Below are 233,829 nucleotides of genomic sequence, written 5' to 3' on the forward strand. Positions count from 1 at the left end.
GCACGAAAAGGTTCTCCTCATGTGGCTGGTTGAGCTTCGAGAGGCGAGGAGTCTCTCTCTCTCTAAAAACACGGACACACAATCTCTCTCTAAATTCATTTTCTCTATCCACATTCTCTCTCCTCAAAGTTGGTCCGTTTGGCGGACAACTGGTTGAACAATGTGGCTGGGGCCAGCGATCATTCCGAAGCCGATCTCCCGCCTATAAAATTATCCCCTCTCTCGCCCTACCTGGTTTCAGTAGAGAGAGAAACAAGGTAGAGAGATATAGAGAAACAAGGTAGAGAGATTTCAGAGAGAGAAGGGAACTCTAGGGTCAGGAATTTTCATAAACACTATCAAGTTGTTTCGGTAATCATAGAGCTCCCTCCGTGCTTCTGCAAATTCTAAAGTTTCTTGTACCAAGGGTTTCTCAGAAGAAGAAGCATACGAAGCTATAGAGCGCCATGCCTCCTATCCAGCTGAAGCAATCTCCGGCCTCGACCCAAACCCTGACTGGCTCGAGTCAAGATGCGAGGATGCTGGTTAGAGAGACCATGAGGATCAGTGCAAACCTTGCTTCATCTAGGTCAGCGAACGAGCTTGTCGCTGAGAGTGCTGTGCAACTCGGTGGTAGAGATGAGAGCTCTCTGCAACTTGGTGGCAGAGAGAGCGCGAATGATGTCAGGGTTTTGTGTTGTGAGGAGTTGGATGGGAGGAGGTGGAGGTATGTTGCAGAGCCTGATGGGTCGGGGAGATTTGTCAAGGGTTCGATGCATGCCATTGCTTTGCAAACACCGAGCAATCCAGTCGATGTGAGTGCAGCATTATCTAGTTTATTTCTCTCTCTATCTTCTGCTTTGTCTTCTCAGTTTTCTCGATAATCTTACCATTAGTTTCTGGCCTCGCTCTCTAAAAAGTTCCTATTCGTGTTATCTTTTTTTTTTTGTCAATTTGAACCATTAAATTTCTCTTTCTTTCTCTCTTCTAATTCTGCTCCATCTTTATGTCTCTTTTTGATGGTGTATGAATAATTTTGCATTTTTTTGTTGGATTGATTGAAAGAAATTGAAATCTTTTGAATTGTGACGTTATTTGACTTCTTCTGTGATTTATTTCTAATTTTGTATTTTGGAAGTTTAATTATATTGTTGACTTTTATTGTAATTTATTTGTGTATTGAAAATTTAATTATTATCTCTTTTCTGCATTATCCCTCTTGATTAATTAAGGACTTTGCTTTATCTTCCTTATTCCAATTTCCTTGTACATTCCCTTCTTGAACTTTCAAAATAACACATACACTCCCTCCTTGTCTATCCACCTGTCTACTTTTTGATGTTCGTTTGAGTCTAATAAGTCAATATCCGGCCGGTGTTCATTGATCTTCCCTTTCATTGTTATTTATATCCATTTTTATTGTATTTAGATTTTTCCTTTTATTTACCATCAACTTCTATGTTTAGCAGGGTTGTTCAAATATGAATGAATTTTTTATCTCTTATTTTTGATAAATTTGAAATATCCATTCCCGATAAAAATGGAAAAGTTATTCTTTTGAACCTACTGAATGTATTTTTTCCTTCCTCTTGAGGAAACTGAAGTTTGAGATTTTTCCGGTATTCATGGTGGTTTTACTAGGATCCTTGTTTACATAGGCAATGATATCATGCAGTGATGAGACAGAAATTATTTGAATGAATTGGATGCCAATTTTTTTTCTTTTCTCTTTTTGACAAATGGATTGGATGTCAATGTCGTTTTTGTCTCTAATACTTCTTGTAGGAGCTCAATCTTGGTACTTGGAAACAAGTGATCTTTAATAGGTGAGTAAAGTCTTTATAAATGATAATGTGAGATAACAAATATATTGATAACTTTATATTTATATAACATTAAAAGAAAAAGATAAATTATATTCATGAAGAGGACAACGTAGGCTGTGAAATGCTGACTTGGATTGGTACTGCTGAGCTTGAAATTGGGGTGAGATGTGTTTTGTTTTTTTCTTTTTTTTTTCTCTTTTTTTTTTTTTTGTGGGGGGGGGGGGGGGGGCGGGGTGGTTTGGGAATTTGGGGGCTTAGATGCATATTTTGAAAGGCTCACTTGGATGAGGACTCATCATAGTCTCAATCTTAATCAACTTGATGAGAATGGGTGAGACTTTTTGAGACTTATGGTTGCCTCACTACCAACCCGAGGTATGCCAACTCACAAATTATGATGCACCCTAGTTCTCCGTTTTCTGAAACACTGATTAAACAAATAGACCGGAAAAGAATCAGGCTTTCACTGGTTTGTTCATTAGAAAATAAAAGCATTATAATGAAACAAAAAGTATTCATTATAATGCATATAAGGAATAATCAGAAAATCTTTGGAAGTATGAATTATGTTCGTGCGTATAAATCTCTTAGGATCTATTTGCAATTAGTTCTAAGTGGTCTACATTCCAGCTATCTTCTGAATAGTTCGTTGTGTTTGCAATCCTCACAAACTCCTTGTCGCTAGAAGTGTACCAACTGTTTGACTCCTTTTAGTATTGATTTCAATTTTTTGTCTACTACTCTCGTTTGGACTCCATGTTTTCTCATATTTATCAAGAACTCAATGTGCTAGGGACATGTATTTTCTAGATAATTAGTTTTTGGGAGACCTGGGGCTTGTAGGGCGTCTTTCAAAAAATTGGAAGAGGGCATGGGTGGCAACCTCCATGGAAGCCGTTTCTACCAAACATAAGTCCTTTTTGAGAGGGGTGTGCATGGCCGCCCTCCCAGTTTTTGATTGGTGGAGCTTGGGTCTCTCACTCCGTGAAAGTTTCACCAAACAAACATGCCTGTAAAGTTTATTTTATTTTTTGGTATCCTTGGGACTTGCAAAGATTGAATCATTGTTCTGGATTTTCATATCTTAGTCTCAAAATGAATTCTGAAGGATTTGCTATTTTTCAGGAATTGGTTTCTTTTGTAAGATCCTATGTAGTACCCGAAGGGTTCCCAGACAGTGTGGCTCCTGCATATGTGCCTTATATGACTTGGAGAGCTTTAAAGGTATGTTTGAATTTGTCTGGAGATTTAATTATCATTGTATTTTTTTTCTTAGTAAAATTCCTGCTGAAACAAGATGTTACTTTTCCATTAAATTTTGTTTCTAATTCATACATTTATAATACATGATATTAATGTACATCAAATGCTTGCCGCATTCGTTTCTAGATAATTAGTTTGCATAGAAACTTGGGGCTTATTTGTGAGTTTTAGCATGATTCACTTAATCTTTTCTATTCTGACTTGTTAAATGTTAGAAAACATGCTATACTTTATCTTAAGAGTTCTTTGTCCGTGCTGATCCATTAATGTATGGTGCAGCATTTCTTTGGGGGAGCCATGGGTGTTTTCACAACACGCTCGTTATTGCATTCAGTTGGGGTTTCGGGAAATGGAGCCACTTCTGCTGCTGTTGCTGTTAACTGGGTCCTCAAGGTAGTATGCAGCATGCCCTGTTGGTTTAAAACTTGTATAATTTTCTGCACAAGCCTTGTTTTCAAGTTTGTGTAATAAATAAAAATGCAAGTTGTAGTATGGGAATTTTTAAGCCATCATTGTCTCTACCCAGTCTTCACCTATCTATTTTCTATATCCTAACTCATTACATCTTCTGATGTTGATTTTGATTTCTAATCATAATTTTTTTTAATTCTTGTTATTTTTAGGATGGGGCAGGGCGTGTTGGGAAGATGCTTTTTGCTCGTCAAGGAAAGAAGTTTGACTATGATTTGAAACAGGTAAAAACTAGAACCAGACTTCTAATCTTATGCAATTATTTTCTTATAGAGAATAAAGCATTAAGGTTTGAAGTGCATTGCAGCTTCGCTTTACTGGAGATCTACTTATGGAATTAGGTGCCGGGATAGAATTGGCAACTACTGCAGTGCCCCATCTTTTTCTTCCATTTGCTTGTGTTGCCAATGTAGCAAAGGTTAGAGCCTTTTCCTTTGTATATTTCTGCCTCCTAAGGCTGCAGGCCACCAGAAGAGAATTGCTCTTTTGCCTAATTTTCCCTCTTGTTGTCATTAGAATGTTGCTGCAGTAGCATCAACATCTACGCGTGCTCCAATCTATAAAGCATTTGCTAGAGGAGAGAATATTGGTGATGTGACTGCCAAGGGAGAGTGTGTGGGCAATATTGCTGATCTGGTATGCAGCTGTTTCCCCATACTCTCAAGTAAAATTATTTCTGGCTAAATGATTGTGTTTAGGGCTGCAATTGGGAAGAGGTATTTTATATGTTAAGGTTCACAAGTCGTAAAGATCCTATGGTGGTCAATGGGGTATGGTGTCCTGTGCCTTTTTGCTACTGAGTGGACTTTCAAAACACCAACTGTTTTTAGCCCTATTTTAATAAATTTGGGAAGACACCAAACGCATTAGCTATAAAGAAATATACAAAGTCTTAAGACAATCTCAATTAGACATAAGAAGACATGAAAATGACGGAATCATGGGTGTTAGGGGGCTCAATCACTGCTCTCCATGGAAAGCTTAAGAGTGTGATTTCATAACTATCTTCATGTGCATTCAAGGGTTCAGTCTGTGAAAGGACTCTACAAAGTATAAACCAGACAGATCTGCAACTCCATTAGAAGGAATGTATGTTCTGTTGTAATTAATGGCTTTCTGTAGAGTAAGACCCTCAAGCTTATGTGAACACAAAAGAAATCGTTGGCTTGTTGTGATGCTAATCTTTTTCATAGTGATACTTTTGACGAGTAATAGGGTGCCCACCATCCTTCCCCAGCACCATGAAGAACTTCTTGGATCAAGTAACTCACATTACATTTCATTAAAGTATAACAACTCCTACAAAATTTAATTTATTTGAGCTAACAATTGAAATAATCAAGTAGTTCACTTCAATGTGGACCATTTAGTGCTTAGAAGGCTGAATTGAATTTACACATTGCCTCAATTATGCATGTCTCTTTACGATGGCATGATCTTAACTTGGGTTAATAGTTTTGTGCTTTTAATGCAGAGTTCTGAACTGAATTACAATGGTCTAATAAGGTTGAGGACCTTAAACTTTCCCTTAACCCGTCCCAACCTCGGGTAATGGAGGTGGGTTGCATTAGGTGGGAAGCAAGCGTAAAACTTTGCCATATCTTACCATGAATCCTGAATCTACATTATCTGCCCATGCTAGAAAGTATGACCTTTGATCGAGCAGAATGACAGAACATGATTCGTGTAGCTGATCCTAATTAGTTAGGATAAGGCTTTGATGAAGATGATGATCAGAATTACAAATCTTATTTGCACAATTTATCCATGATTGTATTAACTAGTTTTCCAATATTAGGCTGGCATGTTTTTTAGTGGAAATGGAAGGAATCATTTCCTGGTGTTTGGAACATGAGTAGCGGTTCTCTATTATTTGTTGAATTTTTGTGTCTTAATTATATTGTTGCATATTGGCTTGGTAGTTATATTTGTCATCATAAGGCTGACAACATGTTAAAAAAAAAAAAACTGTGACTGACAAACTGATTTCATTATAAACTTTCTGTCATATGCAGTGTGGGACTGGACTAAGCATCATGATGTCCAAAAGAAATCCTTCCTTGGTGGTTACTTTTGCCCTCCTTTCATGCGGATATGTTTTCAGCTCGTATCAAGAGGTTTGTCCCTGGTACAAACAATGTTTTGTGATGCATTTTCCTCCCATTTGCCGTATTCCTGCTTTTTGCTGACACCTCTTCTTTCTGGATCAGGTGAAATCAGTTGTACTGCAGACATTAAACAAGGCAAGATTCACTGTAGCTGTGGAGACTTTCCTCAAGACAGGTATGTTGAGGCTAGGAACTTGCCTTTGGTCTTGGAGTAAAAAATTGTGGCACATTAAATCCAGTGAATTGTTCATGGCATGACTTTTGATGGAAATACTAAATGCCATATTGGCTGAATTGATTTTATTTATTTATAATGTATTAAATTCAAATTTGTTATTGCATGTTCCCGAAGATAGAATGGGACTAGCTCATTGAGACTGTAAGTGGTGCACATCACAAGTGTTGTCTTTAATATTTTTTTCGAATTTATTGTATCTATTGCTCTGCTCTGTTTTTTATGATAGCTAAGTATGGAATGAGACCTACATCCAAGGTTTTGAGTCTAGGAACTCCTTTGCACTAGACTACAGTCTAAACCCACCACCTCCACATTATTTGGGTTTTCTGTTTGTGTTTCTTAGTTTTTGCTATTTTTGTTTTCTTATAGTTGGTAATCATACTAGATAAGAAGCTAGGGAATTCGAACCTACCTGGATCAAGATATAAAAGTGAACTCTACAGTCCATGCACAATTCTGCATCTAATGATTCACCCGGCTCGGGCCTCGTAGCTTCAAGGAAATGATAACCAGCTGCTAGTCTAATCTTCAGAATTAGGGTTGCACTGGCTTTATACATCTCATGGGGGCTCAAGAAGCAACTTCTATCTGGATGAGAGGTATTGATAGGACGAATTGGACCTTGGAGAGTTGAGGAGAGCTTTTGGCGATATATTTTTTCAAGGGACTGGTGGGTGATGGTAGGGAGTCCCCACCTCTTGCTGCCAAGTTGATTATATTTCTGCCCCACATCCTGGCATTTGGACTGTATTTTGACAGTTAATTGATTACAATTTAGGTGAATGACATCATCAATATGGGCATTTCGTGTCGCAACGATGAAGAGACAGCCAACCTTCTTTTTATCGAGGTGGTGAGCCAGTTTATTATTAACTTGTTTGGTTTCTCATTGGTTACTCTGGTATGTATTGCTGATTTATTTCAAGGGGTTGTTTATCTGGTCCTAACTTGAGAAGCGGGCGGATTCTACAGCAGCCCTGCCTGCTTTTAAGTTCTTTGGGGTAATTGGTGTGACCACGACAGTCACATTTTTTGAGGGTGTGATGGTTGGAAGAGCAGCTCTCTGGGATTGTGTTGGAGATCAGCCATCACGTGGGCTCTGGTGAGGCCTAAGCTTTGGGGATTCAGAGTGAGACTATTATTTGCTGCACAAGTTGGAAAGTGGTTATACTTGACCAGTCACTATCAACTGGCCATGCCCCCTCTTTGGTGTTTCCTGAGCAAGGATTCCTGAAGCTTTTAATTTGATGATGATTCGCATGAGATTTCTAGTCCGCCGTGGGGGGAGGGGGTGCAATTTCTTTTATATCTGTGCCCTTTAGGCATTTGTGACTCTTCACATACTATGGCTCTCCTTACTGGTCTCAAATTCTGCTCCCTTGGGACAGATATGGTGATAGAGGCAGATAGCTATAATGCTATTTGGCGGGCAAGGGAGGAAACAACATAATCATTGCAACATTGGGGGATCTTTTTTGAGATTTTTTTAGTTGTGTTGTCCCATCTCTTTCTCTTTTTGTTGTGTCCCTAGAGAGTAGAATGATATGGCAAATGCTATTGCCATCAGTGATACAACAAAAACTAATATCGGTAAGGTGTTCTTGGCTTCTATGTGCATTTTAAAAGACCTGACAGTGATATCTCAATTTCCACGAAACTCTTGGCCTCCCTAAAAACATGTGCTGGATGCATGAGAATTGTTTTCATCCATCTTTAATTTAGCTACTTATAGTTTTCTACCTATTTAGTGATCTAAGATTCTACAGAAGTACAAATCAATCTAGATTTGGATCAGAGATTTACCTGATGCAATTCAAGGTTCCTGGGTAATGTCTAAGAATAACCAGAATACCTAGTTGCCAACCCTTGCATCGACAATCAAAATGGCTGATGGTCTTTAAGAAGCATGGTTAAATGCTAGCAATTACTGCTGTAGAAGAACCTGACAACTAAAGGGAGGAGCTGTGTTTTATTGCGGTTCCTTAAATCACTGTTTCATGGTCACAGACCTTGAATTAGTGTTACATGGATACTGGCACAAGTGTCGGTTTATACAAGTCTAAAGATGTGTTATGTGTAGTACTTTGGTCTAAAAAGCCGATACAGTTGGACTCACCCGTGTGATTATTATTTTAAATTATGCTTTTTAGCATATATAAGATAATTAAGCTTTCTGTGCTACTTAACAAATGGATGAGGAGGACATTCTTAAAAAAAACAAAAAAACAAATGGATGAGGAAGTGGAGTAGAGGATGATATGCCAAAATGGCTTGAGTTCTAACCTTGAATTGAGTTCCTTCACAATATTGTAACTGTTTTTCATATAGGTAGGTGTCTTCAAGTGTTGACATGTGTCAAAGTGTCAACACATGTCGTCATGCGATACCAACCAAAAAGTGAAGTGTTGTGGTGCCGTTGTGATGAAGTAGATTTATCATATATAGGTTTTTTAGAAGTAATATGGAAATGGAAATGTTTGGCCCCTCTTTAATGTGATCTTCTTGATGGCAATGTTACAACGACATTCACCTTTTGATTGGTGTCGCTTTTCGATATACGTTGACACTTTGAAATGTGTCAACACTTGAGGACACTTGGCTGTATAGAAAACAAACAAAATTGTGGAAGGGCTCATTGCAATGTTTGAACTCAAACTATTTTGACATATTGTCTTCTACTCTACCACCTTGATGTCCATTTATTATGGTATAAGAAAGAAATTATATTTTATATATTATGAAATATAATATTTATTTATAAATAGTAATTGTACGACGTTTTTAGCTATTATAGTCTTTTTTGAGTGAAGTGCTAGACTCACTTAACACTTAAACATGAGTGTCCTTGTAACACTGCTTGAAGGTTAGAGGAGGCTGGAGGGAATCCTGCAACTTACCTTTTGTGGGACTCATAGGCTCAAGACCCCTCATGTAGATGGTTGGACACTTTGAGGCCCTTGCCATGGACCATCTTTAAAGTAATGGGGTCTAAAGCCTAATATGCGCTTAAAGCACTAGGAGGTGGAGGAAACCATCAGCCATCTTTCTTTACATACTCCTGTCTGCAGAATTTGGAAATATTCCCAAACTCATTTGAGGTTAGTAGAAGGGCTTATGGTATGCTTGTCATAGACGTGGTCGAAAGTGGACTATTGCTTTAAAAGATGTACCCTTTGGTTGGCTTCCAGGGTGTTTGGAAGAAAGATATCACATGATCTTGAAAGGACTTCCTTTTGGTTGCTTGAGACAGGGAACTCATAATGGACTCTGTTTTCTTTCAATGTTTGAAAACTCAGGGTGAGTTTGCTTAGACTCCCCTAGTTACTCGGACTTCGTGCCCTGCCGATCATTGAATGCTTCCTAACTCGAGGTAGTCGTTTTTTGTTGATTCTGCATCAAAAACACCTATTGGAGCCCTAGTTTGGTCCATGATTTTTTTTTTCAAGATCTATCCACTAGATAGATAAAGTTTCAGAAAAAAGGAATCAAATTTGATAGATTGAGTTGAGGATCCTGACCAAGGTTTTGCCCAATTTTGAAAACTTGTATCTTCATTGTAATGGGTGGTAGATATTCAATGAAATTTGATCCCTAAGCCTATTTTGGATTCTTTGTCCAATCATAGGCTTATTTCTCCTAAGAAAAACAAAATATTGCATGTTTGAGATTTTAATTTTGGATTGATTGTTCATTCTAAATTTTTAAGAGCTCAGATATCCAGGATTCGAACTCAAAACCCAGAATTGGTTTGGTGGTTTCTATTGGCTTGTTGAGGTAGCTTTGACATGAATAGGAGCCATCGATTTGCATCAAGTGCGAAGATCGTGGAACAAGATTAATTTCAGCAATTACAACCTAATATCATCAAATTAGTACCATTTTCCATTTTCCATCTTTCATATACTTCTTCTTGTTTATTATTTTTCTTAATTTTTACCCTTCTGTATTTTTGGTATTTTTTCTTTTTTTCAGCTATTTTAGGCCCTTTTCAAGTTGTGTGCGGACACAGGTGAGAGTCGACTTGGCCTTGCCGTTAACTTGGCCAGGTCAAGGGCCAAGTTCATTTTCCATCCTTTATATATCACTTTTTGTTCTTTATCATTTTTCTTATTTTTTCGGGATTTTTCCTTTATTTCCATCTTGTCCGCAGACTTGGGTGAGTCGACTTGGCCTCACCCGGTAACTTAGCCAGGCCAAGGCCTGAGTTCTGTGGCTGAGCCGAGTAGTAAATCACTTCCTAGAGGGTTGGTCATCAAAGAATATTTTGGCTTGAAAGCCAATACTTTGATTGTTGAACAAGTTCTGATGCATGTATTGCGTCCACCTACACCATGGCTTATTCTCGACCCATGAGACCCCATCATGATTCCATTGGTGAGCCTTGATGCCTTCTTTTGAACCTTGAAAGAAGGCAGAGAAGTCAACAATCCTCGAGTTCAGAAATTGGTGCATAGCAACTCATAACCTATTTTAGTTTTTAGCTAGTATCGCGTCAAACTTAGTGTTGTTTTCCTCATTACAAAACCTTGATGACACTGAAGGGAGTTGCTCACTGCGTTTTGCCCCTCTAAATTTCACAAAACTTGGTCACAGGATGCAGATTGTGGAAACAACTACATGCTCCATAGCATGTTCAAACCAGAATTGCTGGGATCTCCTAATCTAGGTGGGATTGCCCACTCTGAAATCTCGCTCGCTCCGGTACTCCAAGAAAGGGATCTTCAAGTGATATTGATTTTTAAATTTTGGGATGTCGGTCCCCACTGTTGGGGATCTCAACCCCCACCTTAAAGATCAATATAACGACCAAATTGATAATTTCCCTTATTTATAGCCACCTCAATGCAACTATACATTTAATATAGTTGCATTGCTTGCTAGTTATAAATACAGTTATCCCTACTTTAAAGAGTATATATAATCTAGAATATAGATACTCCTAGACTATATATACTCTTTAAGGTGGGGAGCAAGATCCCCAAAACACTTGGAATTGAGATCCTTAACATTTAGGGATCTCTATCCCTAAGGCATGCCTTGTATGGGCGACGCTTCCAACCATAGAGATCTTCTAGCCTTTCAAAGCCTAGATCTCGATCCCAATGCCGCTTCCGATCCCAACAACTATGGTTCAACCCTATTGCAAAGAGGCATAGGTAAAAATGTATTTCCTCTTTTACTATTTATTAACAAAATTCTCTTCAAGGCTGCCTAGTGAAAGTTTGTAGGCTCATTGGGAATACTTTCATGTAAAACTGTGGGTGGGGATCCTTTGTTTTGTTTTTTTTTTTTTGGGATCGAAGACAATTTTTACCCCAAATGCATTCATTGCTATTCATAATCATTCACAAGGAATTTAGTTTGACATTTTTTGAGTGGTGTGCCCAACAAGGCATGCTTTACTGAGACAGATCCAGCATATTGATTTGTAATTTTGTATCCTAGGGCTATCTTCTTGCACCTTTTTCGGATACATGTTAGGCATGCACTCAAATGAAAGGGCCATGAAACTAGACAATGATCAGATGTTCCAGTTATAGTACTTTGTACATGGTGGAAATGACATCTCTTAGAAAGAAAAATGACACGCCTTTTAAGATAGTATCAAATCTAGACCGTTTAACTAAAATAGATAGTGTAGAATGTTGCAACGTTATTTCTACAAGTAAGGTTGCAACCTTAGATAAATCACACCTTCTTAGAATGTTTTTCTGTAGAAATTTGTTTGCATAGTAAGGCTTTTTTTTTCAGTTAAGAAATTTTAGACAGCATTGCATGTTGCAATATCTGCCATTAATTACATAGCTGGTATTTCCAGTTATGTAATTGTTGAATGTTTACTTATGTGATTGACACGACCAACCCAAGGTCAATTAGTCATTTCCATTAGTCAATTTCTTGAGAAAATCATGCTAATTGGGCATAGACATGCTTGCTGATGTTTTGGTTGACTCTTATGGGCGTGCTGTGCTTTCTGAACACTTGAAGTTTGATAGCTTGAGCTATTTAATATTTACCATTTTTGGGATAAGAGTATGTTAATGAATAATTTGGGCATATTGGTTGTGAGCATGCTTACTAATTTTTTTTCTTTATGAGTGATTACAAATATGTTGACATCAAAGGATTGGATGATGCCTACTACTATATGCCAAAGATGTCAGTGAAGACATGCAAGAAAAACACTTCACACTTTAGTACGAGGTCTATTTATTCTGGGATTCCACATAGATTTGAACCTGGGTTAAATGTTTGTTTGATCGAGGCTGCACTGGTATTTTAAAAGTATAATTAGTCTTGGTTTTACAATTGAACTTCATAGATCAACTTTGAGTTCTGTTGGCATGAGTTCCTTTTCAATGCTCTTGCTACGAGGGAAATATTCTTTATCTATCTATATGTATATATATTTCTTTTTCTCTCAGATTTTTCTCTATTTTTGCTCATATAATTATGTCATATTTGGAGTGGCCTCTAATATCTCTTTCTTACTACAATCTTGTAGGACATGTTCCCTCATTGCAAGAAGGGAATTCAAAGGAAACTTTATTTGATCCCCCTTGGTCAAAAGGGAGGCCTGTTGTCTTAGGTACAAATTTTACCACCACTTGTATGTAATTTCTGAATGTTCTCTACATTTTTGTTGTTTGATTGGAGGCTCCAATCTATTCTTTTGCAGGATCAAGATTTAGGGATGCATTTCAGGATCCAGCTTCATATTTAGCGATTCAGCCTCTATTTGAGGTAATCTAAATACTCTTGTTCCGTTCTCATCTAGGTCCACCTTACCAAAAAGCAGTTGCAGTTTCTCCGTTTTTTTGAAGAATATAACTAAATTATCAGTTTAAAACCATTATGCATCATCTAAAAAATTTCATTACTTATATTACAGAAAGAGAGATACCTTGTGACATACAATCCTTCAAAAGGTAATGTGTATGCATTGCTCAAGGACCAAGCAAATTCAGATGACATACTGAAAGCTGCTTTCCATGTGAGTTTTCTTTTGTGTATTATTATGCATAGGAAGCTTTTAGTAAAAGGTATTCTCTTCAGGATGCTAAACTCCTGGGTGCTACAGGCTCATGTGCTTTTGCATCTAATCCACTCGTCAAGCAAGAATGGATCTTGGAAAAAGAATGATGATTCCATACGAACAAACGTAGATGGTCCCTTGGTGACCAATTCCCCTCTTTCAACCTTGGATTTCGAGGCTCACATTGCAGAGACTTGCAGAATAGTTTCGACTTCCTATGGACTCTTCAAGAGGAAAGCGGCAGAGCAGGTTAGTGGTTGTTCAACTAAGAGGGAAGGAGCGTGGTCGTTTTGTATACTCTCTCTTTTTGGGTACTTCAGTGGTAGGATTCGAGCTTGGGACATAGTGTTGCAGTCATCTACAATCTACACCTCAGATGATAATGCCCAAGTCTAAGTCCAAAAAAAAAGAAAAAAAGTAAAAAAAAGAAACGAGTATTTATTTATTAAGTGCCTTTTTCTCTTTATTTTGTTTTGATGGGATGCTTGGGTATTCACAATTTTGTTTCTCTTTTTCACATATTGCCTCTAGTAATTGTGTCATCAACAGGGATGGAAGATGTCGGAATCACTCCTAAATCCTGGTCGAGCTCGTTTAACTTAATCCTAAATTAAAGATGAAGTGTAAGAGCTCAGAGATGGAGTTTTTGGTGATGGAGTTTCCATAATGCTTGGATGCTGCCCATTATTCGGCATGAAACATTATAGAGCAGCTAATTGAATGCAGTGGAACTGTCCCTTGATGCTGGAACCAGATGCATGAAGGGCATCTCAACTGCCTATTATTTCCTACTCATCAAAGTGATGGGGTTTTAATTCATCTGTAAATCTGTATAGTGCATTCTTTTACTTTTCAAGTTAAGTAGAATGTTGGTCGCACATTGAGTGAGAAATGAGTTGTTTTGCCCGCCGATGTAATTTGTAATCTGAATGTGCTGTGGTCATAGGATTGTGTATGTAGTTGATTTTGACAGTCTGCTTTATGGACTATCCAATTTTGAAATTTTGGAGTAATAGGTGGAATATATAGTTGTAATGCTTGTTATTCATCTCCAAATTACTCATTTATTGTATTATGCATTCAGTTTCTTTGAGATCATGGACTGCCATGTGGAACTTTGGAACTGGAAAGTTAGTATGTTGCAGGGTCTTGCAGTAGAAAAAGCAAATGATATCCCTGTTGGAGTTGCATTGACCAGATGATGCGTGTGAGATACATCTCTGTCATTGTCATTGCCATTGCTATTTGTTGCTATTGAGGTTAGGTTGGTTTTGTCCCCTTGTTCAATCTTGTGATAGAAACAATATTTCATAAGAACGTCAACAGCTGTAAAGTAGGTAGGCATACATCTGGTACGTATTTAAAATGATACCCTTTAAAGTGGTTGAATCTACTGTTGAATTGGTTGTTCATGTCCGGAATTGATGATTTAAGAGGTAAAATTGAAAGTTCTACAATGAATATGTTTCTTTTTTTGATAATTCTAAAATGGTATTCCCTCAAAAAGAGATAATTCTCAAATGGTTTTATTCTCACACACTTTACACTACAAGGTCTACCATTTGTATACAGGAAATCTTTGCGACCGTGGGATTGGGAGTTTATGCTAGTGTAGGAGCTTCCATCTTTCTTAGGCATTTTTGTACTCTTTTAGTCATATAAACTTTATTCCCCGTTCATATTAGATTGAAGATGATCTCTTGGTAAATTAGTTCTGATGCATATTAAATGTGAATTGGAGTGTACTTCTTTCTCCTCAAACAAACGTCTTAGGGTCACTATCACTAGTAATTCCATGACCTCCTTGTTTTACCTTTGCCTTAAAGCTTTCTTAGCCTTCTCCTTGTCAGCCATGGATACTTATCTGTGTGCTTTACCTAGAGATGCTGTATTTAATCAAGAGTTTTATCTTGCATGCGATTAAATATCTACAGCTTGCATACTGCTATAAACCTGGCTTATATGTCTAGCCAATATTGGCCGTTTGTTTATGAAAACTTCACATTTTGATCAAGAAAATTGGTGTTGAGTTGTCTGAGGTGCTGACCACTTGCGAATTTGAGCCCCATATGATTGAGTCTCTTCTTCCTGGAATCTAATTTAGTAAGGATCAGTGTTTAGAAAAATCAGAGACTAGGATCAGGACCCTCCTGTGTTGGCAAGTCCAGAGGCAAAGCCATGGATTCGCCCCCATTCTCCCCCTAACCCTGGGTTTTTTGTTCAAAGATCACCGATCCAACTCTGAGTAGCCTGAGTCAGACCTGGTGACTCTGGTTGGGAACCTGGATAGTCCCAGCCCCAGCCCATATTTTTAAACCCTGAATAGGATTAAAGCCCTTAGCCCTGTTTATGTCATTCTTATTGTGTATATATCCGCATTCATATTTGTTCTTTGAGCACAGTGGGATGTACAATTTCGTCAAAGAAATCATCATTACTTGTCAGAAAGCGGTGGTGTAAGATAATAAAGAGAGAAAATGATAATACATGCGCTTTGATGATTACTGGTTGCATGATAAAGCATAACATTTCTAGGTTCTGCTATGTATTGTTTGGACTTGTTTCATTAGCATTGAGGATGCGATTTGGTTTAGGTCTTGATCTATTGGGTTGTCTGTTGAAACCCTGTTTTCCTTAGGATGACCTATTCACTTTAGTCCAGTGGCACAAGGGAGAATACCCTGCCACTTGGAGGGTTACTCTCACGTTTGCAGAAGTTTGTTACTAAAACACGTACTTGGGCTCGGATTTGCTAGGGTCCCTAGCTTGAGTCTACTGGTGCACCTTGGTTGAGTCTCAACAAGATGCCGCCAAGTCTCTGCCAAAATAACACAGTGGGTTTGGGACCATGTAAACCTTCTTGAGGTGTTTGAACCAGAACCAGGACCTTGTCTGGTCCGAACCACTTGGGTGCGTGTGAGCCCTAGTCCTCGAGTTTCTAATCACTGATATTATTTATTTACTTCGCGAGGTTAGCACAATGGCTGATATTAGCTAAATCAGGCCTAACTAGTGATTGGAGGAGACTATGGTACTCTTTTGACAGTGTTGTATTGGAGTCTTTTTTTATTTGATAATTTTCAATAGAAGTTCGCCTTATGAAATGTCTCTTCTTCATTGACAGCATGCATATGGATCCTGGGTTTGCTTTTGATTAGAGAACCCACATTTTGGTGAAGAGAAATATTACTCGGAAATGCTGTGAGTATATCAATAAGGAAAAAGCTTATATAAGGTTGCAACCTTAAAATGTAGAATTATAGATGCATTTCAAATCTATCGGAAAAAGTTGTTTTAATGTTGGAAAACCCTCTAATTGATTATCGCGACATCGAGATGTATGAATATGAAAACAAAGAAAATTTGAGTCTCAGAAATAGTGCATCTTGCAACACATTATATAGACCGTCTATTTTCAAGATTTTCATATGTTTATAAATCTACTTGATTTTAACCTTTTTTGAAGTTTTAAATTTTATAAGTAGATATAAAATATATTTTCAAATAATCCTTATAAGTTTTTACACCAAAATTACTTGATATGATAAAATTTGGGGGTGCTCTTTAATTGTATTGTTTAATTGTATTGTTTAAGGTTGCAACCTTATAGAAACCACACCCATACATACAGGATTAAGATAAAATTTTATTTTTATTTTAAATTTTTAAAATTGCTAGTCTAAATTGAAGGATATAAAAGGTAAATCTATTCTTGGACTTTTGTCCTTGTAACTAGGTTAAGATTTACTCAAAATTGTCTCCAATCACTTAATTTTCTATCCTCCATTGAAGTCATGAAATATTTACATATTACTTTCTTTTCATACTTAAATTAATAAATTTATTACTTGAAAAATAAATTGTATTAGTTAAAACTTTCAATTTGCAAACAATAATAGATTATTGTGGCTGTGCATTGCACAAATTTCAGTATTTCACTTAGGAGGGGCACACCCATGCTTCTCTGTGCTATATAGCTTTATTGATAATCCAATGTTCCCTGATTTTCATACCAAGATAGGAGGTGCATTGTATATGGGCTATGGTCTATGGTACTCCATGAGGACATCCACCTTCCATTCCAGATGCACCATATTAGTGACTTATATTAATAATTAGTGACAAAAGTTACAAAGAAGAATAAACCTAAGGCAATTATTGGAAGTTTTCTGAAAATTTCTTTAGATAGAATAATAAAATACGGATTATTTTTCTTAAAAAAATTGAGGTTTCATTGAAGTTATTTTGAAATCACGCCTTTTAAAACATTATTTAGATCATAGTATGCGTGTTCAAAATCTAAAATTATGGCTTTAAGTTAGCATATCCTATATAGGTTTGTATTGGAAAAATTGACAAAAGATTTTCATATAATAAGGGATTGTATACTATAAAACCATTTATTTATTTACAAGGAAGTCACAATGACTTTTAACCATTGGATGTGAAATCCAATAAATGAAAATTTCACAGCATTGGAGAATTTTTGTTTTCGATTTTGTGCCCAAACAAGATCACATCTTCAACCAACCAATTTCAAATCTAAGAGTCGATGATGACTGTGAATTCCTTGTATCCAAAGTAAATAATCTAGTTACTTTCTTAACTACAAGAAACCATAATTTAAAATGGAACTGCTTATTTGGTAGTTGTTCTCGGAGCCGAAATAGAATTATAGAATTTCTATGTGCGAAACAGGGTATATTTCCATATGTCATTTTAGGCGAGAGATTTGATAGCTTGGCCATTTGGAATTTGCATGGTCTGTTATGGAGATGGTTTGCGCATGGAGGAATTGTGAAACTCTTAATTTCACACAATATTTTTCAGTTTTTTTGGGAAACAATTTTGCCCCCAAATGGCTTGATTTGGAGGGGTTTCAGATTTTCAATCCTCTTTTGCTAGGGTCAATCCCCTTTTGCAAGGCAGATCAGATGAATTCTTTAACTATGAATGCTTCCCTCTCTCTCTCTCTCTCTCTCTCTCTCAATTCTTTGACCATAAAAGCTCTTCTCTCTGAATTATTATTTAATTACTATGAAAGCAATTATCTCTCTCTCTCCCTGAATTCTTTAACCATGTAAGCTACTCTCTCTCTCTTTCTTTAGCCATGAAAGCTACTCTCTCTCTCATTTCTTTTGCCAGGTATGCTTCTCTCTCTCTCTCTCTTATACACACAACATACTTGCCATAGTAATACGTTTGCAAATCATGTGATACTAAATTGTCCTTTATTATACTTAGCTTCCTTTATTATGCCTTGCATGCTTTATTATAACTAATTGTGAGAACTGAGAGGTTCCTTTTGTTAGCTGGCTTTTAGATTTTAGTAGCTGTGCTACACACTATTAAAATAAAATAATAGGAAGTTAATTATGGTTGCTATAAACAAATCCTTGTTATGGAAACATCAATTAGTGCTCTATGCTTACCTATATGTTCTTTTTGTTCACTTTCTTTTCATTTTGATTATGGGAAATATTTTTTTCTTTTTTCACTTATATAATTATGTGACAAGAGACTGTTTATTTTGATTGGATAGCTGAGAGTGAGTCATAAACAATATAATAAGGTAGTAGTTGCTCTGTATATTATACCATAATTAATATGTGATATTGTTATAAGTTTACTACTGACTGTCCTATCAAGATTGGATCACTAAGTATCTATAGAAATAATAGTGTGTGGAGACACATGGGAAGCTCCCATTTTAGTTAGAATTAAAAAAAACTACATAAAACCATCATTTATTTTTAGTACAAGAAGGTCGCTATCACTCTTGCCCAGCATATTTAAATCTGGTAGTTGTAAATATGTCATTAACTAGACTCAATGTTCAAAACAAATTCTTATTGGTGACACACTCAAGGCCATCAAATTTGATGTTTAATGGCTAGGAGTAATTGTGAAACATTAAGTGATCTAAATATGAGATCATTATAAATTTTGAGCCACCTACCTCAATCTCTCTCACAACCATTGATCTTTTACCTCCGGTGCTCATTGTAGTAGATTAAGCAACCATCATTATTCGTCAACCTTAAACCTTAGGTTTTTGTCTTTGGTTCCCTTCATAAGTAGATTAAGCAACCATAATCTCTCATTATACTTCTAGTAGGCATAGATCTCTATATCTCCTATAGTAGATTAAGACACACTCCTCCCCCCTCTCTCTTTTGCTCTTTCTCAAATTTAAATGATCGATGAAGTTTCTGTGACGCCTAAGCTTTATGAAAACAAAATAGAGCCTCACCTCAAATCCTCTTTTGTAAATCACTTTTGGCAATGGAAATCTCTATGATGGATCTAAAATCAGTTTTTAATGCCGACAATAATATTGAAACTCAAAAAAAATAGTACAAATCTTGCAAATCAATGAACACTTACTTTTAGAGTAAAATGGATAGTCTAGAAAATTTATTACAACATACATTATATTTAGAGCTTAAAATCCTGATTTTTTACACAACCATAATGTTCACTATGAGATAATCGATGTAAAGGTTTTTCAATGAGGTACGAGGTGAGGATTTACTTTAACCCTATCAAACTATTTTCCAACATGTTATGTGGGGTACACATTTTTTTACCATTTTTATTTATATTGTACCACTACCTATTGTGGCCCCACTTAAATTCCCAAATGCCTACAATTTCCTTTCAGGCTTTCATTGAGCAGCTGACTTTTTATTTATTTACTGTGCAGTAAAATTCCTTTTGGAAGCAAAAGGTAAAATAAATTTTCCTAGTACCGCAAAGTGTATTCCAGACTTGCCTTCAATCTAATAACGTTGAAAAGACAAAAATATTTTAACAGTGTTTCGAAATAGGCGATAACTGCCCAAGTTCCCGTTTCAGTTGAATAGAGACTCGAAAGATATTTTTCTAAATGAGTGATTTGATTGAGGTTATGAACATTGATAAAGAATAACAATAACAATAGAATAAGATTCGTGTAGCTGGCTTAAATAGTTGAGATAAACTTTAAATGATAATTATAATGATTATTTTTTCAAAAAAAAAATTTGCCGAGTTTTTTTAAGAATTAAACGTACTCAGTTTTTGAAAAAGACGCGAGTTAGACTTGGATGATCGAGTCAATAGGGACCAATAGAGTGTCAGTTATGAGTTACGAGTCCAAGTTAGATATGTGGGGTTTCTAAACATTGCATAACAATGGAAGAGGTGCCCATGAAGTGTTAAAGAAAACACTCTATGAGAGAGAGAGGCGTATTTGTTGAGAATGCTTAATCCTGTTTTAAGATATTGTTGGGCCAATGAGTCTTACATGTGAGGTTGCAATCTTCAAAAATTATATTAGGGCTATTTGTTTGAATCCAATTTTTAATTACACACTTTTTTTTATTGTAATGAACAATCACAAAATATTAAAATTTGAAAACACAAACTAGAAAGTGTTTTTTAATTCAATTAATATAGGCCATTCATTTCAATGAGATGCTTAAATCCAAAGCTTGGAAGTTGGAAGGATCATTTTCCTTTCCAAATTTTTTCAGATAGCTTTCTTATCATTAGATTAATAATGTTAAAAAAAAGAAAAAAAATGATTTTGAATTTATAGTAGTCTAGATTTTGAAATTTACCAAATGAATGGTCTAGATTTATTGTTCGAGGAGGCTCATTTGACTATATATAGGATACAAATTGAATTTCATTATTTTAGGATTGATTGTTGGGGCGAAAAGAGTTGTATAATATGTGGAAAAAACTAAAAATAGTTGGACAACTATAATGAATAGTAATATAGGTGGAATATGAGCCGTCATATTTTTATCATGTGGTTTAGAATGTATATCACTATATGAATTTTAATATTTTTTTGAGCAATCAGATTATAATGAAATTTTAGATGTGTGTACTAAAAAATAGGGCGCACAATTAAAACATATATAAAAAATATTTTCAAAAATATAAAATGACCGAAATACCTCTAAAAATTTTGGGGGTTATTTGGTCATTTTATATTATTGAAAATAATTTTTTTATATTTTATATGGTGAGCAATAATGTTCGGTATATACATCCAAAATTTCATCTTAATCAGATTTATAGGGAAAAATTAAATTTTAAATAGTAATTTATATTTTGAACCACTTGATGAAGATCTGACTGTTGGGATTCTACCTATAGTAATATAGGTGGAATGAGAGCCGTCAGATCTTCATCATGTGATTCAAAATACATATTACTATATGAATTTTAACATTTTTTCTAGAAATCGAATCATAATGAAATTTTAGACATATATACTAAAAAAATAAGGCGCATAATTAAAAAATATTTTTCAAAATATAAAATGTTTGAAATACCCCTAAAAGTGATAGGGGTAATTTGGTCATTTTAAATGATTGAAAATAATGTTTTTATATTTTAATATGGTGCAAAATAGAGTTATGTATACACACCTAAAATTTCATCTTAATCAGACTTATATAAAAGAAACTTAAAATTCATGTGGTAATATGTATTGTGAACCACATGATGATGAAGATCTGACGGCTGGGATTACACTTATTGCTACTAATTATAGCTGCCGAGTTATTCTAATGTTATATATATATATATATATATATATATATATATATATATATATAGAAGATACTACAAAACGCTTATAGGCGAAAAACAACAGTGATTTTGCCTATCCTCATCACCGTCCAAAGTTCATCACACGGTCACGATTGTTCGGTAATTTTTTATTTTTAATTTTTTTTATATAAATCAAAATCATCTAAAATTTGGAGTGCGTGTTTATAAAAAATAGGCGAATCTACAAAAAATATCAAAAAAATATTTTACATGAAATAAATTGACTAAAATACCCCGAAAAATTTTAGGGTTATTTTGATCAATTTGTTTGTTGAATTAATATTTTTTATATTTTTATTAGGTGAGCCTCACTAAGATGTAAAAACACTCCAAATTTCAGATTATTCTGATTTGTGAAAAAAAAATGAAAAATAAAATACTACCAGACAATCATGATTATACGATAAACTTTGGACGGTGATGAGAGTAGGAGAAATCACTGTTTATTTTCACCTATAGGTGTTGGAAAGACTTATATATATATATATATATATATATATATATATATATATATATATATATATATATATATATATATATATATATATGGGTGTGGTTTCCATAAGGTTGCAACTTTAAACAATCCAATTAAAGTGCACCTTCAAATTTTTGATCATAATATATAATTTTGAGGTAAAATATTCTTAGGATTATGTCAAAATCTTTTTTCATATCTACGTATAAAATTTTAAACTCCAAAAATGGTTAAAATTAAGTAGATTTATAAACATATGAAAATTTAAAAAATGGATGGTCTAGATAATGTGTTATAAGACACACTATTTCTGGGTCTCAAAATCATTTTTTCTTTCATAATCTTACATCTCGATGTCGAGATGCTCAATTAGAGGGTTTTTAAACATTAAAATAATATTTTTCGATAGATTTTTGAGGTGCATCCATAGTTATACATTTTAAGGTTGCAACCTTATATAAACTTTTTCCAATATATATATATATATATATATATATATATATATATATATATATATATATATATAAAAGTAATGATCATATGAGATCCTCTCACACCCATGTGTGTAGGACCCCAAAGGATCACCATTAAAAATGACACATATCTCAAGAAAAATTATCATATGGGTGTGGGACCGATCCTTTGGGTTCCTACACACATTAGTGTGGGAGGGTCTCATTGGATCATTACTATATATATATATATATATATATATGAAAAACAGTACAAAACACCTATAGGTGAAGTTCTACAGTACTTCACCTATGGCTTTATCACAGTTCAAAGTTTATTACACGGTCACAGATGTATGATAGTGTTTGACTTTTAATATTTGTTTTACAAATCATAATGATATGAAATTTTGTAGGTGTGTGTGCCTCAGTGAGATGCACATGAAGAAAATATTAAAACAAATAATTTGAATAAAAAAAATATGCAATATACTGTTATAAACATTTAGGGATAATTTCATCATTTTATTTTATGACTATTATTTTTTTAATATTTTATTTTGGTGCGTCTTGGTCATATGTTTAGATAAATCTGATTCGTAAAATAATTATAGAAATTCAAATATTACTGGACAATTGTGACCATGTGATGAACTTTGGACAATAATGAGGTGTAGGTGAAGTACTGTAGAACTTCACCTATAAGCGTTTTGTAGATGCTTCATATATATATATATATATATATGGGCAATGATTTCATGCAACCGTTGTATAGTAATACAATACAACAACCTTAAAAAACTAGCTTATAGTCATTTGTTTGATCCAAATTTTGAAATATATATTATTTTCATTCTAATGAACTATCACAAAAAAGGAAAATTTGAAAACACAACTTAAAAAGTAGTTTTTTTAGCCCAATTGACACATGCAGTCAATTTTGGTGAGATTCCTAGATCTAGGTCTTAAAAGGATTTTCTCATTTCAAATTTTTTTGGATGGCATTATTATCATTAGATGAACAATGTTAAAAAAGGAAAAAATGATTTTGAGTTTATAAAGGCTAAGATCTTGAAATTCACAAAATGAATGGTCTAGATTCGTTTTTGGAATGGACTCATTTTGACCATATCTAGGGTTCAAATTGAAATTTTGTATTGTTTTGTGATTGATTATTGAGATGAAAAGAATGTGTGTGCAAAATTTGGAGTCATACAAATACCACAACACATGGTTTTCTAGAAGTGTCGTTGCATTATACTATGATATAACCGTTGCATTAGATCATTGCTCATATATATATATATATATATGAGCACTCTTACGGTTTAAATTTTAAAATAGGTAGTTATAAGAGTGTCATTGACTAGGCATAAAGTTCCAAAAAAAAAAAGGACATGGTTTCTATGTTTCCATGTAGAAATGAGTCACCTCTTAAAAACCTTTTTTTAAGATGGATTTTTTTACCTAAATTTTAAGAACATTTAATCTCTAACATGAAGATCATGAATATGAAAACATAAATAAATTTTGAAAACTAAAAATAATAATTCTCTTAAGAAAAAATTTGGACTGCTAGTTTTGATTATTTTTAGATGGACCGCCAATTTGCATCCATCTATAAGCTGGATGTTGTATACCTCAAGGACTGCAAATGTAGTAATGTGGTCTCTACCGCGTGAAATAATTTTTCAAAAAAAAATCTTAGACTTTGTGACTCATCCTATCCAATTTGATATCTAATGAGTAGGAATAGTTGTGACGGCTTTGTAATAAAGATAAATACTCTATATATATATATATATATATATATATATATATATATATATATATATATGTGTGTGTGTGTGTGTGTGTGTGTGTGTATGTGTGTGTGTGGAGAGAATGATTTTTTGAACAACCAAAAGAAAGAAAATAATATGTAATGATCCTAAAATTTAAAAAAAAAAAAGAAAAAAAGAAGAAAATAAACTTTTAATAAGTGATGGTTCATATGAGCATGATGGTCCTTAGGGACTGTTACTATTTTCAAAAGCTTTTGATTTAATGTTTTTGCTGCCTTGCCACGTTTTTTAGTGGACGTGAGCTTTAAACGTTCGGGTGTAATATAATTGTTACACCTCATGTATGAGGTGTAACTTAATAAAATAAAATAATAAGGTATCTTAAGAATTTAAATAGGAGAGGCGAGGACTCCCATCTTAAATTTTTTTTGAGATCTTTCTCTCTCTAGTCGAAACGCAGTGAGTTTTTGCTCTCTCTAGCCGAATTTTTATCGGAAGCTTCCTCTCAAATATTTTAGGTAAGTGACTTCATTATCTTGAAAAATTATCCGTTCTTTTTAAAAATGAAATGAAATAATTACTTCTGCTTATTATCATGAATTTTAGGCACGATAAATTTTATGCGTAAGCGACCTCATTATTTTGAAAAATAATCTTTTTAATAAAATTATGATATTAGAAATTTTAAATGCTGTAAATTATTAGAAATAAATTTATTTTTTTATTTTTCTTGTCTATTGTTAGAAAATTTTAGAAATAAAATTATTAGAAATAAGTGTGATAGTTCTGCTTTTACTAAAATTGTGAAATTTCTTTCTACTGTTTTTTAATAGTTAGACATTGTAAAATTCATATGCAAATGACTGCCTTATTATCTGAAAACTGATATTTTTGCAATTGATTATAGCATTGTCTGTGAAATGTTTATTTACGAATTAACATCACATAAATTGTGATAATTTCGTATTCTTGAATTTCTATAAGAATTTTTCTATGCATATTAGATTGGTAATTATGCTAAAATGTCTTTACGAACTGCTACCTTTCTAAATTTGAGCCCAAAATATTTGATTGGTTATTTTTGAGATGTTATTGAAAGTGACTGTTACTAATGGTTTTAGTAAAATTCATATTAATGATTTCAGTGATATATTGAGTACATGATATTGCGGCTTTCGAATGTTTAAAGAGATCTAAAAATACTTTAAGTATGTTAGTAGACTCATCCGGTTCGCCAGTGAGGTATAAGTGGACCTATCTGAGACGCCGGTAAGGATTAAGTGAAGTCATCCGGTACGCCGGTGAGGTATAAGTGGACCTGCAGAGATTAAGTGGACCTATCTGGGACGCCGATGGGGATTAAGTGGACCCATCAGAACGCTGATGGGGTATATAGGTGACCTACTTGGGAGGCCAGTAGGGTATTTTGTGAAATCCTTTGAATTATGTCTTGCTTAAAATGTTATATGCATTTCAATTATTTGGATTATATTTAATTATGCATTTTTGAAAGTGAAACTGTTGATGCATTTCTGTTAATAGATCCCCTTTTTGAAAATATTGATATCTTTCAACCATGATTATTTTTAAGATTATGATGATCACTTACGGAGTAGCCAAACTCATCAAACTATGGTAAACATTTTTTTTTTCAAGATAACTACGGTTTCAACTTTGGAAGATATTGTAGTTACGCTTAAACTTTTTTTTGTTACTTTGTAAGGATTCGCTACTGTAAATTTGTCCTAACAAGAGATGTATATATGTTTTGACTGTCACATCTCAAGAATATCAGCATTGTAAATTCTTGAAACGTGACATTATAGGTAAATACTTGCGTAGTTGATCTGAAATAGCTAAAAAAAAAAAAAAAAAAAAATCTGAGGATAATGAGAGAGAGAGGAATTCTCTTGGAGTGGCATGTCTCTTCCTTTTAACATAATCATGGTGCATAATGAGTTTGTTGCACGTGAGATTACATAGCCTCTAAATACAGAGGAAGACGACTTCTTTTAGTGGAAAAAAAGAGAGAGAAAAAACTCATAAAAATAAAAATAGGCAGGAGGGAGAGAGAAATAATTATCTCGAATGAAAGCAATAAGTCTACAACTTTATGGTATTAGTAAATGTCCCATTACATTTTAGGCAGGCGTACTTCAAATTTGGTGGCACAATTATTTGCCTTTGCCTCTACTTAATACTTTTATTCCTCAATTGGGTGAAAGGGAAACAGTAATAGTGTCAAAAAAGACTTACCCGAAAAAAAAAAGTGTGAAAAAAGAATAATTGTTCTTTAAAACAGTACATTTTAAATAATAAAAATATATTTCCTCTTGCAGGGCCTAGAAACTTTCCTTTAAAACATCACATTTTAAATAATGATTTTTCTTTTTTAGATGCATGATAATCATAACGTGTATCTCTAAAATTTTGGATTAAAATTCCATTTTTAACCATTTGATATGAAATTGTTTAGCTTTGGTATAAGGAGATTACAATTATTTATAACTATCCGATACGAAATTTGATAGTTTGGACGTGTCACAATGTTCGATCAAAGTTCTTTTAAACTTTGAGTTTTGTCAATGAAATAAATGCAGCCGCTCAATTTCATATCTAATGATCATGGTCAATAAAATAAATGCAGCCATTCAATTTTACATCTAACGATCAAAATTAATTGTGACCCTTGTACGAAAGGTAAATAATCTCATTATACACTTTTCTTAAAAAAATTGTTCTAAGTAAGTGTTTTGCCGGGGAGACTGAGTAACAATATGATCACTCGGGAGTACACGATACGTCCTCTCATGGTTTGCTAATTTTTATGTGAAAAAGTGTTTATGATTTCGGTTTGGTTGATTGAGGAGGATGACATGTTAACATAGTATTGAATAGTGATGATGTCCCATCTGAGTTATGTGACTAATGGGAAATGACTACTCTTATTGCCCACATGCACAAGTAGAGAGAGAAACACTCAAACACGTCTGTCGCCTTGTTAGAGAGAGAGAGAGCGTTGTAGAGAGAGAGAGTGTTGTGGAGAGAGACTGTTGTGTTTTCTCTGGTCAGTTGTCGCATATTACACGAGACAGTAATGGAGAGAACTTTGAAATGTGAGGGGTTTTGCAGGGCTTGATAATTTAGAGAGAGAGAGAGAGAGAGAGAGGAGAGAGAGGGGGGTTCTCATGAAATACCATAACTTCCTGCTGAATGTTGGAGACAGTAAGAGGATCTTATGAAACATCATCAATTCCATACTGGAAAAACAAAATAAAAATACAAAGCAGATTAGTGCTGTCTCATTATAAGGGACCAGGTTGTGTGTGAGAGAGAGAGAGAGAGAGAGAGAGAGAGAGAGAGAGGCTTGAAAGAAAGACCATCCATTTGTTACTGAAAGCCGCATGACAATATACAAAGCAGATTACTTATTGAAATGTAGGTTGAGATTTTTCCAACAACAACAAAACTCTCTTTCTTCCCAAAAAAAACAAAGCTCTCTTTCTCTCTCTCTCTCTCTCTCTCTAAGTTTCTTAAGTAAAAAGCAGCCATTCTAACATTATAAACCTCACATGATAGTCTACAAAAAGCAGCCAAAGTTGAAAACAATTCGTATGTCAATTAAAACACATAAATTTAGAGAGAGAGAGAGCTTAATATATAAAGAGATAATATATATAGATAAAAAGAACTAACTATTGCTCCATTGAGTATAGAGAGAGAGAGACAAATAGAGCTTAACTATTGCCCCACTTAGGAGCTGAGTTTAACAAATCATTACCAGGAAAAACGATAAAATGAGAGGGAGCTCATTTCCAGTGCATTAAAAGCCAAAAGAAAACAAAAAGAATAGAGAGAACCAAATGTCTAATGTGACATCTCCAACCAATTTAGAGAGAGAGAGAGAGAGCATTTCCTGTGCATTAAAAGGTCAAAAGAAAACAAAAAGAAGAGAGAGAGAGAGAGAGAGAGAGAGAGAGAGAGAGAGAGAGAGAGAGAACCAAATGCAAGCTCATTTCTGAGGTGACATCTCCAACCAATTTTACAACACTTGTGAGCTTTTCTGAAACTCCAAGAATACAAAAGCCTAAATTAAATTAAAGCCCCTAATCTGCATCATCACATTCTACTAAACCCAAAATAAACACCCTAACAAAAAAGAAGAGAGAGACAGAAATCACTACAATATAAAAGTAGAGAAGAAAGTAAACCACTACAATCCAAACCTTCCCACTCCATCCTTCCAATGCGAAGTCCCCATAGGACATAGTAAGGAAGGAAGAATCAGAACTAGAAACCATAATTTAAAAAACTAATTTTTTTTTTTTTTCAAAAGATCTAGAGAGAGAGAGAGGCCAACATTCAGAGGACTGAGAAAGTGATCATCCCTTGATAACCCCACAAAAGAAAAACTGCAAGTAAGTGAGAGTAACCAAGATTAGAGGAGTGAGAAAGTGAGAAAAAATCTCTTGAGAAACCCCCAAAAGAGACAGTGTGTGTTTTAGAGAGAGAAACTAAGATGATGCCTTCTTTGCGAGATTGTGCTTGTTGTTATGCATCCAAACCTTGAGAACCCTCCTCTTGACTCCAATCTCTTGGCAAAACTGCTGGACCACCCCTTCCTCCTGCTTCTGAATCCTCCACCCAACCTTCTCTGCAAAACTCAGCATCTTCTCCTTCTGCTCCTGTGTGAATTTGGTCCTGAACCTCTTCTTCACCATTAATGGAGCCCTAAAGCTATTTTCTCTCTCTTCATGCTCGTCGGATTCAGAGGGCTGGTGGTGGTGGTGGTGGTGGTTGTGGGGCGGCCCCAAATTGTAAGACACCATCATCGGCGGCGTGGCCATGGCTGGTGGAGGCCTCTGAACGAGAGGCGGAGTCGGGTAGCCGTAGGTTTCGGGGCCTGTGGAGATGAGAAGGCCACTCTTTTTTCTGGATTTCAAGAGGAAGCAACTCTCACATGGAGATGGGGTATCTTCCCCTTCAGTTTCCTTTCTATGGAAGTTTCGATGGCAGTTGCAGACCGAGCATTTGAGGGATTCGGGGGTGCCTTCAGGGCCCGCAGCCATGAATTCTCCGCATCCATCGGTGGCATTGCCCCCCATTGAAGCTGCATGGTTCCTGAGGCACTCTCTGTATTTTGGGGTGCTGTTTTTTTTGTAGGAGTGGAGGTCTTCTCTTTCTCTCTCAAGAGTCTGGGGGCCATTGGTGGAGGGGATGATCTGGTGGTGGTTTGGGGGCGGTGGGGAGTCATGGATGAGGTGGTGGGCACTTGGGGTGTAGGTGGTGGTTATGGGGATTGGCATGGATTCATCCATCTCTCTCTAGCGATCTCTCCCTATGAAGCTAAGTTTCTCTCTCTAGGAGGGGGGGGGGTGAAAGGTAACAAGTGGGTCTCTCTCACGCTAGATGATTGATGGAAGAGGGTTAAATTCTCCTCTCTCTAGAGTAGGTCGTAATTAGTGAAGTATTGAAATTGGGTCTCACTCACTTTTCTCTTTCCAATTGGCTTCTCTCTCTCTCTCTCTAGGTGGACTGGAACTTTTGCAATTGGGATGACTGTGACTGTCACATTACAGGTTAAGATAGAATTAGAGAGGTCAAAACTCTCTTTCTCTCTCTAGGAGTGAGGCTTAAAAGTGTCGCAATTTAGGCTCCCACCCCTCAAGCTATAGAGACTAAAGGGAAGGTAGGGGATCAAACCCACTCTTTCTCTCTCTAGGTGGGAGGGACTGAAGTGTTGTTACTGTGACTTTCTCACTCTACAGGCTTGATGGAAAGGAGAAGTTCCAGTACTGCTCCTTTGCAAATTTGAATGTGCCCCTTCTCAATCTCTCTAGAATTGGAGGTGTTGCAATTTAGAAGCCCCTTGCACCGCAGATAGAAAAGGTCAAAAGCCACTCCTTTTACTTGGTATTTGGTGCTCTTTCCCACTCTAAACTTGGAATTTCTTTCTCTCTCTATCCAATGTGAGAGGAGTAATCAGTTAGATGGAAGAGACAGGTGACAAAACACACCCTGAGCTGCACTCTCTTTCTGCAGATTAGATGGAAGAGACAGGTGAGATATAGACAAATGAGGCCTCTCCTCACTACACTCTCTCTCTCTAGAGATTAAGCAACTATTCTTCTCTCTCTCTCTAGATTAGAAAGAGAAGGAATTGAGCTCGAATGGATATTAAGTAAAGCAAATTCAGAAGCTAGTAATAAAAACATTCATCAGGAGGAGGAGGAAGTGCTTGCCAAATCTATTTTTGGGCGTGAGGTTCAAGACTCTGAAGACTTTCTCTCTCTAACTTTTTATTACTATTTTTTCAGAAGGAGAGTACCATTTCACACCAGAAACAAAGCTTCAACTCTTAAAAGCTCCAGAGAGAGAAATCTCTCTCTCTAAAAACAAACGGATTGGAAATTTTCGGACCGATAAAAGAGAGGGAATACTGAGAGGAGAGAGAAAACCCAGGTGACATTTTTTGGATGGAAGAAGATCATTGGAACCAACCTTATGATTTCTAGAGAGAGAGAGAGAGAGAGAGACAGAATGATATAAAACCTTGTGATCTCTGAAGAGAGAAACTCTGGGGCACCACCCTTATGATTTCTAGAGAGAGAGAAAGTCCTAGTGTTTGTATTACTTTGTAAGTCTAGTCTAGAATTGCAGAGAACCAAACTGTAGAGAGAGGAAGAGAGAAGTTATTTACCCAAATGAATGGTTTAGTACAATGTGGGTTGGTCAGTTGGTGTTGCACTATTGAGAGAAAGTAAGACAGCAACAATGGCAAAACAGTCTCTCTCTCTATCTAAATTGAGGGAGAGGAAACCTGTAATGAGAGATGTGTAAATGGGTTTTTTCTCTCTAAAAGCTAGAAGAATTGGCTATAAGACAAGCTCACCTGATCATCTCAAGAAGTGGTGATCAGCCATTAATGGGCATGAGAAGAAATCACCATCTTCTTTCTCACTCTAGGGAGCGAAGGAGGGTTTATCAGGTGTAATCAGTGGGATGTGGAGAGAGAAAGAGAGGAGATTTTTATGAGGAGGAATAGAGGGGAGATGGGTTTTAGAGAGGGGGAGGGGGTTGAAAGGGGATTTGAGAAGAGAGAGTTATTGTTTGCGGTTTTGGGTGGTCAGCCATTTAATCCTCACGCTTATACCACTGCTAGAGAGAGAAAGGGCGGTGATGATTTCTAGAGAGAGAGAGAGAGAGAGAGAAGGGTGGTGATTTTTAGGGAAGGGATAAAAAGGTAGGGTTTCTTGCTTTGCTTGCACTATCAGCCAACGAGCTTACGCCATACAGGGGGCAGGGTGTCAGAGCGAGGGGGGAGAGAAACCAAAAGTTGGAAAAAATGAATGAATTTAGAGAAGAGAGTGAGTTTAGAGAGAGAGAGAGAAACAGAATTTAGAGAGAGAGAGGAGCAAAAAGCTAGAAAACCAGTACAATTCGAATTTGTAACTCTGTGAGAGAGAGAGAGAGAGAGAGAGAGAGAGAGAGAAGAGAGAGAATTTGGAATTGAGAGTGGGAGAGAGGAGAGAGAGACAAAAAGCTGGAAGTAAAAATAACAAGATCAAAATAATTCCGCTTTTGTAACTGAAAGAGAGCAAAACGCTAAAAAAACAAAATAATATTAATTTGTACCGATGATTTAAACAATAGATCGGTAATCAAGATCGGGCATCGTACAAATCGGTTTGGATCGGGGAATCAGCAATCTAGATCGTTGTTTTACTGTGTAAAAAAATAGTAAACCAACAAAAAAAAAAAAGTATAAAAATAGTGAACCGATAAAAAACCCGTCCGGTGACTCGACATTTTTATTGTAGCAAAACATCGTTTTTATTGTAACAAATCGTCGAGACAATTTCCTATGTATTAACATAATCGGCACGGGGTGACTGATTTTCGGCTCAGACTGAACAATTCCATGCCGACCTGATATTTTTTAAATCACTAATTTGTACTGTACGAGAGAGACCAAAAAAACTAGAAAATAATCCGAATTTTGTGATTGAGGGAGAGAGAGCAAAAAGCTAGGGAAACAAAATAATTTGAAGAGAGAGAATTTTAATTTTGTAAATAAGCCCCATAGAGACCAAAACTTTGAAAAACAAAGGTATGGATTATACAATGGATGCACTCTCTATAATATCTAGGATTTATGAAAACAAAGTAAAAGTCTAGTCTCGAATCCTCACTCGAAAAGCACTATGGGCATAAAAAATTTTTGGTGGCTCTAAAATTAATTTCCAACACCAACAATGAAATTTATAGTTCATAAAATAGTATAGATATTACGGATCCGCAGTACTTATTTTTAGGACAAAATGAAAGGTTTCAATAATGTACTATAATATATATTAGTTTTAGGGATTGAAATCATTAATTTTATCATAATTATATGATCAAGGCTGAGATTATTGATCTGAAGATTTTTTGACGCAAGAACTACAAATTTCAGGGATGATAATGCAGCAGCCCTATCAAAATATTTTCTTTATACAATTGGCCTATGCGCTCCACATAAATTTGTACTCATTCATAAATACGACGATCAACCTTGCAAAACACAAATAATATAAAATAGAAGAGCGCATATGTATATTGTACACGTACTCACAAGGAGTATCATTGTGCTTTTTTTCTTCTATATGTTTGTTTTTTTTGCTTAAATTCATTGTCCTCTTTTACGTTATTTTGAAACTGCACGTGTAAATGTACACTTGAGCTTGCATGCATGCGTGAGAAATATGTGCACACGTGTATTTGAGCAAAGATGGAGATTTAATTCCATTCTTAAAACAAATGCGCACGTGTAACAAGTACTTACCTTTTTTAATTTGGACTCAGTTTTCGCATATGTAGAAATGCGAGCCTCTTAATAAAACTATTTTTGAGATAAATTTTAAGACTTAATTTTTAAAGACATGTAATCTCTAACATAGAGATCATAAATATGAAAAAATAAACAAAATTTAAAAACTAAAAATAATAATTCTAGTAAGAAGACATTTGGACCGATAGTTTTCATTGTTTTTAGATGGAACACCTACTTGCATTCATCTTTAAGATGGATGCCTTTCTAGACCGCATACGTAGAAATGCAATCCAACCCGGATGAAACAATTTTCCTTTTAATTTTAGTAATATTGAAAAATAAGCTATTGAGGCAAATGGAATCACACACACACATATATATATATATATATATATATATATATATATGACCCACATACGTACTTCATCTTATATGCCCAACATATAAGATTGAACTTGATTTTTAGCCTATGCTTCAGCATAGGTTAGATTAGATGGCTTAAACTAAATAATATAGACGACCCACATTCATCGATAGGTGCAGAGGCATTTACATTTTTTTTTTTATTGTAAATTATTTTTTAATATTTTCTTGCTTTCCTAGGTTTCATGTACCTCTCTACAAATTTTTTGCTAGAAGATCTTTATAAAAAAAATAAAAACAAAAAAGGTATTCATATAAACGTAGTAATACGTTTGATAAGATGCAAATATTATCCAAAACTTTTTCAAGAATCGCTTTATTCATAGCTATCCACTCCATATCACCCTCAAAAGATACCATTTTCGTTTGTTTTTTGCTCTTTTTACTCCAAAATCTCCTTCATCAAAATTCCATGATTTTGACTAATAAACTTTTAAATTTTTAAAAATTTTAAGCAATTCGCCCTTTTATTTTTTTCAATAAATGACCACTTTAAAAATGACAAAAAAGTAATTAAGGAGCCAAATTCTTAAATACTCCCAGGGATAAATTCTTGTAAATGGCACAAATTTATCTCAATATTTAAGTACTTAATATTATAAAACCATTTAGCCTTAAACTACAGAGTAGTTGTTAAAATTTGGTTAAAATTCCTAATTTTATATTCAATTATTAGAAGACCAGGATAATTTGGTCGTTATAAACTTCAAGGCAATGATTGGGCTGTCTAAAAGTCATGCAAAACTGGGGAAATGTTGGTCATTTTTGGGAACCTCAAGAATTATATCTAATTATGAAGAGCACATTAAGTGGAAAAAAACAAGAAAGAAAAGATATATCATCTACTTTAAAACGACTACAATATTGTCTTTAAGTTCGCAATTACTTTAATCCATTAGATTTCATATGTAAAATCCAATAACTTGAGGCGTGTTGTTTTGGATTTTAAGCTTGATTAATGATACAAGGCGTGTTGCTATAGTTACCTTTCCTCTAATTTTTATGTATTTTTGTTTTTTATTTTCATTTACAATGAGTGAAATTGCTCAAGAAATCTCACAAGTTAAGTAGGTAAAATAGCAAAATAATAATTTGCTTGATGAGGACACTCTCTCTAATTTATTCCACACAGATGAAATTGTAATACATAAGCACATGTTTAAATACAAAATGTCACTATTTGAGTTCTCATACACATATAATTTTATATATGTTAGAAACTAAATGAGATAACTAATAATAATGTTAAAATAATTAAATTTTTCATGTTAAACCACAATTAATATATTACGATAATGTTGTTGGCTCAGTTGCAATAGCACATTAAAGAGCAAAAGAAACCTATAAAAAACCAACCTGCTAAAACCTAAGAGTGAACCAACTGGCATATAAGTGCACATGGATACAGGAGAGATACGTACTCATACACGACAGGCGCACGCGCACGGAGGTAAAAGTCATATATGCACGTACAAAGCATGTAAAGCATTATTCGCAAAATTGCCCGTTTTAACCCCGGTTAGATCTCCGATTTTGGGTGCCTTGGGTGATCAACCGATATTTTTTTTAAAAAAACTAAATATATATATATATATATATATATATATATATATATATAAATTCTCAAAATAAAGAATTTGATTTGTAATATATTTTTAAATATTATTTACGTTATGGTAAATATTAAAAATTGTTTTGATCATTAATACTCAACTTTATAATTTCCCATATTTTAAAAAAAAATTTAAAAATATCCCTTGAAAATATAGAATGGGTTAAAATCTATTTTTTTCATTGATTTTCAACTTTATTTGAATGTGTTTTGTTTTAATCATTCTTTATATGCTTTTCATATTTTTAGTAGATTTTTTTTTGTATTTTTTTTATTTTTTTGTAACATTTTTTTGACCGCCCGATACTTGCCCGATTAGAGCAGTTGAATCGGCAGGTTTATTGGTTAAAACGTTCCCAAACCCATATCCGATTAACCGTTTCGGTCCAATTTTACGAACACTGATATAGAGCCACAAAAATTGACATCCCAACATACACACATGTGCACCTTTAACGTATGACAATATCATGTGTATGTAGAGAGAGAGAGACGGCCGGTGGGGAGAGAGAGAGGGGTCCAAGGGAGCAAAAGTGTAGCGTAGAGAATTTACTCAGTTTGGATTTGAAACCTGAATTTCAGACTCTGTCCAAATCTCGGTATAGTTTCAAGATTTGGATCTGACGGGTTAGATCCTGATCTAAAAGTTGGATCCCAATAGCAATTTGGATCGGATCTAGGTATAGGTGGATCCGATTTGGATCCGACCCAATTATTAAAATATTATATATTATATTATATTATAATATACGTAAATATTGTATAATATTTTTTTGTTATATATTACTTTATATTAATTTTATAGATATAAAATAATTTTTTGGATTCAATTGGGCCCAGATCTAGGTCTCAATATTATGGATCTAGATCTGAATCTGGATCCCATATATATATTTTTATTCCAAATCTGAATCTCGGCGGATCTAGACCCAATCCGATCCATTCTCAGCTCTACAAATGAGTGCATGCGACATGGAGAGGTGTAAGCGAGCCAATGAGTGTGTGTGTATATTATGGTGAGGTTTGTATAGAGCCGAGGCTCTAAACAATCAAAGTAAAGCGCACCTTCAAATATTGTCAAGAAATATAGTTTGGATACTGAAAATCTTTGTGATAGACTTAAAATGTATTTTCATATTTAGTTATAAAATTTAAAATTTTAAAAATAGTGTAGGTCGAGTAGATTTATGAAAAGTTGAAAATCTTGAAAATTGAGGTCCAAAAATATGTTATCAGATGCACTATTCCCAAATCTTGAAATCCATTTTTTTCTCATATCCATACATCTTGAAATCTAGATGATCAATTTAAGGATATTTGAGCATCAAAACGACCTTTCTAGCGAAAATTTTGAGGCGAGCTTTAATTTGGTTATTTTTTAGCCTCGACTCTATATAAACTTTTTCCATATATATATATATATATATATATATATATATATATAGGGGGTACAACCTTGCAATTGAGCTCCACGTAGAAAGAGATAATGTATAAGAAGAGAGAGGTACAACATTACAAGTGAGCAAATGAGAGAGATAGAGAGTGGGGAAATTTTACTAGGTAGTTGAATATCAAATGTAGAGGAAAAGTTTATATAAGGTTGCAACTTTAAAATGTAGAATCACATATGCACATCAAAAATATATTGGAAATGTTGTTTTGATGTTGAAAAAGCTCTCTAATCAATCATCTCGACATCGAGATCTAAGAATATGAAAAAAAAAAAAATTTGAATCCTGAAAATAGTGCATCTTGCAATACATTATCTAAACCGTCTATTTTCAAGATTTTTATATATTTATAGGTCTACTTGATTTTAACCATTTTTGAAATTTAAAATTTCCTAATTAGGTATGAAAATAGATTTTAAGATAATACTAAGAATGTTTTACAACAAAATTATATATTATGATAAAATTTTAAGTTGAGCCTTAATTGGATTGTTTAAGGTTGCAACCTCGTAGAAACCACATCGTATAAAAAATAGTGGTCCTAAACTACAGTATCCCTTGCCTTGAAGACTACGGCAGAAGAAAGCAAAACATCTCACGCTTCCTTAAGACAAACATACAAGGAATGCTTTTGTGTCGTTTGACTTTGGCGGTTTTATACTATCTATGGTAACAAAGCACAATATCTATCAAATATTTGTACCCAAAACTAAGCAAAATCAATTATAATTGCCCCTAAACTTCTTGCCAAGGATCCTAATCACTCTATTAGTGCCCAATCAAGCTCTTTCGGAATTTTTAGAAGTGGTTTAGTTAAGGATGAACCATTATAATTGAATAATGCAAATAGGTTCGCCATGGCTTTTTAACGTAAAAAGTTGTTATACTCGCAAGAAAATCCTGAAATTGATGATATCAACCTCAACAATTATAGATTTATACAATGAAAAATGGATTTAAAGAGATAAAAATAGTGTATTCTGTAATATATTATTAGGACCATCAATTTTCAGGTTATCAACGATTTGACATCTTTGCACCGCTATTGGATCTTCAGATTTCACAATGAGGGTTATAAATAGATTTTCAAGCTTCATAAGGGCTTCGGGCCTCAACAATTTTGAATTTGAAAAGGAATAATGGATTTCAAGCACTTTAAAAAGATGTGTTTTGTAATATATTATTAGGACTTCCATTTTTCAAGTAATCAATCTGACATATTTGCACGGATCTTTTGATTTCATAAAGAGGGGCAAAAATAGATTTTCATATTATCATAAGGGCTTAAAAAGACATTGTTGGAAGTAGTGAGAAAAGGTGTGGGGATTTAGTGTTGGATTTAGTGCTATCCAAAATCACCAACATAAGTAAATCTCATATTTTGTGGGCTTGCGATATTCCCATATTTTATGGGATTGAAATTGATATTGATAAGTTTCTTCAGGAAATAAAAATCCAAAGACGATTAGGACTTTTAGATATATCTCTTGGTCTTTTCAGATATATGTAATTAGCGTGCCATAGTTGGGTTACCATATGAGAAAGGTTGTTTTCTCTAGAGAGAGGGAGGCAAGGCCTTGTGGCCTCATGTGCATGAGATGTAAGGTCTTCTCTTAGAGAGAAGAAAGCTTATTATACAGAGAAATATTGTGATGGTGCCTCTTTTAGATTCTCTAAGATTGAGAGGTTTGTTTTTTGTAGAGAAGTGGTTCTCATTGAGATTTTGGGTGGTTTCCCTTTTAGTTAGAGAGAAATTTAGTTTTTCTTTGCTCTCGCATCTCTATTTGGTGTTGTTGATAATTGTTTCCAGTAGTAATGAAAGGAGAGTGATTTAAAAGGGTTTGCTCGACTTGGGTTTTTGTCAATATTTGTTTCAAAATCTTTGATGTAACTTTCATTGGCATAATGGATTTCAATTTGTCGTGCTCGTGGATGTAGCCATTCTGGGTTGAACTACGTAAACCTTTGTGTTTTTGTGGTATGCATTTCATGCTTTATTTCTCGTACTTTGTCAAAAATCAACCCATCGGGTTTAGAGCTTCCGCGCATAACACTTATACCCTCATTGAGGGTATGGTTCTTAATAGAGCAGAATGTCGGACCAAGAGCTTCCGCATACAACACTTATGGCCTCATTGAGGTTATGGTTCTTAATATAGTAGAATGGAAGACTAAGATTCGTGTAGCCAACTCCAATCAATTAAAAAAAGGATATGATGATGATGATGATAAGGGCTTCCAATGCCAAAGCTGCATTTTCTGATTAGGCTTTTGAGCTACAACTTTATTTGTTATTGTAAAGCAGCATCCTTCTTGTGATCACGCCCTTAAAATATTCATAAGATGCACTCGATCTCAAGTCAATCAAAATATTTGGTGAGCTTCGAGTGATTAGGGAAATAATTCAAAACGCTGTTTTTTCTAAGTTTTAACATAAAGCAATCTTAAAATATGCATTAGAATAAGACACCTTGGTCTTAAATTAATTGGTTTTTAAGTAACTAATGCACCATATGTCAACACGTATTTAAGTTTCAAACACTTGTATTAGTGTTGCTTGTAAGGGAGGTCATAGACAAGATTAAGCACGGGGAGATCTCTCCCTTCACTTTAAGAAAACTCTAGGGCTTTTATGCCATCACGTTTATGAGAACAATTGAGAGAGAGAGAGAGAGAGAGAGAGAGAGGCTTTTATGTAAGTAGGGATATATAAGAGAGAGAGAGAGAGAAGAAAACCGGGGTAAGGAGATCATAATAAGGTTGAATAGTTTTAAGAAGATTTCAAGAGAGAGAGGTTTATAAAGAAAGAAAATATTGATCATACCATGTATTTTGTTATCATGAAATTAGAATACAAGAATTGTTGCTCGTGGCTTGTTTTTATGTATCAGCCCACGGGATATTTGTCTAAAAAATCCAAATAATGTTAAAACACGCCTCCTTGCCTTTTGTGCAACAGATGTTTTTCCATGAAAATATTAGGGGTGAGCATTGTATTGGTTGCTATGGTGATAATCAAAATTACGCAAAATAAAAAAATCTCATTTTATGTGGGACTGTAATTGATATTGATAAAGTTTCTAGAAAAAAATAGAAATCTAAAAAGATTAGAACTCTTGGTTTTTTAGATATATGTAAAGTTTTCTATTTAGCGGGGATTCCTCATCTTATATATATATATATAACAAGAGAGGAAATAATATGTGTGCCTTATTTGGGTCACCGTATCCTCTAGAGAGATTGAATAAGGATGAGTATATTCTTGGACAATAGTTTAGCTGTGAATTAGAGATATGAGATCATTGGGTGATCTCGGTCAAGAGAGTGGGTCTAAAAGGGTGGCTCGACTAGGTTTTGTCGATGATTAAATAAGTAACTCTGTATCCCAAAATGTATGATGTGAATTTTATTGGTATATTGGAATTCTACTAGTATAATTCTATTTGCCATGCCCATGGATATAGCCCATTTGGGTGAACTACGTAAATCCATGTGTTCTGTTTTATACTTTATTTCTCATATTCTGGCTCGTATTAACGCTTATTTTGTTTCTAGTAGGATAAGTACACACTCTTGATGGGATCCAACGTCTTGGGATTCTTGTTTTCGCATCTAAGAGGGCTCTTAAATCTTAACATGTATAAGGTGCCCTTTTTATATTGTAGAAATAAGGCGCATCTTCAAAATTTGTTGAAGATGTAGTTTCAATATAAGAAACCTTATAATTGGCTTAAAAATTCATTTTTGTTTCTAGTTATGAAATTTACATTTAATATAAATTCTACATTTAAAAATGGTATAGATCAAGTAATTTTATAAATACTTGAAAATCTTGAAAATAGACGGTCTAGATAGCTTGCTACAAGATGCACTATTTTTAGGACTTGAAAATTTTTTTATTTTTTATTTTTTATTCTCATACACATATCTCAAGGCACGCCTAAATAAAATACAAAAAACTTAATCCAAATAACCAAAATGACCAACTTACTCATAAGAATATTTTAGGGCTATTTTTATGATTTTTATAATTATTTTTTGATAATATTTTTTAGATGCGAGTTGGTTCAAATTTCACGTGAATTTGATTTGTAGAAAAATTATTGAAACGTAAACAATGTCAAACAACTATAATTGTATAATGGACTTCGGATGGTAATCAGTCATGAGTGATTATGTGGTGGATTTTGCTCATGAGCATTTGTAAATGCTTTACAATTACAATTAAGGGGAAATTATTAGAATGCACCTTGTTTATTGACTATTGAACATTTTATCCTTTTTTAAACTATTCCCACTCATGATCTTGTGTACTTTGATAGGGTTTTTGAAATTAATTCAAAGCAACAAAATTTAAAAAATTGGAAAATGGATTGATAAAGCTGTAGCTCTATCAAAACAAGTAAAGCCTCACCTTATAACTCATCGAAAATTGCAATTCAAGCATTACAAAACCTTTACATCAGTCGTCTTGGTGTAAACAAATTATCTAGATCGTCCATTTCGCTTTCAAACTAAGTTTTCATAGGTATACGAGATCTGTACCATTTTTTGTGTTTCGAATTTTATTGCCGATATTGAAAATTGATTTTAGAGCCATTATGGAGATTTATGTTGCCAAATGTGCTTTCTGGACGATTATTTGACGTGAGGGTTTATTTTGTTTTCATAAATCCTAGGCCATATAGAAACCTCATCCTTAAAAAAAAAAAAAAAAAACAAAAAAAAAACAAAAGAAGAGATTTCTATGTGATGCAAAAAATGGAATTAAAACGAGTATATTTGTGCATATATATGTAAGGAAAAATCCCCTAATTACATTAACTTTTAAGAAAAACAAAGAATTTCAATAGTGAAATCAATCACATAATGAATAATAAATAGATAGTAACACCTTATCTCGCTATAAGCCACAACTAATTTGACAAAAATCATTAGTAGCATCGTATTAGGGCCTTTTTCCAATTATTTGGGGTTACTTACACAAATTCTGGTCTACCATCCAGCTTTATCATGTACCATACCCTCAGTGAGGCCATAAGTTGCTGTATGTTTTCTAATTGCTTCTAACCATGTCCTTTAGAGCTTATTAATTTGACAAAAATAATTAGAGAAATTTATTAAAGGAAAAGTCTATACAAGGTTGCAACCTTGTACCATAGAAGTAAGGTGCACGTAAAAAATCCAGTAGAAAAAAGTGTTGAAGTTGGAAAGCTTGAGCATCTCGACCTTACGATGTATATATGTAATGAAAAAAGAATTTCAAGTCTTAAAGATAGTGCATTTGGTAACAAGTTATCTAGACCATCTATTTCAAAATTTTTCAAGTATTTATAAATTTGCTTAATCTCCACCATATTTGAAAGTTTAAATTTCATAATTAAGGTTGGACATGAATTTTCATGCCATACTAAGGCTTTCGACACTAAAATTACATCTTCTGACAAAATTTAGAGGTGCGCCTTACTTGTATAGTATAAGCCGAGCACCTTTTATAAACCTCCCTTAATTGCACATTTTACTAATTTTAAAAAGTTGGAATAGTGAAAAGCGCAAAATATTAAATAATAGATTGGTTTGGTATATTTTGATAAATTTTCCAAATAATAAAGAAAAGTATACTTGTTTAAATTCTCTATTAGGCTTCAATATTTTTATTTTTATTTAGTTTTTTTAATGTCTCAAACTGTAAATCAATTCCTTCTAAATCCATTTTCTCAAAAAAAATTTAATAATTTTTTAAGTTTCTTTAGTATTGAATTTACTTTTATCTAAACTTTATATATTTTTTAAATTTTTTTAATTTTCTAAAAAAAATTAGGGCCTTTTATCCTTGTGTTGGACACGGCCTATAGACTCCCCTCAGCAAGGGAAAAGGCGAGTTGGCAAACTGGGGCTAGGTTATAGAGTTTTCATATTTAAGTTTTTTTTTTTTAAAAAAAAATTATTGTTAAGTGACCCTAAAGCTGAATTTTGATCGGTCTTCTTTTGAAAATCCAAGAAGAGAGCTAGTGTGGGAAGGATATGTAGAGATAGTTTGATAAATGTGGTTTTTTGTTTTGCAGGCCCGCGTGGTGCTGTTGCAGTTAATCAAGCAAAGTTATCAGCCTTGTTTCAAGGGGTATCTATTTTGGAGAGAGAGAGGTTTAGGGAATAGAGTAGTTGTGGAAGGACATTCGGCTAATGTGATCAATTGGTGCAATCAATCTTCTAGACCTTTTTGGAGTTTAAGATCATTATGGTTACAAGTTATGGATAAATATTTTGGTTGTGTTGTGAGTTTTAACCATGTTTTTAGGGAGGCTAATGCGGTGGCAGATGATTTAGCTAAGAAGGGTGCTTCTCTAGACTTTTTGACTATCTCTATTGTTTTGTTTTAATATATCATTTTTGTAATTATTTCTTGATCTAATAAAATTTAAGTACTATTGTAAAAAAAAAAAAAAGAAAAAAAAAGATTTTTTTTTTAATTATTGTTAGATGCTTTTCTTTTAAATTAAAATTAGTGAGAAACAATCTTCTTCTTTTTTGTCTATAGACTCATAACTAAGACTAAGAGGAGTTGTTTGTGCGTGGGGTGCTGGAAATGACTTGGACCTTTGTATTATAATGTGAAATATAGCCATCATGAATGGATGATATGGCAGTCCAAACGGTCGGATCACCACTAGTGTTTTCGCCAGTTGGTTTAGAGTAAAAATCGAGTTTAGTCAAAATCGATCAAAGTAAGTATTTGACTGGTTTAATTGGTTCGATTTGCTGGTGTAAACAGGTTAAAATGGACAAACAAAGTGGGCAACTTTTTTATGGTATTTTTCATATTTTAAACTATTATTCATATTTTTAATTTTTTTTAAAATTCGGCTAAATCGGTTTAACATTGACTGGACCAAACCCCTTACCAATTTGATGACCGATGTGATCCTAATAGCACTTATGTAAATCAACAAAACTTAAATTTAGAAAATATTATTTTTTAGAAAAAATATATGCCAAAGCTACTTTTTTATACAAATATGCGTTAAATCTCATAAAAAAATGCAGCTTTAGTGCCAAAAAATCTCCAAATTAACCATCCTCACTTATACAATTATGAATACAAAAAGATAAAAAATTAAATTTAAAATCCTAAAATTTATATTCATACATCTCATTGTCGTATGACCAACTGAAGATTAAAGTGAAAATCCTAAAATTTAAATTCATAAATTTATTTTCATAAAGTAATAAAAGAACAAAAGTTCACTTTTTTTCACTTCATATGCAAGAGTGGGAAGAAATTTTATTGTGTATGGCTCCCATGATGCTTCGCCCTTACTCACAAGTATCTCCAGCTTTAAAAGCCCACCGGTAGTTGTAAATATGTTATTGAATGTCAGTATTTTTTATTTTAAAAATACCTGTCTAAACAACAATATGATTTTGTGGTTTTTTCTAAGTTGTTTATGTAGAGAGAGAAAACTATGGGTTTGAGTTTCATGTTGAAGTTGAGAGAGTTATTTGAGCAATATTTAAGAGTAGACATCCACATACTTTATAATCTTAGTTCAAATGTGAGAGAGATGGTGCATGTGCGGAGCACATGAAGTGTGCAATGCATACATGGACGTGCGAGGGCATGGGCACATGGTCACTTAATTGTCGTACTTTACACAAAAGGCATCCTTCAAATGAGTTAAGGAGGTGTATACAATTTGTAGCCATTGGTGATGCATGTAACCAACACTATAATAAATGTGTATCTTCCTTATAGCTATATATAATGAGGTTCTTTTTCCATATGAGATAGACAATTTACATTATACTTTTAAGCTCTGGTGCGTTAAGCTTAGGAACATCAGAGAGACCTCTATGTTTTCTGTACCTTGATGATGAATTGCTTTCTTATGTACACCCAATGCAACTTGTAGCTATTGGTGGTGCATGTAACCAACACTATACTATATGTGCATCGTCCTTATAGCTCTATGTAATGGGGTTACTTTGCCATACGAGATAGACAATTTACATCATACTTTGGAGCTCGAGTGCATAGAACTTAGGTACATCAAAGAGACATCTCTGTTTTTCTGTATCTTGAGGATGAATTTCCTTCTCATGCACACCGAATGCAGTATTGAAGGGGGGCAAATATCGTCTTAACGTAACACTCCTGCGTGTTCGAAAACAAGAAGAGATCAAAGCTTCAATTTTTTGAAATCTTACGACAATTTGCCTTTTTTTCCACCCACCAACTTTCCAACATTGAAACTCCCTATTATGGCTAGAAAATTTGTTCTTTCCATTGATTAAGAAATTTGAAACATTAAAATAGTAGGGATCCAGATCATCTGTGGATACTTAAAAATGGATGTTCTAAGTAATTTCTTCCAATATAAAATATTGTTTAGGCTTGAAATCTAATTTTCTTCTTACTCATAGTTGATGATCTAATAAGGGTGAAGATCTTAAACTTCTCTTTAATCAATTTTAGATTCGGGTAAAAGACGTAGGTCGTAATAGATAGACAGTCAACGTAAAACTTTTTCATATTTTATCGTGACAGCTAATTCGAAATCGTTGAGACAAAACTACAATGGTAAGGGCTCGCTTTTGTCAGGCATAAGATAACCAAACCACAATTTTAAACGATAATTTAACCTAATACTCTTAAACCATCTACCTATGCTAACACGTGTTTACAAATTGGACACGTGGATGGAACCGGTCACGCACCACTTCCGAGCTATTGTGAATCGCTTGAGTTCCTCAGGTTTTCTCCATTGAAAAATGTAAAAATATAAAAAAATAACCGGCTAGGCCCATACTCTTTCACTGGTGAGAAGTGTCCTTGACTAGGACCTACTCTTTTGAAATAGTTTCCAAATTGGCTTGGCAAATTTTAAAAAGGGGAGGTTTGTATAGAGCATAGGTTTTAAACAACCAAATAAAACGCACCTTTAAATAGTATTGAAAATTGTGGTTTCAATATTAGAAATTTTTGTGATAGCTTAAAAATATATATTTATATTTAATTGTAAAATTTGGAGCTTAAAAAATCGTGTGGATTGAGCATATTTATGAAAACTTGAAAATAAACCGTCCAAAAATACGTTACAAAATGTATTATTTTCAAAATTTGAAATCTATTTTTTTGTATGTCCATGAATCATGATGTTAAGATGATCAATTTGAAAATATTTGAGCATCAAAACAAATTCCTCTAGTGAAATTTTTTATGTGGGCTCTAATTATTAGATTGTTTAGAGCATTATCGAGATATAAGGTGATCACAATAATCTTTACCATTTAATTTGAAATTGGGTGGATGTAATTATTACATTAAACAAGTTCAAATTTCAAAATAAATTTTTTTAAAATTTATCATACAAACAAATTCCACATCAAATAATTGCAAGGATTTATCACCGCATTGAATGAATAAAAGGTAAGTGATCTCATTGCATATAATCTCTAAAATGTTAGTGCAAGGGAATCTTCATCAAAGTCATGGCAAGGGATGGGAAGCAACACTGTTATCGTAGTGCCTGCGTGTCAGGGATTTGCTTTTCGTTTAGTCCCCATCATCCGTGACGTGTCCAAACGTGGTCCACCTTTCCATTTTACTCATAAAAACTAACTGCCCTCTGAAAACTGCATTATTCATTGCATTATTTACCAAAGTTCATATCTAATTTGCAATACATGCCAGAAAGTATAAAAGAAAAGAATTTCAGCCAGATATTATACTCCTGCAGGAGTATGCTGCCCATTTACTCCCTCGTATAAAACCTTCCCTAGAATTAATTCGAAGACCACAAATTTTAGGAAATGACCTCTTCAATCCATTGGCCTTGATAAGAAAAATGCCTAATTGTATGCCCTTATACATATCAAAAATAATGTCTTGAATATAGACCATCCAATTTTTGTAGGGTGAGACTTACAAAAAGTCAAAGTTTTCTGTTTTTTTTTTTTTTTTGTTTTTGAGATTTTTAGGGGGTCCTCAAATTTTAAGATTGAAAAAAAAAGGGGTTAGGCGGCTAGGTCAGTTTTAGTGCCAAGTCTTTTTTCATTTTCTCAAATGCGTGTTCCTAGTCGAATTGACTTGTGGTGGTATCATTTATTTTTGATACAAAGATGTCAGAATTACTTATAACCATCCAATGTGAAATATGATAGTATAAGTAGTTCAAAAAAAAAAAAAAAATTTGAAAATAAAACTTGGTCGATGAAATATATAGAGTCATCTAATTTTATATCCAATAATGAAATTTAATTGTGACCAACTTGTACCAAACGTAAATAATCCCATTATATACTTTTCTTTGTAAAAAATTCCTCACAAGTAATATTTGTGACTAAGGGAGTTGAAGTAAACAATGCTTCCGCAGGTGTAGAATATACCTGCAATAGAAATAATTTGGTCCCACTATAGTGGTTCCTAGCGACCGCATTTACGCATTAAAGACACCTAGTTAGAGTGGTTTTGTTGACGTGGGTTTGTTTTCTTATGGCCTTTGATTCAGCAATCAATTCTTTTATATATATATATATATACATCATGTGATGGGAAAATTACTCTTTTGAGCTCCAAATGAAATTGTTTAATTGATCTTAGACAAGAGAAAACTTGGTTGGGGAAACTCTAGGGTCAATAAAATCCCTATCACGGTGTTTTTGCCACGGGATTAAATGTTCAATTGGTCATACGGGACCACCAAATGTTTTACTAACATGACCTATTCATAATTGGATAAATATTTACCTTTAATTAAAGTGATAAATTTTCCTACTGTTTAAACATTTGACAGTGAACAAATGGGACGTGAGAAAAATCTTAGTCTTTTATAAGCAAAATCCAATTATTTTCATAAGAACCATGGTCTCTCTCTCTCTCCAATAACCATGGTTTCTCTCTCTCTCCAATAACCATGTTTATTGCATGGAAAACAATAATATACAAAAGTCCCCTCTTGTTTCGAAAGAATTACTCATCTTTCCATGATCAAGGGAGAAGGAAAGCACCATCTCTCTGTCTCTCTCTCTCTCTCTCTCTAAAATCCATGCCTCTGTTTCTAACTCGTTGCGCATCTTTGATCAAGGCAGAAGGAAAGCACCATCTCTCTCTCTGCCTTCCTATTTATTCTCTCTCGCTCTCTACTTTCCTATTTATTGCTTCATGTGACTAGCATGTCACGGATAAGGCTAAAAACACAACCTTTGCGGGACCACAAAAATTCATCATCTGCCCTTTAATCCAGGGATGATAGGCTTCCCCATTCTATTAGACTCCCTTAAGTAAAATAAGGGTCATATAAAGTCGCATTAGGAACCCAATTAAAAGAAAACAAGGCCTCTAATTTTTTGTTTCGTGGTTCTCCTTTAAGAATGATAAAATTATCTGTAATATTCTTCACCAAAAACTAGAATTATTTGTAATATTCTTATAAAAAAATAAATGATTTTTGCAAACATGGACATAGGAATGTCTTCCATGATCAAAACCAAATAAACAGAAGTCCCCATTTTATTGGGGAAATTTTTATAAATATCCTTTATATTTTAAGAAATTTACAAAGGAAAAGTACATAATGAGATTATTTATCTTTGGTACAAGGGGCCCATAATTAATTATGTCAGTTGGATGTGAAATTGGATGGATGCATTTATTCTATTGATCAAGCTCAAACTTCAAAAGAATTTTTTTTCGAAATTTGTAATATACCCAAGCCATTAAATGTCAAATCGAATGGTTATAAATATTTGTGACCTCATGTAATCAAAGGTAAATGGTCTCATTGTATACATTCCCATTTAAAAATGGTACCCAATTGTATTTTATGCTCATGTCCCACTTCTTGAGTGCATGTATTGTTTTTAATTTTATAATTTTTTGTACATCAAAATCAAACTCAAAATTTGGGGTTTGTATTTCTTACCATCACGCACCAATAATAAATAAATAAAATAAAAAATGTACCCTTAAAAACTTCTAACAACACTTTAGGTTATCTTATTTTTGTAAATTATTATTTTTATTTTATATGACAGTGTGATGGTGAGAAGTATGGACATTCAAAATTTGATATTAATTTAAAAGTGTAATTTGTATAGAGCTGATGCTCTAAACAATCAAAACAAAGTGCACCTTCAAATAGTATCGAGAAATATGGTTTCAATACTAAAAATCCTAGTTATAGTCTTAAAATATATTTTCATCTTTAATTATAAAACTTAAAGCTTAAAAAATAGTGTAGATTGAGCAAATCTATAGAAATTTGAAAGTCTTAAAAATTGACGGTTGAAAAATGTGTTACAATATGCACTATTTCCAAACCTTGAAATCCATTTTTTTATATGTCCATGCATGTTGATGTCGAGATGATCAATTTGAAGATATTTGGGCATTAAAACAACCTTTTCTAGTGAAAGTTTTGAGGTGGGATCTAATTTGATTGTTTAGAGCCTCGACTCAAGTAAGGGTTTCAATTAATTAAATAATAGAGAATTTTTTCAATTAATAAAATAATTTAAGATAATTTAGGAAATTTCCCTTTACTTTAAACCAATAAAAAAAAACCAACACTAAAAAAGTCCCATTATTTACTGAGAGTTTCTTAAAAAAAATTTAGCACCATTACTTGTCAATGATTATAAGGGTTTTTGAGGGTAAAAATTGTAGTCGTCGTTTGTGGATTTCAAAAAATGGAGTCACTTATGGAGGGAATCAAGCGGGTGGGGATCGATATTAATGGTTCGATGCTTACGTCTCTTTAAGGTGTTCTTGGAATAAATGGAGAGGTACTCTCTCTCTCTTGTGAAATTCAACAGCATTCCAAATCCAATCAATTTAGGATCATGTTTATGTATTTACTCCTACGGTGACTCTCATGAGGGGGTTGTGAGGGACTTTAATAGGAGAGAGAGAGAGAGAGCTCAGAAAGAGACTCTTATTATGAGTGCCTGTGTTTTTTCCCTGCCTGTTAACACTCTAGAGAGAGAGAGAGAGAGAATGCAAGGAAGGTTGAGTTTTTTAAAATAATTATGTGTTCTTGAGAGAGAGCAAGAGAGTTTTAACGTGTGTTCTGTTTCATTTCGCTTAGGTGTGTGTGTGAGAGAGCCCTACCATGATGATTGGAGAGGGTTAGAGCTGATAGAGTCTCAAAAAATTTGTGAAGAACTCTATGTATATTGATGTATTAAAGTATATATAAGAACTGTATAAATATAATGCTGCTCATAACAGTTACAGAAAGATAAAATAACATCTATAATACATATCAAAATACCTAACCTTATTATAAACAAGAGATGTAAAAAGATGACAATGAGATCTAACATACATATCATGGATGCCTGCCTAATCTTATCATTACATATAAACAAGAGATACATAAGAGATATACTTTCTATAGGACAACAAGATGTCTTTAGAGAGAGAGACAGAGTGCTTTACTCCCGTTGAATTCGTCTACTTTTCGTTTCATAGAGAGAGAGAGAAAGCTCCCTTAATTAGGGAGTGAGAGGAGAGAGAAAGAGTGAGAGAGCTCCCCTACTTAGAGAGAGTATGTGAGAGATATCCTCTGGGAAGAGAGAGAAAGGAGGTTGGGGACCAGTGATGAGTGAGAGAGGCCCACATATTCATGGAGTTCTGTGCCAAACCAGTTTTTGTCCAGCGTGAGCTGTGTCAGACGCAAGAGGAGTATTAGTAGCAATAGCAATAGTCCGTATCCCCTACCTCTCTACCTTCTCTCTCTCTCTCTATACCTTCTTTTGCATTTTTTTTTGTCATCGATTCCGAGTCTTATTCGGTTTTATAAAAAAATAATAATAATTTCTTGTCAAGACTTCATAATTTTTTTTAATTTAATATAAATAAATTATTTCATTAGTACTTGCTTTCTCTCTCTACCTTCTTTTGCGTCTTCTACACCTTATCTCATTAGTACTTGCTCTCTTTCTCTCTCTCCTTCTATATATATATATATATTATTTTGCATCTTCTACACCATATTTCTTTATTAGTTGCTCTCTCTCACTACCTTCTGTCTCTGTTATTTTCTTTCGCCAAAATGCTTCCTTCCCTTTCATCATCATGTGTTATCTTCTTGGGTTTTGGAGATCGGATGGTAGAGAGAGAGAGAATCTTTGTTTTGTTATTAATTGTTTTTTGCATTTATTGTATTGGGGTCAGGGTTCCGTTAAATTTAAATGAAACGATTGAAGAATTGTGGAGGAATTTATAAGGCGATTGGTTATGTTGGGATCGTATTTGAATTTTATTTCGAGGCTCACGAAAATACAGCCAGTTGAGAGAGTGTTGTAGAGAGAGAGGGAGAGTGTTGTAGAGAGAGAGAGGGGGAGAGTTGTAGAGATAGAGAGAGAGAGAAGGGTTGTGGTACTTGTTGCTGGTACACAATCATGATACTCTACCTACTACCCTGCAGCAAAGTTTCCTCTCTCTCTCTACACTCTCTCTCTAAAGAATTGCATGGATGCTAGCGTGGTGTGTCACCTCTCTGTCTCTCTCTCTCTCTGGAATTATACACATTTAAGTGAACTTTTACGATGACTCTCTCTCTAGAGTTACATACATTTGAAATAACTGTTACGTCAGTGTGCCAGTTTTACGTAAATTAACATGAATTCATATACGGAATTGACTTATGAACGGGGTTTCTTTGGCTTACTCATATGTACATATGCCCCCCCCCCCCCCCCCCACCCCACTAAAATTTATTTTATGTGATTTTGTTTTTTTTTTTTTTGTTTTTTTTTTTTTTAAGTAGATTCAGCATCTAAGCCAAGATGATCATAAACATCGATTTTTTTGGATTTAATAATTATTGTAAAATATTTCCAATCGTTTCCACACATGCATCATTTACATATAATACATTTGCCTGGGATCTTGCAACTATCTCTTTTTAATTAGACAGTTGAAAATAAACCAATAAAAATATTATTATTAGTGTTATACTTTGTTTGTTAGGCCACAATTAATATGTAATATTATTATTGACATTCATAAATTTTTTAGATAAATTATTGACATATTAGTAGTTGTAACTAAATCAAACCAAACACTAGAATTTATTCGTACGTATAAAAGATACAGGCATAGACGTGCATAAAGTTCTAACACAGCTGAAAAATCACTGGAAGCTTACAACAGGTAATTATCCCTGTATTTTAGAGAGAAAAATAAAACTAACAATCGGTAATTACCCCTGCATTTTAGAAATAAAAATAAAAAATAAAAATAAATAGTAAAAAGAAAGAGAAAACGTGGGATCCGAGACCTCCAACAAGCACCACATCAAGAGATAACAAATAGGAAGGTTCTCTCTCTCTCCATCTCATCGTTTCATTTTCAAAAACATCAAAAGTCCCATTACAATATGTGTACCACTTTTTACTTACAACCTTCTAACTAAACCTAAAAGGATACACAGCCCACATCAAGAGATAACAAATAGGAAGGTTCTCTCTCTCTCCATCTCATCGTTTCATTTTCAAAAACATCAAAAGTCCCATTACAATATGTGTACCACTTTTTACTTACAACCTTCTAACTAAACCTAAAAGGATACACAGCCCCTAGTTTCCTTAGTTGATAGTCCTCCATTCGGAAGATGACAATTCTTTCAAAAAAAAAATAAAACCAAATTGCCCTTATCCATCATAGAACCCACCTAAAAAAGGACTCATGTACGATAAAGAAAATGGATCTACCAAAAATAAAAATAAAAAACTTATCCTTTCTAAAAAAATTACATACTCTTTTAAAATTAAAAAAGAAAAAGACCCGCTCTTAAAAAAATGGACGCTAAAAAAAAAAAAAATTAAACAAAGTCATATTCATATCTTCTTTCGATCTCAATTTGATCGTTAAAAAAAAATCCAACGCAATAATCTCAACTGCTTCATTCTCTCTAGTTAGAGACAACTCTTCCCTAAGTTTTGAAATGCATTAAGATAAATTTTACATTAGCCCACAACATTCATCGTCTCAAATATTGTAAATAAAATCTTCGGACTTGTAAGTTATTGCACTAATCACAACACAATGATTGTGCACTGAAATTGAGAAACCCTCAAAGAAAGGGTCACTGTATGTCGATAGAATATGCTTTGATATATAAACTCGTAGAAATTGCATTTATTCATTTATATAACCTTACTGAAATAGCCTAGGCTCAACCCTAAAGCGCACCACATGTGAATCTTTGAGATGAGCGCCTTCGATGACTGAACCAACTTCACTTGATTATTCTCCTTGCAGCCCTTCATCTTTTCCCTCATCAATTATTAATTCAATCACGAAATCTCGATCGTCGTCATAAATCAGATCTCCTATAAGATCTTGTTCTTCATTTAAGTATGCATCAAAGATTAAAGATGATTCTCAATCTACAACTTGTAGATTTTTTATACGACCTACGCTAAAATCAACCTTGTCCTCTTTTAAATCATAGAGATCAACTTTAATGTTAAAATCCCACGATCTACTTTTCCGAACATGAGGTTCCTGACATGGAGTGTACGCATAGAATAGGTTCTTGAAAGCAGCTTCCAACTCACTACAATTATTATAGTGTGTCGGGGCTGAGTTTTGTGCAAACCACTGGGTCAGCTCCTCAATGTACCTTTCCAAGTATTGTATCTCAATATCGCGGACGTATTGTTCTTGTTGGATGGGCTCATTTACTGTACCCGACCATCAACCATGTCCACCAGCCATGACGCCTTATCGATGAACACCATGACCTAAAAAACAGTGGACTCTAAAAAGAAAAATTAAACAAACTGATCTGTATTTCTTCTTCTTTTGATCTCAATCCAATTATTTCAAAAACATCCGGCGTGATAATCTTGATTCCATCAAGTTCATCCTTGATTATTACGTTGTGCCTCTCTTTCTACATTTTTTTTCAGTTACTATCATTAAAACAAGTTAAAGAAACCTTTTGAAATTTGCAATTGAGTTCAGGAGAGATTATGAAAATACAAAAATGTGTTTCCCAAAACGCACGAATTATTTATGGTTAAAATTTTGAGAGTAATAAATTTTAAGTTTACCACAAATATGGTGTTTTCTGGAATAGGCTACATTAATGCGTACAATCACGAGTGTTTGGGCTTAGGTCCCTTTGTCCTATGTCCGATAAGTGTAGGCTCAATAATTGCAGTCCGCCAATTCTATGCCAGCACAGTGCAAATCCACTACCCCTCAAACGGGCTTCTCCTACCCGGGGTAGACATTTCAGATTCGAAGTTAGGCCCATACCGGCAGGTCCTTCAAGCTCCTGACCCGGGGGGGGGGGGGGGGGGGGGGGGGAGAAATGCTGTAGAAGGTTTCGAAACTTGGAGATATACAAAAAGGTAGATATTATCTATCAGGTTAATATAAAATGTGTATATTATAGTTTGTATATTTAAAAAAAGTAGATACAAATATTTGTTAAGGGGGAGAAGTGCTTTAGAAAGTGTGGAAACTTGGAGCTATACAAAATGCTTATGTGAGTCTAAGGTTGTATTCCACCTTCCAAACTTGATGGATATGAAAATAAAGGCCTTAATTTTATTCTAGTTATTCATTGCACTATTCATTTGGAATGTTCATGTAATTGATAGTATGGCCATGGGATTTTAGTTTGCTGCATTGTTATTAGTTGCAAAATCGATCTCTAAATTTCTAAATTTATCTATGCTGGTTTGCATATTCTGATTTCTAAATTAAAGCCTTTAATAGCACGTCTTGCTTTTAGGTGAATTGTTGATTTTCATGTGTAATATTGGCTCTCGGTAGCTAAGGGTGGCAAGACGTCGAGCTTAGGACGGGCAAGCCCTGGCCTGGCCCTTGTTCCCATAAGACCTAGACCCAGTAAAAAACTAATAAATAAAAAAATAAAAAAAATCAAGAAAAAAAAAAACCCAAATAGAGACGAATAGGGCCCGCACTGGCCCTCAGGCCACATTTTACGGCCCAAGCCCTATTGTTTTAGGGCCCGTCCGCCCTGCCCAATGCCAGCCCTATCAATAGCAGAACACATGCTTTGCCGGTTCCTTTAAGCAAATAACTTTTGCTTTTAATATCAGAACAAGATTATTTGCCTTGAAGGTCTGTTTGGATGGCAATTAAACTTATGAAGATTAGGCTATCTTATATGAAATTACTATACGCTGCATAGTACAATTCGGATAACTAGACCTTTTGTTATATGTAAAAATTATTTGATTATTTAAAGTTTTCAGGATTTTCAGCTATTTTTATTTTGCTATGGCTTGTGCTTTTCACCGGCTACTTTAAATAAGTAAAATATATTTCTAAAAATACAAACTTATATGTATAATTTTTTATAAAGCAATGATCTAATGCAACGGTTGTATCGTAGTATAATGCAATGACACTTCTAAAAAACTATGTTTGTAGTGTTTGTATGACCCCAAATTTTGCACACACACTCTCTTCATCTCAATAATCAATCCCCCCCCCCCCCCCAAAAAAAAATAAAAGTTCAATTTGAACCCTAGGTCAAAATGAGTTCCCTCTAAAAACGAATCTAGACCATTCATTTTGTGAATTTCAAGATCTTAACCTTTATAAACTCAAAATCATTTTTTTCTTTTTAAACATTATTCATCTAATGATAATAAATCCATCCAAAAAATTTGGAAATGAAAAAATCCTTCTAAGATGCAGATCTAAGCATCTCACCAAAATGAACGGTCTATGTTAATTGGGCTAAAAAAATACTTTCTAGGTTGTGTTTTCAAATTTTTCTTTTTTGTAATTGTTCATTAGAATAAAAAGAGTGTATATGTCAACATTTGGATCAAACAAATAGCCATAAGATGGATTTTTAAAGTTGTTGCATCATATTACTATGCAACGGTAGCATGAAATCATTGCTCTTTTTTATAAGTTTATCGCAAATAAATTTATGAGGGAGTACTAAGAATTAGGTAATTCATTATGAAGAATAAATTTATCAAGTGATAATATCAACATCATCTAAGCATTTTTTCAACTAAGTGGTGCCGGTTACATGAATCCTGATCCACCATTCTGCTCTATTATAGAGCCATAGTATTATGGAATGATAACAAATGATTCTAAAGTTGGTATAAAGCAAAAGTAGAGTTAAGCCTCAATGAAAATGAATTTCTCTTCTCAATAGATGCACTGATAACAACGCCAAGAAAAAAAGAACTTACATACTCCATCATTACCGTCCTGCAGAATTTGGCATTGGTTGATGGACTTGGTAGGGGTTTTTCTAGTGTTGCCCCTTAGTATATTTGATTTTGATACTCAATACACGCTCCCCTTTTTTGTCTAAAGTTGGTAGTGTAATATGAAAAATTGCAAAAAGGGTGATCCTATGAGAAGTTTGGAAGGAGAGAAGTAAGAGAACTTTTGAGGGATCCGTTTTGCCGTCTGACAAGTTAATCCATTTAATCAAACTTTCTATTTGGTCAAGTCTCTTGGTATCCAAGGAGGGATGGGGGATCTCTAACCTATTTTCTCTTGGTGTGAGTAGATGTCGGCCTAAGGGATTGTGGTTTGCTCCGCTTATGAGTTGTTTGAAGATAAATTTTGATGGGAGCTCTTTTGGGAATATGGGCCCTGCTGGTATTAGTAGTGTTATTCGTGATTGTTTTGAAAATATTGTTTTACCCTATGCGGGACCAATTGGTATTGCCACTGCCAATTTTACGGAATTAAGTGCCTTACATAGGGGTGTGAATATTTTCATAGAAAGGAGCTTGGGGACCAGCTGTTTAATTGAAGGAGTCTCTCTTAATATAATTAGGTAGTGCAAGAAGGAGCAACAAATACCGTGGGAACTTCCATCTTTATGGTTACAGGTTATGGATGCTATTGCATCTATGTCCGTATCTTTTTTCCACGTTTACCTTGAAGCTAATGGTGTTGCTGATACATTAGCAAAAGCGACGTTTCTTTTGGTTTTTTTACTATTTCTGACAATGTAATTTCATTTTAAGTTATCAATAAAATTATTGAATGTTGGTCAAAAAGAAAAATACCGTCCTGCAAAATGCTCCCCTTAAAGATAAGGTGAGTGTGCTTAACTTGTTTTTTTCACGATGCAGACCCAACCGGGTCGATCCAAACCTAGCTGGGTGACCTAGACCGCCCTTTGGGCAACCTGTTTTTGGTAGTCAAACTGAGGATTTTAAAAATGTAATAATAAAAATATTAAAAATCCAAAAAAATAAGTAATTAATTTGTAATGTTTTTTTTTTATTTATATGTTTTCTAACATTCTGGCAAATACTGAAAAGTGTTTTTGCCATGAATATTTATTTTTACATTTTTTTTATTTTTGGATTATTCTAAAATACAACCCGGTCACAAATTGATTTTTCAAAACCTACTTTTTCACTACTTTTTTAACTTCATTTAGATGTGTTTTATTTAAGTTTACTTCAAATATAATTGTTATATTTTTTGGAATTTTTTTGTATTTTTAGTTTTTCAACAATTTTTTGGCCTAGCCAAGACCTGCTCGTTCCGGGCTGACCCGGTACAAGTTACCCAGCCTAGCCCAGGCCCGGGTTGTGTTTTCCTACACTGTGTTGGAATGCCTAAAGAGATGATGACATATTTCGAAAAGATTTACCCACAAATTAGAAATCATAGTAATGGTTTCGTAACACAACACTAACTTTATGTAATGGACGCGGTTAACATACGGCCAAACCCGCACATCTAAAATTGCGAGCTTCACAACAGATTTTTTTTTTAAAATATAATTTGATCTTAATTTTTAGAAAATATATAGTCTTTAACATGGAGATAATAAATATGAAAAAATAAATAAATTTTGTAGGCTAAAAATAATAATTATATTAAAAAAACATTTAAACTGCTAGTTATAATTCTTTTTAGATGGACCACCCATTTGCGTCCATCTTTAATATGGATGCCTTTAACCTCTGGAGGTCCAGCCTGAATGAAACAATTGTTCTTGCGTAATGTATACACCTTCCTTTTTTTTGTGACAAATTCCTATATTATATTGTATTATTTATAGTGTGTGCTACACGTTTGGGCCATCCTCATCAAAACTTGGCAGAACATGCACTTTACAAGCAACCTAAACTACACAAAAATATTTCAGTATATCTTTTTAAGGGCCAGTTTTTATGGGCTCTCGTGTATATATAATTTAGAGAAATTTATCAAAACGTACATAAAAGATGAACTATTTAGTATTGGAAAAAATTTATATAAAGCCGAGGTACTTAACAATCAAATTTGAGCCTACTTCAAAAATTTCGCTAGAGGAGGTTGTTTTGATGCCAAATATCTTCAAATTGATTATCTCGACATCAAGATGCATGGACATAAGAAAAAATGGATTGCAAGTTTTGAAAATAGTGTATTTTGTAACACATTTTTGGACTGTCAATTTTCAAGATTTTCAAATTTTCATAGATATGGCTATCAACACATTATTAAAACTTCATTTCTCGACATTATTTGAAGGTAGGCTCTAATTTGATTGTTTAGAGCCTGGGCTCTTTACAAACCGCACCCTTTAGTATTTTAGCTATTGTTCTATTCCATTTAAAAAATCGGGTATAAAAATGCCCATGATCATGAGGTGGAATGTTGGAAATGGGTAGTGTCTTTGTTTCTTTTTTTTTCTCTCTCTCTCTTTTGTGCCGTTAATGTCAATTGCTAACCACTCAAACTAACGCTTTCCTTAAATTGTTAAAAGTTTATAAATAGTTGATAGATGTATTGTGATAAGTCTCCTTATAATTTTAAAGTTTTTAGGACTTGACGGTCACCCAATCATCATGAAATGGTTGTTTTGAGCTAACAATGCCGGCTTGACAAAATAGCTCGTGCTAGATTGTAGCATTATTGTTAGCTCACCAACAACCTTTTGATTAGGATGAACAATATAAACTACATATGCACAGTGATAAAAAACTGAACTTCCCTTTTTAACAAATCCAGATACTCTTGTCTTTTTTTAACAATGAAATCTAGCCACTCCTCTCACTCAATCATCCAACAAAGTTAAATTGGCACACAAGTGAATTTTAAATCTAAGAGTGTGTTTTGGCAAAAAGTAGATTTAAAGTGATGGTCCAGCATACTTAAAATGGCACACAATTAGTGAATTTTAAATTTAAAAGTGAGTTTTTGACCAAAAGTAGATTTAAAGTGCAAGGGCATGAGTATCTATGTCAGGCTTTTTGGGGTTGAATTCCCTCTAACCAGCTTTTATTTTTGGCTTTGGTTGGTTAGGTTTGGGTCTAGGCTTCTCCAGTGGGTGAGTGAGTGAGTGAGTGATTGACATAGAATCTTGCTTTCTTTGCATTGCATTTAAAGTTTGTATGTCTCTCATGGCATGGATAGCCGTTGGGCCCTCCCTTCCCTCCCCTTTGTGTTTTTGTCACTGCTTGCTTAGATTCCCGCCCTTTTCCCATTGTTCTTTTGTGAGGTTATTCTAACGGCTATTAAAACGCCTTTATGAATTTCACAGCTTTTGGCCTCCAATACTTTCTTTTTTTTAGGGTTTAGTGTTTTTTTTTTTTTCATTCTTTTTTGTAGAGTTTTCCATCATATTCCCAAACTTGATAAAAATTTTAAGAAATTGATGATGTTTATGTGCTTGTAAATTTCATTGTCTTTCTTTGTGCAATGAAAATTCTGAATATACATGTTTAAATCAGTTTATTTGGCACAACTATCCTATCATAGGGTTGTAAATATATGTTCTGTGTTTCCTCCATTCGGATTAATGAAAATTGATAGGGGGCCTTCTCCCCCACCGACTTACCTTAAAAAAAAAAAAAAAAAATTCAGTTCATTTAATTATGTTGAGGAAATGGCTGGATTGCAATGACTATTGAACCTCTGTATATAATGTTGTTCTTCGATTCTGGATTTGCCCAGGTCACCTCGTAATGGGAACTAGGTTGTACCAGACTAAACACTCTTGAATCGCCCGAGTCACCTATTTTTTCATAATGTTCATATTTTTCTTATAAAAAATGTTTTGTGCAAAGCATAATTGCTGAATTAGACCGGCACGACTCGGGCTAGTGCCTCTAGCTAGTCGGAGCCCTTGTCCGATATTTGAAACATTGTTTTGAACCTGAGATTCAAAAATGTTTTTGTATTGGTATTCACCAATATCTCATATAATCCCTCTAACTAAAACCAAATTCTCTTATTTAGAAAATTTTCACAAAGAATTGGCTAAGTCAGTATTCATTAAATTTAGGAATTAAAGTGAAAAGAATTTTTAAAAGAGGAGTTTGATTCATGAGGGGCCACTACACTATACTAAAACGAATTTAGCAGATGGACCATGATAGTTTGACCGAATTCTCATCATGAATTGTGCCGGGATCCGGTGGGACCGATTGACACGAAACCCCATGTTCGACATCGGACCCTAGTCTCCCAAAATCATGGCCTTACAGGTGGCAAAGTGAGGGGGATCAAAAGAGAGAATATAGGCTTTAAATTTCTGTTTTTGGTCTCTTCCTCACACTAGGGCCCCAAAAAGGAAAGCAAAGGAGGTAAAAGTTTTGGTGCAGGCAGGGCATGCATTGGGTCACTGAAAGGTGAGCCCTTTTCTTTTTTGCACTCTTTATTCCCCTTAGAGAGAGAGATGAGGGGACTTTGATGCAATCTTAATTTCACTTTTCTAACTTTTTACTTGGTCTGGCTATTGCAGAACAACATTTCCTTTCTTTCCAAGGTTCTGAATTGATAAGGAAAGGGTATAAGAATTGATAGAGCATGGACCACAAGAGGGAGAGCTTTACTAATTCCTTACCAAACCTGAAACATGCGGTTTGCAGCCTAAAAGCTATTGAGTAGAGAAGTGGTGCGGTTGAATTATGTGCTCTCTCTCTCTGTTAGGGATCAGTGCCAAATTCCACCATGAAAGGCGTGCAAGCTCAGAAACACTCAAAAGTCATCCCTTGTGTAAAAATGTCTCTCTCTATGTGGTATATAAACATGCATTCGTGTATTCTCTACATACCACATATGTATGTGTATGTCTTCAGTGTGCATACATGGACACTTCTACACATTAATGTGGAGCATATTGGATATTATATGTCACCCTAGTTCACTTGATCCAAATTATACGGCTCAATTGGGACAAGTATATATCTTCTATACAGTAGATCAAGTATAGAAACTTTTCTCTCGTATATTTACTCCCTTGGGGAGAAGTACATAACGGTAGATGAAGTATAGAAACTTTTCCCTCATATATTTACTCCCTTGAATCAAACTCTAGAGGATGTAACCTCATCAACTCAACCGCGAATCCTACAAAACAAATTCTCTTGTTAAAAAAAAAAAAAGAATCCTATAAAGGGTTTTCTGATATGTACTCTATATCCACCTAAATGAATAGTATTCAATTGTTTAATCGACAGTTAAATTTTTCGGAACTTACGAAGTTAGGATGTAAAACATATCTTTAAATTGTTGGCGAGACAATACTACCATAAGTCCATCTTTTCACTACTCTAGAAAAAAGTATAAATCTTTGAAGAAGTAAAATGAATAATGCAATTCATGATTGTGATGATCAAGATTATAGATCTAAAATTAATATCTGAAATAGATTTTGGAGGGGGGACTCGTATAAAAAGCCTACTAGTGATGCCCTAAAACCTTACCCATCTAATCGTTTATGGATTCAAACACTTAATTTTTCTTTTTCTTTTGAAATACTCATTCCGGGGTGATTGTCAAGCAGGACACAGTTTTGTATCAACACAATACTCTTAAGCTCCTCATTTTGCCCGGAGGAGGAAGTGTGCAATGTGATCCAAACATTAATGTATACATGTAATTGCACGTGTCCAACACGAATATGCGTATTCATATGTTACTCTCTCGGTATTTTTACGATTAGTCGAAAGAATTATCGTTCATCGTTGAGTGAAAAAGGGGCAATTACGAAAAATAAGATTGAATCTTTTTTGTTTTTGGGCACACATGAACGTTATCTGAAAATGATATTTGCCCCCCTTCGATATTGTAATAGGTGTGCATAAAAAGGCAACTCATCCTCGGGATGCAAGAAAACAATAAGGTCTCTTATTATGCTCCAAAGAAGTATGCACCCGAGTTAAAAGCCCACAGTAGACAATATTGTTTTCTTGTCGTTTAGAGGGAGAAATAGAGATGAGTTCACAACTTTAATGCTCTCTGGAGTTTGGCGGAAAAAAAGAATGAGAAGAGAGGCTTTTTTAGTCTATTTTTGTATGGCAAAAAAAAGTTATTTTTATAGAGCTCATAGAGGACAGGCTGCCCATTTATTGTAGGAGTGGTTATATGCATCACCAACCGTCACAAATTACATGTACATAATTCATTAATCTCGATGGCTATTGTCACAAGCATCCACTTAAGTGTACCATTTATGCACTCGAAAAAAGTAATGCCTCGAGATTGAACAGAGACAATCCAATTTTTAGATGGTGAAGACCGAAGTGTTAGAAAACACAAATTCCAAATTTTTTAAAGATTAATGATCTAAAAATTATTTCTTAAGTAGTTTAGAGAATGAAAAAAATCTCGGACCGGGTAAATGAGTAGTAGTACACCATGCTCCCCATGGAGGGATTAGGTGAGGATGTGCATGCATTTGTTTCTTTCTCCCTACATGCATTATTATGAGTATTTGAAAGTGGTCAGAGTGTAAGGAGATGAGATGATGATGGGCTTTGAAATTTAATTTATTCGACAATGGTCAAGATGGGGGGTTGACAGAGAGAGGATTAATGATGGGCTGGGCTGGGCTGGGCTGGGCTGAGCTGGGCTGGGTTGGGTTGGGGAGGAGAGAGAGAAACAAAAGACGGAGAAGGGTTTTGGGGTGGAGGGAGAAAGGGCAAAGGAATTAATGATGGGTGCCTAACGACAAGGATTTTAAGAGAGAAAGAGAGAAAAGGTGTGTGATCCGAGGCAACGCATGCTCGAATGGCACGAGTGGGACAGCATCCCGACAAAAACTGCTCAATCCCTCTCTCTCTCTTTTTCAAAATGAATGAATCCTATGCCTCTCTCTCTCTCTCATTAAATCCTGTGCATGTGATTTCTCTCAGTAACATATGAATAAAATAGGCCCACCAAGACCACAACGCAACCTAAGCACACGTGCGGGAAGTTACAGTTGGCTTTTCGTTGTGTGAATTTTCGATAAACTTCGTCAAAGTTTCGGACGAAATATTTTCATTTCTTGGCCTTTTTCGACGGATATGCACTGAAACATTGCAGTGTGAGCTGCATTTCTTCTGATATTCCTTTTGGAGCACGTTTGGTGTACTCCCGTGGCACTACAGGTCACTTGGGAGCTTCTTTTAGCTTTCGGTGTGCTTTTCATAAGGTTGCAACCTTAAACAATCCAATTAAAGCGCACTTTCAAATTGTATTAATTTTGGTAAAAAACTATTAGGATTAACTCAAAATCTATTTTTATATTTAATTATAAAATTTTAAATTTCAAAAATAGTTAAAATCAAATAGATCTATAAATATATGAAAATCTTGAAAATGGACGGTCTTGCATTGTAAGATGCACTATTTTTTGTACTCAAAATCTTTTTTTTTTATATTCATACATCTCCATGTCGAGATGACCAATTAGAAGTTTTTAAAACAATCTTTTCCCATGGACTTTTGAGGTGCACATGTAATTCTACATTTTAAGGTTGCAAACTTGTATATGCTTTTTCCTTTTAAGTTTTAAATTTGGGGATCTATTGTAACATCACTAAGTGATTATTTTCAAATAAAATACTTCCATTTTAGTCCTTTTATATGAGTGTCCAACATTTTAGTCCTTTTATATGAGTGTCCAAAGGATTGCTTTAAATATTATTGGGTTAAGTTGGAATCATCCGATTGGACCTGAGCATTGTTTGGAAGCATCTCAATTACCAGATAGCATGCGGTTATTGCTAGAACCAAATGGTTCTTTGACAGAACCCGTTTCCCCATTTTTCTGCTTTTTGTGCTTATTTTAAATTTTTATTTGTTGATTCTCTCGGCCAGATTGTCGATCATGATCCTTGATTTTTCGATACAAACCAACTTGATAGAAAGGATTTTAACTGAGGGAGTGGAGTGGGCCAACTATATGTTCCTCCTGGAGTATAAAATATTTGAGCAGTTCACTTTATTTTACTTTTTATTTTGAAAGAGGGCAAAATAGAAGAGATGGTTGGGGGTGGCAAGTTTTTCAGGATGTGCCCTGTACGAAAGCTTTTCCTTTAAGTTACAAAGTACAAAATATTGCAATTTCATAATTATCGTGATGATGTCTAGTGCCACTTTCTTGGTGAGAGGAAGATTTTTTCTTTTCTTAACTCCATTGATTAAGATCTCTCAAGAGCGTATTCCAAGGGGTTGGCAATGGACCCGGAACCCGAGGACCATACCCAACCCAAGTCTGGGATGCGGCCAAAAATTAGACCCTAACGGTTGGGTCCGGGTCCAAATATTGGACCCAAACTATTAGGATTTGGGTCTAGGTAAACACGGATCCGAACTGAATAGTATTATTATTTAAATAATTTTAATATATAATATTTTAATAATATTAAATTAATATTTAAATAAATATAAATATATTTTTTGTTTCAGTACTTAAATAATACATTTATAAATTTAACATAATATTTAACTACATTTTTTATTTATTTTTGAGTCGGGTCTGGTTAGGTATGGGTCCATGTCAAGTCGAGTCCGGATCCGGATCCAATAACTTCGTGTCCGGACGGGTCTAGGTCTGGGTCCCATAAGTTTTTTTTGGGTCTGGCCAAACCCGACCCATTGGTACCCCTTAGAATTCCTAAGAGGCACAAGCATTTTATTCGAGAACCAAGTCATTATTTTCAGTGCAATCCATTGAGAGAGAGCGAGAGAGAGTCCACAAATTGCTTACTAGTATCATTGCCATTATCATCACTGTTGAATTAATTAAGCTAAAACATGCACTGTGACAAGCAATGGCTATAATCATGGTGGGACTGATTAGTATTAAATAATTGTCTTTGGAGAAGAGCAAGAGCAATTAAAATATGCATGTTTAATAAATAATAACCATAAGGCAAGTAAAATACGAGAAAGGCAAGGCTTAAAGGGCCTTTTGAAATTTGGGATAAAGAAGTGTAATGATAGCATGAGCTTAAAAAATGAAGGCACAGGATCCCAACCTCCAAAGCCTTTGCTTGTGATTGCCTAATGAACAGGGAACCTAGGACTTGTCCTCATAATTCCTTCTTGCTTGTTTATGATATTAACAACCCTAATCTGTGGACCTAGGACTTGTCCTCATAATTCTTTCTTGCTTATTTAATATATTAACCACCCTAATCTGTGGGCTACGCCCTTTACATCTCATTGGTTTTATGCTAGCCCTAATTCTTGAGGCAAAAACTGCCCATTATAAAGCACAAGAGAAAACACATCTGGTACACGTGGATTGGAAGTTCACCTTCCTCACTCTTTAGCATTTAAACATTGCAATCAATATTTGCATCAAAATCGGATCAAACAATGGTTATGGGAGGGGTCTGATCTAGTTGAGATTTACATGAGCATTGGTTGAATTTGAACCAATGGTTTAAAAAACGGATCGGTCACCCAGATCGGACATCCAAAAAATCGATCCGGATCGGCAAATCGACTATCCGGATCGGGAATCAGGTGAATCGGTCAGAATAAAGCTTAAAAAAAATCCGAAAAAATTATTAAAATTCATTATAAATATTATTTTTTAGGAATTCAATAAGAAATGAGGGTACTCCATTAAGAATTTTCATGTTTTTGAATGAATATGCGAATATTGATATGTTCTTTCCCTGCATGAACCGCCATTCGGCATTTAATTTACAGCACACAAAAGGATAAACATATAATTATCATGTAATAAGTATATCAACATACATGGACTACAATAAAGCATAAAATTAGTAACATATGATCTAAAAATAAAATGATAGACGACGTTATTGTTCTTCTTGGTCACGCTGGTGCCATTGATTGAATTCGTTTAACAATTCATTGATTCGATCTAAAAACAAATCATCGATATTGGCAGGCGTCTGACTATTCCCAAATCCCTGAGTGTTAGTGTTTTGTTGTGTTCCCACTCTAAAATCCCCGAAGATTGTCCATCCTTCATGCTCACCTGCACTGTCGTGCTCATCCCTACACTGTTGCTGTTGGGACTCGATATGTGAATAATATAGCTGGGATAGGGTGGCCTCAGAATCATCATCTCTCTCATTTTCTTTTTGAATAATATGGATTAAAATAAATAAATAAAAAATTTTCAAAAAAATCGATCATGGATTAAAAAAAAAAATCACAAATTTTCAAAAAATTATATCATGGATTACAAAAAAAAATTCGATCATGGATTAAAAAAAAAAAATCACAAATTTTCCAAAAATTCTATCATGGATTACAAAAAAAATTCGATCATGGATTAAAAAAAAAAATCACAAATTTTCAAAAAATTAAATCATGGATTACATAAAATTCGATCATGGATTACATAAAATTCGATCATGGATTACATAAAATTCGATCATGGATTACAAAAAAAAAAAACAAAAAAAAACAAAAAATTTAATCGTGGATTACAAAAAAAGAAAAAAACAATTCGATCATGGATTACAAAAAATTCAATCATGGATTACAAAAAACTCTATCATGGGTTACAAAAAAAGCAAAAAACAAAAAATTCAATCATGGATTACAAAAAAAAAAACAAACATTTCGATCATGGATTACAAAAAAAAAACAAACATTTCGATCATGTATTACAAAACAATTTGATCATGGATTACAAAAAATTCTATCATGGGTTACAAAAAAAAAAAAAAAATTCAATCATGGATTACAAGAAAAAAAAACAAACATTTCGATCATGGATTACAAAAAATTCGATGGATTACAAAAAATTCTATCATGGGTTACAAAAAAACAAAAAATTCGATCATGGATTACAAAACAATAAAAACAATTCGATCATGGATTACAAAAAAATCTATCAAGTATTACAAAAAAATCTATCATGGATTACAAAAAAAAAAACAAAAAAAAAATTCCGTACGGGACTCGCCTATTCACTGTTCGGACTCGCCGATTCCGTACAGTGAATCGGCGAGTCACTGTACAGAATCGTCCGGTTCTCTCTAGAACCGAACGATTTCCGATTTTTCAGCCGATACGATCCACTTTTTGCGATTTCCGAGTCCAACCGAGCGAGTCCGGTTCGACTCGGCGTTTTTTAAAACACTGGTTTGAACCAAATTTTGAAAATACAAGGGAAAATAAAAATAATAGTTTAAAAATATAAAATATAGTACAATAAAATTTCTCAACTTTGTTTGGTTGTCAAATCAACTATTCAAAATTGGTCAAATTTTGATTTTGATCAGTTTTCGACCAAACTTGAATTTTACTAAGATCGGACATGCCAAGGCTGTTATCAACAGGCGTCCTATCGGGTGTTCCAATTTTTCCTTGACAACCATGATTGTAAAATCACATATCCGACTTGGGCCTCACCAAATTCCTACTCGATCAAGATGCATACAATTTCTACCCAAAACCCCATAATTACCCGAGCCTCTTCCTCGATCAAGATCCATGCAATTTTTTCTTATTAAAATATTCTGTGGATATTACTCGGACTCACCCGGGTTCGACCACAAGGACACGGGCTCAAGCACCAAGTAAATCAAAACCCAAACCCAACCTATTAAACATTGCTTTCGGAGATGGAAATTCCCTAATGTTTCCACATTAATCTCATCCTTCAACTATAGGTATAGATGGTCCTTCACGATGAGCACACACTATTTTTCCCTAGAAATTTATCCACTGCATTCATAGATATGTAGATCAAGAATTCGTGTAGCTGACCCCAATTAATTAGAAAAAGACTATGATGATGAAGAATAGATATGGGGACTCATGTCCACATTAAAAGCATTGGCCCTTAATAAAACAAAATGACATATCAAAATTCGTATAGCTAACTCTAATTAATTAAAAAAGTGCTATAATGATAATGATTCATATATTTGAAACCAGTAAGGGGAAAGTATTCAACCTTGAAAGGCATTCTCCGTTAACTGGACCACCCCAACTGTTTCTTCTTGAAGTAAGTCCTGAAGGCGCTAGCAAACCGTAGAAAACTCAAGTACTTGCACTATTATTGGTGCTGAACAATTTCGATTTCGGTCAAAGTTAGATTGACTCGATTTCAATTTGGCCAAAGTTTAGCTGACTCGGACGGATAAATCAACCTAGAAAACTCACATTAACAGTCTGAAAACCACATTATCTATAGTGTATCTCGAAAACAATCAAACTTGAAAAAAATTGGGCAACTTTCCCACTTCTTGTGAAGAGTTTAAGAAATAACAGAGTGCCCCTAATGGGATTTGAACGCCCCTGGTCACCAAGCCAATGTACATTTCACCACAGAAGCACTCCCCTTAAAGTGTCAGAATAACACCAAATGTCATTAATAGTGAATTTCAACCACTTTCAGATTTAATTTAATTCTGTTTTGGTAGTCGTAGTCATATAGAAACCATCCATGATAGATTTTCCTAAGAAGTCAATGATCCTATATCAGATAATTATATTGGTTTTTAACCTAAGTGTTTCTCTATCAAATTCCAATTCAGCTAGAGAATTACAATATTGATATATTTAATTTGGATTATATATTATAAGACAAGGAAGTCACAAACACTCTCTAGCAAAGTCGGAAAGCCAATGTGACACAATTTACAAAGTATTTTCATAGACTTTAGGTTCAACGTGAGCACCCCGACCACCCAACTTCAATTCTAAACTTCAATTCTAATGGCCAAGGATGATTTTGAAATCATTATATAATTAGTGAATTGTCTAATCATTTATACATCTATCAAATATAGGGAAAAAAAAACAAAATCAACTACTTATACTACCAAACCTTTGGTTATGACTCAAATCGTGCACAGGGATAACGGATTGATTTGAAAGGAAAAATAATTTGAAAAGCTGGGACTTTATGTAGGTATACCTTACAAAAACTTGAAATTATAATTCCTTACATACACTTGTAAATACAATTCCAATATTAGAAATACTTGAAAACCAAGCATCACCACCGCAATGATTACACACATTTAAAAATATCGATTTCAAGTCGTAAAAATGATCCATCTTGCAACACTTTTTTTAGACATCCCTTCATATGCTTCAAATTCAACAAACAACAACAAATAGATCAGCGAATGGACACAGTTTTCAGACATCAGATACGGTTTTAGGGTTTGACGTGCAACCTAACTAAATACCATAAAGCTGCAGCCGTTCCAAAATCCGTCCAATTTATAAAGAAATAATTTGCACTATTGCATAATTCTCAAGATGAAATAAACATCATAATTCAAGTATTTTAGATCATTAAAAAACGTGGCATAAACCACCAAGACTAATTTTGTTTCATGTAAAATTCAGCCATTAATCATGGAAAGGCAACAATAATTTTTAGCTCAGAATTGCAGCATTGACCATCAAACCATATTCTTGTCACAATAAGAGGACCGTTCCTGAAAACATGAAGGTCAGGTCTTCCTCTCTCTCTCTCTCTCTCTCTCTCTCTCTCTCTCTCTCTCTCTCTCTCTCTCTCGTGGCAACCGCCCACTCTCTCTCTCATCCATCAAGTGAAAATATAGCAAATTATAAATGAGTGTACATAGCAAAACCATTTTGCAAATAGCAGCCCCTACAGAGATAATGAACCCAATAGAAAAAGAACTTACTTGTCTAGTCAAATCAACTGTGAACACAATCGAAATAGCATGCTTCCTGAATCCCATAATTCTCTCTCTCTCTCTCTATCTCTGCTAACTTCGTAAGAAAGACTAGTTTTGAGACTGGACGGGTCAGATTATACGAAAAGACCACACACTTGGATCTCAAGTTAGGAATCACCATATGGACCAGTCTACATGTGGTCCTACCGATCAAAATATGCATGTACATGTCCACGCCACACTCCAAACTTTCACCTTATTGTATTAAAGAAAGGGAGCAAAAATTTATGATAAACAAAGCTCCTACTACTACTCATCAACAACAACAATAATAATAATGATAATAATAACTTAAAAAATAAATAGTAATAATAAGGGACTTGTATACAAATGTCACAAACACCTCAATGTACAATTGGGAATTTAGGGTGGATCATTCTCCTCACAGTCTAAAAGGAAAATTTTCTCGAACTTATGATTCCCAACTGCCCAATTATACAATTGATGGCTGAGGGTGATTGTGGTTTTTTTGGTACCAAATGTTAAAAGGTCTAATCATATACGGGTCTAGTTTCTATAAGGCCAGGGCTTTATGAAAACAAAGTAAAGCTTCACCTTGAATCCTCATCCAGAAAGCACATTTAGGCATTAAAAATATCCATGATTAACTCTAAAATCAATTTCCGACACCGGCTATGAATTTTGAAGCTCAAAATATGGTATAGGTCCTGTGGATCCATCAAAACTTACTTTTAGGGCAAAATGGACGGTCTAGACAATGCGTTACAATCCTTTTTTTTTTTTCATAATCACAATGGTCAATGCCAAGATGATCCAATGCCAGAACTGCAATTTTCGGTGAGTTTTGAGGTAAGGCTTATTTTGTTAGGGCTGCAGCCCTATCAAAACATTTTTCATCATGTATTCACAAGAAGAACAACAACAAATGCTTAATATAATACTAAGAAAAACCTTAATTTCATACTTGTAAAAAACAAACGCCAAAATCAGTTCTTCACAAAATGAACTTCTAGATAGAGCTCCAGAACACATCATGAAGCACACAATACAGGGAGAGAGAGAGAGAGAGAGCGAGAGAGAGAGAGAGCGAGAGAGAGAGAGAGAGAGAGAGAGAGAACTTGAATGTGTCACTTGCTCAAAAGCATTTCTCTGAATTCCTCGTTAGATTTCTGCTCACCTTGGCCACCTTCTTCACTCGCTGGCGGTTGTCGTTGTGGTGGGACCCGTCCAAGAGGGCGGGCTACAGCTCTTGGGGCGGCAAATGTGTTGGACCCAACAAGCTGCACGTGGGCCCCACGCCTGTGGGAAACATCTTTTGGCTCATCTTCTGACCCCCCAGATGCATGGCCCCTTCCCCTTCCCCTTCCAGAGGGCTCCCTCCCACCTATATCGACAAGTTTGCAAGTAATCCTTAAGAATATGGGGGGGAAGAGAGAGAGAGAGAGAGAGCGAGAGAGAGAGAGAGAGAGACTATGAAATTGCCAGGCCGTGGAATTTGCCTAATGAGTCTATTAGTTGTCTAAGCAATGAGAATGGAGCACATCTCCCTGAGTGACATGCAAAGGAGGGAAAGAAACAACATTGGAGCCTCTCTCTCTCAAGGTGTCAAGTAAAGTGAGGACTCTCTCAGTTCAATTGCTCAATAAGGTACTATGAATACATCCGTTGGGGCCCAAAGATCAAATCACATACCTCGGCCCCAAATTTGGGTGCTTCTACTATCGGATGGTCCCTTCTGTCTTTTTTGCCTTGGGTCTGAACGAGCAATACTTAATTGCTTTCCAAGCAGCTTCTGCTTGTTCTTAGCAACTGCTGCTGCTAGGTGCTCGTCATCATCAAAATCCATATATGCCAGCCCCTATCCATAATGATATTGTGGGAGAGAAACTGATATTAGTATCAGATCTCTCTCGCTCTCTCTCTCTCTCTCTCTCTCTCTCTCCAGAAGGATATCTCACTGGAAAAAAGAACTGAATGTTAACCTCAAAAGAAGCAAAAATAACAACCTAACACCTGCACATGGAAAAGGAACATCTCTCTCTCTCTCTCATCACACACACGAAAAGGAACCCCCCCCCCCCCCTCTCTCCCCCCAACCAAAACAAAAAAAAACCAAGCTAGACGCTATCCAAAAGGATATCTAATTGGTAAAAAAGAACCAAATACTGGCCCCAAAACATGAAAAAACCCGCACACACGAAAGAAACACCTCTCTCTCGATATACTCCCACCCATCCAAAAAAATAAAACACATGCAGAGCAGTTAACATGAAGAGGTGTGCATACCCTTGATTTGCCAGTAAACTTGTCCAATAATAAACGGACAGCCTTTATGCCACCACAATCACTGAAGAACTGCCTCAGATTTTCTTCTGTTGCCTATAAGAACAACATTGCATTAGTCTTTTTCGTCAATATATTATCTTAATAATAATCGCTGAATGCACTATTGAATATAACAAGGAAAATTCAGATCACATTGACTCATGATAGAGGAGCTCATTTTGTTGGTAAGTAAGTGGGGATTTAAACTTTGGATGACAAGATGGCCCTTATCCCTTAAGTACCAAGCTAAGAGGCTACACTCAACTCACAAGAGAGACACCCAGTTAAAGACAAAAGGTATAAAGAAATGCAATGCACTGGTCAGTGTAGTGGTGGAGAGAGAAACCAACCTGAAGATTAAGATTAGAAATGAATGCAGTGCATTGGTCAGTGTAGAGGCTCTTCTTAGATTTATCGCCTTTTTGTTCTCTTGCCAGTTGTTCTTTTGCAATTCCTTCGGGTGAAACGCCTTTGGAAATCGAGGAAGACTCCGGTTTATTGGTGGGTCCCGTATCTTGATGTCCATCTCCTTTGGACGCTCTACCTGTTGCATCTTTGTGCCGCTTTGAATAAGGCTCCTTATCAGCAAATCCAATACCTGGTTTCCTTTTCTTTGCATCATCTGGTTTCCTTTTCTTTGCATCATGCCCACCACTTCTCTCATTTCGAGTATGGGAGTTGGTTGGTTGAGCTGAAAATATTGGACCTGGGAGACTTTGAGATTTTTCCTCCTGTTGAATTCGAAACAATTGCAGCTCTTCTAGACGAGGTGTGACCTAAGAGATACAAATTTAAATGCTTAAAGCTCATACTGAAACCTACGAAGCATTGGATGTCGACATGTGAGGGCATGATAAGTAGAATCGCCTATATTCAACTACTTATAACTATAGCACCATCTCATAAATTGGCACAATATAAAACAAAGGCCATTGTTCTTCTCATTTCAAAATCCTTTTTACAAAATAATTGTAAAAAGGAACGAAGAGATCTCAACTAAAAATGCATTAAGCAATGGGAAAGTATAAATGAGACCATTTACCTTTGGTACAAGGTGGTCACATTAATCTTGACCATTGGATGTGAAATTGGATACCTACAATTATTCCATTGACGAAGCTCAAACTTCAAAAGAAATTTTCTCGAACTTTGTGACACATCCAAGCTATCAAATTTCACATCGGATGGTTGTAAGTAATTGTGACTACCTTGTATTAAAGGTAAATGGTCTTATTGTTTACAATCCCTTAAGAAATATGTACAAATCTAGTTGTTCACTATGGTACAACAGATGGAAACACATGCATTAGTTTTGAAAACAATAATAGAGCGAAATTTACAACCATGCGGATATTAATAGATACTTATTCCCCTTTGCTCTGAAATTTAAGGTATCCAGTTGCAGTAACAATGAGAAGATCACTACAAAAAGCAAGTAAACCAGAAAAAATTTATTGCTTACAACACCTAATGCTCAGAAATGCAAACCACAAATGTTCAATTACAAAAGTACCTTCTTGATAGCATGGTCCAAATCTTCCAAGTTTCCAAACTCTCTTTCAAATCGCAACCACGAATGGCAGATCTCCTGAATGATTCTGTGTTTTAGCATAAGGGGCGTATTATCTAATCCACAATCTACCATTTAACATAGTGCTTGACTTCTATCAAATAGACGAACAAAAAAAAGTAAACAACAAATCATTTACAAGTGTACAACTTTTCATGGATGCATGACATATGTGCTTATAGGTATAGGTAACACCAACGTTTAGATTTTGAACTAGAAAAAAACGATGTTTTCTCAACATTTAGATATCAACATCCATGCGGCTAATTCTATCCCTAAATCAACATACAATGATATGCTATACACAGATATGCAATTTTTGCAAGAAAAAGAATCACTTCAATGTTACCTGCAAAAAACAATGAATATCAATCAACAGTACAGATGCGGCTCATGATTCTATCAACATTCTTTACGCGCTTCAATGCCACGATTAGGATTTATTCAATGTTCCACTGAAACCTTATTGTACTGATCACAAAGAGCAATGAAAAATTGAACCGCAACAAAGGATTCATTGACATATTATGTGATAAAGATTAGTTGCACAGACCTCATTTAATCCCACAATTTGGAAACAAAGCTTCCAGAAATGACGCTGGTACTAGATCACCAGATTCGAAAGTTCAAAACCATGGCAGAATTTCTGTAGTACTTTGGTATTGAGACCAGATAAGATATTTGTAGGTCACACACAATAAAGTCCCAAGATATGTCACTTTAGATGGATCCAATATGCTATCAGCATGTGAGAGCTTCAGTAAATCGTAAATTAACAGAATGAAAGAACTAACCATGGAAAAAGTATATAAATGATGGAATATGGAAAAAATTGATTTATAGCTTGAAAAACAGAAAAATTCAAAACAAGGGGAAAATAGAGGAATAATACAGCAACAACCCCAAATGAGGTCGTCCAACAAAAATACAGGTCTGAAAATTATGATGGTTCCCAAAGAGCAACGCCAACTCCGACATGTCAAGTGCTTGGAAAGAAGCATTCTCCACCTTCACCCCTTTTCAATTGCACCATACCTGCTACCAAAATCAGGTAACAGACCCAGCTTTTGGAAAGAAATTAGGATAAGGGAATCAAGCTTTCAAAATCAGTTTGCATCCCTGTTAACAACCTGTGCAAATGAAAATCGCAGTATAGCCGATATCATGGAACTCCTAGAAGGCTCTATGGTTTGGCCGTCCCATATTTAGAAGAGACCTTAAGGACAATGAACGGCCTGTCCTCGAGCAATTGCTCTCCTCCTTGCAGGCTTTCTTCCTACCTGGTCAAGGACATGATTACCTATAGTGCCACTACGAAGAATTTCCAGGAGTTATGAAGGAAGCTTTGGGCCCAATATTGGTCATGGGTTGAGAATGGGAATCGCACTCTATGAGATCTAATATCCCATTGTTTCTCAGTAGCTCAGTGGTAGAGTGGCTGGCTGTTAACTGACTACTCGTAGGTTCGAATCCTACTTGGGGAAATTTGATTCATTGAAGGGATCACTTTGACAGTAAGGAGTAGGTAACCCGTTCCCCGGCCTTGTTTCTATTCCATTCTATCTCATTGCATCACATTCTGCGATATTTGAGAATCACTGCCAAGCAATACCTTGGTGTACATCTTTGGAAATCCTTTGTTTTCACTTCGCCAGGCATTTTAGTGTGACATCTTTCTACTCTGTCATACGAGAAGAACCCATGGCCTAATCAATCACACCACCAAGACTAGGTTCCCTCCAGAGCCAAATTTTTGGATGGCTGGCCTTACATAAGAGTGTAAGCCAATCCTCACAGTGGATCAGCTAATTAAAACGAGGCCTTGCTATGCCGAATCACAGTACCTTTGCACGGAGAGTAAAGAGTCAGTCAACCATATCTTCTCCGCTGTCCAACTGCGACGCATATCTGGGAATGTCTACTGCAAGTGTTTATAGATGAATGGGTGATTCCAGGAAGAGTGCAACAACTTTTCTGGCCTACTTCTCCCTCCCCCTTCTGACGGCTGGTTTAATCCTTTGGAGGGCTTCTGTAACTGGCCCTCTAATGGAACATCTGGGTGGAGCAAGGAGGCTGATTTTAGGAGGCAGAGAAAAATCTACACACTCGGTGAGGGATGGAATTAAGACTGCTCTAATTGAATGGGCAAAACAGTCAAGATATTCAGGGATATGCCACCTCAGACTTCCTCCTAAATTGGGAAGCCCTTGATAGAACCAACAGAACAACCATCACTAGGTCGTCTCTTTGGTCAGTCCCAGAGCCAGGCACCATCAAACTCGATGTTGATGGGTTTTTCTTTTTTAATCCTGGTAGGGCACATGCCGGAGGCATCTTTAGGGACAACATTGGCACCACAATCTTGTCATTCTCAGCGCCTACTGGCGTCGGTATCTCATATGACGCCAAAGCACGTTCCTCATCACAAGGACTTAAATTTTGCGACTGGGACAACTCACTAGGGGTTGAAGGCGGCTCTAAAAACACCATCAAGTGGGTTAATAAGAAATCTGTCCATGGAGACTAGACCAAATACTGGGTGAAATTTTGCACCAAGTGCACTGCTCAACATCTAATTTCAGCATGTTTCGTGGTGAAGCCAATGGCTGTATGGCCTCGTAAAACAGGGGGACATCAGCAATACTCTTACGCTCAATCACCCATAGCAGGTTAGACTGAACATAATTTCATACAGCAGCTCTTGATGTTCACTATTTTTGATCCAGCACATTTATTTCTGGAATTTGGGAGGTGAGCCACCCTCTTTTGTACTTTGTACATGGTCATGTGCATATGACTAATATGTACCTTCCATTCGCTTATAATAACTTCAGAGTCAAGTTCATCAAAAAAGGAGCATACAGTAAGTAAAATTCACAAATCATCATAGAAACATAAAAATTGTATAGAAACATATTTATGCATCATTCATTATGGATTTAGTAACATAATAAATTAATTTCTTAAGAGTTTTTTACATTGCTGATTCTGGAAATCATACTCACCTCAACAGGGTGACGAGCGGAGTAAAAATCGACTCGGCCGAGTTTTCGAACACTGTCTATGAGTGGAATATAAATGGCTAGACTAAGGTATAACCCCGCTTAGCTGGTTGAGGTGGACAACTGGTAAAATCAAATTAAAAAAAAAAAAAAAATTCAACGAAGTGTAACTCAGATTAACCACCAAATAATTGCCAACAAATATTTTTTGTTTCCGTCCTACAAAGCAACCAGTAATTTGTGCAACTAATGTCGCATCTTAAGCCTACATAAGATCTAAGTATTGAGTGCATGAAAACTTGACATGCAACCTTACTAATAGTTTTTGATGGATTGGCCTAAAAATATGGAAGCAGATCTAAGTAATAAGAAATGAAACTAATGCCCAAGATAACAGGGGCAGCAGAAACTACTTAGCAGTAATAGTCAGTTTTCTACAATGTAGAGCAGTACTGTCATACTCAAAACAAATAAATAAATAAAAGTACGAGCAGAAGTTGAAATCACATTATTAGACATAACCGCATCAACTAATAATACCAGTAAGGTATGACTATAAAATTTAAGCACTATGAGAAGAATACATCCATCAAAAGAAAGATGATTGCAGAAAAGCAGTCCATAAACATGATAAGGAATGTTTAAAAATTAATGGTATGGATTAGAAGCATACCTCTGAGCCATACCCTTGAAACCGTTTACTGTAGCATCTTTTGTAAATGAACCTTGCCTCGTGTATATTATTCAACTCGATTTCCATATTTATGTAACCTTGCCAGACCTCCAATGCTGAGCCACTATAAAAAATACATGATAATAACCACAGTAAAGAACAGGCCTGAAGATGAAATTTTTCCATGTAACTAATTCTTAAGTGCAATCTTCAATATTGTGAGATGAACAAACCAACCTTGTCTTAATTAAACTCTCCCAAACACTACGAGCTGCGCCCTGATCTTTTAGAAGCCTAGACTCTAGTCTAGCCCAATAAGCATGCAATCGCAGCAAGTAATCCATATATGTGGTCATCGTCTCTGGAGACAACTGTTGAGATAAATAATCCCTAGCACGCTGCAAGAAGCAGTCAGGATCTTGCTTAGATTTGACAATTCCAATATTAAATTTCAAAAGGCATGTCATATTTATTGAAGCCCAAACACATGTAACAAAACTATAGGAATGCTATAAAACTGTTACGACCTAAGTAATAAAACCACACCATAGGGCAAGTCATACACATTTCAGTTGTTGAACTGTCTGGGACATGGCGATATTATTGGATATAAAAAGAATTTGATTTACATACATCTCCAGATTCATGGTCTATGATCATTTCTTAAAGATCAATTAAAATAGCAACAATTAACAACCAAAAGGAAGGCAGATCAAGCCAGAATCCACAGATATCTGTCGTGGATAGCAAATTAGTGATTTTTGCACAGCCTATTGGTGTGTGAGATTCTATTGAAGCCCTTCTAACATCCCAAAAATCCTTCTTGCATTTTTTTTCAGGTCACTTGATTGTGGAAGGTAATTCGCTTGGCATCATTAGATGGGTTCAGCAGAGACGGATAATCCATGGACATCAGCCAATATCTTTTTATTTAGAAACCAGGAGATTAGCCAGTATCATGGCAGAGATTTCAAAGAAGAATGAGCATCTATCACCTAATTCCAAATGACGAAAGAAGCTACTTGCAAGAGTGATTCTCACACATGAAAAGGGATGGGGTAAGTGGGTACTCTAAATTAGGGAATCTTTTTCCTCCCACATTATAGCGACAAAAATGCCTATGGATCACATGTAAGAGGACCAAGACGCAAGAGTGGTTGGATCAAGGGGCAAATTTCTAGAGTGAATAACCAAGGAATCAGAAAGACCACACTGACAGTCAAACACACCATCCTATACAAGGTTCTTGAAATTTAGTGTACCCCAAACTTTATATTTATTTTCTATTCTTTTCATTTTTTATTTTTATTTTTGGGGTTGCACACTCACATACATGGACAGTTAATTACAATGGAGACCAATGATCCTTTATGTACTTCTATTAAAGGCGTTCTCTCCCATTGGCTTGTCATTGGAAGAAAAACTGCCAGCAAGTGAGTCACAAATTCTCCACAAGTAATAAGCTTCCTGCTACGCCAATAAATGAAGTTCCATTCTAGGAAAAGAAAGCGTGAAAGATCTATGAGAGTGCAGCCTTCACTTCTTTGCTCACTGCTGTTCTTGCTCCCAGAGAGAATCTGCAGATGTCTCAGACTTTCAATAGTCACAGGTTTGAGAGAGAAGTAAGCGAAGTTGTAAGAATGGAAATTGTGGCAAACAACGATGGGTCGCAGTAAAGAAAGCATAACAATTTGGAGGGATATTTATGGGAATCGGGAGAAAGAGAGCAGCAATGAAACCAGCCAATGAGAAAAAAAATTAAATTTTAAGCTAAAGGGAAACGAATTGGACGTTGAGTCCATGGCCCAGTGTGGATCTCAGTTGAAGTTCAAGTAGGAATATAGGCTCGTTTGAATCAAGGCCATTACCTCAACATTGATTTGATGGGAAAGGGCTGGAGCAACCACCAAGGAATTGATGTGGGTAAATGGAAGTTCTTTGAAAACCTGCAACATGTAAGCAACCCTCCTGAATGGAAACATTTAGGTACAAGGCTCACGGGATTATTGGACAAGTATAATAGATGTCTAATGTGAAGGAAATGAGGAGTCATGGAGAGGACCAAGGAAACGGGAAAACACAACCAAACCCTAAAATAAGTGAGAAAAAGAGAACATGGTTGATAAGATGATAACCTGGAAGTTTATTATCCTTCGAGAAGCATGAGTGGGAGAAATGGTTTATGAGACTAAGATTGGACACTGATGAACTGGTGATTATTTCTTTTGTGGAGAAAAATCCAAGTATTACCAACAACAACAATACCACTGGAAACAACAAGACTTCAGTAGGTGGGAAAAGCAAAGATGTGTAAAAAGGGGTAAGCAATCATGGAAACAAAAGAAAATGACACTACAGGATTTGATAGATTAATGTGAATGATACGAGTCAGAAAGTCCGGGGAAAAAATGCAAATGCAAAGGTTCAGGAGAACATCGCTTGTGAAATTATACCCTGAATATTGGAAGTTTAGGAGAATACAAATGAAGGATGAATAGGATAGCATATAGTCATTGTCAAATTGGACAAGATCTAATGCCACATAGACGACACTACAATTTGTAGGGGTGTAGAGGAAGTGAATTTTCAAATGTGCAGATAGAACTTGAGTTCTGCGTGATCCATCTGTACTTCAACATGCAGTTAGAACTAGAGTTGTACATGATCCATCTGGACTTCCAGTGAACATTTCTTTGCACCAATACAAAATGAAAGGGGTGAGGACACCTCCACAGCCACAAGCCCAAATTGTATTAGTATCTCTGCAAGAAAAAAGATGAATCGTCATAACACATTGAAAGAAGTTCCTTGGAATTGGGATGGTTCCTGGTGTCTGAGGGGTTCCCAGTGTCACCCTTGACCTTCATTTTCAGATGAAAAACAAGGCAGGCATTCAGGCCTGTATGATTTTTCACTGCCAGCAGGAAGGCATTGCCACAAATTTTGAGTTGGATTTATTTAGCGCACGAATTATTAGCGAAGGCAACAAAGTCAGCATCAGCATCACACACTAACACGCTGAAAAGTGGGTAACATGAAACCAAGAAGAGTCATTCAATCAAGTTCCAGTTAAAATGAAGAAGAGCAGTCTAATCAAATCTTGCACCAGGGTAAGAAACTCCTAGAATTCTTTACAACGAAAATATTTCCTTTCTTATGATAATTACTCAGCATGCAAATGTTATTATTTATATCTTAACTGAAGACCACCAACAACAGAGAAACAACTTCAAGTGACTAATGACAAGAATAAACCTAAACACAAAAATAAATAGAAGAATGTCATTTAATCAAATGAACTGCATAAGCTCACTAGAAATTGTCAAAGCATACCTGAAAAGTGTCTCTAATTAAAGCATAGTAGGTCTCAGCATCAGTTGTACCAAGCTGTAGAATCCTCCGTCTTAACCCATCAATGCGAGTGAGAAACAAATCTAGATACTGGGTACACAAGATACGCATAGAATGTCAAAGTCACCAATTCCGCACACAAAGGCAGGGGAACGAAACAATTTACAGAAAGAAATCATTTTAGGGAAATATGCGCAATTTATAGAGGGAACCTATGATAAACAACAGAAACTGAAAGGACAAATTCCAAACAAGGACAAATCCATGATACTCACAGAAAATACAATTTCAGGACTCACCAAGACAGTCTGGTGCTAATGCAATACAACAAGAAACCTTTTACCAATAAAAGTAATACAGAATAGAACATGGATTCCATTAAAAGGGAGAAGTCTTTGTCAAAATAAGACTGACCAAATAAGATTGGTCACATCAGTTGATAACTCTCCTCAGCCCATCAACTGTTGGGACTTCAAACCCAATATTGCTATCTGGCCTGAGAAATTCAATAATCTAATAGGAGAAGGGGTGCCAATTGGATCGGTTCAACCCACCGGGTCCCGATCAAATGACTTGGACTGGACCCCACCCCTTTCAGATTGGGTCGGGCCCTCGGGTTGACCCGACCTGGTAGAAAGTATATAAAATATGTAAATTACATTTACTAAATAATAAGTAAAGTAACTTTTTTATTTTTTTGAATTTCTAGACCCGGGTAGGGGTCGGGTACTGGACACAACCCAACCCGACCCGTTAACACCGCTGACCCTGAATAGGAGCATTTTTAAGCCTTTTGCTTTCCATTACTAGCCAAGCTACCTCATATTTAAAACCAATGGAAAAAAATTTCTGAAAGATGGAGAGAGAACAATGCTTCAATATCAAATCTAAGATTCCAACCTTCAAATCTTGACAGGCATCATACTTATGAGTAGTGACTTGGCCATATTTTGGTTTCCAATTTTCTTTCATCTTCATGATTTTTATTTTTTCTGACAATCTGTCCTGACAAATTTAAATAAAAGTACATCTCACCAATTTCAGCTTACATAGTAAGTTTACATATAAAGATGGAAGTAACCCACCTGTAGACATATAGGCAGGACCATATTATAAGGATGTGTGAATGTCCAACCAACTGTTTCTCTTTCAGGAGCTGCATGAGCGCCTTTGTTCATGTCACTGTAATATAAATATATGGACCATTTTTTCTTGGTTTCCTGATGTCAATAGAAATGTGAGCAAGTTCAACCATCATCATCATCCAAGCCTAATCCCAATTATTTGGGGTCGGCTAAAAAACTGAGTGTAAGGGCATGATTAGATGGGAAATAGAAGTAAGATTAATAAGTAGGGGAGGCATAAGTACCCTTAATTCCGAGGAAATGTTAAGTAGCAAAGAAAGCTACTGTCAGGAATAAGGATAGATTAAAGCAATTATCAAGAAGCCTGAGACAGAAATCATGGAGTTGAATAATTTCCTCTCATGAACATATCCATAATTTCCTCTCATAAACATATCCAAAATACAACACAACAGCAGCCAAAGTAAAAACTCCACAAGACCTATTCAGGCCAGCTGGACATTGAGGATGTAGTCATGTACCAGGACAAATTTGGGTTCCTCAAACTTCTTCAGTGCCATTGTTCCATCATATTCTTGGTCTGAGTCAACATTGTAGAAAATGTACATCGGTGGTGGGAACTTAGAATCAATGCTCATTTCCTTAGGAATTAAAGTAACGGAAATTCCTATTACAATGAAAGGAACATATTAGGCTTTTGCAAGGTGCCTATGTATATCACTTATTACTACATACAACATACATTCAAGACATTCAAGCATATTCCGGAATTCGATTCCCCATAGTTTATAAATGATGCTTTCATATTCACCATTTGGTGGAAGAGACATGGTACTGGGGATGTTAATTTCAATTTTTTGAAGTTATCCCTTAGAACTCTTTTGACTGATTGCTTGCTATCTTGTTTTCAACCTCTGATTTCTCTCCAGCCAAATGACCCATATGGTCGTAGGGAGTAAGACTTTCTGAATTTTGCCAAGAAATTTATTCATGAATTTCTTTTTGAACCAATTTGCAAGGAGACTTGGGATGCTTGGACAGGCTATTGAATTAATATTGAATCTCCACAATATGATTGTGTACATGTCACTCGCAAATTTGCATGAGATGAATAGTGGTCATGGGTCTCACTATTGGCCATACAAATGTGACATATGCTAGACCCATCTTTACACTCTAACCATTGTAACTAGCCTCTTTTGGGAGGCTAACCATGAGAACAAAGAGGCCCTAGGTTGTATCAATTGTTTGTACAGCCACTAGGGTATTGTTTGTTCCCACTTGTTCTTTGATCACTTCATGTCCACTATTTGAAATAAAATCATCATTATTATTTGGAGCAATAGTTACAGAGATTGGGGGGGAGGTCAGATCTTGGATCGGGATCCATACACCGTGAGTTAAAGGGATCGTGATCCCAATATGAAGGGAGTATGATCCAACTGTGCCCAAGATCGAATGATAAAGTATATGGGATCAAGGTCCGTCCAACTTAGAATCGAGGCTCCCCAAGAGTACTTAACTAGGGAACTCTAGCTCAGGAATGAAGTTCGCTGAACAATACAATTAATGTTTTTTCTAAATTGAAAAACCACAGTATCATTGAATACAAAGAATCCCGTTTTAAAATATTTTGTAATTTTTTGTTATCATTGGAGTGTATTCTATAAGTGAGAAGTGAATCTGAAAACCCAAAATGAGGATTCAAATTTCAATCGTTAGGCATGAAAAGAGCTTTAGTTTTTAATGTTGGCGATCCAGACACAACAACTCAAATATGTCGGTGATTCATGCTCCCATTGTAAATGAGCCTCAAAATGCCGATAATATTTGGTACCAATGTTGAAGAAACATGATTCCACATTCGTGGAGGCCCAATTCCACTTACTGATCAAATGAATGGGAGGGATCTAGATCCCATTAGCCATGGATCTAGATCCCCAATTTTGTGGATCAAGATCCCTAATTTCAAAAAATGTCTGGAATCGAGATCCCTTGTGCAGGATTGAGCTTTCGAAGCTAGAAAGACCACCTTCTTAGGTGATCCTGATAAGAACTCATGTGAGCCTGTCAGCAAATCCATCATCATCTAAGGGCCACTGGATATGGCATATGACTAATGGGAGAGTTTGGAATATGCATTTCCAAGCCCAAGAGTCTATCTACATCTAGCGGTTCCAATATGATGCCTCCAAAGGTATTTATCCCAATTTGTTCCTTTTTCCACTCGCAGATTCCCACCCAAATTTTTCTAGAAAGGACTTGTTTAATGTCCTTAGTTGTTTTGATGCCAAGTCCACCTTCACTCTTATGTTTGCAAATGGTTCTCCATTTTGCGTGGTTCTCTAGGGTGTTGATGGTGGTCGAGGGTAGTTGGAATGCGAGCACCAATGATGTGCAAGTGGGGAGAGGCATGAATCAATAAGGTTTAGTCAACCAAGATAGGAAAAGGTTTTGTTCCAACCTTTGATTTTTGACATGGTTTTCTCAATTAGAGGTTGAAGAAGTTTTGGAGAGAGTTTTCCATTTAATAGTAGCAAAACTAGGTACGCAGAGAGCAGTTCTGATACACTGCATTTTAAGAACTAACTGCAGTTCAAGGAACCAAAGAAGAAAATGTTTGTTTTGGTGGTTGCCGAGGGATGGGAAGTGATAAAGAGTGTGCTTGAGAGAATGATAAGACAACGAGAAGGCAAATCCACGCATGAACAAACTCAGATATTGATGTAAAAGAACTATGTGTTTGCTCGAACTTAGTGGTGACTCTGGGCAGTGCCCTTGGCATTGTTTGAAGAGTTGGACCGACTCAACTTGATTCGCCTTCAAGCCCTAAGACGAGGCAAGGGGCTAACCAAATTAAAAACACAATTCAAATTAGGCATCCTACATTCAAAGATCAGGCAAGTCAACAATCGAGACATCTGACTTATTTGACTTGTAAAGTCAAACAGCTTTTCCCAAGTCGGGCAATGTTTTTCCAGTTCTTTTGTAATATGATGCGTATTAGATGAAAATATATCACAAAATTATTTATGGGTTTTTCCACAATGAACCATGCTAATGGTGAAATTTTGATTTGTTTTTCTAATTTTGAATGATAGGGGTATTAGAGGTAATTTCTGAACCCATCCTAGGGTAGCAGGAGAGAATCGCAGATGAGAAAATCTCATTTAAAATTCAAAATGCAGTTCCTGAGAGAATGAAGATAACCCTTATTGCTCCTCCCCTACAATTAGGAATAATAAAGGTCAAAATTTTGAAAGTAGGGTTTTCTAATATCTTCATTAGAATGATGTGTTGTAGAAAAACCCATTATTTATATAAAACACATAAATGCACACAATACACAAATTCAATTATGCATACCTATTATGTATTATTATTATGATTAACAAGCAAAACAAGGCAGAAAATATTTGAATTAACTCCTAGCCATTTTTTGCCTTTTAGGAATCATTCCAAGGAAAATGAAAGAGAAAAAAAAATAGACGTTTGACTTCCCAAAATCACAAGCATGTAGTTACATGCTGGCTCCTGGTTCAACTTTGCCTTTTTAAGATTTTGATCCTACATCCCTATAATCTATAACAAATTACTGGGTTGCTTTACTCAGCAGTAACCAAATAAAAAATATAAAACGTTCAATAACACCCAAATTTTTTAAAGAAGAAACACTTTGCATACAAGGTACCACTAAACCAGTCCAATAACCAACCAAGGAATTGAAAACAGTAGATGAAAACATCTCATTACCTCTTCAATAGTTGAAAAAGAGCACTGCAAAGACTGCTCAAAAACCTGAAATTAGCCCAGTTCCAAGATTAGATTCTGAACCACAGTTTTTTTCCCAATAAGAAAGAAAAGTCAGTTGCCTGAATAGATCAAACAAATGACAGTGAAACGCGAGGTGAATGTACCAGTTGAAGCACAGAACAAATGCATTATAGGATGCATAATTTGGTTTTGATATTGAACTAGGCCATACCTCAAAGAATAGATTATTAGAATTAAAAGATATGGTAAGCCCTAAAACTTAAAAAGTTAGCCCAAAGGCCAAAACACCTAGCAAGGGGTATCTTTTTTACCCCATAACTCTCAATCATCTTTATTCATCTCTACAATCAATATCCTAAAACCGAAGCTCAAAGAGTGCTCCAAATAGACTGTCTTTTCCATGGACAACCGGATCTACATTTTTTTCAGCTCAAAATCAAGTTTCTTTATTTTATTTCCTTTTGTTTTATTTTATTGTGAATCTCTCAAAAGGCGAAGGATTGATTATTTCAAAAAAATTAGGTCTATGAAATGCCCCTACCTAGGTTTATGCCCTTTGGCCAACTTGTAGAGCTTTGGTTCAGCAACTTACCAAATATTTCCCTCAGCATCATAACTTTAAATCCCATCAAGATGATTCTTATCATCAATTAAGTGCTCTAAAACAATCAAGTACACAATAAAAGAAATGCAAGTGTAAAATAACGTACTAAAGCAATATTCCTTCCTACAACAAAGGAGAAGTTCAACTACACCCTTTAGTATGAGACCAAGTATATAACCCAGGAGTCAAATGGTGACCAAAAATAAATAAATAATATGGGTCATTGGGTTTTGCATCTCTTGATCATTAAAGACAGTTCAGTTTCCAAAAAAACTACATGTTATGTCACTGTTATGTGATGAAAGTTGCGGATCATGAACTGCGAAAGCAAAATAAATTTCAACAAGTAACACATATTCAAGGGCATCGACATACTCACACTGCACAACTCTTCTTCTGAGGCACCAAAGCGTTCTAAAGCAAGCAAGCATCTGGTCCAAAGTTCTCCTTTCCAAGTACAGTTTCTTATGGTCCTAGAATAAACAGATTTTATGATACTAGATACCTGCATCAAACAAAAAGAAATCAATACTGATATAAATCATGGAACCCATTTTCAAACATTTTGAAGGAATCACCTTCAAGCTTTTGTCAAGATAGCTGGTATAGCCAAGCCAAAGATCACTTGATATTGGAAAGTCTGCAATAGCACGTTCATATAGAAGCTGGACTCGAATTGGATCACCTGAAGACTCCTCAAATTTTATGTAAGCCTGCGGTGGAAACATAATTTTATGTAAGACTGCAATGGAAAGATAAAATTTACTACTAGGACATGTTGAATAAAACTGGACAAAACAAGCATCTCTAAATCACAAACAAGCACACGTGGCAGGATACTCTAAACATTTCATATTGACATAACAAAGGAACAGATTTGTCATAGCAGAAAGGTGGTGATGTTATACTTTACCACCGAACCATCAACATAAGCATACAAAAAATAAAAATCGCTGCATGCAAACTCAAAATGACTACTGCAAAAGTTAAGTACATGGCCCTAGAGAAATAAAAATGTCATCTTTTTCGTATTCAAACTCCGCAGCTGACTCAAACAAATAAATACAGAAATAATGCCAAATTAAATGAACACCAGCTAGAGCGTCCTTTGCGCAAAACTGGAGTCTGCCCCACTTAACCCTACTCTAAACATAAAGTATCTTCATAATCAAGTTAACAGCATCTATCAAATAACTTGTTTTCTCCTGGTTTAACCAGGCAAGTGGTTGCAATGGAAGTTCTAGAAGAAACGTAACAATAGATACCCTGTTTTGCTTCACAAATATATCAATCTTTCCAGGATCAGGTGTCTACAGAATGCTAGATTTAACTTATATACCACAAAACTAAGGAACAGCTTTGGTAATTCTGCATATCACTATCACTGATCATTGAGTTCTAAGAGCACACATGTGCATGACACCCAAAACATGACCATTGTCCACGATCAGGTGTCTACAGTACACTAGAATCAACTTATATACCAAAAACCTAAAGAACAGCTTTGGTAGTTTTGCATATCACCATCACTGATCCTTGTGTTCTAAGAGCACAGATGTGGGTGACACCCGAAACATGACCAATATCCTCCATCAGCGAAGGTACAACTCTTCCCTGTACTCTGCGGAGACCCACCAGAACATTGTTATGCTAAAAATAGTAAGAGCGCCCCATGACATTCTAAAGAATGAGAAAGCAACCTAACAACCACACAATAGAGGAAGGGCTACATACCATTCAAAATTCCAGAAGGGAATGCAAAAACATCAACTGCTACCCCACTGAAGGCTTTTAGGCCCCAATCCCTTCTTTGACAAGCCCATGTTGCTCCATTCAAGACCAAAGTCTAAGGCGTAAGTGCACCCAAACAACCCAAGATCATTAAGAGCAAACCCAGGTCCAAGAGTGACAACAAAGGGACATCATCTATCTTTTTTTTCTGAAGAAAAGGCTAACTGGGACATCATCTATCTTCACTAGTCCATTGCACTAACTCTGATTTTAATTCCAACCTGGGAAAGGTTCAAAGTTCAAGCACGCTACTGTGACATGAACCGGAGACACCACCTTGATGGTAGTCATCATAAGTTGTGACCCCTCATAGTTAAGCTGTACAGCAGTACAGGAGAGTATCCATTTTAAGGGAGATAGACTATTGACTTGAAACTAGTCAAGTGACTCAAAGTCATATTTGTTAAAAAATAACTTCCTATGGATGAGACACTGCAGAATTCCATCAGAACCTCAAACAGTTAAAAGAAGCATGTGAGGCATAATCCGGTTTTTTTTTTTTTTTGGATGGGGGGGGGAAGGGAGGTCGCTAACATGGCAGACCCCACATGAAATCCAAATAATAGACTTTATGATTTTCTCACCTTGAAAGTGGATAAAAGTAGAAGACCAGATCACTCATTTTGGCCTAGAAAACTTGCTTATCAAATTTGAACTTTACACATAGGACATATGAGCAAATCAAAACGCCAAACAGTGATACGGCAACATATTGGCTTGATAAAATTATGTAAAACAAAGCATAACTAGAAAAATTTACACCAACCATATTCAAAAAAAAAATTATTACATATTCAAAAAAAATAGAAAAAATTACCCCCAGTACAAACAAAACATAGAGACAATCTGTAAAAGGATGAAAAAAATGAAAAGAATCTATCACTAAACAATAACCAACTTATAAATATATAAAACTTGGTTTTCATTTCGGTAACATCAAACAAAAACAAGTCTCCATATCAAAAAGATTAACAAACTATGACACTTGGATCATTACCATAGAGACTAAATTGAAACCCAAAGGCAACAATGACAAAGAAACTTAGAACCAATATTTAATTGAAATACACATGCACAGCCACCAACACCAGCCCTAAATAGGAAGATGCAGCTACAGCCAAGTATGTTAATTCAAAAATCCGTATCTAAGAGGGCAAAAGAAATTTATGTTACCAAAAAGTGGTGAAGCTTCTCTTCAGCAGAAGTGTTCTGACTTGAAATCAACTCCTCATGACGAATACGAGCATTACACATCTGCAGAGCCTTCTGATATGCTGCAGCAACATTTGGAGGAATCCATTCAAGATCATCAGAAACATTTTCTCCTTGTTGCATCTCCCAAAGCTTGTATTCATCAAGCACCAAACCTAAGCCAGTGAGTGGGACGGCTAACTGACGGCGGAATATACTTCGGATGCGTTCCACTTGTTTAGCTTTTTCCTGCATATAAATTAGATAAACCAATAGCATGTAAGCAACTGTTTAGCCAACCAATAATTGGGTAAACAACAGTCTGTTTCACGAACAACAGTAAGCTTCCTCCAATTCATAAAAAACTTCAGACTTTGGAAAATACTTCCAATAATTTAATAAGTTGCTGCTTTAACTCCAAGGATAGAAAATTTGAATATCCTTATTAGGTATTCAGGTAATAATTTGTCCTGTCATTTGATTGTTTGTATTCTTGAAATATACATTGGCAAGAAGTGAAGGATGTAGATTTCTTACACAAATTAACATGCGACATGTAGAGATCCACACAAATATGTCTTGACACTAAGTACAACATTATTCAAGCATCAAAACACATCAAAAGAATGCCTTCCTAGATGCATGAGGAACTTTGAAAAAAAAATGTAAGAAACCATATTCTAAATGGTGATTTGTAAGCTTGAACAAATAGTACCAACTCACCTCTACATCATGGTCATCAATAATAAGGTGATAAGCTTGCTCAAACTCCCGATATGCGCCCCATATCTTGCTGCCTTCAGCAACATGAAGACCAGCTGCAACAAGGGCTTTCTCAAACAGAGTCCTCATCTTTGCCACACCAGCTGATGTACATTGGCTGACTGATGGATCATTCTCTTGAATGAAATTCAAATAATCACACCAAAGAGAAACAGACTGCACAGAATTCACAGCCGTAATGTATTATATAGAAATGCTTCTTAGTGCTTGTACTTTATTAAATTCCATATTTTTCAAAAATAATCAACCCAAAAGCAACATATTTTTATAACCTCAAAACCTACCAAATATTCCTCCACTCCTTGTTCATATATCTTTTCAACTAGAGCAAAAGCCTCTGAACTGCACCGGAAATAAAGAAATCATGTTCCTACCAAATGCCATAACACATTTTTTCCAAATTCAATACAAAATGATAAAAATAGATACCAAGGAAGTTAAGCCAATCAATAAAACAAAATGAGAAAACTTAAACCCAGAACACACTTCAGGTATGCCCTAAGCTGAGAGAATCGTAGGAATGACATTTCAGTAGAAATAACAAACTTAACATACAAAAAAAAAAAAACTTAATGATTGAAGCACTGCTCTTCAATTGTTTCTAATCACTACTAATTGAGGTGACAAATGTAGAACGGGGCTGCGCCACAGATAGAGGGAAATTATATGGGAGTAGGAAGCCCCTTGGTGCATATCTGCCATATTATGAAATTTTCAAGTTGTTTATTCCAGAGTTCAGTGTAATCAATCCAATGAAAGCAAAAATATTCTTAAGATATAAGTTTCCTATCATGCAATGATGAATGTTTACAGGATGGTGGCCACAGCTTCCGTACTAAGCCTTGGCCGAGTTATATTAGAATTGGCTGACACTAGGTCATTCCCTCTAATTTTGGAATAACTGCTTTGAGTCCTTTTAAGATTCGAAACATACAATAACAGATGACTCCAATTGAGAGTCCATAGTTTTTGACTTTGATAGAACCCCCTTAAAGCAAGATTTGCTTCCCCTGAGCATCTCTATTTCTGCTGCACCAGAAAAGTAAAGGATGCATGATATCTATGAAATCACAAATCAAACATCATTAAAGACATTAGCGCATCAACAAAACGCACAGACAAGTGAATCATGCCTAAATGATCTGAGCATCTGACTAATTCAACATGTGGCTATCGAGAATAACAGTATCCCAGGAACCTCTACAAACTTGTTCTTTTGCTTTTGCTTTTTTCGATAAGTAACGATGACATGCAATCAAGATAATAAATCAAAAACAATCAACAGGGCATCTTTCCAAAACTATTAGAAAACACAAGCAGACCAGATGGCAAATGAAAGAAGTGATTGCCCATTCAAATGCATAAGACAATTCCATTCAAAAAATTAAAGCAACCGTAAACAAAACTCTTAGAATAAGCACCCATAAACAAAACTTTTACAAGAAAATGAAAACTTCAAAAGGAATAACTGTTTAAGAAAAAACGCTATACTTACCCAGTATTGAGTGAAGCTTCATCCTTCGCCCACTCTTGCCACATTGTAGGAGTCAGTGGAAAATATCTTTGCATAGATTCCCTAGCCTCTCGAAGCTTCTCAATATGACCAACTTTCCTTAAGGCTTTTATGTACTGGTATATGAAGCATCACATGCCCATATCAAGCAAACAACACAGTAATAAAACTCGTTTTCCATAAAATCATACCACTCATATTAACCATCCAGCCATGGCAAAGCAAGACACTATGGAAATTACACATAAAGAATGAAAATGCACCACGAATTCAATTGCAACACATTTTGAAGGGAGACAGAAAAAAATGTAGTCATTTCTTCTTTTTCTTCTCGGTGCAAGATGACAATATCGATGACACCATGCCACATGACATGGCAGATGAGTGGTTTAAGCTCTTTTTTTTTTTTTTTTTCCCCATCTTTGTAATCTTTTACTTCAAGCATTTCATACATATTTTGTGAGGAGTAAAGTGAAGCGGAAATAAATATCTACGCATTTCCATTAAGATTTTGAGTACTCTGTCCCACCTCTGCAAAACAAAGTCAGTCAAAGCGTACTCAACCACAGTTATGAAGCACTCATCCTTCATTGAAATAGCACTAGTTAAACTAAAATAATTAGAAATGCTGAACTTGGTTATAGGACTAGACAGATTCCTCAAACCGAATCGAATTTGCAGCAAGTGGGATAATTATCCACATGCAACTAAAAAAAGTTAAAACAATATTGAGATCCAATTTACAGGAGTTTGTAATATTTTTTATTCTTTTAAACTTATTTTTCAACAATTATGTTTCCCTTTCCATAACTATTATGTAGTACTACACTAAAGATATCTGCCAAATGCGCATTTCAATTAGGTCACTGAATCCATTTTAAAAGTCAGATACCTGAAAAATGTATATTTTGAGTACTAGTTAATTTTCATTAATTCACAGTCAAAGTGTTTCTCATATAATCTTACCAGCAGTTAAAAATCTCGCAAATTTGTAGACTTTGGAGCACTAGCTGCTGTAACTACGAAATCCATGAATAGCTAACTACTTGTGCAAGTGAATTCATCAAACAAAAAATGCTTGAAAATACAGCAAAAGCAGTAGAGGAATACCTGAACATGAGAATCGTATTCTCTAGGGTTTTCTGCGACTGCTTTTTCAAGGGTTTCCAGTACTTTCTCCTTATCTTCTTCTTCCGACTCTGAATCAGAACTAGAGCTCTTTCTTCCATGTTCTTCAGATGAAAGGTCATCTGCATCCTCAAAATCCTCATATGCGTACTGAGATGGATCAATTTGTTTTGTTTCCAGGGTTTCACCGATTGAGGAAAGGTTAGGGTTTACGGTTTCGCCATTTGATGGAGAAACAGGAGACGCCATTCTCCAAGCACATAAAACACTCTGATGGTAAATGGGGTTTAAAAGAGACCGACTTTTGGCAATCTGCACTTCTATTAAGCAAAAATTACATACAACTCCCTTCACTGCAGTTTTTGTGCAGGGGACCCCAGTATTTTGCTTTTACACCGGGAATTTATCGCTAATACTAATTTAGTTTTCAAAAAATATATATTTATATTATATAAGTGTGAAGCTCTCAACCAGCGTTTTAAAAAACGCCGAGTCGACTCGGAATTCGCGAAAAGGGACCGGATCGGTTGAAAAATCAGAAATCGTCCGGTTCTAGAGAGAACCGAACGATTCCGCACAGCGACTGGCCGATTCACTGTACGGAATCGGCGAGTCCGTACGGATTTTTTTTTTTTTTTTTTTTTTTTTTTTTTTTTTTTTTTTTGTAATCCATGATAGATTTTTTTGTAATCCATGATCGAATTGTTTTTGTTTTTTTGTAATCCATGATCGAATTGTTTTTGTTTTTTTGTAATCCATGATCGAATTGTTTTTGTTTTTTTGTAATCCATGATCGAATTTTTTGGTTTTTTGTAACCCATAATAGAATTTTTTGTAATCCATGATCGAAATGTTTGTTTTCTTTTCTTGTAATCCATGATCGCTTTTTTTGTTTTTTTTTTTTTTTTGTAACCCATGATAGAATTTTTTGTAATCCATGATCGAATGTTTTGTAATACATGATCGAAATGTTTGTTTTTTTTTTGTAATCCATGATCGAAATGTTTGTTTTTTTTTTTGTAATCCATGATTGAATTTTTTGTTTTTTGCTTTTTTTGTAACCCATCATAGAGTTTTTTGTAATCCATGATTGAATTTTTTGTAATCCATGATCGAACTGTTTTTTTCTTTTTTTGTAATCCACGATTGAATTTTTTGTTTTTTTTTGTTTGTTTTTTTTTGTAATCCATGATCGAATTTTATGTAATCCATGATCGAATTTTATGTAATCCATGATCGAATTTTATGTAATCTATGATTGAATTTTTTGAAAATTTGTGATTTTTTTTTTTTAATCCATGATCGAATTTTTTTTTGTAATCCATGATAGAATTTTTTGAAAATTTGTGATTTTTTTTTTTATCCATGATCGATTTTTTTGAAAATTTGTTTTTTTTTTTTTTAATCCATATTATTCAAAGAGAAAATGAGAGAGATGATGATTCTGAGGCCACCCTATCCCAGCCATATTATTCACATATCGAGTCCCAACAGCAACAGTGTAGGGATGAGCACGAAATACTGTAAATTAAATGCTTAATGGCGGTTCATGCAAGGAAAGAACATATCAATATTCGCATATTCATTCAAAAACATGAAAATTCTTAATGGAGTACCCTCATTTTTTATTGAATTCCTAAAAAACAATATTTATAATGAATTTTAATAATTTTTTCGAATTTTTTTTAAGCTTTATTCTGACCGATTCACCCGATTCCCGATCCGGATCGCCGATTCGCCGATCCTGATGGGTTTTTTTGAAGCCCGATCCGGGTCACCGATCCGTTTTTTAAACCATTGCTCTTAACAATAAAAGGGCAGACCTCAAGAGGTTGTTTTGATGCTCAAATATCTCAAATTGATCATCTCGACCTCAAGTTTCAATTATTCATAGATTTGTTTGATCTACAATATTTTTGAAGCGTTAAATTTTATAATTAGAAATGAACATATATTTTAAGGCTATCACAAAAATATCCAGTATTGAAACCATATTTCTCAGCAAGGTGTGCTTTACTTTGATTGTTTAGAGACTTAGACTTATACAAACCGCAGGTAAAAGTAACGTATATCAAAAACCTAAGGGAAAAGGTTGTTACAACACTAGAAAATCCTTCAATATCATTTCGACATCCGATATAGATATAGGGATACGAGAAAGAAAATGCTTTCAAGTCTTAAAGTGATGCATCATGTAACTCATTATAAAGATCTTAAAAATTTTAAAAAATTTAAGTGTTTATGAGTCAAATCAATTCGCATCATTTCATGAGCTTTAGATTTCATATTCAAAGGTGAAAATAAATTTCCAGGCAAATGTATAACACTGAAACTACATCTTCCTACATGCACATTACTTTGATTGTTTGAAGTAAATGCAGTCTGTAAACCACCCCTAACAACAACAAAAAAGCCAGAACAATAAGAATAAAATGAGTAAAAGCAAGCCAACTCAATCACTTGATGCCCTGAGGCTCCCTCATTTATATGACATAACTGAGTCAAAAATGAACCTCTTTCCCGCTGGGATCAAATGAATGCCTACCAATCCCAAATCTAGGTCAACAATTTCCTATCTAAAATTTCCAAACCACTAATTATCAAGATTCCAAATTGCCACATTCATTAAACTCTTCCACTAAGCATCCTCCTGTCATGAGAATTGATAATCCCATATACCATAAAAAATGCATTGTTTCACTACCTTTCTCAAATGAAAGAAAAGTATATAAAAACAATTTACTTTTAAATACAAGGAGGAAATCTTGGTCAACGATTCCCTATCTAAAATTTCCAAAACGCTGATTATCATGGTTCCAAATTGCCACATTCATTAAACCCTTTCCATAAAGCATCCTCTTGTTATGAGAATTGATAATCCCATACAACATAAGAGTGTGTTGTTTCACTTCCTTTCTCATATGAAAGTAAAGTCTATAAAAAACAATTTAATTTAAATAAAAAGTCTATAAAAAATAATTTAATTTAAATACAAGGAAGTCATAATGATATGTTTGCCGGATTACAAATTGGTTGGTTGTATGTCATTGACTATACTCAAATTTCAAAAAAGATTTCTTAAACTTGAAGATACACCCAATTTCACACATAATGACTAATAGCAACTATGACCTCTTTATAATTATGATCAATTCACTCGACCAAATCACCGATCCATACCACTGATCCCATATTACATAGCGATTATCTAGAGGACCAATCTGGCCACCCATTCATTTTCTCGAACACTGCTCCTAAAATCTTAGCAAGTATTCATTCTTCGTTCAATCAATTTTCTTGGTCCATGGTCTTTAGGCCATCGTTAACTTCTTCATTTTTGCTTTATTGTTTTCTTAACAAAAAATGAGAAGAGGGATGACACATCCCCAGATAAAAGGAAAAAGTTTATATAAAATTACAATCTTAAAATGCAGTAAAAAATGCACTTCAAAAATCTATCACAAAGTATTGTTTTGATTCTAAAGAACTCTCTAATTGATCATCTCAACATCAAGATATATGAATCGTCGTCGTCAAAACATTTTTCCAACTAACTAAGGTCGAGATGTATGAATCATCGTCGTCAAAACCTTTTCCAATTAAAAAAAAAATCTTCAAATCACAAAAAATAGTGTATCTTACAACACGTTATTTGAACTGTCCATTATCAACATTTTCATATATTTATAGCTCTACTTATTTTTTAACTATTTTTAAATTTTAAAAATTTATAATTAAAAATAAAAATAAATTCTCAAGCCATCTTAATAATTATTAATAGAAAAATTATATTTTATCATGAAATTTGGAGGCTTGCCTTACTTTGATTATTTAAGGTTACAACCTTGTACAAATTGTGGAAATTATAAAAACTTGCACTTATTTTTTGGTACAATATTTTTCTTTTTTTTATGTGTACCCACATTATATATTACTTTCTTTACTAATAAATAGTTTTAAAACCCTATAAATTGGGGCTCTTGTTAACATATTTGATAAGCTCTGAGATACATATTCCATTTTCATGAGGGCTTGAGGTCCAAATATATAGAAATACAGTCAGTTTTTCACTTGGTATCAGAGCAAGATTCATATTCACCATGTCCATTTCTCGTCCCTGAAGTATTGTTACTGATTTTCAAGATAAGTCTCTTGCTCACCTAGTCGGTGCATCTTCTTTGGGTCGATCATCCATGGGCGGACAAAAAACAGTAGAAGTTTATCAACATCGTCTACTTGATCAACAATCCTAGTAGGTTGTCATTCCTGTTTTTGCTGGTTGCATTACTTGCTTTTTTGCACATTTGGTATTTGCATCAACAAGGTTTTCATTAAAAGAGTTAACTTAATCAATGTTGCGTTACTCGTGAAAATTGTTTTGTTATTTGCATTAGATGCTGCTTCGAATGGATATGTTGCTCTTCCACGGCTTTTAAGAGCTGTTGCTCCTATTGGATATGTTGCTCGTGAAAATCGTTGGGAACATTTTGGGATTGTGTCTCGAGTGGAAAGTTCTTCCTAAATCGGTTAGGCGGAGAGTCAAAACCCATAGATTTGAGCTCGTAGTAGAGAGAGATGATCGAGGCATGCCACTGTCGCATTCTCTACTGCCTTTCCTAAATCGGTTAGGCGGAGAGTCAAAACCCATAGATCTGCGTTCTCTATTGCCTTTCTTAAATCGGTTCGGCGGAGAGTCAAAACCCATAGACCTGAGCTCGCCGTAGACAGAGATGATTGGGGGCATACCATTGTCATATTCTCTAACTGATGACGACGGACCGTTGTTAAGCTAAATTTGAAACCCACCTCTAAAAAATGCTGCCAAGCTCCCCTTTGATGCCGGACTCTCGTTGAACCGAATCTGATACCCGCATCTGAAAATGGCCTTAGAAAACGGCTGATATAAACCATCAGCAAAAATAGCCACCTAGTCGTATTTCAACTATCTGATCCATCTCTCTACCGAATCGTGTTTCGACTCTTTGATCTATTATGGATTTTACTTTTCAACTTTGAATCTAAAGTCCAACTGCGCTTGTTGATTCGTCGCTAATTTATGTTGGCTCTTCCAAATGCCTCATATTTGATGATCGAATTTTCCGATCTTGATTGATGATCAAGTTTTCTGTTATTCGATCATGTTAATGATTGAGTTTTTCATTACTTAATCAAATTGGATAATGGAGTTTCTAGTTATTCTATCATGTGTGATGATTGAGTTTTTTTTTTTTCCATTACTTGATCAATTGTGGACTTGTTGTTATGCGAGACTGTTATGTTCAAAACATCAATTTCTAAATATCGCTAATTTATAGCAGCTTAAGCTTCTTCAGTTCTTGTTTTATTTCTGAAACCTGTATTTGTCCAAACTCTCTTTTAACTCATATTCAGTTTGAATGAGACCATAAAAATTATAGAAAACTGCACTTGCTTTTTTAGTACAATATTTTTTACTAGGAATTTCATGTATAGCATACTAAGAATGGGGTTCATTGTTTATGTCATTTATTGTATGTTACCTTATTTAGTAGTTCATAGCTTCATAACCCTATAAATCGGAGCTCCATCTTCGATGAGCTCTGAAACATACAAGGCCGGAATATACAGAAATTCAGGTAGTTTCTCACACAAACCACACCTACAAATAAGAGAAGATTATTTCATTACAAATAGCCATTGCACAGAGAAGGGCACCTCCCCTGCAAACCCAACAGCAGACTTACACATACTAAATAGGTGATTCATGCTCGTGAACTCTCACATTTTCTCTCTCTGAAAAACCAACCCAAACCAAGAATTTGCTCCAATGACTTTTATCTCTCTTGAAAACAACCAACAAGCTTTTTGGAATGCCTTTTCTCTCTCTAGAAAAGCCCAAACTCTCACATCCCCTTGCTCTCCTCCACAATGTTGATGACCTTGGGTTGCCTTTTCTTCTCCTCTGCGAGCTTGGGAACAGTTATTCTGAGGACCCCATTAGCAAGGTGGGCTTTAATGGAGTCCATGTCCACACTCAATGGAAGCCTGAATTGCCTCCAAAACTTGCCCACCGTCCTCTCAGCCCTGTGCCATTTATCACTTTCTCTCTCTTCTTCGGCCTTTCTCTCTCCACTTATTCTAAGACTCGGTTGTCTTCGACCTCAATTTTTATGTCCTCTTTGCTGATCCCTGTCACCCAATTGTCAAAAAATGAGTATGCATCAAATACTTGTCTCTAGAGAGAGAGTGTAGTCAATGGTATGCATCAAATACTTGTCTCTAGAGAGAGAGTATAGTCAATGGACCTGACAAAACCCAGGACTGGACGGGAAGACCCGATCTCGAGGTTTGGATCCAGGTCCAAAAAGTCCAACCGAACCCGACCCGTTACCACCCCTGAATGAGAAACCATCAATTTCCAGAAAAACAAAACCATAAACCCATTCAAGCCTGTCTCGAATTTAAAGAATTCACCTCCCTCTCTCTCTCTCTCTAAAAAACCTAGATACCTAAAGTAGCCTTGTTTAAAGTTGCATACTCCATAAGCCCATCTCCCACTTTGATAACAATAAGAAAGCGAAATCAAAGAGTTTCTCTCTCTAAATACCCGGTACATCTAGAGCGAAGACATGAGAGAGAGGGTTCTCTTTCCAGTCTGCCTTCGCAAGAGCCAACCCTTGTACACCTTTGAGAACAGTAATTGGGCTTTGCTCTAAAACTCTGAAAGGATCCATCACCTCTTGAGGGACCATCATGTCCCATAAGTTTCTATATGGCACTATTCCCTTCACAGGGAAGGTCCATCAACACTAGACACAATACCAACAAATTCCTCATCTTTTTAGAGAGAGAATGAGGTGAGATTTGAGGAAAACCCAAGTTTGGATTCTAATGAAATTAAAGGAAAGAGACAAGATAAGATTAGATGGGGAGTAATATATAAAATATTGAGAGATTGGATTGTTGGGTTTTAGTGTGAGAAAGTAGATAAGGAAACTTTTGGGTTTTAGTGAGAGAAAGCAGCTAAGGAAATGTTGGGTTTTGGTGAGAGAAACCGAGAATGAAACCGAAGGCAAAGTTGTTGAGAGAGGATTATATTGGAAGGGAGAGAGTTATAGAGGTCTCTCTCTAGAAATCTCTTTAGAGAGAGAGAGGGGTTTCGAGATATTTCTTGGTAATTAGCGGTAAAAAATTAATGGGCGAAAACAAAGGGTCTTTCGTTTTGAATCTTCTTTATTTGCGCGAGCGGGATCGCCTCATATTATGTGCACCAATGAGATCAAACTGTCTTTATAGTCCGTTAACAGTTTCTATGAGTCCTGGGACTCGTACATAGAAGTGAGCCATTTTTTTAAAAAAAATATTTTTGAGATGGTTTTTGGGCTTGATTTTTAATGAATATATAATTTATGACATGAAAATCATGAATATGTAAAAAAATAAATTGTAAAAAACTAAAAATGATTATGTATGAAGAGCTTTTTAGCCTATTGTTCATAATTTTTTTTTTTTTTTGGAAGGACTACCCGGTAGCATCTATCGATGGATGTTTTATTCCTTGGAGGACTCATATGTAAAAATGAGTTCTCTAACATACGACAATTTTTCAAAATGAAACTTTCAATACTTCAAATCTCATTTTAAAAAAATTGGATGACTCAATTCAACTTTGAGGTATGTCTTTTTTATAAACAATAAAGACTCGACTATAGGAGGAGGAGTATATTAGGTTGATAGCCAATATAATAATTTTGCTACATCTTATTATAAATTTTGATCCTAATGGAGGGACCGAGTAAGACTAATCTAACTGCTCCCAAACAACTAGAATATCGCTCAGATAATAATAATGAATAAATAGTCCAATTTAAATAATTCTTTTAAGAGGCGACTTATTGGATTGAAAGGTTAGAAAATTTAGAATCTTAAAAACACCTCCGAATAAGAATCTATTAAAAGGATTAAATACATAATCTGTTCCTGCAAGAGTACAGTACAAAATCTTTTGTGCTCCCTGGATTCTAGAGTTCTCTGCATAGTCCTCTTCTTTTTGAGTGAATACTTCGCATGCTCCCTTAAATGGTCCCGCGACGTGGCATACGGGAAGGCACTTGTTTATCTCTCGCCCAAAGACGCTTTCTCGAGAGCATACGAGTCATTTGTAGAACCGCATTTAAACTTGTGGGTCGGTCTTTGAGAATTAAAACATTCACCTAGGGAAAAACTTTATGGGATTGTATACTATAATATTAAAAATGTTCAGAAAAAATTTATAGGGAAAATCGCAAACCCCCAAAATGGATTTTTTAAGCACTTTACCTTTTATCCAACTTTTCCCAACAACTTCGCACAAAAACAAATCATGTTTCCTAGCAAATACCCCCATACAAAAAATTATTTATTTTTTCAATGAAAATACCCTTCCTTTATGTAACAAATTATTTTCGGATCCTAATAAAAAGAAACACCTGAATGCACTTGGATAACATCGGATTCCTTACTTCAAAACGACGGACCGCTACTTCAAAACGCCGGACTGCCCTTCAAATGCCAGACCGCCATATCAAAACGCCGAACTGCCCCTTCAAAATGCCGGACCGCCATATCAAAATGTCAGACTGCCCCTTTAAATTGCCGGACCACCATATCAAAACGCCGGACTGCCCCTTCAAAATGTCAGACCGCCATATCAAAACGCCGAACTGCCTCTTCAAAAGGTCGTACCACAACTTCAAACGCCGAACCGCCTATTCCATCAAAAAATAATCATCGGACCGCTTATTCCAGCAAAAAATAATCATCGGACCACCACCATGAAAAGCCAAACAGCCCCCATGAAACACCGGACTGGCCATTCCAGCAAAAATAATCGCTGTGGAAAAGTTGGGTGGGTAAAGTGTGTAAAAAGTCCATTTTTTGGGGGGGGGGGGGGGGGGGGGAGGTGTGCAATTTTACCAAGTTTACATAAGGTTGTAATTTTAAAATGTAAAATTAAAGTGCATTTAAAAAATCCATCATAAAAGGTTGTTTAGATCTTGAAAAGCTATCTAATTGATCATCTCAATGTTCAGATGTATAGATATGAAAATAAAAAAATATTTCAAGTCCCAAACATAATGTATCTTGCAAAACATTATCTGGACCGTCTATTTTTAAGATTTTCATGTGTTTATAGATTTTCTTAATTTGAATTATTTTTGGCGTTTAAAAGTTTATAGTTAAATATGAATATAGATTCTCTACGCATCCTAAAAAAATTTGACACTACAATTACATTTATGATAAAATTTGGAGGCGTGTCTTAATTTGATTATTTTAGGTTACAACCTTATGCAAACCACACCCATAATATTATTTATCTTTAGTAAAAAGAGGTCACAAGTATTATTAGCTAGTGGATATTAAATCAAATGGCTTAGAATGCGTCGTGAATTCAAGATTTTTTTTTTTTAACTTTGAATCTAGTCAATGATTTTTTACAAAAAGTCTTTATCACCTATTTGTATTAGAAGTAAATGATATCTTTGGATACTTTTGCAAAGTTTATACTAGGTGACAATTAAGTTGTACTAAAAAAATTACTTGAAGCAACTATTTTGATTTTAAATTTTTTTCGTATTGATAAGTCTTGACCCTCACAAATGGATAGGAAATAAAAAATAGTTGAAATCTTAAAAATAGTGCATTATATAACACATTATCAATGTTTTTAAATGTTTATAGATTTGCTCAATCTACACCAATTTTAAAACTTTAGATTTTTAATACTGAAACTGTTGGTATTTTTTGTTTGGAAAATGCTTGAGTGTATTCAAAACAACAATTTTGGTTTTGTTATTCTTTCCTAAATTGCTCTTGTAGAGAGAGAAAGATGTCGGTTTGAATTCCACATTGAAGATGAGAGAGTTTCTTGGGCTGTATTTAAGATCGCATATTCCCATATAATATACTCTAAGTACAAAGGAGAGAGAATGTGCATGTGCGGAGCACACGCACATGCATGTATGTGAAAGAGGGCGAGGGCGCTTGATGACACACGCTACACTTCACATGAGTCTTTTATGTGAAAGAGGGCGAGGGCGCTTGATGACACACTCTACACTTCACGTGAGGCACCCCTCATCCGAATACGTATGCGGGTCGGGCACGTGGCTAGTTATCTTTTTGTGAGCTTGGTTCATATGGGGGATCCAACAGTCATCTAGTCGTTGATGAGATGGAGGTAAGAGGCCATCAAGAGAGTTAAAGTGTATGTAACTTGTAGATAGTACATGTAACCATCACTACAAGTGAGTTAAGGGGCTACATGAGCTTGGTTCGCTGCACGTGAGTTAAGGGGCTGCATGAGCTTGGATCGTATGGGGGATCCAATAGTCATCTAGTCATTGATGAGATGGAGGCAAAAAGCCATCAAGAGAGTTAAAGTGTATGTAACTTGTAGATGGTGACATCGCTACAAGTGATTTAAGGGGCTGCATATAACTTGTAGCCGTTGGTGGTACATGTAACCACCACTACAGTTAATGAGCAGCTACCTTGTAGCTTTATGTAATGGGGCTTCTATCCCATATGAGAGACACCATTTTATAGCCTTTGCATCTCTCTCAATAGAGCATTTCTCTACAATTCCAACAAGCACAACAGTAGGCTAACTCTCTCTCTCGACTCATCTCTCTCTCTCTCTCTCAAATACATTAATACTCTGGTTCTATTGTGTGGATTATTAGCTATGGTGCATAGAGCTTAGGAACATTGTAAAAGACCTCTCTATTTTTCTGTATCCCGGTGACGAATTGCCTTTCTTATACACCTCAAATACTACATCGAATGGAGACAAATATCGTCTTGAGATAGCGCTCTTGCGTGCCTGAAAACAATAAGAGTTCGAGCTTTAATTTTTGCTAATCGGATCATTTTCTGCCTCCATTTCACCCAATTAAACTCTAACAAAACTAATATTTTGATGGGTTTTATAGGTAGCCTTATTTGATTGTTTAATATTGACAAGCAAATCGCACTTCCATAAGTGGCTAAGTAAATACAGCCAAGAGACACAACAAAGACTACCCAATTTTTTGATGGTCAAGTTTAACCGCATGGGAACTCAATATCTAGCATTTTTATGTTAGAAATACTTGTATGGGCCTTTAAATTTTCATATTGAAAACATCTTCTTGAGTAGCTCCTTTTCCTAAATTTACTTATCCAATAGTATGTTGTATTTTATTTGCTATTTAATCCGCCATCTCTGTCTCACTGACCAAAGAGATTATCTCTGAGAGGTCTGCCAGCCCCTCCCTACATAGGAAAAAGTTTAAGAGTGAAGCCCTAAACCATCAAAATAAGGCGCACATCAAAAATTTATTAGAAGATGTTGTTTCGATGTTAAAAACCCCTCAAATTCAATCATCTTGACTTCAAAATGTATGGGATTTCAAGTATTGATAATAGTGCATCATGTAATGTATTATCTAGACTGTCAATTTTCAATATTTTCAGGTGTTCATAGATCTGCTAGATCCACACTATTTTTAAACTTTTAAATTTTATAATTAGAGATAAAAATAAATTTTCAGACCAGTATAAAGATTTTTAATATTGAAACAACATATTTTGACACTATTTAAAAGTACGCTTTTTTGATTGTTTAGGGCCTCGGCCTTATACAAACCACACCCCTCTTCATAAATGTACGAAATTAGGGGTACTAAATGTATAGGATGGTTGAAAATCACTCACAAAAAAGAGTATTATGTTAATCAAGCTGAAATTCTCACGTTATGTTCATGAGAAGTCTCTCTTGTCAATGCTTGTGGAGGAGTGAAAGCCACTTCATTGGAAAATAGCTTCACATTCAATGGTGTATGAAGCTAATGTCCGGAAATCTCATTCATGGATATAGATATTCTGTGGCATCTTTTGCACATCCATTTCTTTTGTCACAGCAATGGAAGTCCTTCTTAGTTGCACTTAGTTAAGTTGCATTTGCTGGCGTGGATTGCCACTATTTGCAAGCATGCTCAAAGAACGAAAACATCGATAAACATATCCGTACCTTGTAATATCATCATTTTCATTATCATTATCATCAAAGTCTTGCCCCAACTATTTGAAGTTGGCTATACGAATATCATTCTACTATTCTGCTCCATTAAAGACTATACCCTAAAGGTGTTCCTTGTCAGTTGTAACAAAAAAAAAAAAGAAGAAAAAAGGTTATGTAAATATAAGGGCTAGGGTCATGGTGGTAGCACTCCCACACACTAGTCGCCACATTGTGGTTTTCATTCCTACTCCCACTAACATTTTCGAAAAGCTAACTCGTAAACTATTGAAAAAATGGGCACTGGTCTATCTTCCCCACTGAATTGCCCAAAAAAAAAAAAAAAAATGTTTTAAGCCTCTTTCAATAAAAACTATCAAAGGTCATTTGTTAAGGAGATGATATATCTAAAGTTTGAAATGAAGAAATGGAATCCATTCGACACTTTCATCTGTGTCTTCTTATCTCAAAAGATTATCAATATAAAAAAGAGGAAGGGGGGAATGAATGGTCAACACCATTTTATGAGATCCAATTTGATATTACAGTGCATGTGGGCCCTTAGAAGTAGTTTTGAGTCCCCAATCCATCATAAAATTGAGAAACGAGTTATGAAAGTCTTAACTGGTGATATTCAGATGTCATCCGATAATTGTGACTATCAAATAGAATCTGAACAGTAACGAAGGACAAGCAAAATAATACAAACTTTTTTTTGGGTGTTTCGAAATGTCTTCCAAAATGAGAAAAGATTTAAAATACCCATAAACGAATCTTTCTTATATATTCATGACTCATCACCATCCAATTTTTCACCAGATTGCAATCTTTATAAGAAAGAAAAAAAAACAATCAATAATGAAAAAAAGAATTAGTGGCAAACAACTCACAAGAAAATAAGCGCATCTTATGCACACATTTTAAAAAAAAAAACCTCTTGATCATCATCATCGTCAAAATCTTTTCCCGAACTAATTAAGTCTACTACACGAATCCCAATATGCCTTTCTGCTTTATTAAAAACCATACCCTCGGCGACACTGTAAATTGGAAGCAAGTTCATGAACTGTAAATTGGAAGTTCTCAAGTTCTGTGAACTTAAGAACTTCCTGGTTTCTGTTTGATAACCCTTTGGGAAGTTAAGAAGTTCCTGGTTTCTATGTTTGATAAGGTCTCGGGAAGTTAAGAAGTTCTAGGTTTTTGTGTTTGATAACCTCCTAGGAAGTTAAAGAAGAACTGGGTATCTGTATTGGATTAGAGAAAATACTGGTTTTCTTTCCATTGACAAGAGTTATATTTTTCATATGTCCACCACTAACACCACATGATAAAAATGCATTTTGGTTTCCAAACCGGCCTATAGTCCTTACCGAAAGAAACATCATGGGGGCAGATATCATCTTGAAGTTTCCCAAAATTAGTGGCAGTCATGTATTTTTTATAAAGTGTATATCATTTTGAAGTTTCCTAAATCAGTGGCAATCATGTAAATTATATATAATAGGTTTTGTTTTCTATTTCTTTATTTGCAAAGAACAGGTGCACATAATTTCCATCTATAGACTTCCACAACAATAACATATCATATGCAGCCAAAATTAAAGCAGTCTATAGACAATGTTCCATGATAAACTTCCACGCAAATGTTCCATGCTAAACTTCATTGTACCTCAAAATTAAACCAATCTATAGACAATGTCAAGTAGTAAGAAATCAACCCATTCAATAATAACTTGAGCACTACTTATATTAAGCATTTGATGCATCTGTATCAAGCAACATTCACAATTCATACATCCATAAAGAAAACCATGTACAAAACCAGCTCATTCAATAATAACCTGTAATAGTTTAAACATACATAATTAAAAATGCAATACAATGAACACAACATAACAAGTTCATATGAAATGCAAAACAATGTTTAATTACAAGTGCTAGCAACTTAGGTAGGCCTCTCACAACTACGCCGCTATGGCATCTCGCAGATTGACGTCAACGTCATGATTAACCCATTCAAACACGCATGCATAATGCAAGCAATAAGTGTCACGACCGCACTCTCTGACCCTCGCTGTCCCATACTAGAGGGTGACAGAGAGCGGGATCACGAACACAGAGGTCGCGAACGTCACTCAGGTGGGAGTGGCTCAACGCATAATAAATTTTGGAATCAAAGTAAACCACGAAATAAAGCAAAACTCATACAAACAATAACAAAAAAATGAGCAATTAAAACCCTTTATATATATACATTCAGTGTCCAAGATTTTGTTACAATAAGTTCAAGGAACTACCGGATTACAAAAATTCCAGAATTCTTCAAAATGCAGTATAACACATCCACCAGGCACCTACTGTCAAAAGAGTCACTGGCCAAAGCTTTAAACTTTGGAACGCCTGTCACCACCGTCCAGCTGTCCTCCCACGGATATTAGGTCTTACTCTACACAAAGGGGAAAAAGAGGGGTATGAGCTAAAGGCTCAGTAAGTAGGTCAGTGACCTTGCATTCCAACCTAGATGCACACATATATAGCATATTCGCCACTATTACAGTTCATATAGTATCACAGACTAAAGTCAAACATCAGTGTCTACAGACAGAATGAACAAAATTCATGTTCAGATCTCAGGACGTCCGATGTTCCATGAGTCAATAGTTACACAAATACTTATCACAGTCATACAGTCAAAAGCTCAGCTAGAGCATGCAATTAATTCAGACATAAACAAAAAGTGCACACTCCTGAAGTAGAAGTTACATCAATCAGGCTAAGCCAGTTCTGTAACTTGGAACGACCAATGGATGACCCATTGCGTAGCGGTCAGAATCATAAGCATCAGAATCAGATAACAAAAATGCAGTATCCACTACCACTGGAGGACCCATTGCGTAGTGCCCAGAATCATAAGCATCAGAATCAGATACACTCGTGTATCTATCAAATGGCTGTAATTTCAAGTCTTTTGGACTTCATTTGGCTAAACAAAACTTCAGTGCAATAAGAGTGATATTTCTAAAAATTGGTAGAATTTGTCAACGGTGACATAGGTGCATAAAATGAAGCACCACTTTCAAATTATTCAGAATCTCAACTAGGGCCAAACATGAAGATTAAAATAGACTCTGAGACCTTTCTAATGGTGGCAATTTGAGCAATTCCGACACCATTTGGAGTGTCAAACATGTATTATAAAATTATACACAGTCCTTAGATTTTCATTTCACAGTCATAGCATGCTTTAAAGATTTGTTCATAGCTTCAATTTTTCATTAGCAATCAGCATGCAACTTTTTTTAACACATAATAGATACATATGCCCTATTGATTCACAAGTTTTTCCCCATTAAATTGAAGGGTTTCATTATTCATTTCATCATACAAAGGCAAGCCGTTGTTGCTCAAAAAATCATAACAAAATAGTCACAATGTCATTTATCATGATAATCAATTTGCCCTTAACTCATGCCAAATCTTGTCATAAACTTCTCTCAATTTTCATTAGATACATATAGGCACATGATCACAGATTTTTCTATGAAAATCGGGGAGATTTGGGGCTTACTCAGGTCATGCAAAGACAAGCTATGTTGCTGGAAAATCACAGTGTAACAATGTGCATAAACTCTCATTACATATGCTCATTTTATGTGTAAGACAGTCTAAAGAATTAGCCGACCCCAAATAGTTGGGAAAAGGTTCTCACGATGATGTTGCGTACAGTCTCATGAGTATCGACTAAAAAGAGTTCGAGATGAAATTTCTTAATTTTTTTTTTATAGTTTTGGCAAGTCTCGAATTCAATATTAAATTATGACTGAAATTGAATTAAATTCCTTCTGAGATAAACAAAACACTCAATTTCAGTATGAGAAATTATAATGCAATAATGAAAAATCAGTGTAAAACCATTAGAACCATGGATTAAACATGAGTACATGAAACTAAGCACTAATATCACAACAAGGAGAGCTATTCCACCACAAAAAGAGGGGAAAAAAAAACATGAATATAGCATAAGCTGAAAAACAAGCTTAAATTTCGCGTAATGACTCAAACATACCCATAAAATCCTAGAGATTTCCAATGTTTAAGCTCAGATAAAAGCTTAAAAATCAATTAATTGATAAGAGAGAATTTCAAAAAGTCCTAGAAATAGTTTTGGTTTTCATATTCAGATCTAGTAGATCCGAACTCAATCCAAGTTTTCGAGAGATGAAATTTACAGGAGTAGGCTCTTTGGTACCGGTTAAAATTATAATTTTGTAAAAAAAAAAACCCACTTCCATTTTAGCCTTTAACGAGAGGGAATTGTAAACATAGTTCTTACTTTCTCATTCTCACAAAATTCAAAAGAAACAGGTACGTGTGTGATCAGAGCTCAATGAAGTTTTTTATGCATTTTCGTACTCTGATCAGAGCTCTGAGATTCAAACAAAAAAACAAAAATTCTTAGATCTAAACATAAAAATCAGAGCTCAAATATCAAAACTCAAAGATTAGAGCTCAAAGATCAGAGCTCAAAAATCTAAGCAATCCTAAAATCGAAGAAGAGATAGAGAGAGAGGTTACGAAAATCTCAAGAGTCAATAGCATACCCCAACGGCTAAACTCGAAGAACATAAGGATATGCTGTAAAGAGAGAGGTGCTCATTGTAAGGGTGCTCAGTATGAAAAACTTCTCAGCGGTGAAGAAATTCTGCAGGTAAGATTATCGCGAAAGGGTTGGTTATCAAAGTAGAAAGCATCCAACTTCCTTTTTTGAGTTCCGACCTTTGGATCAGAACTTTTTTTAAACGGGAGATGGAAAGATGCAAACTTCTTATATGAAGTTATTTTATTTTATCAAACACAAAAAGTTGAACAGTTCTGAGAACTTCTCAACTTCTCAACTTTCTTAAGTGTCTTCCTGTTATCAAACGGGCCCTATAAGTCCCTGAACCTTTTCGGTAACCAGAAAAATATTCAAATGACCAGGGAAAGAGATGCAAGAGATGCACCATTAATTTGGGTACTAGCCTAGTTAGAAGAGGGAGTAAAACATGAGCATTTTAGCAAGGGTAAATGCATCGACATCGAAGAGGATCAATGCAAACTGCATTTGCCCTTTGGCCATAATTCCTCACACAAGTATCCATGCACTCAATTGGCATGCAGGAATGAGAGGAGAGGGGTAGGACAACTCTACTTTGCTTCGCATTTGCAATTATTGGCCCCCGACCTGTGCTCATCAAAATACCACGAATATTAAGGGTTAATTCATTGGCATGGGAAAAGAAAGGAGATAAAACGGCCAATTGAAATATTCCAAAGGCATTTTTTTGGCATTCACACTCTTACCAAGTGCCAAGTGAATAAATATTTTCACATCATCCACATATATGCAAGCAAACAAAGAGAGAGAGAGATACATAAAAATTTCTTATGGCACAGGAAAATAAAAAAAACACGGACAAAATAAGCGTGAAAGTTTTTTTTTTTTTTGGTCCACATGTTCACACTTTACATAGCGCCGAGTGAATATTATTTTCACATTATTCATACATTTGTGAATTATTGGAAATCATTCATCGGTAGAAAATAATGGAAGGAATCGGGAGGAAGTAAGATCCACTGAGAATGAATAGAAAGAAAAAATGGTAGAAATTTTCTTTTTTGTTAAAGACATGAAATTGGCTAAACATCTTCTTCAAACATAAGTAGAACCAGAATAGATGGTTTTGTGGTGTTCTCCCTGCCAAGCGAGAGAGAGAGTAGCACACACGAGTGCCGACTAAAAATGTAGTATCATGATCTTAAAACTCCAAATACATTAATTCAAAACAAAGTGGACTTGAAATATTATGATCTGCTTTGATCCTTAAAACCCTATATATTATATGATATTCAATTGATCAAGACAAGAACTCTCCTACAATCTACATTGAAAGAGTTACAAAAAAAAAAAAGAGGACACCCATTGAGTTACAAAAGATGAACACAAAAATCTTTATACATCATAGAGCATTGACATTAATATTAAAGCTATAATTCTTGCTTGTTCTCACTCAGGGTTTTGGCTTTGGAAGCCTCTTCTTCCTTCGACTCCTCAGCAATAATGCTAACGAGCTTGGGGCCCTTGATTTGATCAGGAGAGAGCTTTTTTAGAGAGTCAATGTCCAAAACTTACCATACACTCTCTCCACCCTGTGCCACTTGTCGTCTTTCTTTTATCTCCTCCTTTCTCAGACCTGCACAATAACCACCTCTTTTTCACTATCACTTCTGTGTAACTGTGAAAAGCTATTCTAAACTTGCCAACTCAAAATTACAACAGATACCGCGCCGGGCTGCCTTCCGGGTCTAATCCGCGCCTCAATAGGCCAGCTAGAGATCCGGAAAGCTTTTTTTTTGGTACCGGGCCAGCACTTCAGGCCCAAAATTATTTTGGCCCAATCCTCGAAGAGAGCCAAAATTAAAGCCCGGCCCGACTCATTTAGAAGCCTTTCCATATATTTAAAAATAAATAAAAAATTCCACTTCATGCTTTTTTTTTTTTTTTAGTAATCCAAAATAAAATAAATAAATAGATACTAAAATATTTTAAGAAAATTTAAAAGCCATTCTGCCTATAAACTCAAACTCTTCCTTAAAAACCCTTTATATAGGGATCAAAACCCTAACAACTCAATCTCCATAAAAAACCCAATCTCCTTATAGAAACTCAGCTTTAAAAAAAAAAAAAAAAATTCTTAATGGGCTGGGTACAGGACCATACGTCGTATTCTTTTCCGGCGGGGTCAAGTTGTAATGATTGATTCAGGTCGTGGTGGCCTGGACTTTTCATGCGTAATTTTTGGGGGCCAGCCCGAAGTGGTATCAGCTTTACCGGGTTTGGACCGGGTGGCAGCCCTACTTCAGTACGTCCATTAGGTGTGAGTTACACCGTGTAACAAACTATTCTAAAGTTGTAGAGATTAGAAGCTCAAACAAAGAAGGGTCAGGATTTTATTGCCTCCTTATAATGTAAAAAGTAAGGTGCACCTATCAAATTTCCTCAGAGATGTCATTTTGGCGTTGAAAATCTTATGATGGCAAAAGTCCTTTTTTGTTGTTAATTATAAAATTTAAAATTTAAAAAATAATACAAATATCAATAAATATTTGAGGATCTTGAAATTAGACAATCTAAATAACTTGTCAACTATTTGTTTGGACTTGCAACCCTTTATAAACTTTTTCCAACAAAAAAAAAAAGCTTCTCTCTCACACGCACAGACGTATAAAGAAAAACACTCCCTGAAGTATAAAAAAAAACAGTGAAACAAACTATGGCGTTATGGTAGCAAAACACAATGCTTAATCTCTATAAAACTGTCTCTAAAACCTGAACTTACCAGGCATATAACATGGCCCTCAGATGTCTCTTTCCAATCAACTCTGGCAGCAGAAACCAAATCCAAGGCCTCCTTATCAACCCCAAATGGGATTTGCTCCAAAATTTTGAATGGATCAAACAATTCCTCACTCACAGGAGTTGTTACAAGGCTACTTTGTCTACCAGAAAATGGCACCAAGCAATTTCCATAACACAAAAAGGAGAAGAAACTAAAGAAAAAGAGAGCGGTTTTTCGAACTAAGGAACTCATTGAAAATGGATGAAAGTTTCTCAAAAGTTTCTACCTTGATTTGGAGATCTGAAATCTTGGGCTTGATTGAAGAGAAGGGGGGAGGGGTTTGGGGCTCTCATATGTTAAGAGTTGGTGGAAAATGTCTTGAAGGTTCTCGGGTGGGAAAAAGGTTCGATCAATTTACACCTGGAAAAGAGAGAATGCCATGAGGTTCCAGACCTTTCTTGCACGTCCGTTACCATGCTTGTCAAAGGATGCGAATCGGGTCGGGTCTTCCCGCCGACTAGTGGGTTGACTCGAACTAATCCTCTTTGGATCTTGCATCCGGTGTTTGGGGTTTGGATCCCATGAATAGATTTGACTTGGGTGAATCTTGATCCATATTGAAGAAACGAAAAACAATCCACGAAACAAAGAAAAAAGAAACAAAGAGACAACCCACCGCAACTTATCAAAAATTTTGGACTTTTAACGGCCCTTCAGAGTCATCTCTTTGACTCCACCTTGACTGATTTATGTCATCAGAATACAAGACATCAATTATCACCTTTGCATCCTATTGAGTCGGGTTTGGATCGCGGTCGAGGTCAGCCCAATCCAACTTGGTATATACTAGTGTAAAATATATATAAAAATTAAAAACATTTTTATATAGAAATAGTTTTATACAATGCCAAAGCTCTAAACAATCACATTAAGGCGCACCTCAAAAATTCGCTAGAAGTTATTTAAATGTATAAAAAAAAACCCTTAAATCCGATAATCTCGACTTTAAGATTCACGGACTTTTAAAAGAGGACTTCAAGTATTAGAAATTATATACCTTGTAATTCATTATTTGGACCATCAATTTTCAAGATTTTCAAATGTTTATAGATCTATTTGATCTATACTATTTTTTACGCTTTAAATTTTATAATTGGAGATGAAAATACATTCTTAGGTCACCATAAAAATTCTTTGATTTTTTGAAATCCGAGATTTTCAAAAGGTCTTCAAAAAATTGTGCTTTTTTAATGGAACCAATATAAATCTTTATTTTATATTTTTTAAAAAAAACTTTTTCTTTATAACTTTAGTTCTTCATTAACTTAATATTATTAAATTTTGATATAAAGATAAGTACATTAACCGTGGAAGTAAATTGAGAATCTTGATTTAATAAAAAAATTCATCAAAAATTTCACCAACTAGTCCCTCAAAAAAGGTGTACAAAAAAAATACAAGCAAAATATTCCTAAAAAAAAAAGTAATTAAAACAACTATATATCTTAAAATAATAGGTAGAATTAAAAGAAGAGTAACCTAATGAAAAATCTATTTTTTTTTCTTCTTTAAACCCTTAACATCGTTATAAAGAGCAACGGAGAGAGTCAATGATATTAAATAGTTAGGTAGCTGTTAATCAGTGCGAAATTCAAATTTTTTTAAGCATTTATTTATTTATTTATTTATTTATAGAGAAGTTTGATTAATTTTATATTTTATTTTTGTATTTGATTTGTGTGTTTTACATATTCAGGTATTTGCATTTCTTTTAATTAGCTGCAATCCTATATAGGGAGCGTTTTTTTTTTTTTTTTTCTTTGAAAAATAATCCTATACCTTAGTTCACAGTTCTTGTTATTTGCTTGTTACTTCTTGTGTTTAGTATTGTTGTTGTTATTTCATTTTGTACTCCCAATAAATCTAGGATATGTTTTGTGATGTAACAACATAGCAAGTATTGTTGTTGAATTTATTGAAAGTTTTCAACAAAAAATTGTTGAGTATCCCTCTAATGACATTAGTAAGACTATAAAATTATTGTTTAATGCCTCTAATATATCTATCCAATAGCTGCAAATCATAATCCTATATTGTGTCATCTTTACAAATCCGAAATTTTCACTATGTTTATGTCAACCAAATATGAAATATTCACTATTCCTATTGCTTACCTTATTTTTTGGCGATCCGTATTTTTTACTCAATTTTCTCCTCCGAATTTTTTAAATAAAACCGATTTGTTACCGATATTTTATTATTCCCCGACTGCTGCCTAATTTAGATCAAGTGGGCCACTAACCATTTGATCTAGATCTAACGACTCAGACTATTTTATTTTTAGTTCTTTTTCTACAAATTATATGAATGTGAGATTTGGTATGTGCCATCATCTCAATAGCTCACACCTAAGAAAGAAAATTAAAAATAAATTTTCAATAAAATATAATGATGAAAATACCCATTGAAACTTTCAAAAGTATTTTGGTCATTTTATTTTATTGAGAATATTTTTTTATAGTTTTTACCGTTGTGAGTTTACAAGAGGGGTGGACGACCAAGATTTGGTGTCAAAATATTTTATTAAAAAATTAAAAATAAAATAGTATAGACGTGACATTGTGATTGGGGTCATCTTAACCATCTATTTAGAATGGATAGTTGGATAAAGGGAAGTACATTATTTTTATGCAGTAAAAGAAGCATAGAAAGCTTGCCCGTATTGTATAGTACGTTTAATATAAGGGTGTAAAATGCTAAACATAGGTTGAGTTAGGGGTGGCACTTGGGACCCGTGGATTTGAGACCTAACGGGTAGACCGGACACCCCAGATCTAGGTATGGGTCCAAGGGTTGGACTCAACAAGTAGAGTCCAAGTCAGGGTTCAAGTCAGGTCTAAGTAATATGACTTTTAGTGTCTTTAGTTAAATGTATTTATTTTTTTAATATAAAAATTGATTTTCATTTTGGGCTTGAGTCGGGTCCGAGGACTTTGGATCCAGGCCGTTGCCACCGCTAGGTTGAGTCGACTGACCCAACGTACGTCCGGATTTGATTGGATTCAAGTCGCACGGATATTATAGGTGAGAAAACGAAGATTTAAGAAGCCCAATTGCTCGGTCTAACCTCAGTATGCATTCCTTAATATCTACAATCTGTGTGAGCTCCACATATAAGAGATAGATGGTACATCAAACTTCCACTATGCAGCTTTAAAAAAATTGGGAAATGATCAATTATTTTAAATACAAAGATGTCATAATCATCATGGAATAAATTCAACGTTTGAGGTCAATATAAATTTTATTTTTTAAAAAAATTAAATGATGTAATAAGTTTTATTTTTTAAAAAAATTAAATGATGTAATATATTTTATTTTTTTAAAAAAAATTAAACAATATAATATATTTTATTTTATAAAATTTTACATCTAATTATTATAAACAATCATAACCTCTTTCTATAAAAAATAAATAATTTTATAATATACATTCCCAAAAAACACTGGCCAATAGGACCCACTTTAGAAGCTAAGCATGTAGAGGTCCGATGCTTTGTCAATAGGATAGAGTTATCAACAGCCAACGTGTCATCCGTGCAAAGTGACAGCCCACGGTGGAGTGGCTTTGTGTAACTTGGTAATCACCGCGCTCTTCTACTCCTCCCGATTTTTGTTTTTTATACACTAATTTTTTGAAGCTTTATATTTTATAATTAAATATGAGAATATATATTTAAAGTTATTATAAAAAAATTCAATATTTAAACCACATTTTTTGACATTGTTTGGAGGAGTGTTTTATTTTGATTGTTTAGAACTTCGACTTTATAAAAACCGCACCTTTCAAACATTAAACTATTTATTTATTTTTGTTATTTATAGGGCGGTGTGATATTCAATATATCAAACTGCCTTATTTATATGGCGGTCTAAGACCAGCCTTTTTAATTTTTTAATATTTAATGGTGCTAACTTTCGAACATGTACTAGTTTTGAGCTATTTTTTACCTAGGTACCTGTAGTTCGATGTTAAAAATGCTTGGACCACTAAAATATAAAAAGCTTGTAAATAATGGTGGTCCGATGTTTGCAACATCAGACCGCCACATACAGGTGGGCTAAAAAATATGAGGCATTATGATGTTGTGGTTATTAGAGTGCCTTACAAATGGGGTGGTTTGATGTTTTTGATATTAAACTGCTCAAAAAGATTAATCAAAACAAAAACTAAAAAGTAAACAGTGCGATGATTGAAACAGTAAAATTGAAAAAAAAAGAGAAATCAAGTGAACGGGATCTCACAGTAAAATTGCCGGCCTAGTAGATAAATTTGATAATTTTACTTGGTCCATGTGTAATAATTCCTTTTTTTTTTTCTTTTTTTTCTATCCAGTATAGCAAAGAGGTCTAGCATATCATTTTTTAAAATTTATTTATTATTTATTTGTTTATGTAGATATTTATTGTGCCTGCCATCGGGTGTCCAAAAGTATGGCTTGAAAATAGACAGCTTGTGCATGGCTTAGAAATGGACAGCAGAGGCATATACTTGTTGTTTGTGTCCACAACCATGGTTGAATGATGATGAGACACATAGAATGAAAAGGAAGGGAAGTATCTCAAAGCTTCCATGTCTTGTTGCCTTCAACCATTATCGGTCATCTATAGTCATTTGTCGCCCAATTATTTTTATTATTGGATGAGTTCATGGGATAGTCATTTGTCACCCAATTATTTTTATTATTGGATGAGTTCATGGGATAGTCATTTGTCACCCAATTATTTTTATTATTGGATGAGTTCATGGGATAGTCATTTGTCACCCAATTATGTTTATTATTGGATGAGTTCATGGGATAGTCATTTGTCACCCAATTATTTTTATTATTGGATGAGTTCATTGGATGGATCAGGGGGCCTATGTCTTGCTCCCTTTGAGGGTGCATCCATGTCCTGGAGAGAGAGAGAGAGAGGTTCCTTGGTGATATATTTGATTTTCGAAAGGTTACTCTCTCAATGTAATTAATTGGTGTGATAAGATATCGAAACCACCTAACATCTTACATGTATGTGGTTACAGGTGATGGATTTAACATCGTTTTTGGCAGTAGGCCAAGGGTTGCGGATGATTTGGTGAAAAAAAATGCCTCGTTGGATTCATTGCTAGTTTTTTATGATTTGTTTTTATAAATAGGGTTACAAGATAAATGACTTGTAACTCTATTTTAATTAATGAACTTGTACCTTATTCAAGGAAGGAGGTTTCTAGGCCACAACTCATTTGTACATATGTGGCCTCTACTAAAATTCATTTTAGATGATTTTTTTCTAATAAGATTCATCATCTTGGCCAATATAATCATAAATATGAAAATAAAAATATACTTTACAATTAAAATATAAAATTTTAGTATATACCTTCCACATCTTATTTATAAAAAATACACTGTACATAACATGCATCTTTACGATGGACGTTTGTACGTCAGCAGGCTCTTGTTGTGCCCGCTTACTCATGAAACAATTTCCCTTCGAATGTACATCACGCATTAAATCAGGGATACAGTTTTGTATAATAGAGCCGCCACTCTAAACAATCAAAGTAAAACATACGTTCAAATAGTATCAAGAAATATGGCTTCAATATTAAAAAATCTTTCTGATAGCCTACAAATATATTGTCATAGTTAATTATAAAATTTGAAGTTTAAAAAATATGTAGATCGAGAAAATCTGTGAAAACTTGAAAATCTTGAAAATTGATGGTCCAAAAATGTATTACAAGATGCACTATTTCCGAAACTTAAAATCCATTTTTTTCCTATGCCCATGCATCATGATGTCGAGATGATCAATTTGAGGATAGTTGAACATCATAACAATCTCTTTTGGTGAAATTTTTCAGACAGGCGCTAATTTGATTGTTTAAAGCCAAGGCTCCATATAAACATAAAATATTTAGAAGGAAAGAATTATGTGGGAGGCAATGTTTTACAGGGTCGCACCTCAAATCTTGCTTGGAGCAGTTTGGCACTGGAAAGTATGTGAATCGATTGTTTCACTCAAGAGCAAGTATACTGGGCTCCCTGTCAAATGACGTACTTGGGACGATTTTTTAAATCTAAAAATTTGGGAACTATTTAAGAATTACTGGATCATTATTCTTAAAAAAATTAAAATTTGATTTTTTTAACACTTATATATTACATTTAAAATTTGGTTGGTCTCTATTGACATTATTTCTTCTAAGTGCATAAAAGGTCATTGAAGTTAATGTATGGGTTGAGGAGGTTAATATCTCCAAAATTTGAGGGTTGAAGAGGTTAATATCTCCAAAATTTGAGGTCTTAAAATTAAGGACCCGACCAAAAGCCCGTATATGTAGAAATGTAGGCCTCTTAATAAATCTATTTTTGAGATGGATTTTAAGACTTACTTTTTAAGGACATGTAATCTCTAATATGGAGATCATGAATATGAAAAAATAAATAAATATTAAAAATTTGAAATAATAATTCTAGTAAGAAAACATTTTGACCGTTAGTTTCTATTGTTTTAGATGGAACACCTATTTGCATCCATTTTTAAGATGGATGCTTTACACTTTCTGGACCGCATATGTAGAAATGCGATCTAGCTCGCATGAAACAATTTTCCTAAAATTAATTCTAGATGAAATTTTGTCAAAGGGAATCTACTCCCATGAGAGTAGAATATCTTTTGGCAAAATTAAAAAAGACGAATGATATAAAAATCTTGTAGAAAGGGATGCAAACGGCAGCAAATGAGAGACAAAGTAAAATTGAAAGGCACTGTGCCCCCATTTTGGGGCACACTCGCAACTCACTCTAAATGGTATTTGTGTAAAAACGAAAAGCAACTAATGAAAAACAAGAAAGATAAAACAAACATAAAATAAAGATAAAACCAACCACAACACAAAGATATATATGGTTCGGCAACGTGCCTACGTCCACGGGAGATGAGAGCTTTTTTACTGGCAATCGATAATACAGTTACAATAGCTCACTTCCTCATGCCTTTTTGTTTTTTTTTTATTACAAATAAATCTGTGTTTTTCCCAATCACAACAATATATATCAAGTCCTAGATAGATGATATAAATTATCGAAATACCCTTTAAGCCCTTCGGGCTTTTAACGGCCCTTCAGAGTCGTCTTTTTTACTCCACCTTTAACAGATATATTTTCTTAAAATACAATACATCAAAATCAACAATTTGACACTTAGCAGAAAATGATAAATTCTCACACCAAAAGTATGGACAAATTCCAATCTACACCCTCCAACACTAGTTCGATGGTGGATGCCATGTTGTGCCTCTTGTGGAGCTAAGGATCATAGAATAGTTTTCTCAACAAAATAAAAAACGAAGCCGTATGATTTATGCTCTTATGAAAGCATAATGGACATTTACTCCCTCAGGGAAAACCCCATCCAAGAGTATCTTTAGGACTCTATATCTGGGGGATGCACCCTCATTTAGAGATGGCAATAGGCCCGACCAGTCCCTAGCCTGGCCATAGCCTGGACAAGGTTGAAGGGGCCCTGACCCAAGCGCGTCCCATGTCGTATAGGACAGCCCTAGTGTGGGTCAACTCGGATCTACTTTGAGCTATATTTTGCAGCCCAAACCCTAGTTTTACATGGGCTGGGTGTGCCTAGACCATTGCACAGCCCTAGCCTCATCATATAAAAAGAAGAAAATTGTCAATACATTCATCATCTGCCTAAAAAAAAAACTCGAATTAACATCGTAAGAATTGCAAGCTCCTCGGGAATCCCTTGTTTGAAGATTTAGGAATTCTAAAAAGCAATATCATGTATAAAGTTGGGTAATACAAAATAGATGAATACAAGTACAAATTGAGTACACATATTACGATAACACACAGATTTACATGGATCATCTTCTAGGGTATGTCCACAGTTTTGACAAGTAAAAGATCACTATATTAATAAAAATTACTATTTTGGATTGTAAGAGATATATATCTTTCTAAGCATCCGCAAACACTTCAACAAACTATCCTTTTAAATCCACAGTCCTGATTGAGCAATACCATCAATTAGCTTCATCTTTTCTACCTCTATTAGAAGAGAACCTTCATAATAACAGAGAGGATGTGAGCGATGGTCTATAAATATGTTTTTAGCATGTGTATAGGGAAGCTAATGAAATTGCTGGCAGGTTGCAAAAATGATGGGTGTCTTTGCATCAGGTAATTGTTTGAAATTGTTGGCAGGTTGCAAAAACGATGGGTGTCTTTGCATCAGGTAATTGTTTCGGATGTTTTTCCTTTCTGACTGATTGATTAATAAAGCATAAGTAACACTGTCAAAAAAAGTTCTCACTTTAAAAGTCAAACCATCAACCCAAAAATATTATGAAAAAACACGGGAAATGGCGTTGAAATCGTGGTAGTAGCACCCCACATTGTACTCACCATATTGTGGCGGCCATTCCCATCAATAACGTCACCTCACTAAGACCTTAAAAATAAGCTAACTCGTAATCGACTTGAAAACCAGATAGTGCATGTCTTTCGTACTAAATTACCCCAAAAAAAAAAAAAAAAAACTTTAAAAAACCGACTCTCTCTTGAAGACCCATCACGCTCATAGAAATCACTTTCCATTACATCAAATGGGCCATCCCAAAGGGGTGAGTACTATGGCTTCTTTGAGCCCCATGTATACAGATCACCAGGTCTCTTGCTTAGTCTCCAAGAAACATCATTTTTCTTTTTTTATCGAAAATATGTGACATCAAGGCGACACTCGTGTGCTCACAATTAACATGGCATTGAATGTGATGGTAGCCTATGGGGCAATCACTTTCACAAGAAAGGCCTTATTTGAACAAGAATATTGGTATTTACCTTTGTATTAAAAAAAAAAAAGAAATCTATTGACACTCTTTATTCTGCTATTATTTGTTCAAAGAGGCTGAAGAGAATTTGATAGAGAGACAGGTAATTCATTTTGCTTTATTCGTTTGAATAGGCCATATAAAAATTATTATTTAATAGAAGCCTGAGTGTAAATTTTCTCTCTTTCAATAACTCTCTATAATGAAATATGGCAGTTTAAGATTAAAATTTTATTTTATTGACTAATATTTAATACAGGTGTAGGGCACATGTATATCATTAGTATATGTAAAGATTGTAATATATATATAGTAATAAATTGTTGTTCATATATTAATATTAATATATTAATAAATTGTTGTCTATATTTTAATATTAATATATTAATAAATTTTTGTCTATATAAAATATATTTTGACGGTTGAAGTTTCTATAAGACCTAGGCTTTATGAAAACAAAATAAAGCCTCACCTCAAATCTTCGTCTAGAAAGCACATTTGATAACAGAAATCTCCATGATGGATCAAAATCAATTTCCAATACCGATATTAAAATTTGAAACTAAAAAAATAGTACAGATCTTACGGATCTATGAACACTTATTTTAGGGTAAATGGACAGTCTAGATAATTCTTTTCAATATACACAATTTTTAGAGCTTAAAATCCTAATTTTTATTCACAACTAATATATTCAAACTGAGATGATCCATCTAAAGGTTTTTCAATGCTTGAATTGTAATTTTCAATGAATTATCAGGTGAAGTTTTACTTATTTCGATATGCAACACCATCAAACCCTTTTCCTATTTTGATTGGTTCGCAGTGTGCCTCGACCAAGGAACTTGCCCCTTGGTGTAGTGAGTTACTTAGCGGAGTCCTGCATAGGGCTGGAAAATTAAAATTTTTCATCCAAGTTTTTGAAGGTGTGAGTTCCCTATGCAGGACTTGGCCGAGCTCAAAACTTGAAGTTTCGAATCGGTATCACCAAATTTTTTTTTAAAAACAAGACTTTAATTTAAAAGGTTCCAAATTATAAATATTTTTAAAAATAGAAATACAAATAGAATTGTATACAATGAAACCATTTACTTTTAGAATATGGATATCACAATTACTTACAACCATTAGATATGAAATCTGATAGTTTGGTGTGTCACAAAGTTCGAAAAAAAAAAAAAAAATTGATCAATAAAATAAATACAGCCTCCCAATTTCACATCAAAAAATCAAGATTTATTTTGACCACGACATGCTAACAAACTATAAAAATGAAAGTGAAAATTTTTAATTCCACAGCTATCGTAAGATTTTTATTTTTTTGAAGAATTCACACATTTTAAATGGACTCTTTGTCTTAGCTAAGTCACACGTCACAATGTAAAGTATTTACATGAAGAAATCCATCGTACCTTTTCTTACATAAATACCTCTCAGTGGAGATCGAATCCTAGCCGTCCATTTGGCCCGCCGACTGACTGGTCTAGCCACCTCACTGGCCAGGCTGTAAGTGGGACCCACCATCATGGGCTCAACGCTGCATCGACACGCTCACCGACTTAAAATATTTGTGGTTTTTGATATTTTAGGCCACAATGACAAAAATACTCTGTGCTGTGTCGTGAATTTCGAGATGAACCTTGTTTTTCTTACAAATCGGTGGGATATTTTTGCACTCAAGTAATTAAGCCGGAAAAAAAAAACACTAATTCCAGTGGCCAATTTTTCCCGATTTACCACAAAATGTTAACAAATTTTCCATGTTTAAATATTTATTAGCTAAATCATTTCGAAGTGTTTTTCTATGATTTAAATGAAATATTAAATCATTGAAAAATGATCATAGAAGACCCTCATCTATTTATGTGTGTAGGACCTCATAAGATCACCATTAAATTTGGTACAGATCTATAAAAAAAATCAAGTCATAAACTCATATGATAACTTTTTTAGAGATCCGTATCAATTTAATGGTAAACCTTTAGGATCCTACACACATGAATGGAGAAAAGCCCTATAGGATCATTACTCTAAATCATTTAAATTTGGGGTCCTCATCTAAGGGTGGTTGGAAATGGTTAAAAGTTATACTGTATAGATACGATACGTGATGGCGATTGGTATGGATGTAAATGTTAAAGACTCTAATATCAAAATTGATATTTTAGATACAATATATTTATTATTTAAATTAAAAAAATGTGGATTTTTAAATGACATCATGTACTTTTATAATGAGAGTTTGAGAAAAAATATTATGCAAAAGTCTTTAGAGACTTCTAAACTGCCTGTAGGGCAGATGTGTCACATGTATAAAATCAAGGCACATGTGTCCATTTTGTATAGGTTAGAAGGGGTTAAATATGATACCAAATGTAATGTTATGTTTTATTTTGTAATTATAGGATAAATACAGCTTAAATGAGAATATTGAGATGGATGAATAGCAAGATAAAAATAGATATAATTCAAAATGAATACATTTGAAAGTGATAAGATGAGAGAAAATAAATTTAGGTGGACTAATTACGTGCATCGCGAACCCAATACAACACCTGTTGGATGTGCGAGTGGGTTCAAGTGGAAAGTTAAAAAAGAGCACGGAATAAGCCCAAAAGGGCATGGTTGTAAGCAGTAAGAAGAGATATATGGACTTATAATCTCACTGAGGGTATGATAAAGAAAAATGACGGACTAGAATTCATGATTCCGACCCCAGATAGTTAGTAAAAAACTCTGATGATAATAATGATAATGATGAATGTTATTTTTTAGATGGTGGGGATCACCATTTCAATTGCTCGAGGGAAGAATGGAGCAACTCCGCCTTTGTCATGGAGAGTAAAGGTAAAAACTTGACCTCTCCACTCACCTGTAGAATGCATGTAATATGTTACACGGCACATTTAGCATTCAATAAAAGTAAGAGGGACCTGATCAATCCAGAAAGACACACGGTATACCTTTCCACATGAAATTCTTCATTTGGAGTAAAATTATTTGTCTAAGATACGGGCTCGAGTGAATTAGGAATCAATAAAATTATTTGTCTAAGATACGGGCTCGAGTGAGTTGGGAATCAACAGGCTCTTGTGTCACCTAGTTCGAAAAAGCATTTTTCAATATTTCATTTAAAATCAGGACTACTCAGGATAAGTCTTGCGATCTTGCTTCATGAGTCACCAAGGCGCTGAGCAGACAGGACTCCACTAAGTTTGTAAATATCTAAAAAGTAGATTAGAGGGGTATGATCACCCTCTTAGAGCTCAAGCGACAACACACATTCAAACTTAGAGTTCCCCCAAAAGGCGAGAAAAAATATATATTTCATTGAAATTTATTCCGTCAAATTAGAGGATCAATTTCCATCCAAACATGCTCTCCTAAATGTTCATTTAGTCAAATTAATAAATTTTAATATGGACACATGGTTTTTCTTCATGCGTCGCCATATTAAAGACATGACACCTAAGTACGATATTTATAAAATTTCGGCATTTCTTCTAACTTCTCTTGTTGAAATCTCACAATTAAAACATTAATTGTTTCTTAAATCTCACAATTAAAAACATTAATTGTTTCTTGAAATCCCACTTCTCCTTATTACAGCCACATGTACATCCTACTTTACAATTGATTTTTTAAAACGGATGGGTTTGTATAGAGCTTACGCTCTAAACAATCAAATTAGAGCCTACCTTCAAATAGTATCGAGGAATGTAGTTTTACTATTGAAAATCTTTGTGATAGCCTTAAAATATATTTTTATATTTATTTATAAAGTTCAAAGCTTCAAACATAGGGTAGATCAACATATCTATAAAAACTTGAAAATCTTGAAAATTGACGGTCTAAAATGCATTACATCTTTTTTTTATTTTCAAAAAAATAATTGGTCATCTCGACATCGGAAAAGGATGTTTTAATATTCAGAATTTTCATATGTTTATAGATCTACTTGATTTTAACCATTTTTGGAGTTTAAAACTTTATAATTGATATGAAAATAGATTTTGAGATAATCTTAAGAATTGTTTATACTAAAATTACATGTTTTGATAAATTTTGGAGGTGCGTTCTAATTAGATTGTTTAAGGTTGCAACATTAGATAAACCATACCATTGATCTTTAGATGTGAAATTGGATGGTTTGGTATAAAAAATTGTTTTTTTTTAAAAACTTTACATCTATTTAATAACATTCTTATAACCACTCATTTTGAAATTAACAAAACAAGAATAATTATACAATTTCTTTGCGTACTATCCTTATAAAAATTGAAAGGATAATAGTCCCTCGATTAAAAATAGGGAAAGTTTCCCATAGAAGGATAATGTGGATATTCCTGGAAGAACAAGGTGCAATTGGCATAAGAAGGCTTTGGATGGATGATATATCGCCACCAATCATTAACCCACAAATATCTCCCGCCCTATTTTCTACAAAAACGACATAGAGAGAGAGAGAGAGATAGAGTCAACAATGAGAGAGAGGGGGCATCAATGATAAGAGATACAGAGTGTTAGAGAGAGAGAGAGAGGGGGCATCAATGGTAAGAGATACAGAGTGTTAGAGAGAGAGAGGGGGCATCAATGGTAAGGGATACAGAGTGTTAGAGAGAGAGAGGGGGGCATCAATGGTAAGAGATACAGAGTGTTAGAGAGAGAGAGAGGGGGGCATCAATTGTAAGAGATACAGAGTGTTAGAGAGAGAGAGAGCATTAATAGGAGATACGGAGAGAGAAAGGGCATATCAATAAGAGATAGAATTACGATTGAGGATGAGAGAGAGAGTATAGAGAGGATGAGAGAGAAAATTCGTTTCTGTTGATTCTCGTTAATGGCTTACATGCATTCTGACTAGTGACCTATTTCCCAGTCCAGAGCGAGAGATTTCATTTCGTTGCAGAGAGAAAGAGTTCTACATGCACTTCTTCTCTCTAATGGCCGGTTTCCTTGTGTAATAACTACGTGCTCCGAAGTCGGAGAAAGAAGAAATGCAAATTCGCTAAAAAATGCCGGAGGAAGTCGTTTGTGCACTGCTGAAAAATCGTGAATTTTTTTTGCCGGAAGTTTGCCAGAAAACAAAGGTAAGAGTTTTCTTCCCCGGAATTTAGCTGGGATTGGTGTTTGAAAAAAAAGAAAAGGGGCACCTGGCATATTGGGATTCCGCTGGAAGTGTCATCGATCTCGATCAATTTGAAATCCATGCTTCAAATGCCAAGCTTACTGAACGATTTGAATCGGCCAAGTAGAGAGAGAAGAAGAGTCTGAATCGTGCTGTTTATATCGAAAAACAGGGCAAAAGAATGAGGGATTTATCCTGAATATCTCTCTACATTTTCTCTGAGTCCATTCCACTCTCTTTTTTCTTCTTCTTATTTTTCCTTTGTTGCTGGACAAGAGTTACAGCTTCTCGAGTTCCGAAAAGGTGCCGGAAAACGAAGACCTGGCAGCTCCCAAAAAACCGTGAACTAGTCCAGAGAAGAAGTGAGCGAATATTCTGGGAAGTATTTAGCCCCAAAGCAAGCATCCGGGACAGCATTTGGCCAGAAAGGTAGGCTTCTGGTGATGATTTGATCAGAAAGTGCAGTTTTCAGCGAGAAATTAGCGGAAAAGTGAGCATCCAGCAAGGAATTGGCTGGAAAGTGAGAATTCCAGAGAGAAGTTGGCCGGAATTGATTGAGTGGAATGAGATGAAGATTCAGTGTGATGTTTGCGAGAAGGCGGAGGCAGCGGTGCTGTGCTGCGCGGATGAGGCCGCTCTGTGCTGGAGCTGCGACGAGACCGTGCACGCCGCCAACAAACTTGCATCGAAGCACCAGAGAGTGCCATTGCTCCTCAATTCATCGCACCATGCCAATCCTAAATGTGACATTTGCCAGGTCTCTACTCCCTACTTTCTTTTCATTTTCCTTCTCTCTCCTCTTTCTCATCTATCAATTCGCTTTTACTTAAACTTCAATTAAGTAATACAAGTTGATTTGTTTATCTTAAAAAAATTACGATAAAAGTCGGTCAATACGATTTTATTTTATTTTTTTACCAAAATTATTTTTCCCGTATAAAGATGCCATCTTCGTACCTTTTTTTTATTTTTTTTTCTTTTTTTATTTTTTTTATTTGAAAACTTGAAAGTTGCAATTTGAGTATAGCATTTTTGTACCGTTTGTTTTTTTTCTCTCAACGCTCAAGTTGAGGTCCAAGGTTGAAATCTTCGGACCGAAACTCAAGCTTTGATAAAAAAAAAAAACAGTTCGAGATTGTCATCCCGTGAGGCTTTAAATTTTTTTTTTTAAAAAAAAAAAAAAAAAAAAAAAAAAAGCCATTCAAAGATGCCATCTTCGAACCTTTTTTTTTTTTTTTTTTCAAAACCTAAATTTACGTTCCAATGATGGCATTTTTGGATCGAAACTTAAATTTTGAAAAAGAAAAGCGGTATGGGGATGGCATCTTTAGACCACTTTTTTAAGTCCGAAGATGGCATTCTCGGATTGAAACTTAAGTTTTGCAAAAGAAAAGCGGTCAGAGAATGCATCTTCAGACATCAATATAAGTTTTGACCCAAAAAAAACAATCCGAAGATGACATCTTTGAACCGAGGGGTAATTCTCTTAAAAGAAAAAGAAAAAAAGATTACGTTGACCAATGTTGATTATAATTTTTGGGTATAATGGGAGTAAGTCATATTTTTTTAATTTATTTAAAGTCAGTACGTAATTAACTTTATTTTTAAATATAGAGATAATGAATATGAAAAACAAGATAAAATTAAAAACTAGAAATAATAATTATATATAAAAAAAATTTGAACCGTTAATGTTTTTAAATGGAACACCCATTTGCATCCTTTTTAAGATGGATGCTTTATACTGGCATGAAACAATTTTCCTTTTTGACAATAGAAGAGGTAGACAGAGACTTAATAACATTTTTGGTAACGAGTATTTTTTTCGTAATATGTCTTCCTCTCTCTTTCTATTCCTTCTTATACATTATTTTTGTTTCTTATACGTTTTAAAACCCACTGGTTGTCAATCCCGATCGCCTTCGGGTGGAAATAGGTCGGGACTCGGGACTTAATCGGTTCTATTTTATTTTATTTGTTTTGAATCGCTTATTCAAACCAACCTAGACCAGATCTTAATAATTGATCCAACAACTTGCAATATCAGTGAATGATCCACTCCAACGATCTGACGGGTGGTAGTGTATCATCTCTCTTTTCCTTTCAAGTGATCTTTCATTTTTTTAGAAAATTATTGGAGATGTTTTATTTTTCAAAAATTTAAAATACCATATTTTCTTCAAAAGTAAACAATACCCTCTTTTAATATTTTTTAATACCCAAAATGGCTCTTTAGAAAAGATTAAAATAAGGTCTAAGCTTTTATTAAAATTAAAAAAAATTAAAAAGAAAAAACAGAAGAGTAAAGCATCACCTCAAGACTCACATTTTGGTGTCAGAACAACCTTCAAATTGATAATCTTGACCTTGGTTGTAAAATACTAAGATTTAAGCCCTAAAAATAATATATAGTTTAAAATATTATCTAGACCGTTTATATGTGCATAAGATCTATACCACTTTTTGCCATTATATAGATTTCCGCCTTGAAGTGATTTCCAGACGAAGTTTTAGCCATCATAGAGATTTCCCCTCACACCCTTCTATTTTCTCTCTCTACTCGACCCTAACACATTTCTCCATAATTCCCCCCCTCTTTCCCCTGACTCTGCTGCATATCTCTCTCACTTAACCCCGCAACAAATCCATCTTTATAATTCTAGAACGACTCTCTCTCTCATAATTTTCTCTCTTGTATTTTAGCAGGAGAAATCAGGCTTCTTCTTTTGCTTAGAGGACCGAGCTCTGTTATGTCGACAATGCGACGTCTCAATACACACACATAGCCCTTACGTCTCCTCCCATCAAAGGTTTCTACTCACTGGTGTCAAAGTTGGGCTTAACCACCACACTTCCCCTACTCCTCAGGATTCAAAGAATGAGAATCTCCCGAATTCTGCACTTCCCAGAGACCAAGCGGCCGGAGTCCGGCCACAGTGGCCCCTTGATGAGATATTCAGCTTCCCGGATTTTGATCATTTAGATACGCTCTCAGACTGTGGGTCTTCACAGATTAGTACTCGGGCGAACAACCACCACCACCAAAACCATCCTTTCTTGCATCACCAGCAGAATTAGTCTCTCTCTCTCCATATGCTCCCTTCGTTTGATTTCTCTACTATTTTTTTTTGCAGAACATGGGAGCCTTTACTTGGCTTCTCACTCCATGCACATGAAATAAATAAAGAAAATGAAAATCTGAAAAACCAAAAATATTGCAAAAGGAAAAACAAAATCTTATAGAGTTTCTTGGTCTTTTGCCCTATTAACTTTTGTTGCTACAGTGGAATAATATATAAATATTTCTTTCCTGCCACCTCTCTCAGCATGTGAATTTTGAGCAAAATAGGTCACACAGCACAGCTAAGAGAGAGTTAGAGCGCTGAGAGAGAGAGAGAGAGAGAGAGAGAGAGCAACTCATCTTTGTCATCTTTGTGGAATTAAATGCACAGAGTTGAAAAATCTTACAGGGGGGTTGTCATAAAAACTCAAAAAGTTCATCCCAATCCTTTTACATAGCAATCACCACAATCTAGAGTCAAAAGCTTCGTCTCACAGGCCGCTTTATTATAAGGAATGCAAACAACTGCCCATTCCATTGCCGAAGAACTCGATGAAGTTCAGCTGCAACTAAAAACCCTTATACCTACCCACAATGCAAGCGGGGAAGAATCAACCCACAATGCAAGTGGGGAAGAATCAGAATGAAACAATTCTTCCTTCAGAACCGTGCAACCAGGAGTGATCATAAAACTGCTGCTACCATATCTCCCCCCTTCCCTCTCTCTTCAGTTTTAGCTTCCGAGTACAATTTCTTTGAAGTTCTGTATGCGTTCTAGGGCCTGCTTGAATTCATTTTCTTCAAGGGCCATGGTGAATCGGCAATGAGCCGGGATCCCTGTCCATGAAGCACTGTTGATAGAGAGGCCAGTAGTTTTGAGGATGGCCTCTCTGATGTTTGATTCAGTGAGACAGGTCTCTTCATGAAACTTGTTCAGCATTAGAGGCTTCCCAATATAGGCTGAAGGCTTTGCCACCATTGACACACCCCCATGACAATCCACCACATCCCATCCACACCTTTCTAGTGTCTGCAACAATTTACAAAGGTTTCATAGTGTCACACAAGAGAGAGAGAGAGAGAGAGAGAGAGAGAGAGAGAGAGAAAGTCAATTTTATTTAGATACTGGTACATGAAAAATTACAGGATCCATTAAAAGCAGTCCTTAAAAAATCACTGGCACAGCTTAGGACTCACTCGAGTTGGGCTCGACAATTCTGGTTCTAGTCTAAGGCAAATCCAAGCCCGTGGCCGTGTTTTCAAACAGAGAGAGAGAGAGAATTTTTCTTTGGATACTCATAAAATTTATGAGATCAGTACTAGACATTGCGAGTGATGTCAAGTTCTAGACCAGGATGACAGTAAAAGTTCCTTGAGAATTTGTACCCCATCTGTAAATGTATTTAAGTGAAATCCTCCTCTCTTCATTAAAAGGAGAATTAGAAGTTGATTTCAGCCATTCAATATGATAAATCTAGAGCTTGTAAGCTGCCAGTTTCTGAAATCTTAAAGAAAAGTTGGTTAACCTGTAGAGGATTCAAAAGGATGCACCCCAATGTCTCAAACTACCCACAAGAGATAAACTATTTAATATTTTACCCTTATGTTGTAACTATTCCATGTCTGTCTTTTGATGGTTTCTTGAAATTAAATAAAAAATTATGAGTAAGATGTTAAATAGCTCATATATTGCAGTTATTTTGATAAAATTCCCTAGAATTGAAAACGCTCGAGGATCAAGAAGAATTGCAAAGTTATCCAATTCCCTTCGCTTCAGCCTCTTCGGCCAAGGTCTTCAGGTTTGACATCCAAACCCAAGCAAGTGAATAGATCCTCGGTACATGTAACTACACGATGCCTATGGGTGAAAATGAACAGTATTTTCGCCTATAGGCTCAACGCCATCCGATTCTTTCGGACGGCATGTATTAAAAGACTACGGCATAGATTAAAAGACCGCCACGGAACACTCTTAAAAACGCCTATCGACGATTTTGAACAGTGTTTCGCCTTGCCATAGCTTTGTCTGTGGTAGTTTATTAAATGGAGCCGCAACGGATGTTGTGTGGTTTGTGGCGGTTTTTGTGTGTTTTTTTACCACAACAGACTATGTCCGTTGCGATCTTTTAATCCACGCCGTCCAAAAAAATCGAATGGCACCGAGCCTATAGGCAAAAATACTATTCATTTTCGCCCATAGGTGTTGTGTAGTAGCCTCCTCTCTCTATCTCTCACTATATATATATATATATATATATATATATATATATATATATATATATATACAACGCTTATGGGCGAGATGCTATAATGGTCTTGCCCATAGCGTCATCGCCATCTGTTTTTTTCAGGCGGTGAGGATTTTTTTACTGCCACAGACATAGCATGTCCATGACAGTATATGGCAGTCGAAAAATCCAGGGAAACTGCCACAGACCACGCGCCTTCCATTGCGGCTCCGTTCAATAAACCGCCATGAACATAACAAGTCTTTGATGGTGGCGAACACTATTCATTTTCGCCTATAAGAGTTTTTTAGCTTTTTCCTATATACATATATAATAAGTCTTCCCAATTTCTATAGGCGAAAATGAACAGTGATTTCGCCTACCCTCATCACCGTCTAAAATTCGTCGCACGATCACGATTATCCAGTAGTATTTCATTTTTCATTTTTTTTCTACAAATCAAAATGATCTGAACTTTGGAGCGTGTGTATATCTTAGTGAGGTGCACCTAATAAAAATATAAAAATAAATAAATTGACCAAAATACCCTTGAAACTTGTTGGGGGTATTTTAGTCAATTTATTTCATGTAAAATATTTTTTTGATCTTTTTCGTAGATGCACCTATTTTTGATGAACACACGCTCAAAATTTCAGATCATTCTGACTTGTAAAAATAAAATAAAAAATGAAACACTACCGAACAATCATGACTGTGGGATGATCTTTGAACAGTGATGAGGGTAGACGAAATCACTGTTCATTTTCGCTTATAGCCGTTTTGTAGAATTTTCCATATATATATATATATGAAAAATACTAAGATATATATATATATATATATATATATATATATATATATATATCTATATATATATATATATATATATATATATATATATATCTATATATATATATATATAGATGAAAAATGCTAAGATTAGCCCACTAGGTCATATGAATATATGAGCCCAACGGCCAAGATTAAATCTAGGCCGATCTGATGGTTACGACCTCATTTCGTATTTGAATTTTAATGTTTTTTTTATAAATCTAAATAACTTGAAATTTTAAGTGTCTATTCTTCTTATCAAAACACACCTAATAAAAATATTTAGAAAATAATTAGTCAAAAATAAATTAACCACAAAATACCCCTAAAACGTTTCGAGGGTATTTTGATCCATTTATTTCTTGCAAATTATTTTTTTGACATTTTTATTAAATTATCCTATTTTTTAAAAACACACACGTAAAATTTCAAATTATTTGGACTCGTAGAAAAAAATTAAAATTAAAATACGAAATGAAGTCGTTACCGTCAGATTGATTCAAATTCAATCTAGGCCGTTGGGCTCATTTGTTCATATGACATATGAGCCAATGGGCTAATCTCAGCATTTTCTATATATATATATATATATATATATATATATATATATATATATATATATATATATATATTGGTAAAAGTCTCTACAATATTAAAACTTTCGGAGAAGTCATATTTCGAATTTGGGAGATATACCCTAAATACTAATAATATTTTGAAAAAAGCCCCGTACTACATATTTATTTGATTTTCTCTTTTTAGTTTTTGAAGTATACCCAAAGACTTCCTTCGAATCAGCTGAAGAGCTGAAGCTCTTTCCTTTCCGACCAAAACAAAGAGCCTGAACTAAACATGCTAACATTGCTCCAGTGCATTAAGGGAAAATTCGAAGGGCCAAATAAACTCCAATGCTTGAGTTACTAAATAAGTTTTGAGAGTAGGGGTGGGTGGGTTGAAGTCTATGGGTGACCATGCATCCATTGAGCCTTCAAAGAAGATGAGATGGTGATTGATAGGAAAACAAAAGAACATGAAATGGTGGGGGTTCAATCGTTTTTACATAGTTTCTCTTCTCTAGGTTAAACGTTGATAAGCATGATCTGATCTGGATCTCGCATTGAGTTCCATCCCACCAGCTTCTATTTATTAAGGCCAATGAATCTCTTTAACTCCTTAGCTGGAGAAGGTTTTAAGTTCTCTCTGCAGATGATGGGGTATTGCATTTCGCCATTCCCTATTCCCTTTGAGATGCAGTCCCGACATCTTCATACCTCTCAGTTTCTATATTTTGTTACTTGTTATAACTGTATGTACTTTTATTTTGTTATGTACTTTCATTACTTGTACCTTTAAAGTCATAGAATGAAAGAGAGAAGCTAACATCATAGCAAGGGAGCTTTATGGGGAGAGAGACAGAGAGTGCTACTTGCTTGGTGATGAGTGAGAAAGAAATTGGTAACATACCTCTCTCAACTTTGCTGCTCTGCTCTCGAGAGTCTTCTTGTGCTCTGCAACAGCCTCTGCCAGGACCTCAGCCTTGTGCTCTCTCATATCCAACAGCTTCTTCACTGCATACCTCACAGTGCCATGAGGTTGGCTAAGCCCGGGAAAGCCATGAAAGAGCTCAATCACATCAGCATTGTTCAACACCAAAAAGCCAAAGTCCAGGCCCCTTGTTAAAACATCAAAAGATAATCCTCCGAGCACCGACAAACAAAGCTCTGACCCGACCTTCCCCAAATCCCAACCACCCCAAGTCTCTCTCTTCCATTCCAAACCTGAGAAAGAAGTATCCATTACCAGCCTCGCTCCATCTGTAGAGCATATGGAGAGAACACCCTCTATCTCTTCCTTAGTGTAAATAGATCCTGTTGGGTTCACTGTGGGGCCAGAAAGATAAACCCAAGGCCTCTTCACACCAGGCAAGAAACCTTTGAGAATGTTTTCAGTGAGCTTGAATCCATTATCAGGCAATGTGGGTATGGTTGAGACATTTGCTTTGAGGAATTTGGCAGTGAGAATGTAGTTTCCATTAGAGCCAAAGGGGATACAAAGGGTTCCACCCTCTTGAATGCAACAGAGCACAAGCTTGGTGAAGAGGGCAAGGGGGCTATCTGCATAAATTATTTCGGAGGGGCCTGTTAAGGGGAGCCCATACTTGGATGAGATGAGGTCGCGGATACCAGGGCCAACGTCGGTTTCGGCATCAGTCATGTTTTGCCTTGCGAAGCTCTCAAAGATGGCAGCCCTTACAGCTGATGGGGTCGGGAGACAGTTCTGGTCCATGTCCATGTGAATTATAACGGGGTCATTGGGGCCGCTATTGTTTTTGTCGATGGGTGGAAGAGGGGTGGACAGTTCTGGGTCATTCAGAGTTGACATGGCGGAGCTGGCAAATCCGATCATCTTCATGGAGGTCTCCTTTGCGGGTTCTCTCTGCATAATAGGTTGATGGTTTACCTCAGATGTTATGAGAAATTGGTGTTACACCTGTGTGTGTGATAGAGAGAGAGAGAGAGAGAGAGAGAGAGAGAGTTTGTTCCTAAATATGTATTCGAATACGAGTATATTTGCTGAAGACTAAGATCAGAGAGAGAGAAAGACAGGAAAGCTACACATACAAGTGCTGCCTTTCTGTTCCCATGTGCAGGCATAAAAAGGTAAATATGCAGGTATGTGTGAGAAATGAACACAACCGAAATTGAGTTAACCCACATTTTTTTTAACTAAAATTTGATTAGTGTTCGGGATGAACGGAATACATCAACCCAGATGATGAAAGTGACACATGAAAACAGTAGGGGATTCCATATTTCCATTTTTTCCATCAGATATTCTATTAGAAGGTTGGCCAAAGAAAATATATCTCAACACCAATATATAAGTAATTAGACCTGAGCTGGTGGATGGCGATCCGCAAGTTGAAAGGCGAGCAGCTCATGAAAGAGGCAACCATAATAGTACTGGCTGGACACAGCTGTATGGCCCTGTAGCAACTCAACTGTCTTGGATAAAGCACTGAAGAGATTCTCCTCTTCTGAAATAACAAATGCTACTTCCAAGTCAGAGTAAACCTGTAAAACAATATCTTCATTCAAATATTGAACAAAACAACTATTTTTTTCTACCAATCAGACACACACATAAAGACACCAACCCACTTAGGATACTCGCGCAGCAATGTCTGGGCATGCATGGGCAGAGAGAGAGAGATATATAGATGATAGATAGAGAGAGAGAGAGAGTTATTTCCTGTGATTTACCTTGGACATGTTGGTGTCCTCTTTATTAAATAATAAGAAATGTCTTCACAGAAGAAAAGATGGGCCATTACATTAAGTTTCCGTTTTTTTTTTGGAGACGGGGAGATTTTCTCCTTGTTTTTGTGGGAAGAATAACATGGAAAGCTAAAAAGATATGAAATGTGACTAAACTAAGCCAGAGGTATTGCTGCTTCATTAGTAATACCCTACAACGTGATCAACAAAGTCAACGAAGTACCTGATTCTTAACGAGGCCACATAATATTGCCGCATGTGGGGGTAAAATATTTCCAGCAAGGTATTTCAGGACCCCATTTATAGCAGGCAAACTAGAGAGCTCGAGATGGTCAGATATGTCCAAGAAAAGACGACAACCGATCTCTCTAGTTGCTTCAAGTAGCTGCTCAAAAGAAGAACTGGTGATGACCTCAAATTTAGCCATGCCTGTAACAACAACCTGAGGTTTCAGCTTCTTGATCAGCTCGATCAATAGATCAGACTGGCGTGGAGCTTGTAACACTGTAAGCATATCCTCTGTGGACTCATTCCCCTAAAGAACAAGTTTACATAATAAGAATGATTTTATATGAGCTAAACAAGCCCGACAAGAATCTTTCTCTCTCTCTAAAGAATCTAGTGAGACCATGCCAACCATGAAGGTGTTAAGGAGAACAATGAAGAAGAGTGACCAAAATTTCGGTTAATTTCACCGAAAGTATGGATTCATTGCCGAAACCAATATCTAGGCGATGACTTTGCCACTAATAGCCAAGACAGTAACTCAAGAAGTAAGGTGACGGACCAACCAATCTGAGTAATAAAAAATCAGTGAACTTCACCAAATATTTTTGCATCGAATGGATGGAACCAAAAATCTCAGCAAATTGCAGTATCAAATTTTTTAGCCCTTGGGTAAAAATATCAGATTGTCTTTGGAGTTACAGCAAATACCTCAATAGCCAAAGACGTCAGCCACTGCTTTGGCAAGTGTCCGGTGAGATGTTCATCCACTATTGCAAGTCGTGGTGAGAACAACCGAAGAGCATTCTCTATTGCAACAGCCCTTGATGGGAACACAACCACATTCTATTACAAAAAACAAAATATCAAAAGGCGGGAACATATATTGCATACAAAATTAATTCCCCAATAGGGAAAATTACAAGAGAATTGGAAGGAAAAATTTGCTTACATTTATATCGAGTGGGATATGATGATAAATTCTCATAAAGCTTGCAATTAGATTACGGAATCTCGTGCTTCCAGCTGGAGGCTCGTAGGGGAAAGAGGAGTTCTCCTTGAGAATGCTCGCGAGATAAGCAAGAAAAGGAATTTTTTCATCTGCCACAGAGTCATCATCAAAAGATAAATCCAGGGCACCACTGACCTCTTGAAACCCATTCTTGAGAAAATCAAATATTTTCTTCACCTGTCAATACACTAAAAATTGTCAACTATGCATCCTCTATATTTCCTGTTTTCATTAATAAGAATGTAACTCAATCAAAATAAAATCAGAATGTAACTAAAGAAGATTATGAAAATGTCATTCTAATAGATGCCGGAGGTTAACAGAGCGAGAAAAAGAGAGAGAGACCTGGCCTACAACAATACAGAATGAGTTGGTCTGATAGAAGAAATTTTAACCTGATTTGGTTGACGAAGTTCACAACTGTATACTGACAGAGAATGGGAGATGCGACCCCCAGCCTTTCCATATGCCCATGCTGTTCGAGCACAGATGGGCTGGTCACCAGCAAGACCCATGAAGAATTCAAAGCGATGGTGGCTATTTTTCTCAATCTCAACCAAAGCTGAAATATCAGTGTCGGCAGCCTGAAAGACACACACATTTCATGTTGTCCATGGTCTTCAGACATAAGTCGAAAAGTCATTGAAAAAGAAAGGCATGATGTGAGACAATGAAGCTAGTGCATGTGCACGTGAACACACACATAGAGAGAGAGAGAGAGAGAGACTAACTTGCTAACCTATCACACATGCATGCTTATTCCGACACCTAAGCCAAAGGGCTTGAATATTTAATTTTTGGGATTGCAAATGAATTTCAACTGTCCATGGAACATGACAAGTACCTGTATTACTTTTGTCTGCCAAAGCTTTGTAATACGAAATCCTCGGCGTTCGAACAAGCGCTTGCAAACGGCTTGTCCTGGTCGACCTCCAATGTTGAATATCATGAAGCCCATGGGCTGAATGACTTCTATTCCCTCCTCCACAGCCCTAGCAATAAGACCTAGGCCAAATTGGTCCTCAAAAAATCCCTGAAAAGAAGCACAAACTCTAAAATAAACAAATGGCGCATAATCACACAATCATAAGGGCAGTGAATTTCTTTAGGTGACCATAGGATTACTACATTGATGTTGACAATGAATCTGAGTAAATCCATCATTTAAAATAATAATAGTAACAAAAAAAAAAAAAAGAGGAACTCCCTCATAATAATAGGAAATTGATGCCCCTAAAGGAGACTTGTGTAATATTATAGCTCCAAAAATAAGGAGAAGAAATTTCCGGTAACTATATCTGTGTAATTGTGTTTGAAACTTTGGATTCTTGCAACTTAAGCTCAATACATTCCGGGTTTCTCTCTGGAAATTGTTGCAAACTAGCAAAATGTGACATTGGGAAAGCAGGACATGTAGACTCCAGGCTAACAGAAGTAAAAATGGCTGACATATGTGAAAGAAACAATAGAAGGTAAGCCTTTTAATATTTTAAACAGAAGCAACATGGTGTAGAGGTTGGATGTGTGTGTGTGTGTGTGTGAGAGAGAGAGAGAGAAACTCAGTCCCAGTACCTGAAGTGCACAATAGTTACTTAATGAATATAAAAATTCCTCACTGGCATTCTCTGTAATCATCTTTGACATTGCCTCAGGGTTTGGGTTAAGTATCTAGAAAAGGAAAATAAATCATGAGCTGATGAAAAAATTAGATTGTTGGAAACAATAAATAGATCCAAGTAGATCATGAGCTGATAAAAAAATTAGACCACTAACATCCGCAATACAGCATACCAGTAGATCCAAGCATTGAATGAGCAAAAACTTACAAGGGAAAGCTGTACTCCAAAAAGAAAGAAAAGGATTGCCTGGACATACAATGATAATACAATCGTTACATTAAAATTAATACCTGTGGTATGCATCCAACAATGCGATCGAGTATTATGCTATGGTCTCTACAGTACGCTAAAAGATCTGACTCATGGAACTCCACTCTATCGAGCAATGTTTTCTTATCCTGATCGTAGATAGGCAGTCCATTCTCATCCAAAGCATTAAGATATAAATTTATCCAAGCAACTTTTATTGCTCTGGGATTGATGTCGAGGCCATAAACCTGTAAGAAGAATTTGTATATTAAGTGAGACAAAGAGGTCAGGAAAATGAACAGAGCGAAAGTGGGAGAAAGTTTCAGCAATGCTATCTAACTCATTGAATGTCAATAACAAAACAGAAGTGCTTCATTATTAAGGCTATGCATCACTCCTTTCATGGTTGGTAAGAACTGATGTTTCATCTGGAGAATATCACGAAAGAATAACAAGTACCTTTGAAGGGCACCATTTTTCTGCGAGAGCAATAGAAATCCATCCATTTCCACAACCAAGCTCAGCAACTGTCTTGTCTCTGAAGATAGAATCAGGATGCCTATTTATACCTTCATAAAAGGTAAATGACCAATCTTCTGGAATAAATATACTGGGAATTTCCATCATTGTCAGCTTCTTCCTATTCTGACCTGAAATAGTAATGTAGAGAAGGTTCACCAAGAATCCACATGAAATTGGAATTGAAGCTATTGACACCATCCACAGAAGCTAGATTAGCATATTTTGAAATTCAGCGCATTGGATATAGAGCATGATTGCTATGTTCTGTTTCAAAAATATAAATTTGAATTATAATCGATCCTCTCTTCTGGGATGGTTTAGATAGGTTTGCATGAGGAAACAAACCCCAAACTTCAAAGACCTGACCTCCCTAATGCCAACTGGATGACACTCATTTCATTCAAAATGCAATGAGTAATTTAAGAATATTAATTCTCACTTAGACTACAATTCATGAAAGATGATACATAAATAATAATAATTTATGAATGCCAAGAACCGCAAACAACCCACAAAAAACTCACCACATCAAACAGATAGCTCTCAGATCAAAAGTAACATAGGATTCATAAGTCACATAGAAATGTTTGAATTCAAACAAGACAACATGAAGGTAGATTTAGGTGAACCCATTGTTATCTCAATTAGAAGATCAAAATGCACCTCCACCACAATATATATGATAAAACAACAAGACCTTGTACCACCCAATTGGAGTTTTGAATCAAAACTTTTGGTCTGAGCCTCTGAGGAATTTCGAATGTTCAGAACAGGAAACAAGAAAAATCCCAACAATTGGAATGTTGAGACTTTACAATTTCCATATTCAGATTCTTGAGTCAATTGTGAGTAGTTGTGGCCATTCTATTCTTCACATGGACCATCACGTGTTGTTGCCAAGTGCCCAAACACATAAGTTCACATTCCTTGACAAAATATATAGTAGAGATTAAATGTGATATTGATCGGAGAGTTGAAAATGTGATTTCCCATTCATAAGTTGGCCATGCATCCCTTCCGACCACAAAGAAGATAATAGGAGGACAAGTAAATGTGATTTCCTATTCATAAGTTGGCTCAACTACAAAGATGTTAATAGGAAGACGAGAAATGAGAAGAAAGGGAAAGAAATGCACAATTGCGATTGGAGAACTCGTTATTCATAATTGGTAAGTATGATCAAAGATGCCTTTAAAGTTCAAATTCATTGAATGTCCATTCATAGGTAAGGGATGGGTATCAAACTGGATTAATTCATCGATGATGGATGGGTATCAAACTGGAAAGAACATGGCAGAAATCATCCCTGATTAGCTTCCATTTTATTCATTGCACTTTAATTTTGTGAATTATTTCTCTCCAAGGACGAACTTAAATCAGGATTCGGCTTTATCTCTGTCCATCCATGACAGAACAATAACAAAGAAATGTATCATCTGTGTGTGTAACATTTCTCTAATTCCATCTTTGTCAAAGTACCAATTGACTAAAAGGACAGATACATCAACAAAACAAAAGCAAGCATTCAAGAGCACACACACACACAAAAAAACCAAACAGATCATAGAGTGAAAATTTCGTGTAAAATAGAAAACAACCATTGAAAGAACTTAGATAAACTCTAACCAGAAACACAGTGAAAATTGAAAAACAAAAAATTCACAAATTTTATTTCTCGAAAAAACCATATTTTTAAGTACCTTACAATCATTCCATGTAGCAATTAATCACCCAAAAAAAAAAACATCTCACAAGTGGCAAGAGTCACTACTACACGGATAACCAGATCATATGTCAAAATTGTACGTGTAATCTAATGTCTAAGAACCTTAACCAGCATATTCTAAATCAACCACACATAGAAAGTAACACGATTTCTTATACCCGGTCAATGTGACATACATGGAATAAACAGTTCATACATAAAATTTTGTGAATGTAGATTTTTGTCCAAGGAAAATATGATCTGTTTAAAAAAGGTAACATCACAAATCCAAACAATACACATCAATAATGCATGAGGATATGGATAAAAACAAATATTTTTTAGTGGGAACACCCTGAAGTAATCCAGTCAAAGAATAGGCATAGAAAATCCTGATAAAATTTTATAAACTTTTTCCTTTATTCAAAACTGTTTTACAATCGTTTAGAGAACAATTGCTGATACTGAAACTGGAAAATGAAGCTAGAGAGAGAACGTAGGGAAAATGAGAGCAAGTCAACCTTCTTCATTGGCAAGGAGAACATCATGGATCCTGAAATGGTAGTCAGAGAAACACTTGAGAGAAGATTCCTTGGATTCAAACCTCCTTTGAAGCGAAGCCAAGAACACTCGAGTTTCAGATCGAGTGCTCGGGTTCTCGAGCTTCTCAAGGATTGCTTTGAATGCATTGTAAGCTGAATCACCAGATTCCTCGCAGAGTTTCAAGAATTCTTCCATGGCCACTGTGTAATCCTTAACCATTTTGAAAGAGAGAGTGCACGTGAATTCCTTTGTAGAAAATGAGGAAATAACAGAAGCTGCACAAAAACTGGTTAGGGACTATGTGGAAGAGAGGGAGAGTAATGAAAAGTTAATGAGGAGGAGTTGCGGAGAATGAGGAGGGTGATTTTGGCGCAGAGAAAGAGCAAGATTTATAGGGGTATATATCGCCGACCGAAAGAGAGACATAAAACACTTTTTCCTTCACTTATTACTTTTTAATTGATCATGCGCGCCATAAGTCATTTTTTATTATAACACGTAAATAAAATAGGTATGAAGTTTAATAGGAAAAATATGTTCGTATAGTTTTTCGTATCACGTGTCCTCGATAGTTTCAAAGTTTCAAAAATATCTCTTAACTTTACTACTTTAAACATATTTTTTAATTTAAATAAATATGCATAAGACATGTTTTTTTTAAAACCAATCATTTTTATCTCTTCACCTATATACCCCAAACTTCTATCTTTTTTCTCTTCACTTATTCACCTCAAACTTGTCTATTCTTGCTCACCCTCTCTCCATTGTATTTTCCGCATACCTTTCTCTCTCCTCCCAAAAACCTCTCATCTCCACAAACCCTTTCTCTCTCTAGAACGTCAGGATAATGGCTTTTACAAAGTGCATATCTTTTTAAATTTGTTTGGCCTCAAAAAAACAATTTTAATTAACTTACCGGATTAGAAGAAATAAAATTTATAACTTTTATGTTTTAATATATCTTTTAAAACTTTGAATCTATTGTAAAATGAAGTGTTAAAATAAATAGCATAAGGCCTTATGAAAACAAAATAAAACCTCACTTTAAATCCTCTTTTGAAAAACACTCTCCACAACTTAAAATATCCACTGTGGCTTTAAAATTGGTCTAGATAATTTGTTACGGTACATGTTCTTTTTAAATTTTAAAATACTATTTTTTTTTACGACCATAATATTCGACCGGAGATGATCGATATAATTACAATTTTTTATGAATTATGAGGTGAGACTTTACTTATTTTGATAGGATTCACCCCCTATCAACTATTTTCCAGAACATAGCACAAAAGGACGTTCACGCCTTGGGCTTGACATTGATCACCTATACACCCTACCCTAGTTTTCACAAGAAAACTCATGGACCCGCCTTAAGATCATGATACTAAACCCCCTCCCTCATATATTTACTATCTAATTTATCATTTTAACCCTGTTTTTTCTTTCATTCCTACCTTCAATCAATGTCGTCGAAAAAGTTTCCCAAATCCCTTGACCCGTTTAACTCCCTCTGCCTTAGCGTCTACACACTCACTCTCTCTCTCTTTCCCTTCTCTCTATCTCTACCGGCTCAACTGATCACCTTTTTTTCCTATCTTCCAACCTCGACACGACTAGTCCAATATTTATTTGGTGAAATTAGGATTAAATGGACAAATTTAAGGATTAAGTACTATACATCTAAAATTCAGCAGCTCAACCAGTTGTTTGGCAATGCTCTCCTCCTTTATTGCAGCTACTATTCTGTCTCGTTTAATGGCCTCATCTTGTGCACGATACAAGGTTGAGAAAGTAGCAACTATCATCCCACCCTCTTATCTTACTTATCTGTTCGCAAAATCAACGAATGGTAGAGAGAGATAAAGAGGGAAGAGGGCCGGCAATTGGTTGTGCAGGTAGAGATGGCGCCGGGCGGGAGAGGACCGGCGATTAGTTGTGCAGGTAGAGATGGTGAGAAGGGGATAATAGAGAGAGAAAGTAAATGCTAACAACGAAGGAATTTAATGGGCTTGGGGATGCCTTTTCGAAGTATTGGTTAAAAGTGAAAATATAAAAAAAATTAGGGTTTAAATGGTAATTGAGATAATGAAAACAAGAGGGGGTTTATTATGAAAAGTTTTGGGGCCAAAGGTTTTCTGTACACCCAAAACTGTACACTCGATAAAAGTCCCACCAATGGGGTAACCGTTATTTTTTTCAAAAAAAATAATTAAAAATGACGAGTAATGATTCTATAGAACCATCTCCACCTATATATCTCCACCTATATATGTACTATTTTAAATAATCATCATTAAAGTTAATATGAATCTCTAAAAAGGTTATCGTATAAATGTGAAATTTGACTTTTTTATAAATATATATCAAAATTAATAGTAATCTTTTGTGATTAAATTCACATAAGCGAAAGCCAATCCTGTAGGATCATTTTTCAAAGATTGCACTCTAAGAGTGCAATATGGCATATGCATATGCGGTCGCCTTTTAAAAGATTGCACTCTAAGAGTGCAATATGGCATATGCAGATGCGGTCGCCTCGCCACTAAACATGATTCATTCTAGATGATGTGATGCTACATCATCGGATCCTTGATCATTTGCGTCCTTCTTGGATGCAATTTACTTTAGGTAATAGTGAGACGGCAGTCCCAATTGTATCCTACGCGCAATATGGGACATTCTGATCGACAAACCATTTGCTTTACTAAAATATTATCAAATGAGAAATTGGGGCAGCGATAATTGTATTATCTCTTTGTGGAAAATATGAAAAACACTTATTAGTTGCTGAGCACAATCTTTGGCCCAATTTCATTGCTGATGGTATTATTAGATAGTGAATAGGAAAAATTATGGATATCCTTTGAAATGCACGATATAGACATTTAAACCCCCCGATCATTTTCTTATCACACTTTTAACACAATTAATGTTTTTCTTTGTTTTTATCCCTAAGTCAAAAAGTTGTAATTTATGATGAAACTACCATTTTTAGTATGTGTACCCTCATGCTTCCATCAACTCATGTGGCACGCCACTCAAAGCAAAAATGAGATTTCACAAAAATTTGCCCATAAATGTGGTCCAACAAAGGCACAAAAAAAAAAAAAAGTACTAGATTGGAGTAACATGGCCAAAAATTCGGCCCAATAGAAACGTGCGCTAGACCAACCATTAGAAGCTACATGCTGGTCAGACACATTTTATGTGAGATAGCATTTTTTGCCATGTTTCTATGGTATGACACTTTTCTTAATGGACTGTAGCAAAAACAATAAAAAAATGTGGTTCGGCACAAAAGCGTGCTTGATCGGTGGTAAAGCTTCTAAAATTTGAAATCTAAAATCAATCCGATACACTTTTGTGTCACACCGAAAGAAGATCTAGTGGTCCAGCAAAAAATTGTGCCCAATTGAAATCTAGCTTCAAGTTTAAGAAGCATCACTATTGGTACGACGTACTTTTGTGTCGTACCGTACTTTTTCATTTCGGGAGACAAAGAATGAGAGAGAGTTTTAACTAGTAAGGGAGGATTGAAAAGTAGTTTAATATTTTATATGGGTGTGGTTTTTATAAGGTTGTAACCTTAAACAATCCAATTAAGGTGCACCACCAAATTTGACCATACTCTATAATTTTGGAATAAAACGTTCTTACTATTATCTCAAAATCTATTTTCATATCTAAATATAAAATTTTAAACTCTAAAAATGATTAAAATCAAGTAGATCTATAAATATATGAAAATCTTGAAAGCGGACAGTGTAGATAATTTGTTGCAATATGCACTATTTTTTAAAATCAAAATTTTTTTTTTTTTATATTCATACATCTCGATGTCGAGATAATCAATTAGAGGGTTTTTAAACATTAAAACAACAGTTTTCGATAGATTTTTGAAATGCATATGTATTAATACATTTTAAGGTTGCAATCTTATATAAACTTTTTCCTTTAACATATTAGATTGTGGATAAAAAACAAGAAATAAATAATAATTGGGTTTAAAGTTGTGATATAAAAAATATTAGAAGTTGTACGTCTATTGAGTACAATTCAACTGGTAATACTTGAGGGGTTTAGCAAAGATAAACATTTGTATTGTATACTTTTAAAATAATACTTTTATAGTCTTAGAGTCAATACTCATGTAAGGCCACACTCTTCAATATCAAAGTCAATGTATCGATATAGAAAAGTATGACAACAAGGAATGTATAATGACTAAAACAGCCTCTACTTTTCTCCAATGATGAGTAACCCTTATTTAGCTTTCACTCTTTGAAAATCTCTATAACCACACAAAAAAAAAAAGGCAGAGCTATTATATATAGGACAATCGTTTCACGTGGGCTGTACCGCATTTCTACATATGGGGTCTTAAAAGGGTAAAGCCTCCATCTTAAAGATGGACGGACGCAGATACGTGTTCTATCCAAAAACAACGGCAACTAACAGTCCAAATGCTTTTTTACAATAATTATTATTTTTAATTTTAAAATTTTATTTATTTCTTCATATTCATGGTTTCCTTTTAGAGATTACATTTCTTTAAAAATAAAGTTTTAAAATCCATATCAAAAATAAATTTATTAAGAGGTCTACATTTTTACATATGCGGGCTTGGCCACATAAAAACTGGGTCATTATTTATAATAAAAAAAAATTATAAAAAAAAAAAAAAAAACCCAAGACTACAGTTTCCGTACAACTTACCCTCAACCTAACTTTTTCTCTCACTTTGTTTCTCAAAATACACTTACTATGCAAATATCCCTCAACCAAATTAAAAATAAAAAATACCCAAATACCCTCCCGTACTTTTAACTTACCCCCACTTCTCTCTCCTCTATCCCACCAAAATAAGGGCTCCAACACTGTGTAAGTGCGGTCCGGCAATAGGGATCCGGTACTGTGTAAAGTGCGGTTCGACAATAGGGCTTCAGTACTGTATAGAGTGCGATCCGGCAGTAGGGCTCCGGCACTATGTAAAGTGTGGTTTGGCAGTTGCAAAGGGCAGTCTGGCAATTGTAAAGGGCATTCCGACAGTAGATGTTACTAGATTCTAGGGCTCTGACACAATGTAAGAGGCACTCTGGCGGTACTCAGTTTCGGTCTGGTAGTTGTCTTAGGGCGGTCCGACACTGTGATGCCAGCAATAGATGTTACTAGATTCTAGGGCTCCGACACTATATAAGAGGTAGTCTGACGGTACTCAGTTTCGGTCCGGTAGTTGTCTTAGGGCGGTCCGACACTGTGATGCCAACAGTAGATGTTACTGGATTCTAGGGCTCTAACACTACATAAAGGGCGGTTCGATAGTACTCAGTTTCGGTCTGATAGTTGTTTTAGGGCGGTCTAACAGTACTCAAATTTGGTCCAGTAGTTGTCTTATGGCAATCTGGCACTTTGATGGTCCCTCTTGTACTTCTAAATGTTGAGAGCTGATTTCTTATAAAGAAGCAGTTCCATGAAGATTTTGGGTTGTTTCTCCTTTTATTGAGATCGAGTCTCGTTTGCTATCTAGTTATGGTCTCTTCCAAAACAATTGTCTTGTTATGGAATGGTTATAAGAGATTGGCATGGGAGAGTAAGTTTAAACGGGTTTACTCAACTTAGGTTTTTGTCGAGGTTTAGATAAGTAACTATACTAAAATCTTTTATGTAACTTTCATTGGTATAATGAATTTCAATTTGTTGTGATGTAGCTCTCTCTAGGGTGAACCATATAAATATTTGTATTATATTCTTATGGTATATGTTTTATTCTTTATTTTTCATATTTTATTTGCCCAAAATCAACAAATCGGATTTAGAGCTTCTGCGCACAACAGATCAAATGAGTTTTGGGATGGTACAGCCCGTACCATATATATATATATATATATATATATATATATATATATATAACATGAGTCGATTTGACAATCACGGATGTTCGGTAGTGCATAAATTTTATTTATTTTTCTACAAATCCAAATCACTTGAAATGTTAGGTATGTGTTCTTCTAATCAAGCCGCACCTAATAAAAATATATAAAAAAAAATTCACAAGAAATGACAAAAATACCCCCCAAAAATTTTTTGGGGTATTTTGGTCAATTTATTTCATGTAAAATATATTTTTTGATTATTTTAAAAGATTCATCTATTTTTGATAAATACACGTATAAAATTTTAAGTGATTTGGATTTGTAGAAAACTAAAATAAAATTCAAATATTACAGGACAACGGTGATCACCAGATCGGCCCAGATTTAATCTGGGCCGTTGGGCTCGTATGTTCATATGAGCTATATATATATATATATATATATATATATATATATATATATATATATATATATATATATATATATATATATATATATATATATATATATATATATATATATATATATATATATATATATATATATATATATATGTATATCTATCATCAGCCCATGAGCTAAGGGAATAGAACGATCCAAATTATATTTTAATTTTAATTTTTTTCTACAAATCCAAATCATTTAAAATTTGGAGCATATATTCTTTAAAATAGTAGAATCGAATAAAAATATAAAAAAACAGTTCACAAAAATAAATTAATCAAGGTACTCTTGCAACTTTTCAGGATATTTTGATCAATCTATTTTTATGATTATTTTTTAAAATATTTTTATTAGATAAGTCTTGACGAGAAGAGTGGATGTCCCATTCAAAATGGGATCCTCTTATTGTTATAACTATATGTTATTATCTCATCCCTTCAATCATAGGTTTGAGAATTGTTTGTATTTATCTTCTATCTGGTACATCTATAAGCGTCACGTATTATCCATAATAAAAATGCAACTTTCACATTTTAACAATAAAAATATCTATATATTTTATCAAACAATCAACTACCCAAAAACTCAAAATATTTATATTTCAAAGAGAATAATAAAAAAAGAAAAGATATGACAAAATAAATATGAAATTACAATGGAAGATTGTTAAATATTCACAACAAAAATTACATAGCAAGAATTAAGAAAATAAAAAGCGCACCTCTTAGAAAACTTTAATCGCACACAAACCTCAGATAAGGTTTAATCAGGTCATGAAGCTCTAACAAGGGAACCCGATTACTCTTCCTTCATCAAGAGAATCTCCCATTTGATATAACTCTCTATTCAACCTTGAACCGGATATGTCACCTTTGAACTTGAAGGATTCCACTTTCAATTTTTCCAAATTTCGACCTAAAATTTTCTTAAATTTCGTATTAAAATTGTGGCTTAAATTTCACAAAAAAAATGAGGCCAAATTATACATTTAATTACTCAAATTTTCACAAAATTAGGATGCCATTAATTCATTAAAGTGAAGGTAGCTCTTTGTGTCCTTTAATCTTTTCACTTGGGGCTTAAGGGTGATAATGGACCTGACTATACCTAGGACCGGAGGGGTAGACCCAACCTCGAGTCTAGTTATGATTCCAAATTTTGGACCCAAAAGATCGTGTCGCCATACCTGACCTATTGCCATCCCTATTGGGGCTGCACTTTTTTGAACTGTTCACCATCTCTCCTCTTTTGCCATTCACACTGTTAGTAGACCATTCCCAAATTATTTATCCACTAGACAATCCATAAATCTCAAACCATGGGCCCTGCTTCCCCCTCCCCCATAAAACCCCTCCTTTTAAAATTTATTTTATCTCATCCCCTTGAATCTCAATCCATAAACCATTATTTTTATTTTATTTATTTTTTAATATATTTATGAATCACCGATCCAAACCGTTAATGATCCCAAAAAGATCTATAGGGTGAGCAATCGATCTGGGTTTTAAAGCACTAGTACAACCTAATCCAGCTTGAGAGCCGCTTGAGTCTGACAAATCAAAGTCACAATTAAACCGATACTTGGTATTTTATATTTTTATTTGTATTTAGAAACACAATCATTACAAAATGCACCAAACCATGATTCGTGGGGATTCCAAAGTGTTTTTTCCGAAACATAACCATTGCAAATGGCTCCTAAACCATGATTCGTTAGACATCCAAACATACCCTAAGGACTGGACCTAGCGTTTTGGGCAGAGCTGCAAAATCGGGACGTCCATCTAACCCACTCCGTACAACATCGAATGATAGCCGTTCGTTTACAGATATTATTGATATATAGATGTGGCTTCAAGCATGGACGTTCCCTGCAGCTTCAGAGGTGAGTGTCCCCCTCTCTCTCAAAGATGCGCGCTTTTGCATCTCCATCTTGGTTCAGGAATTAGGGTTTCTCTCTCATAATCAATCCCAGTAAGATAGAGTTGAGGTTTATTACTATTGTTAATCGTCTCTCTCTCATAGTTTGATATATCTTGACCAGGGTTTTGCGAATTGTGAATTATTAGTGTTTTCTCTAAATTCTAGAGCGAGAAAATGTTCATACTGCAAATCCCAATTTCTACTCCAAAACCCACTTCAAACCTCGCATGGTCTAGGGTTTTGAATCCAGAACGCCCATCTTTCCCTGCAAATTTCTCCATTTCGATTTTTACAGTGACCAAGAAAAGCTTTGCTCCATTGACCATTCGAAATGGAGGAGGCCCAAGAACATATCCAGGCGGTGTATCAAAATGGCAATGGAAGAGAATGCAAGCAAATAAGGCGAAGCAACTCTTGAAGGCCCGCCTTTGCAGAGAGAGGCAACTCTATGAGATGAGAAAGAGAGCTGAGCTCAAAGCCGCTGTTTCGGAGCTCGAGAAGCCATGGGAGACAGTTCAGAGAGCTCCTGTTTTGTTCTCGGTGAAGCCTGATGAGCAATTGAAGGCCCTGGCCGATCGGTTTCAGAAACCGGGTGGGTTCGATTTTTGGTCAGAGAAAGATGGGCCTGAGCTCTTCAAAACCCATGATGGGTTCCCTTCTGCCAGGTTTTTCCCAAAAGGTGTGGTCCATAGCATTCAACCTTATAGGAGAGTTTCTGAAGCTGCTTCTTCTGGTACTGGTTCAAATGTTTCTTTTGATAATTCTAAGAGAATTACTGATTCTTCTGCTTATGATTCAACTATTTCTGTTAAGAGGAATAATTTTTTGCATAATTCTGATGAGAATGGTTCATATGAATATGGCGAAGAACATGCATTTGATGGTGAATTTGGTGAAGAAATTAGCTCCGAGGGTGGTTCTCAATCAAAGGGGCCGAGATTTTCCAGACATAGAGGAAAGAATAACAGAGAAAGAAATGGGGGTTTAGAGAGCGGTAGTGGGAAACGAAATTCAAGGGTTGGTGGTTATTCTCTTGCTAAAAGGCTGCAGCTTTCTAGCTATGGAGGAAAAGAGGAGATGAATTATGGACGATCTGGTAATCTTTTAAAAACTGAATCAAACGGTACAATTGGTAAATATGGTAGTGCAAAGTGGATTGATGAAGGCATGGATAGAAGAATGGGGAGGTCTGTTATGAAACAAGGCAGTCGAACTAAGGATGGTGTGAATTTTGGTGAATTCGGTCAATCGAAAAATAGAATGGGGAGAACTAATAACGCAGAAAGAAGGAGTTATGTGAAAGGACATGAAACCGGTGGTCCTTCTGCTGGTAGAAGGGATCAGCCTTCTAGTAGAGCTAGTGGTTCTGAACAGAGGCAGTTTGATGAGATGAATTCATTTGATCCTCACACTCGGAGGAAAAATTTTGTGAGACAATCAGACTGGAGAAAGAGTTCGAATTCTTCCGATGTTTATGACAATGGATATGGTAGAGAACATAGAAATAATCCTAGATATGCTAAAGGAAATCGGAGCAATCTTGGTTGAGATTATAATTCTGATGGTTTATTTGTGCAGGACGATGGCTACAATTTGGACTGATTGTCGGTGAATAATGAAGAAGAGGATGATGATTTAGCAAGCATGGACAGGTTTTATAATGGTGACCAGAGATATAACTTGCAGAATTTTTCAGGACAAAAAATGAAAGATGAGTGGTCTGGAGAGGTCTATGAGATGCATTTGGAAAGAACTGAAGGAGAAATAGCTGATGGGGATTCGGGCAATGAGATTTACATGTAAATCTGGTTGGTCCTTCAAGTCTGAGACTAATTGGAAAATGTCCAAAACAAATTCCTAAAGATAATTAGGGTGCTAAGAACTGGAGCTGAGGGAAATTTGTGGATTGCTTAATATATGTTTTGATAAAAGGTGTGATTTATAAACAGTTTGTACACCTAGATAATGCATACAGAATATGAATTGTATGCCTTCAAACTTGGAAGAAGATAGGTTTATGAGAGACTGCACAACAGACTATAAGCTTTTCTAATTGTAAAATTCAAAATGGAAATTCTCATAGTGACAGAGCAACTTATTTTTTGCTCACTCGGAATGGGGGAACTTTAGCTAATGCCAGTATTTCTATTGTTGGAATTTGGAGAAAAATTTGCTCAAAAAGGTCACTTGGTCTTTGAAGATATATTACCGACACACTTCTACTCCATGCAATGTCGCTAGCTTGTTAAAATATCAATTTTAATAATTTACATAACACCAATTAAGTTGGTAGGTGCAATCTGCCATAGAAACTTTGAGGCTAACTGATGCCTGGTGAAATTGGCCTGGTGAAATTCCAAGGATAACTGATGCCTATAAATTATATTTGGAACTTGAAAGTTGGAAGTAAACTGCTAGAAGGTAACTTCTAAGAATTTGAGTACATCTTCTTAATGCAATTGTATTCAATGCAGTGTAATTTAACTCATTAAAGTTTTAGCTCTGATTATGCATGTAAGAAAGCTCATGCTGGCCTATGGCATTTGCAGTAGAGACTATTTAAGGAGTAGGCTTTGGGGTACTGTTAAATTTTTACCATCACCATCCGTCTCTGTTCTTTTTATTTTTGATTGTTGCAATTACTATTCTTTTCTCTTTAAATAACTTTGGAAATTCCTACCAATGCTTTTGATTGATTTTCCACGTCTTTTTTTTCCTTTTTTGGCTTCTCTCTTTAATGATTCACATGGGCTTTCTGAATGTAGAGGGCTTGTTGGATTCTTCTGACATGAATTCTGGCCATGCTGATACTTGTTTTGCTTTCATCTTCAATAGATGTCTCTTCCTTTTGGTAATTCGTTTGATTGCTTTTCCCCTAATTTGTAGCTCTGATTCTTACTGCCAGCTTGAACTACATGCTTACCTTATCTAATGGTATTTTACTTTTAAAATATGTGCCAAATTATATAATGTATATGAAAAATTGAAAACATCAATACTCATTTGTATTGCTTCAGAAATGAGTGGAGTCAATGTTTATGAACCGTTCTAATGCTTTTCTCAGGTGTTCCTCAAGCCATGGCAATTTCCTTGTTATTAATTCTAGTTTTGGGTTTATGTATACTATTGAGAAGATTTGTTGGTTTATGGTGTTCGAAGGGTTATAATATTGGTGAGTAGTTAGTCTACGGGGCAATTTCCCATGATGGCTTGCTTATTTTCTTGAAGTTCTATTTAAATATATGTAATTCCCTCTCTCTCTATCTTGCACGCATGCACACAATATTAGTGTTGAGTTTTACTTCGTGTCCTACTTGAGTTTGGTTTGGATTGGTTCGTCATGGGAAAGATTTATCATTTTATGCTAAGACTTGAAAAGTGTTCGGTTTCATGGCATTTCCTATCATTTGCATTCTTCTTGTGTAGATGTGGAGACCATCCCTAGTTGGTCCATGTTGGATTCTGATAAAACCTCTAAGATTGATTCTTTAACTCTATTGGTGGTCAGAGAGACTCGGCTCTCAGTCATGTTTGTGCTATATTTATCCATTTCCATTTTTCTCATGTACCTTCTCTTCTCAAATTTATGCAGAAGCCATATGAGTATCACATTCGTATCACAATCATGCTTTTTACTTCACGGGAAGTAGATTGAGAGTGCCTTTAGATTTTTTCAATAGTATGATTTTTCCAGCAGCTTGAGTTTTCATTGCAAGGTGGCCCTGTAGTGCATTTACATTGAGCCCATGTCTCCTAATTCATACTCATACTAACACTAGGCAGGTGACTGGCAGCACAGGTGTGTCAACCTTTCCTATGTGTGCATTTCGTATCAAGAATGCGGAGGCAAGTGCAACATGCAGACAATTAACAATAAATCCATTATATGTCTGCTGCATCACATTGGAGTTTTGGTGTCAGCTCGTCTCAACATGTGTAGTGCTTGAGTTGATGGCAACTCTCATGGAAAATCTCTGGCGGTGTGAGTATTGTATGGCATCTCTCTCTCTGGTGGTGTGAGTATTGGATAGCATCTCTCTGTCTTTCTGGTGGTGTAAATATTGTATAGCAGCATTATCAAGACTGGACTAGACCGGATATTCGAACCAGTTGAACTACTAGCCAGTGCTTGGTTAATCTGGTTTGAAGCAAAAACTAGGTTTGGTTTAAAATTTGCTAAACCAAATGTTTTTTAACCAGTTTTAGCTGATTAAACTTGTTATTTTTAACGAGTTGGATTGGCTAGACAAGGTTCGACTTCCTCTTTGAGTGTATCTATGTTCTTAAGCTTATCTTCCTACATTTTCTTTATGTTTTATAAAATCCACTCCAACTAATTCAGTTGACAGTTAAGACTAGTTTTGATTAAATCATATGCCTAAACGGTTGGGCGGCCAATTGATTCTGATGGCATTGTTATATGGAAATAATGGAAGAATAAAAAATAATATAAAAAAAGGTGTTTCTCCATATTTGTGCTTCAATGAGCTCAAAGTCTAAAGATGACAAGATGAAACAAAATTTACCTCTACCTGGTTACAGCCACCACAAGTGATGCAATAAGTAATGTCCCGTTTATTTGGATGTTTCTTGTCCAAGGTTGAAGTAGAGATGTGTTTATCCCTTCAAGAAGAAAGGGTGAGGAGTAATGAGCAATTGGGATTCCTAGCTCAATTTGTTGATTAATTGTTGTTCCTTGCGATTTAGTCTGTGGTGACTGTCACAAACAATGTGTGAGGAAGCTGTGGTAATCATAAGATTTCAATGAGCTTAAACTAGATTTCTCTCTCTACCTCATTGTGGCACACGAGAAATGTATTTGTTCGATTGGTTCTCGCCATCTCACTGTTTCAGATTACCCTCAAGACTAGGGGCGTGATTCGCGTGAGATAGTTTTCTTGTAGTAAATTGTTTTCTTAAGAAATTGATTTCATAGATTTCATATATATATATTTTCTCATGTTTGGTAATATTGTCTAGATTTTCTATGAAATTGTAAACTTTTTGGGAATCTAGCATCCTGGAATCTGGAATAGAAGCTATTTTTAACTTTTAATTGTTATTACAGATATTGTTGAGAAGGAACACTAATAATTATTATTTTTTGGGTAATTAGTGAAGAAATTGAGTAGCACTAATTATCTAACGAATATGATATATTGAAAGTTACCCATCTATAAGATCCAAACATATATTTGATTTGTTATTCTTTCTTGCCCTCCCTCCTAGGGCAGGAAATGTTGATTAGGTATTGATATCACTATTATGTGAATTTTTAGTCTTAAAATGGTCTCTCTCTAGAGCTCTTTCCCTTCCTCCGAGGGCATGAAAAGTTGATTAGGTATTGATATCACTATTATGTGAATTTTTAGTCTTAAAATGGTCTCTCTCAAGAGCTCTTTCCCTTCCTCCGAGGGCATGAAAAGTTGATTAGGTATTGATATCACTATTATGTGAATTTTTACTCTCACCCACACCCTCCCGCATCAGCTTCATATTAACCCACCTAGCACTAAGTTCATTAGATTTTCGTACAATGTTGAACCAAGTTTGTATAGTAAAGCATGAGACGACACATGGAGGGTGAAGAGCGCATTATAATTTCGATGGAGCATACCATATACTTACTCTATTGATGCTTAGGGATTTTTTATTTATATGAAATTTCAGTTGTATTTAGATGATTATTATCAAAGAAAAACTTGGACTTTGAGCTCCTGAATATCTGAGATCGTTCCCACCAAAAAATTCAATAGCACCAATGCAATCTTGGGTTACCATTCTTTTTAGGCACAAAGAGACAAAGTTAATTTTTTTTTTGACCTTTTAAGTTTGGTTGCAGGATTCTAGAGAGCACGTCCCCAAAATTTAGGATACATAGGAAATATTCGTAGTGAACATTTGACCCGAGGGATAGATAGTCTATAAAAGATCTTTTTGAAAATTCATTCTCTTGAAACCCAATCGCTCTTTCTCTTTAAAAATCCAATCGTTCCATCTTTCAAACTCATTTTCTCTCTTAAGAAACCTAATATCTCTTTCTCTATTTAAACTATTTTTTCTATCTAAAAACTCAATCTCTCTCTCTTTTTAAAAATCTATTCTCTTTAAAAATTCATTGTCTAAAAATCTATTCTCTTTCTCTCTTAAAACCCAATGTCTATTTCTCTCTCTAGAAACTCAATGTTTTTTAAATTTTTTAAAAAATATTTAAACATATGGATTTTTTTTATTTTTTATTTTTTATTTTTACTACAAACAAGAAAAGTTTAAAGAGAAACGTAAAAAAAACAAAAACAAAAACAAAAAAGAAAAGGGGTGGCTTCATAATGGGCCAAGTCAGGCCCATGTCCAATGGATTCTCTCCAGGTTAGTCCAGGCTTTAATAGTACATATTGGGGGGGAGGGCAAGTTTTTCAGGTACCGTTATTAGGCTGAGCCTTACAGAGTCGGGCTAGAGTATTTTCAGGCTATGCCAGCCTCGGGCCACCTGGCCCGATGGCAGCCCTACTTACACCTCCACTACCAATCCAATTATTTTGAAAGAAATTGGAATCATACTTATATAGGTATGAATCCAATTTCTTAGATTTGGAGCACTTTTCATTGGAAATAATTTTGAAGGTAAAAACATTTCTTACTCTTGTTACGAAAACCAAACGTGAGAAATTAGTTATTTTTTAAGAAAATGATTTCTAAAAAATCATTTTCTTAAGAACCGAACATGCCCTAGGTGCAGAGCTTGATGCAATTGGAGTTTTTGTCCATTATATTGTTTAGTTTGATTTTTCCCAAGGAACCATTTTTATGCATCTCTGTAATTCCAAAAAACGTCCATTTTTTTGTCAGTAAGTTGGAGGTCATGTGATACAAGTAAAACTCCCTTCAAGCACCAACAAAATCCTAATGTTGGTTTATTATTTGCTTAATTTCACTATGAAACTAAGCTTTCTAGTTGTTTCTCTTGAAAGTCTATATTAACCTCTATGTGTACACAAACAAATATATACACCTAGGAAAAATATCAACATGCACCTAAGGACTGCTTTTTTACCCAAATGTTTTGATCCAAGAAATCAAACAATGCATCAAAACACACATGATCTTAAGTTGAAAAAGGGACAAAATATTAAATGGTTGACTTCGGTTTATTTTGATAAATTTCCCTTTTCTATTTAAATCCAAATCGATCACTTTTTCACTCAAGGATATTATGATACTCCATTTTCTTTTAACAATTTATTTGCTTTGATCTGTTACGAAACAAAATAAAAAAATACTATATTTTGGTTGTCAATGAATGGTTTGCTCAGTGGATGCACTGAGTTGGGCGTGGCCAAGACGAGTTATAAGGCCCAAATCCAATATATGTATTGACAATATTTGAATTTTAACTGAGACTTATATTTGAAGTAGCAAGAAAAGATATGGGGATTCATGATCTCATTGAGAGTATGGCCACAAAGCAGAATGGCAGACCAGTATAACTAATTACTAACTTTAATTAGTTGGAAAAATTATCTGAAGATGATGACGACAACAACTAGCTGTGACTTACATTTGCTGATTATTATACACCCTATACCTGTATTTGCAAACCAAGTTGGCCACCTGTGAAACCAATAATTTTACTTTCATAGACCAATCCTACGCTAGAGTTTAATTGTAGTTATTTTATATGTGCTTGTGGTGCATGCTTGAAAGAGAGAAAGAAAGACAGGAGAATCCATATGGTAAGAATTATTATATGGGATTGTATATTATGAGACCATTTACTTTTAATACAAGACGGTTACAGTCACTTTTAGCCATTTGACATAAAATGTAATAGATGAAAGTGCATTACGTATGCGATTGTATACTATGAGATCATTTACTCCAACCGTCCATTTTTTAATGGAGGGTTAAGATTGCCCCAATCACAATGTCATGTCTCTACACTATTTTATTTTTAATTTTTTTTTATAAACTGTTTTGACACCAAATTTTGGACATCCATTCCTCTATTAAATTCTCACTAACAAAAAATATAAAAAACAATATTTTTAATAAAATAAAATGATCAAAATACCCTGAAAGTTTCAAGAGGTATTTTGATAATTATTTTTATCGAAAAATTATTGTTAATATTTTTTATAAGTGCGCCCCAATGAGAAGATAGCACGAACCAAATTTCATATTAAAAAAAATTGTATTAAAACAACTAAAAATAAAATACTTTGAAACGTTAGATTTAAGATCAAACAGTGAGTGGCTCTCTTGATAAAAAATGAACGGCTGGATGGTAAGAGGAGAATAAAACTTATATATTATAAAGAAAACATAAAAAGTTTGAGATAAAAGTATATCACAACATTTGAAAAGTTTTATTTTGAACTTTGTACCCGAATCCTCAGCTTTCAAGAGAGACATAACACCAAATATTAGGAATTTTAGTGCTTTAAGATAAGAGAGAGAGAGAGAGAGGGGGTGGGGGGACACCAAATGGGAGTAGTTATTGCTTTCATATGTTGAGAAAGAGAGGCTTTATGGTAGGAATTATTTTGCTTAGGAATGGAGTGAGAGGGGGCCACCAGATGGTAGAAATTGTTTCTTCCATTTGCTGTGAGGGAGAGAGAGAGAGAGAGAGAGAGAGAGAGAGCATGCATAAATCAAGCTGAAGGGCCTCTACAAGCATTAATTTTTCATTCATGGGAATTATTGTTTTTATTCTCTGATAAAATAAGGTGATACGAAGCTCTTTATATATATATATATATATATATATATATATATATATATATATATATATATATATATATATATATATATATGCCCCAAACAATCTTTGAAGCTCCTCTAAAAGAGAGCCACTTGACTTCCTATGCTGAGAAACCTCTGGTCTGGAGGGGTAAGAATGGCAATGAAATGGAATAATTCTTTTCACTCAATAGACTGTGTCAAAAAAAATGATCACTTTAGTGGGAGAGAAGTATGCCTGCTCCTTTCTGGTTGACTGGCATATCATTTCCTATTTAACCAAAAGAAATAGAGTGCAACTCATAATCCCATCAGGTTTTATCTTTTAGTAGTAAGGCAGTGACTGATATCTCAAGATCAACGTAAACTAGATGAGGATAACATACCAAAAAACCTAAAGAACGACAATGTGATATGCAGTAATGCCTATGAAAGCAGGAATCATGAGGCTTGGATACAAGTCCTTATGTGCTAGTAAAGGGATTGTCCTATGGCATCAAGGGCACAAGGGATTTGGTAACAATTGTGAAGCATGGTTCATCTTCAGGATAGTAATCGCAGGCAAATAAGCTTAGTGAGGCAATTCAGAGTGGGGTTTCCTGAGATCTCAATTCTTGTGGCTTGGATGACATTTTCACAGGCAATTAAGACCACTCCTAATGACATCCATTGGAACTTACGGCAGGTGATTGGGTCGGGTCTACACGGCGACCAGCTGAATCTAGGTCTGGAGTCTGGACCCTTAAAGTGGAATCCATAAGTCAGATCGAGATCCAGCCCGGAGAGTTGGCCTGACCCATATATAGTATACACATAGAAATATATATGTGCATCCGGCTTGAGGTCCTTCTGCCCGGATGGGTCTAGGTTGGGGTCAATCTGACTTGGAGCTGGCCAATTTATTAGCCCTATTGGTATTCCTTGACTTCATGTATATGTTTTGATGCTCATAAATCATAATGAGCATATCATGGCCAACTTGATCTCTGTAACATAGCCATTCAAAATTCCAAATTTGAAACAAATTAGATAGGGCTCATTCAGCCAATCCTAGCATCTAAGACAGTAACGAGTCTCACTACGTAATTAAGTGGAGTAACGGACAGACAATCAAAGGCTTAGATTTCCAATTCAGACTAGTGCAGTAACCCATGCAAAAAGACCAGCACATGAATGCAGCCAAAATTCACCACCATGTAAAACCAAAAATTGTGCTTTTGAGAATGGTGGTTTGCAAAAAAAAAACCCGAGTTCATTCTGTGTTCTGCCATGGCATTGCATCACGGACTCCTAGATGTTAATTAGCTCTCATACAAAATGATAACACGTACAAACATGATAACCAAATCTTCATATATAGTGCCTGTCAATATATATATAAAGGACTATTGTACAATATTCAAGAGGAGTCTTTGATCCAAAACAAGGATAGACTAGTAAAGTTTAACATTTAAGAGTCTCATAATTATTCAAGTTCTGTAAACCTCAAACTACGAGTATGGCACTCGCTCCAAACCTCCAGCACTCTATGCAAACATCCTACGCAAAGTTGCCACATCCTGCTTCCATAGACACGAGCATTCTGCAAAATTAAGGGAAAATATAAAATACTAGGCGTCAAATAGAACTATCAACATTGTATAACTTCTAAATGAACATAATGATGAACAATTTCATAAACTGACACTGGTACTAGACATTCAAAACTGCAATACTCCCTTAGACACCTTGTCTCTGCCTTTCCAAGAAAACACGCAAAACCATTATACAAGTTAAAATTTCTGGTTTTCTTTTCTTTGAGGTTCAGACAAGATTCTCTTTGGTTCATGCTTTCTATGAGGATCGATGCCTGAATTATTTGAAGTATGATGTTATTTTTTCATCTTTCCCGATTTATCACATTCATTAAAAAGACAACCTAGATCTTCCCCTAAACTGGCTCAAGCATCAAAACATGTTTATGGCCTAACCACATCGAAGAGGGCTGTGTAGTGAAGTTGACAATGCTGTGTTATCAAACTCCCAATTTTCATAATTCTCCTAAAATGTGCATAACAAAATACTAGCACATTAGGGATCCCCGTAAAAACAAGGTATCCTAAATAAAAAGAACATTGATAGATCAATACTCATAAAGAAAGAACAGTGATAGCTTTGCATTACCAATGGACCGTTCTACTTGTGGTCTACAGTACTAAGTCCATTTACCCTCAACTTCATTTGAAAGGAGCATTGGGGATTCTTGACTGCTGACCTCGATAGTAATGAGCAGCCCATCTTTTCGGGTAACCATAAGCACATTGCTTGCCCTTCAAAATGCGTGCCACCCTTAGAGGGGACCTTTTTTGGACCAATGGGGTCCTGTGATGCCAATCAGGCAGAGGTTCAAAGGCTCTTAAGTGGCTTTTACTATTTCTATTTGAGTTTTCCTTCACAATTAAAGTGGGACACAGCGGTCAAATAGGCTCATGCTGTGGTCAACCTTTTTTGTCATTAACCAAAAGGGCATTGGCCAATGTCCTTTAAACACTTGTGTCATGGACCCAGCGAATCAGTAGATTTTTTGGCTAAGAAAAAGGGATATCCAGACCCTCACCAGGAACACATTTCATCTCATTCCTAGGGTCTCTTTGTTAGTGCCTCTTCAAGGGATTTATTTCTTGCAAATGCAGTACACTTGCACATTTACAGATTCAACAATCAAACAAAGTTAAGAATCCAAACAGAACAACACTTAATCTAAATTACGAATTCCATCAACTTTAGAACACAGTTTGAATAAAATGTAAACGGTGATAACGCCAAATGTCAACAAAGTAATTTGAAACAAGTTATGTAAGGGTTAAATCATTCCTTCCTCTACTGCCTCAAATAAGATTTTTCATACAAGAGTTATCTTACGAGCCCATACTGTGAAGTGAGGAATCAGAAATGCAACTGGTAAAGTAACAGAAATTTATTTTAGATGATTTTATCAAAATTTTACTATACTCATGTACAAAGAACCATGAAATTCCCTGTGGTACTATTATAATCCATTCAACACTAAGAACAAATTATTTTCATTTGGTTTCTCCTGGTGAGTACTTGCAACTTTTCTTTAGCAATCATAGTGTTGCCTCTAAAGCAATTGAATCATCACATAATCAATTTGGGAACATGTCCAAATCTGCCCAAAAAATGTAGAGAAGTGTCACATTCACCTCATAACAAAGATCCATAAGATACACAATAAAACTTAACCAACACAGAAGTGGATCTCAATTGAATCTGCTAAGTTACATGGTTATAGGAAAACAATCCACATCCCTTGGGACATCCATTTCATGGCTATAAATCAGGCAGAGGTTACTTGAATATTCAAGTAAAAATAAACCAAAAGCTTTGTTTAAGGTTAGGAGAAAACCTATTTAATCATTGCTAAATCTTGCAAGAGTTTTAGTGGATTATAGAGATGCACTCACAATAATGATGTGAACTATGCATAGTTAATAGTAGGCAGAAAAAACAACAATAAGGACCAAGGAAAAGGGAAGCAAAAAACACTGGGAACGGAAGACGCATGGAACTTCTAAATGTGCTAAGATCAGCAGGACCAATTGCTCAAATGCCCAGAAATAGAAAATCTCAAACCAAAATCCAATTGCCATGAACAAATAACAATGTCAATGAATCCATGAGTATAAATTCTCAATATGGCTACATAGTTTTCAATCCAGATCATCAAAGAGAGAATTCATGAAAGAAATGGATGCTTCAAAGGATCCTCAATCCCTTTGGCCAAGAGTAGATTAAAATCAATTCTTCTCATCTCCCATCCGCTGCATCAGCAAACACTGCATTGGCTATCTATAAAGATATTGCAAGCATCTATAGATCCAACCCAAATAAATTTTGAACTCCACATAATTATCTAAAAATTGCAGTGTTCCAAAAAACGCCAGGCAGCCCCTAGGAAGCCAAAGAGGTCTAGGCTGCCCAGCGCATATGCAGGCGCTTACGGATCTAGGAGGCTTGGGTTCAAAACAAGGCAACGGGTGTCCACAATCAGGTCTTAGGTCCAGATTTTGTATAAAAGATGCATGAATAAAAAATGTATATTCATGCATTTGTTATAATTCAAACAAAAAACACCAAAAATGCCCCACCTGATGGGTATTTTTGCACCTATATGGGTTCAGTCTCTGGGCGCTTGCCTAAGCAGGCACCCGGGGACAGTCCTAGGCAAGCGCCTAGGGACCGCACCACCCTAGTTGGTCCGCCCAGGCTACCACTAGTCTGTCTAGGCGCTAGGCGGACTGCTTTTTGAAACTACAGTAAAAACTAGAAAAAGACTGTTGAAAGCATAATTTTTTAACACTTTACACTCCTTCCAAAACTCAAAAGACATAACCAAAACATTGTCATCCAAAAAAAAGAAGTCCTCAAAACTATAAAGTAAACCACATGAACATAATTTCAAAACCATACAGTAAACCACATGAGCGAAATTGTCAACATTGGAAAATAAAAATGTCCCAAACCAAAAAGTAAATCTCGTAAGCAAAAATTGTGACATACCCTTGTCATATAGCATACTAACTTATAATCAATTCAAACAATTATGGACCCAAAACAAGAAAATAAATAAAGAATTTCCTTTTGAAAATAAAGAACGCATTTTTTTAAAGTAAGATTATGTAGAATGCCAAAGATCTTTCAACATTAGAAAACTTGTCACAGAAATACACTGCATTATACAATAACTATAGTTGAGATAAAAATTAATACACAGAATTCATCTGCAAAGATATTTTAACATAGAAAAATAAGAAAGCCAGGGAACACATAGTAAATAATAGGAATTACTATGATAAAGCAATTTGAATTTCTCATACATAAATATCTTTCAATATAATTCGCATGATACAGAAGAAGACCCACGTCGAGATGAGAAAAGAAAGAAAGAGGCCCAAATCTAGATGATCGTAATGGGAATCAGCCGCAAAAGAGGGCCCCCTTCTTATGAATGAACAATATAAATGATAGGATGTGAACCTTAATTAGAGTGAGAGAGAGAGAGATGGAAAACAATCAAAGCCCTAGAATAGAGAGAAAGGGGGAAGATGGGAACCAATCAAAAACCCTAGAACGAAGATACCCATGATGAAATGACAGTCTGATTCCCAAATATAAATGTATCAAATGAAAAATAAGAATTAGAGAGAGGATGAGTCACATATATTGTTTACTTATTGGGATTGGGATTGTAAAAGGAAAGAAAAAGACAATCAGAGACAGGGGTGATCCATACCCCACCCAATGATCATAGAGAGAGAAAGGTGAGATATTTACCTAGTGTGAATGGGAGTGAGAAGAAGAGGAAGAAGAAGAAGAAGAGGAGAAGCGATTGTAGGCAGCTTCACCAACACAGTAAATGGTGAAGGCGACAATGGCAATGCCGAGGCCAGGTGTCGCATGGCGCAGCTGGTTGCCGAGCATGGGATGCTTCCTCCACTCATCTCTCCTCCTGAAAAACTCTCCCGTGCTCCCTAATGGCTTCCCCATTTTCTCTCTCTAGCCCCCTTTCTCTCTCTAACCCGCTCTCCCCGTAATACCAATCTCTCTTTACTGCTCACCGCCTTGGGATAGTCGCGAAATAATTGATGGGAGCGGAACCCCGACTCTTGGAGCGGCTGCCAACGTGTCGGATCGGTGACTCGGACCCAAAACGTATGATCGGGCTCGAATTCATGGCACCTGGACTAGGTCCAGGCACGATCCAAAAATTAAAATATTTATATATTTAATTATATCTAATTAATTTCATATGTTGAGACTTGAAAAATATTATTGGACCCAGTCCCGACTGAACCCGATTGAACTTGAACCCAAACCCAACTAGTGCTCGGGTCCAAGATTTGGACACAGACATTTTTTTTGACCTAGATCCAAATCGGGTCTACCTCTCATTTCTCGAGTGGAGTCCGGTTCCATTTTTGCCCGTAGCAAATTGACACATACAGGCCCTAGGTTTGGCCCAAATCAGACTGGGTCAAAGGTAGCCTAAGCCCAACCCAGGCCCTTTATCCAAAGTGCTCTTAGATCATTTATTTTGATACAAAGATAATCATGATCTTGTGAAATGTGATATCAAGCGGCTTGAAGTATACAAAAAACTCTTTTGGACTTTGAGCATTGTAAATAATAGACCTTTGGGAGCATGGCTTTATTTCTAATGGCTAGGGTAATTGTGATATTTTGGAATAAGGATAGACAATCAATATATAATATATGGGAAAAGTTTATGTGCTTCTTCTACAGTATAGAAGTTTTATTTTCTCTTTACCATCCGGCTGTTCAATTTTTATCAAGAGAGTCACTCACTGTTTGATTTTAGATCCGACGTCTCAAAGTATTTATTTTTAATTTTTTTTTATATAAAATATATGAATATGAAACTTTCAGGGGTATTTTGGTTATTTTATTTTATTGAAAATATGTTTTTATATTTTTTACTAATGCGAATTTAATAAATGAATAGATGTCCAAAATTTGGTATCAAAATTTTTAAAAATAAAATAATGTAGAGATGTGACATTGTGATTGGATTAATCTTAACCCTGGACGGTTGGATACGGGAGAAAATAGAACTCCCATGTTGTAGAGGCAGCATAAAAAAACTTATATGTTATATTGATCCTCACTTTAAGTATGAAGCTCGACATCTATTATTTTATGCATAAATATTGAAATTTTTTTTTGATGAGTCACAAAGTCTTACCCGTGTATTCACCCCAAGTATTCAAGGATTTTACGACCTCAAAGTCGTCATATATTACTATAAATCTCAGGTCAATGAATTCAAAGTCTCAAATAGTGAGGAAAGGTTTCCATACTTCCTCCGGTGTATAAAAGATATATAGTTCTCATCATCCAGCCGTTCAATTTAAATCAAGTAAATCATTGACTGATTGATCTAGATTTGACATCTTAAAATATTTTATTTTTAAATTTTTTTTACAAATTGTATGAATATGAAATTTGATATGTGTCATCATCTTAATGGGATGTACCAAATTTTAGAGAGAGTAGTTATCTCAAATTTTAAGTTTTAAATGAGTGAAAGTATATTAAAATTTTAAAGAGATAAACTATATTAAATTTTAGAGAGAAAAACTACCTGGAAAATTTTAGAGAGAGCAACCATCTCAAAAATTTTAGAAACATAAACTATATCAAAGTTTTTAGAGAGAATGTATCTCAAACTTTTAGAGAAAGAAACAATTTTAAAATTTATAGAAAGAGAAATTATTTCAAAAATTATGTTTTAGAGAGAGAAACCATCTCAAAAATTTAGAGAGAGAAACTATATCAAATTTAAATTTTGGAGAGACAAACTATTTGAACAATTTTAAAAAGAGAAACTATCTCAAAATTACAAGTTTGTTGCATTCTCTTTCTCTGGCTGTTTTTAACTATGTTTACCCTGCTTGAGTAATTTTTCCCTATAAATTTTTTGCATTTGTAAATATTTTTTTATCAAACTTTCATTCGTACCAAACGACCCCTAAGAGAACAAGTTCTTTTGCTCTCCACAATAGGTGCCCTGCGATGTCCAATCAAAGTTAAGGGTGTTTGGCGGATCGAGTTATTTATGTACGGGCACTAAAAAATAATAATACATAAAGCTCTATATTTTTGCAAATATTACACGGAAGGTCGGTTAACTCGTGACTTTTTATTTTTCAATTTGCCCTTCAATCCGATGTTAAAAATATCGGTCTAGTTTTAATTTTTAATTTTCTTGACTTCTAGGCTAGTTCAATATCGTGAGCCTCGGACAACTTAGTCCAGTGAATCGTCCGAGGACCAAGACCTTGGACCACTTTACTATGGCAATAAGTTATTGGCCTAAGGTCTTGAACTTCAGACTGCTTAAACTTTTTTGGTCTGATATTCGGTGCATCAAATCAGCCACAGCCTCAAAAAAAATAAAAAATAAAAAATAAATTTAAACCGGTCCGATGTTGGTAACATCAGACCAAAAGGCAATATGAAAAAAATAAAAAGGTCGCAAGTCAACCAACCTTCCGCATAGTATTTATGAAAAGATGGAGCTTTTTGTATTTTCCATTTTGTTGTTGTGTTTGTACGTAAATAACTCTTATTGGATCCGGTTCGCCAGTTATGGAAAGTGAATTAGGTCAGTTGACTATCGACTTCACTGGATACAAACCAGACCTTGAAATTAGACTCTACATATTGAATCTAGGCTAGCACTTACTCCAAATAATCGGGATAAGCCTCATATGATGATGAAGATGATGATGATGTTAAATCTAGGCCAGCAAATCTAGAACTTACTTGAATCCAATTCCAAGTCCAGGTCCATCTTGGACCTAACCAAGCTAGTCCGGTCCACTTGAGTCCAGCCCCTTATTAGGATCAGGATGTTTGGGTCCGAGTGATTAGGCTCGAACCAATTCGAACGTGACCTTTTTACAGCCCTATTTAGAGTCGTAATCTCTTTTAACGTGCCAACATGTGAAAGTGCAATAAAATCGTAATATTTGGGATCTTATTCCAAAGGAGCAAAGAGCATCCTCAATGTCGTTGCATGAAGAAACTAAAAAAAGTGGATTACTCTTTTTAAGGATTGAAAGATGCGATAGAACAGTAAATAGTCAATGGCAAAGGATTCTCTTGGATGATGTCTAAGGGCGGCAATGGGCTAGGTTTGCGCTGGGCTAGACTTAGCCCAAGCTTGCCCCTTGTCTCCATAGCATCAGCCCAAGCGTGGCACTGGCCTAGCCCAGCCAAACCGGGCTCGCACTGGGTCAGGCCATAGTTTATAGCCCAGGCCCTGCTTTCTTAGGGGCAAGCGGCCTAGCCATAATTGATGTCTTTTGCTCTCTTAGATGTTTTTTTTTTCTTTATTGATTTTCCCTCTCTAAAGTTCATGCAATAGTGGATGTTATAAAATAATGCGCATCCATTGAGATTATTGGTGCCTAAATAGAATAAGTTTACATGCTCCCTTGGGACCATATTGTCCACTTACTCCCTTTGGTGGAGTCGTAAGAGTACTTTTAGATTTTCTAGTAACCAACCTAAAATAAAAATCACACTACATGCTTAATTGAAACAATGAATGGAGATTATCCAATTTTTAAACTATCAAATCTAACTAAGATCTTAAGTGTTGAAGAACTCATAATCCAATTTTTTCTTTGTTTTACTTATTTGGTGATTTGAAGTGGATTCTAGATAGGGAAGTTTCTCATAATTGGCTCTTTCCTCGAAGGACTATGTGTATAGTGTACTACTGCGGGTGTACACTACACGAGCTCCTTATCTAAACACATTAGTGGTCCATTCACTCATCCTCGAATCAAATACTCCAGTCTTATCACGTCTTTCTATTTTAATAAGGTTTTATATGTCAATAATTAATAAACTCATCCTTAAGAGTAAGAATTAAAGTGTGTTTGTACAAGTACGAAAGCTTGTACAAGTGTGAAAGCACTAATTCTAGTGAGAAAGTTAGGTCCATGCCAGTCCTACGCAACACTTAATTGGCTTCTCTCTGGCTTGATGAATAATCAAAATGTTTGCTCAAGGCTAATCATGTACATAACCTATCATTGAGATCTAGACCGTCGATCTTTGCCAAGCCATCTTCCTTTCCAATCCAGGTTGTCCATATGTCCACTTTAAGGAATAGATGGTCCATAACCCTACATAAGATGTGGGCAACCTTGGAGCATGCACTCCATGAATACTCCATACATATACATAGGCATATAGGCCAGGACAAGTCCATACATGTCAAAAGAAAAAAGAAGTGATTCAAGCACCCCAAAAACTAGCCTGGATCGGTGAATTGACGGTCTGGATCACCATTTTACTATGCAAAAAAAAAACAATGAACCGGTGAAAAAACATATGAAAAAATAGTGAGCTGGCTAAAAACCAGTCCGGATCAGTGAATTGATAGTCCGAATCACTATTTTATTGTAGAGAATAGACGTTTTACTATGCCAAACCGCTAGTTCCCTTTGAAACTCAGTCGTTTTCCTATATATATATATATATATATATATAGGAAAAAGCTGGGATTAGCCCATTAGTTCATATGAACATATAAGCCGAACGATCCAGATTGAATCTGGGCCGATCTAACGATCACGGATGTCTAATAGTTTTTAAATTTTATTTTTTTCCTACAAATCTAAATCATTTGAAAATTTAGGCGTGTATTTAACAAAAATAGGTGAATCTTCAAAAAATATCAAAAAAATATTTTACATGAAATAAATTGACTAAAATATCTTCGAAAAGTTTTGGAGGGTATTTTGATCATTTTTTTCACGAATAATTTTTTTTATATTTTTATTAGGTGCACCTTGATGAGAAGAACACAAATTTAAAATTTTAAGTGATTTGAATTTATAGAAAAATAAATAAAGTTTAAGCACTACCGGACATCCGTGATCGTCAGATCGGTCCAGATTCAATCTGAACCATTGGGTTCATATGAGCTAGTGGGCTAATCCCAGCTTTGTCCATATATATATATAAAGAACTGGAATAGGGTGATTGATTTTCTAGTCAAACCAGACGATTCCGTGTTGACGAGGCATTTTTTAAATCACTAGAAAAAAGTGAAAAAAAAGCGAGAAGGGGGGTGTCCATATTGCAGCAAGAATTGAAGAGCTCCATATCACAAAAGATTAGGATCTCGTGCCGGCGCATGTTGAACATTCACTCCCTAGGGTTGATCCTTGTGGGGGATTTTTTTAGGACTCCAAATTTTGGGGACCGCAACATCTTCAACATAGCAACAATCGTAATAATAATATAAAAAATCACATGCCTTCCATATGTGCCTTAAAAAATAATGTCATGTGACTAAAGGGAAAGGTTTTTATGTTTTTCCTACAACATAAAAATTCTATCCTCTCTCTACCATCCAGCCTTCCAATTTCGATCAAGAGAGTCACTCACCGTTTGATCTTAGATCCGACGTCTCAAAGTATTTTATTTTTAGTTTGTTTTATACATATTGTATGAATATAAAATTTGGTACGTGCCATCTTCTCATTGGGATGCACCTATAAAAAATATTAAAAATAATTTTTCGATAAAATATAATGACCAAAATACCTCTTGAATTTTTCAAAGATATTTTGGTCATTTTATTTATTGAAAATATTTTTTTTATATTTTTTCCCTAGTGCGAGTTTAATAGAGGAATGGATGTCTAAAATTTAATGTCAAAATAGTTTATAGAAAAAAAAAGAGTAAAGATAAAATAGTGTAGAGACGTGACATTGTGATTGGGGCAATCTTAAGCCTCCATTCAGAATGGACGATATGGGAGATACGTGACATTGTGATTGAGGCAATCTTAACCCTCCATTCAGAATGGACAATATGGCGGATAATATAACTTCTATGCTGTATGGGAAGCATAGAAAGCTGGCCCTTGCCCATGACTAAATAGAGTCCCTGACAGTTAGATCTAACTATTTAGGAACTAAAAATCCCTTCTTCTTCTTTTTTTCTTTTTTGTTTTTAACGCTCACTTGGGTGATGTATAGTGGATCTAAAAAATTAATATGAACAAAACATTATAAAACGGGTCTTAATCCGAGGGAGTAAGTGTACAGTGAGTTCCCATAAGAGAAAACCACAAACTCTCATTCCATATTGTTTTGTGGTTTACAGCTAAGATACACTATTGAATGCCTCTAATGAGATGGATGAAAGATACATCCATACATATATGACATATGTATGCATTTCTATCCCTTATGAGGGACCAAATAAGGTGAAAGTTGATAAAAACAAGCCAAGATAACAAGATAAATTCCCAAATAAGCCTCACACCACCCATTGCAAATAAGTAGTGGCTACCACACACAACCCAATCACACTCTCTTAAATTGTCCAGGTTTTGGCTTGTTTCAAGTCACTCAGCCCTCCTCAACAGACATCATGTTTTTTAGTGCCCCCCCTTTCCTATTTTCCTCCATGTGAGGCATCCCCCCATGTAGAATTCAATCATTTTGGCTCTTCTTCCTTTCATAGTTGTTTTTGCAAAGAGAAGATGGCTCAAGAGATTCAAGAAGATTTTCAGCTTAATGAGATTGATGATGCCTTAGATGGCTGTGTGGAGAGTAGGTTGTCTATGTTCTCAAAGGAGTACAATTTGAGGAGGAATAAATGGGGGAGTGTCTCAAATGGTTGCCATGTTATAGATCCTAATGAAAGGTAAGAACACTCTAGAATTTAACTTGCTTGATTTTTCATTTTTTGGTAGTTCAGCCAGGATAAATAATAATAATAATAATAATAATAATAATAATAATAATAATAAGGTTATGTCATCTTGTTTATGCTGCAAAATTCAGGGGTTGAACCCCTTGACCTCCCTCACCTAAACTGATAATGTCTATCACTAAGCCGAAGCCGAAGGGGCACGCTTGATCTTATTCCTCAATCAAGCATTGCTAGCTTTTGTAGTTAGCTGAGCACAGTAGTGTTTTATATCTAATTAAGATATTTTATATGATCAAGCATTGCCAGCTTTTGTTGTTGGATGAGCATACTAGTATTTTATATCTAATTAAGATAGCATATAATTTAGTTGAGTAGTGTGCTATTAAATGTAATGAGATAAGATGCAACTTGAAATTTTAAGGCTTAAAAATAATTTTATCGCTGATTTGATGCATGATTCATGGGGTTGTTTATCATTTATAGGCATCATGACCTGATATTTATTTAAGAAACAAAAAAAAGACAGCCATAATCATTTGAATTTTGAAATAAGTTCATGTTTCTCTCGATTTATAGAATTTTTACACAATATTTAAGAAAAATGAGTAATATGCTATTTTTTGTGAAAAACAGAGAATTATAATCAATATATACATGGTTACATGCTTGTTATCATGATTAAAAATCGTTTCTTCTTTATTTCATAGTTTTTATCCCCCGCCAGTTTGGCCTTTCGAAAACCAGACTCTAGTATATTATAACAAAATAATTTGCCAAGTTTTTTTAAAATTGTAACTTTAAGTTCATTTATTTTAAATATAAAATTATTTTCTTGGTTCCTTTGGTTTATGATTTCTTTTTTTTTTGTCTTCCCTATTTAGAAAATATTTTGTCCCATATTTGGCTAATGGACCCGGTTTCTATGCAGCCAAAGCCCGTGCGGGCCACTTAATAAATCTATTTTTGAGATGGATTTTAATACTTAATTTTTAAGGACATGTAATCTCCAACATGGAGATCATGAATATGAAAAACTAAAAATAATAATTTTAGTAAAAAAACTCTTAGTTTCCATTGTTTTAGATGGAACACCTACTCACATCCATCTTTAAGATGCATGCTTTACACTTTCTGGACCGCACATGTAGAAATGAGGTCCAACCCGCATGAAACAATTTTCATTGGCTAATACTCATAGTAATCCAATGCAATTTTTTTGGGCACATTTCCTGTTTCTTTTTTTTTTAAATTGCTATGCGTATTGGATAGAGAGAGAGAGAGAGAGATTCCTAAAGGTGGTCATGATAATCTTGTCTTTTCGTAATTACCAGAAGATCGCATAATAAGATTGAGAACGCGTTCTGGCCTTTAATTCTAGGTGTATCATGTGAAAGTAGCTTTTATATTCCATTCCTTTCTTATTCCTATTTTACTTATTGAGAACAGTTCACAATATTCCCATTGAACTATCACAAAGTAAAGCTGAATTTCTTTTCATCAAGAAACTAACATTTTCACTATGTGAAAAAGATATCCAATAACATTAAAAACGAAAAACAAACTCAAAACATCGCACTCCCTTGAGACTCAAATGCCTTGGAAATCTTTCTTTTCTTTTTTTCAAAAAATAATGACTTGGAAATTTTCACATACAAAAATTGAAATGGATTGTATACTATCCGACCATTTACCATTGTTACAAAAAAGTCACAATCACTCATAGCTATTAGATGTCAAATTGGATAGCTTGGAGTGTGTCATAAAGCTCAAATTTTTTTTTGGGACTCGCTCTAATTGATGACACTAGTGTTGTCAGATTCGCTGGCCTAAGAGGCCGAAGACTTTGGATTTTGGGCCTAGACCGAAGCGAAGCCTGGTTTTGTTGCTTCAGTCACCTTTGAGTCAATTCAGCCGAAATAAAGAAATATCTATGTAAAAATATTCTTTATTTTTATTTTTTGAAATTTCTATTTTTTTTTCATTATATATATATATATATATATATATATATATTATTTATATTAAATTTTTAAAAAAAGGCAAAGTCTTCTCTCGAATAGGCCGAAGCACCAAATTGCTTCGTTTTCCTCACCAAATCAAAAAATACTCCGTAGCGAATCTAACAACATCGAAAGACACTTACAAGTGCCTGATTTAAAATCTGACGGACAAAAATGATTGTATCTCCTTGTATACATACAGTCTTTGCATACTTTCCCAAATTGAAAAGGCAGACCTCTAACCGTCAACTTGCTCAAACCCACGTCAAACATGGGCATGTATAAATTTCGACTAAGGATATCTCATTTAGTTCAATCTGTTAAAAGTAAGGCAAAACTCTATATGCTCCTATAGGAGCAATATGTATATTTACTCCCTCAGGTAAAATTGAAACTGGGGTTATATTTAAGAACTCAAATTTTAGAGATGTAACCTCCTCAACTTAAAGGCCTACATTAAATAAAATAAAAAAACCATGTGAAACGCACTCTATACCTGCCTGCTGAGAAAAAATATGTCATTGAGACCACCTAAGTTTTGGATAGACAGACCTTAGTGTTTAGGAACCCAATCCTTCTCTTTTCTCCTGCCAACGCTCATGCGGCCATTATAAAGTGGATTTCAAAATCCTAGATCAATAAAATCATCTCGTGTAAATCTCTTGCCCTTAAGCATTCCAGTAAGAGGCTACTATACATGCCCTATAAGTAAAAGTAAGGATAATGGGTCAGGACCCGACCAGAACCCAGACCCAGACCTGACGCAAAAATCAAAATATCGATATATTTAACTATATTTAATTTTATTTCATAAATTGGGACCTGAAATAACTTCACGGACCCGGACCTGGACCCAAATAATATTCTTGGACCTGGACCCGACCTACCGGGTCCAATTTTTGGATCCATACCCGGACCCTGATCCGGTTTACCCCGCGGGTCCAGGGTCGGTCCAAGTCCATTGCCACCCCTAAGTACAAGCAATAGACCTAGAAAACTTTATTAACTAGTAAGTAATCCACATGACAAAGGAAAGCTGATAAGAATTATTGTTTTGCTATTTGGATTACAGGTTTTACAGGTGTTGGGTGAAAATCATAGTGTTTTGGTCTACGTACTCATCCTTCTTCACCCCATTGGAGTTTGGGTTCTACAGAGGATTGCCTGAACACCTGCAAACACTGGACATGAGTGTGCAGATTGTTTTCTTAGCAGATGTGATTTTGCAATTTTTTGTTGCCTACAAGGATCCCCACACTTATAACATGGTTTCCAGCAGAAAGAGCATTGCATTACGGTGAGTCCTGCTTGTTTTTCTATTACTAAGGAGAATAAATAGGAGCATGAGTTTTACATTCTCTATGCAACTTGTTTTAAAAGTTATGAAGTTCCTCCGAATCGGCTGAAGTAGTGAATTGTTTCATTTTTCGAACCAAACTGAAGAAGAGTCCGGAAAAGAATCCAACAACCCTTGTTTTGAGAAGCACCTTTAAGCTTGGCCCAGCTAGAAGCAAGAATCGGTCTACTGATCATTAATGTTCACTTATAGTATCTACTGGTTATTGTGTTGTATTAAACCATCTAAAATTAGTAAGTGGGTTTCATTCAATCTTTGCAGCTATACCAAAACCAGTTTTGCTTTGGATTTACTCGGCTGTTTTCCTTGGGATACCATATATAAGGTGAGAAAAATTGTATGCCTCAGTACTTGTAAATCACACATATATTAGAAAAATCTTATGCCTTTGCTAGTTGTAAGTTATTTATACATTTGCTGGATTGCCAATTAGCGCCTTGGTCGGTTCAATTTAAAGGAAAAGTTGAGTTTAGTTTTATAAACTAACGATTATACTTATTGGTTTTAACTAGTGGGACAAGTTGAGCAAAGTTGGTTTTTTAACATATTTTATATTTTTAATTCATAATTTTATTTTGTTTTACAAAAATTTGATACAACTGATATGATGGTGGTTGAACCAATTCTGACTGGACCAGATCCTCACCAGTTCAATGACTAGTCCAATCCTAATGATATCGATAATTGCTATTTTCTCTCTAGAACCAGTTCGATGTGTGGTCCCCATACACCCTCTATCTCTCTCACACGCACATTGAGTGACACACTTGCCAATGGTAATTGATCCAGTTTTACAACAAATTACAGATTTATTCCTCTCACAATCTCTCTCTCTCTCTCATTTCAGGTCACAAGAAGAAGTGAGATAGTGAGAGGCCTTATTTGGATCCGCCTATATCGAACCCGAAAGATTATAGAGTTCTTTCAAAATATGGAAAAGGACATCCGGATCAACTATCTATTCACAAGGATAGTTAAACTCATCACTGTCGAACTCTATTGCACACATACAGCAGCATGCATATTCTATTATCTTGCAACTACTTTGCCACCAGCTAGAGAGGGGTATACATGGATTGGAAGCCTACAACTTGGAGATTATAAATACATCAATTTTAGAGAGATTGATTTGTGGACCAGATACATAACATCACTGTACTTTGCAATTGTCACCATGGCTACTGTAGGTGAGTTTGTTAATAATACTAGTTGAGGAGAAAAATACACAAGATTATATAGGGCTGAGAATTTTTTGGATCGGGTTCCGATCCACCCAGATCCGGATCTAGATCCAAAAAGTATATATCGGATCCGGATCTGATTGAATCCAAAATATTTGAATCTGGATCTAGATCAAAAACTATATAGGATACAGATCTGATTGGATCTCGACTATTTGAATCTGGATCCGAATAGAAACCTATATAGGATTCAGATCCGAATCAATTCCAATTTTGTATATTATAAAGTTAAAATCTAATATATAAAAGTAAAAAAAATTGCATATATTATATATAAAAATTAATAACTTTATAAATTATGACATATATGCATATATATTAATTTAAAAAACTGCGTTGGATCCAAATTAGATTCACCTATACCCAGATCCTGCTTGAATTAGTATCCAGAGCTTGGATCTAGATCTAAATTTTGAGCTTTGGATCCAGACCAGGTAAATTTTCAATCCTAATATTATACAAAACTATTTACCTTCAGTACAAAACGTAATCGTTTTTAGGAGTCAAATGTTCCTAGTATTATACAAGACTATTCACCTTCGATACAAAAGGTAATCATTTTTAATAGTCATATGTGAAACTATACAATTGGGGTGTACCATTGACTGTACTTAAAATATGAGAAAAATTCTCTTCTTACTTTGTGCAAAACAATGACACACCCCAGTTGTATAGTTTCACATTTGAGCTAATGATCTCATTGCATTCTGAACAAGTCCATAATAATCACTACAACAGATGAGTTCGTTACCGTCCAATCAACTCGTTGGATGGTGATAGAGAGAGATTAGGGCCATATAATTCATTATTTGTAAATGTGTAGTGGGGGCTCATTCCCTCCTAATTAAGGAAAAATCGAACTGAATGGTTAACTAAACATGAGCCCAAAAATTGTTCAACCCGCTTAATTGGTAAACCGGTTGTGGTTCAATTGTTTTAACCAGATAAGTCCCAACGGTCAAAAGCGTTAAAAAAATAAAATAAAACATACATAAATAAATCTAATTAAATATGAAAGTATAGTTAAAGAAAGACCAGTCGATTTTTCCTTGAATGACTCCCTCCAACATCTCGCGATAACCTTTGAGTCATGAAGTTCTGATGATCATATCAATCATGGGGTAAGCGCTCAATCACTGTATGTCACTATTTATTGGTACATGGTATACCATATGGACATTTAGGTGGGTATATTCGATCCCTACCAGTTGGTACGTAAGAGTCTCGTACCACTGGATCTGATGGCGAAGTTCTATAGGATGGTTATAAGACCAACCATACTTTATAGGACATAATGTTGAGCAGTCAATAGACAACATATCAACAAGATGAGTGTAGCTGAGCTAAATGTTGAGATAGATGAATTGCAAGACATGAAATGATAGAATTCTGAATGAATACATATGAGGGAACTTCTGTGAGGCTTCAATAGGTAATAAGATGAAGGACTTCAATAGGTAATAAGATGAGGGAAATAGACTTAGGTGAGTCTGACCATGCAGCGTAGACCTAATATAGCACCGGTTAGGAGGCGACATTTAGTTTAAATAGAAGGCTCCAAAAGGCTAAAGGAAAGTCCCAAAGAAACTTAGAAAAAAGTAGTGTGAAAATATATGATGACTTGTGGTCTTATAGAAGGTATAGCCCATGATAAAGAAGAATAGAGGAACATAATTCATGTAACTGACTCCAAATAATTGGGATAAGACTTAGATGATGACAATGATGATGATGACATTTGAGGTACATTTGAATCAATGGTTCACATATGTTTTCATGTTCTATGCACAAATCTATTCAAAACTAGTGATCCAAACCGGTGATAATGATACATATTTGGAACTGCTAGTTCCTAACTGAAGGCATTTTAAAGAAGGCAAAAGGAGGGACATGGGCGTAAATAAAAGATACCAAAGATGTTTTTTTAAAAAAAAGTTTATATAAGGATGTAGAACTACGGATGCACCTCAAAAATCTATCGAAAAAAGTAGTTTTAATGTTGAAAAACCCTTTGATTGATCATCCTCGATATCAAGATGTATGACCATGAAAAATAAAAAGATTTTAAATCTCATAAATAGTGCATTTTACAACATATTATCTACACCGTCCATTCTCAAGATTTTCATATGTGTATAGATCTACTTGATTTTAACCATTTTTTAAATTTAAAATTTTATAATTAGATATAAAAATAGATTTTGAGATAATCCTAAGAACATTTTACATCAAAATTATATACTATGATAAAATTTGAAGGTGCATCTTACCTCTACAGCTACGGATGCATATGTATGCCAACTGCACCCTTTTTTAAATCCACTAATTGTATGCATATTATCACGTATTTTCTTTTTTTTCACAAACAATAATAAAGCAATTTCCTTAAAATTTTGGTGCATTTTTTTTTTCGTTGTTTGTGGGCTCATACATAATTGTCCAGACCAAGTCTAAAAAGGGTAATGACCTTCAACTTTTCCTTAATCAGTCTCAAACCAAGAAAAAAAGGTGGGTTGTGTTAGGTAGGGAGTCAACGTAAAACAATCAGGATTCGTATAGCTGATCCAATTAGTTAAGAAAAGGCTTTAAAAATAATTGTCCAAAACCGTTTCGGAGTTCGGACCTCCCATCTGAACAAACTAAGCCAGTGGCTAATTTGTCAAAATATGAACATAATTTTAAAACACTTGGTAAAATTATATCAAAATATGGCTAAAATATGCCAAAATTTTGGACGGCCCTTGAAACAAATTGTTGACAATTTTTTTCTCAAAATTTGGCAAAATTAGGGAAAAATCCTTTTTCTCATGTGTTGAACAAAGACAATTGGATATTTCGTTAAATATAAAGACTATATTTACCTAAATTTGCCCAAAATTTGGACGACCCTCAAAGGAAAAGTTCTTTTACATTTTTGAGAAATAAGCCTATTGGCTGAAACTTTTTTTCTCATCCTACTCAGCCAAAATTATCGATGGGCATTTCGTTAAAATAAAGTCAAAATTTTGTCTAACATGCCCGAAATTAGCCAAGAATAATTTGGGAGATTTACGTAAATATCCTTTATATTTTCTTAAAAAAATTTCTGATATTTTATATTTTACATTCTTGTCACAATTCTAAGAGAACATCTAGTATTTTAATTTTATCTTTTTCGTGTTTTTTTTTTAACATCTGATTGAGCTTAAATTTTGTGAGTTCATATTTCTCACCATAACGCATTTGTAAAAATTTAAAAAATAATTCAGTAAAATAAAATTACCAAAATATCGCTACAAGACATCCTTAGACCAAATGTAAATGACAATCGCTTATCATAATTAAGTGAAAAATTTCATTCAAAATATTGGTATACTCAACTACTATTAATTTGGTATACTCAACTACTATTAATTTGATGTATAAGGAAAAATAAGATGTCTTCTTAATTTTCTATCTGAAATTTTGGGTTAATTCACATAAGATGTTCTGTAATTTCTCAATAAATTATTGCCTTATTCTCTGATTTTTTTTGTCTCTCCACATAAACTGGACCTTTTCTGTTATTTAAACCAAGGCCTAGATCTTTTACTTCAGCAAATATTTAACAAGTTAAAAAAACCAACATGGTTGCATTTTCTTTCAACTATGTAGATGCAAATTTTGTCAGTTGATGCTTATGATTGTCTCTTGTCAGTTGATCTTATGATTGTCTCGGATACATTAATTCCAGGTTATGGCGAAATTCATGCCGTCAACACTCGAGAGATGATATTCATCATGATATATGTATCATTTGACATGATCCTTGGAGCATATTTAATTGGTAACATGACCGCATTAATTGTTAAAGGATCGAATACAGAGAGGTTTAGGGATAAGATGACTGATGTCATCAAATATATGAATAGAAACAAGCTGGGGAAGGATTTAAGATCACAGATAAAAAACCATCTTCAGTTAAAGTATGAGAATAGCTTTAGCAAAGACACTGTTCTCGAAGATATTCCCATAGCGATACGGGCGAAGGTTAGTATTCTTACTTATTCGGTGCACAATGAATGCAGCTTCAAAGATACTGAGTTTGATGGTTTTTACATAGATGGTTTCATGTTTCTTCTTGTGCACTTTTAAGTCCTTTGAAAAGCAAGTGGTTTTTAGAGTCGTCTTGGTGCACCTAAAAGCATAAAATCAGATAATACTTTATGGAATTTGTTAATGATAAGAACTTGAAATGCTTGAGGGAGTTTCAACTTAGTTTTGGCCATTCCTAATGCAATCCAAATAATGTTTCAGGTCAACGAAGCCTTGCGTTTTTTGAGAAAATTTAGAGGTATTGTTGCGAGTACAAAATTTTGATGTGTTCCTTGTCCAATCTTTTTAGGACATTTCAATGTGGACGACAATGTGATTTTATTGGTGATATCTGAAGGAAATCATAACTATTTATCCTTCATTTTTTCATTTTTTAAAAGTAGCTTCCCGTTCTTGAATCTAAAAAAACCAGGGTTAGTAATATAATTCTTCTTTAAGTATAAGTGTGATGACCATCATAAAATATAAGTGTGATGACCATTTTTAGGTTCTAGTACCCATGGTTATGTTTATTTCAGGGAGTCTGGTCCTTCTGTGAAGTTGAGTTCACAGACATAGATCTGCCTCTCTCTTTCTCACACACACACACGCGTCCATGAGCACACAGGGTGCATGTTTTTGTGTGCACATCACATGGACACAACATGAGCTCACCTATCCACATAGGTGCATCCATCCACTTCTTTCTTGATTTTCTCTATGTTCTATGTTGATAACTCAGTATTATTCTCAGCTAAACATTCTTTCTACTGTGGTTACAGATATCTCAAAACTTGTACAGTGAAACAGTCAAACATGTCCCTCTATTCAAGGGCTGTACTGATGAATTCGTGAATCAGATAGTAAGTTCCCGCACACCTACAAATGCTGTGAATCCATTGTTTTCAACTCATTAGATGAAACAATTCCTCATGTATATGCGAATAAATTACCAAGTATTGTGGACTTATTTTGTGGGATTCCGTTAATCAGTGTGATTATGGAACACTCAATAGCGACGTAATTTGTTATCTCAAATGCTAATCTCAAATCCTTGTAGGTAACAAAGCTACATGAAGAATTAATTCTCCCTGGGGAAGTAGTACTTGAGCAAGGGAATGCAGTGGACCAAATTTACATTGTATCATATGGTTCTTTGGTAATCATTTACCCAATTTGGCTATTGAAATTTCAACCACCTTTCATTATTAATGCCTGTACTAGGTTAATTTGCGATGTCATTTATGTAAGGTCAAGTACTGTCATCATGTTAAGAAACTATACACTATCCTAAAGTTCAAACAAAAGGACAATTTTATCAATTTATCAATTTAAGCGCTTTGAATTATAAAGGAAGACCCATATGGAAATTCTTGATTGATAACATACAGCTGTTGAATGCGTGACATATTTCTTTTGGCTCAGAAGAAATTAGAAATAAGGTGGCCATGGGCTGGGTGGCTCAATCTAGGCTAAGTCTAAAGAAAGGGCCTGGCCCAGCCACACCCTTCCAACAGGCCCAGCTAGGGCTCTAATCTGCAGGGCTGGGCCCGGCCATTGCAGCCACTGATCAAAAACACATTGAGTTCACAAATTCTCAAATTTAATTTGCGCTCCATTTGATTTCGGATATTACGTTCTTTTTTTTTCCAAAGCGATTTTGGATTTTGCATAGTGTTGCTCATGTTGCTCTATAACATCATTTTCTTAACCACAGGAAGAGGTAGTCACTGGAGAAGATAGATCAGAAAAAGTGATTGCTAGACTTGGTCCTAACAGTATATTCGGCGAAGTTGCAGTGTTATGCAATATTCCTCAGCCTTATACAGTTCGTGTTTGTGAACTGTGTAGACTTCTCCGGATGGAAAAACAGTCACTGACTAGTATTTTGCAACTTTATTTCAAGGATAACTCCCAAATTCTTAATAATCTCTTAAAGGTATTAAGTATGGATTTCATTTAAACATAGAGTTAAGATCTTTGTCATGACATTTACTGATATTGTTGCGTATGTTTTCAGCACAATAGTCCTTAGTAGTGTGTGTTTGTGCAGGGTAAGGACACTGAATTAAGAATCAAGCAACTTGAATTAGATATAACCTATCTTATTGCAAAGCAAGACGCTGAATTGGCTTTGAGAGTGAACAGTGCTGCTTATCATGGGGATTTGTACCAACTCAAAGGTTTGATCAATGCTGGTGCAGATCCATTGAAGACAGACTATGATGGCAGGACCCCTCTTGTATTTCCTAATCCTTTGACCCATAACATTTTTATGTAGTCTTTCCATGGGCCTTTATGCAGCAATTACTTGCTTGTCTCTTTTTTCTTTCTTTTTTTTCACACTGAGTGACAAGTTCACTTTTTTGTGTTCATATACTCAAGACTTTACTAATTTGTTGTTTTATGAACTGCCTAGACTTTAACTATCTCAGATGTAAAAAAAAACTGCATACTGTTTTGTCAATACAGTTGGATTCCCAAAAGCTGGTTAATATCTGTTAATTTCAGCAATCATTTCAAAGTATTCTCCAATTAATTGCTGTTTGCTGCAGCATCTGGCTGCATCAAGAGGATACGAAGATATTGTGATGTTTCTCATACGACAAAGGGCATCTGTCAATTGTACAGGTATATGGGTATATAGAAAATGATCTGTATTCTAACTTGGTTTGAGCATGGCTTTTGAATATCAATTTATTTAAATCGATTCAACGAGAATGATTACTTTTCGTCACCCAGATAAATTTGGAAATTCACCGCTCTTAGAAGCTGTTAAGGCAGGGAATGTTCGAGTCTCAAAAATCCTTGTTGAACATGGCGCATCAATAAATATAGAAGATGCCGGAAGCTATCTCTGTAAAGTTGTGACAGATGGCAATGTTGATCTCTTGAAACGATTATTGGAAAATGGCATTGACCCAAATTCAAATAACTATGATCAGAGGACCCCTCTTCATATTGCTGCTGCAGAAGGTTTGCACTTAGTGGCTGATATCTTGATCAAAACTGGGGCCAATGTCCTCTCCAAAGACAGGTATTTTCTAAGCTTCATCTGTAGGTGATATTTGTTCGTAAGGGTGATGAATGACACGTACTAGTTGTGGATAAAAGGAGTTGTTTTTAATGCAAATATCTACAGGCTCAATTTTTTGTTGCATCAACTAAAAAAATGGTTCATGGCATTTAGTTGCGTGATCTGTATATTGTTCTTGATTTGTTACTTTGTGAGACTTATGTTTTGCAATTAAAAACAATATTACCAAATAATTTGTCTTTCTTCTTTTTTTTTTTTCCTTTCTTTCTCATTGATTGATTTTCGGGGAAATTTCAAACATAAAGCTTATGACTTGTTTTCTCACTGAAAATAATGTTGAGAAACCAAGGTTTAGGCTCCAATGAAATCATTAAAGAAAAAAGAGAGAAATCCAATACTGTCATAGAGGCTCAATTTGATCTTAAATTTAGATGGGAAATCCATACTCTTGTGCAAAAGTTTGCATAGCTACTTGTCCAGTGTTGTTGGTGATGCACAGACCATCCATGTATTGGTCTGTTAAAAAGCTTGGTTAGTTTAATATTTCAATTAGTGGATTATCAACAAAAGAAGAAAAATGTTTAATCTCCTAGACCTATTTCTAAATGAATAAATTGATGAAAACTGGACAAATAGGCTGGCTTAGCCAATTTCTTTTAATATGGTAATCATCATAATGTTACTATATGGTTGTGTTTTGCTGATATGTGTTGTTTGGGACATTTTAGTGGTTATGTTTCACTCCACAATCACTGACCACACTACTGGTTAGGTGATATTAGCTTGAAAATCTTGTCATAAGAAAAGAAAGAATTGGCCTTTTTACAAGGTACATAGTTGATATTACTTCATTAAAGCCTTTTGATGTGTTGATCTTATTATCTAATATTGAAGAATCATAAACCTTAGTGAACTTGACTTAGTCTTAACATCCTTTACTCTTATCAGGTGGGGGAATACACCACTTGATGAAGGTCGAAAATGTGGGAGTAAACCTTTAGTCATGATTTTGGAGAAAGCCAAAGCAGATTGCAAGTGTGATGATACATTTCTTTCTAACAATTGCTGAGGATTTGATCTCATTTACCAGAACTGTATGAGTACCTCGGTGGTACTTGGGCAAACATTGTGTGTAAGCTAGACATGTTCTCATTTTGAAATTCCCAATATAACAATTATTGAAATGTAATTAATATGATAATAAAACTAAATAAATATGCTGCCTGTGCACCCGTGTGTGAAGCTCTCTCTCTCTCTCTCTCTCTCTCAAGAAATATGTACCATCCCAAGTCAATGTTGGGGTAATATGAAGACAAATGGATCTTTACACGCTCATGAAAATTGTGACAGTGAATTACTCATTGCTCAATGGAAGTGTATTTCTTATCATGTCAATGTATGTGTTCCTATTATTTGATTGTTTGTGGTTGTTTCTTTTAAGTCACTTGTATATATTTCTTCTTAAAATCAGATTAAAAGAAGACATGCTTTTCCATAATTTCACTAGTTTTAACAAAAGAATGAGGTTTTTGGTTGTCTGGTGCAGTTCAGTTTTCTTTGTAGCTCTGGAGAAGTCAACATAATAAACAATACCCTCCTTTTTGTTCAAAACTTCAAATAATCATAATTGTAGTTTGCTCCAAAAATACATTATAATGTGACTGATGATGGGCACAGGCTTTCTAGTTCTGGTTTGATATATAATGTTTGAGACTTTCAGAAGCATGGTGATTTCCAATACATGCTTTTATTTTTTACAAAACTGCAATTCCATCAAACCCAATGCTTAAAGACTTAGATTTCATTCAGCAATAGTTAGCTCCAGATGCACAAAGTGGCTTGCTGCGTTTTTGACATAAAGCAGGAGGGAGGGAGGGGGGGTGCAGTCTAGTATCTCCATATCAATTACTCCAAGTACTCTGATAAGTTCTGATCACTATGTTCAGTATTGCTTTAATAAAAACATAACGAGCATCATCTTATGTATAAATGTAAACCCCAGAATTAGCATTAAGAAACCTCTCTTCTTTAGTCCAACATTTTGACTTCATTGTTTTGAGGCTTCGAAGTTATGATGCACATAAACAGGGGTTTGAATTAGTCAGTTCTGGGTCAGGTTGACCCTGACCCAACAGGATCAGGCATGACCTGTCAAGGTTGATCCAAAGAGGTAGATCCAATCCCAGTTGGCTCTCGATTTACTGGACCTATGTTTGAGCTGATGAGCAGCCCTGCACATAAAACTGAAAACTAGTACACTCACCATTGTTTGCAAAATTACCCGATCTAACCTCTAACGGCCCAGTTAGATCGAAACCAACCATTGGCCGGTTTTGATTTTGGGAGGTTACGATAATCAACTGGTATTTTTAAAAAAAAAATTTCAAAAAAATATATATAAATTCTCAAAAATAAGGAATTTGATTTGTAATACATTTTTAAATATTCTTTACATTATGGTAAAGATTAAAAATTGTTTTGATTATTAATACTCACTTTTATAATTTCCCATCTTTGTTAGAAAATTTTAAAAATGGCCTTTGGAAATATAAAATGGGTTAAAATCCATTTTTTTCATTAATTTTCAACTTCATTGAATGTGTTTTGTTTTAATCATTCTTTATATGCTTTTTATATTTTAGTAGATTTTTTTTGTATTTTTTTATTTTTTTCAACATTTTTTTGACCGCCCGGGACTTGCCCAGTTAGAACGATTGAATCGGCCAGTTTATCAATTGGACCGGTTAAACCGCCTCCAGGCCCATGTCCGGTTAACCGTTCCAATTCGATTTTGCAAACACTGGCACTCACACAAAGAACCATATGCTACCCAATAGACTAGTCATGCAGTTAAAGATATTCAAATCAGTACTCACAAGAGATTTATAAGGCAATCATTAAGACAAAACCACTGTACTCAACTGAATCATTCCCATAAGTTTTAAAGTCAACACACAAGACCAGCTCATAGAACAAGATCCAATACATGTACATAGAAAGCCATATTATAGACAGAACCAGCAAGCAAGCAGAGAACCCAACCAGAGTTCTCACAAAGAAAAGCATACGCTAATTACACACGAACAGCACTCACACAAAACTAGTGGACCATTTTCAACTAAATCATTCTTGAACCATTATAGGACAACGTGTGTTTTTCCAATCAACAAAAAACTATGGATAGGCCACTGGTCAGTATTTCACAGCAAACAAACATACTGAACCGTAACTATGACACCACTGAATTAGACAACATCTTCTACCCTGCAAGTATACCTAAGAAGATATTCCAACCTAAGCAAAGCACAAACTTGAGATATCCATGTGTGTGTGTGTGTGTGTGTGTGTGTGTGTGTGTGTGTGTGAGAGAGAGAGAGAGAGAGAGAGAGAGAGAGAGAGAGAGAGAGAGAGAGAGAGAGATTATAAATCTTAACAGGAATTTGATTTCCACAACAAGAAAATATAGGATCCTTTGGCTTGAAGCCTCATGAATCCAGCTACACATTTGGCATACAGCTTTTCATTGATCAGTAGCATCCCAAAAATCCTCCTCTGTTCAACACACTTTTGCTTCATCCACTAGATCCACCAGAAAGAAAGAAGGCCCTGGCTTAGAACAAGAAACATAATCTCATCACAACTATAAGAAGCCATATTTTACCTTAAAAAATTCATGAGATCGGTTAAGTTGGAAAGATAGCATGAACTGGATACCAGTCATTTCATAAGAAAGGTTAGGCTTAACCCTATCTTAGAGATAATGAGCACTTGAGATGAAAACTAGGAAAGATATAAATTGACAGACTTGAGTTTCGGGCACTTGAGTTTCCTATTGTTGGCTAGCATCCTGCCAGCATCAAATGTCAACAAGAAAGGGTTGAGGTGTGTAGTAGCTCCACTCAAGGGCTTCTAACGCTCTTTGTTCAAAGTTTGTAGAACAAAACTGATGATTTTGAGTGAAGGAACAACACACTGCTTAGCAGTCTGCTTGGCAATGGAAAGTTGGGGCAATGCTAACAAACTGTTGGAAACTCAAGTGCTTGCATTGCATACAAACCCAAAATATAAGCACAAAGCATCAGATTGCATTAGATTTTAGTGACATGAGAAGCCTAAAAATGAAGGAATTAGTCTATGCAATAGCTTCAGCCACATATATGAAAAATACAGCCATGAAGCTAGCATAGATTGTGATTGTTAACTAGGTCCTAACGAAGTGAATATAAAGGAATCGCGTGTCTAAGCACTAACAAACAATAACTCGTTTTACCTGGTTATGACCCAACACACAAGCTAGTCGCTAGTCCTTGGCCCCGTAATGCTGAGATTAAACGATGCACTTATGAAGCTTATAACTGGCCCTAAAAACCAATGCAACAGTAATTAGCAATTTGAGTCACAAGATTAAGGCAATCAGCTTTAAATCAAATTTTCATACTTCGTAAGCAAAATCTCAAACTCATTACAGACAACTTATCTAATTATTAATCCCAAATTAACAGTTGAATACCCACAAAAGAGAAAAAAAGCAAAGAAATTTCCTTACATTGCACTTCTCAATATTGGACAATTGCGCCTGTCATGACCACTTCCCTTGCATACATAACATTTCCTTTTCTTTTTCTCCCCCTCCCTTCCAGGTTCCGGTGTGTTGATAGTAGGTAGCCCTTCTTCACATTGTGGATAACACACCACGTATGAGTCAGTTTCTGATGTTTGATTGACATCCTCATTAACGTTACTATGGCTCAAAGTTGCATGCTGTGAGGTGGTCCCGAGGCACTTTTTAGTAGCAATCTCATTGACCAATCTTTGAAGACCATGCATTGTAAATTCATAAGCAGCCATACTTCTTGACCCCATGATCGCAATTTTGGTGAGTTGACGACATAGATGATTATAGCGTACATTTTGGGTCTCTTGAGAATGACTGCATACTTGGTCGCTGTGTTCATCAACAGTATCCACCTTTGTTGCATTCCTTGTCCAACGCTTCATTATGTAATGAGAAGGGGGCTCCATAACATTGCACATATTAAAAACCTTAAGTATATGTGCACAAAGAATGCCAAAAGATTCATACAAGTGGCAGATACAATTTGCATTCATTTCTGAAGCATTGAATGTAACAATATGGGATAACGTTCTATCCTCAAATTCCGTCACCTTAAAGGTAGTAACTGGCCCATCCTCTTCTAGTTTATTTGAAATGGCATTAGAAGATTTTACTAATTCCGTCTGAAATTCTTCAAATATCTCATGGGTGTAAATATTTGCTGCTTGCTTCCCAGCGATAAATGGCGTCCTGAGAACCAGTTTGGACTTGAATGTGTTCACATGTGCCTCCATCTCTTTCTCGGACCGGTTGTCTATTGCTCTTTGGCATTCAGTTATAAACATTTGGAGGCTCGTATGTGACTTCACATATGGACCAAAATATTCATTTATAGCATACCCTCGCCGTTTAGCAGTCATTCCTGAGAAAAAAAGTCTTTCCAAGTACACTCCCACCCATTGAGCACGGCATTTATATAAATTTTTGAGCTAGTAATCCTCCCTAAGTTCATATTTATCGACAAGAGTTGACCGACTGGATTTGTACTCTTTTATTGTCACATTCGCGTCTATGCATTTAACGAAATCTTCCTTAAATTGTGGGTACCCATGGGCCCAACTCCTTTGGGAACTTTCTCGGGAATTGCCATTTACAAAAAAGATGACGAGTTCTTGGGAGTACTTGTGCAATTGCAGCTGCCATTGCTGGATCTTGGTTGGTAATAATTGAGCCTGATTGGCGTGCATCCATTGCTTCGAGCCATTGACTAAACAGCCAAACAAAGGAACTCTTTGTTTCATTGCTCAACAATTCACACCCAAAACATATGATATCATTATGATGGTCAAAAAATGGGGCACACTCCGGAGTAATTAATCTTATATGTGGAGTCAAAGATAACCATGTCGCTAAAGTGCTCATATGCTATCCGAAACCTGGCATCAATCCATAAGAAATTGAGTATGCGGCCCTCTTTTGTGAAATTAATGTTAAAAAAGAAATACGGATTTTGTGCTTTCTTACTGCTGAAAAACTCTGTTATCCATTCAATGTCTTTTCCTTGAAGTCGCCCTTTCACACTAAGGATCCCATCCTTGCAATCTTGGGAGTCGAAGACATCATTCCTTGATCCACCAACTTGATCTCCATTTCCAGGCATCATACTTGTTTTGAATTTGCTTTTCTCTTCTGCAAGATCAAATGTGTTCCACAAGAAAATGTCCAAAAGGAACAAGAAAAGGAATCATTATTTATAGCAAATAAAGGAGATAAAGAATGAATAAGGTGTGTCAATCTTAGATCATTTGATGTAAAAGAGAGCATAAAAAACAGAAACTCATGTTTAACCAAGGTGTTAGTGAACATACAGATCTTGTTTTAATGTAAATTTCAAAAGGGCATGGTTGTCGATCAATTAACTGTTAGTTTGGAGCTGGCATTACAAGTGATATTACACAAAAAAAAGAAGGGAAATTATCAAGATACCGACAAGAGAAACAATTTAAGCTTTTAGCCATTTGCAACTATTCCAACTCAAGACCATTTGTTTCACATGCGCATTTTGAAATTATATGACCAGACAAGGGTAAAATGTTAAATTGTTCTTCTCTTATGGGAAAATTGATAATTTCCCAGAAACAAGACATTCCATGCACGACCATGATAAAGGGGGATCTCAACAAGTTGATAGAAAGAGAGAGAGATAAATATAAACTAGTAAGAAGCATAAGATAGCATGAGGAATGAAAAGGATGCAGAATTTGATGAGAAACACTTGCAAAGTGGCAGAGTAAGCCATGTGAGGCGCTATATTAATGAATTTCGATGGACAGAAAAAACTAAATAAGGTCTTATTAACTTGACTAGAAATAAAGGAAAAAGAACCAAGAAATCACAAATAACACAAATCAATGACGACTGATCTTCGTGAAATTATAAAGTCCAACAACAAAAACCAAAAAATAAAAAACCAGACATAAGTTGGAAAGAGGAATACCTGCAAAAACAGATACAAAAAACCAGATATAAGGAATAGCGACAAATGAAGAATAAGCTTAAGGCCCATTATATCAAGATTAACAAGAGCTCACATCATTAAGCAAGATTAACATTAGGAAAGGTAAAATAACACAGAATAAAGGCAATGGAAAATCTATTGAAAATAACAACCTAAGGACTAATCATTGTGAATCTTCTGAACTAGAGTAAATCAAAATAAAAATTAAAAAAGATGAAAAATGAAACAATCTCTGCACATTGAGCTACTACGGAAGGATCGAATGAGGTTGTAAAGGCAAGAGAAAGAGAGAGAGAGAGAGAGAGATCAATTTGAAGATGGGTTAATTTTGCATGTGGGCCTTGGCCATTTCTTCCCTGCGATTGAAATCCCAATACTCTAATCAATTTATCAAAAAAGAAAGGAAGAAGAAATAAAGAATAAAAGTAGATATTTTCTGGCCTTCATCAAACCCCCACAACAGAAACGAGACAAAGCCAAAGTAATGATAGAGAGAGAGGCTATGCTTACCAACAATGTAATCTGTCTGGCAGTGCAGAGAGAGAGATGATGGGCTAACGAAAAAAGATATTAAAGTTTAAAACGGAGGAGAGAGAAAGAGAAACAGAGGGGGTCTGAAGTTTGAACTTCACAGAGAGAGAGAGAGGCGGGAAAGCAGTCTCGTTCAGTGGCGGGAAAGCAGGCATTTTAGGATTTATGATGTGTATAGAGTGCATGGCACAAGGACTAGCCATTCATCACCGATCGTTTTGTTAAGGGACAGTGGATATTACCTTTCATTCAGCTCGCGGATTTTTGGAGGAGAAATGCCTAAAAAAAATGCAAGAAATATATGGGCCTCCGTCCAATCAATTCATGTACGGTAGATTAGAAAGAGTGGACCAGTGCATTACATCGCATGACCCAAACATGTGAAGATACTATTTTCTTGTCTCTTTTTGCCCGCCAAACGTGCATTCTTTCTCTCGCTCTCTTTCTCTCTCTTCAGTTCTCTCTCCTACTCTCCATTTTTCATTCTCATTCCTCTCTCTCTTCAAATCTCTCCTCTCTATCTCTCTCTTCGATTTTCTCTCCAATCCCTGGAATCTCTCTTCATTTCTCGCTCTCTTCAACTCTCTCTCCTCATTTCTCGCTCTATTCAATTCTCTCTCTCAATCAACATCGAGCTTCTTCTTCTGCTGTGAATTGAGAAATCATGGCCCTCTCCAATCCCTTTCTTCTCTCTCCACCAATACAAGCGCTTCCTCTCACTCCATTTACGCTCCATTCCTTGTCCACTGTCGTCCAGAACCAAGCCATTTGTAACTACAGCTTAACACTTTCTGCAAAGAAAAAAGGATTTGGGTTTTGGTCCAGTAGTGACTTATTATTTGGATCACGAGTTGGTTCTCCCAGTAATGTGATTGGAACTAGGAGAACCCTTCGCTTTGGAGCTATCAAAGCTTCGACAGATGGCGAAACTAATACAGTAAGATACTGAAATTTTGATTCAACTGAGACTTTTTCAATAGCACAGGGAAATGTTGCTAATTGGCTTTCCTATTAGGGTTCTAATTCGTTTGTTCTCTTTGAATTTCTTGGAATTTTTATTGAATTTCCCTTGAATCCGACTCTTATTTCCTCTTCACTGAGGTTTGTTTTGTTTCTTGAAGGGGGTTAGGGAGAAGACTGTCTCTGTTGTTTTATTGGCAGGGGGTCAAGGGAAGCGAATGGGTGTAAGTCTCAATCTCTTTATTTCAAACTCTTTATTTGAAATATTACTTCGAGAATTCGAGGTTTTCAGTACCTAAGTAAAAGCAGAGGAGAAACACTGGATAAGAACAATGTGATCATTCTGAAAGTTTATAAATAAATGGCGTATTTGTGGATATTTGGTGTGGAAAATAATTGAGCTTCTTTGTGATAAATTTGGTTTGATAATTGATGAATCTAGCAATTTGAGGTATGGAATTGAATAGCTGATTCAACAACAATTGGTGATCAACCATCCGATGTCGTTTTCCTTTTTATGATGGCGATGCCATTGTTTCTTGACTGTTGTTTTTCTTTGTGAGTTCTCTTTTAATTTTGAACTGGAAGCTAGGAAAGCTTGAAAGGTGTGCTTATTTTTACTTTTTTTATTTTATGTTGGATCAGGAATCAGTCCCCTGACGATTCAGGGTCCAATTTTCCATTTTTTTTTAATCCTGGTTCCTTCTATAGCAATTGCGTAATGCTTTAGGAATCAATCAGTGCTTCTTGGATTGTACTTGACATTCGGCTGGTTTGTGTGAAAATACTGGTTCAATTGGTGCTACTCCCTGCTCGTCCTTCTGATAATTCATAAGTAAGGTGCACATGTGCAGTACTTTATGTTGCTTGTGTGTATCCAGTGTTGTTATTGTAATTCTGTATATCTATGATATAGGTGAACATGCCGAAACAGTATCTACCGCTTTTGGGACAACCAATTGCTCTGTATAGGTAGCTGACTTATATTTTATGTTTTCAAATTGGTCTTTTAATACAAATATTAATGCATGCATTGATATACATGATTCCTGTATGAAATCCATTATTTCTTTAGTGCAGTTTCTACACTTTCTCTCGTCTCCTTGAAGTGAAGGAAATTGTAGTAGTCTGTGATCCATCCTACGAGGACATATTTGAAGGTTCGGAAATTTCTCGATCTCTTGACTAACTTAGCCTCAGACATACGTCTTCCCTTTACTCTTTCCAAATTTCCCTTCAAATCTGATGCTGCTGAAAGTTACCCCATTTTACTGGGCTGTAATGGAAATGGATTATGAAATTAGATGCAGCAATTATTGGAAGAGGGATGCTTGTGTCTTCTGCCATCATGAAAAGTCAATCAAAGGAGCTCTCGAAACTATTGTGGCTGTTTGTTTCTTGCTGTCTTGCATGAAACATGTGGATAGTTGTGTATTCATTATCTAGTGTTAACAACCAGCAATTCTTAATGTTAAAATAAATGCTATTAAGCACTCATGAACTGGATCCACAAGATCTAAGAAGCACTTTCTTGCAAGAACAAGGTTAGGAGTGGTGATCACTTGGGGCCTTCGTGTAAAACATGTGAGTACCAATCCAAAGGAAAATTAAGTCTCAATGTTTATCAATGTTTGATATGTTTATTCCCATTTCATATGACAAACGAAAGCATCAAGATGTATTATGTATATCCTGCCAAAGGCTCCATCTGATTCTTTAATGTCAAGTTGCAGGTTTTCATGGCCTACTGCCGCAATATGTACTTTAAAGGAAGTTTTTCTTGCAAAACAAAAAATAATCTTGGTTTTCTCTCGTGGATTATTCTTTCAAAAAGAAACCTACTCTACGAAGGTGGCTATTTTTAAAGCTCCAACACCTATTTTGTGACTGTCAGCTTCTTTCTTTTCTTTTTCATTGTTATTCACCCTATTATATAGAAGTATATGTTACAATCTGCACTACATTGTATGTGAGCACAAGATTCACAAAATATCAGGCCTTACAAAAAAAAGGCCATGCGAGGATATCTTGAATCCACTAAAGAATAGGCTTAGAGATTGATATAAACAGAGCTGCAGATGTGCTGATTTCCTAGGAGTAATTAACGTTGAGGCTTCCGCTTAGGGCGCTTTATTTGGCCCAATTGTCCACCATGCAGTTGGTCTCGAGCACCTGTGGTCGAAGGAGATGTTCAACAGGCTACTCTGTTGGAAAATTTTGATCAACACTTTTTCAGGCCTCCATGGGCATGAGCAACATCTATTTTCCCTATTAAAGTCAGCTTCCTTCTCTGCTCCGACAAGTGGTTCTCCTTCATTGTTCTCTCTTGTATAAAGGCTAATTTAGGCCAGAAGCTGTTCTACTATCATGTTGAGCGAGAGAGAAATGGATGAAAGTTAAATCTAATAAACTTGCACATTTATCTAGTATATCACAAGGACTGATACAATACCCTTAATACTCTTGAACTTGAATATCCTTACAATCCCAAACATGTCATGGTATTACTATTTGGATTGAATGCCAATTTGATAGATGACTGTTGTTAGTTTGGTCCTACTTAACTGGTTTCACCAAATCATAGAACATTGTAAAACCTGTGCTTAATTGATATTTGTGCTTGTACCAAAATAGATGGAAATTTCTCTGCAACTTTTTCAAAATGTTGTAGAGATATGACAGCTCAGTCATCTTGTTTTTCAGACACTACTCAAGAGATATGTGTTGACCTTAAATTTGCACTGCCTGGAAAGGAGAGACAAGATTCAGTGTTCAATGGGCTCCAGGTTTGTGTAAAGCTTAGTGCACTTCATTTTCTCTGTCATTATTCATATTCTTAATATGTTCTTATTTATGGCACATTGGATGACCTTTGAGTTTTCTAATGTTATCAAGTATCTCCCTGGACTTCTGCTGAGTTCCATAAAAATTTTAGCCACCTTGATGTTTTTGAAATTTTTGTTCGAATTGCTTATGCCTGCATGGTGTGTCATATACTTCTTTTTGGTAACTAAATTGTTGACAGATTGACATTGCTCGGGTAATTGGTGCCACTAGTCATTTGATTAATTTTGGCTCCTAAAAAACTTGAGTAACTATTATCTGAAGGAATGCATGAAGTTCATTTGCAGGTTGTAATACTGAAAGCCATCTGCCCCTTATGAACTCGGAGGTCAACGGGTATAGTGGGGTTGAACAAAACTTTAGAAGAGGATGAGGTGGATCGAGATGGATTAGAGTTAGTTCTTGCCAGGATTTATGGAGTGTTGGAGAGCCACAAGGTGCTTTAGGTTCATGGTCCTGGTGTTTATTGCTCGAAATTAGGTGGCTGAGTTGGTGGTCTTTAACGAGATAGAGGCGGATGGTTGGTGCATGTATTTCAATGTAGCTGAGATGAGGATGTTGAGATAGATGAATGGTAAGATTGGGAAGGATAGAATTAGGAACGAGTACATTCGAGGGAATTTACGGTAGCTCCAATAGGCGATAAAATGAGGGAAAGTAGATTTAGATATTCTGGTCATGTGCAGCCTCTACCTAGAACAATACCTGTTGGGAGGGGTGATTTGGTTCAACTGGAAGGCACTAAAAGGACAAGGAGAATGCCTTAAAAGACATAGATGGAAGTAGTGAGAAAAGATAATGTGACTTATGATCTGAGTGAGGGGATGGCCCTTGATAATACAAAACGACGTAACAAGATTCATGTAGCTGACCCCAAATAGTTGGGAGGGTTCATATGGTGAGGATGATCTTAGGAAGCTTTGATAAGGACTAGAGGCATCAATTCGCACCAAGTGCAATGATTGGGGAATCAGCCTCAAATTTTTGGTTAAATTTTATTTTTCAATTTAAATTCATTTGATTGAATTTTTACTAAATTAATTGTAATTGCTTTATAATTAGTACTTATTTTTTCAATTTTGTATGTACAATATCATTCGATGTTATACCAATTTTTCATATTATATGAAATTATCAGCAAATAACATCAATCTGTCATCATTTTCAATCGTTTTTTTTTTTTTGAGAAAGGTTAACATTGTATTACTGGGTAAGAAGTGTACAAGAGAGAGGAAGCCAAGTTCACCCCCTAAGGGGTGGACTGGAAAAATATAGTCAGCGCATCCTTTACAAAAAGGCTCATTTTCAATCTTTTACATGCTTTTTATATTGTTTATCATTTTTTCATTTATACTAGTTTTTATCTTTTCAGGGATTTCTTCAGAATTTTCGAGGATTTCCCCTTTTATGGGGCTTTTTCAGCCACTTTCCATGGTTCGGGCTAGAGTCAGAGGAGTCGGCTTGGACTCGCTCAAGTACCCGGCTTTGCAAGGGCCCAAGTACTCGCTTGAGCAGTGGAAGTGAACACTGCTTTGTAAGAAACTTAAAACCCTTTAGGATTTTTAAGTCCTAACCTAAATAGAATTACAAAACCTATCAAAAATAGGGTTGGCCAGGCGCTGGCTTCTGAAAACTTAGCACATGGGCCACAAAATGTGGCCTTAGGGCCGGGCCGCCCTTGCGGGCCTTGACAGGACCATGGCCATCTTTTTTCCTTTTTTTTATGTTTTTTTCCTTTTTTCACTTTGAATCTATTAGTCTCAGCTGGGCCTGGCTCAACCCAAACAAGTCCATGCCAATAGGGACCAGAGCCGGGCTACGACCTGGACTAGCCCTGCTGGCTGCCAGCCCCCACCAAAAACTAGGGTTGGCAATTGGCCAGATGCCCTAGCCCTGAAAAATTAGGTCAGGGCCACAAAATGTGGCCCGAGGATTTTTCCTTTTTTTTTTCTCTTTTCACTTTGAATCTATTATGCCCAGTTCACCTAGCCCAACCCAAAAAGGGCTAGGGCCTCTTAGGCCATGTCCAGCCCTGGGCCAGCCCTGTAGGGACCAAGCCAAGCTAGTATCATGGGCCAGACGAGTTGCCAGGCATAAGCAAAAACCCTTTCTTTATGTGCCCACCTCACATGTTAAACTATGTAGGAGCCACACCCCCTAGACTTGTGTCAGAGGTGGTTATGGTGGATAAGAAAAGGGGTACCGTGATTCTTTAGAATGGTTATAAAGGTCTGAGGACTTCAAGGTTGATTATTTGAGGAATTGGAAGTGATTTGAAGGGAAGAGATGGAATTTGTTTATTATGAAATGTGTAATAACTGGCATCTAGTGTTATTGTATGCCTTAATTTTGACATTATTGCAGAATGTTTTTCTTGACCAGTTGAGTTTGGAAGGAAGGTGAGAGTTTCGAATTTAGGATAGTTCAACATGCCTATTGAAGCCAATGAGGAGATGAAACCACAAAAGTTGAGACTCATTAAGGTTTAAGGATTTAGTGGATCATCATTCGGCCTCTGATCACCGAGGGGCACTCAATGGATGCTGTCAAATGGGCTAGTAAGATGTTCTTAGTATTGGAAGTGTTGTCACTTTCTGAAGAACCGGAAATCATGTCTGCAGTTGTTATCTTCCATTTTGTGGACTGTGGCAATAACTTGAGCTGATTTGTTAGCTGAGTAGGGGGCCCTTGGTTCTGGGATAAAATTTTGGAACTCATCCTGGATTTGTACTAATGGGCCTACATGTGTCAATATTCCGATCTGACTTCTACATCCACTTCATGTCTTAGTATTAGTCCAATGCACGACTGTTCTCTCTTTATATCATAATCATGGTTGTTGTGATAGGCTTGTGTAAGGTATTTATAATCTTCCTCCTCAAAAATTGATACCTTAAACATATAATGAAATGTTAGATTTGTGTTGTGTTTATGATACCAATATTTGGGAATTGACATGATGTGATGGAAAGAGTGGGACATACCTGAATGAGCCATGGCGCAATAGTAACCCCAGTCTCCTCGCTGTTCATTTTAATGGATGATGGTGTCCCACTGGACTATGATTTTTCTATAGGCTACTGGATCGCGGTATACTTCTATCGCAAAATCATGGTTTGGGATGTACTGAACTTCAGCAGCTTTTTCAAAATCATATACATGAATATTGACTTGAATGAGAATAATTTGTAGATTGCAAACATCTTAGTCTAATGTAGATGTGATTTTCATGCCTGCGCATCGCATCTGTCTTTGTAATTTAGAAAGGTGTGTTTATGCATAGTGTGTAGTTTATGTGCAACTTAAGTCGTGTGTCTTACAGTTGATTTTAAAGACTTGATTGCCTTTGACTTTCTACAGGAAATTGATAGAAGTTCGGAGCTTGTATGCATCCATGATTCGGCAAGGCCTCTTGTATCCTCGGGAGATGTCAAAAAGGTTTGACATCTAGATGCTATATAGTATATACATTGGCTTTGAGGTTCAAGATATTGGATATGTAATAAATTTAGCCCTGTTATTTATATTGGAAAATATGAAAACTCTGAAGAAATTGGGACAGAGCTGTTTAGCCATTATAGAACTTAGTTATCCTTTGCATTAGAATGAATTAGCATTGTCCAGGTGAACTTAGTTATCCTTTGCATTAGAATGAATTAGCATTGTCCAGGTGAACTTAGTTATCCTTTGCATTAGAATGAATTAGCATTGTCCAGGTCCCATATGAAGCACTCTTTTTCTTTAGCAAATAACCAAAATCATTGTTCAAATTCTTCGACTGAAAAGAGAGAGAGAGAGAGAGAGAGAGAGAGAGAGAGAGAGAGAGAGAGAGAGAGAGAGAGAGAGAGAGAGAGAGAGGAGGGGGGGGGGGGGGGGGGGGGGGGGTTTAGAAACGCACACTGTCAGCGAAGACTCGCTAACTGTTAGTCCCCATTTCATGCAATGCTGAAATCAAAGAAACCACTCTTCTACAGCTCCACACCATATTCTTGCATCAATCCCTTTCAAGATTACAAACTGCAGGTCTTTCCAACAATCATCCATCTATAGAATATGATTTTTCAGGCTCTGAAAATATTCCATCCTCCACATTCAATCCCTGATTTTTGAGCCCTCATATTTATTAAGCATCATTCTCTATCACATTTTCTTCCTTTAGGTGTCAGTTCCCAAGTCCAACAAAGCACTGTCACCCCATATATTATCTTCACCGTCTTGATGTTCACTGTATGAAATGTACTAATTTACTAGTAAAAGTTAATCATCGCCTACCTATTTCCAAAAAGATTGTGAATCACCAAATAATAATTGTATGTGTGGCTCTTACTTTGGACTAGATTATATATCTCTTGATTATCTCAAAATTGTACACCGCCTTGTATCTAATTTGTTGTTTGCTAGGTCCTAAAAGATGGTTTGCTGAATGGGGCAGCTGTTCTCGGTGTTCCTGTTAAAGCTACAATCAAAGAGGTATGTGGAAAGAACCTATATATGTGCATCTCTTAAAAGTATCGCTTGTTTTCAATTTTTCTTCCGCAATATTTCCATCTTAGTCTGCAATGTGGACCAGATGTACTTTGAGAAAGCCATTAAAAGGAATAATTAGTGATAACTTTGTGACAGAAAAGGCCCAGCTTGGCAACACTTTTTCTTTTTTCTAATAACTAGTTTGGGTAGTTAGCAACAAAGAACAAGGCAATTAGCTTGGGTGTTCTATATTTCCTTCTTGTAATTGTTTTGCGCATCTTGTTCTAAATCCTATCTTTCTGTTGTGTTTAGAATAGCTGTGAATGAGGTTATGTCCTGCTTTTGTAGGAGTGAGTTTCCCTTCATTTTATGAGATGATTTTAGCTTAATATGAAAGAGTTTCTGTTTCTTTAAACTTTCCAAATGTTAGCTATGCAACTTCAGGTGGAGACCAGCATTTGGTTTGAGAGCACTGTTCAATTTCTAAACCCTTATATGATTATTTGCAAGAATATATGTAAGTTATTTGGACATGTTCCTATAAGAATGAAATTCACTGAGTTCCATGATTAACTTGCTGCATGTACTGCACGTGTTTTTCTGGGAGAGCACTTCAAAATTGAAATGGGGTGTAACCAAGTATCTAAATATACAAAATTCTTCCCATTTTATGTTAGTTAACAAAAAGAACAGAAAGAAAATGCGGCAAAATTGGAAGTTCCTCCACTGACAACCAGATAATCAAGAACTATAGGTATTTTAAGCACATGCATACACACAAAAAGATGCAAATTGTGTGTTGTGTGTGTGTGCAAGAGAGAGAGATACATAGAGAGAGAGAGAGAGACCTTCATGTGTGTGGTAACCTAATACTTGATGTTGCACTTCTTCTTATTTATATGCTACATTTTGCAGGCAAATAGTGAATTATTTGTAGTCAAAACACTAGACCGGAAAACACTCTGGGAAATGCAGACCCCACAGGTTGTTCATTCTTCTATTTTTTTAATGGATGATTGAGATTGCTTTTGAGCTAATTTGTATTCCACATTTTCATGAGCTTCTTGAAGCTTGAGGTTTTCCAAATATTTCATCAGTTGAATGCTTTGATAAATGCTTACATAGGTTATCAAGCCGGAGTTGCTTAGGAAAGGATTTGAGCTTGTCCATAGGTATTGACCATCCTCTGAAACTATCATATGCATAACTACTCTGTACAATTATCGTATGCATAAATTCACTAAGAACTTCTGTACAATTCTCTCTCTCTCTCTCTCTCTCTCTCTCTCTCACATTTCTAACTCTTTATATGTAGTAAATAGATTTTATTTTGACCTTTTTTTTCAAGCGTATTCAACTCGTTAGGCAAGCTAACTGATAGTTATTGTGCTGCTACAGTAAAGGACTTGAAGTGACAGATGATGTCTCCATTGTGGAGTATCTTAACCATCCTGTTTACATCACTGTGGGTTCCTACACTAACATCAAGGTAGCTAGCTGTCTACTATGTTTTTTATGAAGTAAAATGCATGTTTATGGCATCATTTTAGGGTGAAAGAAAAAAAACCCTGAACACTTTCAGAAAAGAATGCCGATAATCAGAGTAACTTACATTCTCAAAAAAAAAAAATCAGAGTAACTTGGTCTAAAACTGCTCCTCTGTTTTAGGTGACAACTCCTGACGATTTGCTTCTTGCGGAGAGGATATTGAACCTCAATGAAGGGACCTCCCCATAGTAACTTGTGCTACTCTCTCTCTCTCTCTCTCCCTCTCTCTCTCTCTCTCAAGCTGTATTGCTTTGCGAAGTGAGGATGTACTATGCCAGATTTCCTTTACCAAGTTCCCAACTGGCAACTATATTTCTGTGCTGTATTTCGTTGGTGACACACTGACACTAATGAAAATAAAAAAAACAACTGTATCGTAATTCATCCACTTTTGTTTTATTAATACATATTTTATTGGTTTATTTGTTTGCATCGTTCCACTCAAGTAAACTGATAAGCAAACCAGAGAGTTCACAATTTAAAATATAAAGGATTTAATCTAGGAACTACATCAAGCCACTACCCCAACACTGTGCTTATGGGTTCCACTGTTAAAGGCTTAAAGTTGTATATGGCTACTGTAAAACGTTAGAGGATAAGTACTTATAACTTACTCCCACACTAACACATCATGCACTTACTTAGTAGGGCAGAAGCCCTAGTTAGGAGGATTATTTCGATCTGAAATTTCAGGATCAACTTTAAAATCATCAAATGAGTATTAAAAGAATATTTCAATATGAAATTTAAAAGACTTTGGTTATTAATATGATATTATTTTTCATGTGCATATAAAGTGCATAATATTTTTTAGGATTGTCTACAAAAATAACATTTATCTTTTATACATAGAGATCACAATCATTGTCATTCCCACTCGTTGAATGTCAAATTGGCTAGTTTGAAGTGTCATAAAATCCAAAAAAAAAAAAAAAAAAAAAAATTAGAATTGTGTTTAATCAATGATACTCTTACAACCACCCATTTTGAAATTTAAGGGAAAAAAATAATTATGACTTCCATATACAGAGGTTAAATAGTCTCTTTGCAAGCAATCTTATATTTTATTCACGTTGATCCTAGGCTGCTGAAAAAACATGGGTACTCCCAGATAAGGTTTTACCCAAGTGAATGCACTATATGCTCCCATGAAGCATCTAATCTTTTTGGCTAAAATAGAGCTACCGTTACTCCTTATAAATTGTAGACTCAACTGAATCCATCAGGGTTCAATCCCATTAAGTGGACCTCTGATTTTTTTTTCTCCTACTGGATAGTCATTGCTTCTAACCAAATGAACTCCAGACCAGCCAAGAATCAATAATAGAATAAACTGAATACGTCAGGAAAAACTGGAATGATCTCAATATTAAAGCTCAATAGCAATAAATCATTAATAGATGCGATAAACTGTGCTTCATTTCTTTTTTTATTTTTTTGATTCATAGCTTGAATCAATGAAATAATATGATGATTCTTTTTTCCGTTTCTTTGTTTTCTCATAAATGGCCCCTTTGGTAATATACAAGTATACTGGGGAATCCTAGAGCCAAAGAAAAAATATCATAATTCTCGTCGGATTTTCATCTTATTGTGTTATCCACCTTTTCAGATTTCCCACATGCTCCAACCTGTAAAAGGAGCCCGAGTTTACGAGGCCCTGCTTTGGTTGGTTGTTTTGGCTGCAAACATAAAAACAGTAGAAAAATGGTCATCCTTTGTTCACACCATGACATGGAAATGGACTAGTATTGTCAAATTCGCTTCACTTCAGCTAAAGAGGCAAAGCCTTTGGATTTTAGGCCTAGACAAAAACGAAGCAAAGCCTGGTGCTGCAGCTTCGGTCCGCTTTAGTCTGCTTCAAGCCGATTCGGCTAAAGCAAAGAAATATCTATATAAAAAATACTTTTTAAAAAAAAAAGTGTTTTTAAAATCTCATTATTTTTATATATAATTTGTATATATAAATATCTAATTTATTTATATTAAATTAAAAAAAAATGTCCAAAGTTTTCCCCAGAATGGGCCGAAGTACCAAATTGCTTCGTTTTTCTCACCAAACCAAAAAAGACTCTGAAGCGAATCTGATAACATTGAAATGGACTACTGCAAGCTTTAAAAACAACAAAAATAACCTTCTCTCTCCGAGGTTTGCTGGTTTTCCAACAGAGATAGCCAGTGCAACAATGCCCTGATTCATATCCCCTACAAGTAACACGATAACAATGAACAAAAATTAGAAAAATAAAATCAATAAAAGGAAAAAATAAAGTTTAGAACATAATGTGAGATATGAGGCCCAACTGATCATCAATCAAAAACTATAAACTCTATCTCTCTCTCTCTCTCTCTCTCTCTCTCTCTCTCTCTCCCCACAATTTTCTGGGTCCCTACAGTGAAGGGGTGGCAATAGGTAACACAAACCATTTTACTCAAGTAATAAAAAAAATTGACAGGTGAAAAAAACTAACTTCAAGACTACAATGGACAGTTTGTAGCCACCTGTATTTCAAGACCCATTTACTAAAGTCTACATGTAGAAGAAACTTTCACGTCACAATATCACAAGTATCCAATAATGTAGTTGTCATATTATCTTGCACTTTACCAAAACTTGCAAAAGTTCCCATAGAAGCTAAGATGGACCTACCTAGATACCTATTTTCACATCTCAGAGACCGAGTGAACTCACCTGCACACGTGTGTAGAGAGAGATGATCTCAGGAGAACTCACCTGCACATGTGTGTGGAGAGAGAGAGAGAGAGAGAGAGAAAAGGTGTTAGTACACACCGATTTTCATCATCATTATGTGCCTTGAAGCTTCTACTATGCAATAAGCTCGGAGAGACGACAGGAGCATCACTTCTCCTTTTGATCTGATCCGTTTGTGAAATTCCATTTCCATTGGCCTTTGAAACAGGGATTTTGTAACTCGATTCCTCTTCCCCATGCCTAGAGGCAGTATTTAATGCCATCACTGATAGTGTTCGGTCTTGGCAATAAATACCATCTTGTGGGATTATTTGATTTCTCTCAGCTCTTAACCGATTGATTGATCCCGGTGTGCTTTTATCTGCAGCTTGAAGCCATGCACTCTCTAACCTTTGTTCATCAACTAGCTGATGACATGTTCAAATGTGTGAGAGCAAAAATAAAATTGTAAAAATAATTCTAACAACTAATCCTAAGAGAATTAGAAGCAGGAGACAGGGAGAGAACAAGAAAATGAACAACCCAACTAGATGCATTTTACTACCTGAGGAAGAACACTATTAAACAGAAATAAAGCATTGGTACACATACATGCTACTGTTCTTACCATTCTGTTTTCCTGATCCCTGTCAATCCCAAAATTGAGTTTCCCACTTTCTTCTAGTGAGAAGATTGACAGGCTTTCGGTTTGGAAGCTCTCATCACGTACTGCCGAGATATTATGTGGTGTTATTTGCCAAAGGCCCTCAGAGGGAATTGAATTATTGCAAGTTGATTCTAGAGGTTTCCTTTGTAGACCCTGATCAGAAGAATGATAGTGACTATTGCTGAAATCAATTTTCTTTTCACTACCTATAACATTGACAGCTTCAGTATGCTTCCCTGGTGCGGCACTCGGCGAGCCAGTTTGAAATGTGGCATTGTCGTACTTTTTGTTATTCGAAATAATACCTATCCTGATCTCTACATTGCACTGCAGAATGACTTCCATTGAGTTTGTGATACTACTCAAGAACCTCTCGGCTCGGGTTTTATGGTCATGATGCTCAAATGCTATAAAAGCAATAAGAAATCCTGCATTCAGCCAAATATCACTTGGATGAGTTGGGACAAACAACTGATGGAAGCACATCCCTGTCAAACATTAGATGGAGGATAGTAAATTTTCTTCATTGAAAGTCTTAACATGTTATATTTTAAATTTAGTTCTTGGCCAGTTTCTCTGGAGCTATTGGGCAAATTTTCAGTAAGAATAAAATTTGGAGAGGTAAAGAATGAAAAACAAATACAGAACAAAAAGGTGAAAGCTGAACAGCCAAAATCCATCCACTGAATTTTTGCGACGGAATGTTTTCTTTCTTCAATTTTGTAATTCTTCCTGGTATTTTTGCTAAAAAGCAAAGACACTGTAGACAGCCAGAAAATTTCAGGCAATGATCTGGAAGTCCATGGTAACCTAGAATGGTACAAGGGAAAGAATCTTTCAAATTTAATGTAACTAAAACCTAGAGTCACACCAAAAGAAAAAGAAAGTAATCTTTCAAATTTAATCAATACAACCTGTCTTTGTCATTCTTCTTATTTTACTCTCCAATTTCTCATGAAGTCCAGATCAGACAAGTTAGATCCAACTTGAATTGTTAAGGCCCATTCCATTTTTTATTTGTTCAGCCCAACAAATAGAAATACCATTTGTCAAACTGGATATGCCACACATACATTATTTAACAAGAATTTACATGACCAATTATTTCACTTATGCAAACTTGGAAGAAACACTTAAATCTAAGTACTTCAAATCATCACACTGCTAGCAAGTGCACGAGTAATCTTAAAATTAAACTGTAAATTACCCACAACATTGTATGGTATACCATTTATAACTTCACCTCATTCTACATAAATAACACATCAATCGCAAGCAAACGCACCTAAAAGAAACCCATTATACCATGCATTTCTAGCAAGCGGTCAACCAACAAGAAACGATATGCTGATTAGAATTATAACATACCATCTGCTTCAGTAATAGATACCAGCTTTCCATACGTATAGAGCAACTGACTTAATGTCTTTGAATGGCACTTTTCTATACTTCTTCTCCAAATCTCATCTAACTTGTTTGGAGTTATGGATTTGAACTCATTTTCACCTGTAAGAGAATCTCCTTTAGGAACAGCAGCTACACTCTCCACAGAACTGCTACGAGCAGAAGGGAAGTTAGGGCAAACATTATCCATCTTGGAGGAACCAGGATCATTTTGCGATTGGCTGATCTTATTGTGTGCTCGAGTTACAAGCTTCTGGTTTCCGAGTGAATCACTGGACTTATTATGGTAGTCTGCTAAATATGGGGCATCTAGCGTGTTTTCTTGCATTCTCCTAGGGCACATTTCATTGTTGTTTTTGGCACTGCTGGGAACTAAATCATTACCAGAGCCAAATTGTAGTAAGGCAGCTGTAAACCATGTTGATCGATCATTAGAATGCCTAAGGTGTTTTTCAGCTTCAGAAAGGATCTTCAAAGCTTGCCTTAGTTTGTCCATCTCTGCTTCAGTTACTGTAAATGGTGCAGTTTCAAGAAATAATAACAAATCAGTAGGAATGCATAGGTCAAAAAAATTTCTAGCACGAGTTGCTAATAATGTAGAATAATAGCACAGAAATTTATTTTATTAAGAACTAGGGAATATTCTCCACAAAATAGCTACTTCTATTCTCTACAATCCTATTCACCTTCCACTACAAGAGTTCCATTAAATTCTTAGAGAATAGTTTTAGACACATAGCTCAGTGGAAAACACTCTTGCTTCCACTTAACAGCCAGTAACACCCACCTGTGAGTGCCTTTAAAACTGAACCATCCATACTCTATATGAGAACCTTCACACTTGGGGAACTTAAATCACCCACAAAGATACCATCAAAACTAAGATTTGGCATCCTCAACAGTAGTTTGTACCACAGTATATAATTTTAAATTCTTAGTACTAAATGGTGTCTTCTCGCATGCTCAGATGGTAATTAGAAAAATATGCACATGCACACTAGTTTAAAAAAGATGTATTTTGGAAGGAAACTGAAGGATGACACCAAGTGAAGTTGAGCATTTTGCTTCTTTTTTTGTGATAATTCAATACAAAACACCAGGTTAGAAAAAACTATTTGGACCTAACAATTGTCAAGTCTTTACCTTACATGAATGCTTAAGTGTGCATACCCAACAATGAAACTGTGCAGTCATTTAGAAAAAGGCTATGATTATACTGCTTTAAATGAATTCTTCAAGAACAACATAATAAAGAAAAAGCATAACAAACAACTTCTTTACAAGAAAAACTGTGGCCATTTAAGGCAAATGTTGCCGCATACCAATCAGTCCAAGGAACTCAAATAAGCAAGATATACTCACAGGTTTGCTGACCAAAAAGACAATCGTTTCGGGGTGACTCTGTCAATTGGTAACTTCCAGCAATAATATCCATGATGACACCTGCAAGCTGAGACATTAAAGCCATTGGATCCACACCAGAATCCAGCAATTCCCTCGCTTTTTTCACTGTTTCAGCATTATCTGATGACATTGCTAACTCAAGAAGATCCAATAACTTCTCCTCAGGAACAACACCAACCTTGTAAAAAAGTTTCAGAATCAAGAATTCAGTATGGATCTTTAAGTTCTAAAATTTCATGTTCTACAATCTTCTCCTGTGGTTTACAATGCACCATTGAACGAATGTATTTGCGATTATATGCACATCCAGAAAGCATGCTATTAACTACTCCAATACCACTAATTTAATAACACACATAAATAGGAGTGTAGGAACAACATCCTAATAACATACATAAAGAGGAAATACAATCATAGGAAGAATATCAATCCCATTAGATGTAAATGAAATGAAAAGCACGTAAGTTTGATATAAATCAACTTTAAGGAAACTATCGGTTGAGTACTTAAATGCTTGCCAATTAACAACTTTAAGTGGCTAAAGACATACACATTCCATAATTTATAAAGCCATGAGTGTACCAAATTGGGGTTTAGGCTACGATAACCAAGATTTGGTGAACATGATGTATGTAGGTTCTGATATTGAGAGAGGTAACAGAACATAATATACAAAATAGCTGTAAATAAAATGATACAGTAGAAATTCTTACTGCATGACCAGTACAGTTTCAATGACTCACTGAGAAAGAGTATCAGCAACACTAGTGAAGTTTTATACATATATTGAGATGTCTATAGATCACAGACTGCTACATAGCCGTCATTTTTTTGTTCAAAAACATCGCTTACAATGATTATTTATATTTTGCCAGTCTACAATTGAATGAGCTGTATGACGGTATCGTCATAGTTATTTGCCCATAGGCACAAACAAGTGATGTTAAAGGAAATTATAGAATTTAAATTTAGAACAATAATAAAATTAGATCCTATACCCAGAATTTACAAATAATGGAAGTTAGAAGTCACAAATCTATGCCAATGAACTAATATCCCAGTAGAATCAGTATCATTATCATTCATCATTATCCAAGCCTTATTCCAGTTATTTTGGATCGGCTACACAAATCTTATTCCGCCATTCCACTTTATCAAGGGACTTACCGTCAGTCAGACTATAATTCATGATATCTCTTCTCACTACTTCCATCCATGTCCTTTTGGGTCTTCCCCTTGGTCTTTTAGAGCCTTTCACTCGAACCAAATCACCCCTCCTAAGCCGTGTTGTTCTAGGTCGACGCTGCACATGACTAGCCCATCTAAGTCTACTTTCTCTCATCTTATCACCTATTAGAGAAACCCCCAAGTTCCCTCAAATGCATTCATTTGAATTTTACCCTTTCTTACCTTGCCACTCATGGACAAGAAAACAAGGCTCTGATACCAATATAGATGTGCATATAAAAAAGCAGTAACAGGGAACAGCAAACAACAACCAGATAAAAAAGCACACCGCACAACAAAGTTTATAAACTTATAAGGATCACACTTATAAACAAGATACAAGAGTAGATGGAAAGAGCTTACAGGCATAAAAAGAAGAAGCAGCAAAGGAAGAAGTGAGACTTGAAAGAAGCACACCAAAGAAATAAACTAGGCTGAGAGGCTCTAGAAGCGCTCTGCCGTTTACAATGACTTAAGGGGCTATTTATAGACCCCGGACGTGAAAGACGGACTTCAAACCAAATTAAAAAGAAGACAGCTGGCCTGAACAGGTGGCCTTTGTACAGTAAAAAGGTAATAAACAGTGACAGGTGGCCGACAATAGTGACAGGTGGCTTGACATGAACAGTAAAAAGTTGATGTACAGTGCTGTCGACAAAACAGTGCTGAACAGTGCTGCTGACAAAATAGTACTACCGACAAAATAGTGCTGAACAGTGATGTCGACAAAACAGTGTTGAACAGTGCTACCGACAAAATAGTGCTTCTGCTACAGTGACTCTGCTACAGTGTTTCTGCTCAATCTGTGTCATAATTGAGAGGATAGCCATCAGAATTATAGCTTGGTGAAAAAGGAATAGACGGGCTATGAGAAGGTCCAATGTATGTATCATCACTGGAACTGTCTGTGGGTGGTTCTGCAGGAGGGGGATGATCAGCAAGCCAAAGGTATAGTTGGTGCAATAAAGCAACTCCTTTGGGAGTTTCATCATTCCAAACTGTGTTTCCTGTATAGACATCCAAAGGAATCCATTCTGGCTAGATTCTGTTAATGTAGCACATGAGAATTTTCAATTCTTTCCATAAATCTGTCTGAAATAGCCAAAAATTTAAGAGATTGGAATCATACCATCTGATGGTTTGGATGAGAGGATGTTAGGTGATATAAGTATGTTCTGGATAAATCTGAGGATTAAGGTCTTGATGGAAAGCTATAATGATATAAGGTCGATGAGGATAACCAAAGGATTCAATCCATTGATTATAATGGTAATGTTTTAAAAGAAATTTATAGAAGTTGAATGCTCTGGGATTGGGGTGATTGTAATTGTTCCATTATAAGAAATGACAATGTCTGAGATAGGAAAGTAATTTCCTTACATGGAAATTAAAGCATATATGGTAGTTTTGGGTAAGATACTAGATAAAACAAATGGCTTCTTTTGGCATATTATAATAATGTCTAGTCTGAAATAGGGATAAAAATGGATATGATGGATGGCATCGAATTCCTTCGAAACATTCTCCATGATTTCTGATTACTATTTCATGCATCTTTTGTTGCATATTCTCATTTCTGGAGTCCATTGATTTTCTGAGAATGATGTCATATATTTCATCAGGAACATCTTGTGGATCATCATCAATTTTGATAATGGCTCCCAAAAAAGGAACAACTGGAAAAAGAGGTTCTTCAGAAAATTTTCTTCTTGAAAACATGTCTGCCAAAATGTTGTTTTTCCCAGAAATATGCTTATACTCAAAATTCCATTGAGAAAACCAGTTTGACCACCTGAGTAGTTGAGAATTCGAAAGAATTTTGTTTTTGAATTTTAGCATATTTGGAAATGCAGACATCCATTTCAACAAGGAAAGTATGTCCTATTAGATGAAATTGGAATTTTTCAATCCCTCTTTTTACTGTTAAGATTTCTTTGAATGTTGAATGGTAATGAAGTTCAGAATCTTTAAACTTTCCACTTTTATAGCCACAGATCATTCTGTCTTTTTCTTTTTCTTCAAGTAAGATACACGCCGAAAATTCATCAGAAGCATCTGTTTGCAAAATTCTTTTTCCTGTAGAGGGGATTTTTAAAGAAGGTAGATTTTGAGAAAATCTTTTGAGCTCTTGAACACACTCAGTCTGTTTTCTTGTCCATGGTGGTGCTTTCTTTTTTAACAAAAGATAAAGAGGACTAGTAAACAGGGAAAGTTTAGGAATAAAAGGGGACATATAATTTACAATTCCTAAATATTGCCGGATTTGTTTTACAGAAGATAAAGTATCGGGAAATTCTAATAGGTGTTTGGCTATATGGGGTTGGAGTTTGTACATTCCATTGTGAAAATGCATACCGAGGAAATCTACTTCTGTAGTAGCAAAGACACATTTTTTTTTCAGAGATCATAATACCATATTTACAACAAAGAGAGTAGAATTTATCTAATAAGAGAATATGACTTTCTAGATCAGGAGAAAAGAGGAGTATGTCATCTATATATATGTCAGTGCCTGCGTTGAGATTGGTTCAAAAATGGTGGTTAAAACTTTTTGAAAATATGTGGGTGCATTTTTAAAACCAAAAGGCATAACCGTCCATTGAAAATGGTAATTTGGTAAACAGAAAGTTGTTTTAGGACGATCTTTTGGGTGAATTCCAATTTGCCAAAATCCTGATTTTAAATCAAACTTAGAAAATATGTGAGCATTAGAAAGTGCAATTTGGTTAGGCAAAGGGAATTTATCATCTGCAAGGAAGGTATTCAATGGTTGGTAATTGATAACTAGTCTGAGTTTTCCTCGGATTTGTTTAGCTCTCTTATTTACATAAAAGGCTTCACAAGCCCAAGGGGAACTGGTAGACTCAATTAACTGCTCCTTTATCAAATTTTGTATCTCTAGCTTAGCTTGGCACAACAGTCTATTATTATTTTTGGTTTGACTATATCTAGGGTGTAGGGAGGATCTATACTGGCTATCCAGGGCAAGGTTAGGTTCCTATAATGTAATCCTTTGGAGGTCTATTGAAGTTTTACTTGATGCAATACATCAAATCCAAGTAAAAGGTCTCTGTTTGGCAAATAGTATCCTAAGAGTTTATGTTGGATAACTACTTTGGGAAACAGTTTAATCAAAATGGGCCTGCTAATTTGGGTTATGAAAAATTTCTCTCCATTAGTAGCTCGAAAAGTTTGATTGCATGTTTCCCAAAACTGTTTTGGTAGTAAATCAGGTTTCAAAATACTAGCTGATGCTTCTGTATCAAAGAAGGCAGGAAGGGTCAAACGCTTGGAATAATGTTCTTGGAGTATCTGAACAAGGGCTATTGGGGTAGGTTGCAAGGGTAAACTGTTTATGTCTGAAATTTCATCTTGTGGAGACAATATCTCTGGAACACTGGTGTTGCTTATCATTGAGCTCAAAATCATCAGCATAAGAAATGGATATCAATGTCATCAAGAGAAAACACAGATTCTAAATCATCATCGATTTCGTCTTCTAAAACTTGTGACAAAAGATGTATTATCTTTTTTTTCTTTTTCTGGTTTGGGCATTCTTTTGCAAAATGTCCTTTCTTTCCACAGACATAACATCTATCTCCTTTTTTGTGTCTTCGAAATCTTGATCATCGAAAATATTTGAATCTTTTGAATCTCTTCTTTTTTGTCTTTTGGTCAAACTTCTTTTTTCCTTTCGAGGCAGGTGGACATGAACACTGTTTTTTTGCATCACATTTAATCTTGAGATATGGTTTATCACAAGATTTTCCAAGTAAATGCTTATTCTTTTCCATTTGTTTCACAAATTCAACTTGATTGCAAAGTCTTTCAAGAGCATGGAGAACAAACTGACATAATTCACCAAAACTGGTGTTTTGAATAATAAGTCCTTGATTTTCCATTGTCTTTGTTGCTTCCTTACCAAGAGTAGGAGGTATAGATTCAAGATAAAATTGTTTCAAATTTATATCATCAATTCCTCCTATTTTATGGTATCTTTTGTTCATTTCTGAAAAATGTTTTTCAAGATCTTGTCTCTTGAATGAACAACATTTGAGTTGAAAAAATTCTTCTCGGGCAGCAATTTGTTCATGTTTAATAGGTCCTGAGAATTCAGATACCAAATAATTAAGAAACTCAACAATGGACTAACTATTTCTTAACTGTGTTTGCCGGTATTTTCCAAGACTTATGTACCAATCAAATAGGCGTCCTCTTAGCCTCACAATGACTTTAGAAATGGTACTGGCTAAGGTATTTGCAAGATTAAGCATTTCTGAATGCATCCATCCTTGAATTTCTCTGAATCTGTCATTCCATCTTGAAGGTGGAATATCATTAATAGTAAATCCTTTAGATGAATCTCCATAGGTTGGGGTTGGTTGGGGTTCTTGAGGTTCTTGATGGTCCGGAGGTCTAAATTCTTCTTCCATAAAAGGGTCTGGTTCTTGAGGGGTTCAGGAGGGTTCATCATAAGCAAATTGTCAGAATCTGAAGAAGAAGGAGAAGATTTTCTTTCAAACGTTTCCGAGGTATCGAACAATTCTTCAAAGGATTGTGTTTCAGTTTGAAGGTTTACTTCAGGCTGTTTGGTCAGGATTTTCAGGAATGAGCTCATGTTGTTCAAGGGCTCAGAGGAAGTTAATATCTGGGTTGGGACTGAGGAGGCTACAACATCTGACTCAGTATCAAAATACTGAATCATTTGGGTTTCATTTTTAGGTATTTGAGGACTAGGATGAGGGTGTACTGTTACAGATGGTGAAGTAACAGAAGGTTTAGGTTTCGAGGTTTGTGATGAACTAGGTGTTGAAGTATTTGGTTTTTTCCTTAATTGAGGAACGAACATTTCTTCAGGGAAACGTCTTTCATTTTCAAATGCACTTAAAGCTCGAAAACCAAAATTTCTTGAAGGAATTAAACTTGTAGGTGGGTAGAGTGTTCGAGTGAGTGGAAAAGGGTCAGGGCTCCTTAAAGCAGGATAGTTACGAGTGTATGGATTGGTAAGTAGAGGCTGAAATTGGGAAGGATATTGTGGTTGAGGGTATTGAGACTTCATCCAAAGATCTTTTTCGAGGCTCTGTAACTGTTTTTCTAAAAATGCCTTTTCCTTTCCTTTTTGATTCAGTAAATAAGATTGTTCATGAATATCTTTGACTGTATACATCTCAACTACACTCGTTTTATGGATATGTTGTTTTTTTATTGCCCAACATTATGTTTCATAAAGTATGGCTGGTCTTACAGCTGTCCTATAAAACTGCCCCTTTAGTTTCATTTATATGGGCGATTACATTCCAGAAGCACATCTTCAACACTTCACCCACTCAGCTCCAATTCTATGTGTGACATCTTCTTCAATCTCTCTATTCTCATGGATTATCATTCTTAGATATCAAAAATAATCTCTTTTAGGTACTTCTTGGCCACAAAATATTAACTACTACCTCATTTTTACTCTTATTATTACTAAACTCGCATTCCATATATTTTATTTTAATCCGGCTAATTATAAAACATTTATTCGCCAGAGCATCCTACCAACGTTCCAACTTTGCATTGACACTGTCTTTATTCTCATCAAATCAAAAACTATATCATCTGCAAACAACATACACCACAGTATTTAATCTTGTAGATGCCTAGTTACCTCATCCATAACCAAAACAAAGAGATATGGGCTCAACACTAACCCCTGATGTAGGCCTACTATCACAGAAAACTCACTTGCATCTCCACTAATTGTCCACACACTCGCTCCCTTGTACATATCTCTCACCATGTCAATATATTATCGAGAGACTCCTTTCTTTTCCAACATCCCACCAAATTAACCATCTAGGTACCTTGTTGTATGCTTTCTCTAACTCAATAAAGACAATTGCCTAAGTAGGAAAATAGCTCCAATTGTTGACCTCTCTAGCATAAAACCAAACTGATTTTCTGATACACTCGTTTCATGTCTTAGTCATTACTCAATCACTTTCTCCGATAGCTTCATAGTGTTGATCATAATTTTGATCCCTCAATAAGTCTCAATTGTACTTGTAAATAGGTATCATAGAACTTTTTCTCCATTTATCAAGTATTTTCCTTTTTCAATATCTTGTTGGACAGTTTGGTCAGCCAAAATATGCCAATCTCTCCATGCACTTCCAAACCTGTATCGGGATAGCATCTAGTCCTAAGGCCTTTTCGATCTTCATCTTTTCTCAAAGCTTGTTTTCCACTTTGGATATCTTAATCCTGCAAATGTATCTATGATCTCCGACCTCATTTATGTCGAAGGTTTCTCTTAAGCATGTGCTCCCAAAGCATTCATCATTTAATAATTTTTTAAAATAAATTCGTCACCTTTAATTGACCACGTCACCCTTCACCATCACCCCCTGATCCTAACTCTAAATGCACTTAACATTAAACAGATCCCTACACTTCCTCTTTCTCATTTTTACTAGTTTGAATTTTTCACCTTCTCTTGTCCCCAGTTTATTGTATGAATCATCATATTCCTTAAGTTTAGCTTTACTTACTATTTTTTAAGTATTTTTGTTAGCATTTTTATATTCTTTTAAGTTTTACTCATTTATATTACGTTACTAAGCTTTATAATACGATTGTTTTTTGTTAGTAGCCTTTTAAACATCAATCCACCACCAAGTTTTCTTATCGAAATTTCTTTTCCCTCTAGATTCTCTTAAAGCTTCGTTTGCCACTTCCTCAATACAATCAGCCATCTCATTCCACTTAATATTAACCCCATGCTCAAAATTCAATTTTCCTTCTTTTACCTATTTATTCCTAAATAAGCATATTTTCTCCCTTTTAAAATTCTACCATCTAGTTCTTGGGCATTTATTAATTTCACTCATTCTCTTCCATCTCTTTATGTAGACATACATCATATGAGTTATATTTCATGGTCAAACTCTTCCTGATATAACATTACAGTCTTTACGTGATGGAAGATATGCCTTCTTAACCAGAAAGAAGTCTATCTAGCTTTTATATCATCTACTTTTAAACGCTATTAATTATTCATCTCGCTTTTTAAAGTAGGAGTTTGCTACTGCTAGGTTGTAAGCCATAGCAAAATTGATAATAGTATCACCCATCTCATTTCTCTCCCCAAATCCATATCCTCCATGTATCCTTTCATGTCCTGTATTATCTTTTCCTACATGACTATTTAAGTCCCTTGCTAAAAAAGTCTTCTCTCCATTTGGTATCCCTTGGACTAGTCCATCCATGTAATCCCATAATTGTCTTTTAATGCTATCCTCTAGTCCTACCTGTGGCGCATAAGCACTAAGTACATTAACTATATCCTCCCCTAACACAACTTAATCAATATAAGCCTATCACCTAATCTTTTAACATCAACTACTTTATCCTTTGAATTTTTGCCTATTATTGTACCTACGTCATTTCAATTATTATTTTTTCCTATATACCAAAGTTTATATCCATCGTTTTCCTTAGTTTTTGCCCTTTTCCATTCAGTTTCCTGGAGGCATGCTATGTTAACTCTCCTTTGCCTCATTGTGTCCACTAACGATATGATTTTACTTGTTAGAAATCATGCATTCCATGTGGCTAAATGAATCTGATTCACTTAGATTGGCTTCTTTATCCATGATTGTCTGAAATGGCACGAGAACCCTTGTCTACATTTGTGTCACTTCCGAGGGACACCCTAGCTAACCCTTGCTCATTTCTCACTGCACCCAGGTGCTGGTACGACATGTCACGTATAGGGAAAGCCGTAGTATTAGTATATAACATTAATTCAGGATTCATGAAAGATTCTGAAGAGTTTTACTTTGGGTGCCCACCTAACACATTTCTCTGGGCTTGAGACCGGCATACAACCGATATAGGACCAGCCATGGCAGAGTTTCCAGTAGAATTAGTATATGAAATACAATTCCATGGAAATATGAGAGGCAAAGTACCAATCAAGAGCTCCCAAAACAACATGTACTTTGCACTCATTTCCAAGAAGGGAAAAAGTACTAGTTGTGATCATTGCTACCACATTAAGAAGCACACTAATACAATAGGCCAAAATAAAATTTTTAACTTCCCATGCACATAGTCTTTATTAGTGAAAACTTGGTAACAACTATGATGATTAATCCATCATAAGAGATCAAGAGCAAAATCTGCATTTAGAGTGGCTACTTTGAAACAAATGTACCCAAAGAAATCTTGCACAAATGAGCATAGAAGTACAATACGTAATCCTAAATGTTTTTTCCTATAATTTTTTCTTGGGTAACCAACTATGGGGTGATCAAACATGACGTTGGGGATTTTGTACTCTGTCACATATTACAAGCTGATAGTTTAAAGCCTCAATACATAAATAGAGGGAACCAAGATATACAAATAGAAATACCACGACAATATATAATATCATATCAATATGTAGCGGGAAAAGTCCAATTAGATTTTTTATGTGAAAGTTTCAGTTGTCTATACATTCTCCCAAAATGATATATTCATACAGAAATAAACAGGCAGCTCAATCCAGCATTAAATAATAAAATTGATTCCACATAACACTTCATTACCAAAAGAATTTTATTTTCTGTTGGTTTTTAAGAAAATATAAGCAACAGCTTCAAGCATAATTATGAGCAATATCATTCCAGTAAATAAGATGATAATTAGTATTTGTTTATCGTTAAATGTAATTGAAGACACAGTATTGGGACTCACAAGGTCATTGACAAGGGCCATGGTTATTGGCTTTCCCAGCAAAGCCAACTGCTCCAGCAATGTTTCGGCATCTCGAAGAGAACCATCTGAATTCAAGGCTATCAAATCCAGTGCATCTGGTTCAACCACCAGATTTTCAACTTCTGCAAGCTTCTTCAACCTGTTCACCATATCGACTTCTTTGATCTTGGGGAAGAGGTATTTCTGACACCGCGAGACTACTGTTCTTGGTAACTTGTCTGGGTCCGTAGTCACAAACACAAACACAACGTGTGGTGGTGGTTCCTCCAAGCTTTTTAGAAAACTAGTCCATGTTTTGGAAGATAACATGTGGCATTCATTGATTATAAATACTCTAAATCGCGATGATGGGGGAGGAATAGCAGAGTGCTTCAGCACGTACTTTATTCTATTTATGCCATTCTTATTAGTAGCATCCAATTCTCTCATATCCATACTCTTGCCTGAGGCAAAAACCATGCATTCCTTACAAAAGCCACAAGGCTTGATTCCTTCCTCAGATGAACAATTTAGAGCAGCTGCAAAGACCCTTGCAGTGGATGTTTTCCCTGTCCCTCGAGGACCTTGAAAGAGATAAACAGGTGCTATTCTACCCTTAAAAATGGCATTAGCTAATGACTGAACAACTATATTTTGCCCAACTATCTCATTGAAGGATCTTGGTCTATACTTTTGGCTCAAACTTCTAGGCTCGCCATCGTGAGGTAATGAGTTTCTAGAACCTGGTGTTAATGCCAGTTCTAATTGTTCGGGGCTTCGGCAACTAGACCACCTTCTTCCATCTAATCGACTACAAGCCTCCAAATCAAGCTCCCCGAAGTTAGTGGAGAGCTCATCGCTCATTGTATCACCTGATGAATGATCAACATGGTGACCACATTGTTTTAACAAGGGTAAATCTGGGGAAATTTTGAGAGTTTGATTATGCTGGCATGCATCTGAGGATACACATTTTCGAGGAGCAGGCCGTCTTTTACGAAACACGATACTGCCCTTTCGCCTCAAACTATCAGAAAAAGAAGGGGACAGGCATCCTCTCTTGGGCCAGTAGCGAGTGATCCCACAACCCTGGCGTGTCGACAAATCCAAGCCGTCGATTTCATTGGCATCTAATGAATCCCCACCATCCAAGGACTCAGCCGTGCTCATATTGCCAAAGCAACTTCTTTTATGGGAACAAGTTGACATTGGGGTCTCAGAATCCTCCCTTAATCTATACCCCTTTAAAGATTTTGACCAAGTTTTCATCTCGCTGTGACAACGCTCTGTTGAACCTGTTGTGTATCCAGAGAGCAAAGGAGATTCAGAAACTGAGCTATAGCCTGTTTTCTTCCTGCTTTTGTACGTTGAAGTTGCCAAGTGTTCCTCAGAATTATACTGATCGGTATCATCAAAAAGCCCTATGTCATTGTGAGATTTCAATGGGCTGCATGGAACATCAATACGCTTTGAATTTCCAGAACTTGTCGCTTGTGATAATCCCTTTTTGTTCATTCTCAGTTTCCTGGTTTCTCTTCCCATGAAAGGACTCTCTACCCTTTTTTGTCGAACTCTTGAAGCCAACTGAGATTGTTCTTTTGGGATATTGATTGCAGGGTCCTCACCTTCCTTAATTTCTTTCTCCTGGTTCACCTCACCACTGATGGATGAAACCCTCCTTGATCTGACTGGGGTAATAGGAGATCGGTTACTCCAATTGTGGAGAAACACATTATCACCACCCCTTAGACCAGTTGAGGGTAAAACTGCCTCAAAATCAAAGGACCCGTTCAATCTTTTACCTCTTAAATTGTGCTTTTCAGGGTTCCTTTTCAAGCTAAAAGTGCCTAGGGATCTGGTACTCATTGGAGACCGCCATAACAAGCTGGTCTCAGGATCTCGAAGAAATTGAGACCTTCTAAGTGCAGTGAGTTCCTTCTTCAGATGAAGCTCGCTAACATCTAAAGAGGCCCCTGACATTCTCTTTCCACTTAGAAACCCAGCCCTAATTGCATTGACTCAAATTCAAAAAATAACAATCCAAATGTCAACAGCAGATGGGAACGTTCATTGTATTGGATTGTAGTGAAAACCCGCAATTCAAAACTCTTCTCTAGTTAATCGCAGATAAACCGGCTTTCCAATCTCACCTGCCAAGCAATAATATAATCCCAATTTCTATTTAAGAACAGTAAAGACAGGCTCAATACATAGTTCAAGTATTGAAACATGAACAAAAACCACATTCCAATTTACAATCTCATCTGCATGCAACTCTAAGACAACCATTTCAATCTCGTCAGCTATGCAAAATTCAAACCATAATTTATTTTCCCTAAAATAAAATGAAAAACACAACCAGGTACTCATCCATTACATAGTAATAAAACCACAGTCCCATCAAAGTATAACAAAACAGACATTAATAAACACCTCTGGCATATAGAATGCCTTATGGTATCAATCCTCTTGCCCATCTTTTTTCTCGGAAACAAGAATTGAATATACAAAAAATGAACTTCTATTGGTACCACAAGCCCCCAGCAGAAAAAAGAAAGGAGGAGAGAGATAAAGAAAGGCAGATGTTCCTTGACGCCTTAAAAAACGAATATTGCCCCATTTTTTGGGAGGTGAAATTAATCACTCTGCAACCATTTAGTCCACAACAGCTGCACTGATACAAACCCAATAAAAAGTAAAATCGATAATATAATTGAATTGTGGAAATTATAATGCTTCATAGTTTGAAAATACAGGATATTGGGCAATTGCCAGCTGTGATCTGTGCACTTGTGTACCAATTAGACGCACTTGCGTGCGCCCACACACAGGCAGTGAAAGAGAAATTAACTCGAATGCGAAAGGAAAAGAAAAAATTAAAATCTGAGAATCCAAGTGAAAACAAAACTCCACAAGGAAATTGTATTCAACAAGAAAATAAAAGATTGTACAGGGAGAAAATACTCCTTTTTAAATAAAAAAAATCAGTTACCATGGACAAGACTCCTATAGCCAAACTTTTCCAGTTACTGTGAATTTCAGTCATGCAACTGATCACCAAATAAACAAGTAGGAAGTGGCCGTCTAATGCAGACAAGTAAGATCTGAAACTTCATTTAAAACCGAGAAAAAAAATTGGAGTAAAATAAAGAATAAACTGTGATTATTTTTCCCTGGTAAATGGCTTTAATTTTGAGAAGAAAAATGCTGAGATAAATACCTGAGAAATCTGAAATCTTCTACTCCATCGTTCTGAGTAGGGGAGAATATAACAATGTCATACAGTATATGGATTTTACACATTCAGTTTGTGTGTGTGTGTGTGCGTGTGAGAGATACAATGCATGGATTTTTCACACAGTGAGAGAGAGATCATTTTACACACTCAGCGAGCGAGCGAGAGAGAGAGCGCTGATTTTACAGAGAGAGAAGAGAAAGTGCAATGATTTTAGGCACTTGGAGAGAGAATGAATGAATTTTACAGACACAGTGAGAGAGAGAGAGGAGAGAGAAACATGAGAGAGAGAGAGAGAGAGAGGAGAGAGAAACATAAGAGAGAGAGAGGAGAGAGAAACATAAGAGAGAGAGAGGAGAGAGAAACATAAGAGAGAGAGAGGAGAGAGAAACATAAGAGAGAGAGAGGAGAGAGAAACATAAGAGAGAGAGAGAGAGGAGAGAGAAACATAAGAGAGAGAGAGGAGAGAGAAACATAAGAGAGAGAGAGAGGAGAGAGAAACATAAGAGAGAGAGAGAGAGGAGAGAGAAACATAAGAGAGAGAGAGAGAGGAGAGAGAAACATAAGAGAGAGAGAGGAGATTTTTATTTTACTTTTTATAGTATGTATACGGCGCGCGCATTTTTCTAGGGTTTTGGTCATCCCAACTTGGCGCCTTTACTCACTTACCACACGCAATAAAATCGAAATCAAAAAATTTCTGCTTCCCTCCAAACTGCATTTACATGCGCATGCTCCTTATTTCATTCCGCGATATTTCTTATTTAAATTTTTGTCCATACGTTGTAACGTTAACTTTTACTCCAGTGGAAAGATATGACGTTTTTTAAGAAAATCTTGTTCGAATTGTCACCCCTCTTCAAAGTGCTACGCGGTGGTCCAAATAAACGATCTTCTCAGTAGAGTGTGTACTTTAACATTCTTATTTAAGTCAAGTACCTCCTCGACTGCCGTTCAATATGTCTCTTTTATGCCGGTTATCAAATTTTTAACTAAGCTTTTAATATTTTGTCCTTCTTTGAGCCAAATGACGTAAACATCTCAAATTGTATCGAATTTTAGATTTTTTTTTCATTACAGTCTTTTTTTCTGGTTTTAGAACCTAAAACAAACAATGTGCTCTTCGGGCCAACTCAAGTGGTCCAATCCAAATAGTAAAATTGTGCCCACTTGATTTGATCCAAACCAAAAACATTTATCTTTCTTGGTTGAAACCTCCTTTTCGGAAGTTGAATACCTAGATAATTTTGGGCTGATGTGATTAGTGGAAGACATGGCTCCTGAAGCCGTGTCGTCCACCAACTACAGCACTTTTTTGTGTTTGAAAATAGAAAGTGATGCGTTACGGAAAGTTTTGGCTTCCAAAATAGTATTAAATAATGAATGTGGCAACTTTCATTCTCACATTGAAGTTGCCGCTTTGAATTTAGTGTGAGATGTGACTCTAATGTTCATATTCCACCAATATTCTATGCAAATATTCCTTCAAGGGAAAAAGTTCATTTTTTTAAACAAAAATGCCCTTCTCGTACAAAAAAATCAATTTGGCCAGATTTCACATTAACTTTCAAAGCACATTGCCGGAGCGAACCATCGCAGTGCCAGAGCACTTTATCCACTGCAAGAGCCCACATACACAGTGCCGAAGCACTAACTCCAAAGTGTTCCACTGTCGGAGCGTTGTGACTTCAAAGTGTTCCACTGTCGGAGCGCATCATCCACTGTCGGACCGCACTTACACATTGCCGGAGCACTGTGACTCCACAGTGTTCCACTGCCAGAGTGCACTTATGCAGTACCGGAGCATCTGATCCACTGCCGGAGTGCACTTATGCAGTACCGGAGCATCTGATCCACTGCCGGAGTGCACTAATGCAGTACCGGAGCATCTCATCCACTGCCGGAGCGCACATACACAGTGACGGAGCGCTCTTATGTAGTGCTGAAGCGCCTGATCCACTGCCGAAGCGTTGTGACTCCAGAGTGTTCCACTGCCGGAGCGTACTTACACAATGCCAGAGTGCTTGATCCACTGTTGTAACTATCAATTTTATTTATTTTTTGCTTTAGGGTGGTGTTGCATGTTAGCTAATAAAAAGGAGAACCATAGTTACATGTTGCTTTTAGGTGGTGATGACATTGTTTTTAAGTGGCTTGGGCTGGGCTGAAGAAATTGATAGATGTTTCACGGAGAGAGATCGGGCCCTGGATTCAAGGAGATAGTAAAAGAGAAAGAAGGTTGGACTCGAGGCCAAAAAATCCTTCGAAGAGGGAGAGAGAGAGAGCTCAAGCCAGAAGAAAGCACAAGAAAGAGGGACAGAGCTCGGACCGTAAGTGCGTCTACGGACTGTGGGTCATCTTGCAGTAAAAAATTAGGTATTGTGGGAAAGAGGAAAGAGAGAGAGGCGCTGGTGCAGGGTAAAGTATGGGAGGAGATAATGCATGGCTAAAGGGTAAAGTAAGGGTAGTTTTGCCTTTTTAAAAAAAAAAATTGAGTGGTTGGGGGTATTCGCTAGGAAACATTGCTTTGAGGACAAAAGTGTGATGAAGCAGTTAGTTGGGGGTAAATTGCATAATAAACTTGGTCTTGGGTTTTTTTTGTAATTTTCCCTACATAGTAATTATTGAAGTTAGATATCATATACTATGGACCATATACTTTTTGTACAATGCGGTTACAACCGTGTAAAACCATTTGATGTAAAATCTAGTAGTTTGAATGTGTCATAAAGTTCGAAAACAATTCATTTGAATTTTGAATTTGGTCATGAAATAAATACAATTGCTCAATTTTGAATCCAATGATTAATTATTCAGAAAATTTATATAATGAGACTATCAACTTTTAATACAAGGAGGTAACAATTATCATTGACTTTTAAATATCAGATTGGGCAGTTAAGGATGTGTCATTGTTTAAGCAAAAAGTTAAAAAACAAAATTTATTGAATGTTGTGACACATTTCTATCTATCGGATTTCACATTCAATGGCGAAAAGTGAATGTGGCCTCCTTGTACCAAAAATAAATGGTCTTCTCGTATACAATCCAGTGTAGAAAATTTTGGGCGCTTAAAATTCTAACCACTCGGTTAATCGGAACCGGCCACTGGCCAATTCCGATTTCAGCTGGTTTAGGTGAACCGGTCGGGTATTTAAGAAAACAAAAAAATTATATAATTCTTTTAAAAAGGGTATTTTATTTGCAATGCATGTTTTAATGTTTTTCATCAATTTGAAAATTATTTGAAATTGTTTTGGTAATTAATACTGACTTTTACATTTTTTGCATCTTTTTTGGAAATTTTAAAAATATCCTTTGGTGCAAATCGGTTATTTAGATACTATTTTTTCATTAATTTACAATTTTATTTGGACGTGGTTTGTCTAATAAATGCTTTAAATATAAATTTCATGTTATATTTTTTTTTGTGCTCTATATTTTTAAATATATATTTTTTTTTGCCTTATAAGGGGGTTGACGTTTATGATTTGATTTTGTACGGTTAACCGTTATGATTTGATTTTTTGCTACACTGATACAATCTTTGGTATTTTCCTTAATAGTAACATCCATGTAGGAAGTATAAATAGTCACATCGTATATTGCCTTTTTTATATTAATTTATTTGAATGCCATATTTGGTTGTAATTACTAATTAGTAGTACGGCGATAATCGAGGGCATTTAAAAAGAAATAAAGAAAAAGGTCGATTTTACGCGTATGATGCATGATTGAAGGCGAGATGAACGTCAAAGTATTCAAACTTGTGCTCCTCTGTCCTCTTCCAAATGGAGCCAACCAATTAAAGTTCCCATTGTGTGTTAATAATGGTGGAGTTTTCAAAAGAAAAAGTTTATATAACGTTGGAACCTTAAAATGTCGAATCATAGATGCAGCTCAACAATCAATCCGAAACGTTGTTTTAATGTTAAAAAACCTTTTAATTGATTATCTCGGCATTGAGATGTATGATTATAATAAAAAAAAAGAAGTTTTTGAGTCCCGAAAATAGTGCATCTTGCAACAAATTATCTAGACCGTCCATTTTCAAGATTTTCATAGATTTATAGATCTACTTGATTTTAACTATTCTTAAAATTTAAAATTTTCTAATTAGGTGTGAAAGTAGATTTTAAAATAATACTAATAATTTTTTATAACAAAATTACATATTATGATAAAAATTTAAGGTGTGCCTTGATTGGATTGTTTAAGGTTGCATCCTTATAGAAACCGCACCCAACGTGCAATTATTAAGGTTATTGACTTGTTTTTTATTTATTTGTTTTTGGGTAATTAGGGCCATCGTCTTGTTCTCTTATTTTTGTTTATTTATAGGTAATTCAAGATAGTGCCTACCCCTTTTTCTTCTTCTTTTTTAAATAGTTTTAGAGTTAGTTTTTTAAAACGTGTTAGAGTGTAGTACCAGTAGAAACGAAAACCACGACATGGTAATTGAGATATGGGATGCTACCGGGCTGCTTTCCCGACTTGTTAGCCTTGGTTTGGATAGCAAACATCTCTCTCTATGCAACATGACCTGACATGTCAAACCAGCGTTTGAATACTAGGACCGGGTGCCGAATTCTCAGCCTTGGCACCTTGTAGAGCTCGAGTTACCCCATTTGGGTGTCCAATTATGGGATATTAAAAAATTCATAAAAAATGAAGAATTTTTTTGGAGTTATGTATTTTTATGTTTTTTTTCATTTTGACAAAGATTATAACTTTTATATTTTATTTTTTAAAATCTAGTTTGTTTAACTACTTTTTAAAACTTAATTTTGATATGGATTTCTTAATCTTACTTTAAACATACATTTCCTATTTTATTATTTTTTGCATTCTTATAAATTTTAATTGTTTTTTTGATGGGTACATTACTCGGTACCACTCGGGCCGAGTTATCCGAGTACTCGGATAAGGCATGAGCCGAGAACTTGGCCCGAGCAGTGCTTTCGAACATTGTGTCAAACAATCAACCTTCGTCTCTCTCTCTCCCAATCTCACTGAGCTAGTATCTAACTCTCACACGGCATAGCATGTCAAAGAATATCCCTCTCTCTCTCTACAGGGCCCCTTGAAGCATAAATGCAATGACATATCGTCGTTTATTTGATGTCTTGTTTCACATCAGCTCAGCCACATTGATAAATTTCATGTGATTCATATCTTATCCAAAAGGAGTTGGCCCATTTCATGTCCAGTCTGCTCAACTTTGAAAGGTCACACACTTACACTTAGTGCTTGGTTTTACGCTTAAATCATGTTCAGTGCTCTGCATGGTTTGAGGAGAAGATACCTTTGCCAACCTTACCCGGGTGTCTACATGCATAACTCTAAGTCAAGTTATTGACAAGTGTAGGACTCGGGTATCGATTCGCTACAATCCCAATCATGAGTCCCCTTGTTCAGCTCGAATGAGACTGAGTCAGACGGTAAAAGTTCGAGTGATTTATGTATGGACTCGAAAATTTTACCTAAAATACGAAATGATATAATTATTGGTGGAAATTACAAAGAAAGTCGGTTAACTAGTAAATTTTTATTTTTTTCAAAATTGCCCTTCAGTCCGAGGATGTCATCCTTGGACCGCATTTTAATTCTTGTTTTTTTTTTTTTTAGTAGGGCAGTGCCTCAAGCTTTAGAGCAGTGCCCAGTCGGTCTAAGGTTAGAATTATCGGAAGTAGAAAAAATACGGATAGACCGACCTTCCTTGTAATATTCATCTATAACCATATCATTTTGTATTTTAAGTAACTATTTTGGGTCCATATATAATTTACTCTAAAAATTTTATAAAAAATAAGAAATAGAGCCCTTAGAAAAAAGAAAAAGAAAAAAAGGTTGTGGTTTGTATAAGGCCGAGGTTTTAAACAATAAAATTAAGGCGCACCTTCAAAAAATGTTGAAAGATATTGTTTCTATATTGAAAATCTTTGTGATGGATTGAAAATTTATTTTCATCTCCGATTATAAAATTTTAAGCTTAAAAATAGTGTACATCGAGTAGATATATGAACGCTTGAAAAACTTGATAATTAACGATCCGAAAATGCATAACAAGATGCACTATTTCCAAGACTTTAAATTCTCTTTTTATCATGTATGTACATCTTGAGGTCAAGATGATCAATTTGAGGCTTTTTTGAGCAACGAAACAACTTCTTTCAGTCAACTTTTGAGGTGCACCTTAATTTGATTGTTTAGAGTCTCACACTTGCATAAGCTTTATCCATAAAAAAATCCAGAGCTTTTTGGTTGGAATTACGAGCATTGCCAACCACAAGGAAACCATAGGAAAGTTTGAAATCGTCATTGAATGCCTCTACGACACCTTCTATGCATTCACTCTCTATACTAAGTGTGGGGGTGGGGTAGGTGCAGGGGTGCTCAACTGGGTCATCCTCACAACTACTTTATCTAGTGCCTCGTACGTACCATCTCTCTTCTCACCTTGCGATCCCTAGAATGTTTGCGCCTCTTGGAAGACTTTGAGGTCCCATGATTACCATTCGAAGGGGAGGATGTAGCCACCTCCTCCACTTGGTCAATGTCATGAGAAATGAAGTTTCCACTAGTATTTTCATTTGTAGTGGCATCTTGTAATGGTGCTCTTTCTTTAGGGAGAACATCGTGGGCGGCTCGATTATATTGGCCATCTGCAGTGGAATCCCCAAAATAGAGGCCGTGTTCCGGCATATTTACAGGTAAAGACTTTTGTCACATGAACCAAAACCACTCATAAGCAAATGAATAAATCGTATATAGGAAGACTGGGAGTCTCACCGTTACGAAATCATCCCAAATTGCCTCTTCAGCGGTCACCATCTTTGCAACATCATTTCAACCAAAGCCTGATCCAAAAAAAAGGAGTTCTTTCACATTGCTATATTCATCCTTCAGTGCTTTTAGTCTATTCCTTAGCCTATATTCATTGCCTTCTCCATGTCATTCCAGACTTCTTTGGTAAAACCTCCTTTTATTTTTCACCCTGCCTTGACCTCATGTACCATAACCTCGACAAATGAATCATCCTGAGGGGAAGTTCATAAATGGTTTTTTCTTGTCTTTTTGGGGCGAGGGATCGAACGAGAATGTTGTGAATCCATTCCTAAAATGAAAAGAGCGTAAGGATATAGAATCAAGACCCCAAATGTAGCTCATATTCCACATGGACTCATTCATTAGACAATATCTATCTTCCCAAAAGGAGATTGATGATAAGCCCAAAATCATGGCAACTAGGACAAATTTAGCTAACTATGACAAAAAATATCCATTCACAAAAACTTAGATTCTGTAACCAACTGCGTCAGTCAAACATGCATTAGACTGAGTCACTAAGAACGTAGATCTAAAAATCTACATTTCACTTCAAGTTGTACAATTTAATCAATAGTATATTGTTACATGGAAAAGTATCACAGGATGTAGTCCTAAATTCCATCATAAAAAATAATGAGTGGTAGTAATAGTAAGAAAGCAAGGCATTTCACTTGGGTTATTTGATGTTCCAATGGGTCCAATATCTCCCCATCACTGTCCATCCATTCATAAAATGATCGCCACATTTCTAACAATTTATTTTATGTGGCCATTTGGATCATTGTGCATGTTCACATATTTCATTTTAATCATTGAAAAAAATATCTCATATACACTTTTCATCAATTTAAAGTTGTGACAAAATTATTTCAGAATTGCCATCAACTATTGAGGTATTTTGGCCCTAGTCCTTCACAAGAGATCAACACATTCAGTCCACAGTACATTATGAGACAACCACCAAGTTCAATAAGTATAAACAACTAACTGTAATCAATTTTGAGGACGTTATGGTAATGCAACTAACATAGCCTAGTAGCCACCAAAAGTCAACATTGAGCAGTAAGCAAAGGAAGATACAGTTTCAATAGAAAAGGCATTTAAGAAACAAGTGCATGTCCAAGGTGTTTTTTCTTCTAAATACCACTCACAAAACATGACAGGTAATACCACAACTAAGCTGCTATTGATCATTTAAAAGGGTTTGCTCGACTTGTGTTTTTGTCGAGGTTTGGTCCAAAATATTTGACGTAACTTTCATTAGAATATTGGATTTATGTTCGCCGTGCTCGTGGATGTAGCCCTTTTTGATGAGCCATGTAAACTTTTGTATTATTATTGTATGTGTTTCATGCTTTATTTCTCGTACTTTATTTGCCAACTATTAACCCATTGGGTTTAAAGCTTCCGTGCGTACAACAAGTGGTATCAGAGTCGTGGTTTGGGTTTTCGGTATGGCAATAAAGGTTTCGAATGCAAAGTTTGAGGTGGAGAAATTTGATGGAAAACATTATTTTTTCAGCAAAAATGATGAAGAAATTTATTTTGCAAAAGATGAAGAATCCTTGAAGCTATCAAATGGATGTTGGTATGGTGAGCAGGTGATTTTGATATCAAGGTGGAGATTGTTGGATTGTGTGTTATCTAAATTAACCCATATAAAGATATTCCCATATTTTGTGGGATTGATATTGATAAGGTTCTTAAAGGAAATAGAAATCCAAAAATATTAGGACTCGTGGATAGATATATCTCTTGGTCTTTTGAGATATATGTTATATCAATAGAAAGTTTCATATTTTGGGTAGATTCCGTGTGCCCTATTTTGTTATATATATGGGATGAAAGTGCAAAGATTTCGTGTGCCCTATTTGGGTTATCATATGGGAATTGTGGTTCTGTTGGAAATATGGTCTATCAAAGCCTAAATTCCAGTAGTATCTCATTCAGTGGGAGCGATTGAGAGATTAAACTATTGACGTCTTACAAAATGGAGCCCAAATTCTTTTACCCTGAGTACACATGAGGCATCGAGAGTTCACATATTGAGAAAGCAATTTCTCAATGAGGTGTGAGGGTCACCTCCTAGTCAAGATTTTATAGGTTAGCTTCATGTTTAGCTGCAATCGACCAGGGCTTGAAGAATCCAAACGAGAAAAATAGAACCCGAGTACTTATTGAGTATTCGCCCTGTATGAAATGGTCAATACTTATGTGGCATAAGTCCGTATCCTGACACGAGACCATTGCATGGCATATGCATTTTCATTTCGTACAAGAACCTACTCTTCCAAATGCATTGTCCGATTTTGGAAGAGCCAGTGCACATGTGCTTTGAGAGGACCCCTATAATTGAGTTAGATCATATCCCACAATAGTACACCTGTAATCCATTAAAAGCCAAATGATTGGAAGTTCTGACTCAGCGGCTTTGATATGGGCAATTATGTGTCCCTGATTTAAATTGTGGAACATAAGTCTATTAGGTCGATCTGAGGTTCGGCGGAACATCATTCGGGACTAATCCAATGGAGTCCTCTGATACACATAATTATTAATATGATATCTCACTATACCTTTTGTCCGATTATATAATGATGAGAAAAACTTAATAATTACTCAAAAATACTTGAAATATTTATTGTGAATTTTTCAGAATTTTATTTGCTGAAAAAATGAGGGTTTACAAATTGTTTGACTCAAATTCCACTTTAATCCTAACCTAGTAGTGCCTTGTGCGTCCGAGTGGCCATAGGGTTATTACGTAGCATCTCACGTCTCACTCTAGGATCACCGCTCAATTGGGCGCTGATCCCTAGGTGGGGGACTAAATTGACATTTGATTGCTTGTTTTACAAAGGGTTGTGTTATGGCGTTTTGTTATATATTATTATATTTTGTTATATAATGTTATAAATTAAGGCCCCCCTTTTTATCGCATGTCTTAATTAACTCACACATAAGTCATGCATGGTATGTGTGAAGTTTAATTAATTTATTTGATATTAAAGAGAAAGACATTTTCAAATTTGAGTTGAAAAATATCTTCACACACATGTGTGAAGGGGCCATTATTTTTAAATTTATTGGTTTGAAATTTTAGAACTACAACGTGATTGGCTGTGATAAAGTAGAATATCTCCACATGTGTGAGCTTTATCAATTACTTATTTGCCCTTTAGCCTTTGTGGTTATCGACTCTAATAGATTATTAAAAAAGAACTAAAGGTATTTATACGGCCATATTAGATACAGTTGGAATAAAAACATGGGCCAAAGACAAAATGATAAAGTGACATAACTTATGGTTAGGGTGAGTGATAATGATATAAAATCCCATCCCTTCATCCTAGTTGTTGGATGGGGATGAGTGGCTAGGTACATTAGCCTCTCATGTGCTTTTGGATTAGTGGATCAAGGGTGTTGATTGAGTCCAAGGTTACACCCATGTTATAAAAACACATCATGAGATTTCAAACCCTAACTATCTCAACTCTTGACCCATTTTGGAAAATTGTTACTCCCCTCCTTCTTCTAAGGTGTTGTGAGAGAAAATTGAAGAGAGAGAGAACTTTTAGAGTTTCATTAATGGTGATCTTGATGGTGGTCCTCATTTATTATGCTTAAGTCCATAGTGTGCATTTATCAAGGTAAACTCCATTGAATTTTATTTTCTCATAAGATTATATTTTTGGCATCTATAATTGATGGAGTTTTGAATTTTAAAAAGTTTTATTAATCTTAGAATCCTCATTTGATCATATTTTTTATCATGTTTATTCATGATGTGGTCCTTAATGAGTTATAGCCTATATGCATGAGAATCCATGATCATGCATGATATCAATTGATTACTTTGTTTCAAATCCATCAAATAATTTAGTATCAGAGTGTCACTTAATTTTCAGAACTTTTTCATTACGTTTTTACCTGTGGGGGGTTCATAATCTTTCTACACAATACTATTTTCAGACCACCGTGTGTAGTTTGGCCATAACTCTCATGTTCTTTATCCGATTCGATTCAAGCTTTTTGCATTCTGTTTTAGATGATAATGCCAGTGTGTTGAGATCGTAAGAAGTGATTTTAAGGTGTGTAATTACTTCCCATTTTGATTAGACACTCTTGTGAGACTGAACCACTTTTGTACAATCCGAAGGGACAAAATTAAGTCCTTATAAGGCCCGGTTGCGTGGCCCCGGCACAAGGGGTTCGAAACATGACTTCCCTATTTTAATTTGACATTTTAATTCTCTGTTTCGTTGATTTTATTCATTTTAATTTTTTCTAGATTAGTTGCATGATGTATTTAAGCTTTGAGACATAGTTTTTGTAATTGGTACTATGAAAGTGTAATTCATAAGCTAATATTGCTTCATATGTAATTGCCCCATAAGGAGTTGGTATTTGAGTTTATTTACAGTGGTTATATAAGGTTATAAATAGTTGTAATTGTTATTTAAAGGATTGTAACTTATTCACTTAGCTTCGTTTGCTTTTTTAACAAATTTCTTATTGAAGGTGTCCATTTTGCTTTGTTTTTCGACTTGAAAATTTGTTCTAGTCTTTGTATCCACTATCAAGTTCCTCTAGAGAGAGAGAGGGAGGTAGAGCCTCATGTGCATAAGCTGCGATTTCGTCATGGAGAAGAGAGCTTCATTTGGACAAAAACATTATGATATGCCTCTTTTGGACTCCCGAATATTTAGAGGTTTGTTTCTTGTAGAGAAGCGGTTCTCATTGAGATTTTTGGTAGTTTCCCTTTTAGTGAGATAAAGTCTAATTTGCTCTTAGAGTTGTTCTCTTCCTAAACAGTGATTTAGTTATGAAATAGAGATGAAAGATCGACAGTGGTATCATTTGGAAGAGCAGGTTTAAAAGGGTTTGTTCGACTTGTGTTTTTGTCGAGGTTTGTTCCAAAATGTTTTCTCATTTGAATAATGGATTTTAGTTTGCCATGCTCGTGGATGCAACCATTTTCGGGTGAACCACATAAATCTTTGTGTTCTTACTGTATGTGTTTCATGTTTTATTTCCCATACTTTATTTGCCAAATATTAACCTATCGTGTTTAAAGCTTCAGCACGCACAACAAGTGGTATCAGAACACAACAAGACTTTATCTCACTAAAAAAGGGAAACCTCCCAAAATCTCAATAGGAACCATTTCTCTACAAAAAACAAGCATATCAATATTCAGGAGTCCAAAAGAGGCACTTCACAATGTTTCTATCCAAATGAAGCTCTCTTATCTATAAGGAAATCGTATCTTATACACAAAAGGCTCTACCTCCCTCTCTCTCTCTAGAGGAACCATCATTTCCATGTGGTGACCCAAATAGGGTATACGAAATCTCTGCACTTTCATCTCATATATACAATTAGGACTCCACTTAAAATAGGAAACTTCCTATTGATATAACATATATCTCAAAAGACCAAGAGATATATCCATCAAATAATCCTAATCTTTTTGAATTTCTATTTTCTTTAGGAACCTTATCAATATCAATCCCACAAATATTAGAATATCTCAATCAATCCCACAAAATATGGGAATGTCTTTATATGGGTAATTTTAGATAGCACACAATCCAACAGTAAGCAAAGGAAGATATGTTTTCAATAGAAAAGGCATTTAAGAAACAAGCGCATGTCCAAGGTGTTTTTCCTTTTAAATACCACACACAAAACATGACAGGTAATACCACAGCCAAGGCTGCTCTTAATCATGTACACGGACCTACGATAATGGCTATTTCTAAAAATTGTATCACTAACATGTTAACTAGCATTGGCCGGAATAAATAAAATCTAACATGGTGATATTCAACAAATATCAACAAACAAGATATAAAGAAGGGAATAAAAAAAATTAACAACATGAAAGCCGTATTTACACCTAAAAAGGCCATTGTTTTTAGAAGCAGCCCCTTTTCATTCTAAAGCATAGAAGCCATGACTTCCATGATTTGTGGAAAACCCCCGTAAATTTACTTTATTGCATTAAATTCTCTCTCTCTCTCTTACATGACATTTCCATTGTTTTCCAATGGACATTTTTCATTTTCTTTTTTTAAAGAGCACAGAAAAATCATACCACCATCGGCAATAATAATGATAATGAAGCTCAATTTGTGTATCCACTCAAGTGTTAGCATGTATCCATCATTAATTCCACGCCTCTAATTATACATGTAAGATGTTCACACAATTCAAAAGCTCATTCCATAAGGACCAACTTTCATGTTGTTACTGGTGAAGGATATTGCATTTTCCAATTTCCTTCTGTGGCCTTTCCCTACACCATTTTGCTTAGGATCTCTTTGTTACTCCGAAGCTTCTAGCCATGAGGTTATTGACTCACTATGCACATCTGTGAACCTGTATTTTGTATCTGGCATGGGCAGAGATGTTACAACTTTTGAGACACTTGCATGTTATTTGTTTATTTAATTTAAATCAGTACCTGGTATTTTCCTAACCAAAAACTAGACAATGCACTCATCTAGTTGATGTGGTTCCTATTTACATTATCCTTTTCCATTGAATATGCAGGTTTACTCCAAGTACACGAATGAATTATAGCTTGAGGACCATGGGTGCAACAGTAAGGACACCAAGCCACTAGCCAGATAAACAACATTCATTGTGCTGAGTGAAGAGTATTACAAGGAGAAAAACAGGGTGCTTACATCCTTAAACTATGCAGAGTGTAAGTATTCCTTTCAAGGAAAATGCTGAAAAGCAAAGATAATTTAGGCACCAGGATGTGGTCCACAATAAAGTCGTCCATAAAGATGCTCAGACACTGGGATGGATAATTGACTTTAATATTAAAAGAGTGTACAACTTGAATGATGGAATTAATATTCAAATTCTTCTACTGTGTAAGCTCAATGGAGAAAGCTCAATGATGTTGTGCTTTCGCAATAAATGCAGTAGATATTTAGCTGGAAGTTGGGTCTCCCACACTCAATGGAGAAAGTTCATGATTACTATTGCTCCATGTTAAAAATAGGGCTGCTGAACTTGAAACCCCCATTTGACCACATTGCACTAAATCAATCTCCCTAAGGCACATAACCATGGGAACGATGGAAAAAAAAAATGCATCAACAACTCAAGATTGTGAAAATAATCAAATTCACATATTTCACAGAAAAGTATTACAATATTTTGATTTACTCAACCTTAAACATCTAAAGGAAATAAATATCCATAACCCCTTTTGGGGATAAATAAAATTACTCACTGTCTATCTCAGAAGCTTATGTTGTCCAATATGATACATTTCTAATTTTATTTCCTACAAAATGTTTTTTTTGGTTCAAGAACATGGCATCATCATGTGAGACATGGAAATAGAGAAACGAGCATAAATCCCACACTAAAAAGTCATTATAATGCAAACCTAATTCTCGAGATCAATCAAAACATTAACAAAAGCAATAAAAATTGAACAAGGAAACAATTTTTATTGAAAAAATTTATTCAAAATGGAACAAAAATTAAACATACCTGAGATAATGTAGAGGGATATGAAATCTCTCTTTGTCTTATGCAAAAAATAAAAATAAAAAAGGAAAAATTAAGTAAATATCTGTTTTAGTCCAAAATACCGAATACCTTCTGTTATCACTTATATGTCATTTTTTTGGAATTCATAACCATTTTTTTTTAAAAAAATGAAACTACCAGTTTTAGTAGAGAGAGCGGTAAAAAGAGAATATGCAAAGGACCCACAAGAGAGAGAAAGATTTTCAGTTTTTCAAAACCAAAAATTGTCCTTTTTGAAAAATACAGAATAGGTAGTTTCGTCTTTAAAAACAAAAATTGTTATGAAGTCCAAAAAACCGACATATCAGTAATAACAAAAAGTATTCGGTATTTTGGCAATAACAAACACTAAAACGGATACTTGCAGCCCATTCAACCATTTCTCCAAGTAATCTCATCCATTCTAAGGAGAGAGAGTTCCCAGCCCCCCCAAAATAATCTCACCCATTCTATAGAAAAAAATAATTCAAACATATTGAACCCTAGAAGCGTTGGGTTTCAATAGTCATCCTACTCCAATTCTCCAACCAATTTCACCCATTCTAAGGAGAGAGAGTTCCTAGCCCCCAAAATTACACAATATATAACACCATCATCACTATTTATGAGCTTAAATGAAGTTGTCAAGCCAGAGAAGGTGACCAATTAGTTTCTATGCCATCTAAAACCAGATGACCAATGAGAACTTTGGAATAGCTCATATATTCACCCAACTCGTATAATTTGAGGATGAAGTAAATATGTGAGAGAACCATAAACAAATTATTTGTTCCCTGTACAAATTGGAACTACATAAATATTGTACTATCGATTCATGTCATAAGATACAGCAATAAGA

General features: G+C 35.4%; 13 protein-coding genes across 27 annotated transcripts; 5 read left to right on the forward strand and 8 right to left on the reverse strand.

The window, feature by feature from the left end:
• The first annotated feature begins 239 nt into the window (after positions 1-239).
• Positions 240-13,969, forward strand: RUS6 (root UVB sensitive protein (Protein of unknown function, DUF647)). The gene is made up of 13 exons (XM_006836860.4): positions 240-794; positions 2,931-3,029; positions 3,348-3,461; positions 3,692-3,763; positions 3,847-3,957; positions 4,056-4,175; positions 5,555-5,656; positions 5,750-5,822; positions 12,391-12,474; positions 12,565-12,629; positions 12,778-12,879; positions 12,967-13,170; positions 13,471-13,969. The coding sequence occupies exons 1-13, from the start codon at positions 447-449 to the stop codon at positions 13,522-13,524; spliced, it is 1,548 nt and encodes a 515-aa protein (XP_006836923.1). The 5' UTR covers positions 240-446; the 3' UTR covers positions 13,525-13,969.
• A 14,270-nt stretch (positions 13,970-28,239) lies between these two features.
• LOC18427815 (zinc-finger homeodomain protein 2) lies at positions 28,240-29,744 on the reverse strand. Its single transcript, XM_020663432.2, has one exon. It carries the CDS (start codon positions 29,558-29,560, stop codon positions 28,757-28,759), a length of 804 nt encoding a protein of 267 aa, XP_020519091.1. The 5' UTR covers positions 29,561-29,744; the 3' UTR covers positions 28,240-28,756.
• A 40,593-nt stretch (positions 29,745-70,337) lies between these two features.
• EMB140 (EMBRYO DEFECTIVE 140) lies at positions 70,338-92,454 on the reverse strand. Of its 6 annotated transcripts, none has more exons than XR_016043851.1 (16): positions 92,175-92,454; positions 91,047-91,180; positions 89,836-89,893; positions 89,492-89,707; positions 88,751-89,017; positions 86,365-86,499; positions 86,166-86,291; positions 85,162-85,206; positions 80,306-80,413; positions 77,210-77,370; positions 76,973-77,096; positions 73,241-73,325; positions 72,078-72,503; positions 71,689-71,781; positions 71,095-71,260; positions 70,338-70,786 (listed from the first exon to the last, which is right to left on the reverse strand). XR_016043851.1 is itself a non-coding variant. In XM_088851314.1 (16 exons), the coding sequence occupies exons 1-16, from the start codon at positions 92,439-92,441 to the stop codon at positions 70,530-70,532; spliced, it is 2,658 nt and encodes an 885-aa protein (XP_088707440.1). In that variant the 5' UTR covers positions 92,442-92,454; the 3' UTR covers positions 70,338-70,529. The 6 variants fall into 6 exon arrangements, 2 of the variants coding, with proteins under 2 accessions (XP_088707440.1, XP_088707441.1); XM_088851314.1 differs by having other exon boundaries at positions 73,241-73,315; XR_016043852.1 differs by lacking the exons at positions 70,338-70,786; positions 71,095-71,260; positions 71,689-71,781; positions 72,078-72,503 and adding an exon at positions 76,303-76,422 and having other exon boundaries at positions 73,251-73,325.
• Positions 92,455-98,205: 5,751 nt separating this feature from the next.
• LOC18427818 (21.9 kDa heat shock protein-like) lies at positions 98,206-99,268 on the reverse strand. Of its 2 annotated transcripts, none has more exons than XR_016043855.1 (3): positions 98,681-98,773; positions 98,477-98,567; positions 98,206-98,360 (listed from the first exon to the last, which is right to left on the reverse strand). XR_016043855.1 is itself a non-coding variant. In XM_088851316.1 (3 exons), exons 1-3 carry the CDS (start codon positions 98,924-98,926, stop codon positions 98,333-98,335), a joined length of 267 nt encoding a protein of 88 aa, XP_088707442.1. In that variant the 5' UTR covers positions 98,927-99,268; the 3' UTR covers positions 98,206-98,332. The 2 variants fall into 2 exon arrangements, 1 of the variants encoding a protein (XP_088707442.1); XM_088851316.1 differs by lacking the exon at positions 98,681-98,773 and adding an exon at positions 98,779-99,268.
• Positions 99,269-109,984: 10,716 nt separating this feature from the next.
• LOC105420162 (22.0 kDa class IV heat shock protein-like) lies at positions 109,985-111,962 on the reverse strand. Its single transcript, XM_088850648.1, has 2 exons — positions 111,584-111,962; positions 109,985-110,381 (listed from the first exon to the last, which is right to left on the reverse strand). The coding sequence occupies exons 1-2, from the start codon at positions 111,843-111,845 to the stop codon at positions 110,242-110,244; spliced, it is 402 nt and encodes a 133-aa protein (XP_088706774.1). The 5' UTR covers positions 111,846-111,962; the 3' UTR covers positions 109,985-110,241.
• A 13,000-nt stretch (positions 111,963-124,962) lies between these two features.
• On the forward strand, positions 124,963-128,933 carry LOC18427819 (B-box zinc finger protein 22). Its single transcript, XM_011622715.3, has 2 exons — positions 124,963-126,374; positions 128,321-128,933. The coding sequence occupies exons 1-2, from the start codon at positions 126,186-126,188 to the stop codon at positions 128,693-128,695; spliced, it is 564 nt and encodes a 187-aa protein (XP_011621017.1). The 5' UTR covers positions 124,963-126,185; the 3' UTR covers positions 128,696-128,933.
• Positions 128,934-129,039: 106 nt separating this feature from the next.
• MMT (methionine S-methyltransferase) lies at positions 129,040-141,322 on the reverse strand. Of its 2 annotated transcripts, XM_011622717.3 has the most exons (12): positions 140,869-141,322; positions 138,580-138,770; positions 138,162-138,368; positions 137,825-137,920; positions 137,097-137,285; positions 136,648-136,836; positions 136,193-136,429; positions 135,952-136,086; positions 135,239-135,550; positions 134,632-134,811; positions 133,202-134,173; positions 129,040-129,708 (listed from the first exon to the last, which is right to left on the reverse strand). In XM_011622717.3, the coding sequence occupies exons 1-12, from the start codon at positions 141,107-141,109 to the stop codon at positions 129,412-129,414; spliced, it is 3,246 nt and encodes a 1,081-aa protein (XP_011621019.1). In that variant the 5' UTR covers positions 141,110-141,322; the 3' UTR covers positions 129,040-129,411. The 2 variants fall into 2 exon arrangements, with proteins under 2 accessions (XP_011621019.1, XP_088707443.1); XM_088851317.1 differs by lacking the exons at positions 137,097-137,285; positions 137,825-137,920; positions 138,162-138,368; positions 138,580-138,770; positions 140,869-141,322 and having other exon boundaries at positions 136,193-136,341; positions 136,648-136,785.
• A 7,761-nt stretch (positions 141,323-149,083) lies between these two features.
• On the forward strand, positions 149,084-151,239 carry EMB1513 (copper ion transmembrane transporter). The gene is made up of 2 exons (XM_006836866.4): positions 149,084-150,619; positions 150,709-151,239. The coding sequence occupies exons 1-2, from the start codon at positions 149,305-149,307 to the stop codon at positions 150,744-150,746; spliced, it is 1,353 nt and encodes a 450-aa protein (XP_006836929.2). The 5' UTR covers positions 149,084-149,304; the 3' UTR covers positions 150,747-151,239.
• Positions 151,240-159,205: 7,966 nt separating this feature from the next.
• Positions 159,206-163,469, reverse strand: LOC18427823 (NADH dehydrogenase [ubiquinone] 1 beta subcomplex subunit 3-B). The gene is made up of 2 exons (XM_006836868.4): positions 163,204-163,469; positions 159,206-159,451 (listed from the first exon to the last, which is right to left on the reverse strand). The coding sequence occupies exon 1, from the start codon at positions 163,414-163,416 to the stop codon at positions 163,204-163,206; it is 213 nt and encodes a 70-aa protein (XP_006836931.1). The 5' UTR covers positions 163,417-163,469; the 3' UTR covers positions 159,206-159,451.
• A 6,279-nt stretch (positions 163,470-169,748) lies between these two features.
• LOC18427824 (potassium channel KOR2) lies at positions 169,749-183,219 on the forward strand. 2 transcript variants are annotated; one of them, XM_006836869.4, is made up of 12 exons: positions 169,749-170,127; positions 173,209-173,433; positions 173,755-173,818; positions 174,341-174,680; positions 178,447-178,742; positions 179,570-179,650; positions 179,848-179,946; positions 180,505-180,726; positions 180,841-181,029; positions 181,343-181,418; positions 181,530-181,824; positions 182,773-183,219. In XM_006836869.4, exons 1-12 carry the CDS (start codon positions 169,964-169,966, stop codon positions 182,891-182,893), a joined length of 2,172 nt encoding a protein of 723 aa, XP_006836932.2. In that variant the 5' UTR covers positions 169,749-169,963; the 3' UTR covers positions 182,894-183,219. The 2 variants fall into 2 exon arrangements, with proteins under 2 accessions (XP_006836932.2, XP_088707444.1); XM_088851318.1 differs by lacking the exon at positions 173,755-173,818 and having other exon boundaries at positions 169,787-170,127.
• Positions 183,220-185,244: 2,025 nt separating this feature from the next.
• On the reverse strand, positions 185,245-189,684 carry LOC105420163 (protein FAR1-RELATED SEQUENCE 3-like). 2 transcript variants are annotated; one of them, XM_020663299.2, is made up of 5 exons: positions 189,408-189,684; positions 187,904-188,068; positions 186,371-187,815; positions 186,095-186,185; positions 185,245-185,430 (listed from the first exon to the last, which is right to left on the reverse strand). In XM_020663299.2, the coding sequence occupies exons 3-4, from the start codon at positions 187,297-187,299 to the stop codon at positions 186,152-186,154; spliced, it is 963 nt and encodes a 320-aa protein (XP_020518958.2). In that variant the 5' UTR covers positions 187,300-187,815; positions 187,904-188,068; positions 189,408-189,684; the 3' UTR covers positions 185,245-185,430; positions 186,095-186,151. The 2 variants fall into 2 exon arrangements, with proteins under 2 accessions (XP_020518958.2, XP_011621051.3); XM_011622749.3 differs by lacking the exon at positions 189,408-189,684 and having other exon boundaries at positions 185,245-185,434; positions 187,904-189,358.
• A 70-nt stretch (positions 189,685-189,754) lies between these two features.
• Positions 189,755-199,669, forward strand: LOC18427825 (2-C-methyl-D-erythritol 4-phosphate cytidylyltransferase, chloroplastic). Of its 4 annotated transcripts, none has more exons than XM_006836870.4 (11): positions 189,755-190,365; positions 190,550-190,612; positions 191,305-191,360; positions 191,469-191,548; positions 193,092-193,174; positions 196,593-196,670; positions 197,634-197,702; positions 198,615-198,683; positions 198,825-198,871; positions 199,098-199,188; positions 199,368-199,669. In XM_006836870.4, exons 1-11 carry the CDS (start codon positions 190,093-190,095, stop codon positions 199,434-199,436), a joined length of 978 nt encoding a protein of 325 aa, XP_006836933.1. In that variant the 5' UTR covers positions 189,755-190,092; the 3' UTR covers positions 199,437-199,669. The 4 variants fall into 4 exon arrangements, 1 of the variants encoding a protein (XP_006836933.1); XR_016043856.1 differs by having other exon boundaries at positions 189,757-190,365; positions 197,644-197,702; XR_016043858.1 differs by lacking the exons at positions 191,305-191,360; positions 191,469-191,548 and having other exon boundaries at positions 189,757-190,365.
• A 947-nt stretch (positions 199,670-200,616) lies between these two features.
• On the reverse strand, positions 200,617-219,050 carry STI (AAA-type ATPase family protein). Of its 3 annotated transcripts, none has more exons than XR_016043859.1 (8): positions 218,586-219,050; positions 215,366-217,515; positions 205,373-205,592; positions 203,975-204,520; positions 202,568-203,034; positions 201,898-202,367; positions 201,383-201,452; positions 200,617-200,929 (listed from the first exon to the last, which is right to left on the reverse strand). XR_016043859.1 is itself a non-coding variant. In XM_020663417.2 (8 exons), exons 2-8 carry the CDS (start codon positions 217,343-217,345, stop codon positions 200,831-200,833), a joined length of 3,711 nt encoding a protein of 1,236 aa, XP_020519076.1. In that variant the 5' UTR covers positions 217,346-217,515; positions 218,586-219,050; the 3' UTR covers positions 200,617-200,830. The 3 variants fall into 3 exon arrangements, 2 of the variants coding, with proteins under 2 accessions (XP_020519076.1, XP_088707445.1); XM_020663417.2 differs by having other exon boundaries at positions 202,039-202,367; XM_088851319.1 differs by having other exon boundaries at positions 202,039-202,367; positions 215,366-218,039; positions 218,586-218,715.
• Positions 219,051-233,829: the final 14,779 nt, after the last annotated feature.

Source organism: Amborella trichopoda, chromosome 11 (assembly GCF_054954075.1).
Source record: "Amborella trichopoda isolate Santa Cruz 75 chromosome 11, AtrichopodaSantaCruz75HAP2 v2.0, whole genome shotgun sequence".
Taxonomy (NCBI): Eukaryota; Viridiplantae; Streptophyta; class Magnoliopsida; order Amborellales; family Amborellaceae; genus Amborella; species Amborella trichopoda.

Excerpts from the sequence above, each read along its gene's own strand:
- STI (XM_020663417.2), bottom strand. The coding sequence starts at position 217,345 with ATGTCAGGGGCCTCTTTAGATGTTAGCGAGCTTCATCTGAAGAAGGAA. Across the intron at positions 202,368-202,567 it reads GGGATCAGGAAAACAGAATG|CTAGTTGATGAACAAAGGTT; the intron begins GTAAGAACAGTA and ends ACATGTCATCAG. Across the intron at positions 200,930-201,382 it reads GCAAACCTCGGAGAGAGAAG|CCAAAACAACCAACCAAAGC; the intron begins GTTATTTTTGTT and ends TTATGTTTGCAG.
- LOC18427815 (XM_020663432.2), bottom strand. The coding sequence starts at position 29,560 with ATGGATGAATCCATGCCAATCCCCATAACCACCACCTACACCCCAAGT.
- EMB140 (XM_088851314.1), bottom strand. The coding sequence starts at position 92,441 with ATGGCGTCTCCTGTTTCTCCATCAAATGGCGAAACCGTAAACCCTAAC. Across the intron at positions 80,414-85,161 it reads CTTTTTCAACTATTGAAGAG|TATCTAGATTTGTTTCTCAC; the intron begins GTAATGAGATGT and ends TTGTGTACCCAG. Across the intron at positions 77,097-77,209 it reads GAGAGTTTAATTAAGACAAG|TGGCTCAGCATTGGAGGTCT; the intron begins GTTGGTTTGTTC and ends TATTTTTTATAG.
- LOC105420163 (XM_020663299.2), bottom strand. The coding sequence starts at position 187,299 with ATGACTGCTAAACGGCGAGGGTATGCTATAAATGAATATTTTGGTCCA. Across the intron at positions 186,186-186,370 it reads CCAATATTGAGAAGTGCAAT|GGCCAGTTATAAGCTTCATA; the intron begins GTAAGGAAATTT and ends ATTGGTTTTTAG.
- MMT (XM_011622717.3), bottom strand. The coding sequence starts at position 141,109 with ATGGTTAAGGATTACACAGTGGCCATGGAAGAATTCTTGAAACTCTGC. Across the intron at positions 137,286-137,824 it reads GTAACTATTGTGCACTTCAG|GGATTTTTTGAGGACCAATT; the intron begins GTACTGGGACTG and ends GCTTCTTTTCAG. Across the intron at positions 134,174-134,631 it reads ATCGCCATCCACCAGCTCAG|AGAGAACCCGCAAAGGAGAC; the intron begins GTCTAATTACTT and ends CCTATTATGCAG.
- LOC18427823 (XM_006836868.4), bottom strand. The coding sequence starts at position 163,416 with ATGGGGAAGCCATTAGGGAGCACGGGAGAGTTTTTCAGGAGGAGAGAT.
- LOC105420162 (XM_088850648.1), bottom strand. The coding sequence starts at position 111,845 with ATGAGTTCCTTAGTTCGAAAAACCGCTCTCTTTTTCTTTAGTTTCTTC. Across the intron at positions 110,382-111,583 it reads TATATGCCTGGTAAGTTCAG|TTTTGGACATTGACTCTCTA; the intron begins GTTTTAGAGACA and ends GTGTATGGTAAG.
- LOC18427824 (XM_006836869.4), top strand. The coding sequence starts at position 169,964 with ATGGCTCAAGAGATTCAAGAAGATTTTCAGCTTAATGAGATTGATGAT. Across the intron at positions 179,651-179,847 it reads ATGAATTCGTGAATCAGATA|GTAACAAAGCTACATGAAGA; the intron begins GTAAGTTCCCGC and ends AAATCCTTGTAG. Across the intron at positions 181,825-182,772 it reads AATGTCCTCTCCAAAGACAG|GTGGGGGAATACACCACTTG; the intron begins GTATTTTCTAAG and ends TACTCTTATCAG.
- RUS6 (XM_006836860.4), top strand. The coding sequence starts at position 447 with ATGCCTCCTATCCAGCTGAAGCAATCTCCGGCCTCGACCCAAACCCTG. Across the intron at positions 5,823-12,390 it reads GGAGACTTTCCTCAAGACAG|GACATGTTCCCTCATTGCAA; the intron begins GTATGTTGAGGC and ends ACAATCTTGTAG. Across the intron at positions 13,171-13,470 it reads AGAGGAAAGCGGCAGAGCAG|GGATGGAAGATGTCGGAATC; the intron begins GTTAGTGGTTGT and ends TGTCATCAACAG.
- LOC18427818 (XM_088851316.1), bottom strand. The coding sequence starts at position 98,926 with ATGATGGTCCCTCAAGAGGTGATGGATCCTTTCAGAGTTTTAGAGCAA. Across the intron at positions 98,568-98,778 it reads CTTCGCTCTAGATGTACCGG|GGGTGGTAACGGGTCGGGTT; the intron begins GTATTTAGAGAG and ends TTTCTCATTCAG. Across the intron at positions 98,361-98,476 it reads CCAGTCCTGGGTTTTGTCAG|GGATCAGCAAAGAGGACATA; the intron begins GTCCATTGACTA and ends ATTGGGTGACAG.
- LOC18427819 (XM_011622715.3), top strand. The coding sequence starts at position 126,186 with ATGAAGATTCAGTGTGATGTTTGCGAGAAGGCGGAGGCAGCGGTGCTG. Across the intron at positions 126,375-128,320 it reads CTAAATGTGACATTTGCCAG|CAGGAGAAATCAGGCTTCTT; the intron begins GTCTCTACTCCC and ends CTTGTATTTTAG.
- LOC18427825 (XM_006836870.4), top strand. The coding sequence starts at position 190,093 with ATGGCCCTCTCCAATCCCTTTCTTCTCTCTCCACCAATACAAGCGCTT. Across the intron at positions 191,549-193,091 it reads CTACGAGGACATATTTGAAG|ACACTACTCAAGAGATATGT; the intron begins GTTCGGAAATTT and ends CTTGTTTTTCAG. Across the intron at positions 196,671-197,633 it reads CCTCGGGAGATGTCAAAAAG|GTCCTAAAAGATGGTTTGCT; the intron begins GTTTGACATCTA and ends GTTGTTTGCTAG.
- EMB1513 (XM_006836866.4), top strand. The coding sequence starts at position 149,305 with ATGTTCATACTGCAAATCCCAATTTCTACTCCAAAACCCACTTCAAAC. Across the intron at positions 150,620-150,708 it reads TGTTTATGACAATGGATATG|GACGATGGCTACAATTTGGA; the intron begins GTAGAGAACATA and ends TTATTTGTGCAG.